Genomic DNA, 238,913 nt, shown 5'->3' on the forward strand with positions numbered 1-238,913 from the left:
ATTCAAATCGGTCTATAAATAACTGACATATAGCTTACCAAAGTTGGTCATTTTGTATGGAAAATCGAAAAAGTTGCAAATGTTTTGTCCAATACTGTAGGTAGTTATTTTTCTGTATTCAAAAAAAACGCACCAAAAATATCGTTTTATTAATTTTTTTAAATAATTTATTGTTTATCCAAAAATTTTCCGTTTTGAGGCATGGTGCAAGAAATTACAAACAATATGCTGCAAAACATATCCAAAAATTAAAAACATCAATGTTGCGGTTTTTAAGAACTATTACCTTCAAATTTTCATTTGAAAATATCGTTTATACTTTTTACCGTGCATACTTTTTTAAATACTTTAGTATATAGGTTTTGATCAAACAACAAACAATCAAAATAAAATATTTCTGGAATGAAGAAACACGAAATATGTTTGAAAAGGGCCTATTTTACTTTTTTTATTTGAAAATCTATATAAATAAAAATGGAGTGGTGTTTGTATGTCACGAAATGGCTCGAGAACGGCTCGATGGATTAAAATGTTTCTTCCATGGTTATGTTCCTGTATATAAAAAGTTTGTTATGTTTGTGTATATAAAAAGCAAGGAATATTTAACGGGAAAGTTGAAAAAAACAGGAGTGAACGGAACTTCCATTTTACACGGAGCGTTCCATGGCGTTTTTCAACAGCCTACTTGATGGCAAGACGAAGTTTGCCGGGACCACTAGTTTTATATAAATATGTGTATATCTCGGAACTGATGCAACCTAGAAAAAATTTACTTAAATACTTTTCGGTTTCAATTTTTCTGTACTTTCAAATAATCACATAAAAAAATATTGTTTTCCTCTATTTCGATTTTTTTTCAATATCTGTAATTTTTTAAAAAATCATAACTTTTTTGTCCATAATTCTTCCATTTTGAAACATTGTGCAATAAATCACATAAGTTGTCCCCTAAAACAAATCCAAAAATAAAAAAATCAAAACTGCGTTTCTGGAGAAAATCGATTTTAAAATTTTGAAATAAAAAATAATCTGTAACTTTTTTTTACCGTGCATATTTTTCTCCATATAGTCCTAAGCAATGCCTACAACTTTGTAGAAGATCTCAAATCGATCGGACAAACCGTTTTCGAGTTACAGTTTTTTAAAGATTTGCTATGCATTTTCCGATACGCCCTTCTCAAAAATAAGGCGAAGTTCAAAATGGCGGTCTGAAAGTGCAAAATGGCATTTTTGGTCATAAAGAATCTGTATGCAAATTTTCAGGCGATTCGAAAAATACAAAAATTAAATTTAAAAAAAAAATCGTCATGTTCGGTGGAACCGCTCATTATGTTATTTATCTTGACCGATAAGCCTATTTCGTCTGCGACTAACAGACTTCTTCAGTGTCGAGTGCTCGATTTTTTCTTTTCGCTAATAACACTTTTTCCAAAAACTGCACCAGCCGAATCTACTAATTTGCGGAGACGGTAAACATTTTAAAGATCAATTTTCCTATAAACCTTTTGGACCTCAAAACATGCCACTTATAATTGTTAGTGAAAGTTACTTACATTCTCTGTTATTGAAATCCAAAAATCATTTTATCATTTTATTATGTCAAAAGCAATTCGAAAATGTATTTTAAAAATAATTCTCCACAATTTACCAAAGTTAAATACAACAGAGAAAGCGACAGCCGACAAAACGTAGAAAACCAACACTTGTTGCTTTATCGTCTGCTTATCATTGCCACGTGCCACCATTCCACGCGTGACCATTGTCGTTGGCAACGACACGTATCGACATTGTTTATTTATTGATCGTTTCAAGTCAAAACTCACCATTCTATCGAAGTGTATCGGTATTTGGCGACTAAAACTATTTAGAACATACTTTTACATTTCACCCACGAAATGACTTACCGTAGCCATATTGTGGGACCATCGCGAGCGTTCGATCATATCTACGACCCATTGTTCGTGGCATCCGATCGGAAGGATGTCTGCCGGGCAAATAAGACCGCCCTGTGTCGTTCGGCTCCGATTGGAATTTTCCCAGTGTACCAAACCATGTTCAGCGAGCTGCCCCGGATGACCCGCAATCATTACGTAATGCATCGTAATCCATTGCCTTATTACCCGGAAGTGCAGGTGAACACCGAAGTCAAGGGTTGTTTTGTTCCGGATGTTTCAAGGATTCTCGGAACAGAGAGATCCAAGTTCTTCTGCCATCCAACGGCAGGGGAAACGGGCACGTTGCTAAAGCTGAGTGAAAGTCCGGAAGAGTTTTGCCATTGTGATCAATCGATTGAGCCTCGAGTGAAGGATGCCTCCTCGCAGACCATGTACAGGGAATCGTCGGCGCAAACGCAACCCTGGATGCCCACTGCTGTCCTTAAGGACTCGGACATAGGAACGGCTGAAATCGTTTATGTGGCGGAAATGTTGCAACATACTCGATACCCTGGAATTAATGAGGTGGAAATCATCGAGCGCGCCAGAAAGAAGCGTAACTGGGAATACTCGATGGGTAGTTGTGATTCGGCGGATGAGTGGGCTCAGCAGAAGCTTGTCCTGCAGATATTCGAGTGGGAGGAATGGGTGGCTAGGGAGCGTCAAATAGATCGCTACCAAATGCTGAGATTGCAACTGGTGGCAAAGATTATGAACAAACGTGAGAGGGACACGAAGCAAGCAACCGAGAGCAAGATGGAAAACACCAAGAACAGAATAAATGAGCAGCGAAATAAAGCAATGGAAAAACTTAAAATTAATTATGAGCGGAATATGCGTAAGCTGGAGAAGAAACGCAAAGATTCGAAAGCGAATAAGTTCCGCTCGTCCCACGTGTCGAAACCGGAAGACAGTACAGTGGGTCTGGCTCAAAAGAAGGGTGTGTGCAAAAAATCATACAATTATGATCCTAACCTGATTGAAGTGGGGTAAGTTATTCTTGATTTTTACAGTATGTATTAAATAAATCCTGTGAAAAGCTAAAATACATAAGGCTGAAATAACAAAATGCTAAAAACATAACAAAAAAAAACAAAATACTGAAAGTATCGAAATGCTGAATGTATTGCTGTTTGCATTTGGGATGCAAATCTTGACTAAACGTCCTCCAAATGCGGTAACACAAAACAATCGAAGGACACATAGCAACAATGATATAAATCACCGCCGCCCTAGCAAGAAAAATCTATCTTTGACACCGCATTTCTTATGAAAAATCTTACCGCATTTGGTGTTCCCGCATCTGATATTAGCATTTCAAACGCACACAGCAATATCAAAAAGCTGAGAGGTAGGACCGTTAGACTGATGCAAATTTTGAAGGGTTTGCTTCCTTATGCTTACACAATTTCAATTATGATGAAAATCATTCTCTCAAAATTTTAAGTGATTTGGAAGAAATTTGGTTGTGCACACGCCATTTGAAGTTCATAAGGAAATTTTTACACAGAAAAAAATCCGTTCTCGTATCCGTGAAAAGCAGACGTGAACTCGTCAACAAGCAAAATACACCGTGAACTAGATCATGTTTATGCGTTAACATGATGGTAGTTCATGGTGTACTTTTGACAGTTAACTGCTCGTCATAAAAATATATGGAAAAGTGAACAAACCACTTTCTGATAGGACATAAGGATAATTTGTTATTACTGAGATAACAAAGTCTAAATCATGCAGAAATGATCATTCGATTACTTTCAAAGCAACACTGATGTTTTTGCTGTAAAACATAGTAGCCTGGATTACTTTGATCTATTCTGTTAGCCAGGAACAGCACTGTTGCCTGCTGAACAGTTGGTGAAGCATGTAACATGCAAACCCACATTATGATGATGAATAACAATTTATCATGACGTCCTATCAAATTGTGGTCTTCGGCAAAGTTGTAGCTGAAAGTATTTCACATGAGAAGATTTTTTTTATTTTTTCATAAAACATTATGACGAAAAGATAGAGGGCTGAACACAAAAGGTTTACCATAGTAATAAATAAATCTCCACAGTAATAGTAATAAATAAATGTGCACAGTCAATTTTCTTCGGAATCATTTCAAACTTTGAAAGGATGCTATTTACCATAACGATTTTTAACCATATAAGCATAGGGGAGCTAAAATTCCAACTTTTGTATCACTATATTTTAATAAAGACACTACACGTTAATGCTTCCAGTGGGCTGTTTGCCCTTTGAAGGAAGCAACAAACTAGACAACGGACTAGCATGCAACGCCCAGTGGCACAGTCGGAAAACATTCCTTTCGAAAAGTTTTCGGCCTGAAGCGGGAATCGAACCCACACTCCTTAGCACGATGCGGCTAAATGCCTCGGTGACACTAACCAGACGGCTACGAAGCCCACATATTTTACGGAACAGTACTGTTTTTACGACCTTGGTGGGTTGTCCCGTCGTTTTATTGAAAACTGCTCAATTTGTCCCGTAATTTTGGAAATTAAGAAATCACAGCACAGTTTCAAAATACTTTTGAGAATTTGAGAAACTACTGACAACATACATAAGTAATTCAGCAAATATTTTGTCAGTAGTTTCTTGTTCTTCAATATACACTGCCGTGAATCGCAAGTCAGTCCCATCTGTATTTTCGTCAAAATTGAGTAGAGTTCAGTTTTTAACATATCTTTTCCTTTTATATATCAGCCTTATGTTGGAATCCCAAATAAAGAGATCTTAATTTATTTTTAGGTTGACAAAATTAGAGAAGAAAATAACCGTTACGCACAAATTGAAGGATGTCAACAACCAACGTCCAGAATTGTGGAAGCCCAAGGAAGTATGCCGGGAATTTCAGAAAGGGTTTTGGTCTGATCATTTCTTACGGAAACTTTATGATTCTCTCAAGGTATGCTTAATCTTTGACACACAAACACTTTTCCAATTGTTTCTTTCAATTTACAGCACTTTCGTCACAAGAAGGATACAAAACCGGAGATGCCGAAGTGTCTTATTGTGGTTTCATCTCCCACGGAAAGCCTGATTGAGTCTCCTCCTCGAGTCAGTGAGGAACGCGAGGACGACATTCTATATCAGCAAGCAATTCTTCTGCAAAAGTTGATCAAAGGGCGTGCCACTCAGGAAATGATACATAAAGATTACGCTGCCGACCGTGATCTAGTTGAAGATCTTATTTCCACTCATCGTCTACCGGTTGTTGAAGGATTCTTCCCCATTGACCCGATTAAAACGGGAAGTGTTCGGGAAAAGTACTTGCACATTCTGCGCAACGAACAACTGCTGGATGAATTTGTAGAAAACTGTACCCATGCTCAGATGACCTCACTGATGACTACTCTCGAGCGTGAGCTTTCCAGGCTCCAGAACGAAAGAAATACCCATGCGTTCTACCTATTAACCGAACAGGAGCGATACTTCCGTGAAGCTCGAGAAACTCGACACATCTCGGAGATGAAATATCAGGATAATGAAGAGCTCTCAATCTACTTGGAAAATGCTCTTCTGGAGAAAGTTGAAGGAGATAGCTTGGACGACACACGAGGCAAAATTCAGGACCTGGTAAAGAAATTTGATACCGAAGCTGATAAGCGCATTAGTTCCATCGAAGATCCTTCTCAGAACCCAGGAACAATCGCTTCCTGTTTGATGGACGAACTATTGATGCCCGACATCTACCGACGAGTCGCAAGGGAAAATATAAAAATGAAGCAGAAACCGCTACTCGCAGAAGCGCACGATGCGATATTCCAGAAGGTCGAGCTCAAACCATTGGATTCGGTACCGGAGGATGTGATGGAATCGCTGAGAAAGGAAACGGCCGGAGATCAGCTCGATGAGGGTCAAGTAGTCGACGATCAGGCACCTGACTTGGACACGAGGAGCGAGGGTCAAATAATTATCGGAGATATTCTGAGTAATATGATTGACAGTGCCATGTCGGAAAACGAAGTAGAGGACATACCGGAAGACGATGGAACAAACTTTTTCGGATTGGTCACGGGGGCGGGTGAAGAAGGGGAAGGCGAAGGCGAAGAGGAAGCCGAGAAAATGACGAGCAAAATGATTGAAGACATCATTACGCAAGTTTGTGGGTTGTCCGAAGATTGAGCGTTTGAAGCATAAATAGATGGAAGTTGAAAAAGGTAGTGAGTGACGTATTTTATGGTTGAATAATCTTAAAAAATAATGAATTTGTGGCAATTTTCCAATATAAAATGAATTCGACTTTATTTTTATTTTTCTTGTTTCACTTGCAAGAGCCCATCAAATAAGCGAAGTTATCAGAGCATGGGTATTCCGAAATCAAAATGATATTGTTAATCTAAATTATTTTAGGAAACACTGGATGCCCTACATATTGTCTCTCTATCTAACAATTGAAATCAAAATTTTGAAGAAGGTAATCTTCAGCTTTAGTGAATCAATGAAGCTGAAATGAATCACTCTTCCCGGTACTTTTCATGGTCTAATTCAGAAGTTGTAATAGATCTTTACTGCCCATATTCGCATAACAGTCCCATGTTTATAGGAAATCCCATAGAACATGGGACTGTTTTGCAAATATGGGCAGTTTAGGAGCTATAATTAAAACGAACAATAAATAGGAAATTCACTCACATCATTTGGGTTATATTGCTGTGTGCGTTTGAAATGCAAATATCAAATGCGGGAACACCAAATGCGGTGAGATTTTTAACAAGGAAGGCGAAGTCAAAGATTGGTTTTCTTTGCTAGGTTGGCGGGGTATGGATCATGGTTGCTAAGTATCCTTTGGCTACTTTGTGTTACCGTATTTGAAGCCCTGTTAGACGTGATTTGCACGTCAAACGCAAACAAGAGTGCTGGCAGTGAAATATCAGCGAAATCGCGACGATTTTTTGTCGCTGTCGCCGTAAAAAGTCGCTTAGATCTGGGGGAGCCTTTAAGCTGAAGATGAATCGAAGCAAAACCTAAAATTTCCGAGAGCACAAATCTGGAGAACTGAACACCCATTTGAGCTGAAAACTTAATCGATTAGTCACCACCAGCAGCTATTGACCAATCGATTAAGTTTTCAGCTTAAACGGATGTTTGGTTATTCAGATTTGTGCTCTTGAAAATATGAGGTTTAGCTTCGATTCATCTTCTTAAAAAATGTTCTTTGTCTCAATCTCTTCCTATTTCGATGGTTCCTTCGATATCGAGATGTCGAGAATCGACTGTATCTGAATCTGTTGAAGTGATGAACTGAACGCCTATATATGAACTTCTTTTGATACTACTGTCTAATATGAACTACTTTTGATGAATCCTACAATTACTTTTTATAATAGATTTAAGGTGTAAAATGTAAGTTGGAAAATTTGACCGAGTAATGTGTTGAATTAATCCAAAACATGGTTAGATCTGCGGTACATTTCAATACACATGATTACTATTTTAAAGAATAATAATAATGAACTTTAACAGCGTTTTTCTTCGTTTATGAATTTTGGCAGATACAGTATTTTCTCCGTTGGTTTAGCATTGTCTTCTTATTATACTTTGTGCTGGCATTGAACTCCTTTCTGGAACAGAACTTACTAAGAAGTAAATATTTCACTAGTTTGAATAACAATTAAAAGAAATTTAGTCATTTCTCCCGGCTCCGTATGATGCACGATCGTCAATGTGGATAGATTCTGCCAAAATCCACATGTGAGTGCTCGAAGTTGATGACAAAGGGAATCACCACATTCACCACCGTCAGCAGAATGGCACCCATCGCGGTAATCGCTTTCAACTTGATCCATCGGTAATGATCGTTCACCTAAAATGCACGATATTGGATTAGGTTGACAATTAACTAGCAGAATATTCAATCCTTATTCCAGCAACATCATTTGTTTTTCAACACAAAAATTATTCAAATCACGATAACTTTTTTTTGTTTTTTGGATATTCTTGTACCATTCTTTCACAATTATGGCCTTTAGAGTTATAAATGTTCCCATTTTGGTAGAGCTTGTAAATAGTGAAGATCTTAACTCCTGAGTATTTTAAACAGCCTCAATTTTCAAAAAAATACAAAATCTTATCCAGTAATGTATTGAGTCCAAAACAAGAAGTTTAAACAGAAGTCATGCAAAAAAATGTGGTTGAATATTTAGAACTTTACAAAATAACTACAAAATGAATTGAAGGTCTTTTGAACACCTCAAATCATCTAACGCTAATACAATTAATCGCATTATATCAAAGTGCTCTAAGTATCAATCATTGCGCTCAATAATTACCGTAGAATATTTAGAATTTGAAGATTAATTCTTAAAGGCTGATTAGCTGAGACCATTTATGATTACTAAATTTAAAGAATAGTTTTGGAAAATAACGAAATAAATCTGCGTATTTTTACCTGGCAGAAAAAAAAAGGAATGGTGCATAGGAGAGATACATCATGCTGTGCTACTTTATCAAAAAAAAAATGCACATTAAAATCGTTAGAAAACTACCAAGTTCTAGCATTTTTAACCTTTCGGTCGTCGCGCGAATTTTTGTAACGCGAGTAGTCGCGCGTTGTACTTTGTACAACATCCTTGGTTTTGCGAATATCTCAGGAGTCTGACCACTTAGAAAGATGACGTCTTCGGCAAAGTTATTCAGTAGCTCAAGGGCTATCATTATTTTAGCTAAGAAATTCGAAATTTTGCCACTAGGCGGTGCTAGTGAGTATGAAACTTTTGTATCGTAGATCTCAGGATCCTGACCACTTAGAAACATGGCGTTTTCGGCAAAGTTACTCGGTAACTTATGGACTATCATTATTAGAGCTAGTTGATTCAAAATTTTGCCACCAGACAGCGTTAGTGAGTATAAAACATTTGTTTTCTCAATTATCTCAGGAGCCTGAACACTTAGAAAGATGGCGTCTTCGGCAGAGTTGTTCAGTAGTTCAAATTATTTCTTTATTTAATCTTTAAAGTTCGAAATTTTGTAAAATAATGATAGTTCCTGAGCTTCTGAACAACTTTGCTGAAGGTGTCTTTCTAAAAAGTCAAGATCCTGCAGTATCCGAAAAACAAAAATTTTATGCACCTAGCGCCGCCTGGTGGCAAAATATATTATTTCTTCCATCAAATAATGATAGTCCTTGAGCTACTGAACTACTATGCCGAAGACACTATCTTTCTAAGTGGTCAGGCTCCTGAGATATCTGCAAACAAAAGTTTCATGCACACTAGCGCCGCCTTGTGGCGAAATTTTGAATCAACTAGCTCAAACAATGATAGTTTTTAACTTACTAAACAACTTTGCCAAAGACGCCATCCTTCTAAATGATCAGGATCCTGATATATTTGCAAAACAAAAGTAAAACTTCCATGCTCACTAGTGCCACCTAGTGGTCAAATTCCGAATTAAATGTGGTACCATCAGATAGCGCTTCACATCCAGAACAACTTTTCTAAAGACCTCAAGTTTCTATATTATCTGGATTTTGATATACACCGATTTCAAACTGTGGTTTACTCGAACCGTATATAGTGCGTTCATTATTATGCGACTTTCATGTACATTTGTTGATTTTACCGTATTATAAAGGGTCATACTGTAAATAAAAACCGTCGAGTATTATTCTTAAGAAGATTCTTGAGGAATACATTTTGGTTTGGTGTCGATAGATATCTTTGTTGCAAAATGATAGCATATAAATCACAACTGTTGTACAAAGTACAACAGCGCGACAGCCCAAAGGTTAACAAAACAGGATTGTACTGGGTATTTACGGGTTAATCATAACTCACATTCATTGATCTTATTACTCACCGCAATCGTCACCACAATGATCGCAATAACAAGCTGCATCATCAGCGACAGAGTGACCAGAACCGTACTGACGATGAAACCCTGGGACTCGCGAAAGCTTATCAGCAACCGCAGCTGATTGGTGGTGGCCGCCAAGAACGACACGGTCAGAGCTATTTCAATGACACTCCGGTACAGGTCGTAGTTTTGGTAGGCAAACCGCAGGTCATAGTCCGATTCGCTGTAGAACGATCCATTGCCAGTTGGGCTATCCGGAGAGGGCGGCGTTGAAGGTGAGTATTTGGAAACTTTCTTCGGCGGCGTGATCATAATGGATTGACTAACCATCCTTGATGGATGCAATCGGAACGAGACTGTACCGTAAACTGCTAAGAATAAACTAAAATGTGCTGAAGCAGCATGCTTGCTATCGAAGCGTTGGAGATCTTTAACTTCCACCTCGGAAGTAACTTCACTATAGGAAACGTGCTCAATGGAGATGAACCGATTTGAATCGAAACAAATTGCTTTATTCGTCCTTAAACTACTGCTATAACAAAGTGTATCAATGTGTAGGCTAAGATGGTCCAGTCACTGCCGGAGAATCGGTAACCACCAACGATGCCACCAGTATATTGATGACTGTAATAAATGTGACGCCTATGGAAGTGGCAATCTTCAATCGCTCGAACTGTTGACTTCGTTTGGACTTGGGTTGACTCTGAAAAGTTAATCAATCAAAAAGTTAATTAAATCGTTTAGATGTGTTTTAGACCACGTGCTCCTTTTGGAGAGAGGAGGCTCCATGAATGTTTTCGAAATTTTGTATGGGTAAAAGAGTGTGTGGAGTCTAAGATGACAAAAGTTTAGTCCAGTGCTTCATAAACAATAGGGTGCGACTTATTTTTCAAAAGTTCTCAAAACCAAAAGTTCGTGAGCTCTACTGAATTAGAATCACATAAAAGGAGAAAACTTAAAAGTATGAACCAGAAGTACACCTGATTCTGTTTTTGCATGGATTAACACGGCCGTGCAAAAAAAGTTTCCATACATTATTTTCAGCCAAAACCTTATTTTTGCATGGAACGTCGAGAAATAGTGTTACTTTTTTTGCACGGTTTTTGAAATTTTGAACTGAAAACTTTTTTTGCACGGTACGCATCCCCCGTGCAAAAACAGAATCTGGTGTATTAAGATACTAATGGTCCCGGCAAACTTCGTCTTGCCATCAAGTAGGCTGTTGGAAAACGATTTGAATCAACCCATACAAAATGGCAGTTCTGTTCATTCTCGTTTTTGCGACTTTCCTGGTGAATATCCTTGGATTTTTATACACACAAACACGTCGGAACCCTTGTCGAACGAAGCGGAGAAAGAATCATCCAAATCTGTAGACCCGTTCGTAAGTTATTTCGTGACATACAAACACCATTCCATTTTTATTTATATAGATAGATAGATACAGTCGACTCTCCACATCTCGATGTTCTACATCTCGATATCTCTCCCTATGTCGATGATTTCATAAGTCCCTTCAGCCTGCATACGATTTCACACTCCATATCTCAATATCCTTCTTTTCTCGATATCTCCATATCTCGATGTGTGTCTGTTCATTTTTCGTTCTCAATTTTCTCTCCGTATGTCGATATGACCAATATCGAAGGTTACTAGACCAAAGTTTTGGGATTCAAAACAAATTAGGAGCAAAAAATGACGTTTGTTTGTGTATTACTTTCTTGGCAACGGAGTGTTTTTCAATCTAGTATTCATCAAAAATGTGTTCCTTGTCTCGATCTCTCCCTATCTCGATGGTCCCTTCGATATCGAGATGTGGAGAGGCGACTGTAGATAGATAGATAGATAGATAGATGTGGCATGTGTAACTAGATTCTAGACTACAGGATGTCCGTAAATTATCAGAACAACAAAATATGAGGAAGATTATCTCTCATTAAAACCAAAAAAAATCAATCTCAATATACCGTTTTAGATACATCTATATGTTATCCAAATACATAATTTTGAATAATTTCAAAATGATTGCTTCGTACTGAGATATTTATAACATGATTCATGATTCATGAATTCAAAAGTCCAATTATTGTATGGTAATATCTATAGGATCTTGACTTCAAGATAGGCTGGAAGTAGAAAATTATTCGGCTCAAATCCTGTGTGTTCGGAGGACATTCCTCTTCATAGTCATAAAACTTTAAAATCAGAGTTCGCTAAAGTCGCTTAACACATTTGGTTTGGTTTTACAAATATTTGTAATCAGAAATTTGTCAAAGTTAGGTCTAGATATTGAACCATGTAAGAATACTAAATTTGTAGGCATTCCATTTAAGTTTGTACGGATAATATGTAGAAGATGAATTATCAAGTTATCAAATATGACCTTCAGTGAAATTGAAAAAGAAAAAATACAATTTACACAGCCTTCAGCCAAAGACTGCACAGACTCAACAATCACGAATATTAGGCAATGTACAACACGGAACACCCAATAGCAAAACAGCCTTATCTGTCGCAACACGTTAGAGTTTAACGGTATTTTTTCGTCTTATTATCGATTTTTAGTATTTTCTGTTTTCTCTTGCAAAAGTGCAGTGAAGTGTTGAAATTAAATTAGTTACAAAAAGATCAATTTACTACAGCTCACGATCTTAATGTTTTGAGAATTTTCGAAAAATAAGCCGCACCCTAATGAACAACCCCCCTAAGAAGCATACCTTAATGATAATAACCCCGCTCGCTACCAGCACCTGCAGCACCAACGAGATGATCACCAACGTAATGCACGCGATGTAGGTCTTCGAGCGGTTGTTGTAGGTTATGAGCAGCCGCAGTTGGTTGGCATTGGCCGTCAGCAGCGATATGTCCATGGCACTCTCGGCGATCCCTTTGTGGATATCGTAGGTTTGGGTTTGCTGACCGCGGCTCCGCCGGCCGCCGTCGATTTCCGTTTCGCTCTGGCTGCGCATCAGTAGACTCGTGGATTCGACTCCGGACGCAGTGCTGGTGGTTTGCTTCGGCGGTTCGACTCTCGATGCACTAACCGAGCTCATTTCGAGCGACTGGTCCTTTTCTTTGGCCATTGCGTGGTTTTGTGGCGCGCGTTGCTATTTTGAATATGTTAGGTGGGATCTACATAATTTTGAATGTAGTCTAGGTTTATTTCGGAGACCAGATGGATTGCGTGCATGTCGTGCATTAAATTGCTGATACTGTCAAATAATTTGACAATGTCAATTATTTAAAACAGACATGAATTTATCTTTGATTTCTCGAAGAACAAAAACAGGCGTTTATCTATCTATTTTTGTGATATCAAGTGTTACTTTTTATTCGCTGCTAATCAAGGATTGTGTGAAGCAGATAGGCGAGCTCCCATATCTTTCTTACGACTGTTACAATAAAAATAGTGTTCCGTGAAATTTTCAACTTTTTCGGTGGTGATTTAAAGGTGGCGCAAAGTAGGTTAAAATGGAAATTACTATAGAGAAATTACATTTCTTCAAACGCTATAGTATATCGTGTATTTTGAATATTTCATTTAAAAATGCATGTGTAGCATGTTTTTTTTTTAAGAACAAGTACTGACACCCATTGCTTGTGTCTGTGTGCTGTATTTTTGCTTGATTTTTGAAAGTTTAAAGCATGTTTAAAAAAAATGTTTTAGGTGATTTTTTTGTTCTGCTGTTATGGGGTAATATTGATCACCCATGAGAACGACGTTAGCTAATACTGCAAATATCATTAGCTACTAAAATCATGGTCCCTGAAGCCGAATATGAAGGCCAAACACTTATAAAAGTCATTTGCTTTTTGAGTAATTTCAATATCTAAAACACCTTGAATTGTGGAATACACCTAAAAGTAGGCAATTTCCTAAAGAAATTCTGCATTTCTTATCGTAATTTGTGAATCATGCTTACTAAACAAATTTATGAAAGTTTTGACAACGGAATCATTTTCAGCGATGTCATTTTTATTAACAACCACATTTGTTTTGCTCATATCGTTTTCAGAACTCATGTGAGACATGATTATTTGATCGTGTCATCCATCACGATGTCTTTTTCATGTAACTTTATAACAAAAAGATCGGCATGTCTCAAATTTGGACCAATGAAAGACAAAACCTTCCTCTTTCATTTGCTGCTAAAATAAAAATAATCCATCGGGGGGTCTAGTGCAATTTTTTTTTTTTAATTTTGTTGTTTGTAATATCATTTTAAATGCACTGTTTATTAATAATATTTTGTGAGGTGAACTGTTTAAACGGATTTAGATGAAAATGTTGCAAAAATCTAGTGTCAATATCATGTAGATTATATTCTAGACAGCCTAAAAATTTACAGGCCGAGGCAGAAATTTAAATTTTCGAGTTGCCTCTCTTTTGCTTTCAATCATTGTTGAAATTTTCATTGCTTTCAAAACTAAGTATGTCAAACAACCTCTTCTCAATTTTTATTTGTAACTCAAGAGCAATATTCATCTTTCTGACTTGGTTTAAGAACAAGCGATTGAAGGACGAAAGGTCGAAAGGACAATAAGTCGAAAGACAAAAGGAAGATAAGACAAATGGTCGAAAATGCAAAAGGTAGATCTCAAGTACAATGTTTTCTATAGCTTTGTAGTGTTCTAAACTTATGAAAGCGCCAGCTCGAACGACTTTTGATGCTAATCTTCCATCAAAAGACGTTCGAATTGACGCTATAATTGAATTAGAAGAGTCAAAATCATAAAGTTTGAGCCATCGCATGCCTAGTTTTGGTGCTAAAACTTAGTGGTCCCTTATTACGGGTTTTCCGGTCGTCATTTCGGTGCTCCAAAAAGACCAGAATAACCATCAATTCATTCTTTTGGCAAAATACATTCAAACATAATAAATCGTTATGAGTTGGACACAATTCGTTTGGTTTTTTGGCATCAACCCGAGTAATTTCATCGAATTGTCCAGATTGGCTACCTTCCGGGTCTCCAGGAACCGGTTCCGCATGGACCATACTGAACCGAGTTTTTAAAGGAATGTGCACCGGTAATTGGTTCCTTATTACTGAGAAATTTTATGACAAAATATCCATCAACCGAATAGTACCGATGTGAATTACATACACAAAACTGCGATGGAAACTTACTTTTCGGATGTTCCGGGTTTCCGGAACCGGGTATGAATTACTAAATGATTTGAGAATCTCTGTTTACAGTCCACGTAAATATCTATTCAACAATACGAGGACGCTTCAGACTACTTGTTTAGTTACGAAACTACAGGTTTGTCGAAGTAAGGGTCTCTAAAGGGACTTTTTTTCAGATGTAGCAGGTTCCCGGTGGTCACAGTGACGCAATTCCGGATCTGCGGATGGGTTTCCGAAAATCGACATTTGTGCCTTTCATTTCAGCCCAACAGAACTAAATTCGATCAACACACTGATTTTTTCGAGCTGTTTGAATTTTCGGGTCGCAAACGAACCTAAGTAACAATTTGTAACTTTTATTTTATGGAAGCTCCCTAAGAGGGCATTCAAAACTTTTATTTCCGCAAAAATAAATGTTCCCACAAAAAATACCCAATTGTCAGAAAACGTCAAATTGCTAGGTTATTTTAATCAAAATTTAAAATGACTTGAATTTTGAAATGGGTTGAAAACGACCCAACGTCCTTACTAAGGTTAAGTTATATCCCAAAGTCCGTAAAAAATTGAAAAAAAAAATATTGTTCTAGAGCCCCCGACCGATTATTTTCATTTTGGTTGCAAATGACAGGGGAGAATCATGGTTTTTTTGTGTCAAAATTTCAGACATGCCGAATTTTTTGTTTTGAAATTGCTCTACGAAACACACCGTGTCCATATTCATGAAAATACCGTGGTGAATCAAAATCCGGACGGGACCAATATCCGGACACTCTAGTGAAACTCGTTAATTTGAATGATTAAAATCCTTCTGAACAATGAATATTGTTGCCGCGAACAATTTCAATTACCATTAATCATTGTAACGTGAAATAAAATCAAGTTAGCCTTGTAAAACATTGTTAAATACATAAAACAAAAGTCAGTGTCACTCGGACGCGTTTATTTCGAATATTGCTAAAAATCTAAGGAATTCTACGCACTGTACTTCCGCAATTCGGTGACGCGTTACGCGTTTGTTACGTATTCATTTTATGTGGAACACATTTTGCTGTGATTTGTTTGAGTTTTCTTCCAGTTGAGTTGAATAGTTTCGCAACACTAATGGAAATACATATGATTCTGTGCTAAAAGAAGATTGTCCGGATACTGATACGCGTGGTGTTAAATCCGGACACAGTGATTGAGCAACAAGTTCTACGAGTTTTAATAACAAATGTTTATTTATAATTGTTGGTGAATCTAAAATAAATGTTCAAAAGTGATATTTTTGTGATTCGGAATATAATTAACTTCAAATAAGTGTATATTGTGTTTGTTTATTGCGAGGAAACGATGCGCACACCACATCACCTTCTGAAGCCTTTTAAAATTGTTTTTCTAGCTGTTTTAGGAAACAATGACAAAAGAGTAACATTATTTAACACAAACCTATGATTTTATGTATCGTTATACCAAGGTATGTTTGAGTTTTAATTGTTTTATATGAAATACAGCTGTGGTGATTTGAACGTCCGGAATTTGATGCATCAATGTTCGGATTTTGATTCAAGTGTCCGGATTTGTGAACACGACATGGTGCATAATTAACACAATTTTCGCTATATTTTTATAAAATTCATTGCTTATTTCATGTTTATCAGCAAGTTCTGGTCTAACTGTTAACATGTCTTAATAATAAGTTATAAAATACCAATTACCCAATTGTATACCCGCATTTGAACATCTGTACCACCTTAGGCATCCGGGTATTGATGCAGCACGGTAATTGTTTTTAAAATTTGGAAAATTTACGCATGTACAAAACTTTTTTTTTGCAAAAATCTATTAGCTTATGAATAGAAGGAAGTGAATCACCTTTTATGCACGCTGATCAATGTTGCCTCGGATTACGGTACCTACTTATCATTGCATAGTGAAAATTCATTCCACAAAATATAACAAAAAAGTTTTCAAAGAAACAAATCCTTTTCGAGCTACATTTGTTTGGGATTTTTGCAGAAGTTTGACGGGCTTTAAATAGGATTATAGCCCGACCAACTTCTGCAAAAATCCCAAACAAACAAATAGCTCGAATAATAGCTAAATAAAAGCAAACATATAGGGTAGGTGTACCGGTATTCGCCATGTACCAGTTATTCGGTGTGGCCAGTTATTCGCCCGGATTATATACCGTTTTACGACATATATGGTTGCCAATTGTTTAGTGTTCGCTAAATTGCTTTAAGATGATGCGGAAACATTCTCGGAATCCCCAAAATTTTCTCAGAAAATAAAAGAATACTGGTGCAAGTGGTCCAGTATTCGCCACCCCCATTTTTAATACAAAAACAAAGTTTCTGATTCGTTTTTATATTTTCCCTGCTGAGCATGGATTGAAAGCTTTCGTTTAATGTATTGACAGTAACCAAAGGTTTTTTGATTTATGTATAAACAATATTTTTCCTTAGGGTGGCCAAAACTGGTACACCTCCCCTACATAAATATCTCTTCTAAAACCCGTCGGATTGAATTGCTCTCTTCAGCAACCTGGCATATAATGGTTAAAATATTAAATTTTCACCATGGAATTATGAGTTTGTACTTACATTACAGTGCTAAAGTGTTTGGAACATACATTTTTCAAATTTTCGCCATAGTAATTTTCATGTAAACCTACATTGTCCATCTTTAAATCGCCTCCGAAAAAGCTAAAAATTTCACGGAACACTATTTTTATCGTAAAGATGGTAATAAATAAATGGGAGGTTGGATTTTCAACCTTATTTAAATTTTAAACAGCCCTACTGAAGCGTTTATACAGTAGTAGAGAAAAGTGGGGAAAAAATTAGACCTAAGTGGAATAATGAACATTTCCAGAAAAACTATCAAATTTATAAACAAATTAAAACCAGTGGACTTTTGATCTATTGTTGAACAAACTTATGCTATAACAGGCATTACAGTTTTCGTTCTCAATTCATGTTGAAGCACGATCAAAGTAAGCGAAGATAAACATCCCATTTGTAACGGTCCATGATCGGCAATGTAGGTATCACAAGTTGTAACAAAAGAGCATCGAACGAGAACCTCAAAGAGAGAGCCATTATAAAATCAATTTTTGTCTAAAACTAAACTAAATTATCTTTTGGGACCACGAAAGTGTATATTAGAGTATCCCAAAATTTCACTTTATCAGAAAACTTGGGAGCTAAATAATAGCTAAGGATGTTACAGTTAAAATTTTTGTATGACAAGAGCCCTGAGTTGCATTAAGCCGTAATGGACGTGACAACCCTAGTTGCAAAACAATTTTATGTCAAATATAATGCGGCACTGGATTTCTCTTAGTTTATTTTTAGTTTATGGAAACATACAATCCCCCTTGAAAACATACAAATGTGTTTTGTCCATATCTCTGTGATTACACGTCCAATTGAAAATCACTATAGCGCATTCTTACTTCGTTTGTATTTGTCGAAAAACATTACTTAAAGTTGTGACATTTTTAAAAAATGCACTGGAAAAATATTGCTAATTTCCTCAGCATTGGATCGAATTAATGTGTCATTATACTTGTAATCTTATATTCTTTGAAGAGCACTCTCGAAATTATGGCGGAAAAATATGAAAACTATTTAAAATCAATAAATCATCGTGTAAAAGTTTGGGTTCTTTCAACGATTTTTGTATGGAATCAAAGTTTTTCTGTATGGGACACAGCTTTGCTAACCTGGTCGATACAGATTTTCTATCAAATCAACTGGCAGCTCTGCTTATAGTTTTTTTCAGTTTCAGTTACTCGTATTCACTGGATACGAGTAACTGACACTGAAGAAGGCTACAAGTGGTAGTCGAAATACGTGTGTCAAAGATAAGCAATTAGAACGAAATTAAAAGGTACAACGTACTCCAATTTACTTTTAACCTCATAATCCTCCTTTGCTATCTAACCATACGAAAAAGGCGTTTTGAAATTATGCACGAACAAAAGTTTGGCGTCTATTTTTATATACACCAAGTTCTTTTACGTCGGTCGTCGACCGGCGTAAAAAAAACCGTGTTGATTCAATAACGACGTAAAACCAACTGCGTTAATTCAAAAGCCAACGAAAAAACGACATCTAGTTTTTAGATGTTTCACGACCATACGAATCATAATGTAGAACTTTGTTTTGCATGGAAAAATTTGACACAGGTTTGTTTTTACGTCGGTCGTGTAAATAACGTGTTTTTTCACGTCGTTTTTTTAATTAATGCGCTACCGCGTAGAAAATAACGCGCAACAATACACCGGGTAAAAAAAAACTTCAGTGTATAGATATATTAGTAGTGATGCCCTGAACATTGATATTCGGCCAGGTATTTGGCGCTTCCATAGTAAAAAAATATTGTAATCAATTCTTTTCCGTCTAAAAAACAACCGACAATCAACTGAGTTTTTTTTTCGGCGAAAAACGTTCGATATCTGGCCAAATAATCGGTGCATCACTTAATATAGAAAACGAATTTAGTAATTTACTTCATTAAAATTGAAGTATTCTAGGTTATTGCAAAATATGGCATTCAGTAAACTCCACAACATTCAAAAAAAGTTTTAGTGAAGCTGACTGAAAAAACTGACGCTAAATGAGCTGACCAGCTAAATTTAAACGATGTGCGGATCAGAGGAGTTTTAATTGAAAAGTGTTCAGAATCAGAACGATTTCAATTATACGGTCACGATTAACGATTTTTTTCGCTTGTTTTGTATGAATGGATATTTCTTTTTTTTTTTTTTGTTTTGTGTTCTTTGTATTGGATTGTGGATTCTGGCCATGATTACTGATGAATACTGACAAGAAATTGGCACCAACGCCATGATACGATAATCGATTTACCACGATTACCTTTTGTACTTAACAGTCAATGAATTGTATATTTTTACTAAAATTCAAAATATTGTTTTTGACTCCGTAAAGCATTAAAGGCGATTGAACCTCAAATAAATGAAATAGTTAAAAAAATATATGACGTCCTTGTCAGTAACGAGAATGAGCATGAATGATAATGAGAGGGCTCAGATAGTCATAGCGGTAAAAAAAGTAAGCCTTTAGTTTATAAATGCTGATGAGAACACTAACCTGAGAAGCAGATTCTGTCTCAGTTGGGCGTAACGCCTGAAACAAGGTAATAAGGAAGGAAAAATAATAGCATTTGAACCGATCTGAACGTAAGTGTATTGAAAGCTGGGAGCAACACTAAACCCATCAGGAATTTAAAATGTGGACTGAAACAATTGTATTAGAGAAAACGAAAGTGCTCATTTCGCCTGGTGCTTACATCGATGTGATACTATAATTTATTCTGTTTTAGATATAAATAGGTGCTATAAAAATGTTCAACACAATTGATTGTGCTCAGCTATTCAAATCAATAAAGATGCAAATCAAATGATCATCAATTATGAAGCTGTTCACATTTCCATATTTCATTATCAGAAATACGAACTAGCCTTCGGCTAATACCAAATCTTTCAGAAACAAGATAGACAATTTACCAGCTGCATTCAATTAATAAGCCCCGTTCAACTTTAATTTTTAATTATATGTTTATTAAATCTTCGACACTTCAAATAACATCACGCAATCCATCACACACCGACAGTTGATCTCCAAGTCAGAACGATCAAATGATAACATTCAATATCACATGTCACAATTCCAACCTTGTTCGCTGGCACTTTTAACCGTTTATCGAATCTCTTTCCCTGTGCGGCGTCGCCTAAATGGATTCACACTACACACGTCGATCAACTAACTGATCGTTTGAATTACAATGTCGCGCAATGCTTGGCGGTTCCCAATTAGTTCCACATGGCTGCATCGAGAGGAATGCAGTAGTGAATCACAATCGACGTTTCGCAGTGCAAAAATTCTACGAAGAACTTCGGAACGTCCCAGCGGAGCAACATCCACTTTCGCCAGCATATCCGTCGTCGAAGTCCACGAAGCTACTAATTGGCTGCTTGTCGTTATGTATGCTACGTAGGCAGCATAATCAGGCCGAACGGTTCGTTGGTAAGAAAGCTTATATCAATTTCACATGGTAGTCTTGCGGTTTCGCACTTGATAGCGCTGCTTTTACAGCTGTTAGAACGATATGTGTGATTTATATTGCGAAGAACTTTTTTCACAACGCGTGTGATGAACGATCGATGATAGACTACCGCACTGTTTCAAAAGCAAACAGAGATGCACTCTAATGATACATATGACGCTTTACGGACGATCATCGTTGATGTTGTAGGGCAGGGTTTGAGCGTGCTGGTTGTGATAACTTACTCGTAATAAGTCGCGAAACGTAACTTTGAGTAGCGAGAGATGTATGTGAGAGTTTTTGTGCCATTGTACAGCTGATGGAAGAATGTATGAATCAATCGGAGCATCACCATAAAGATAGTACACGAGAAAAATTGGACGCAGAGTTACGTGTATTAAAACCTGTTTTTTTTTTTTTTTTTTTGGACCTTTTGTCTTTTTGATTGTTTGTCCTTCGACCTTTTGTCATAGGATACACAAATATGTTAGGTACGAGTTTTTTTTATTTCTCAAATAACAATTGGCAAAGAGTTAAAAAAACACTCCGAGAAATCCAACTAGGAGTTTTAAAAAATCACTTAACATAAAGAATTACCATGCTCACGCAGTTACTGATCAACCTCAATAATGGACCACTTTGGCGTACAACATCGGACAACTATCTCAAAACATTTAAAACATATTTTTGACAAGTCGCCATCTATCATTTTTAACGTTAAGCATAACATTCAACTGCAAAAAATGTTGTTTTTGTCGAATAGAGTGTTGCTCTTACAAAGCTTTCAAAATATCGTCGTTTTCTGTGCAATCAGCAATCGTAGTCTCCCACAGGTGATAGAATTCAAATGTTATATCATAAACACTTTTCACTCACTTAGAGTCAGCATGAATTCATCTTTAGACATATTTTTTTCTTGATTCTAAATACTGAATAATAGCAGTTACAAACAAGTGATCCATAATAAGGACCAGGAACTGATTGTTTGTCTCAATTATGGATCACTTCCAAGGAAAGTGGATTTCCGACGTTAAAAGTATTGGATTTGATATTTTCAGGCAATAGCATCAAGATAAAACACGAACAACATGTAAATTGAACATTTAAAATGAGTGAAAAGCTATGGCCTTGGGCAAAAATATTTCATGTTTCAACTACTACAATGCAATATCATCAAAATAAAATCTCCAAAAATATATATAAAATCAGAGCAGCAACTTATTTAGAGATCAAATATGCTAGAAAACAATGACAATTACCTTGGTAAAATGGCCAAGGCGTAGTTTCTTAAAAATGATAATTATCTGAAAAGTCCCTCCTGGTATTTTTTATTGGTCCATTCCTAATTCCTTTCCCTACTGACCATAAAATGACATTTTACCCTTGTTTCCAGCTCCAACTCTTCTACTCTTTGCAATAAGATTTGATACATTGTTAACTTTCACCAAATCACTACAATACAAATGCATTGAGAAGAAAATAATTTTTTTGAACTGCTTTGTCAGCAGCTCTTGTCGGCATCACCACACCCATCTTAAGTTACAATAATCGTGATTTCCAAATCAGAGATTCTTGAAAAATTTTAAATACCTAGATCATTGAAGCCTGTGTAGATTCCGGGATTCCATTGTGAATTCTGGGATTTCAAGATGGATCAGAAGATTCCAGTGTGGATGTGTTTGTAGTGTGGATCGAAGGATTTCAGTGTGACCCCTGGGTTTGTAGTATGAATCGCAGAATTTCAGTATCATTCCGGGGATTCCAGCGTTAACCCTAGAATTCCAGTGAAGATCATGGGTCTCCTATGTAGATCCTGGTATTTCAGTGTAGATTCTTCGATTTCAGTGTGGTTCCTAGAATTTAAATATCATCCAGGTATTTCAGTATGGATCTAATCAGGATTGTAGTGTAGATCATAGGATTTCAGTGTAAATCCTTAATAGCACCGTTACGTTTACTAAACCGGTCACTTACCTTTAGATAGAAGGAGCTGGATTCTAACCGCCAGCTGTCAGTTCCGTACGAGGGGAAGGAAACCAACTATTTTCTGGACCAAAGTCAATAGAATTCAAGGTGAAAATCGTATTTCTCCAACGGACTACCCGGATCGAGGTGTGAACGCCCCTTTTTGGGCACGGGAAAGCGAGCAAAATATCAAAAGGGTGTATATGAACCAATTGCGGGGTTTTCAAATAGAAAGTAACCACCAAAGCTTCTAACTTACATGTCTACATTTATTTGGCCTCTTTAGACCCTAAGGAAAGAGACATATCATTGATAAGGTGTACTTGCGATTTTGGTGATGGTGGTTGGTGCTGTACGGTGGCTAGCTTGGTGGTAGGCGGTGGCATGCATCCATCGGAGGGGTGGCTTTCACAGAGGTAACTGGTGGCTTCACTGGGGTGGGGTTTTGACGAAGGCTGAATGCTGCCGCAGAGAATGCGTTGGGAACCTCTAAGCAGAATGGTGGGGTTGGTGGCATACACGGACGCAGCAAACTGGCGTACACGGACGCGGCGAAACTGTTGATGGAGAACACGGACGCAGACAATGCGTTGGAAACCGACTCTATCCACAACTCGGCTTACTGCCGATTCCCAAAATGGAGATGGTGGGGAATGGTCTTCAAAGGAGATCTTCCGTCTGCAATTTCAGAATCCTCCAGATGACGGTGTCTTGGGTCTGGGTATTGGAGTATTTTCCAGTTTAGACCGGTCCAAAAGGCCTTGGGAATTTCTGTGGATGGACAAAAAGAAGTCCTCCGGTTTAGGACCCCGAAGGACAAAAAGAAAAGGCCCAGAAGTGGACCTATTCCGGGATATTAGCACACCTTAAAAATTGTCTCTTTCTTCCTTCACCAATCTAATATTTGATTACAATAGTAACAAAAGAATTACCTTTTCTTTTGAAATCCTATTCAACTATAGGAAATAACTGAAACTTTTGTTTGATGGTTCTATTGTTTTAGCTGTATAACAAAGACACATTATAATTAAAATCACATAATACATTTTTGTAACTAACCGTACTTTTAACTATTTATCTTACTTCTTAACACTTGCGCACTATTAGCTTTAAGTTTTAACTAGCTTTTAAGTTTTAACTAGCTTTTTAGATCTAAAAGAAAAACCACAAATTAATTATATACACCACAATTTTACAAACAAGTGATTAACCTTGACGCCTTCGAGAACTCGTTCAACATATCTAATACCTTTTGTAGATCAGAAATATACTCCTTAAATAAATGCTTAAATTCATACCCATATTGTCAGAGTACTGGGCGATGCTTGTGGTCAACCATTGTCCCATGGAGAACCCGCTGTAGAATGGCCAATCCAGGCCATTCTATAGCAATATTAGAAAGAATATCAACGAAGATGGGGTTCTGAAATACCTTCGTTGTTGTTTAGAAGACGAATAAAAGAACCATTATAATATTTACAGTAAAATTCAAAATTTATTAATATTGCAAAATGTGGCCAAGAATAAACCCATTTTGTTGCCAAAATCGGGGGTTGCCAAAAAAGGGGGCTTATCAGAAACGGTGCATGTCAAAACATGAATGTCAACGAAGGCTAGACTCTGAAATACGATTGTTGTTATTTAAAAGACGAAAGAAAGAAACATGATAATATTTACACTAAAATTCGCATTGCAAAATGTGGCCAAGAATGAATCTAATTTGTTGCGAAGCATGTCAAAAAATAAATCCCAACGCATCACAAATTCACCAGAAATTCTTCAACAGAATTTTTCAACGATACCTCAAAATATTCGTCCAGGAATTACACAAATGATACCTCTAACAAAGTTTAGGAAGAAAATGTCAAATAATAAAATGTAGAAAGGATAAAAGGTCGAGAGGACAATAGGTCAAAAATGATTGGAATTATTTCCTTAGGAAGATTCAATTTTGTTCAAATTTTGAAGAAACAACAGTATTATTACAGCCATTTTTTTTTTGTACAGATTTGCGTAAATTTTCGTTAACGTGATAATAATTATAAACTTTGGAGAGCAGAAGTATGGGGCTCTGTACAAATATCATCCTCTCTCTTTCACTCTACCATGAAATTAGTGAACAACAAAGCCAGTAAATGTCAAATTCCCATACATAATCAAAACAGTGCAGAGCCCTACTGCATTTAAAAGTGAAAAGTGAACTGCGATCTGTCAAATTTGAGTACCTTTTGGGGACCGGTACTGCAAAAGGTACCCAAATTTGACAGATCGCAGTACACTTTTCACGGCATTATGGATTTTTCTCTATTACTAAGAATTCTGAAACCCCTCTCATCCATCAATCTCTTCGTAATTCATTGACCGCCCCTAACGTAAACCTGCACCAATTGAAGCGTTCTTCACAACTTTTCTCAATATTTTTTCGCGGCTATGATATTACTGCTTCTAGGTTAGCCAACTTGATTCTTATGCTTACAGTAAAGTGCTTTAATCGAATTGCGACGTGACAAAAAGGATGAAAATTTGATTTTCGCAAGTTGGTTAACCTATTTTTAAGGTGAAACAGCTTGAAATCAACTTCTGAGATTGCACTAAAACTTCAAAGGCACAAATCTCGCAAATCAGGCCTCCAACAACGGCGCACTTTTTATTTTGGCTTTGTGCACTAGCAGAAAGCTTGAAATAAGAAGATCAGGAACGTTTGCCTACTATTTCTCCAGTTTTGTGCCTTTGAAAACCCATTGTGACGGCCATCTTTGGATTCCGAGATGTTTCACCTTAAACGCAGATTAGTATAATTCATATAGGGTGCAGAGCTACATGGGCACTTCCATGATTACTTTGGTATGGGGGGTTTTTCTCGGTCGAATTATCTGAAACTTTGCAACAAGAAGCGCTTCAGTACGACGCATATTGTGGCTAAATATGAGCTCTGTAGCTTACGAAATACCCCACTGCCGAAGTGTAATAAAAGTGCCAAGAAAAAGATCCGGCTCCCTATTGAAATTTATAATCTAAAGCTCAAACTACACAAGACAGTCTTATGGAACCAAGAATGGATTAGAACGTTAATTCATACGACTATCTATGGATTTTGTTATCATGTCAATGCTGGTTCACAAGATCATATTACGAAATTTCTACAAGGTATTATGGAAACAACATCTGCCGAAAATCATACGATGGTCTTATGAATTTCAAAGATTTTTCTTGTGTCGTAATTCCATAAGCAAATCTTATGACAGTCTTACGTCCGCATGCGTCAGTGTAGTCTTCTAAACTCAAAGAGCAACGGCGTTTTCCTATATCACTCGGAGCAAGGAAGTGTTTTCAAGCGTTTTTATGCGGAATTCTGCAGCAACATATGCTATAATGCTTCCACTAAACGTCGAGATTATATCAATCGATCATATACTGTTATTTTAACTCAGGTTTAAGGAGTCATTCAAATATTACGTAACCCCCATATTTGAATGACTCCTTAAACCTGAGTTACCTCCCCCACGTAACAGCTTTTGTATGGGAAGTTTCAATTTTTGGTATGGACCGTAACACCGTGTTAGATCCCCTCCCTCCCCCTGTTGCGTTACGTAATATTTAAACAATCCCTAAGTCACACTGCTCTTTGCCTTCAAGACCAGTGATGATTTGCTGCAAACTCTAGGAGGAGGGGGTCTAAAAATTAAACAAAATACCGTGGCGCTTATGGACAACCCCTGCAGATTGAATTCTGCTAAAATCTAAAATTCAATGGAGCACGTTCCAAGAACTTCCGAGCGTTTGTATTCAGGTCAAGAATATATCATGAATGCGTGCAATGATAGATGTAGACAGTCCCCAATATTGATCTGCCGCCATCAGTGTACGCAGTACACTCGAGTCTCGTTCCTTGCCAGTGTCTTGCCCCTAGGCCACTGAATATTTTAATTTCTGCAAATGAAGCTTAGAGTAAGGTGGGACAAAAGTTCGACCTTAGTGGTATAATCAAAGTTTCCAGGAAAACAATAGCAGTTAAAACAAAACAAATACCATACAGTGAACCTTCAACATATTGGCTATAATTTTGCTGAACAAACTTTTGTCAAAATGTTTACCCATTTTTAGTTATAACAGTTTCAAAATTGATTGTCTTATTCGAACTTTTGCCCCACCGGTGGGGCAAGAGTTCGAATCTAGTGTGGGGCAATAGTTCGCTGGCTAAAACACAAAATATCGATCATTTTATGACAGGCATACTTTACACCAGCCGTAAACTTAAGTTTGACGAAAAATACACACTAAATTTTCATCAAAAAATTGCCCAAAACCGGGTTAATTGTAATATACTCAAAAATAGCAGTTTTTCACAAAACTAAGTGGAAATGTAAAATTTTGGTGACAATTTTCACACGTTCAGACAAATTTAACTAAATTTGAAGATAATATGTGGATTTTTGGCAATTTGCAAATGTTTCCGTGATTTTATACATGGGTCGAACTTTTGCCCCGCTGATTCGAACTTTTGCCCCATTATGAACCAAAAATTGTTTTCAAGCATTTATGCAAAAACTAATACACCTCAAAGCAACCTTATGATAGGCTTAGAAACGCCCTTACATAATATTCAAAAAGATTTTATCTTCAATTGGTTCCATGGAACGAAAGTTTGACCAAAAATTACAATATTCACGTCAAAAAACAACAAATAGCCATAACTTTTCGAAATCTCAATCGATTTTTATGATATTTGGAGTGAAAGTCTCTTACTTGAATAGCATTCGAACCACCATGACATTTATAAGATTTGTTTTGAATTGAGCTGGAAATCTTAAAAAGAAACTCTTACCCCACTCGAACTTTTGCCCCACTTTACTCTATACGTTTTCTCTTTCCAAAACCATATTGTTGTGAAAGGGGGTTGAAAAATTTTTCGTTATGACAGTTTGAAGGAGGCAGAGGATCCTCAAAAAAAGTTTTAATAATAACTACCGAGGGTCCACCAATTTGACCAACCGAATGCAGTTTCTTTACTTCTTCGACAGGAACTTTCGAATGAGCATATATTTAAACATTTTTAAAGACCAAGTGTAAATAGTGGACCGCTCTCAACGAGAGTGACTCATTATAAATTTTTATTTTAGGGATTTTCACAATTCTATTTGATGATGTGAGTGAAATTTCGACCTACTGAAGTAGATCCGTGTTATATAAATAAACTAAAAATAGAGCAACATAACTTCACAAAAAACAGATTATAAACTTTTAAGAACTTTGCCGCAATAGCACAGCATTAACCAGCGACAGCACCACAATGTTCACGATGGCAATAACTGCCACACCAATGGAAGCGATCATCTTCAGTCTCTTCCAGCGTTGGTCTCTGTTCACCTGTGAAACGTGCATGAACGCAAGAAAATCTCAAATTTAGTGAATAATCATTACAAACGAAATTCACAACTAACCGATATAGTCAGCATCGAAACTCCGAGCAGTATCTGCAGAACCAACGACATGATCAACATCCCTACGCACACCTGGTACACTTCCGTCTGCTGCTGATACTCGGTCAGCAAACGCAGCTGGTTGGAATTGGCCGCCAAAAAGGCCACATTTAGCGCATTCTCCACCACATTTCGATAGATATCGAAACCCCGAGATTCGCCATCTTCACTATCGTTCCTTCCAATGGCCCTTCTCAGGCGCCTGAAGTTCTCCTCCGCCTGTCTGTTGGGGGTGTTCTCATAATTGGCCCACTCATTGTCCAAATGCGGTCGAACTCGATCGACGTTTCGGTCCCAAATGACCGGATTGGTCAACACTTTTCGCTGCTTTTCGTTTCCGGTGAAAACGTGAACCGCCCCGTTTTTACCGTACTTTTCCGAGGCACTTCTATTGAACGAATTGGGAGGATCACAGGAATCAACGTTGTCCATTTTTCCCGCGCAAATAGTTGGACTGATAGAACTGACAGTTTCGATTTCAACTGAATGAAGAACGGTACAACAAAGCGCGAGTCAACCTGATGAGCAGGTAATTATAGTAATTTATTTCGGTTAACCAAGTGGCGCACATTATGGCGGTCAATGTTAATAGGACCGTTCTGTAAGAAGCCAAACATAGTACAAAATGCACAGGTTAGGTGCATTCAAGCGATACAGACATGGTATCGATGATCGATGAGGATAATACGTGGAACAGGGGCTCCCAATGTATGCAATGTTTTCTAGAGTATCTTTTTTTTCTGACGTAGGCAATGGATGAACTGATCTCTCTAAAATTTTCCGAACGACAAACCGAATCAGCCCATGCTTTTCTATTCAAGACATAAAGCAAAGAGGGCTGCCAATCGTGGTAAATATTAATAAATTTGGTGAATTGAAAACCGCAGTCTAAATTGGTGTGAAATTCACTAATAAAATTGTTATTTAATATATTTTATAAATCGGAATGCTCGTTCTTACAAAAATATTCAAATTATTTTGTTGAAAGATTCCGTTTAATGGAATGATTTCTCCCGGGAATTTATCCGACTTTGTCAAAAACAAATTACGAGCGGTAGAAATTCTACAAAATAGAACTGATGTCCCATAATGTAAAATCTAACATTTAAAATGTTGTAGTTATAATGTTGTCGAACGAATAAACATGACTGAACAGAAGAAAATTGAACTGACAACAATAAAATATTCGTTGTTTAGTAACAATGTTAGCGTTTATTGGGACTTGTTAACAAGTGTTTATTTATGGACCATTGTAATGAAATTTCCACAGCTCGTTAGGCAATTCTTAAATTTTACGAGGTTAAAAGTAATAACATTCTGGATGGAAAGAAATTGTTGACGAATAGCAATAAGCAACTTATCTGAAAATATGAAAACCCTACACAAAAACTGTCTTCAGAAAACTTGATCATTTTGTCTAAATCTACAACTTTGCATGGTATCTCTACCATGAAGCTGTTCCTTAATTTTTTTGAGTTGTGTCAACACTAAACTCTTGTTGGACACATCACTCAAAAATATATAATTTCAAGTATTACTCCCGATATATCTCCAAAAATTGAAGAGTCTTAAGATTTGCCCAGCAATTTCTTCGAAGATTTCTCAAGGAATTTTACTACAAATTCCTCCGAAATAATCTACAATAATCTCTAACATCATTTCTCCGGAGATTTTCTAGGGATATCACCAGTGATTCCTTTAGGGATTCTTCCGGGAAGAACTTTTGATCACTAAGTAAGAAACTTTAGTAGTTGAATAACAGTTATTCAGCTTGAATATGCAAAGGTTTGTTAAATTCGTGTTCAACAAAAATGTTTGTTGGGTATGGTTTTTGAGACCCAACAGATAAAAATATTTAAATTCAAATGTAGTGTAAACTGAGGCATAGAGTGAAAATAAACCAAATTCATCTATTTTTACGGCATTTCGTTTACTTTTCAACCAAAGATACTTGAATGTTACATGATCGTGTAAATTTAAAGTGCATTTGATTAAAAAATAAAGCGATTTATCATTGAAATTTCAGTTTATTTTGATGCTTTGATCTAGCTAAACAGTTTGCGAAAAAGCCCATTTTTTGATAAATCTTAGGTATTTCTACGCTAGGATATAGCTTTCATCTGAGACTAAAAATATTTTAAGCGGCCATTTTGAATTTGCCGCCATCTTGAGTTTTGTTATTTCACCATTAGAGCACCACTCGTTTAGAATTCTGAGTTTGAATTCACAATCTGAGAGCTAAGAAATAACTGAGTAAGATAGGCTACAAAAACTAGGTGTTCTACGATTTTGACGTATATGACGTTAGTTGTACAACAAAGAAAAAAGTTTTTAATCGTTGGTATCTTCTTCGAGTCGAGTGAAGAATACAATCTATGGCAAAAAGTCTAAGGACAAAAGGTCGAAAGACAAAAGGTCGAACAGACAAAAGGACGAAGAATAAAAGAGAAGGAGCAGAAGGTCGAAAATCTTTTTTCAAAGAAGGAAAAAAATTCTCACCAAGCATAACATATTCGACCTTTTGTCCTTTCGAACTTTTGTTTTTCGACCTTTTGTCCTTTCGTCGTTTTGTCTTTTGTCCTTTTGTCATAAACCTGAAGAATAAGAGTATTAATTTAAGTGAAAAAATCAGGAGGCCATCTTGGATATTGACGCCATTTTGATTTAAACTTGTTGAATGTTAATAATGCCGTATCGAATACTTTACTTGTTCTTATTTTCCTGGCGTTACGTCCTTACTAGAACAGACCCTTAATTCGTTATAAAAACAGATAATTAAATAGGAATTTCATTTGACAATGCATATTTGGTACCAGAATGCTTCTTTGGCATATCTTTAAGTTCAGGAATAGCATTCATTCTTTCATCAATTTGGTCTAAAATCATTGATTGAAATGAACAATCAATTAAACAGCTGAGATAAGATAAGAATGAAAAAATCTGATTGTTTTTTCAATGGATGCCTCATAATTCAACATGATGAGCGCTAAGATGCTTATCTATTGCATATCATATATTATATATCAATGGTTGCTATTCAACAATCAATTAAACAGCTGAGATAAGATAAGAATGAAAAAATCTGATTGTTTTTTCAATGGATGCCTCATAATTCAACATGATGAGCGCTAAGATGCTTATCTATTGCATATCATATATTATATATCAATGGTTGCTATTCCGTGATTGACCGGAGTCAGTGAAAATTCACAAAGAATCAACTAGAAGTTCGGCTGGATTTGGCCATAATCTTCTTCAGTGTGCATAATTCAGTGCCTCTAGGTCAATAACGGCGCCGGCCACGTCCTTGCAGTCAGGTGTGTTTGAGGGAAGGAATGTTAGTGCGTAACCTTTGCTATTTGGAGACCGTGTTTGCCTCTGCATCTCCACAAAGGTTACTGCGAGGGATGTTTGTTAAGGCCTTTTGGTGCGTCATCACGAAATGGCTTCTTCCAAAATCATTAACATATTGTTATGATAGTATTGGTATTTGCAACATCGATGAAATATAACTGCTTATCACCTGATTTAATGGATAATTTATGCGAGGAAAAATGCTTCAGGTGGTATTTCAATATTTAATCAACACTTTCAGATACAACATTATCAATTTAGCGACAATATACAAGAGATTTATATTCTCAAAAAAAAAAATCTCCGATTTCATGCCGCATTTCATTGTCTCACACAACTACACTTGTAAATATATAAGGTGCTTACCCTTTCCATTGTAATTCTGCAGCAAGCATTTGTGTTTTGGATTTCATATTGCGTTCACTACACTTCCACTAAACAAATCTTTGATTCACTTTCCTTAAAGGAACACATTTCAAACGGGAATCAAATATTTATAAAGTTTTATCAACCGCATCACTCAAAACTATTATTGCGATGGTTTTCATTTGCTGCGAATCGACGCCTCCATCGCACACTGAGACATGCCTGTGTTTATAGTCTAAAATATCCATATCTGTTGTATTAATTTTCAGTGCGGAATGTTTAAGTAAAGCATAGAAACTTGAAACTCATACGTTGTTTGTTTTTCGATTCTCTAATATTACTGAAACCATCTCTACGAAGCATAAAATCATACCAAATATTTATCAATTTGGACCACCCATAATAATTGAAAAGCTCCACAGTGCAATGCGTCGGGATGCGTCGGGACGCGTCTATCGTGTGTGCACAATCATCGCGATCGTTGAGCGCAGTGATGTCCATTGGCGTAAATAGGGAGGGGCCAGGGGGGGAATTAGAAGAACTGACTTGATCCATTTGTAGTGGTATTGTTAATTAGAAAACCAAAGTCTTTTCATATTTTAAAAGAAGCTGCGATATTTTGTGATCAATTATCTAGAACGAATACTTACTGGGAAATGTTTGGGTATGAGAGTTATGGTGAAGTTTTACAAAAACAAAAACTCGTAGATAAACAATGGTGCAGTAAGCGAACTTTTGTTTGCATACATTTTGCATACATGTCACAACCATTTTTTTCAATGTTATGTTGACACCAATTTTCTGAAGTTTTTAGATTGAAAAGATAATAAGACCATGTTGCTATTTGTTTCTGTAGAATGAACGTAAAACTTTATTCATACTGAAGATCGTATTAAGACACGCTTTTAATTCTTCTATAAGTGTTTATCATTAGACCCTTTATTTTATTTATTTTTAATATTTTTTCTTGCGCCAATTTTTTTAGCGTCTTACGTAGTTTATATGGACATTACATCAATTATTTTTGTTTGTCTTTGTTAACGAGATTTTTAACCCTGGGCTAGTTCATTTCGAGACCAACAGCTTCACTTTCCTTCCAAATGAAGTCGCCACTATAACTTTTTGAATCATAAGTGACTACCTCCAGAATAGGATTCGACCCCAGGTCCTCGACGTGTGTTCTACACCAGGTCCGTCACCACATCAATTCGGTTCAGAGATGTTTTTATACGTTATAAATATATATGCATTAATGTAAAATTTCTGTAAATAGAAGACGTTGCGTTATTTGTAAAAAAAATACATAAAATTTGTTTCTAGATTAATGATAAGATATCGAATGTTTAGGAATTCTAGCTCAAAACAAATCAAAGCTTATAAATGCCATAGTGTTCAAGTAAGAGACTTTCATTACAAATATCATAAGAACCGATTGAGATTTGGAAAAGTAATGGCTATTTGTTTTTTTTTTTGACGTAAAAATTATAATTTTTGATCAAACTTTCATTGCATGAAAATAAATAAGGATAAAAACTTTTTTGGTTTGCTTATGTAATGGCGTTTTTATGCATCATAAGGGTGCTTTGAGGTGTATTAGTTACTACATAATTGCTTGGAATCGATTTCTGGTCCATAGTGTGGCAAATATAATCTAGCAGAGATATTTACAAATTACCCCTAATTCACATATTATCTTCAAGTTTGGCGAAATTTGCCTGATCGTGCGAAAAAAGTCACCAACATTTCACATTTTCAGCTAGTTTTGCGAAAAACGATTTTTTAGGCTTTGGGCAATTTTTTGATGAAAAATTAGAGTGTTTTTATCTGTAAACATAAGTTTATATAAAGTATGTCTGTCGTAAAAGTGTCGAACCCCACCGATGGGGCAAAAGTTTGTTAAAGACAATCAGCGAAATAATAGCAAATATGTTGAAGGTTGGATTTTATTTTCAACTGCTATTGTTTTTATAAAAATTTTGATTATACCACTAAGGTCGAACTGCCTTACTATGATTGGATATAAATAAATCCATGAGCAAAATACCTTCCATCCTGTTTTCTTCAAACAACTGTTATCGTACGACTTTGCTGATGACAGCTTTATATATATATATATATGAATATAAAAAAAAAATACTTCAATCCTTCAATATGGTGGTAGCCATGCAGCTTTAGGATTTAAAGTTTTTAAATCTAACAAAAAAGGTATTATTCAATCCTATGTACAAATTTTGGTTTCGAGAGGTTTAGAGAAATGAATCATTTGCAACAGAAATGCTGAGCAACAATAATTCATATTTTCAAACTAGAAAGCATTTTTTTAAAGGCTTGAGTGATACATTTAAATCTTTATCTTGTTTTATAACATTGCAAACATCTAGTTTAAATCGAATTGGAAAGGTAAATCCTGATGATAATCTGCTTTTAAATTCTTGTATTCTATTCGAGATCTATAAGATTGGGTTGAATACGTCATCTTGGCAATATAAAACGTAAACATAGATTTTTAAATAAGTTTTTACTATTTTTCCATAAAAGTGACATTTGGTATCTAAGAAAGTTGATCAGTCGGTTTTGGACGATTTTTAGGTTTTGATCTACCTCTGTATGAAAGTGCGCCACTAAAATCGGTTCACAAATATTATCGAAACAAGCATTGTTAAGTTATCTAAATCCTTTACGACTTTTATCTCTCATGAGAAGGGGCCTTGGCCCCCCTCAAGTCTGATGGCTATTTACGCCCATGGTGATGTCAGAGTTGATATCTGTTAAATCATTTAATGTGTTAAAGCATTTAATGTGGATTGATCACAAAAATCATTAAAATTCTATTAAATCAGTAATCTTGTGATGGAAAAAAAATTTGCAAAATGATAAGTTTTTATAATATGCAGCAAATGTTCCGAAAACAAGCATATAACAATTGCTAGAAAAATCTGTCACCAATCACCTGGCAACACCGTCATCCCTTGCAAACATAAACCGTACCGATGCATAACAAAAATATGCGATAAATCCAATAAAAAACAGAGAACTTCCATTGCCCTTATGTTATATTTTTTGTTTGTTTGTTTTGAAAATATACATGGAAAGGCGACACTACTACTATTACATCAATGATGATTCTAATGATTCTTTGAGTTACACGCCGCTTCACCTTAATGGGGAGGATCGTTGGGTCAAAGGATTCACTTGATAAGTGATTAGACCATGATAAATAGTTATTTGTCAGATATAAATATGCTTTTATGAAAAAATAATATTTTCATTTGATATGAACAATTTATATGTAGAGGAAAATTATGCCGACACTTGAGGTGACAAACCATTCAAAGTTTGTTGAATAAATACCTAAATGTAATATTCCTACAGCTATCAGGACGAAAGCATGTGTTATTATGTTTTACTTATTTGAAAAGAAACAAAAAACTCAATTGGCTGGAACATCATAAAACACTCTTATTCTTATGCCGACACTTACATTGGCGAACCACCCAAAGTTTGTTGAATAAAGTGAACCTTTCGCAAGTCTACACTTGTAGTGTCGAACCATTCAAAGTTTTTTTAATTACAAAAATAAAGATAAAAAGAAAGGGGTGTTTGGAAAACAAAAAATGTTAAACATAAATAATTCATGAATTAGAGTTTATGTCGACACTCACAGTGACGAACCATTCATAGTTTGTTGAAAAATCATATTTACGTCCTACCGTTGTATCGATTAAATGTGCAGTCATACATATTTTATAGATTAGAAATAGTAGCATGAGACGAGCTCACCAATTGATCCGTCATCCTTGACTGAGCAGCAACAATCCACTTTCAGCTTAACTCGTTTGTTCGGCTATATAAAAGATCCTGCCCTCGTCACCCGCTCCCGCAGGAGCAAGCGTCAAGGTCAAAAGATCAAACAGAACTACTCAACATGATGAGCGCTAAGATGATAGAAAAACATTCAACCGCTCGGATTCCAAGACGGATGCCAAATTTTTGAATCTCAAAATGATACTACATTGGGACAGAGTAGTGTTGGATCCGCTGAATCTGTTGCATGCTCCTTGTGGGCGAGCGACGGAATCCGGATCCATTGTGTCCGGTTCGCGTTGCGCGGAAGAAAAAACGAAATGCGCCGGTGAAAAACAAAAAAACGCGACAGTAGAGTTTGATACGTTGAACCTGTTGTATGCTCCTGTCGAGCGAGCAACGAAATCAGTATCGTGTCTGGTTTGGATAGTGCGGTCATTCGTGAATATGCTCATGTATTCATTTCGAATTATATATTTATCGTTTACCAAAACGAATCCTTTCCCATATCCAAACTCCTAGTGTTTTCTTGTGAAAGTGCAGAGGACTCCTCGGCTTCTGTAAAGCAAGTAACACGTCAACATTTCCCTCCCATTCCCAAATTGACCTGCATTCGGACGCAGCCGGCGCCGGTATTGTTTATTATAATAATAAGAGCACCAGTATTTACACATTGAGGATGATACTGATCCCGAGTAGCGTCTGTTGGTTCCCTGTGTAAGTACAGCTGTTCTTGCAATAACGGAGTAGCAACTGCAGGCGGTCAATCATGCTCATGCTCATGCTCATGCTCAAATGATACTACATTGGGACAAAGCCTGCCTCTCAGCTGTTCATTTTCGCTATGATTAAAACGATACTTTATGGCAAAGAAAATCAAGGAATTGCTAAGCTCAAAAGCTTAAGATATCCTCTGTAAATAAATGCACTTTTGGCAATGTTTTATATTACAACTACATATATCACCACGGCTCCATCCCATTACCCCGAACGCCATTACTCTGAACGCCACTACCTCGAATGGGTCACTACCCTGAAAGCCATTACCCCAAATGGGTCATTACTCCGAACGCCACTACCCCGAATGAGCCATTACCCCGAATAGTATGAGATACAGTGCAGTATCTTGTTTTGCGGGCAAAAATGCGTCTCTAATGAAAACTGGTAACAAATGGCGCGTAAAATTCTTCGGTAAAATGTTCATCATATTTTTCCTTCGTTTATATGTCAGCTATTCTTTCGGAATATCTTGTTGGCAACTATCTTCTTCTCATTCTTACTGAGACAGTGCCTGTATGCACTCAGTGGGCACTTTCGCAGTTCAAAGGTTAATTCACATAATTCATAACGCCAAAAATTACCATTTTTGGCACCTACCCACCCCCTCGTACCATTTTTGTATCGAAATTCTTCATATTGTGTATGGGCTGTAACATTTTGAGGACAACCACCCACAACATTTTTTTCCCCTTCAGCGTTACGAAATTTGTGAACGTGCTTTTAATAAAATAAGCCTTTTATTGACTGAGAGCTTTCCTTGTCAATTTACCGGTATTTGGACTTCTTGATGGTGTTCATATTTCAATTTTGTTTTTAAACAAATATTTTTCTTTCTTATGAACATAGGTTCTAGAAGTTTTCCCTTCTTTCTTAAATAGGCTGTTCTTTTAAATTTTTGTTGAATTAGCTAGTCCTAATATTTCCATATAGAATAGCTTTTTTAAAGGAATATATCCCAAAGGCATTCACAGACAGGTCTCTGATTGCTCACCACTTTTCTGCCATCGTCATTTCTTCATCGTCTTGAATTAAAAAATAATATATTTTTTGTGATTATCCCGTCGAAACTCAAATTAATGTTGCCACAAACCAACGAAAGTTTTTACTGTAGTGACATCGGCACCCGTTTTTCTAACATGTACAAGCAAGATTCCTTGCTATAGCAGAACAATTGTCTATCGGGTTGGTCTTTAAGCAGGTTCCATAGAACAACAGTTGCAGCGACTATGTCTAGGTGATCTTCCATTAATATCGTTTATGAAACAAAATCTCCAAGAAGATCTTTATGCTATTAGCCCGACACCAACAAAAATGAGTAAAGGACGGTACCGACGTTTAATTAGAGACTTTGCTACATCCTAATTTTGTGGATGGAAAAAAGGATAGCTATCCTTTTCATAATAAATTCACCCTTCTTTTTGAAATAGGCTGTTCTTCAAAGCATTGCAATATGGATGTGTGATTCTCATCAAAATTAGAGGACAAATCCAAACAAAACTTAGTGTGTAAAAAATATTTGCTGAAAAACTAGCTGCTTTTTAATCTTCTAATATTTGAAAAATACATTGTTGAGCCATACTCGTTAAATACTCATAAGGAATAGTACAATTATCTCCCCACTCTCTAACTAGAATAAGTCTCAATATGTTATACATTCGGGGTAATGGCGTTCGGGGTAATGACCCATTCGTGGTAATGGCTTTCGGGGTAATGGCATTCGGGATAGTGGCATTTGGGGTAGTGGCGTTCAGGGTAGTGTCATAGAGTCATCACCACAATACGCAATCTATAAATTTCATTCAATGAAAAACAATGCATATGGTTAAACAAATGTAATGTTTATTTCAATCAATGGTTTAAGACGGTTTTGATTCATTGAATTCATTTATTCATTATTCCTGAATCCAAAGATATATCGAAGAACCATTCAGTTGTCAAACACACATTAGAAAAAAATTCCTATGTTATAACCTGTTTTCATAGCTAATTACGCTGAGTAGCAGTCTCGGTTCCAATATGGACGCAACGCCAGTAATTAGAAGAATAAGAGTATGCATAATTTATTTTAGATGTTGTCTCGAAATTCAACATGTTGAACAAGGCGAATTCTACTACTTAAAATCAAGATGGCATCAAAATCCAAGATGATCACAATTTATTTTTTTTTCACTTAATTTAAGAATCTATGACAAAAGGTCGAAAGACAAAAGGCCGAAATGACAGAAGGTCGAAAGACAAAAGGTCGAAAGGACAAAAGGTCGAAGAACAAAAAAGAGAGGACCAAAGGTCGAAAATCTTTTTTCAAAGAAAGAAAAATTTCCCACCAAGCAAATCAGTTTCGACCTTTTGTCCTTTCGACCTTTTGTCTTTCGACCTTTTGTCCTTTCGACCTTTTGTCTTTCGACCTTTTGTCCTTTCGACCTTTTGTCTTTCGACCTTTTGTCCATAAACCGGTAAATACCATTGCTCACCTAGTTTTTGTAGCCTATCTTACTCAGTTTATTCTCAGCTTTTAGATGGTGATTTCATAATTTTAAACGAGCGGTGCGCTAATAGTGAAAAAAAACGGTTATTCAAACAAAACTCAAAAAAGCGGCCGAACTAAAAATGGCTGCCCAAATTTGTTTTAGTCTCAGATGAAAGCTATATCCTTCTTCTATACGATGCCACTAATTTTGCTACGTGTTCCAAGGGAAATATGAGACATATCACGTGAAGAAACACTTAAAATTTATCAAAAAAATGAACTTTTTCGCAAACTTTTTAGCTAGCTGGCGTAAGAGGGGTCCACCAACTTGAGATAACCGAAAGGACCACCCTTTAGTTTTAGCATATACTAGCGATCAGTGACATAAAATTGGAATTCTAACGATGGGGGCCGATGGCGGCCTTGTTTTAGCGAGAAATGCCCAGGGATTTTTCTTGAAACTTCGCAAGAAGTTTCCGCAAGAATGCATCCAGTGAATCTTTATAGATTTCTCAAGTATTTTTTAACTGGGATTCTTCCGGAAATTTCTCCAAGGATTGTTTCCAAGGAATCCTTCCAGATATTCATCCTGGAATAGCTCTATAGGGATCCTTGCAGAGATGTCTCCAATTCTTTCTACAGGAATTACACTAGAATCATCTCTTCATGGATTACTCCAGATATTTCATCAAAAATGTCTCTATGGATTCCTCCAAGGATACATCCAGCGATATTCCCAGGTAATCCTCTTTAGGGTTCCATGAATTCCTCAAGGAATCGTTGCATGGATTTCATTAGGAAGTTTTCCAAGGAATTCACTGGAAATTCCTCCAGGGATTCTACAAGAAATTACTTTACGAGTATTTTGAGGGATTCCCCCAGAAATTCCTTAAAGAATACCTCCTGAAAAACGCTACGTAAATTACTCCAAGGAATTTTCGAAGTACTGTTCCATGGATTCCCTCAGCAATTTCTTCAGAGATTCGATCTGGCTTTCTCCGGACATTCATTCAAGAATTTCTCTAAAAAAATCTTCAAAGAAAAAGAATTTTATCTTGGAATACTCTAAGAATTTTTCCAGGAATTACATTAGAAAAATCGCTACTTAGATTCCTCTAGGAAAATCGCCTTATTGATTCCTCCAGATATTTTTCCGGAAATTTCTTCGTAGATTCCTCCAGGGATTTCTTCAGAAATTTATTTGCCTACAGCAATTAACCCAAAGATTCCTACAAGAATTTCTCCAGAGACTCCTCCAGGAAAATTTCTCCAGGGATTCCTCCAGAGATTTGCGCAGGAATTTCTCCAAGATTTACTCCAGAAATATCTCAACATGGGTTCCTCTAAAAATCGTTCCAGAGATTTCCTTTTCAGGAATTCCTCCAGAGATTTCCTCGGAAATTCATCCAAAAACTCCTGCAAAATTTATTTCTGAGGATTTTCCAAGGAACCTTCCAGAGATTAGGCAATGATTCCCCGAGGAGGAACAAATAACTCCCCAATAACTTATGCATACCATTTTTTGGTATCATACCAAAATTAGGTATTGTTCAGTTGTCAATACCTCAATTTGGTATTATAATGGTATTGAAAAAAATCTTTCAAACAATTAAAAATACTTCATTGAGGTATTGAACAGCTATTGAGGTCTGCTGGAGGTATTGAACTACAATTGAAAAATTTCATTTTTATATGAAAATCCATCAAGTATTATTGAGGTATTACAATACCTGATCTAGTTATCAGTTTGGTGTGCGTAGAATATGCTTGAGGTATTATTTGAGGTATTTTACCTCTTATGCAGGGCTAATTCATACCTCATTCAGGTATGTAGTATTGGAAATTATCTGGTATGGAATACCTCAATTTGGTATTCAGTAGTTATTTTCTTCTGCTCGGGTCTTTAAGGGATTCTCCCGGATATTCATCTAGAGAAGAAAAGATGTACTGTAAAGATTTATTCATGTAATACCACAGATATTTCCCATTTTTTTTCATAGAGGGGACCATCTAGAGATTACTCTAAGGATTTCTCCATGAATTTTTTCTAGATGTTCCTCCAGGGATGGCTCAAAGAATTTCTACAGCTATTCCTCCAGGAATTTATCCAGGTGCAAAAACTTTTTCAGTAAAGGAGTTCCTCGAGCAATTCCAGGACAAGTTCATAAAGGAATCCCAAAGGCATTCTTAGGGTAATTTCTGATTAAATCCTTGGAAGAATGCATGAGGGACTCTCTAGAGGAATTTGTAAGGTACCGCGGGGCAAGTGAGAATACGGGGTAAGTGGGGCGTTTCGTCATAGCTCAACTAGGAAAAGTTTTTCATGGGGGTATTCTTCTAGAAAGTTGAAGATACAATGACAAGGAATGTGTTTAGTACTAAACATATTGTTATTTTTATTACCATGTGGTTCATGTAACAGTTGTCAGTTCAGCGCCATTTTCAACTTGCATGACAAATTGTGACACGTTCCACGTCTTGCATTGACTCGCAAAAAATAAATGTGTTTAAAATCGAATTTCCATCAGTATGCTATAATTTTGAGTATTATTACAAGCTGCTAACGATAAACCAGTATTTTGTTTTCATTTCATATGAAATTTTCGATGGTCTATCTTACCCCAGAATATATTTGTACCTGGGGTAAGTGGGACCTATCAAAACAAAAACCAGAATCAAAACTTTTCGTACACGTTTCATACATTCTCCTAGAGAGTAGCACTAAAACATTCAAACAAATGATTTTTATCAAAAAAGATCAACCTCAAATTACATAATTGCATAGGAGAGAAGAAAAGTGTTATTATTCTTTATTTTTTATTTTTGAAATACGACTTCAAAATTGAACAAACACACAGCTGAAATTTGAAATGCATCATGAGAACGATTACTTTTCTATTTTATTTGAACTTTATTTGTTATTTCTACCAAATTAAGTAGAGATGGAAAACAATTCCACCCCATAAGGTGGTTTTCTGCCATGTATATAAATAATAACAAAACATATTTATAATTTCGTCAATTATTGATTGTTTATGTTCTACATTTTAATAAACAACTTATAAATGATATATTTTGAACATGTTTAATACCTCTTTACGCTTTTATTGAGGAATTTTCAGTTAATATTAAATGTGAGGTGACATACTATTAAATAAAGGGTTTCTTCCTAAAACGTAACGTATTTTATGGTTGATCCCTTATGTACATCAAATATGTACTTAAAATTAAAAATCTATGAATTATCAATCCTATTATTGTAATGGTTGACTTACTGATGTGGATTGACGCATGAAACTGGATGTGTCCCACTTGCCCCGCTTAGCGAGGCAAGTGGGACCATTGGCTCATTCTAAAACTTTCTTCCAAGGTTTTCACAATTTCGAAATTATTCGATTAGTTTCATGCACACACCAGCAAATATGTTGCCAAAACGTGATTGTGTTGTTGGATTTGAAAAATATTGACATTTGAAAATTTGATTGAACAATTTGTTTGAACTATCGTTTTTTTCGTTCCCACTTGCCCCGCGGTACCTTACAATAAATTTCGGAGGATTATTTGGGAAAATCTTTGGAGTGATTCATGCAGCGATTTATTTGGAGATATCTCTGGAAGATTTTTTGAAGGTAAAGCTTGAATTAAATTCATGCAAAATCTCTGGAGGAATTCCTGGTGGAACCTCTGAAAAAATTCTTGATGGAATCCTTGAAGAAAAAACCGGAATAATTCCTGGAGGGATCTCAAGGGGTCTACTTGGCGAAATTTCTGCAAGTATGCTTGGAGGAATGTATGCAGAAATCACTGAAGAAATAACAGAAGCATGTTTTTAAGATCCATGGAGAAATTAGATAATGGATAAAGCCAAGAATTTTTGTAGAGATTTTCTTAGCGGAATCCTTGGAGGAGCCTCTGAGAAGATTTCTGGAGGAAGCTCTGTTGAGATTATATATGAGCCTCGCAATGTAATAGCAATGAAATTTCAATCAGAATTATTTTCTGACTATTTACCCAATATGCATTATTAGTCTCATATAGCACTTTTGAGGTGTTGGTTATTTTTAGAAATTTTATTTTCATTCCATACTGCCATAAAATTTACACTTGATATTCCATTTATGCATTGCCTACTTTTGTCGAATGTTACAAATATGCAGTTATGAGCATCGGAGGAATTGCTGACGGTAATCCATTCCGATTGGAGCCCATTCGGAACCGGTCTAAAAATCTAGTAACGATCGAAAGTTCGCCCTGGAGGAACTCGTAGAGGAATTCTCGGAGGAATCTCTGGCGAAATTCCTAGTGAAATTCCTTGAAAAATCGGCGTAAGGATTACGGTAAAGATTATCTTGGGGGAATTTATGATGGAGGAATGTTCGAAGGAATTTCTGTAGAAATCTCTTGAAAAGCGTCTTCCGAAACGGTTGGTGGAAACATTGAAGATATTTCGGGAGGAACTATTGATGGAATCTCTGCTTGCTTTCCGGAAGGAATTCCTTGAGCTATATTTGAACTGTTCTCAAAATTGCCGTTTCGGTCGAAATTTCTCATTTGTTAGCAATAAAACGTCATGCTAATTATAGATTCAAAACATAAATAAGTACTTTTTGAATGGTAATAATAATGTTATGTTTGTGAGGCAAAGATAGCCGTAGCGGTAAACACGCAGTTTTTCAGCACAAAAATGTTCGATTTCATAAGTTAGGAAAAGTCAGGAAATTTAAGATTTCTTTATTTTTTCTTTACAAAGCTACAGCTCTTTTAGAGTGCCAAATCAAAATGAATTCCAGAAAATACAAGCACAGTGTATTGAAAAGACTTTCAATTAATTTTTAGAAGGACTAAGAGACAGGCACAAGACAGGGTTCAATTGATAAATTTTATTTTCAAAATTGTTTACTTATGAATCCTGCCGTAGAATTTCCATAGCATGATCGCGAGAGCGTTGAAATTGCCTTCTTCTTACGTTTTTAAGAAGAATCAAGAGTTCAAGATTATCGCCTATAATCACTAATGCGAATTTTACTTCACATTTTGGTATTGCTACCCCCTTTGCTCCAACAATGGAATTTGTTAATGATCCTAATTAATAATTTGTAATGATCCTATTTATAGTGATTTTGAAGATAACTTTCAAAGTAAAAATCTGACGTTTAGTATCATAGTGATCGATTTCTCTTCATCGATTTTCTCTTTAGCTAATTACTTGGCCGGACAACTATTTTCGACAGCTATTTTTGATTCGTTAGATAGTACTCATCATCCTTTATCGTACTGCACCGTAAAATGTTTCGAAAACCGTTTGAGTTTGGTGTAATAATGCAAAGAGAAAATCGACGAAGAGAAATCGATCACTGCGGACACGCCTGTATGATGCTCAACGCGAGATATGTTGAATAGTTAGCATTTAGCAACAAGTTTAAGAACCACTGTAGCGGCTATCATGCGTATAACTTTTTATGACTGTTCACGCATAACAAGTGAAAAGAAGTGCGAGTCCCCATGCTTCTTTGAAACAATAATGGTTCGTCTAACGGCATCGAATGCAACGCAAAAACTGATAGGAAATGAATCTCTTATGGTTCGTCAAACAGTTCGGAATCATCGTGCATCTTCCGTGTTTCATTTATGATTCTTTGTATGTAGGCACACGTGGTCGTAAATTTTTCACACGAATGGTTTGTGAACATGATTGTTGTTCGATATGATCGATTAAATGCTTCTGTCCGAGATGATTCCTGATATCAGTTTGATTATATTAATCCCAAATTCCTAAGCAGCTGGTTTAGTTCGTTTCGTACCATATTGCATTAGCTCCCTGGTTGTTGTTGGAGCTCTCGAGACGCTTTGTTCAACGTATACAAAGAATTCAATCTCTATGTGCCGATTTCTTCATGTCTAAGCGACCGCAGTTTGTCAGAAGTACAGCAGACCATCGGTTCAGTTCGAAGTTTGCATGGGCTTTCAGCACAAGTTATTTCTTCTAGGTTTGAGTGTCGGTGCTATTCCCTTTCTTGGTGACAACATGACATATCAAGTGACTGAAGAGGATACCGGTGATGAACCTGCGGATCAATTGCCTGTTCAGCAGCGTGCCACGCCGCGCCCGTCGGATAATGGCAACTACCAGAGTAACCTTGCTCTATCTTCGACTACGGTTTTTGCTCGCAGCAAAAGTGATCTGAATTTGGCCAGCGGTGACACAGTGAGTAATTCACCAACCACATCCAGTGGCTATGTAGACCCACGAGCTCTGGGCTACTCCTCGAGTACAATGGTTCCCTTGGCTAGACCAACGAACAACAGAATTCGCAGGGCTGCTTCAATTCTACCACCAATCCCGCCAAGATCTTCTAGAGACATGGACGTTATGGTCCACCGGCGAGCCAATTCCAATTCCGAATCCAATCCGTACGACTTTTCCAAAAGTATCGCCGAGTCGGCCATGGACATCTCTCTGTTGACAGCTAATGCCAACCAGCTGAGACTGCTCATTACCTACAACCAAGGGTCACAGACATATATGGCGTGTATAACGTTCATCATTATGTCCCTGGTATTGCAGATGTTGGTCGCCGTCACTATGATCATTGTTTCAGTAAGTAAATTCCGAGCATAGAAGCCGTTTCTCCATTCCTGATCAATATCCCTCTCTTCAGTTGATGAAACAAAACCTCATGGACACAACTCGCCAGAAGCTGAAGATCATCACCTCCGTAGGGGTGGCAATCATAACGATGATCAATATCCTAGTGGCGTCGCTCGTGGTGGCAGAAGCACCCAATTCAATGGCCACTACTGCAGCCGGTACCATTATGATGATGGAAACTATGCCGGCGACTTTTGCTGCTGTTAGTACGACAGCTATGCCATTGACCACCACTACCATGGGAGCCAGTGCCAGCACCATCAGCAGCACGGTGGAAACCATGCTAGATGGGGGTTTGAGTACGCTGGCATCGAGCTTGCTCGCCAATGTTACTGGAACGTGATTCGGCTTTATGTCGATGAAATAGAAAAAAACGATGGAATAATCCGGAAACAAATTTCCAAGATGTGAATCGAAATGTTCGTCTCAATTGACGGATTGAAGATAAGTTTGAACAGAGATAAAACGATAATCAATAATCTACTGAGATAATCTTAACAAAAGTAAAATAAACGTTATTTTCTCTTTTCTGGGTAAGTTATTTTTATTCATGCATCACTAAAACTAATCCTTTCTGGTGGATGTCTCTCTTCATTATCGGCTGCAGCCCAAGCTCTGCGAGTCCAGCGTTCATCCATTGAATATACTGTGCTTCAATGCTGAGTTCTGAAGCCACCCGACTCCAAATTTAACCTGACTGCCTGACACGCCTTACAGAATTTTTAGCATTAAGACTAAGCAATTCGCACAAAATCGTAGGTGGTACAGTCCTAGACCATTGTATAGGTTGCCTCCTTCCCGTCTGTTATCAAAGACAGGGATTTAGGACTGATATCTGATTCTTCGAAAAGATTAACGCATCCTCTAACAGTCGAGATCTGTCCTGGTCACATCCTTGCGAATGCTGGGGAATGGGAAGGAATTTTTAATCGAACACCTGTTTATGAAAGATACCGAGAACTCTACGACCTCTCATAGGTGTTACGGGATATTCTGGAAAAGGTAATACCATAGGATACCTTTGGTAAACGTTTTGGCCATGATGTGAAAAACTATTTGTGCATTGGCTGCTGATCCAAACAATTTCGCCGAATTTGGCCTCTGGATCCCCTCTGCAACTCTCTGCAAGTGCGCTCAACCTAATAAACATAGCAGCATTCAATCGCTTCTCTATGGAAACGTCTTTCACTAGCAATTCTCGCGCAACGTTTCTAAAGGACCTATCTAACATTGAGAGGCTATCTTTTTTACTTTCTCTTCAATCAATAACTCAGTCACATTGGTCACATTAGTCACTTCTGTTGCGTTTTTTGTGTGAAACGCTAGTCAAGGAAATTGTCTTTCGATCTATAATGAAAAACTTCCCAGAAGCTTTAGTATTCTACTGTTATAATCGAAAGAGAGCGAGAGAGAAGAGAATCTCTCATTTGTACATAGGTCCTTACAGGAACACACGCGAAATACTTTTCAAAGTATTATGCACTGTACAACACGCGTGTGTTCTGGGTGGCATAGCAGGCATTGCGGGCTCCGAGGGTTATCAATCCGTTCACGACTATTTCTGTATTCTAAAGAGTATTCTGCTTCAGTTGACTCTCCCTTACTCGATATTCTGTATCTCGATATCGAGTTAAGGGGACACGGGAGACCATGTTATTTTCCCTATCTTTCGTCTCACTCTAACAATTATCATCGAAACTTTGTGGAAGCAAATCTCGAGTTTTAGTGAACCGATGAAGCTGAAAATGTATCAGGTTGTGCACTACATATATAGAATCATAGTGATACATTTTTCGCATCGATATATGGAGTGGTTCTTGAGATTTGCTTCTTGAAATGGATAGGGTGATTATGATGACGACCCGTGCGACCTTAATTGAGTTTAGAAGTTGAGCTTGTACGTTATAAATCAATCATATGAATTTAACAGGAATTTGCGAGATCCCGAGAGCTGATAAGAATCTTCAGGTGTCCGTAATAGGTTAAGTTAGGTTAAGTAGGGGAAGGGGTGGTAAAATGAACACCTTAAGGAAAGCATCTTGTTTCTGATAGAAAAACGAGAAATTTGTATAGTTCTATCGCACAACATCAAAAATAGGGAGGTAATCTATAGCAGCGATATGGATTCAGATTAAAATAGATAAATTTTCACATATTTTCATCGCTATCAAAAAGGGATGCAAATGTTCATTTTATCTGCACTATGTGGGTAAAATGAACAGCGGTTGGTGGTAAACGAACACCATGCAAAAAACGTGAGCGAAACAAATATTTCTGAAAATTTTCATTGCCCCACCGAAAATACATCCATTAATGATTGTAACCCATTCAAAAATAATTCTAAAGGTATCAGATTTGACAACATATCATAACAATAGTCATCTCACCGAAAAACCACAAGTCTTCCGAGATAAAAGTTACGTCAGTTCTAATTTTCAAACGCGGTTTTCTAAAATCTTAGTTTTCGTTTATATTTTCACTTCAATTGGCCTACGTATCAACTCGACCACTCAGATTTATGCTCTAAATCGGCCGTACGTGATAAAAATTAATCGAAATTTGTTTTTTCTTGGTAAAAGGCACGGTGTTCATTTTACCACCCCTGTTCATTTTACCACCACTTCCCCTATATTCAAAACGTTTTTTTCTCTTATAAGCAGGTGAAATCAACTCACCTGTAAAAAATCTGACTGCTACGGCAAATGAAATGTAATATGTTGTTAACAAAATGTTAATAAAATCTTAAATTTGTTTTACCAAATTAGGATGATAGTGTTGTCTAATAACACAGAACACCTAGATATAAGAAATGAATGTAATGTTTGGGATGATACTAATAAAGATATTTAAAAAAAATCAGGTGTCCGTAAAGAATCCACAGGAACCCGCTAGAACTCTGAAGTAGCTCGCTAGGAATCCTCAGAACCTTGCTAAGGAGTCCGATATGAATTGACAGCTATCCAAGAGCTTGCTAGGAATTTTGCGAATCTCGTTTGGAATTTCAAGATTCCGCTGTGATATTGCTGAAAATTCTGTAGTCTCGAAAAATCATAAGGACTTCCTAGAGTATGTACCAATAACAATCTCTAAATTCCGCTGGAAACAAGAATCTCGTAATAAATAAAACCTGCAAATAAAGAAATGCAAATAAGGATATAAAACCTGCTCTTACGGCAGACAGTATTTATAGCTCAGAAATCCCGTAGGTACGAACAAGTAAAAGGTACCATAGTCATAAGGAATATCACATGAGATAGGTAGACATGACAGTCCTTTACCATTTAGAAACTTTCTAATAACTCTTTAAAAAGCCACATTCACGTTATAACAACTCATACAACGAACTGTCAAAAATACACCTAAAAAATTCCACAATTGTGTGTTCATAGTACCTACTTTTTTCATGACTACAACAAAACATTCATATCATTGGATTCATATTGCTCAACATTACATTTGACAAATTCGTCAACACTAAAGAACAATTTCGTTCAACTCAAATTGGCAATTTTACCATACTCTCGCTTCACAAAAGAACAACTATGTTCACAATATACGACAATTTCGTCAGCTCTAAATAACAATTTAGTTCAACTCAAATTGGCAATTTCACCATACTCAAATAAATAAAATTGGCAAACTCGCCACCTCAAACAAAAACGATAATCGCCAACACACGTTTCCATGATCCTCGTCACCACTTTTATATCCTGCAAATAAAGAATAAAATAATATGTTAATCATTCTACAGTCCAGGAAGTCTCTCTTTCTGCTCTTACGGCAGCCAGTATTTATAGCTCAGAAATCCCGTAGATACGAACAAGTAAAAGGTACCATAGTCATAAGGAATATCACATGAGCTAGGTAGACATGACAGTAAGGAACATTTTGATTTTTTGATGCGGCTCACAGCCTTGATTAAAATCTTAATATGGTACGCAGTATGCTCCAAAATAAGCACTTTTATAGAATATTGGATCTTTTCTTAAAAAGTCGATCGTCATACAGAGTACCGTAAAACGGGGTAACTTTGATAGTTTTTTCGAAGAAAACTTGAATATTTTTGCATGCTGTTTCAAAGATTTACAATTTATATTTTTAAAACAAGTACTGGCATCCTAGCTATCGATTACAGTCGATAAATTGGCAAAAGATTTATTTTGAATGGATATATAATTTTTCGTATAATCGAAAGTTGGTTTTCTGTTTTGGGGTAACTTTGATAATGGAGTATGATTCGAACAAAATTGAATGAATAACGAACATTTGTAGGGCATTGCATACCTCTAGGCGTTTAACGTTATATGGAAATTTCTGACTTAGATTACAAAAATGGTCCCAGTTTGTGAAAATGCTTTACGCTAAGAGATTTGAGACCGTATTCAAGTTCTATGATAACTAGGCTGTCAAAGATAAGTGGCCAACTATTCAAAACTACATCAAATAGTGATCGTAGAACAGATTGTTTGTAAGCGTTTCGAAAATGCTAAAATTGTGTCAATTTTTTAAATTCGTATAAAAAGCCTAAAATGTTCTTGATTCAAATGAAAACCGCTCTTACATGAAGTGTCATACTAATATTCTTTAGTTTTGCATTCGTTTTGCTTAACTGATTAACAGAAATTATGATATTTCGTTTAGTATGTGGTGGGTTACGCACTATCAAAGTTACCCGCATTATCAAAGTTACCCCGTTTCACGGTAGTTATCTTTCCTATCGTACTCATTGCACGCTTATGAAATTATTGAGAATAAAGTGTTGATTATACTGTGTTCGTATTTGTCATAATGGCGCTATAAAAAGCGCATATAAGAAGTTGGTGGGTTATCTAGGTATTGTGTAGACACTTCTGAAATTCATTTGAATACAAATTTACTTGAAATACGTTATTTACTTCATGAAATTTCATAAAGCGTTCAGAAAAACGACTTTTTGTTTGGTTTGCTGCATTTGTGTCAATTCTTGTGCTTTGTTCAAACGAGCTGTTGCAAATATGAAGAAAAATGATTTTTATTACCTGTATCATCTATCGGCATACTCAAGTGGGCTGGTCATACAACGAGAATGCCTGAGAAAAAATGTTGGAACTCTAGTTGTATCTAAGAGTATCTACTCATAGAGATTAATGACTTCATAAAACGTTGTGAGCATACGACCATCTAGAACTAAATTACAGCACCGTAGTTCTCCTAGCACATAAATAACACGGCAACGCTCAAACGTCAAATAGTGGACTCGTGCATTGATCCATTCAGTTCTAGAATGCGGTAAGCTTGAAGCTGACTTGCTTTTCGAAAGACTAAAACAAAAAAGACACGATGGTATTTACAAAAATTATAAATTTCAATGGTAATCACTGGTAATGTTAATGTTGCCAAAAACGGATCCATTTTGTTGGCAAAATCTATTGGAGAGCAGGTACATCACATACCCTGTAGTGGAGATGTCTATGGATAAGAATTGTAGAGGTCGTATTTTAAGAGAATGAATTGAAGATATCTTTACCCAGGCATGAAATAAAAGAGAGGAGCTGGCTGGTAGCGATATCCGTCAGTACAAAGACAAATTCAGTAGCCTGCGGTGTGGAGCAGATGCCTTGTTGGTTGTCGTTTATTTCAACAAAATCGGGGGGTACCAAAAATGGAGCATGCCAAAAACGGAATCTCACTGTACTTAAGGTTTTTGGGTTTTATTGGGCATCCAATGGGTTCGCGACCAAATGTACACGAAACTGGGAGAATTAAAGTAGGCTTATCATTTACTTAGTTTCGTTACTCTAAAACAATCTCCACGAGAAGAAATGCCGGAAGCGATTCCAGAACGAGTAGTTCGCCCTCCCGGGTTCTGTCGTAAGAAACACAAATACTTCGCCAAACTGAGCATTGATACCGGACTTCTCGCCACCACTCTAATCCAACTGCGTCTAGTCCTGCGAGCCGACAAGGAAACTTACCCGATTCTAGTTTATGTCCTGCTAGGTTTGATATCCCTATCCCTGATCCTCCAGGTGATGATCATGATGCTGTATATATTCGTTCATGTAAAGTCGTTTCAACTTGTTAGTTTATGAGAATTACTACAGATTTATATTCTTCCAGTATTTCAAAAACCGCGCGGAATATCCCAAAACGAAGTTTTTGATAACGGAAATGATCTTCCTTGTCACGATTCTTAACGCTGTCTGTGCAGTATTGTTGGAAGCACTCCTAGAACCTATGTAACGGGATTCTTCAAAACTCTTTACGCAATCAAGATATTTTTTTCATCGATCGAGAATCATCGTTATTTTGATGGCGGCAACTAACATACAGAGGATATTTGGAATAGTTATAAGCAATTGTGTCGAACGATAAGTTTAATTTACCGCTCTAACAGTTTCATCATCCGTCTTTATCTTTTCACCGCATTCAAACCGTTGAAAATCGACCACCTCCACATTGTTGGCTTCCAATACTTCCGCAACGGTGTAACTCGGGTCCGCCAGATATTCCTGGTAGATGAGGCAAGTTTCATCATTCTTTTCCTTGGCAGGTTCATCTCGAGTCTTGTCCCCAATCTTTGCGGGTTTCATTCCCACCACATGCTGGCAGACTTTCTTGGCCACTTCTCCGTTGGAATCGGCGCTGGTGTGTTTGAATGCAAGAATGCTTCCGTATTTGCCAAACTGTGGAACGTCCAAGGGTACTTCTTCGGTGGGTGCTGGGTGAACATAGCCGGTCAGATTGATGCTCTCCGGAGCCTTGAAGCAGATGGCTCGGTTCAGGGAAGCATTTTCGCCGACTGTTCCAATCATCAGCGCTAGATGATCTGCCAGTGATTTACCATCCTCCAACTTGATCTGCTTCAAAGATTCGCTGTTTAGTCCCACTTTCGTTAAGTTAGCATCTCCCTCTATCTGGTCCATGTATCGCACGCAAGCCGTCGAAGCAGCCTGGACAAACTTCTGGAAGCTTTGATTCCGGGCCACGAAATCTGTTTCGCAGTTGACCTCCACCATGGCGCCGATGTTGTTCTTCACCATTATTCCAATCAACCCCTGAGTGGTGTTACGACCTTCCAGCTTCGTTGCCTTGGACCATCCCATTGCTTGAGCCTGCTCCTGAAGCCACTGTTCTGCCTTGGCCAGGTCATTGTTGTGCATCTCGAGGGCTTTCTTACAGTTGGCAAAGGTATAACCGGTCTTCTTGCGCAGTGTGGCCAAGGAGCTCTTTTCCGCTGTGGCGTACAACCGAAGGCCGGTTCCGTGGCCAACGAAGCGTGTGAGACGTGTAAATATCATGCTGCAAATAAAACAATTCAAAAATAAATTATATTATTTGTAGTGTGAAGTTGAATTGTTGTTCATAGTAAACAAAAATCAAAAAACATTTTATTACTTTTCTATCTAGTTTATGTACAGTTGTGTTCAGAATAATAGTAGTGAAAGCCGATTTTCATACAAAATGCTCAACTTTGGCATGCTGTAACTTTGTTTCCATATGAGCAATCGATATTAAATTTTGACAGTGAACTACAAATATACTCAAATTTAATATTACAAGATTTGAAAATTTTCACACTACCGACTAAAAAATTAAGCACCAGGTGAAATCACTCAAAATAATAAATAAAATAAGACAAAATTAGTTAGAAAATGCGTCATGTTTGGTCCGCTTCGAATATGGTACTATCACGGTACAAGTAAATATTATCAAATCATATTTATGATTTAAATTTATTTTAATTACTTTCAGATGAGAAAATGTGCACGCTTTTGCTAGCTTTATGCACCATTCTGCAACTTATTGCTGTCGCATCTCGATTTAAGCCTACCATTTTGGTTGGACAAGAATTGATTTTTGTCGATTCTAAAGAGCAAGCTCTAGCAAAAGTTCAGGATACGTACCGGAGTTACATCGAACTGAACTTACCAGTTGTGCCTAAGCTGGTTGCAGTGGGAGAAAACTTGAACCAGCTGCATGGTTTGCTACAGCGATATTTGCTACAAGGTTCACGAATAACTTGCTTGATATCCATGGGCGTAAATAGCCATCAGACTTGAGGGGGGCCACGGGCCCTTTACATGAGAGATAAAAGTCATAAAGGATTTAGATAACTCGATTATATTTGTGAACCGATTATAGTGGCGCACTTTCATACAGAGGTAGATCAAAACCTAAAAATCGTCTAAAACCGACTGATCAACTTTCTTAGATACCAAATGTCACTTTTATGGAAAAATAGTTATAAATATTTATTATTTAAAAATCTATGTTTTCGTTTTATATTGGTAAGATGACGTATTCAGCCCAATCTTATAGATCTCGAATAGAATACAAAGATTTATAAGCAGATTATAATCAGGATTTACCTTTCCAATTCGATTTGAACTAGATGTTTGCGAAGTTATAAAACAAGATAAAGATTGAAATGTCTCACCCAAGCCTTTAAAGCAAAAAAATGCTTGCTAGTTTGAAAATATGGATTATTGTCACCCAACATTTCTGTACCAAACGATTCATTTCTCTAAACATCTCGAAACCAAAATTTGTACATAGGATTGAATAATACCTTTTTTGTTAGAAACCTTTTTTGTATTCAAATAAAGCTGTCGTCAGCAAATTCGTACGATAACAGTTGTTTGAAGAAAACAGGATGGAAGGTATTTTGCTCATGGATATATTAATATCCAATCATAGTAAGGCAGAGCAAAAGTTCGACCTTTGTGGTGTAATCAAATTTTTTATAAAAACAATAGCAGTTGAAAATAAATACCATACAGTGAACCTTCAACATATTTGCTATAATTTCGCTGATTATCTTAAACAAACTTTCGCCCCATCGGTGGGGCTTGACACTTTTACGACAGACATGCTTTATATAAACTTATGTTCACAGATAAATTCACTCTAATTTATCATGAAAAAGTTGCCCAAAGCTCATAAAACCGTTTATCGCAAAACTAGGTGAAAATGTGAAATGTTGGTGACTTTCTTCGCACCATCAGGCAAATTTCGCTAAACTTGAAGAAAATATGTGAATTTGGGGTAATTTGTAAATTTCTTTGCTAGATTATACACACTTAATCACGCTTTCTCTGTTCGGTAATTTTTTTACGGTGTTTGAACCGTAAAACAAAAAATACCGAGTTTTCAGCTTTATCGGTGAAAATCACTGAGATTCAGCGATGCTTTTTCGTATTTTACTGAAAACTTTAGTCGCTTGTACTGAACACATCGTAACATTCAAACTTTACCGAACAAACTCAGTTGCAGTAAAAAATCAGTAATGTTGAGTAACGAGATTTCGGTAAATAACAATTTCTACTGAGATATCGTTAAAACATAATAAAAACATTGTTCTGCAAGACATGTCAGCCAAAACGGACGAGTCTTCAATGATGATGAATATTTTCTGGTCCGGAAAAGTTTTGTTACCCAAATCTAGCACCCATCAGGTCAGCTGCTCATGGTAAGTCGGAATAATCGAATATCTGCGACGTATTCCGATGAAATTTGTTGGAATCAGAACTGGACTCACTTTTCTGTGCTGCACAATGCTTGAGGTTATGTTGCACCGATTTTTGCATTTTCAACGTAATATTGAGGCAGAATTGAGGCTTGGAACTCCACAAGTTGACCAGCTAAGACAAGTCTTCCAAGTTCCAGATTGTGTGATATAATGCGAACTATTTGTCGCAAATATTCGATTTCTCATTCTGTGAAGAACCTTACCACAAAAAGCTGCCCAACATGCTAAAGATGGAGACGAAAAAGAGTGGATAATTTGACTGAAAATAACATACAGCATAACTGAATGACTGTTTTATGAATCCTGGATTTTGTTTTGGATTTTAATTGAAAAGTAAAACAAATTAGAAGGCATTTTTGGAATTTTGGTTAGCCCAAGCTAACCAAAAAGCAAAAAAATCAGCAACCAATAATAAACAAACAATTACTGAAAAAGCCAGTAATATATACGCTTTAAAAAGTACTGACTATTTCGGTATGTTTTGACAATTCCTGGAGCTTTGAGGATTACGGAGTTTTCAGTATGGTAAAAAAAATACTGAGATAACTCTGCTGTTCAAAAACCCAGTAAAATAAAAAACCCCGGTAATAAAATCTAAGTGTGTATGAGTCGAACTTTTGGCCCGCTGATTTGAACTTTTCCCACACTATGGGCCAAAAATTTATTCCAAGCAGTTATGTAGTAACTAATACACCTCAAAGCATCCTTATGATGCATACAAACACACTCACATAAAAAATCAAAGAAGATTTTATCCTTATTTATTTCCATGCAATGAAAGTTTGATCAAAAACTATAATGTTTACGTCAAAAAAAAATAAATAGCCATTATTTTTCCAAATTTCAATCGATTCTTATGATGTTTGAAGTGAAAGCCATAGTGTTCAAGCATTTATAAGCTTTGATTTGATTTGAGATAGAAATCCTAAACATTTGAAATCTTATCATTAATCTAGAAACAAGTTTTATCTATTTTTCTTACAAATAACGCAACGTCTTCTAATTACAGAAATTTTACATGAATGCGTATATATATATATATATATATATATATATATATATATATATATATATATATATATTTATAACGAAAAAAAAAACATCTCTGAACCGAGATGATGTGGTGACGGACCTGGTGTAGAACACACGTCGAGAACCTGGGATCGCATCACTTATGACTCAAAAAGTAATTACTTATGACTCAAAAAGTAATAGTGGCGACTTCATTTGGAAGGGAAGTGAAGCTGTTGGTCTCTTTAACAAAGACAAACAAAAAGATTTGATGTAATGTCCATATAAACTACGTAAGACGCCTAAAAATTGGCGCAAGAAAAATTAATAAAAATAAATAAAAAAAGGGTCGTATTATAAACACTTATAGAAGAATTAAATACGTGTCTTAAAACAATCTCAGTATGAATAAGGTTTTACGTTTATTCTCCAGAAACAAATAGTAACATGGTCTTATTATCTATTCAATCTAAAAACTTCAGAAAATTGGTGTCAACATAACATTGAAAAAAAATGTTGCGACATCTACGATTTTACACGGTTCGATGTGGTTTTTTGTACGAATCCACCACTATCTTACTATATGTAAAAAAATTTGCAACTGCTTCACTGTCGTCTACTTTCTAGCAGTTAATATCTGTTCCCGACGTCTCGGAGTCAAATTTATCGAATAGCTCATAAATTTGAATATGAAACATTTAAAAGTTCGCGAAAAATGTATACAAACAAAAGTTCGCTTACTGCACCATTGTTTATTTTCCCATTTTTTTTTTTTTTAACTTTACCATACCTCTTATACACAAACATTTCCCAGTAACGACGACTCGTTCTAAATAATTGATCACAAAATATCGCAGCTTGTTTAAAAATATGAAAAGACTTTGGTTTTATAATTAACAATACCACTACAAATGGGTCAAGCCAGTTCTTCTAATTCTAAAACATGCTTCAATGAATTTCAATATCGTGAAAGGCAAAAAAGAAATAGTATGTGACGTTTTAAAATTACATATTGCTATTGCCTTTCAAACTATGATCATTCATAAATTTATATTCAAAATGCATTTAATGCATCTAGTATCATAAGTGTTCGATACTAAAAACTAGTGTTAACTGTATTGTCATTTCTCCTCCATTTCTTTTCTGGGGGGCCAAGCCCAGGGTTCGGGGGGGCAGCCCCCCCCCCCTGGCCCCTCCCTATTTACGCCAATGATGATATCTGGTTGTTCAATTCTATCCGCAACACCAACCGAATACCTGACGCATCTGAAGAACTATCATAATGTTCCGGCCGTATACCGTTATCGGTGTACAATATCTAACTGTCGCCAGATATTCTCTGAAGGGTATCCGTCCAAGAAACATAATTACATCCCATCACGTTGGTTATCAGGACATAAACAACAACGAACATACTAACAGCAGTGTTGGTCAACATGGGCAGTCTCAGGGTGGCCACCAAATATTCATTTTGAAATTCCCGCTTTTTTCCCGGTTTTCCCGGTATAACTTTCAAAATTTTCCCGGTTTTCAACAGGGGTGTCCAAACGTAAAAAATTGACACTTTAGTCGGTTTTTGCGTTGAATATACTAAAAAAAGCTTTTCAACTGAAAGTTTAGGCGATTTTTCCGTCCAACAGAAAAAAATATAATGTGTAGAAGATTGGTTTGTTTTTTTTTTTGGTTTCCATAAAATTTGCTCAAAAAACGTATAAGTCGGTTTTCCAAAACTAGGTTTTTATTACCTCTTTGCTTCTCAATTGTGCAAATAGAGTGGTTCCTATTGTTTTGATTCACTTTGACAGGGTTCGTTTTGAAAACTACCAAGCCCATATTTATCAAGATTATGTGCATCAATATTGCAAGTATTTCAATACCTAATCTCTCCATTTCTTTTTCTTCATAAAATTGAAGAGTTCCCCAAAGAAAATGAGTTCAAGGTACGTATGAAACGAAGCTACACATGTTGAAGTACTCGCCGTAACAGTCTCTCGAATAGAACACTCCTATTGAGAACCGTGGTGAGCTACCTAAATGTCAGCGGACAGTATGAGATCTTCTTGCATGGCAAACAAAATTGAAGGCGTAAAAAATTATTGTAGAATAACTGTTTGCATTTCCATATCTCACTTCATTGATAGTGACAATTTGTGATTTAAAAAGCATTTTTCGAAGCATAATACTTATCATGTGTCTGTCAATTGGTTGTGATACAGATAAATCGGAAACTAAAATTTTCAAGCTTAACCTACTCCTAAAACGAGTGTTCTGCTGCTACACATCCGAAAGAATCCGTTCCAAACATTCGCTTTAGTCGTAAACCACATTTACCCATATGTTTAAACTATAATGCCTAAGTGGAGAAAGAGAAACCGCTTATTAGTCGATTAGATAACTAATGACACATTCAAAGCTCTTATGAATACAGGATTGTACTCAAGATTGTTCGAATTTATCGATTTATTATTCAGTGAATAAAGAAAATTTTGAATCCAATATTTTTGAGTGCTTATACGTTTTGCAAGAAGTTTCGAAAATCTGATTAAAAACTAGAAGTCAGATTATTTAGAGAAAACAGAGTTGCTTAAGGCTAAGTAGCCCGTCATTCGTTTTGGCAACAATGATGACTTTTCAGCTTGTATTTCAAAGTGAAAAAAAAACCAGTCTTGATAATTTATATTGACTTGAAAAAGTATCACTGTACGCACTAACATACATAAAGTATGTTGATACTTTTCCAGCTGTGTCAGTGGAAACCCAACTGATTTTCTTTGATTCGAAATCGTGAGATGCATTAGCAACAATCATCAACAACGCGTACAAATTTCAATGACGGCCTACTTCGCCTTAATATCAATCATATCAGCTGATGGCTGATGGTCTAATGCTATTAATGTTTTTCAGTGACCAGCACATAGTTTCAATTTATCCGCAAAACTGTCGAAAAGATCGTACTGATAAATTGCCATTTTATCTGCTCAATTTAAAGCTAAACTTAACCCATCAGTGATATCCATAGTCTATCGCCATCAATGCCTTGGTGATGGAGTAGACAGCATGATGTTGATGTGATATGGAATGATCCGATTTGTATCGCAGTCGGCCTGTACAAATCAGCAAATTTTAAGCATTGATGGTGACATCGAGCAACTATGAGAGAAAAATACCAACCCTGCTGAGAAAACAAATCACAAAATATTTTTTGCGATTATGCTACGTTTTGCGATTATGGCACGTAAACTTCTATGATAATCATGTTAAACGAGTTATAACTGAATATTCAGGGTGGTAAATGACTGGACAATGCGTACCATTGGTACTTCGCGTACCTGCAGGTATAAAATAGACCCCATTTGTGGTCCTTAGCCTCTTGTCCAGTAACTCCTATCCCTACCTCCCCGTGGTGCCGCCTGGGATACGAGTAACCGTAGGGAAGATCGGGTAACCAACCCTGGTGGAACCTTGGTCGTATGCTGACAGGGAAGGGGGGCTCCTCTCTTCTGAGTGTAGCTTATCAGAGCGTCTGTTCTCCATGTTAGGGGCGGCTCAAAACAGCGTCTGTTCTCCATGTTAGGAGCGGCTGATCATCGTCCTAGTGCCAGCGTGGGACTCTAAACAGTGCTGTGCACGATGATCCTCCGGCGAGACAGGGGGTTGGTGCAGGCCTTACAAGCCAGCCGTAAAAATCATCAGTACAGGAAGCATACAATGTAAATTCGGACCGGAACAATCGGCATAGACCCAGGCATCGAAAACGGACTAACGATTGGAAACTCGGATCATGGAACTGTAAGTCTCTCAATTTCTTGGGAAGTACCCGCATTCTTTCCGAATTATTGAGGGTCCGCAAGTTCGACATCGTAGCGCTGCAGGAGGTTTGCTGGAAAGGGTCGACGGTACATACGTATAGGGATGGTTATACCATCTACCAGAGCTGCGGCAATAGACATGAGCTGGGCACAGCTTTTATCGTGATGGGCGAAATGCAGAGGCGCGTGATTGGGTGGTGGCCAATCGACAACAGAATGTGCAAGTTGAGGATCAAAGGCCGTTTCTTCAATATCAGCATAATCAACGTGCACAGCCCTCACCTAGCAAGTGACGATGACGATAAGGACGCTTTCTACGCGCAGCTGGAACGTGAATACGACGGCTGCCCAAGCCATGATGTCAAAATCGTTATCGGAGATCTCAACGCTCAGGTTGGCCGGGAGGAGGAATTTAGACCGATTATAGGGAAGTTCAGCGCTCACCAGCTTACGAACGAAAACGGCCTTAGACTGATTGATTTCGCCGCCTCCAAAAACATGGCCATACGTAGTACCTACTTCCAGCACAGCCTCCCGTATCGGTACACCTGGAGATCACCCCAACAGACTGAATCGCAAATCGACCACGTTTTGATTGATGGAAGGCACTTCTCGGACATTATCGACGTCAGAACCTATCGCGGCGCAAACATCGATTCGGACCACTACCTTGTGACGGTTAAAGTGCGCCAACGACTTTCCGTTGTGAACAACATTCGGTACCGACGCCCGCCCCGGTACAATCTGGAGCGACTCAAGCAACCCGAAGTCGCAACTGAATACGCGCAAAGCCTTGAGGCAGCGTTGCCGGAAGAGGGAGAGCTCACCGAAGCCCCTCTTGAGGACTGCTGGAGTAGTCTCAAAGCAGCCATAAACAACGCAGCGGAAGGTGCCATTGGGTTCGTGGAAGCAAATCGACGGAACGGTTGGTTCGACGAGGAGTGTCAGACGGTTTTGGACGAGAAGAATGCAGCGCGGGCGATGATGCTGCAGCAAGGCACCCGTCAAAACGTGGAACGATACAAACAGAAGCGAAGACAGCAAACCCATCTATTCCGGGATAAAAAGCGCCGCCTGGAAGAGTTGGAGTGCGAAGAGATGGAGCAGTTGTATCGTTCTCAAGAAACACGTAAGTTCTACAAGAAACTAAATGCATCCCGCAAAGGCTTTGTGCCGCGAGCCGAAATGTGCCGGGATAAGGATGGTGGTATCTTGACGGACGAACGTGAGGTGATTGAAAGGTGGAAGCAGCACTACGATGAACACCTAAACGGCGCAGAGGAGGAAGATCAAGACAGCAGGAGGAATGGCTTCATCAGTACGGCGGATGAGGGAGACGTGCCAACTCCCACAATAGGTGAAGTTAAGGATGCTATCAAACAGCTCAAGAACAACAAAGCAGCTGGAAAGGATGGTATTGGAGCGGAACTTATTAAAATGGGCCCGGACAGGTTGGCCACTTGTCTGCACCGATTGATAGCCAGGATCTGGGATACAGAACAGCTACCGGAGGAGTGGAAGGAGGGAATAATATACCCAATATACAAAAAGGGTGACAAGTTAGAATGTGAGAACTATCGAGCGATCACCATTCTTAATGCAGCCTATAAAGTGCTTTCCCAGATCATCTTCCGCCGTCTATCGCCACTGGCAAGCAGATTTGTTGGAAGTTATCAAGCCGGATTTGTGGACGGTCGATCGACGACAGACCAAATCTTTATGTTGCGGCAGATCCTCCAAAAGTGTCGCCAATACCAAGTCCCTACGCACCACCTATTCATCGATTTCAAAGCGGCCTACGATACCATCGACCGCGAAGAGCTATGGAAGATTATGGACGAGAACGGTTTTCCCGGGAAACTGACTAGACTGATCAAAGCTACGATGGATAGTGTACAGTGCTGTGTGAAGATATCGGGTGCTTTATCGGACCCGTTTGAAACACGCAAAGGACTTCGACAAGGCGATGGTCTTTCCTGCCTCCTGTTCAATATTGCGCTAGAAGGTGTTATGAAACGGGCGGGCTTCAACATGCGGGGCACGATCTTCAATAAATCCAGCCAGTTCATTTGTTTCGCTGACGACGTGGACATTGTCGGAAGAACGTTCCAGGTGGTTGCTGAACAGTATACCAAGCTGAAACGTGAAGCAGATCGGGTTGGATTGAAGGTAAATACGTCGAAGACGAAATATCTGCTGGCTGGAGGAACCGAGCGCGATAGAGCTCGCATAGGCAGACGCGTGACGATCGACGGGGATGAGTTCGAGGTGGTGGACGAATTCGTCTATCTCGGATCATTGATAACGTCGGATAACAACTGCAGCAGAGAAATTCGAAGACGTATCATCGCCGGAAGTCGTGCTTACTATGGACTCCACAAGACCTTGCGGTCTGGTAAACTTCACTTCCGTACTAAGTGTACCATGTACAAGACGCTAATAAGACCGGTAGTCCTCTACGGGCATGAGACGTGGACAATGCTCGAAGAGGACCTGCAAGCGCTAGGAGTTTTTGAACGACGTGTGCTTAGGACGATCTTCGGCGGAGTATGTGAGAACGGCGTATGGAGGAGAAGAATGAACCACGAGCTTGCGCAACTCTACGGTGAACCCAGTATCACGAAAGTCGTCAAAGCTGGAAGGGTACGATGGGCGGGACACGTTGTGAGAATGCCGGACAACAATCCCGCAAAAATGGTGTTCAACTCAAATCCGGCCGGTACAAGACGAAGGGGAGCGCAACGAGCTAGGTGGTTTGACCAAGTGGAGCAGGATCTTGGAAGTGTGGGGCGATCGAGGAATTGGAGGTTAGCAGCCATGGACCGAGTTAGTTGGCGTAACATTGTGGCGCAGGTCATGTCTTGAAGGACGTAGCGCCAGCAAAAGTAAAGTAAGTAACTGAATATTCAACGATAAATAATGTAAACTGTCTCATTGCATTCGAAAATGCTTGCAATCTTGAGTGAAACTGAAACATTTCATGATCTTACATCCAACATTCGCCAATATTGCATGCTTTCTTGCATCTTGAAAGTGAAATTGCAAACAAGAATGCTCGGTTCACGTGATTTACGCTGAATATTCTACCAAAAATAATGCACATGAATGGATTGACGGCTTGTCATTCCATGTGCATTATTTATGATTGAATTTTCAGAGGGAAAATCATGTAAACTGAGCCGTTTTGCATAATTCTGCATGCATTATTTTAAAGGAAGACGTTTCGCGTTCAATATTAAGGAATTTGATAACAATGCTGCAATGTTGGATATAATATATGTGATTTTAGGTTTCATCATTGAATAGTACATGATAAATGGCTTTCCATGATTGAAACTAAAATATCGTTACGTGTAAATCTGAGATTTTTTTGGTGTGTAGCCAATGAGAAAAGTGGAACATTTATAAGAAATATAGTGTTGCAAAGACTATTTCTACAATTTATTAAGTCATTATTGTTTGAAAATATTTTTTTTTTCCAAAATTACAGTTACTTAATGTCAATATTATTAACCATTACAACTTTCTACAACTTATTTTCGGTGGTTTGTAGATTTAGAGTATGAAGATAATCGTTCAAAATGAATGATTTTCCCGGTGACAATATCAAATTCCCGGTTTTTCCCGTCTTTTTCCCGATGGATTCAAATTCCCGTCTTTTTTCCCGCTTTTCCCGTTTTTCCCGGTTCGGTGGCCACCCTGCAGTCTTCATTGGACCAACTACCTCTTCAAACAGTTGTGGCAAATTCTTCACGGTCTCACTCTGAAAACAGATCGTCTGAGAATGACCACTCTGAAAGCAGTTCATCGAAAATTAGGCGCATTGAAAGCAGTGATAACCAGGAAGCTGATACAAACGATAATCCAATTCGAATTCTAGAACAAATGGCATTGAAATTAACACTGTATATGCACAAGCATAATAATTTTACGCGAAAAGACGGTTATGAAATCCAAAATGAAATAAGTCTTATGTTTACTGAAGTAGCTGAGAAGTTTCATAAATTTAAACCGTACATAACCGATCCAGAGAACAATTTTAATTTTCAAAACTGGATGAACTGAAAACCACATTCGACTTGATAAACACGGATCATAATTTAAAAAAAAAAAACGAATACCGTAGGATTCCAACTGCCAATGATAATAACACTAGAGAAAAATAACGATATTGCCTCCAAGTTGTTAGATGTCGTAAGCGGCGAGGAAGTATCCCTTGTAAATAATTACTTGATAATAATGCCTATCGAATTCCAAATTAAAGCTTTTTTCGAAACCAATGATATATTGAAAGCTACGTTGAATAATACAGAAAAAATAGAAAAATCAGCTAATATAGAGCATTTTATAAATGGCAGCACTTGGAAAGCTATCAAACAAAAATATGGAGAAGAATACGTTCTTCCAGTATGGTTGTATGCCGACGAGTTTGAAATAAATGATTCATAAAGCTCTCACAGTAACAGGCATAGTGTCTTTGGAATTTATTATAAATTCCCCACAATACCTAAAGCGGTTCAACACATCTCTATTCAACTACTCAGAATTGGCAAGTAGGAAATTACAGCGAGCATTATTTAGCGTATGAAGTAGAAGAATCTTTACCTATAGTAGAGGTTTTAAAGATTGACTTGTTTGATAGCTTCCCTGTATCAGTGCATAAAATTAGTGATAAGTCGTATATTAGAGTGAACAACAGTTTCAATGACTAATGTGTATGAAATGTATTTGAATAAATAAATATAGATGTTTATATATGTTGTAAGAGTTACTTTCAACGTTTATTTCAATATTTGCTTTATTGTTCTCCCATGGACAATAATGTAATTATTGAGACCATAATTAATTTGAAAATATTTAGAACAATATAATAATTTTAATAGAAATCAACACAAAAGAATGTGATTTATATCTTAATGTTTTATACAATGCACTTTAACTCCCTTTACGTTTCATCAAGTCGCATTGTGAAATCTACTGAAAAAACACATAACAACCATCGGGTATCGGGACGGAATGAAAGAAGTTCATCAGTTCATCCGTTCATTCATGATTACCTTTGATTAACGTAAGAGCTACGTGAAAAGTGCGATGGAAAAAAAACCAAGTATGTTTTCACGTAGCCTTGACGTGTGGATAATTTTGAGTGTACTTTTGCTACAGTGACTTGACTCCATATTCGTACAGAAGCATCTCCACCGATTGTTTTTTCTGAGGTTCGGAAAATTAGTCAATCATGACTTCTGACTACGATCAATGCGCTAAGCCCGTGAAAGAACAAGAAGAATTTATCTCGTGTATGGCGTTCTGTGTCAGAATGATTCATCTTAGATGTTCACCTACGAAGCTTAACAAGCCGTTTGTGAACATTATTCAATCATGTCCGAATTTGCTTTGGATTTGCAACGAGTGTGTGAAGCTCATGCAATGTGCCCGTTTCAAATCAACTGTATCGTCGTTTGGCAACGCGCTTGAGCTGATAACCGAAAAGCAAAAAATTGCTCACGCTGAGTTGAAAAGAGAAAAAGCGAAGCAAGGATAGCAGATTGCTCAACTGTCGAAAGTCAATCGCATTGCCAACTTCAACTCACTCGAAATCTGGACTTAGTCCCCGCCAACCATCTTTGAAGCGACGCCGTGACGAAAGCTTGCTTCCCAATAAACCACTTGTTGGCGGCACCAAAGTGACCACCGATAATAACGTCACTACTGAGGTGCTTACTGTTCCAGAACCTGCTGAGTTGTTTTGGCTGTACCTCTCTCGCATTCACCCAAGTGTCAAACCTGAGGCAATCGAAAAGCTAGTCAAAGATTGTGTACAGTGTGAAGACTCGGTTAAAGTTGTTCCATTGATTAAAAAGGACACCGACATAAGCCGAAAGAGCTTCATCTCCTTCAAAATTGGTATGGATCCGAAATTGCGTGAAACCGCTCTTAGCGCAGAAACTTGGCCAAAAGGTATTCTGTTTTGAATTTGAAAGCGGAAACTCAAAAAACATGTGGTTTCCCCACCTGAACACGCCGACCGCACCCGGACCTTCGCAGTACTCAACTCCTACAACAGGAGTAGAACCAATGTGCTAGCTGGGAGAGAGATTACTGACACTCGACCTAGATTTCGGCATAGGCAGTCACCATATGGCCATAGAGATCATAGTAGGATCAAGCTTGCAAATGAGGCAGAAATACTTCTACAATATGCAAAAAAAATAGGAGATACCTTTAGTGCACTTAAGGCAAACGAAGTAAACACGATACTACATTTGAACCAATGCGTTAAAAGGGCTTATAGGGAAAATAAGAAGAAAGATATTCGAACACCAAAACCATGGTGGTCGGAGGAAGTGGATGTAGCCTGGAAACAAAAATCAGAAGCAAGGAGAAACTTTAATGCAGTACCAAGCCAGAAAAATCTGTTAGAGTATAAAAGAAAAGCTGCTATATTCCAGAAGAAGAAGCGAGAGGAAAATAAAAAGAAATTTGAAGAATTCCCTAACGATATTACTCCCTTTACTAGCTCAAGAGAACTATGGGCTAAAGTAGGAAGACTTACAGGAAAAAGAGTGAGGCGTAAGGAAAATAATTTGCTGGAAGACGACCGAAATGCAGTGGAAGCCTTTTTGGACACCCATTTTGGACCGAACGACCCATCACCGTATATGGAGGCATTACCGACAGCGCAGGACGACATACTAACACTGTATACGTGGAATACCATACTAGCGAGAAAAGAAAAATCGGCACCTGGCGAAGATCGAATCACGTACGAGATGTTGAAAAGGCTTAACCCACAAGTGACCAAAAATATAATCGGAGAACTGAATGCTATGTGGATGAGAGGTTGCATTGAAGACCACCTGAAAACTATAAAAATTGTGGCTATTCCGAAGCCTGGAAAAGACCAAACGACACCAGAAGGAAAGAGGCTCATATCGCTGGTTCCCACTTTAACCAAATTGGTGAATACAGCGGTTCTAGACAGATTGAAAGAGCAAATAGAAGAAGAACATCTTTTACCTGAAACATCTTTCGGGTTTCGACAGGGAACATCTACGACGACCTGCTTGTCCTACGTCTTGAACTTAGTCAAGAGAAATAAACGAAACAAGCTGCTAACGGCGATTATATTCATAGATTTAAGTAACGCATTCAATGCAGTGGCTAATAATTTACTAATGCAAATGCTCTATGAACGTAAAATCTCGCCAGATGTAGTTGCTTGGATTAGTAGCTTTTTAACAAATCGAAAAGTTAATTTTCACATGAGAACAGAAACCGTGACACGTACGATCAACAATGGTCTGCCACAAGGTGATGTGCTTTCACCAACGTTATTCAACTTGTATACGACGCCTCTGCATGAAGTTCAAGACGAAGACGTAGAACTAGTTCAATACGCCGATGACTTCGGGATACTAGTAGCGGCTAAGAATCTACCAGAGCTAAATAGCAAAGCGCAGAATTCTATTAACAAATTCATTGGAATTGCAGAAGGGCTGAAACTAAAAGTGAATGAAACAAAGACCAAAGCAATATTGTTCCAGAATGGTAGCAATGAGCTGAACACAAACATCAACGGAATAAAACTGGAAACAGTTCGAACACATCCCTACTTAGGAATTACAATGGATCGTTATTTGAGCTTCGGTCCACATGTAAGGGAGCTTCAAAGAAAATTAGTGGAGAGGATAAATATGCTGAAAGTGTTATCCGGTGTTAAGAACGGTGCACATCTATCGACAATGGTACAAATCCACAAGGCCTTGGTGAGAAGCACGTTGGAGTATGGAAGTTCTGTACACTGCAACGCTAGTGCAACAAATAGAAGAAAATTGGCGAATACAAACAACGTATCCCTTAGAAAAGCTACAGGTTGTACTAGATCCACTCCTCTAAATGCTCTTGCAGCAATTTCCGGTGTGGAGCCAATCGAAGCACGAGTATGTGACAGCAAGAGAAATAGCACGATCGTTCGAACGGAATAATGTAGTAGCGGAACAACTTAGGTGCTTGGTTCGTCCAGACGAAGAAAATCTGTGGAAATATACATATCTTGAAAGAATGTATTTCCAATACCAAGAGGTTTTTGACAACATTAAGCCAATTGTTAGAACCAAACAGGTCGAAGATGTACAGATCCAATCGTGCTGGGATGGAATGATTGGCAGTAAAATAAACAACAACCCTAAAAGCCTAAAGCAATTGGTTCTATTTCTGCTAAATGGACCGTATAAAGGAAAGAGACGAATCTATACAGATGCGTTGAAAAGCGGAACAAACTGTGCGGTAGGCATATATGTAGAAGTAAATAAGAAAAGAATATACTACAAGCTGGTAGAGGAAACAAGTATAACCTCCGCAGAGGTAGCTGCTATACACTGTAAGACCAAAGTACCCTTTAAAGGGTAAAAAAGTACCCTCTTTGAGAGAAACTAGTTTAACTCATAAAAAGAGTAAAGGGCCTGTACTCATTAAAGAGTAAACCGCTTGTACGTCAAGTCAACGAGTGATTTTTACCCTTTATTCCAAATGAATTTTGTTAGAAATGAGAGTAAATTTTACTCTCTTTTATGACTTCATTATTATATGAAATTAATTAATAGTTATGAATAATGTGCACACAAATCATTGGGCGTTTTGTTTTGCAGTTTATTAGGATTTTCTTAAATAAATCTTATTAATTAACAACTAGTTAACGTTCTTCTGAACATGCTTCCTTTCATATAATTAGCCCTCGGACATGGTCGCAGTTTGCTGTGCGGCGTCTCGCTCCAGGCCGTAATGAGGATTTTTGATGCCATATCACACCTGCCTGTAAGAATTTCAATATTTCTTTAATTAAGAACGAGATGGATAACAAATCTCGATTTATCACTAACCTGCAAGATACTGCTCAATAATCAGCAATCAGGATACGACTTCGGTTGCAACGAAAGATAAAGTTTTTTTTCACTCATTAAAGAGTAAACCATTGGAACTAACAAATGGGCAAAATTTACCCATTATGCAAAAATTTGAAATACCCCTATTTTTGACAGCTTCATATATCAGAAAAAAGTGGGTATTTTTTACACCTTAAAGGGTAATGCCAAGTTTACAGTGTACGAATAGCAATGAGCTACATAGAAGCAAACGAAATGTACAACGTTGTTCTACTTACCGACTCCAGGGCTGCATGCAACTTGCTGGAGAACGCCAGGGATCAAAAGCGTGGATCACAAATACTAGTCGAGATACTAAATATAGCAAGAAGGTGGAAAACTACATTCCAATGGATGCCTAGTCATATAACACTACACGGCAATGAAGTGGCAGACGAGTTGGCTAAACTCGGGACGACGTGCGTGGATGCTCCCATGTATAACAACAAGATACTAAGATCGGACGCCAACTTTCGGCTGAATAACATCAACCAAGCAAAAATAGAAGACTGGTATCAGTCATTTGAAAAAGGAAGACGATTTCATGAGATTCAACCGATTTTCAATTAACAGCCTTGGTATGCGAAACTGGATATGCCTGGTGCGGATGTCAGACTCACAAATCGACTCATGACCGGCCACGACTTTATCCAAGTTTTGGCTGGGCAGAATGAAAATAGTTAACAGCGAAGAGTTCGAGATATGCGAAGTTCCTGAGACTGCTGAACATACAATACTACACTGTCCCTTAGGGTAACGGTCGTATTTTGGACCCCCTAAGGAAGTGATTTCAGTTTTTTGTCCCAATTAATTAATTGCACAGCGTAACCAAGTCAAAAAAAACATGGCAAAATGTAGAGATAATCTTCCTCTACGAGATAAAATGCCCATACGATCATTAGGGATCCAAAAAACGTCGAAAATAATTGAATGGCGGAGCACTGTTTTTCATTATTTTGGACACACTAATACATTTTGGATCCTCAAAGTATATATTTTGGACCCCCAGCATTTTTTATCGTTTGGCGACAAAGTCCACGACACTGGTTGTATAATATGCTTGCCCATAGTCTAATCAATCGATTGACAATGGAAAACCGAAGAAATTCTACGCTTTTAGTTCAGAAATTTGAAAAAAGTTTTTGTTTACCTCTGGAAAATTTCTGACGTCTTCAATTTCTGTGTGTAACGTGTTGTAACGGTTGCATGGATGAACCGATTAAATTAAATTAATTTAAGATAAAATAAACACATTTTCTTTGTAAAAAAAACGGTTGATGCAAGTACGGAATAATCCTATCTTTCCAAATGACATGCGAATTGAGTTGGTCTTTCGATTTAAACTGGGAAATTTGCAGGAAAATGGCCCAGGGGGTCCAAAATATATAGAGATCCAAAATATATTGGTTACCCTTTATGGCAATATTCGATCCAACTATAGCTTTGAACTCAAATTCAGAAGTTTAGTTGAGCTTTATCAGACGAAAGAAATAGAACTATACAAAGAAGTTACAAAATTCGTGCATCAAACAAAACTAGATCTATGATAAACATCACTGACTCAGAACAACAAAGTGCTGTGTTATGAACGTTACGATCCAAGTTACGATCGCAATAAACTGCAACTGGTCATATGGTTTGTGCTACCGGGCCAACAACAGAAGCTGACAACGATGACAGCTTCGAACGAGAATGAAGAAGAATAGTCTTGACCGAAACGTGTCTTGATTCTCGAACAGTTTCGAGCTACATTTCTGGAGAACGATACGAGGTATTCCGCTGCGATAGAAATACGAATAACAGCCGCAAAACGGTTGGAGGTGGCGTGCTTGTGGGAGTCCATACCCGGCTTAAAGCAAGTCAAATCGAAAACGATTCCTGGATTTCTGTGGAACAAGTTTGGGTGGCTATTCAGCTTAGCGACCGCAAATTTTATCTATGCGTGGTATACATCCCTCCGGACCGGACTCGTGATATGGATTACATCAACACGCACTGTCAATCAATCGCCGTCGTCTCGGAATATACCATCCTGGTGACTCGTTCTTGGTGATTTTAATTTGCCAGACATCGCATGGACTCCAACTCACAGTGGTTTTCTGTGTCCCATCTAATGCTGTGGCCAATCTAATTCTGAGGAAATAAGCCATGTTTTTTCAAGGTATTTTTTTTGAAAAATGTCACAACTTCAAGTAAAAATTTAGTATACAAAATTCTAAAAATGTTTTTGTAAAAATACCTACGAAGTAAGAATAACTCATTGCCTTTGGTATGCGCTAGAGAGAGTTTGAATTGGACGTGTAATCACAGAGATATGGACAAAACACTTTTGTATGTTTTTAGGCGGATGACCCAAACGAACTAGGACTCTATAATTTATGTCTTTCAAATCTAAAGAATGTTTTTTATACAAAACAGAATAAAAAATATTATTCCTGAAGGGATGTTAAAAAAATATCTGTACATTCAATATAAACAGAGTATGACTCTTCAATGTAAAACAGAAATTTCGTAATTCAAATCACACGAATGAACTAATCAATTCGCGAGAGTATTTTGTGAACTCACAATTTTTGCGACTGATGAAGCAAAGCGCTACCATCCGCGAAATTCGCGACTGTTGTAACAGCACTATCAGGGTATCGTCCAATCAGCTTGCTTTCCTCCATCAGTAAACTTTTTGAAAAGATCATTCTGAATAAAATTATGGTCCACATCAACGAATATTTCATTTTTGCCAATGAACAGTTCGGATTCCGATGTGGACATTCGACCACTCATTAACTTTTACGTGCAACATATATGATTCCTTCTAACAAATCTGAGGGCTATTATATTGGCCTTGCTCTTCTAGATATGGAAAAAACATTCGAGAGTGTTTGACATGAAGGCTTGGTTTTAAAATAGAAAAACTTTAATTTTCCAACATACATTGTTAGAATGATTCAAAGGTATCCGCAAATCAAGTTAATCATCAAAACTCCAAGTCTGAAATACTGTAAGCGCTGGTGTTCCTCAAGGCAGCATTTTGGGGCCAATATTATACAATAGTTTTACATATGACTTACCTGAGTTACCTCAGAAATGTCAAAAATCTTTGTATGCGGATGACACAAGCCTCTCCGCCAAAGGACGAAGGCTGCGTGTCATCTGTGGTAGATTGCAAAAGAGTTGGGATATTTTTTCTTCATACTTGTAAAAATGGAAGATTTCTCCTAATGCTTCCAAAACTCAACTAATAATATTCCCACATAAACCAAAAGCTCTTTATTTGAAACCTTAAAGCAGACATGTTGTCACGATGAGAGGGATTCCAATAAATTGGTCAGGTAAGGCTCATGCTAAATATAAATTTAACTTTCAAAAATCACATTGAGGGCATTCAAGCATAATGTAACAAATATATAAAATGTCTGTATCCACTTATTAACAGAAAATCGAAACTTTATCTTAAGGACAAGCTTTTGATCTTCAAATAAATTTTCAGGCCAGCCATGTTTTATACTGTACCAATATGGTTTAGTAATATTATGAAGAAATCTCTGCAGAGGATTGAAAATCAAATTTTGATAATGATTATGGAGCTCCTTCCTATACCTGGGAGGTTAGGGTGAAGATGAATCGAAGTCAAACTTCAAATTTTCAGGAGCACCAATCTAGAGAACCGAACACCCGTTTGAGCTGAAAACTTAATCGATTGGTCACTAGCTGGGGGTGACCAATCCATAAGGTTTTCAGCTCAAACGGGTGTTCGGTTCTCCAGATTTGTGCTCTTGAAAATTTGAAGTTCGGCTTCGATTCATCTTCACCTTAAATTAATTGAAAAAGTAGGTAATGGAAAGCTTATTGTTCGATTGGACCCTGTGATCGAGTCACAATAGGATCATTATTGTGACAATGATTTTCTTGAACATTATAAACATAGCGATCAAGCGGTACGAATGTGATTTTCCAACACTATCTTTTAATCATCAATATAAAATATGAGTTACAATAATATATGTATTCTAAAATCAACGCGACAAATATAATACGCATTTCCACTCAAAGTTTTCATATACTCAGTTTTAAATAAATTATATCAAACGTGGTCTCTGACGCAGCATCCATTATTTAGACATGGAATGACCTCCGCGGAATTACTCGTACGAGTTCAACAGAACCGCTGCTCTACCCCCTTTTTAAACATCTCCATCCTCATCGCCTATCAGATCATCAAAAATCTCCGCAAACTCCTGCGCATAGGCTAATCGCTCATTTCTGGTCCACGAGCTCGTATTCGGACGGAATTGCATCACCTGCGTCAGCAACTTTTCGAATCCCATCAGCTCTTCCTCAATCCGTAATTCGTCATCTGCCGAAGCAGTTTCCTCACTGTTCCCTCCTCCTTCTCCACCACCGCCGTTTTCCGCAGCACCGCTTTTTCTGTTCATGTCCACATTGGACCAGATAAAATTATGCATTGCCTGGACCAGCTCGTCCACTCCAGCTGCTTCCCCTTCTTCCGTTTCTCCACTCGGTTCCAGCTCAATCACGTCCAGAACATTACAGTACTGTTTTGCCTCCTTAAAAGTAATTCCCTTGTCACTCTCCTCCGCCAGCTCCGAACACAGCAAAATCCCAAATTCAATCCCGGTGTCCGTCACAAAAGCGGCATAATCCGGCAAAACCTTCAAAAACTCCCGATCCTTTGCATCGAAGTAAATCAAAATTCCGTCCATCTGTTTCAGAATTTCCTCCGGCAGATCACACAACTCCTCCGAACTCCGCCACGGACACAACAGGACATCCGTTTCGTAGTACTTGGTCCGTATGTGATACCGATATCCGGTACGACCCTCGGCCAGTTCCTGTTGGTTTTCATTGCTCGGAATCTTGCGCACTTTGGCAATCAGCGATTCCGGCTCCGTGGAAGCATCGGCGGACAGAACCAGCACAATTGGATTCCTTTCCTCCATCGCTTATAATTCTACTTAATGGGAGGTTCCGCCGCCGCCGTGAGGCAAATCTGAAACAGGCGGACCGGAATTAGTTCGAGTGATGACCAGGATGTTGCTGTTGTTGTTGTTGTTGTTATCCCCCAAGAAGTTTCCCGTTTTGTGCCGGAGTTACATCATTACGAAATTTAGGTGTTCAAATTTAGCGCTCCGATTCCGCAGGGAAACCGTCGATTGGCAAAGTGTCGAGAAAAAGCGGATACTTACGTAAACTTGAGCGTTGATTTTCCAGCTGTTCACGAGGTAAAACCAAAGAAAATTACAATTTTCCGGATGAAATTCTAACAACACCGCCTCACACTTTTCTGTTTTCGGGAAAGTCAAAGAGAACTGTCAAGTCGCAAAATCACACACGGCGTTCTACTTTACCGACAATGAGGCAGTGCGCTGATGAGGGATGTGAACCGATTTTTGTTTAAGGTAACACTGGATGTCTTGTTATTTTCCTTAGGGCTTATTCACAAATTTCATAACGCTGAAGGGGGTGGGTGGGTGTCCTCACGATGTTACGGCTCATACAAAACTTGTAGAATATTCATACAAAAAGCGTTACAAAGGGGTGGGTGGGTGTCAAAAATGGTCATTTTCAGCGTTATGAAATAAATGGATGAGCCCTTACCTTACTGAAATTAATTGTATTGCAAAAACAACCGAATCCATAGTAAAATTAAGAACTGCACCAACGATTTTCAACCGACTACATTAATCTGTCAACTCTACCAAACAATAGTTAACATCACTATACAAAAATATTTATTCTGTTTATTTAACCAGAGCTGTTGTATGACTAGAAATATTATAGATTTAACAAGTTTGGCATAGTTATCACGCTCAATGGTATGGGTGCCCTAAAGAGTCTAAATTATAAAGAGACGAAATCTGATCATATTCAAAATAAATCAGCTAGCAACTATGTCAAATCTATTACGCAGCACTGACAATGTTGAATCCCACGCTAAAAGTGAGTCACAGGTTTTATGTGTTGAGTTTTCACATGTTTGGGTAACGAATGAAAAATTGACTGAATGTGTGGAAAACCAATGTAATGAGTAGAGCATTCTTTATGCAAAGCATGAAAATTGCAACCGACACTCAAGTATTCAGAAAATATGCTACTTCAGAAGAAGCAAAATTTTTGTGGGCGGTGACATTTTTGTGTGAGCCGTTTTCAGCTTGTGTGAAAAAGTGTTTGACAAGTCTCCTCCCAAGGAACAATTGGCAGCTTTTAAGATACTTACGTGTTTAATACAAGCTGCATAGCAGCAACCATTGCTGAACAAATTTTTAGTTGAATCATTAATTGAATAAAATTAATTTCCGCTTATAAAAAAGCTGTTATTCCACTTGCAGTTTGTGTTTTGAAAAAGAGCTGAATAAACCTCCGAAAATGCAAATATAGTAGCTTTTGTTCAACAACACATAAGAAGTTTAACAATTAACTGATTAAAAGCTTCTATAGGTTGTAGCCATCATTTTAGTAGAATATTGAACATTTGATTAACAACAAATCGTACAAAAGTTTCAGTGTCTAATACTTAAAATGTTGACCAGCATGATTAGTAAAACTTATGAACAATGTGAATAACAGTATATGAGTATGCTCTTATTCAAGCAAAACATATTATTTCTTTTTATGTTATTTTCAAATGTTTCAAATGTTTTTCAAATCAAATCCAAGACGTGTATGCGATGGATAGATTAACGTAATGGACGTAATGGCGACGTAATGGATCAACGAGGGTAAAGTTCGAATCACATTGGATTAAAAATATCAAAATTTATTTAAATTTTCCAAATGTAGTGATCATCATCTGCGACGTTATTGATATCGTAAAAAGTATTTAATCATAACATTTTTAATGATAATCGAAGTATAAATAATAATTTTTCAATTAAAAAGTGGTTACCCAACTTACAATCAAGTGTCACAAATAAACATACATAGTTAATTATTGTTGAATAATGGTGACAGCTGAAAAAATGCCCTACAAAGAGCTGAGAAGATGGTATTTAGATCCAAATTTAAGTCAATGTTCAACATTTTTCATTGGAATGAATAATAGTAGAATCAACACTTATTAAACTTCTCCAAAGAATCTCTGCCGACTTGTCAAGATTGTTTTACTAATGAGTTGAACAAGCCATTTTTTCTTCTGTTAAAGAGCCAATATTCCACACAAATATAATTGTGTAAACAAATGTACAGGAGACGAACTAACGTTTTGGTTTCTTCGCACTTCAGCTGTTTCCATGTTTAACATGAACATGATTAAAAGCTGAATAGGTATTTAATAAAATCCTAATACAACATAGATATATCATCCGGGCAGGTCATCCAAAGAAGTCCAAAATAACGATTACTAAACACATTGTTCAGCAACAAAGAAGCCTTACAAAAGAGGTCACACTATAGCCAAATTTTTGAAAGATGGACAAAATATTTAAAAATTTCGTTGTATTCCTAATGTATTGCAATATTCAACTTACTAATATTATTATTATTTATCTTTATTTGAGTAGCTTTTCGCCCTTGACGAATTCGCCACTAACTTACTAATGTATAAAAACATGTTGGATACAATAATAACTGATGCTTTCTCAATACAATATTCAATTATGTTTAGAAAATATTTTGAATCAGTCTTCTGACATAGGATTATTGATTGAAATATATTTTATATTTGTATAATGTTTAATAGATGGAAAAAGTACGACAAATAATAAAAACATCAACCTAGTTTAATAAATGAATTTTAGTATAGTTAGATGAACAATTCAATTAAAGTTTTAACAAGTTAAAACTTATGAAATTCGATTAATCATTTCAGACTGTTTTTACTTTGTGAATAAACTTTATTTTTGACCAGCATTGAAATAAATTTTCTCACTGTGCGCTATAAATAGCCGACTGAGTTCAGCTCGCATCAGTACTGAACAGCAGCAGAAGTAATGCGCTTATTCAGTTGTTGATCAGCATAGCACGTGTTGATTAGTTATTGTTGAATAGAAGCTCAAGCATGATCAATAATCAGCTACAAGAGGTTTATATTGGGCACTGGAAGGCTGATATATAAATTCAAGGATTGCGCAGATGGCAAGGTATACTGCTGACGATGGGAAGGTCTCGAGTTTGAATCCAGTATTCAGGTAATTATTAAAAGTGTGGTTATTAGTTCATGGTAAAGGTATACACTGAATTTGATGTATACAGTGTTAGCTATTTTTAGTCATTTATTTGTTTTCAATCAATTTTGTGGCAGTTGAATATAAGCTTGAATATAAGCTTATAAAGCGATTTTGAAGTTGTAGAATAAAGTCAATATACAACGACACGCTTTATAACTTCTCCAAATTTGTGTGAACAACGCCTGAACAAAGGCTTCACTTGGAAATAATTAAAATGTTGTTAAACATGATGCTGAATTGAACTGCAATAATGTAGTTTGTTAAACTAGCGTTGTTAAATCATCAATCCTTATTAAGCTAAGTGAAACCTGAATAAACATCATTACAATATATGATTACAGTCACTAAATGATAAGAAGCTTAATAATTTCGCCAGATTTGCTTGAACAATGTGTGCGTAGCAGCTGCAAAGTAATATAATAAAGCAACTATTCAGTATGTAGTTGTGAAAAATTGCTTAATAAATGATTATAAAATAGACAAATGTTTCTTGGGCTGCTCGATTGGAATGACATTGACATTGACTTCCACTCGGCTGGTTAGCCGTAAACCACGATTCATAATTAAAAACAAGTATTTACCGAGCAACGGACTCATGTTCCGTAACCGGTCGTTTAAGAACGTCGCGACCCATTGGAAGCCCACACAATAGATACCTCAGCCAGCGCAGTTGCTGGCTAGTGTAGTGTGCTATTCCTATACCTAAAAACAATGCGCTCTCGGGCTAGGCATTGGATATACATAGAAAGCGTTGTGTTTGGATGGGCATCTAATTCTTCCGAAAGAGGTGCACTTTGCGAAAAAGGACCACGTGATTTTTGAGCTGAAATCGAATTCAGGTTAACTTCTGCGTTCATGAGTCCTCTCATAGCGTAGTGGTAACGCGCCCCAACTAGAGATCGGGGAGTCGTGAGTAGAGTTACATGTTTCTCAGGAGCACATGAATGTACTGACGAGCCTCCAACCAAACCGTCTCTCAGCTCATCGGAATCCTAGTGTGCTGCGCTAGACGGAGGCTCACGAAAATTCTAAAAGCGCGCGCTAGGTGATGTGCTCTCGGGGAGACTCGTCTTATGCGCTGCTCGGCGCTACGGCTCGCCATCTGTATCCAAATTGTGAAACAACTGCTTAGTAACGAAAAGCCTCTACAACTATTTTCGCCTTATTATGCCATATAGATGGCCTACATGATATGGTCGACGACTCACGATCCAAGAGTTAAGCCCTCAGTACACTCTTTGCCAAGTGTGCAAATTTTTCCACACGCATAAACTAACACTTCAATATCCACTTGACACTTCAGATGTTTTGTCTTTGTTGAGACCGATGTTTGCATGTTGGTTTATGCGTGCGGAAAAATTTGCACACTTGACAAACAGTGTACTGAGGGCTTTACAATTTCGATACTCGTTGAAAACTTTTATTTTTGGAATGTTTACAAGTGTATTTCGAATAAAATCGAACGAACAATGTGAAGTATATAGGACGTTGCATACCACTAGGCGTTTATTGTTATATGGGAATTGGGTTGTTTAGTTATGAAAAATTCACAGTTTTTTTGTAGCTTGATGGAAAAAGCACATTTTTCTAAGTGTAACATGATTTTATTGCGCTTTAATATCTTAATTTTGATATAGTAAATGATAAAAACAGATTTCATTCCGTTGACTGAATGACATTTCATTTTACACAATGACAGCTCGTCCCGAAGTAATTTTTTTTTTCCGAGGAGTGATTCAAACGCGATTTCCATACTAAATTCAAATGTATTTTCAAAATAGTTCCAGGGCACTAGAAATTATGAAACTTTGGATTCTGGCTCAGTTTTTAACGTAGAATCAAAATATGTTAAAAACAGGATACCTCTAAACAAGCCAATTGCTGGCTTTGATAACAAAAATGGCCCAAAATTTGTAAAACTGCTTCTCGCTAAGAGATTTGGGACCGAATTCATGTTCTACTATAACTAGGCTGTCAAGGATAAGTTCTTCTTCTTCTTGGCATTAACGTCCTCACTGGGACAGAGCCTGCTTCTCAGCTTAGTGTTCTTATGAGCACTTCCACAGTTATTAACTGCGAGCTTTCTCTGCCAAAGTTGCCATTTTCGCATTCGTATATCGTGCGGCAGGTGCCCAGGGAAGTCAAGGAAATTTTCGTTACGTTCAGCATGGCTTTGCTTTGTAGCCGTGGACTCTAACCACTCGGCTAAAGAAGGATAAGTGAAGAACTCATTATAACTTCGTCAATTAATGATTGTAGAACAGGTTGTTTGTGAACGCTTCAAATATGCTGAAATCTCAACAAATTTTCATATTTGGATATAAAGCCTCAAACGTTCTCGACTCAAACGAAAATAGCTCTGACATGAAGTGTCATACTAACACTCGCAAAAAAAATTGGATGTTTTTCTTTAAACTTGCATATATAGAAGATCTCTCCCAATGCTTCCAAAACTCGACTAATAATATTCCCACACAACCCAAAAGATCTTTATATGAAACATTCAAGTAGTCATGTTGTCATGATGAGAGGAGTTTCAATAAATTGGTTAGATGAAGTTAAATATCTAGGACTCAAGCTAGATAAAAATTTAAATTTTAAAAATCACGTTGAGGACATTCAAGTCAAATGTAGCAAATAAAAAAAATGTATGTATTGTTGAGTTTGATGAATAAGGCACTTTCGGAGTTGGGTGAAGTTGAAACGAACTTTACTCGTTGTAAGTTGAAACCAGACTGAAGTGGGCTCTCTATTTGCAGTTCCCCTTTTATGGTTGTCTATGCTCATGTGTGTGAGTACGCATATACAAGTTATAGACCTTTTCATGTGACAGGTCCCTCTATGCGTTTGTTTACATCGGTAGAAGAACGGTGCAAACACGAGGCTGTCATTTCCATAGAAGAACTGTCAAAGAGCTTCCCGATCAGCTGATTTCGAACGTCTTGTGAATAGGCCTATATGAAGTACATTTTCAGAGCTGTCATTTGACACAATGACACATTTACATGGGTTATGAAAACGCGTTGGTCCCCCAAGGAATTTCGAAATATCTCCAATGGTAATACTATGGTTCTTATAGTAATTCCCACACAAACTTTGAAGGGCTTGAACAGTCTCAGTTTTGATCCAAATGAGCTCAAATGTAAAATGTTGTTAACAAAATGTTGATAATGACTTAATTTAATATAAAAAAATAGAATGATAGTGTTACTCAACATAGAACATCAAGATATAAGATTGTATGCATCGTTTGAAAGATAATAATGAAGTAAAAAAAAGATTGTACTTGTGTGGATAAAGCATGAAAATAAAAAAAAAGTTTTACGTAGGGTGCAGAACCACTTGGGCACTTCCATGATTCACTTTGGCATGGGGGTTTTTTCTCGAACGAATTATCGGAAACTTTGCAATAAGAAGCGCATCAATACGATTCATCTTGTGGCCAAATATGAGCTCTGTAGCTTTCAAAAACCCCACTGCCGAAGTGAATCAAAAGTGCCAAGAATAGGATCTGGCTCCCTATCTTGAGCACTCTGCGCTGACTCCTTCAAGTAAAGATTGTGTACAATCGATTTTTGAACCTATTTAGAACAAAGACAAATTTAAACTTCAGAATTTAACATTCTTTATTGGAAATTACTGTTACCTTCTGAAAAATAGTTCACTTTTATTTCGCTACACCGTTTTAAATGTGGTCACTCCTGAATCGTCGTAGTAGTATTCTTCGTCTATTTTATCAGTGTCTGAAAACAATTAAAAATATATAATTAGAAAGTTCAAACCATCAAACCTAAAGAAAAACACACTTCCAAACAGCATGGCGGATATCATCTCCCAAATGGCCGGAAGGTAGTCGCACATCTCTGTGGGAAAATGTCTACAACTTGAGCTTTGAGAACGCAAATCCCAGATGCGAGCAAGAACGCTACCCTTTTGAAACTCTCGAAGCTACTGTATCCGTTCTGACTGATGCGTGCATGTTATAATGAGTAAACTAGCCATGAGTCCAATTTTTCGGTTATCTGATGCGTAGCGTTTTAATTGTCTTCGATTTGTACATGAAATTTAGCAAATACCTAGAGCTGCGAAACCAAAGAGTATTTTATTTTTAGATGTTTCAAAATTTAATAACCAGGGCAAACATTAAAACACCATCAAGGATATGAGAGCAATAATATAATATAAACTTAATGAAGGTTTTCATTAGAATAATGCAGTTTGTTCTAATGAGTTCAGTGTCAAAGTCATACACCTATAAGTGATTTACATGACCTTGACTTTGAATTTTGGTTTATATTCTATTAAACAAACAGTTGCCTGGATTCGAAAATTTTCCTGTAGATATTTGTACATTCCAAACAATCCACAAGTGTCAAAATCGTAAAATCGAACCCTTGGAAACGACAACTAATTCAACAAGTTGAAATGAGCCTTGACCCAAATCTGTAAAACCTTGATAACGCGTGCGACCACTTGTGGATTATTTTGCGCCAATCAACACGAGCAGCTGATTTTGCGCCCTAATCAACACGTGGTTGCATGTCGCCGGAAATGGCGTGGTCCTAGCAACCCGATCGATTCGAATTGTCATAGTTTCAAAATATTTACCTCCAATCGATCGGCGTCTGAGTCCGAGGTGGATGTAAAACAATTCCGTCGCATTCTTGAGCAGAACCGTGTGGAAGACTTTACGGATAAGGTGCGTTCCGAGTGCAGTGAAGTTGTGTTTTGTGAAAATCTAAGTAAATTTTGTAGTTTTTGTGGTCTAAATATGTAGAAACTTGTGCTAAATACTAACTTGTTCAGTTGCAGATCTTTTCTGTTTGTTGGAACTTCAAATTAGAGGGTTTTCGAGAAATGTCGCTAAAAGTTCAATGAACCTTCATATCGAACAACGGTTCACATTTTTCATTAACTGTACTATTGGTTTACGGTTGACAATAATCTTTACCATTGAAATTTCAGTAAAATGTATTTTAGAGACTCACTCAGATTGGGAAAATTCAAATGCAATCAAATAGGGGAATTGGGGCAAACTTAGCCAACATATCTTAATCGTTGAAAAGAACAGAAGTAATAAACCAGAAGAAGATTGTCGCTGCCGAAACATCTTTTGCTGGTGAAGATAGGCGTGGCTATAAATGTCAACCTCGAAAATATATGCAGTTTGATACTTATGTACCCAAAATGTTTCTGAGCGAGAACAAAGGGAACACCAGCGACATTCTTTTTCTATGGTTTATTATTTATATTTTAAAAAGTAATTAGAAATATCAATGGCTCATTTGACTTTCTATTTAGAATTATATTATTAACAAATGTCTTGATTTTGTTTGTTATATTGTTAGAGTGAAACTTCCACAAGCCGATATCGACTCATAGAATCATACAAAAACAAAATTTCATGGTTACTTTGATGGTCCCTTCCGACATCGACTCATGGAGGTTTGATTGTATTTAAGGTCCGATTTTTTATGTTTTTTTTTTCTAAAATGATGCAAAGATGTAAAACCTGGCTACAGGAATGAAATAATCGATACTAATTTCTAAAATTCTTTAAAAATTATATCTCAATAATGACCACAAAATTAAAGGTCTCCTTATATCAAGTAAGGTAAAATGCATTGAGATAGCATTCATATCTCACAAATATAGCGACTTAGTGTACCCCAAGTTCCCCTGATTTTCTGCATTGAAAAATATTGTTTATCGTATCAACACAACTCCGTTGTAGCAACCGATTCTATAGTAAACATTCCTTCACTCCGTTTTAGGGGCTCCATTAGGTGTTTGGCAATGCGACCATCGTCAAGTTCGAACCGGTGGAAACAAAACAAATTCTTTATCACAGTACAGTCAAAGCTCCGTGGGTTGATTCTGAAGGGATCAGCAATCAATATCGAGTCATGGAACATAAATGCTTTCGAAAGCTGATTAAGGACGTTATAGCTACAATGCAAACACTGCAGAACACGTTTTTGTCTCAAGCATCAAAATATCTCTAGTTACTTAATTAAGAGTTGCTGAATCCAACGCCGTTTTCAAAACAATCATAGCACGTCTAGTTTTCGAGATATTGCCAAATAAAAGTTTATATGCAAAATTTCAGGCAACTTGCATGTAAGTTTACCAGCTTGTATGGCAATTTGTTTGCTTAAAGTTCATAATAATTTCGATGCTCAAAAGTTATTTTTTGGTGATTTAGAAAAGTATTGTGTTTTGCCATATAAGAGAATCGAAGAGTTTTGTATGGAGACTGCAAACATGTTAAAAAATCGATTTAATCTAAATTTTATCATGCAATTTCAACCAAAGTACATCTAAAATGAAAGTTTAAATCCTATGTTGTGTGCTTGCTGGATTAGATCACAAAGAAGTTTGATAAATCATAGTTTAAATTTCATGTAAACATCAATGAAACCAGTGTTTTATAAAACTTTGACGATCTGTAGCTAAAAATTGTGAGGTGCAGGGGTATTTCTGAAAACGGCATCAGATTCAGCGACCCCAAATCTACTGGAGATACATAATTTAATTCTTGAGACACGCGAAAATGTCCTTTTTGTTACGCTGTGAAGAAGAGATTTCTGAGGTCCTACATTTTGTAATTTTCTATTGTATATAAATTTAACTAGAGCTATAAGTATAAGTATAAGCTATTGTATATAAATTTTACTAGAGCAGTAGAAAACAAAAGTCTAATTAACAAACATTCAAAAAGCAGCCAATAAAATAATTAGACATAACCAATAGTTTGAACATCTATGAATAAAATCAAAATAATGCTTAAAATATAAATAGATAAAAATAAACAATATAAATTGTTAAACTTACTTTAAAAAAAATATTTCAGCGCAAAAAAAATAAAATATACCAAGACAAAAGCCATAATTCAAACTGAATATCAAAAAAAATATGAAAAATTGAAACTAAACACTTGAAAATTTAAAAAAAATCAACAAACTTTCAATGCTTTTTGTGCTTGTTTAATTTTTTTTGGAAATTTTTAAAATTGTAGTGTTTATGTTCCTTCCTTAGCCGAGTGGTTTGAATCCGCGGCTACAAAGAAAAGCTATGCTGAAGGTGTCTGGGTTCGATTCCCGGTCGATCCAGTCCATCTTTTCGTCAAGGAAATTTCCTTGACTTCCTTGGGCATGGAGTATCATCGTACCTGCCACACGATATACGAATGCGAAAGGGCAACTTTGGCAATGAAATCTCTCAGTTAATAAATGTGGAAGTGCTCATAAGAACACTAAGCTGAGAAGAAGGCTCTGTCCCAGTGAAGACGTCATGCCAAGAAGAAGAAGAAGAAGTGTTTATTTTCAGTATGTTTCTTGAAAAATATTGATTTTTTATTGCAGAAAAATCTCTTGGTTGTTGCAGTTTACGGTTATTTTGATGCTCCAAATATGAAAATAAATAAAGTACATAAATCTATTAAAGTTTCCTGGATGAATTCTTCAAACAAATCTTGATGGATGGAATTTATGGCAAATGTCAAATTCAAAGTAGGCATATACCAACACACGCAAAAAAAATGTGCGGTAAAAACTAACATTGTAGGGGGTTAACTTAAGCGCTCGCACCGGCAATTTTCAGCAGATCAGAATTGCGTTTGATGGGATGTGGGATGTACCATAAACATAGTAAATTGGTCTGAAATTCCATGGTAGTTTCAACAATGGGCTTAGTCAGCTAAAATAGTTATTTTTACCACAGAATTTTTTCCCGTGCAATGTTTACTGCCTAAAACCTGATTCGCTGCTGACAAGTAATTTCTTGGCCCATCTTGATGTATGGGGAATTCCTGCAAGGAATCGATCAAGAAAGCGCTTTTTTCTTACAGTTAAGTATGCTGTTTCGCTCAAGAAAAGTAAAGAATTTCCTTGACTGAATGGGTCAAGAAATTTCCTACAGAGAGCCCCCTTTGAAGTGACATTTCTTCTCAACTGCGTACTGCGATCAGAAAAATGTAATTTTCTTGAACATTTCTTGGAAGAAATTTTCCACGCATCGAGATAAGCGATTCCTTTTCTTGTCAGTAACAAACCAGCCTTATAGCAGTACGCAGTTAAAAAGAGATGTCAGTTCAAACGGGAGTCGCTGTAGAAAATTTCCGCAAGGAATCGGCGAGAAATTTCTTTAGCGATTCCTGTTCAGCTGCAAATCAGGCTTAAAGGCTAGTCTGCTACTGCCAAGAATACACTCAAAAAAATCCAAACGTCATTGCTACGTGAAAAATCACGTAGATCATTCCAAATTCATTTTACCTCCACTTCACCTGACTAAGATAAAGATCACTAAACCATTCATAACCACCAAATAGTGACTCTGTAATGTTTACTGAGGTTACCTATCGCGCTTACGTGGAATTCACGTAGGTGCCTGAGTTCATTTTGACATCTGCATAGTGTACGTACATTCGGTGTTGAGCTCAAATCCTAAGATGGCGCCCGCTTGATTTTTTGAAGAACTTCAGAAGCTGCTGCTGCTTTAAACACTGTGTAAGATTGATTTCAAGGTAAATATGCTTAGAACACCGAATAATCTCTGCATTACTTCATATATTATACGTGATTTATAACCTCTATCAATTATAGCACGCGAAGGCTACAACAAGACAGACCAAACTCACAAAATTGGGGAAACAGGATTCAAAATGCTCAGATTGACAATAAAAATATCAAAATCTTTTAAGTTTGTTTACATTTTCCAATTAGGGAGTAGTTTTCTTCCAAAGCCTATTAGAAATAAGATTGGTCTTTATTACAGTTAAATTTAATGCAAAACCATCTAGGTCCTATTGAAACGCTTCGTAAAGGCTACCGGAAAATCCTCGTAGCTCTTACGTTTAGCGACGGTGGAATGGACGAAGTTCAAAAGTTCATGCGTTCATTCTGGGCTACCTATGATTAACGTAAGAGCTACGTGGAAAGTGCGATGGAAAAAAATCACGTATGTTTTCACGTAACAATGACGTTTGGATTATTTTGAGTGTAGGAATCGCCTATTTCGATGCGTGGGAAATTTTTTCCAAGAAATGGTCCAGAAAATCATATTTTTCTGATCGCAGTACGCAGTTGAGAAGAAATGTCATTTCAAATAGGGCTCTCTGTAGAAAATTTCAATCAATCAAGAAATTTCTTTACCATTCTTGAGCGAAACAGCATACTTAGCTTAAAGCTAAGTATGCTGTTCTGCTCAAGAAAACTAAAAATTTCTGTGGAACAAATGGTCAAGAAATTTTCTTCAGAAAGCTACATTTGAAATGACATTTCTTTTCAACTGCGTTCTGCGATCAAAGAAAAATGCTTTTCTTGACCATTTCTTGTGAGAAATTTCCCACGCATAGAGGTAGGCATTTACTTTTCTGTTGAAGTGCATACTTCCCATAATTCCTATTTTTTTTTTTCATAAACACCATACGAAAATCCAGCACCAGTAAACCTTTCAATTTCTTAGTCCTTAGACGATGAGTCGTTCACCGCAGCACCGTCGGGTGCCGCATCACCTTAACCCGGTACGAACCCGGTTAATGGAAGACATACGATCGGTCGATCGGAATGCTCCCCGTTCAGCTGGGCCTTCCGGCATCATGTCCCTCATCAACCGGAAGGCCAATCCAGAGTACAACCGTCGGCGAATATGGCAAGAATTGAACATGCCTACCGATTGCGATTTTCTCGGACCGAATGTGTTCAATCTGCCGGACCGACTTCTGAAACACAGCTCAAAGTTACGTCCTTCACCGTTATCCAAACCAAGGCCGGACAAGAGTTCCCAGAAAAAGAGTAATTGATTAAAGTAAGAATAGTTCAAACCTATGCATTCACATCCGTCAATTTACAGAGATAAGATCCTACACGGCATTGAGAAAGGACCGAGAGGAATTTCGAAAAAAGTTAATCAAACTAATCGTACGCAAGGATCATGAAAAAGACGACGAAGCCAATACCTTTCCCAATGTCGAAGAGCGCGAACTACTGAGATATTATCACTATATTAGACACGGCATCGATACGGTACACGTTGCACCAATAGATAAACGTGTTCTGCAACGGTACGTCTTCTTGAAATTCGTGCATGTCAAACCATTTACCAACTAAGACCTACTTATAGCATCTTGAAGCTTATACCGAAGCATCTGGTCAAGTACAAGGATGCCCTGCGTACCATATTCGATGAGATCAAAGATGACTACTCGTTTGCCGTCAAGAAAGCTGTGGTGGATTTCGTCCTTGGAGATGCCATGACCAAGTACATGAAGAAGGACGACATTACGGCGGCGCGATTGGAAATAAAAGATCTGAAACTGAAGTGGAAGCACCGATATGACGAGAATCGTACCAAGATCAAGCGGAATCTGTTTTCGATCAATGCTTGCTCGGAGCAGGTATTGGAACTGTGGGACACCACCTTCAAAAGCCTGCTTCTGGTAGACATCAAACAGCTGGTTGAGAAGGGTCAAGCTTACGATTTGACGGAGTTCACGGTAATTTAAACAAAAAGGTCAAATGTATATTGATTCTGAATTTTGAATTCATATCAACAGTCCACGGTGAACCAACAAATCGAGGAAGCCAAGATAACGTTGAACGAGAAGTGGTATGGTGCGATCAAAAATATCTTCAACAAGGGCGTCAAGAAGAAGCTGATTCCGGATGAGGCAACGAAGCCCAAAATGCTGAAGAAGTTTTTCAATTCTCTGGCTACGCTTATGACTCGACAACTGCAGAACTTGTGTGTCAACAGCGTAAAGGCTTATACCAACTACATCTGCGATGTCGGGGTATGAAAAGCCACTGCGCGTCGGTACACAAAATCTAAGTCAAATTGCCTTTTTTCAGAAAACGAATCAAGGATTCCGTTTAACCATTCTGCTAGAAAATCAAGATACTCTTTCGTTTATACCGAGTTTCTCGAGGTTCCAAGTAGAGATTGTCAAGGTTATCGATAATATCATTAAAGCCGTCAAGAGTTTCAAGCGCATCGAGAGACAATTGAAACCTAACTTTCCTTGTCCGGATCCCATGTTGAAGGTATTTAAGCTTTTCATAATATTCGTGTTTCTATCAGTCTAATTAAGTTTTCTCGAGGTTTCATACATGTATCATCTTAGACTAAACATACAATCTTTCTTTAATTCATAACTTGTTACTATTAATTCACCAACTAAATTAACTTTTGTTGGAGTATTTAGAATTAAGCTGTGGTTTATCTAGACCATTATCTGTGCTGGCATATTTGCTTTAACCCATATTTCCCTAAACGCGAGTTAGCGTGTAAGTTTTTGCTCTTGTTATTTTGCTCTATTCAAATAAATCAGTTACTGAATAAACGATCAACCGATACGGACGCTTTTCTTTTCTCTGCGCGTATTATCTCCCCATTAGGTTATGGGCCGTTCGCGAATGTTCTATCGGTACGAAAAAAGTAGTTTCTCGGTCGTTTTTCGCGAAATCGTATAAAAATGCACGCCGGAAGCTCGAGCGCTAGCGGTAACAATGCTGCTGCAGCTGGAAGTGGGGCAGTCCACAGCATTTCGAGCCTTCCGGGAATCGCGCGGCTCACAGGACGCGATAATTGGCCGACATGGAAGTTTGCTGTACAAACTTACCTGGAGCTGGAGGACTTGTGGAGTGCGGTGAAACCGGAGAGGAATGCGGATGGAACCTACAAGGCTGTCGATGCAGCTGCGGATCGCCGAGCAAGGGCGAAAATCATTTTGCTTCTGGAGCCGGAAAATTATGTGCATGTGAAGGAGGCGCAAACGGCAAAAGCCGTTTGGGACAAGTTAGAAAGTGCGTTCGAGGACACGGGATTGACGCGGCGAGTAGGATTGTTGCACAAGTTGCTAAAGACGGAGCTCAACTCCTGCACCTCGATGGACGAATATGTCAACCGGATTATGTCGACGGCACATCAGCTGAACGGAATCAACTTCCCGATATCCGACGAGTGGGTCGGAACGTTGCTGCTGGCGGGTCTTCCCGACGAGTATCGGCCAATGATTATGGCACTCGAAAACTCGGGAATAGCGATCACTGGCGATGTGATCAAAACAAAACTTTTGCAGGAAGTGAAGTTTTCAGCTGACGATGCAGCTTTGGCTGGGTATCGGAAACCCGGAGCAGCCGGTCGAGGTAAATATAAGCCAAAAAGCGAACCAAAAAGTGATCCCCCCAAAGGGCCGAAATGTCGCAAATGTCATAAATTCGGCCATATCGCACGAGAGTGTCGAAGCACCAGAAAGGACGATGCATTTTGTGCGGTGTTGTCGACGTTTTCGTCGACGAAGAAAAACGACTGGTTCATCGACTCCGGTGCAAGCGTGCACATGACCAGTCGTCGTGAGATTCTGGATAATGTAAAGCCTTCGAATGGAACCGTCGTTGCTGCTAACGGGAATTGTATGAACGTCGTTGGAATAGGGTCGACCACTCTGAAGCCAGTCTGCCAGGAACATAGCATTCCAGTTCAGGAAGTACAATTGATTCCGGATCTTTCTGTGAACCTGCTCTCCGTAAACCAGATTGTCAGGAAGGGATACACAGTCGTGTTTTCAAACACCGGATGCAAGGTGATTAACGGAAACGGTGACACTGTGGCAACAGGTAAGCACGAAAACGATTTGTTCAAGCTCGAACAGCGGCAAGATCCAGACAGCACTCTGGCTTGTACGACGGCAGTCAATCTAGAGACCTGGCACAAGAGGCTGGGGCATCTGAACACAAAGAGCGTGCGTAAGCTAGCCAGCGGATTAGTGGACGGTATTTCGATCGTCGATACGCACGCCGGTGACTGTAAAGTGTGCCCAATGGGAAAACATTGCCGGCTTCCATTCAGCAAGAAAGGCTCGCGAGCTGCAGAGGTGCTCGATGTGGTGCATACCGACATCTGCGGGCCGATGGAAGTCAAATCAATCGGAGGAAGCAGATATTACATCGTTTTCGTCGACGATCGATCAAGAAAAATGTGGGTGTATTTCTTAAGGACGAAATCGGAGCCTGAGGTATTGAGAACCTTCAAGGAGTTCCACGCATTAGTTGAGCGGCAGTCCGAGCGGAAGATTAAAGTGCTTCGCAGCGACAATGGGATGGAGTATCTCAACAAAGGCTTCCAAAATTATTTGAAGCTGCACGGCATCCAACACCAGACGACAAATCCTTACACTCCGCAGCAGAACGGAATGGCGGAGCGTGCCAATCGTTCAATAGTTGAGCGAGCTCGATGTCTTTTGTTCGAAGCTGGGATGGTGAAGACGTTCTGGGCCGAAGCTGTGAATACTTCCGTTTACCTGCTGAATCGATCGCCCACGCAGGGACACGATTGTACACCGGAACAGGTGTGGTCCGGACGAAAACCGGATATTTCTCATCTCCGGATTTTCGGTACCAAAGTGATGGTACAGATCCCGAAGCAACGGCGACAAAAATTGGATCCAAAGTCTCGAGAGTGCATTTTAGTCGGATATGATGTCAACACGAAAGGGTATCGGCTCTACGACCCGGAAGCGCGGAAAGTTTTAACCAGTCGCGAGGTTTGCTTCATTGATGAAGGAATTTCAAATCCACCGGACTGTGTAAAACGTCGGAATGTCATCGAGTTGGACTACGAATTTGTCACCATGAAGTCAGCCGTAAGAGGTTCGGGCGACCATCCGTCCGACGACGAAGAAGACGAGTTCTACACTGACGATGAGAACGCTAGCATCGACAACGAGGAAGAGTTCAACGGTTTTGACAACACAGTGGCCGACGTGACTTCCGTGCTCCCACCGCGCAAAACTTCACATCCACCTATGTCACAGGTGTCGAGGCCTAGCGGTCGGGAGCACAAATTACCAGGCAAGTACCGTGATTTTAAGGTTTCGTTCAAAGGTCTGCCGCATTTCAAATCCTTACAGGGAACCGAGCCGGTTCAAAGCAACCAACCGGAGCAGGACGACGTGCCAGTACCATCCGATGACCAGGCACAGTTCAGCGGGGTCGCAACCGCGATCGACATGGCAGTAGCTAGGAGTCCACTAGTTGACGGTGATCCAGCCACGCACCAGGAGGCCCTGTCCCGAGAGGATGCGAGTCTCTGGAAGCAAGCGATGTGTGCCGAGTACGAGGCACTGATGACCAACAACACCTGGACCCTCACCGAGCTGCCACCCGGTCGGAAACCGATTAAATGCAAGTGGGTCTTTAAGACCAAGCACGATGCGAATGGAAACGTGGATAGGCACAAGGCACGCCTAGTTGTGAAAGGGTTTTCGCAGCGAAAGGGGGTGGATTATGACGAGACCTACTCCCCCGTGGTTCGTCATAGTTCACTTCGATACCTTTTTGCCTTGTCTGCCAAGCTCGGACTTTCCATCGACCAAATGGACGCAACGACAGCGTTTCTCCAAGGAGAATTGTCGGAGGTCATCTATATGGAACAGCCACCCTGTTTCGAAAGGTCGAATAATCGCAATTTGGTTTGCCGACTGAATAAGGCGTTATACGGGCTCAAACAGTCCAGCCGGGTCTGGAACGCCAAGCTCGATGCAGCTTTACGCAGCTTTGGATTGGTTCGATCCAAGTACGACCCGTGCCTTTATTACTTGATTGATGGAAATCGCATCTTGTTTGTCGCTATTTACGTCGATGACGTGATTATCTTCTCCAACGACGAGGCACTCACTAAGGACATCAAGGCAAAGTTGAGCGATGCTTTCTGCATGAAGGACCTAGGAAAGGCTAGCAACTGTCTTGGAATTAGGATCACTCGTGAGAAGAATGCTGTAGCACTAGATCAAGAGGCGTATATCGAGTCGGTGCTGGCTCGATTCAACATGGAGAATTCGAAACCAGCTTCAACTCCGATGAATCCAGGTGTGAAACTGACCAAGGACATGGCGCCGCAGACCGCGGACGAAGCTGAGAAGATGAAAAGGGTACCCTATCAGGAAGCGGTGGGCAGTCTTATGTACCTTGCCCAGTGCACTAGGCCCGACGTTCTCTTCGCAGTCAATCAACTAAGCCGCTTCAACACGAACCCTGGACCAAAACATTGGGACGCTGTAAGACACTTGCTTCGATATTTGCGAGGCACGTCGAAGCTCAAGCTACGCTACACCAAGCATGGAGAATCCGAGTTGCAAGGTTATTCCGATGCTAGTTGGGCTTCAGACTTGGACGACAGGAAGTCAACTAGCGGCTACATATTCATGCTACAGGACGGTGCAGTGTCTTGGTGCTGCAAACGCCAACCAACGGTCGCTCTTTCCACCTGCGAGGCTGAATACATGGCCCTATCTGCTACAGTCCAGGAGGCCATGTGGTGGCGAGGTTTGATATCACAGTTCGGATTGAAGCAACCCGTCGAACTTCGTTGCGATAATCAGAGTGCAATATGCATTGCCAAAAATGGAGGGTACACACCACGTACCAAACACATTGACATCCGACATCATTTCATCCGGGATGCTCTGGACCAGAAGGCTGTCGTTCTGAACTATGTAAGCACTGATCAACAAGTCGCGGATGGTCTGACAAAACCGCTTGACCGCATCAAGCTTGAACGAAATCGAGCATCGATGGGAATAAACGCATCACCTTAAGGGGGTGTGTTGGAGTATTTAGAATTAAGCTGTGGTTTATCTAGACCATTATCTGTGCTGGCATATTTGCTTTAACCCATATTTCCCTAAACGCGAGTTAGCGTGTAAGTTTTTGCTCTTGTTATTTTGCTCTATTCAAATAAATCAGTTACTGAATAAACGATCAACCGATACGGACGCTTTTCTTTTCTCTGCGCGTATTATCTCCCCATTAACTTTAGCCGGAGATATCCAGCGACGTCATAAATGAATGCAAGTTGCGAATTTACGATGTCCTTGAGGAACAGCGTATCGGCCCTGAGCTGCGGATGCAAGATTTTGACAAATACATGACCTTGATGAATGGTACCGACATTGATGAAATCGAACGGTTCATGGAGAAACGTCCGAGCTTCGAAGAGTACTGCAAGTATATACAGCGCTACAAACAAATGGAAGATAACGTGGCGAAGGAGATCTACGGCGTTATGTCGATGGGTTTCTACGAGTTTCATCGTGAGGGACTAATCGACACGCTGGAAGGTCTGGCCAAGTTCATGCAGCAGGAGCTGATCTCCAAAATGACGGCAGATCAACAAAGTGCTGCTTCGCAGTTGGCTCATGACTACGAGGTGATCGCTACCAAAGTACTGACGATTCCAAAAGATACGGCCGAATTGATGTCACTGAAAGCTTATGCTATAAAAATGGAAGAGACAACAATCCCTGAAATGGAAAACAGACTGAAAGTTAATTTGAGCCATCTACTGTATTTGACCGATTACACGATTTTTACTCCGTTGGAGATAAAACAAAACAATAATACCTTCCAATGGTACATGAAAATGGCAACGATCTTCCAAGATCACAAGAATATCATCGCTGAAAAAGTAGTAGAGTATCAAGACTCTCTCAAACGAAGAATTGAAAACTTCCGTCGTGACTTGGAGATCTATTGGGGTCAGGTGAAAGAGTACGACTCGTGGGGAGAGATAAAAAATCTACACAAGTATAGAAAGAAAGCCACTGCTCTAGACAATAAACTAGAATCAGCAATGGAGAAAATCGATCAAATCAACGAAGAAGAAACTGCGTACGGCTGGGAACTGTCTCAGTATCCACTTCGCAAGCAGTGTCATGACAAACTGACTCCGTACAAACAGCTGTACGACGCGGGACAGGAATTCATGGATAAGCATGACCTGTGGATGCACTCGCAGGTCGGTTTGCATGACCCTGAACAGGTGGAAGAGACTGTCGGTACGCTCTATCGAACGGTTTACAAGCTGGAGAAAAAGTTTTCCGATTCGTACCAAACTCAGCGCTTGGCACATGATGTGAGTTGGATATATTGAGACCTACCTCATCATATCTTATCCATTTTTCGATTTGTTACATTTTAGATTAAGATACGTATTGATCAATTCAAGACCCACCTACCGATAGTGCAAACTCTAGGTAACCCCGGTATGAAGGAACGGCACTGGGAACAAGTTTCCGAGATTATCGGTTTCCCTATTAAGATCGCTCCTGATCTCACGCTGGAAAAGGTTATTGATTACGGTTTGGATGATTACATCCAGAGATTTGAAGTCATTTCTGAAAGCGCAACAAAGGAGAATAATTTGGAGAAGGCGATGATCAAAATGGTCAACGAGTGGAGCGATATGGCATTCGTAGTATTGCCATATAGGGATACAGGAACGTACATCCTCTCAGCGATTGATGACATTCAGGTTTTGCTAGATGACCACATCATCAAAACGCAAACGATGAAAAGCTCGTTGTATATAAAACCCTTCGAAGCTGATATTTTGTAAGTATTTCAACAAACATGTTTGCTGTATTTCAAAATCAAATAACTTTTATCTTCCGAAAAGGGCATGGGAGAAGAAGCTAATGTTATTACAGGATATCCTGGACGATTGGCTTAAGGTACAGGCGACGTGGATGTATCTGGAGCCAATTTTCTCCAGTCCCGACATCCAATCGCAAATGCCTGAAGAAGGTCGTCGGTTCAGCGCGGTGGACAAGATCTGGAAGGATCTGATGAAAAACGTGCACGCTGACACGAAAGTCCTAGCGGTCCTAGAAATAGACAAAATGTCGGAGAAATTGAAGAAGTCGTACAGCCTTCTGGAGATCATTCAGAAGGGTCTCAATGAGTATCTGGAGAAGAAACGTCTCTACTTCCCACGGTTCTTCTTCCTCTCCAACGACGAACTGCTGGAGATTCTATCGGAAACGAAGAATCCTACCCGTGTGCAACCACATTTGAAGAAGTGCTTCGAGGGAATCGCCACGCTGCACTTCACTGAATCGCTTGATATTACCATGATGCGATCGAGTGAAGGCGAAGAGGTTCAGCTGGCCGACGAGGTCTCGACCAGCAAAGCCAAGGGTCAAGTGGAGAAATGGCTCCTGGATCTGGAAAAATCGATGAAGAAGAGCGTTCACATCAAAGTAGATGAGTCCTATGAGTCCTACACGAAGACTCTTCGGCACGAGTGGGTCTTAATGTGGCCTGGACAATGCGTACAAAGTATATCGTGTGCCTTCTGGACACTTGAGGTCACTCTGTGTTTTGATAGTGCCGAACCTCTAGAGGCCCTTGAAGAGTACACGGAGACATGTAAAACACAGATTTCGCATATTGTTGACCTGGTCAGAGGAAAGCTAGCTCTGCAGAACAGAATAACGCTAGGAGCACTAATTGTACTAGATGTTCATGCACGCGATGTGTTAACGGAACTAATTGAAACTCATACTACCAAATCTGATGATTTCACCTGGCTAGCTCAACTTAGATACTACATGGAAGACAAGAACCTCTCTACTAGGATGATCAATTCGACGCTCAAATACGGCTACGAATATTTGGGTAACACTTCCCGATTGGTGATTACTCCCTTAACTGATCGGTGCTTCCGAACATTGTTCGGCGCTCTGCATCTTCATTTGGGTGGAGCTCCCGAAGGTCCCGCAGGAACGGGCAAAACCGAAACCACAAAAGATTTGGCAAAAGCAGTCGCCAAGCAGTGCGTCGTATTCAACTGTTCCGATGGGTTGGACTATATCGCTTTGGGCAAGTTCTTCAAAGGACTGGCATCATGCGGTGCGTGGTCTTGCTTCGACGAGTTCAACCGTATCGATCTGGAAGTGCTGTCTGTCGTAGCTCAACAAATTTTGACAATTCAACGAGGCATCAACTCTGGATCTCCAACGCTAATATTTGAAGGCACCACTCTGAATCTGGATCCAACCTGTGCTGTATTCATTACTATGAACCCTGGATATGCAGGACGATCCGAGCTGCCAGATAATCTTAAGGCACTATTCCGTTCGGTAGCCATGATGGTACCAGACTACGCCCTAATCTCTGAGATTGAACTTTATTCGTACGGTTTCCTGAATGCAAAACCACTGGCCATCAAGATCGTTGCAACATACCGTCTGTGTTCTGAACAGTTGAGTTCCCAACCGCACTATGACTATGGAATGCGGGCGGTCAAGTCGGTACTGAAGGCGGCTGGTGCGTTGAAACTGAGGTATCCCGAAGAATCGGAGGATATTTTGGTGCTGAGATCGATCAAGGATGTCAACTTGGCCAAATTTCTTAATCAGGACGTCCCACTGTTCCAGGGGATAATATCAGATTTGTTCCCTGGAGTTGTTCTGCCAGAACCGGACTATGTGGTGTTCAATGCAGCCCTAGAAAAGGCTTGCGAGCACAACAACATACAGTGTACTCCGTTCTTCCTCGAAAAAGTACAACAACTGTACGAGATGATTGTCGTGCGGCATGGTTTGATGTTGGTTGGACCTCCTTTCGGAGGAAAGACTACCGCTTACCGAATGCTAGCCGAAGCCTTGGGCTACATTGAGGAACAAGGAGAGATGGGTGAACACAAAGCTCAATACACTGTAATTAATCCGAAAGCGATCACAATGGGACAGCTGTACGGCCAATTTGATCCGGTTTCACATGAATGGAGTGATGGTATTTTGGCAGTCAGTTACCGACAGTTCGCCGTCAGTACGACTCCCGATAGAAAATGGTTGATATTTGATGGACCAGTAGATGCAATTTGGATCGAAAATATGAACACCGTGCTGGACGATAACAAGAAGCTGTGTTTGATGTCGGGAGAAATCATACAGCTGGCACCGACAACGAATCTTATATTTGAAGTAATGGATCTTGATGCTGCGTCACCGGCAACGGTATCACGATGTGGAATGATCTACCTGGAACCAAGCACACTGGGATGGGAACCTCTTCTGGAATCTTGGAAAAACACCCTACCGCCGGAACTTCACTCGGTTAACAAACAAGTAATAACGCAGATGTTCATGCGATTTTGTCCCATTCTCCTGTGGTTCGTTCGCAAGGGCGGGGTAAGAGAGATGATGCCAACTTCCGACTCGAACCTGGTGAAGTCAGTGATGAATCTTTTTGACTGTTTCATGGATGACTATCGTAACGAGACCTATATGAAATCGGTGACCAAAGTGGACGTACGAGCACAGCTTGAAGGTGTGTTCTTCTTTTCCTGCATTTGGGCTATCGGCGGACCGCTAGAGACCGAGGGTCGAGAAAAGTTCAGCGAACTATTCCGTGCCTTGACGGAAAAAGTGTTTCCACCGGAAATCAATGATAAGTTCCATATCCCTCCAAGTATTCAAGTTGAGAATCTTGCCAAACCGTTCATCTTCCAAATACCCAAGGGCGGTACCGTATTTGATTATCATTTTATTAAAGAAGGCAAGGGTAAATGGCGACCGTGGGCTGAAGAGATTGGACAAACTATCAATATACAACGTGATATGCCAGTAAATCAAATTATAGTCCCAACTGTTGAAACGATAAGAATTACCGCTCTTCTTGAGCTCTTGGTTCAGCACGGAAAGTACTTGCTGTTGGTAGGCCCAACTGGAACGGGCAAAAGCGTATACACGATCGACTTCTTACTGAAACGCAACGATACTAACGTATACAAACCACTGTTGATCAATTTCTCTGCGCAAACTTCTGCCAACCAAGTTCAGGATATTATCATGTCGAAGCTGGACAAGCGACGTAAGGGTGTCTACGGTCCTCCACTGGGGAAGAAATGCGTCGTGTTCATCGATGATGTTTCTATGCCCCTGAAGGAGACCTATGGAGCACAACCGCCGATTGAGATCGTTCGAATGTTCCTAGATCACTCGATATGGTATGACAGGAAAGAAGTAGTTCCCATGAAGTTGGTCGATCTGCAGCTGATGTGCGCTATGGGACCACCGAGCACTGGTAATACGGTTACGCCACGATTTTCAAGACATTTCAATGCGATCGCTCTGAACGAGTTCGACGATGCCACGCTGATTGGTATCTTTAGCAAGATCGTACTGTGGCATTTGGATACGCGAGGGTTCTCGAAGGAGTTTGACCCATGCATAGACGAGATCGTATTGTCCACGTTGCAGATCTACAGAGAGGCGCGCAGGAAACTTCTCCCTACACCAGCCAAGTGCCACTATCTGTTTAATCTTCGAGACTTCTCTAGGGTGATCCAGGTTGGTTTGATTTGGGAGAAAAGATATTTTTAATTATTTCATGGCAATTTTCTATTTTAGGGAGTTTTGCTATCGGTACCTGAGGGAACGGAAAGTCTAAATTCGATTCGAAGAATGTGGGCACATGAAATCATTCGCGTGTATGGTGATCGACTGGTCGATGATAGTGATCGAGAATGGCTGTTTAACGAGCTGTGTACAGTTATCGACAAGTATATGCACGAAGATCCAAAGGACCTATTTGATAGGTTTGTAGAGGGTGGCCAGTTGAAGGAGCAGAATTTGCGTGGGCTAATGTTCTGCGACTTTACGAATCCAAAAGCCGACACGAAGCTATACTTGGAGGTGCAGGATATGGAAGATCTTGGTTTTGTGGTGGAATCATACATCGTCGAGTACAACAATATGTCCAAAAAACCGATGACTCTTGTACTATTCCGTTTCGCTATCGAGCACTTATCAAGAATATGTCGGATCATCAAACAACCACGAAGTCATGCATTGCTAGTGGGAGTAGGGGGATCTGGAAGACAATCGTTGGCCAGAATTGCGTCGCACATCTGCTCATACGAGTTGTACCAGGTAAGATTGATTATTTCCAGGTAAATTATAGTTCATTAAGTTTTATATGACCAATTTGAGTAAAGGTGGAAATATCAAGGCAGTACGGAATGATAGAATGGCGGGAAGATATGAAAAATCTGCTGAAGAAGGTGGTGTCCTCTGATCAGCACATTTGCTTTCTCTTCACGGACACCCAAATCAAAGAGGAAACATTCTTAGAAGACATTAACAATTTACTCAACTCCGGGGAGATACCAAATCTCTTTACTAATGAAGAGAAATCAGAAATCATCGAAAAAATGAGGCAGATTGATCGACAGAAAGAAAAATCTCAGCAAACGGACGGCACTCCGGTTGCACTGTTTAATCTTTTTGTAACGGTATGTTTCACAAGGTCGTATATAACAATGAGTTCGAGAGAATACTCTTAATTTTCAGATCATCAGGGACCAACTGCATATAGTGCTATCGATGTCTCCCATTGGAGATTTCTTCCGAAATCGTGTGCGGAAGTTCCCGTCAATTGTAAACTGTTGTACTATCGATTGGTTCCAACCATGGCCCAAGGATGCTTTGGTGGCTGTGGCCACTAAATTCCTTTCTACGGTAGAGATGCCCGAAAAAGAACGCAGTGTGTGCATCGACATGTGCATGGAGTTCCATACGTCGACTCAGGAACTGTCCGATGAATTCATGATTCGATTGAACCGTCATAATTACGTGACCCCTACCTCTTATCTAGAACTAATCCATACCTTCAAGACGTTGTTGGACAAAAAGAGAACGTAATAATGCTTCTTAGGGTATCGATTTGCTCAGTTGCGTACATTTTTCTGTGATTGTCATTTCTAGGGACGTCCTAACCGGCAAGAATCGTTACTTGACAGGGCTTAAACAGCTGGAGATTGCAGCCCAACAGGTCGGGGTGATGCAAGAACAGTTGGAGGCTGTACAGCCGCAGTTGAAGATTGCTGCCGAGACAGTGGCCCAACAGATGGCCAAAGTCCAAGCAGACAGTGAGGCTGCGGCCGTACAGAAGGAACTAGTCAAGAAGGACGAGGCTGTCGCGCAGGAAAAAGCAGCCGCTGCCAATGCGATCAAAGAGATTTGTGACGCCAAATTGGCCGACGCGATGCCGATTTTGAACACAGCTCTTGCGGCTCTGAACACGTTAACCGCGGCGGATATTACCATCGTCAAAACGATGAAAAGTCCACCAATCGGAGTGAAGATCGTCATGGAGGCGGTCTGCATCCTAAAAGACTTGAAACCGGATCGTGTTCAGGCCCCGTCTGGAATGGGTATGGTGGAGGACTATTGGGGTCCAGCGAAGAAGCTTCTGGGTGATATGAAGTTTTTGGAAGGATTAGTAAACTTTGAAAGAGACGACATCCCTCCAAGAATCATTCAGAAGCTGGAGGAGAGAATTTTGAACAACGAGAATTTTGATCCTGATAAGGTCAAGACTGCTTCCACTGCTTGTGAAGGCCTGTGCAAGTGGGTGATTGCTATTGCGAAATATGATAAAGTCGCAAAGGAAATAGCCCCCAGGAAGCTCGAGCAAAAGGAAGCTGAGGCCAAGAGCAACGCGGCTGTAGCATTACTCAATGAGAAGTTGGAACAGTTGGCAATTGTGGAGGAGAGTTTGGCTGAACTCCAAAGAAAGCTGGATGAGCAGGTTCAACAGCATGCCAAGTTGCAAGCAAATGTCGAGCTATGCATGAAGAAGCTGGAACGTGCAACAGAGATCATAACCGGTTTGGGTGGTGAGAAGGATCGCTGGGAACAAGCCGCCGAAAACTTGGGTCGAGTGTACGATAACCTAACAGGAGACGTTCTAATTGCATCGGGAGTCGTAGCTTATCTTGGTCCGTTCACAATACAGTTCCGAGCGCAACAGATCAAACGGTGGATTAGTAGTTGCATGACAAGAGGAATTGTATGTTCGCAAGATTTTCAACTGGCGAACGTGTTGGGTAATCCAGTTGATATTAGAGCTTGGAATATATTTGGATTGCCCAGCGACGCATTTTCTATAGAGAGTGCAATTATCATTCAGTAAGTGGCGCAAAAAATCTCAGCTTGTTAATATGATGTAGCGAATTTATTTTGTATTGCAGCAATGGACGTCGTTGGCCTTTGATGATAGATCCACAAGGACAGGCCAACAAATGGGTTCGCAATATGGAGAAAGCCAATCGTATCTGTATCATTCGGTTCAATCAGCCAGATTATACGAGAGTTTTGGAAAATGCCATTCAGTTTGGCCTACCCGTATTGCTTGAGAATGTCGGAGAAGAGATTGAGCCTTTGCTGGAACCCATACTGCTCAAACAAGTTTTTCGACAAGGCGGAACCATGTGCATTAAGCTGGGCGATTCCATTATTGAATATAACGACTCCTTCAAGTGAGCTACAGGTTTAATCATTTCATGAAAACATAATTAGGACAAACATTTACTTTCAGATTTTACATAACAACAAAACTTCGCAACCCTCACTACCTGCCAGAAATTGCCGTAAAAGTTACACTGTTGAACTTCATGATCACCAAAACGGGTTTGCAAGATCAGGTGAACATTGCCAAACCATCAATCAAAAATAAAACCTTATTATGCTTCCATTTCAGCTGCTCTCGATAACGGTTGCCAGAGAACGTCCCGATCTAGAAACGGAAAAGAATGCCCTCATTGTACAAGGCGCAGAGAATAAGCGTCTGCTGCAGGAGATAGAAGACAAAATCTTGCAAGTGCTCAGCTCTGAAGGCAATATTCTCGAAGATGAATCGGCTGTGTCGGTCCTAAGTTCTTCGAAGACGCTAGCCAACGAAATCAACGAAAAACAGATGATTGCCGAAACGACTGAACGTCAGATCGATATCGCTCGGTTGCAGTATACCTCGATCGCCGCCCATTCGACGATCCTGTTCTTTACAATTGCAGACCTGGCGAACATCGATCCGATGTATCAGTACAGTCTGAATTGGTTTGTCAATTTGTTCACGGCAGCGATCGATAACACTGAAAAGGTTGACGAAGTCCCGGCCCGGTTGGAGGATCTTAGGACCTACTTCACCTACAGTCTGTATGAGAATATCTGCAGAAGCTTGTTTGAGAAGGACAAGATTTTGTTTTCGCTACTTCTCACCACGAATCTGCAGTTTGAACGGGGCGAGATCGATAGGACAGAGTTCATGTTCTTGCTAACGGGTGGCGTTGGCTTAGATAATCCCGAGACTAATCCAGCTGAATGGCTACCTAGCAAAAGCTGGGATGAAATTTGCAGATTAACAGCTTTCGAGACGTTCAAAGGTCTCAAAGAACATGTTGTTGGAAATCTGAGACGCTGGAAGGCTTTGTTCGATGACGATACCCCAGAATGTGCTGAGCTTCCTGAGCCGTGGAAGTCGAACTTGACCTCTTTCCAGAAATTGCTCATTTTGAGATGCTTCCGCTCGGATAAATTGGTTCCGGGAATTGAGCTATACGTTGAAGGTTTGTCGATTGAAAAGCTCTCTTCTCATTGAAGCTAAAGATTTTTTTTATTTAGGTATTCTGACTAGAAAATACGTTGAGCCACCGCCATTTGATTTATCTGCATCGTACGACGAATCAAACTGTTGCGTTCCACTGATATTCGTCCTAACACCGGGAGCTGACCCTACAGCGACCCTGCTTCGTTTTGCCGACACCCAAGGTATCGGGTCGAATCGCCTTTTCTCACTGTCACTTGGACAAGGACAAGGACCCATCGCAACCAAAATGATTGATGAGGGGACCAAGTTTGGCAACTGGGTACTACTTCAGAACTGCCATCTTGCGCAAAGCTGGATGCCAACATTGGAGAGAATTTGTGAAAGCTTCCAACCTGATACTACCCATCCGGATTTCCGCTTATGGTTGACATCGTATCCCACGGAGCATTTTCCTGTGGTTGTTTTACAGAACGGTATCAAAATCACCAACGAACCACCAAAAGGGCTTAGAATGAACATTGTTCGGTCTTACATGAGTGATCCCATCTCCAATGTGGAGTGGTTCGAGGCATGCAAGCAGTCTGCGAATTTTAAAAAGCTTCTTTTTAGCTTATGCTTCTTCCACGGTATTGTTCAGGAGAGACGCCACTTTGGTCCAATTGGATGGAATATACCATACGAGTTTAACGAAACTGACCTCAGTATCAGTTTGACGCAATTGCGCATGTTTTTGGATGAATACGAAGAAGTTCAATACGTAGCGCTGCGATACTTGACTGGTGAATGCAACTATGGTGGACGAGTGACGGACGATTGGGATCGGCGATGTTTGAATACGATTTTGGCCAAGTTTTACAGTGAAAAGGTCTTGGATGAGGAAGGATACGTGCTGGATGAACAGGGTCTGTACAAGATTCCAGAATTGAAAGAGCACGAAGAATTCATGACATATATCAAGGAATTGCCGGTGATTGCCAAGCCGGGCGTATTTGGTCTTCATGAAAATGCCGATATTGTTAAGGATCAAAAGGAAACTGATTCTCTGTTGACGAACGCATTGAAAACACAGGTTAGTTTGATATTCTCAACTGATGAGTTGTGAAATCTTTAATGTTGTCAATCGTTCAATCGTGCTATCAAGGATCGTACGGTAATGTATTTGAAATACTTAGTTGCCTTTTGAATCAATATTTGTCTTTGAAACAAGATAGATATTGATTCAAAATTTTCATACTTTGGTTTAACCTTTCCTCAATTTATTCATGCAATCAGGATCGCTACGAGATGAAGGTAAGTTGACGTGGTCAGGTTGAGTACTTGGACAAAATGGTTGAGCATGGCTATTTCCCGTTTTAAAATCTGCATGATCGTACAAACAATCTAATTCGAGTTTTTCTATTTTATGAATGCCTTATATATCAGCTTCTTATGGATCGCAAGGTTGGTTGATAAAATAACTATTATCTCGGAACTCCTGAACCTCTGGAATGAGGTTCGACTAAATTTGCCTGTCGAAATTTATTACTTTTTACGTTTCAGCGCCGTTTGATATCTTAATATTAGCTAGTTGTCCGGCCGCTTCTGAGTAAAAAGTGTTGATATCTCGTTTGATTGTTTATTTGAATTGTAATTACTAGCCACTAAAACTATTTCCTGTTTCAATTATAACGGTTTACTGTAGACAACAAGTACGGGAGCTTTCCGAGAAACACCTGCTGAAATAGTGGTCCGGGTGTCAACCGACATTCTGAGACGTCTGCCGAAGGAGTTCGATCGGGATGCAACTTTGGAGAAATATCCTACCAGTTATCATCAGGTACCGTAAATCATGTTCTTTCTGTGATTCTAGTATTACGAATTTCATATTTCCTTAGAGCATGAATACTGTCCTGGTGCAAGAAATGGTGCGGTTCAACCAACTGCTCACTTGTATTCGTAATAGTTTGACTACTGCTAGCAAAGCCATGCAAGGATTGGTGGCAATGTCTCCGGATATTGAAGAAGTGGTCGCTTCCGTACTGGTTGGGCGTATTCCGGCACTTTGGGCTAAGCGATCCTATCCAAGCTTAAAGCCATTGGGAAGCTATATAATGGATTTCGTGGCCAGGTTGCAATTTTTGCAGAGATGGTATGATGATGGGCCTCCTGTAGACTTTTGGATATCTGGATTCTTCTTCACACAAGCTTTCCTAACGGGAGCCCAGCAAAATTATGCTCGAAAGTATGTAATTCCGATTGACCTGTTGACGTTCGACAATACCGTACTTACGGAAGCCAAGTTCGAGGACCCTCCAGAAGACGGAGTTTATGTGTACGGCTTGTTTTTGGAAGGTGCTCGATGGGATAAGAAAAAAGGTTACTTACAAGAGTCGTTCCCGAGAGTTTTATACGATACAATGCCTCATGTGAGTATATAGTTATTTCGGTTCCTTTTCACATTTTTAAAATGGAAATGCGTTTTTTTTTCAGCTATGGTTGTTGCCACTGAAAAAGGATGATCTTGTTTTACGTCACACCTACAATTGTCCTGTATACAAGACAGCGGAGCGACGCGGCATTTTATCGACCACTGGACACAGTACCAACTTCGTAGTTTCTCTAAATTTGGATTGTGACCCATCGACTGAACCTGAACATTGGATACGGCGAGGAACGGCACTTTTATGCCAGCTGAGTCATTGATCGAAATTAACAACTAATAGTCAGTAGATTCGTGGTGTTTCTTTTCTATACATTTTTGATTACCTTTTGAGGAAGAATATGAGTCACAACTTTAAAACGATGGTGTACATTTATTTTATAATAAAATTTAACATTCATAATCGAAAATATAATCTGTGCAGCTCTCTAAAATAATTTATTCTGTTTCTTTAACTCGACCTGCTTCCACTTGGGCAGTTCTTCAAAGTCGTGATAAGTCATTTTGAACACGGTCACAAAGTCATCATGGGTAAGGTGAATCTCTTTCCGAGTCGGGTTGATGCTCGCTGGCAGGTTGGCAGTATCACCCCGAAGCATATCGAGGGGATATTTTTGGTAACGATCGAAATCATCCCCACTGGCACTGTCACTGTGAACGGATCCTCGCGGGACTGGCACCGGAACTCCTGGTGTCTCTAGCTGTGCTCGAATTTTATCAAATGGAACATAGTTCTGTAAAAAAGGATAAGAATTTACCACAGTCGCAGTCCAAACCCACAATAATCTCGTATCTTACCTCATAATACTTTTTGTCCCAGTTATCAAAGAATCCAATAAATGTGATGGGTTCCTCTCCCTGTCGAATGATCGCTATTGGCATGTTGGCGTCTCTCTGGACGGGATGTGTAGTTATAAGATATTTGGCAACATCCCAACACTGCGTTCGATCATCGTTGCTAACAAAGTCTCCGATCCACACGTACACAATGTTTCCAGCATCCAGCAAGAAAATATTTTCCGGTCTCAAGTCTTTTTGTGTGAAACCGAATATCTTACACAGAACATATTTTTCCTGCTCCAAAGAACACATGTACAGTCCGATTCTTTGCCTTTCCCAGGTCAAAGCGACATTCATCGTTGGAGTTACAATGTTTCCATGAGTTTTCTTCAATTGCTTCAAAAACTTTTCCCCCACCGAATTGAAGAATTCATCTGTTTCATTAGATTCCATCACTAGATTGTATTCTCCAAGTATGGATGCTATTGACTTGGCCATTTCTCGAGAATCTCCAGTTGAGTACTGTCCGCACCATATCCATATTTCATTATCTGGTGCTTTAAGTATGTAGCAGTCCTCGGGATAGTACAGAGTTTTACTGGAAACCTGAACTGCCTTACAAGTGTAGCTGGAGTTCCCAACCACCTTCAGTACAAAACTGCTCGGGTACTTGCGAATATTCATGATCCCTTCCCCACCCGGGCACTTTGAATTGAAAATTATGAGACCTCCTTTGAAGATCTGTAGAAAATGCGGTGGCTCCATCCCCTCACTGATTCGAACTTGTACCACATTTTTCTTCAAATGGTTGCACATCTCCGTCAGGAAGGCTTCACCCGTTTGCCTGAATTCCGTCGAAGCACTCGATCCAATCCACAGATAAACGACATTTTTGATCAAATTTGCCAAAGAACTTATGTTGTTCTCCGATGTGCAGGATATCTGATAGTGTACAATGTAGCAGTTACTCGAATAGAAAGTCTTGGCGTACTTTTTGGGAATTTCTTTAACATCCTCAACACCTATTTGGTACACAGTTGCATCGCCGTTTCCGTCATCCATCAACTGTATCTGCGCAGCCAGCTTCGGTCGCTGAATCAGTGTCAAAGCATCGAACTTCTCAGAGAGACCCTTGATCGAGTTACCATTCACATCTGAACTGATCCAGTTCGGGAAGAGACTCGTAAACTCGGCCGGTTCCAATCCATCGATGACCCGTGCTACCGGAGTGGATGCTGGGTATCCTTTCTGTAAGTAAGACAAACCCTTAATAGCTCTTCAGATTTCCCCATTGATGACACCCTTACCTTAATGACATAACCCCGCACATGACGCATTGCTTCGGCACGGTTTTGCTTGTGTGAGCTCCGTCCAATCCAAATCCAGACTCCGTTGCAGAAATAGTCAACGATATAGATGCTGTCCCGTCCATACAAGTCGGCTTGGTCCAGAGCACCTGTTTTGACTAGCTCCACCCTGAACACGCCATTGACCGTGTCGCACTGATACAGTTTCAAAACGATATCGGCATTGGAAGGAGTCAACGCCAAAGGCTGAACGAAGCGTTGCGACAAGCTTAAGAAACCGTTCCACACTTCCTTTCTCTGTGAGCTCATCGACTGTTCATAGCCATCGTCAATGATCGCTATTTCTGGAATTTTGAAGCTGTCCTTCAGCTTGGTACCGATCTTCAATCCAAATATCCTTTCACAGGAGCTTGTTGATCGACCCACCCAAACGAACACTATGGTAGATGTTTGTAGAATCATTACGTGGCCACAGTTGAAGTGTTGCCACGTGATCGCTTTCTGCTGAATGCATTGTGGAGTGGTTTTCCCTTTTATTTGATACAGTCGTGGAAATTGCGGATAGGATGACGGATCCGTTCCGGATTGAATTCTGAAACAATAGGAAAACTTTGCAAAGTCAGAAAACCAAATCCGAAAGAAATCAGAACTAACAGAATTCCATCGTCTTTGAAGTATGATAGAAACCGAATTCCCTCATGGCCTTGACTTTCCCGGTATTGGGTGGTTTTATGATCCAGATGAAGATCCAACTCGATAATCTTATACGCAGCCGATTTGGAGCGATCCGATGTGATGTTGGCTCCGAGCCAGAAATGAATGTACCGTTCAATAACTGCTCCGGGAGTTTTGATTTCCCGACACTGCAATACAAGTCTCAATCAAAAAATCACCATAATTTAGGCTAACCACTCAATACTCACAATCGTATTCTTGTCGGAGATTGTTCCCGCCAGCGAGGCCGAATAGATCACGTATGTGTTCTCGTCGTAGAATGTGCCATACTGCTCCTTGGGGATGGCTTCCACGTGATCGTTCTGTATCCGCCACACGTAGAAACCGATGGCTTTGGGGCTGATTTTGCGGAACGCTGTGTCGATTTTTATATCCTCGTAGATGGGCCGTTTCTGGTCCTGTTGAACGACAGAGAAAAATTGACACCGGTAAGTGATTTCGGTTCGGGCAAAACGATACATCATTCTACTGGACAAGTTGCCCTGCGAGGTGGCTGCTTTCGGCAAATCATTATCATTCAGATTACTTCAGTGCGGAAACAAGATAAAGTGACCAGTTGGTATGGAAATAATCATGCACGGTTCGCTGAATCGGAAAATGAGGCGCCAATTCAATAGTGGACTGGAATAGAATTTCAACTCGCTGGATGAAAAAAGCAATACGCAACCACAAAGAATGTCACGGTGCTCCCTTAACCGTTATTATCAGAAAAAAATCTCCATCAAATCTGTGCTCACCAGTCGTTTTCTATAGCCAAGCTGCATGCCTGAGCAAAATTTTGAAAAAATCGTAGTGCCCGTTTTTAAGTTACGCGTTTCTGAATGTGTAAGTCCACTAATTCAAAGGAAATCTGAGATATTTAAACGGATTTTCTTTGGCCTCGATCATCGGAAGAAATAAACCATCAAAATTTGATTCAAATTTGATTTGTTTGGTTATTGGGCACCTCTTTGTGGAGTTTTGAATGAGAATAACGATGAAATTTGGAGTAACGCCATTTTTGAGGTGTAACCAAGGGTGTAACCGTTAAAAACACTATTTTTAAATAGATTAATTAGGCACTCTAATACCGTTAAGCATGCTAAAATGTTTTCAATGATACACTGCACTTACATGTCACCACAGTCTCGCACAATCGATTGATTTTTCAAAGGCTCAAGTGCTGTAAGGCATTATGGAGCCATTTCCTCGCATGACATAACGCATGTCATTTATCGTTCGTGGAAGATAACGAGCCATGAACGAAAACAAGACAGACACACGCCACCCACTGTTTGGTGCCGATTACTGTGTGCCACCACTTGTAACATTCGCTGACACACTCTCATTCTGATCAAGAAACAGAGGCAAATATATTCCATTTTGTGCTATGTTTACTACCAAAAGGGTGTTTTATGATCCAATAGATTATGATTAGATTGTTAAAGGCTGAACTACAAAAAAATATGAAAGTTATTATCATAAATCTCCCGAATAGCTATGTAGGCTGTGAGAGTTGCTGCTCTTGAACGCTCTCGCGCCACGTACCAAACGAGAGAGTGAATATTTACATTCATAGGGCTCTCCGATTGCGAAGTGCCACGAACTGTTATGGTTCACGAACTGTTGCACTCTCTGAATATGGTTCTATCTAAATCCAAACACTGCCCCTCGGCTGTTCCGGCTAACTTTGTACTGACTTAAACTTCAATTGCTGAGTAATGCACTATTTGCCAAACCATAGAACTCTAGATCACTATCAATACTTTTGTGATCATTTGTAGCATACACTAGTCTATACAGATTTTTTATAAATCTTCAATTTTGACTTTTGGTTACACAAACACGTAAGAGCCCTGGATTAATACAATAGTAAAAGAATTGTATAAATCAATCAACCCATTCTCAAGCTAACTCGGGAAGAGAAAGCCTCAGTGTTTGAAACATGCGTTATTATTTGGTTACATTGAAATTAAAATCATAGCTCTTGAAGAGCTTAAAGCAAAGTAGGTCGTCATTGAAATGTGTGCGCGTCGTTGATGATTGCTGCTAATGCATCTCACGATTTAGATCTAATGAAAAACAGTTGATATTGCAATGACGTAGCTAAAAAAGTATCAGCGTACTTTCAGCATGTAAGCCTATGTACTGATACTTTTCCGAGTCAATATTGGTAATGAGCACTGGATTTTATTACTTGAAAATTGCGAGTTGCAAAGTCAATATGGCTGCCAAAACAAATGACAGGTTACTTAGCCTTAATGTTACATGTCTTTCTTACAAATCAGAACTCTCTTGAGGAAATTCTATACCTGATCCCCAAAATGCAATTCCCCGAATTTCATTAACCCGTGTGTCATCACTCTGAACGCACTATTACGCTGAATGCTATTATCCCGAATATATAATTACCTTGAATGACATTGTCCCGTGATCTAGGAACTGGAACTCGAGGTATTCGGGATAACGGCGATCAAATTTAAGGGATATAATTTTAAAAAAGATATATAAGTTCATTACCTGCTGGTCTACCTACCATAATATGGGTTGAACCCTACACAAACTGATGATTTCTATGTCAACTTTTATTGTTATTTCTTTATCGCAATCTATGCTTGTGAAGTAAACGAAAAACAGCCATACTTAGGGAGCTAAACATAGTTTTCCAAACTAACAAAGACAATCATGAGCAACAACACAATAATAACGGTTGTTCTAAACTTTGCATAATTTTATTCCATTTTGTATCGCTGCGTTCTACGTTGTTAATTTTATTTTTTTTTTTTCCATACACTGCTGCCCATAACCGAATACTCAAGTCGTAAAGCATTCCTTGACGTATACTTCGCTTCGATGTAAAATAATCTGAATCGTGAGTACATAGGTTCACAAAACTAATCAGAATATTTTGATACAAGCACTAATGTTTTTACATGATGAAATTAGCTCCGTAATACCTTGAAGCTCTTAAGCGTATGAAAAATCATGTGATTGTGAAATACTTTTATGGCATGTAAGTGCAATATGTCGTTGAAATCATTTGAAGATACTCAAAGGTATAAGAATGCCTAATTATTCTATTTAAAATTAGTGTTTTAATGGTTACACTCTCAAAAGGGCGTAACCCTATTTTTTATCTTCACATTCAAAACTCCTCCCAGAAGTTACAAATAACTATATAAACCGACTTTGATTCAAATTTGAATATTATATTTATTCTGATAACCACGGCCAAAGAAAACCCGTTGTAATATCTAAAATTTACTATGAATTTGTGGACTTACACATTCAAAAGGGTGTAACTTCAAAACAGGCCCTACAATTTTTTTGAAATTTTTCCCAGACCTGCTTAGCTATAGAAAACGACACAGATTTGATGGAGATTTATTTCTGATAATAACGGTCTGGGGAGCACCGGGAATGTTTCATTTCCTGTGGTGATGGCCCTACCAAGCAATGATCACGTGTTGAATGCGTCGAGTAAAAACCTTGAAGTTTGAATAAAAACTCTTCTCTTTCAAATATTGATGTTCGAGCTCTTTGGCAAACTTTTAAAAGCTGATTCTGACAAATTAAACTTAAGCTGGACCCATATAATCAGTTTCTGCTATGTTTTTTTATGTGGTCTTCAGAAGAGTTGCAGAGGTGATATAGAATAAAACACAAAAAATGTATCGAATCTACGAATAATTTTTAGATATATTTTCATCAAGAACTGAATTGTGTTTGATCCTTTAATTTTCTCGCTGCGGGGGCGAGCGACGGGATCAAATGATCAAACTTGTTGCGCGTCGTTCGCGAAGTGAAGTGTGCCGCGTATCGAACCAGTTTGGTAGTGATAGATTTTTTGATCGCGTCACTTGCTATCCTGAACGATAAACACTTTTATTAATGTATTCGAGTCCTCTGAGCAGAATAACAATAGAGAAACTTAAAAGTAGATGGACTGCCTTGTACCTTCTAACTCCGCTCCTAAATGCTTATCTTTGACAGATACGCGTATTTCGACTACCACTTGAAGTCTTCTTCAGTGTCAGTTACTCGTATCCACTGTAACCATCCGAGTAACTGACACTGAAGAAAACTGCAAGTGGTAGTCGAAATACGCATATCTGTCAAAGATAAGCATTTAGGAGCGTAATTAAAAGGCACAAGGTACTCCATCTACTTTTAAGTTTCTCGATAAACACTTGTTCGGCGTGCAAAGCGGTAATCGGATAGTATTGCGAATTCGGTTAGGCATTAAAAAATCATTTTTTTTCATTTACTCAAACGAGTCCCTTCATCAACCATTTTCTTGTGGAAGTGCAGAGGACTTAACGGCTTCCTCAAAGCAAGTAATACGTCAACATTTCCCTACAATCCTCAAATCGACATGCATTTCGGATACAGCCTGCGCCGATACTGTTTGTTATAATGATAAGAGCACCAATGTAAGCAATATATAAGAATATGCTACTTATCCCGAGTAGTGTCTGTTGATTCCCTGGGTAAGTACAGCTGTTCTTGCAATAACGGAGTAGCAACTGCGGGCGGTCAATCATGCTTATGCTCATGCTCGATATATTTTCGTTCAAGAAAGCTTGAAGCCAACTAATGATGTATTAAAAGATTCGTCGAAATGTTTTATGATTTAACATTTAAGAAAATATTTTTCCCAATATTCGTCTTGGAATTCCACTACTGGAATACAAATTCTTAGTATTCCATGCCGTACTCGTCCCAGGATTTATAATAGGAATTTAGTTCCCTTCAATTATGTCTGCTTTGAAAAAATTCTCCAGAAACCTGTGACTCGCAAAAAAAAAATCGTCCAGTAATAAGCTTTTGAAATCTCAAAAGAAGTTTTCTAGAGAATTTTCCAGAAATTATACCTATCTCGCTTCTGGATTTTGCAAGAGTTTTATTAACAATTTCACTAAACATTTTCACAAGGATTCTTGCAACTAATTCTTCTATACACTAAAGACAGACACTTCAAATTTAATAATATATAATTTTAAAATACTTCATCTAAGGATAACTCATCAATTCATAGGAGCATTTTGCAAAATATCATAAAGAAATCCCAGAAATATTTTTCAGAATTCTATCAGCAATCCGTCCAAAAATATGTGAAGTATTTTTATATGTGAACCGGAACTTATGAGCGACATATTTTTTACGCCCACCACGTTTGAAGAAAGAAACTTATCTAATTTGCATACCATACCAAACTAACAAACAAACCAATAGCTATTCCTTCACACCATCTCAGCCTTCAGTTTATCCGACTTGGTTTTTACGCGCGACTTTTGTCTTTCATTTGGATCCCAAGGTTTACTGAAAGCTGTGCAATTATCTTTTAAATAACATCAAAGTGATAATTCAAGCCCTTTCGTTCGATATTCTGGCAAACTGCAAGAAAATCCACACAGCTGCTAAGGTGGATCGATTGGCGAGGGTGTTTCATTGTTTTCAGGAAAGCCTATCTGCACCATTGGAGCGGCAATATTGGTCTGAATTGCATTTCCACAGCGCCGTCTTCCAGTTTTCACACACATAAAAAGTGAGCAATTTCTCTTCAGGAGCGTGCTTTCATGGGTACCCAGCAGCACCAGATGATTGATGGGCCCATATCTGGAGTACCGTCGTCGTGCACTCACGAACGAACGAACGCGAACGATAGGATTGTTTGAACGAATGAATTGGCGGAGAAAAAGTACGATTAAGATGCAATTCATAAAATAGCGACTTTGAGCGTGTGAAATCGGAAAATAGCATAATCTTTATGAATCCAATCAGTAAGAGGCAAGTAAGGACGACAAAAATCTTCGAACGGTGTGTTTTTTTTACAATCTCAATGGTATTCCATAAAACGATCAACATTGTTACGCAAACGTCAGCTTTTACTACACCGATTTTGATCCACCTGTGTCGAAACCAGCTCCGAACGGGATGCATGAATGCAATGCATAGGAACGTTTCATTAATCATGTCGTAAATTAGCACTACCAGTTCGAGCGCATCGACTGCAGCTAACTCTTCCAGATGAAAGTAAAAATGTAACCAAACAACATCAAGAGTCAATTGCCTTTGAAGCGTTAACAGTGGTTCTCGCTACACAGAAGAATGGTCATAAACACAAATGTCGATAAATTACTCTCACATTCATGCTGTTTGATGTGTTAGTGTTCTACACACTAGAAAAAACAACAAATTTTCACATGATGTTAATTTCATGTTAAGCAAAACACTCGAAGAAAGTAATTTTGAAATTATTTGCACTGAAAAACATATTACGTAAAATGTAACTAAAAAGTATAGTAATACAAACTATATTAAGTTAAGGGGGCAGGATTCGTCATTGATTTCGGAATTTTAAAAAGCAGTTTTTTCGTTCAAAATCAAGAATATTTACATGAAAATGTGTTCACTGTATTCTATTCTCCAACCGAAACACAGTGAACACATTTTCATCGAATAATTTTCAGATTTGGACAGAAAAACTGCTTTTGAAGTTTCGATGATGACGATGATTACGATGACGGAGCGTTGAGCGTTAAGTGTGATAGAAAACCACGTCTTTCATTCCGTAAACACAAATCATCATACTCACTTTAATATGTCGGTCATATAAGAAGTGAATTTACGCGTTGTATGATGTATGATGTATATTTTATAATTAAAACAAACAACTTTGATTATTATCGATATTGCATGTAATATCTCAGATGATTTTCAACGTGAATGAGTATCCTGACAAAATGTTCATAATCCAAAAGTAAGAAAATATTTTGTCGAGATTTTTGGACCAATTCAACTCTTACGCTTTATTCATACTTAAATTATGGCAAGTAGGGTGTCCCAAAATAACACTTTTTCAGAAAACTTGGGCGCTCAACCTCCTTAATGGTAGCTATGGATGCTACAATTAAACTTTTAACGAGAAATAATGTTTAGAAATTGTCCGTTAAGATATTTAAAAAAGTCCGATCTTCCCATTTAAAAAAAATCCGATTTTCCTTGTTGAGCGAAATTTTGTAAATCCTTAATAACGTAAACCTTAATATTTTGACCTTTCGTAAACCTTAATATTTTGACAGATCCATTGGAGTCTAAAATCATTTACCTATCTTATTCTTCGATATAACTTTAATTGCAATTTTTACCAGTGCCAACAAACACTGAAAGTAATTTCAGAGACCTTCCTTAGCCGAGTGGTTAGCGTTCGCGGATACAAAGCAAAGTCATGCTGAAGTTGACTGCAGGTTTGATTCCCGGTCGGTGCAGGCTATTTTTGTAATGGAAATTTCCCTGACTTCTCTGTGCATAGAGTATCATCGTACTTGCCACACGATATACCAATGCGAAAATGGCAACTTTGGCAATGAAAGTACTCAGTTAATAACTGTGGAAGTGCTCATTGAACACTAAGCTGAGAAGCAGGTTTTGTCCCAGTGAGGACGTAATGCCAAAAAGATGAAGAAGAAATTATAAACAGTGTCGGAACCTTGTTTGATAAGTTTTTAACAAATCACTGAACAATAATATTATGACATTTTTTTTTTTTTTTTTGATTAATGACCTATAAGGGGACCACTGTGCAATGCTGTCACGAGCAAGCGGACAGTGAATGCCCAGTGTAAAACATGTTTGATTTTCTGTATATTTCCGGTTGCACTTAATTAGCTTTGCTCGCATTAACCGTACCCAGCGGTAGGTGCTTACCATGTGCAAGTAAATCGCATCGTCAGTCTTTAACCATTACCGAATTTCCCAGCTCAAAATGCTAGTGAAACGACCTACCACGATGTCTAAATTGGGGAAACAGCTAAAATTTGAAATATAACTGCCCATTACACTATCCCCTGTCAATTATTCAGTTACGTTGCTTATCTGCTTCGCAAGCATCTTCCTCATCTGACGTCTTACTTTGGCTAGGGAGCAATTGAAACCGCCCAAATTGGCCTTAGTGGAAATTAATTTAAATTGAATCAAATACGGCACACACGGGAAACGGTCGGATTAAGTTGTGTGAAAGCACACGCCCGCAGCAGAAAATAATGATTTTTCAGGTTAGTCGGCAAGTACCTACCTAAATGCACTTACATATCGTGTGCAGCATGAAACTTTGTTCATTAGCTGTACCCATTTTGGCCGGAATGTACCAAATAAGGAAGCTCGCCGGCAAACTGACATGGCATCGCTTTGCCCTACTGGCAAAGCGTTGTGTAAAGTTTTCCTGTGCGATTTTTTTATAATGCTGCTACCGCTATGCCATTCATGCATGTTTTACGTATAGTAATTGTATCGAATGAGAATAATGAAGATTATTTTCGCAAAAGAGATATAGATCATGAAAAACTACATAGATATGCAGTATGGGGAAAATGTTCGCAACTTCGTTTGATTTTTCCCGCTTTCGTAAATCTCGTTCGACTTGGCGCCATGCATTCCAGCGAGGATCGTGTGATATACATGCATATGCAAAAATATAAGGCAGACTTGAAAGGAATAGGGTAAGGGTTCTGATCAATAAAGGAACGGAATAGTAAGGATATTTCCTTGATAATAAACTAATCAACCCCTCTACCGGCAGCTTCAGTTTTTACCGCAAAATTCAAATTCAAATCGTTAAAACTTTTTTGTTTTTCAATATTTTTGCACCATTTTCTTCACGAGTTCTCAAAAAACTCTTCTAGTTTTTGGATCTGTGTCGACATTGATCATTGGTCTTCTGGTTTTGAAGATATTCCCAAAATTCCTTGGGGGACTGACCCGTAACCAGAACCCCCCGTTCATTTCTCAGGCTACATAATTTTAATCGTATTCGAATATTCACTCTTCGGAACAATACATTAATGAGAGTATGTTATAAAAAATGAAGCAATTTGGTGCAGCCATCTTTAACTAATGAGCCTTTAGGTTTCTAGAACCACGCTGGCCAAATAAAGATCTTAAAAACTTCAAAAACATCATATCGTAATTTTCAGATACCTCCAAGAATTCTTAATTGATTTGTATGATTTTTTCAGAGTAGCTTTTTATTACCTGGCATAATTATAGCCCACATTTTATTTGTTGATAAATTGATCAAAAACAAAATGGTCGCCAAAGACATTTTATATGAAAAATGTCGGTCCCCCAAGGAACATCGATGTTCCGATGTTCCTTGGGGGACCAACATTTTCCATATAAAATATCTTTGGCGACCATTTTGTTTTTGATCAATTTATCAAAAAAAAAATAAAATGTGGGCTGAATAAAACCAGATCACCAATAATTAATATCCTATAATATTCCTAAACTAGAAGAGTTGTTTGAGAACTTGTGAAAAAATTGTGCAAACATATTGAAAAACAGAAAAGTTATAACGATTTGAATATTTATTTTGCGGTAAAAAATGTACATAAACCATGAATTAGACTCGTCCACGGTCTAAGTAGCCGTTGCGGTACTGATTGTGAACAGATAAGCCTCAGCAAGATCAAGCTGTTTTTATCGGGTGGAAAATTTCCTCGACGTCTCGCCAAAAACAAAATAAAGACCTCCATGTTCCTTGCAGTTGCCTAAAATTTTATGGCACATAAGGTAATAGAGCAAAATTTAGAATGATGTGAAAAATGTACTGCGATCTGTCAAACTTGGGTACCTTTTGCAGTACTAGAAGTGGTACCCATTCTGGACCCGACTACTATGTCTCTATTCGTCTCTGGCCTCGCGGTATCTTCGTGGTAAAAGTGAATTGACAGAGACAGCCCTCAGTTAATAACTGCGGAAGTCCTCAGAGGAACACTAAGCTGCTAAGCAGGTTCTGCATAGTTTGGGAAGTAATGCTTAAGAAGGACACAATTATGCCTCAAATAAGCCAATTTGACAGAGATTAAGAAGTGTTACAATAGTTATTTATGTAACAAGTTTCAACATGATGATTTTTTCAGCACGAGTCGTACATTAAATATGACGAGTACTGAGAAAATCGAGTTTTGCAACGAGTTGTATACAACATTTTTTGCAATTGCGAAAAAATGCCATTATAGTTGGATTGTTTCGTGGTGATTAAACATGTTCCAAGGAAATCCAAGTTCGTCTTTTCGATACCGTTATCAGCGTTGAAAAGTAGCACTTTTCAGCGCTGTTTCAATTGGTAGGTTTAAGTTTATTTTTAATTTTAAGGTTATTTTTGTTTTACTTTCTCTACATCGCATCACGAATAACCTCACTAATGTAGATCAATTTTAAAAAAAACACGACAGGTTCGCGAACAGGCTTGGTGTGAATAACTTCGCTTGCTCGGGACAACATTCCAAAAAAATAGCAAAAAGTTCGTGAACATTACTTGCGAATAACCGAACAAGGTATGATTAATTACGATTTTGACAGACAAACCAGTTGTATTTCCATCAAATCGGCAGTAAACTACTAGTTTGTAGTGGAAATCCCTTGAAAACCGGAAATCTCGGAGGGGAAATAGCCTTTTTCTCAAAATCAGAATCGACTCTGCACAGTTCTGAACACGTTCACGAATCACTTTAGCTTCGTTTACTCGCGAGCACGACAGATGATGCGAGTAAATCAGTACTCTAATGATCGCGAACGTTTGGTTTAGTTCCGGTTCAGCAGACATGGGAGCTATTTTCCATCATTGCTCTCCATATCAATCAAGTTAAAATATTATTAATTTTATTTAAGACCCGTTACATATATGTATGTGTTCGTGTCTTATTAATCGAATTGTCCAAAATCAGTAAATACACCTTAATATTGATCACATCATCAAAAAAATTTAAAAGATATATTGAGGCTTAGAACAAAACAAGTTGAATTTAAAAAGAAAAACGATTTTTTTTTATTTCGCAAAAACTGTATGTAATAAACAAATTTGAAGGGTGTGATGTATAATTAATGTTGGCTACCCCTTAAGTACTACATAAAATTAGCAGTTAAAATAGATATACTAAAAACAATATGTCATATAATAAAAAGTAGCACGATATGATATTTTTTTAAGGTGAACAGGTTTAATGATCAGCAAATGCATTGAATCATGTCAAGGGCTAATTTCAGCATTACTAGTTGAGTACCCCAAATAATCGAATAGCAAATTAAATTTGTCCTGCGTGCTAATAAAAGGCTATTAAACAGCTTACATGCCCTATACTAACCATACAATAGTTCTATAAGCACACAAAGGCGAATTAGCCATGGTAGTGGTTAAGGTACCGCGGGGCAAGTGGGAACGAAAAAACGATAGTTCAAACAAATTGTTCAATAAAATTTTCAAATGTCAATATTTTTCAAATCCAACAACACAATCACGTTTTGGCAACATATTTGCTGGTGTGTGCATGAAACTAATCGAATAATTTCAAAATTTTGAAAACCTTGGAAGATAGTTTTAGAATGAGCCATTGGACGCAGTTACCTCGCTAAACGGGGCAAGTGGGACACATCCAGTTTCATGCGTCAATCCACATCAGTAAGTCAACCATTACAATAATAGGATTGACAGGTCATAGATTTTTAATTTTAAGTGCATATTTGATATACATAAGGGATCAACCATAAATTACGTTACGTTTTAGGAAGAAACCCTTTATTTAATAGTATGTCACCTCACATTTAATATTAACTGAAAATTCCTCAATAAAAGCGTAAAGAGGAATCAAACATGTTCAAAATATATCATTTATAAGTGTGTAATTAAAATGTAGAACATAAACAATGAATAATTGACGAAATTATAAATATGTTTTGTTATTATTTATATGCATGGCAGAAAACCACCTTATGGGGTGGAATTGTTTTCCATCTCTACTTAATTTGGTAGAAATCTATATAAATAAAAATGGAATGGTGTTTGTATGTCACGAAATGGCTTCCGAACGGGTCAACCGATTTGAATGATTATTTTTCCATTTTGTTCGTCAAGTGTTCCGACGTGTTTGTGTGTATAAAAATCCCAGCATATTCACCGGGAAAGTCGAAAAAACGAGCGTGAACGTAACTGTCATTTTGTATGGGACGATCCATAGCGTTTTTCAACCGCCTACTTGATGGCAAGACGAAGTTTGCCGGGACCACTAGTAACAAATAAAGTTCAAATAACATAGAAAAGTAATAGCTCTCATTATGCATTTCAAATTTCAGCTGCATGTTTGTTCAATTTTGAAGTCGTATTTCAAAAATAAAAAGAAATTCAAAAATAAAGAATAATAACACTTTTCTTCTCCCTCTTATGCAATTACGTAATTTGAGGTTGATCTTTTTTGAAAAAAAAATCATTTGTTTGAATGTTTTAGTGCTACTCTCTAGGAGAATGTATGAAACGTGTACGAAAAGTGTTGATTCTGGTTTTTGTTTTGATAGGTCCCACTTACCCCAGGTACAAATATATTTTAAGGTAAGATAGACCATCGAAAATTTCATATGAAATGAAAACAAAATACTGGTTTATCGTTAGCAGCTTGTAATAATACTTAAAATTATAGCATACTGATGGAAATTTGATTTTAAACACATTTATTTTTTGCGAGTCAATGCAAGACGTGAAATGTGTCATAATTTATCATGCAAGTTGAAAATGAAACATTCCTTGTCATTGTATCTTCAACTTTCTAGAAGAATACCCCCATGAAAAACTTTTCCTAGTTGAGCTATGATGAAACGCCCCACTTACCCCGGATTCTCACTTGCCCCGAGGTACCTTACTTAAAACAGACATGTTGACAGGACTTCATTTTGAAAAGCTTTACTTGTCTAAACTTCTAAATGGGTTTCAAGACGAAATAGTGACTCAGATAAATAAAATTCAACAAGTTGTTTGCTTGTATGCCGACCTTTTTTTCTAAACAAAAACATCTAGGCATAGTATTTTTCAAATTCAAATCACGAATCACAAGAAATCTTATATTATTGAAATTACTTTGAAAGCACCATTTAAAAAATTCTAAAACTCTGGAAAAACTAATGAAAACTCAGCAGGTTTTGTTTTACTTTCAAATAATATGAAAAGGATACAATCTTTCTCATATTCAGGAGATATTATACAAATTCTGATAACAGTTCAAAAAGTGTCAAACTATTTTTCAATGTTTTTCTAGAGAGGAAAATTCTTACATGGAATTCAAAGTAGAATCTCTAGTAAGATCCAATAGCCAACCAAAAAAAAATCTGCAAGAACCTGTTGTGAGAATTTTTTAAGTTATGCCTGAAGTAATCTCTAGAAAGCATGTGAGAAGGAAAACTTGACAAATATTCAGGATAAATCCCAGAAGAAATTCATATTTTGTGTGATATTCTTCCAATTTACTGGCAAAACCCCAGCGAAATATCATTAGGAATAACAGACGATATCTTGAGAAAAAAAAGAGATGAGTGAATGTTCTAGGAATAAAACAAAAGCAATTCTTGCAGCAAATTCTTGAAAAATCTGTAATTTCGTTAAAAGAATTACGGATGAATTCCTGGAAGGCTTGGAAAGAGAATGCGTAAAAATTCCCTAATTTATAATTTCAAATTCTTCGAAAAATACCTAAAAGTGCCATCTTAAACGCGTTCTTGTAGGAATCCCTATGAGCCTCCCAGTGTGTTCCTTGCTAGAGCCCCTTGAACTTTCCTGGAAGCAATTACTTGTACTCTTGAGAAAAGTTCATTCAGGATTTCATAGATTACTTTGAAAGATTTGTTTTTTTTTTACGATTGTGCCATTTTTTTCCGTACTTCATTTCCTCGAATACCATTTCCCCGAATACCAGTTCCCCGAATGACCCGTGTCCCCGAAAGTTGATGTAATTCAAAAAGGTGCAAGAATAGTCTTTATTCACAGGGTGCTGATCTAAACAGAATCATAATCAATCAAAAGAAGGAGATATTTGATCATTCTTGACTAAACACATATTAGCATAAATACTGAGGACGGCATAACTCAAAAGTCCCGCCAATCAATCAAATAGAGAAGAGTGCATATCCAATGACTCGTTCGTTCACCAACTTGAAGTGCAAAAAGCTATGACAATAATGAGTGCTAAAAACTTTTCGGGGAACTGGACTATGCGGGGAAACGGGGTATTTGTAGAACTGGCGTTCAGGGAAACAACAATCGGGAAAAAGCAGCACAACCGTTTTTTACTTGCCAGTCAGGAAAACTTATTTCTCTTGTTTATTGTAGATGAGTTCGACAGGGATGTTTGGGATTTAAATTTAAATTTAAATTTTTATTGGGCATTTAAGGCCCTGTAGCCAGAACCCGCCTTGGTTCAACTTGGTGTCTTTTGAATTTATGCCCTTTTGACGTTTTGTCTTTCTATTTATGGACCAATGCACGAGTTCACTAATTTGACGTTTGAGCGGAGCCGAATTCATTGGTTGCCATGGTCACGTAAATAAAACGGCACCGCTCAAACGTCAAATAGTGAACTCGTGCATTGGTCCATTGTCACAGACACAAATTGCCGGCCGTAGCAGCTTGTCTCGCTAGCCTTTAGAAAAAAAATCTTTCATGTTATTTCAAAACACATTGATCAAATCCCAAAAGCATGCAAGAATCGGGAAAATAGGGGGTGTTCCGTTTTAAATGAGGTCGTTTCGCAAAAGGTTATATACAACAAAAAGTAGGGTAGACGTTCCAATAGCGGCGTTACTAAGAACAATTCCTTTAACCGTTCAAAACCCAAGAAGCTCAATGGATGTACATATGTTTGGAAGTAACTGGCATTTACTTAACGAGAAAAAAATATTTTATCGCAGTAATCAGATGCATTTCAGTGAAAAATTGTACCTCCATCTTTGGCACACTGCACTGTTTCTTTAGTTGCGGTGTATCTTTAATTCGTGTTCCTATAGTTGCGGTATCCGTGGTGCACTTTACTACAACTGTTGGAGCAAGCGGGAAAAGAGTAAGCGCTATTCGTCGTATTTCATAAATTTCGAAGGAATTTAAAAAAAAAATTCAAACTGTTTCGGATATCAACAAGCAAACATATCGACTGACAATGCCGAATCTGTTGCTAATTCAATAAAAATAGTACGAAGGGCATTACCGCAACTATAGGAAAACCCATAACTATTGAATCACTTACCCTAGTTACAGCAGGTATCATTTTTAAGAAGGCATATCATTCTTTTTGCGCAAAACGTTCATTAGTTATACGGAACGTCCACGAATTAAGTTAGGGCGCTGCACAAAAATCTTTTTCTCGCTTTCGTTCTTCCGTAAAATTTGTATTCAACACTGCGAAACGTCTAGTCCCGTATTATCTTGCTTAATGGAGCTATGCACGAGTACACTTGTTGACGTTTGCGCGGTGCCGTGTTATTTATGTGACCATGGAAACTAATGAATTTGGCACCGCTCAAACGTCAAAATCGTGAACTTGTGCATGGACCGATGCACGAGTTCACATATTTGACGTTTGAGCGGTGCCAAATTCACTCGTTACCATGGCCACATAAATAACACGGCACCGCTCAAACGTCATCGAGTGAACTCGTGCACTGGTCCATCGACCTATGCACGAGTTCACTATGGACCGATGCACGCGTTCATTATTTGACGTTTCAGCGGTGCTGTGTTATTTATGCAACCATGGAAACCAGTGAATTCGGCACCGCTCAAACGTCAAATAAGTGAACTTGTGCATCGGTCCATTTAACGTCTTAGCGATGCCGTGTTATTTATGTGACCATAGAAACCACGGCACCGCTCAAACGTCAAATTAGTGAACTCGTGCATTAATTCATAACTTCCCTAGATCTAAGACAAGACGTGACAGGTCACAGTACAAAAATGAAACCAATTGCCTGTCAAAAAAGACCACTTCTGATTGGTCGTTTTGGCAAAGGTTTACTTTCACATCGTTGTGTTGGATTTCAACAGGGCACTTTGTTGCTAGCCCGGCCGTGTTGCTAGATCATAAATTAAAGTTTCATAAAAAGTTTGAAAATTTTTCATGAAGTCTTTTTGTTTCGAATCCATTTATATTCCATGTTAACTTTTCCGCATGTGCTCCTACAATACTAAAATCAATTAAATATACTTAATTGAGAGCATTATAATGGAAATAGTGTCAATTTTCTCTACAAGTATTGCCGGTTTCTAATATAAACCTGAATTTTTAAAAATAAACCATCCTCTATTGCACTATATGAATGAAGCGTGCAAGAAACAACCAAATTATGGGCATTGATATTTGAATTTGTTCACAAGATTTGCTTACAATGAATACTGGTAGCACTGGCTTTTGTATCGTCAAGGATATCGGCCGAAAAACAACTGGGCAGTCTTAGTTGAGCTGTCACGTCCTGTCCTAGCCCTAGATCAATGGCATTGAATGCAAATTCTGCCTACTGAGACCAGTTTTTTCTAACCAATTTTTAAAGTTTACTTCTCTAACTCTACATCCCCAGCAGAAATGTCGAAGCTTGTTATAACAATATACACTGCGCATATTCGCAAAACATTCCCATATATATAGGAAATTCCCAAACTTTTGCACGGTATGCATCATACTGAGGGGTAAACCCAAACTTTTGCACGATGACATGAAATAAAGGTTTCATTGATTTTGAATAGTTTTCAGATTTTTCCGCCAACATTTCGTGAGCGCTCTTCAAATAAATTAAGATTACAATTCTAATGACACATTGATTTAAAATTTTAGACGATCAAAGGCTGAGAAAATCAGCCATGATAATAAGTCTTCGAGCTGTTTAGTAGAATACCTATAAGTAGATGAAAAAAAACGAATTTAGTACTATACCATTTAATTCCACTAGAGTTTGTATCAGACAGATACAAACGCTAGTGGAATTAAATGGTATAGTACTAAATTCGGTTTTTTCATCTACTTAAATTAGCCACGTTTTTCCAGTGTGTTTTCAGAAAAATGTCACAACTTTAAGTAAAAATTTAGTATACCAAATTCAAAAAATATTTTTGGAAAAATACATCCGAAGAAAGAATAACCCATTGCTCTTCGAATGCGCTAAAGAGAGTTTCAATCGGACGTGTAATCACAGAGATATGGACAGAGCACGTTTGCATGTTTGTTAGGGGGTGAACCCAAACTTTTACACGGGAGTGTAAGTGTTACAAAATCTCCATATAATGGTATTTTTAATTCTCTGCAATTTTGTTAGTATCATGACTATTATCAACAACTAAACATTACATATACATTGCAATTGAACTAAATGGACAAATTGATATGAAATTTGCGAAAAAGTTGCACGTCTTCTCTGTGGGAATCGAACTCACGACTGCCTGTTTACTAGATACTAGTGGAGCGTTACTCCTACACCAAGAGAGGACTCATGCGCACCTCATTTTTAAGTTTTTGGTAGTTGTTGAAACTTCCACTCGGCTGGTTAGCCGTAAACCACGAATCATAATTAAAAAAAGATGACTATTATGTCCATAAAAGTATAATTGTATGTGAAAAAACAGGCTCAAAGTTCGAAACTTATCTTCACATACACATGTTTATAATTTCCTAATACTTTTCTTGATGTCATATTTATTCAGAATCACCGCACAAATCATTCAGGTTGAGCTCATTGAACACCAAAAAAAGGCATTATGTAATTCACGTTTCGCAGTTGCGGCTGGGATCTAAAGTTCATAATAGACTGATTAGCCTTTATTTTTAGGAAGGGACTACTCTTTTCCACAATTTTTTCGAACATAATATGTTCGATTTCGTAGTAAAGTGTATTTGAAACAAAAGCTCTGCTTCGAAAACCCATAAAAATTCAAATATAGAAAATACCATAAATACCACCCATAAAAGAATAGTTGTCCCATAGTTGTTTCAATACGTACATAATCCTTCTGACTGATATCCAAAATTTGCATGGTGACACTGATTGACAAAACTGGTTCAATCACATAAATATTTCATCTAAACACTATTTCTTTGCAGAAATTAACCTTCTGAATTCAATAATAATAATTTGGTTTATCACACTACACACTGACGAGTTGTTCGATTTAGCTTAACTTTAGCCAACTATCACAATCAGAACAAAAAAACTAAAACAGCATAATATCACAGCACACTACGACGACGTTCAACTGCGTCCGTTCGCAGTCGGGTGAAAATTCTTCTCAGAACATCAGGAACCAACGGCGCCACGTAACTTCTCAACCGTTCTTCGTCAGTAGACTTCAAGAAGACAGCAGTGAGTGGTGGAATACAAGCAACGAACACGCGCGCGACCACCGGTGTGAAAGAAAAACGAAACGAACATATCGCGCCGAGCGGTGGAACCAAAATGATATACAACGATGCCATCCGACTTCGTCCGGCTGGTTTGCTATGGCCTATGCTGCCTCCACCGTAAATGTGAACCAAAAACACGGATATGGGAGGGCACACAGGTGTGTGCCTCGAGTTGGAGGCATAGAAATGGCCACGGCACACAGTGGTCCCATTTGTTCTACAAAGCGGTAATAAAACATCTTAAACTATATCTTAAACTCTTGGTAAATCTTTAAAACTTGAGGAGAAGGCAATTTCAACGTTCTCGCGATCCTACTATGAAAATTATATGAAAGCATCTGCAAAAAAATTAAAACATAATTTTCTAAATTAAGGAACAAATATTTTGAAAATTCAATTTTTCAATTGGCCTAGCTCAAAACCTCATTCCGAGATCGGAAGAGATTACTAACTAACTAGCTAACAATAATTACTAACTAATTGCAAAAAAGCTCAAAAACTTGCTAAGCAGTTTGAAAACACGCACAACATTTATTGAGGACTCACTAGTTCAATTGAAAATCAAGTTACTTAGGATTTCGAAAGCATTTTCAATCCAGAGAACGTTTTCGGAAATTCTTGGGAGACTGATTTAGAAGAAGTGAGAACTGTTATTGAATAATTGAAAAATACGAAAGCTCCTGGCGATGATGGATTTTTTACACCCTCATCAATAAACTTCTAGAGAGTAGCTTATCAATCCTGGTTGATATATTGAACAAATGTTTTCAGTTGGTTTGATGACTAACAGTACCTCCAAGATGTTATATAACTCTAGAATATTTGCCGGAGGTAATAAATATACATTCACTTCAAAATATTTAAAAATATTTAACCTTTATTAAGGCTTTTGAACACAATTAACAGAATGTAGAAATCACTTGATTGTTTCGCATATTTCCAAAATAGGAGAGAATGAAAACTTGTTGTGCAATGTTTGGCCCATGAGCATCACCACTGTGCAGCACGTCAATTTTCTTTTTGCCTGACGGTGCTTCGCTTCTGTTGGTTCATCGGTCGATGTTTTCCCATCTTCTGGCAGCAGCGTCATTAATCCCGCGGGTGATGTCGGAGCGGAGCACTGAGTGAGTGGGAAGCAGCCGGGCGGGCATGGGCTTCAGTTGCACCAAATGCCGACAAAAAGGAATTGCTCGCGTGCTGTGGGCTTGCGGAAACTCCGAGGCACTTACTTTGCTCACCTCGTGCGAGTTGCTTGGCGATACGTATGCAGATACACTAAAATCTGAATTTGCGAAGCCTTTTTCTCATGTTTGTGTACATTGAGTTAAAACGCAATGCAAAACATGTATCGGAATGATGACAAATATCTTGAAAATAATGGGATTAGATTTCATAATTTTTAAACCTATTAAATAGTAATGCATATTATTGATCATATCTTTTCTAAACTCCAGAATGCTCTGTAATGTGGTCTTCAGATCTACCTATGAACATCAGAAAATTTTGCATATGCAAAAAAATTCAAGACAATATCTCTGTCTGCTAGAGTATGTCAAAACTAGAGGAGTAGCGTTTTAGTTAAATTAAATTGGTGGACCCCCCGTTAGCCAGCAAACTAAACCGTTTGCGAAAAGACCAGGTTTTGATAAATCATACGTATTTCTTTATGTTACATGTCTTACATTTCCCTTAACACACATGGGAAACTAAATTCCAACGTACGAAGGAAAGATTTGAAATTAAAAATGGCGACAATTTTGAGTTTGGTCACCATTTTGAATATTATCATAAACACTTTTTTTTCATCATTACCGCATCATCTAAAAGCCATCAAGTCGAATGAAGAATAGAGCAATTATTTTAAGTGAAAAATCGGTCCGCCTTCTTGGATCTTGACGCCATCTTAATTTTAAGCTGTAGAATGAGTTTTGCAACTTGTTTGCACTAATCATTTTAAGCGTTTAAGCTTCCCTTAAAAAAATACTACGAATTTCTTACAAACAGACTCCAAGAGGCAAATCTTTGCTCCACAAACTAATGTACCTCGTTTTACAAACTGATTAAATTTTCGAATTGATTCAAGCTACGAATCTCCTGTTCGAGTTTGCAAATTAAGATTCCAGTGTATAATATTGTTCAATACATTTGTGAAACAATCAACTTTTTAACAAAGTGTGTTTTGAAAAGACCCTCTATTTAAATAAAATCGGCTCTCTCCCGTGGGTGTGTACAAAAAATAAGAATAACCTTTCCAAAGAAACAAAGTTGCAAATTTTCATTTCATACTGTAGGTGCAGGGAGTGAGGCAAAAGCAATATGTAATAACAACCGAAAGGTCACGTTGTAGAAGAAATCTCGCGTAACAATTCAAAAGGGCCAATCCTCGGATCGTTGACTCTGAGAAAATTCGATGTGAATATTATTCACCACATTTTCAATTCCTATTTCTCAGTATTCAAATCAATCAATGTGATTTCTTGCTAGTTGAGTGACGATTTACTATTACTACACGCAAATAATCGATGTTATTCTGAAAACTGACAAAAATGTGGAAAATATTATTTCGGTTTCGGTTTTCAATGAATGAGCAAGAGAGGGTCATTGGCCTTTCACCATGCAAAGGCCAATGACAGTTTAAGAAATTTTCCGATTGTAGGCCCTCTTGATGGAGCGAGAACCAATCATTGGCCTTTTCGAGCGGGGGCCAATGAATGATTTGGAAAAAAGCAATTATTGGCCGCTTTGAAAACCGAGTTTATAATAATAAGTTTTATGATTATGTTGACAATGTATGCATAGTTTGTGGGTGTTGGGAGATGCTATCGAATGGTATCAAAACCCGATTTGTTTAGAATTTGATCATTGGCCCTTTAGAATTGTTACGCGAGAAATAGCCAGCAAAAACTGTTAGCCCTCATCCATGGTAGGGAGGCCAATCTGAGCCAGAGAAGAAGGGGATAATGGTCGATGATGCATCATAAGAATCATTCTGCAAAAATGTGGTGCCCGAGAGAGAGACGTGGTGAAATTCTGAATTAACCCTACATTGCAAACCCTTTCTGGCCTTGTTATAAGCCACGAGTTGCAGTTCTTCATGCCCATGGTTATTAGTTGCACAAGCACGATTTCTTGTATATTAATGGTAGCTTTTTTTTCCGATTCTTGTTTCGTTTTTCAATAGGGTCCAAAAATGTTTAATGAAATATTGTTTTTATTCAATAACACAAAAAGCATGTTACTGCAGCTACTTGAACTTTTTTTCCACTTAAATAACGACTATATCATATTCAGGGGCCTAGATAGCCGTAGCGATAAACGCGCAGCTATTCAGCAAGACCAAGCTGAGGATCGTGGGTTCGAATCCCACCGGTCAAGGATCTTTTCGGGTTGGAAATTTTCTCGACTTCCCAGGGCATCAAGTATCTTCGTACCTGCCACACGATATACGCATGCAAAAATGGTCATTGGCATAGTAAGCTCTCAGTTAATAACTGTGGAAGTGCTCATTAGAACACTAAGCTGAGAAGCAGGCTCTGTCCCAGTGGGGACGTAACGCCAGAAATAAGAAGAAGATCATATTCAAACTTTAATTTAAAAATTGGGTTCATAAATTAACCTTGACACTTTTGATCATGTTTGACGTTCGCTTAGTCGACAAAAACACCACAGGGGTTTTAGTTTTAACACTGGGGTTGCTCTTATCTGACAATTCGGAACGGACACGGAAAACAAAATGCACCCAAAATTAGAGTGTAAGCCAAGGGGTGTTACAAAATCTAAAAAAACATAAATATGTTTTTCTTCGGACATGAACAAACGAAAAGCATACAAAAAATGAGTAAACATGTTTTTTACACTAAACTTAAACGTTTGGCACTAAAATAGGGACAGGACTTTGGGACCACGGTGTACTTCCCATGAAAGTGCTATTTTGCTTTTTTGTCATTTGATGCTGAATAAAATTGTATCTGGCGTGAAAGTAGGTAGGACATGTAGGGAAAGGGCACCAATTTTCGACCTATTCATATGATTTTAGCCTAATTTGTTTGAAAATCCGAAAATTGGCCCAAATTTTTGTAGGAAGAAAATTTGTGCTTTTTCCCTACTACGCACAAAAATACCTGGATAGAACAGACAAAGGATTGTCCTACCTACGATTCAACAAAAAAAACAGTCGGAAAAGTTCTGGCTCGTGAGAAAAACGATTGAGAATATGTATGGAGAAAATCCAGGGAAACTAACTATAAAAATTGCTATAAAAACTTCTTTAATCGTTAGAAAAACAAATAGAGCAATACTCTATAGCATTTGTGAATAAATCAATGGATAGTTCCTAAAAAATATCTACAGCCAACCCTGTATATGTTCTAAAAAAGACACGGACAAAAAAAAGAAACAAATTTCCATGAGCACTCCTGGAAAAACATCTTGATAAATTTCTGGAACATCCATAGAGAATTATCAGAAGATTATTGAATGGATTAATCTGATACCAGTCGCATCGTGTTATACACAAAACGAATCTAATGGTGCTGGCAATTTCTGAACGTGCGATCGTTTTTGAAATGATCTATCAAAGCAGTTCTGAATTACCTGATGATTTTCAGAGGAATTCCTATAGAACTCCCACAATATACTCTCTAGAAGTTCTTGGCTAATTCAGAATTGTCGTAGAAATTTCTGTAAGTAGTTCTTAGTTAATTCCTGGAAAATGATTTGATAAAATTCCCACTGATGTTTTGTGACATCATTGATAAAAAAAAATTAGAGCAGATTATGACGTTTTTTTGTAAGATTTTTTTTTTTTGTTGTAAAATTGAGGAAATTTCTAGCGAAATATTTTTGGAATTTCTGCGCAATGAAACATTTTTCAAGCATCTTCAGTTTTTCCTGAAAACTTTTGCTATTAGTCGGGTCACCAGCCGGGTGCCAAGAAAAAAACTCTACACAAATTCACAGAATTTCTACTGTTCTGTTCATCCATTTCTTATCTAGGAATAGATGTTCTTAACCTCACTGGTTGTAAAGGCAAGCAGTTTGGTCTAGTTTTTTCAAATTTGTTTAAAAGAAAAAACTGATTTAAAAGGGCTATAAATACTAAGAATTTTTATATTTTTAAAACGAATGATAACAAAAATTGGTCCAAAAAATACGTTCAGTAATAGGTATATTTTTATAGACTTTTTCTCTATTTTAATGCAAATCTCCAAAAGTTCTCTATTTCTAAAGTATCTACTTTAACCAAAAAGTGTTCTTTCCTTGTTCTGCTAGCATTGAATCCTAAATCAATATTGAACATGCTTCAAAGAAACCTTCGAAAGCTATAACGGGTTCAACAGGCTCTTCAAAAATTTCAGATTCCCAGAGAAAAAAGAATCAGGAATTAAAGGAATTAGCATAATAATTTAATTTAGAATACCCTCAGGGTCTCCTACAGAGATGTCTTCAGAAATTCTTCTACAGAGTTTTCTACCAATTCTCCCACAAATTATTCCAGCGATTTTTCAAAAGATGCTTAAAATAATTTCTCCAGGATTTGCTCCAGAAAATGCTTGAGAACTCCAAAGCAACTTCATCCGGTAATTTCCTCAGCTATTAATATGAATTTTTACAAAACTATCCTCGAATTTCCTCCAGATATTTTTTCACTAATCTTTGAACAAAATTCTTCAGTTGTTATTCTATGTGTCAGTGAATCATCGATTTGTTTTCGCCGAAAAGTAACGTCCGGACGTTTCGGTCGTTTTACTGGCCTACGACCATCTTCTGCGGACTCCAAAATATATTTTTAAACATTTAGGAAACACAAAAACCATAAAATTAACACCTTACAATCTTCTGGCTGTTTGTTTACAGTTGGACGGCCATAACTTTTACAAACATCATAATACATACATTTCTAGATACAACATACATACATATATATTCTGTTCATGTACTGGTAATAGATTTAAGCTTAGTAATAACAGAGTTGTACGCCGTCTTAAAATTGACAGAGTCGTTCTGTTTGCTTACAACATTATCATCGCCTCGTATCTTAATGTGAAAAGTTTCTATCATTAATCAAGTGCAGCTATTCGTAACTTTGTCAAGTATTTTTGTCTTGTCAAAGTCGAAAATATGTCCTTCTTCTATAGTGTGCTGTGACAATCCAGTACCAGGAATGTTTTTTGTTTTTGAATTATCGAGAAATATCTTCAGAAAACCCTGCGTAATACTATCCCGAAATTCGATTGATTATTTGATTATCATAGCCAATTATCTGGGAAATCTTCTTGAACTGCTATAAGAGTTATTTCCGAGACCCTTGATCATTAAGGGTTACTTCAAATCTTACACATTGTGGATTTTCTTTAGAAATACCTCACGAATTTATTTTTCAGATAAATTTCCTTGGCATATCCCTGAAGAAATTCCTGAAAAAATTCGTGAAAAAAAACTTCAAGACTTACTTGAGAGAATCTGTAGAAATTTTAGAAGGAATCTCTGGAGCAATTGCTGAAGGTAACTTTAGATAAATCCCTAGTTGAAATCTTATATAGATCCTACAAGACCATTTTAAAGGAAATTCCTAGAAATTTCTGAAAAATTTATTGATTAAATTTTAGAAAATGTTATGACCGGGAATCTTGGTGGATGACCCAGAAAAATCACTGGAGAAAATCTTGGAGGAGTTATGACTCGCTTGAAAAATTTCTCAAAGAATTTTTGAGAGAATTCAGATGATTTCTGAAATAATCTTTGGAGAAATTTTTTTTTGTGGTCCTCCTTGAGAAAATGGTTGAATTCTCTAGGTATCCTAAATAAAATTCAAGGAGAAATTCCCTGGGAAATAATCACAAAATGAACTCCTTTAGAAATTTTCAGAGTTGGTTTCTTGATTCTTATTTGGTCTCTTATAGGCCTTTTTTGATATCTTTAAGGACTCCTTTAGTGTGTGTGTTTTTTTTTTGGTTTTCTAGCAAAAGGTCTCTAATATCCTATTTTTAAGGCACTCAGTCGCTGCCAGCCCTGTAAAGACGAAAAACTTTCTTAAGGGTCGAACACAATGCAACGGTATAACGGCAAGCACGGCATAACGGCAACACCGATTTGAATGACATGTCGATGTTTTGATCAATTTCGACTGCAACAGATTCAACATGTACTTGGCAAGTAAAGTATAAATCAAGATGGGCTTGCCATTTACCCTTTGTACCGTGCCGTTCACATTGTGATTGGGGCTTTAGTCTTGTGGTAACGACTGGCATGAAAATGAGGGGGTTGGACGCAAGGGATGTCAGTGACAAAATCTTAGTTTTAAGAAAATCGACTTTGAAGTTTTTGCAGCATTTTTTTTCTAAACAATTTGTATGGGAGTCAAAAAACAATCCAAACCAGTCTTCTAAAAATAAAGTAATTTTTTCTGTTGAGCGGAAAAATCATCTGAAAGTAACGTTAGAATGCTTACAAACAGTAAAATTTCCTCAACTCAATTCAACTCAAAAACCAACAAAAATGTCATTTACAACCCTTTGCGTATGAGCCTCTCAAATACAGTAACTTTCAATTTCCAGTCCAGGCTTAAAATTTTTCTTAGCTTCCCTGGGCACAAAATATTTGCCAACGTTTATCCTCCCCATGGTTTCGAACGTGGACGCGCCTCTGCTATCTGAAAGTATTTTTCAATTTCTCCACAATTTCCTACAAAAAGTTTAAATTTGTTATACTTTATTTTCAAAAAAAAAAATCCTCAGCAATTCTTCACAAACTCGTTCGGAAATAATACTCTGAATTCCTCTTGAAGTTTTGCTAAAGTAGCACTTTTCATCTTTTTTTTTTTTTAAGAAAAGTAGGCCGTTGTGTTGTGCATTACCTTGATATAAAGTAGGCTTATATGCAACGTAAAAGCAAAAACAAAAAGTTTTCAGTTCAAAATTTCAAAAACCGTGCAAAAAAAGTAACATACACGGGAAAAATTCTGTGGTAAAAATTACTATTGTAGCTGACTACGCCCATTCTTGAAACTACCACGGAATTTCAGACCAATTTACTATGTTTACGGTACATCTCACCACATTACTGGTACATTTGACAGAAATAATTTACAACAATCTGATTTCGACAACAGACATGGTAAAATCAAGCGCATTTCTGGTCTGCTGAAAATTGCCGGTGCGAGCGCTTAAGTTAACTCCCTAAAATGGTAGTTTTTACCGCACAATTTTTTTGCGTGTAGGGAGTCGATGCCGGTTATGGACCCTTTGCGTATTATGGACCCCCTACAGAAAAACATAAAATTAACACTCAAAGCAACTTTCTTCCTATGAAAATCCACCGGAGGAACTTCGATTACATTGTTAGTCAGCAGTTTCAGGCAAAATATTTGGTTTGAGACGCATAAATACAGATATTTGAACAGTTTTGTAAATGAAACCGCACAAGAGGGTCCATAATACGCATTTCCAGGTGGGTCCATAATAGGCTCGTCAGCAGCGAGCCGGATTACATGGGAATCAAATGGAGGGTCCATAATACGCAACGTCAAATTTGTAAACAATCCTATTATGGACCCCGGGAGGGTCCATAATAGGCATTCGGACAACAGTTTTTCAAATGCATATTTCGCTGGAAAAATCGAATGATTTTGTATGTTTCATAGACGTACTATGAAGTAAAGACATTGAATTTGTTGTTAGACTCCACAAAACGTATATGCGTCTGAGATATCATTGCGGAAAAGCGTCTAGAATGAATTTCAGCTACTAAGGGGTCCATTACTAGCATTGAAACCCTACATTGTTAGTCGGCAGTTTCAGGCAAAATATATGTGTTCTGGCAGCACTGCCGCATCGATGAGGCGTGAGAAGGTGAGTGCCCGTTGACAGCGATAGGTGAGATGGAAAGAGAAGAAGAGATGACAGAAGTGGTAGGAACTGTCATCGGTAAAGAATGTAAATAAAAACAAACAAGAGTTAGAAGTTGAAAATGGTGTGAAAACAGAGTTGAGCGGGAAAGTACACTCAAAATAATCCAAACGTCATTGTTACGTGAAAACATACGTGATTTTTTTCCATCGCACTTTCCACGTAGCTCTTACGTCAATCATAGGTAGCCCAGAATGAACGCATGAACTTTTGAAGTTCGTCCATTCCACCGTCGCTAAACGTAAGAGCTACGTGGATTTTCCGGTAGCCTTTACGAAGCGTTTCAATAGGACCTAGATGGTTTTGCATTAAATTTAACTGTAATAAAGACCAATCTTATTTCTAAAAGGCTTTGGAAGAAAACTAATTTCCAATGTAAACAAACTTATTTTGTGATATTTTTATTGTCAATCTGAGCATTTTGAATCCTGTTTCCTGTTTTGTGAGTTTGGTCTGCCTTGTTGTAGCCTTCGCGTGCTATAATTGATAGAGATTATAAATCACGTATAAAATATGAAGTAATGCAGGGATTCTTCGGTATACAAAGAATATTTACCTTAAAATCAATCTTACACAGTGTTTAAAGCAGCAGCAGCTTCTGAAGTTCTTCAAAAATCAAGCGGGCGCCATCTTAGGATTTGAGCTCAACACCGAATGTACGTACACTATGCATATGTCAAAATGAACTCAGGCACCTACGTGATTTCCACGTAAGCGCGATAGGTAACCACAGTAAACATTACCGAGTCACTATTTGGTGGTTATGAATATTTTAGTGATCTTTATCTTAGTCAGGTGAAGTGGAGGTAAAATGAATTTGGAATGATCTACGTGATTTTTCACGTAGCAATGACGTTTGGATTTTTTTGAGTGTAAAGTTTGGTAGGATTATCAAAAGTCGTTTGGAGGAAAAAGTGTTGGGAAGTTATTTATTATTGAATCGGTCACAATCGTGGAGTCGCTGAAGACAATACGGACGCTAGACGATACGGATGAATAATCAGTTAGACAGTGAACGACTCAAGAGACCCCAAGACGGACAGGTAAAGAACAGTTAGTACTGTAAATAAGACGTTTAAACTTGAATATTGAATTTATAACAGATAGAAGACGCAAGACGTTGAACACAAACGAAAGCCGGTTTATCGCGAATAGATCCGGAGAACTGTAAGTTGTTAGTGATTAGGGTGGAACAAAAAATACGATCTACATAATTATAATTTGACAGGAATTTGTGCGAAGGACGCAGCATTGTTCGGGAAAGGGACAAAGGAAGCCTAATTGTGAAGGCAAACTAAAATTGTAAGTGGGCTCATTTATCATAATTATTACATCCTAAATCTGTATAAACACTAAAACTGAAAATTAATTTGAAATTACAGTTTGATCTGCCTCAAATAAAACGGGCTGATTTACAGAAATTGTTTGTGCCGTCAACTTGATCCGAACAAAATCAAAAATTTTAAATCGGATTCTTCGAGATGGCTTCCTCACCTTCCAAAAACGAGCTATGTTTGTTCTGCTCGATGTCGGAGTCAATGTCTGAGGACGTTGACTGGGTCCAATGTGGGAAGTGTAAACACTGGGCCCATTTTTCGTGCGCTGGTGTTGACCAAGGGATTGTCAATAGTCATTGGCTTTGCCCACAGTGTGTCCCTAGTAGTGTTCAGCAGCTGAGAGTTCCTGATGCGGCCGACAAGAAGAGGAGTAAGAAGTCCGGCAAGAAAAGCGATGGAGGGTCCGATCAGGGAGTTGGTTCCGACGTTGATCCAGTTGAGAAGCAGTTGGGAGAGGAACAACTTGCCAAGGAGAAGGCCTTCGCGAAGCAAATGGAGGCGCGGAAGAAGTTACTCGCTCGGCAGAAGGCGTGGAAGGAAGAGCAGCTGAAGCAAGAACGGGAGATGCGTGAGCTGGAACTCCAGGTTCAACGCGAGATGGAGGAGCAGCAGTTGCAGCACGAGCAAGAGATGCTAGATGCTCAACTGGCTGCGGAGAGGGATTTTGTGAAGAAGCGGGATGCGATCCGGAAGCAGTTTGCTAGCAGCGTTAATAGAGTCAACGCGTTGAAGGACCAAGAAGGCGCTGTTGGTGGAGCTTCGACAGACATTCCGAAGCAGAGAGTGCACGAGTGGCTGGACGAGCAGACGGAAGTTGGCAAATTTTCGCCGGCCGCCGATTTTCGGGGAGCGTACCCCAAAGGCGATCCGCTGCGAGTGGAGTCAAAGAAAGTCGAGAAGCCGAAGCTGATGAAGAAGGTGCGGGAAGTGGTCGAGACCGATTCGGAATCAAGCGACGAAGAAGAAAGCAGCGATTCGTCGGAAGATCGAGTGCGAAGTAGCCGTCATAGCAACAAAGCCGGCGACGGGCCGGGGCGAAGCGTTGGTCGAAGCTCGAGATGTAGCGAAGTTGGCGATAGGTCGGAGCGAGCCGTCGGCCGAATTACGAGAGAGCAGCTGGCCGCTCGAAAAGCGGTGTCGCAGCACCTTCCGAAGTTTCGCGGAGAAGCGGAAGTTTGGCCGCTATTCATCAGCAGCTTCGAACACACCACAGCGGCGTGTGGATTCACTAATTTGGAGAATCTGAAGCGGCTACAGGACTGTCTGCAAGAAGACGCGCTCGAGGCAGTCAGGAGCCGATTAGTTCTGCCAGATTCAGTTCCGGATGTTATTCGGGACCTTCGAAGCCTGTTCGGGAAGCCCGAGAAGCTGTTGAAGACGCTGCTGACGAAGGTGAGGAGCGCTCCAGCGCCGAGAGCTGATCGGCTGGAGACGTTTATAAATTTTGGTATCACGGTGAAGCAACTGTGCGACCATTTAGAAGCTGCACGACTGACCGACCACCTCAGTAACCCGATGCTGGTGCAGGAGTTAGTAGACAAGCTGCCGCCAAGCTACAAGCTGGACTGGGTCCGGTACAAGCGGGGCAGAGTGGACAGTCCGCTGAGGATGTTCACGAACTTCGCGACTGACATTGTGTCCGACGTCTCCGAAGTGGCGGAATTCACCACACTGTCGATGAACGACCGGGTGCGGCCTGGGAAGGAGAATAATCGGAAGAAGGAGTTCGTGCATGTGCACGAGTCTGAGCCGAAGCGAAGTGAAGTGAATCGTAGCGAGGTGGCCAGCCGGCCTTGCTGGATTTGCAGGCGAACCGATCATCTGATTCGGAACTGCGAGGAATTCAGGCGAATGAACATCGCAGAGCGTCTACGAGAAGTCGAGAGGCAGAAACTCTGCGGAGTCTGCCTCAACAAGCACAATGGAAATCGTTGTCCATCCAAAATTCGGTGTGTGATGCGAAATTGTCAGGGAGCTCATCATCCTCTTCTGCACCGGGTAGAAGAATCAGTGCAGCTGCAGAAAGCGAAATCGGACTGCACGGTGATTTTCCGGATGATGCCGGTAACGCTCTACGTCGGCAAGCGACAGTACGATACCGTCGCATTCCTGGACGAAGGATCGTCGGCGACTTTGGTGGACGACGTGGTTGCAAAGCGGCTGAAGGCAGAAGGTACACTCGAGCCGTTGATCGTCACGTGGACCGGCAACATCAACCGGTTTGAGAACGAGTCTCGGAGTGTCGAGATGATGATGTCAGCGAAGGGTTCGAGGGAGAAGTTTCCGCTGTTCAACACACGAACGGTGTCTGAGCTGCAGCTTCCGAAGCAGAATGTTCGGTACGCAGAAGTGGTGCAGCGATACAAACATCTCGCAGGGGTGCCGACAAAGGACTTTCCGTACGGGGTACCAACGATTCTCATCGGTTTGGACAACCTTCATTTGTTCGCTCCGTTGGAATCGCGTGTCGGGAAACCGAACGAACCAATCGCTGTACGATCGAAGATGGGCTGGACGATCTACGGCTCCGAGAAGCGAAAGCCCACGGTGCAGACGTATTTGAATCTGCACTCCGTCGCACCGGTGAGCAACCAGGAGCTTCACGACCTGATGCGGCACCAGTACGTGTTGGACGAAACAGCGTGTTCGTCGTTCGCCATTCCAGAACCGGCGGAAGAGAAGCGGGCTCGAGAAATCCTTGAGACGACGACAAAGCGGATAGGCGATCGTTTTGAAACGGGATTGCTGTGGCGCCAGGATGAAAGAAGATTTCCCGACAGCTACCCAATGGCCGTTCGACGGATGAAAGCCCTCGACCGTAAACTGGAACGCAGTCCAGCGCTGAAGGAGAACGTGTGTCGGCAAATTGAGGAGTACCAGATGAAGGGGTACGCACACAAAGCAACCGACGCTGAGTTAACGGAGACGCCACAAGCTGCTGTGTGGTATCTGCCGCTGAATGTTGTGGTTAATCCACGGAAACCGGGCAAGGTACGCCTGGTCTGGGATGCTGCAGCGTCGGTGAATGGGGTCTCCCTGAATTCGGAGTTGCTCAAGGGTCCGGATATGCTAGTTCCCCTCCCGCGGGTAATCTGCAATTTCCGAGAGCGTCCGGTCGCCTTTGGTGGGGACATACAGGAGATGTACCACCAAATCCGCATCAGAACGGAGGATAAGCAGGCGCAGCGATTCATTTTCCGGGGCAACAGCGACGATGCTCCGCAGGTGTACGTTATGGACGTAGCGACTTTCGGCTCCACGTGCTCTCCCAGTTCAGCACAGTTCGTGAAGAACTTAAACGCCAAGCAGTTTTCGGATCAGTACCCGGAGGCCACAGTAGCGATCGTCAAGCGGCATTACGTCGACGACTACTATGACAGCGTGGACACAGTGGAAGAAGCGGTTCAGCGAGCGAACGAGGTGAAATATATCCACTCCCGCGGAGGTTTCCATATCAGGAACTGGGTGTCCAATTCAGGCGTGTTCCTGGAGAACCTTGGAGAGCTGAGTAGCGAGTCGTCGGTGCATTTCAGCCTGGACAAGAGCACCGAGTACGAGCGTGTGCTGGGGATCGTATGGGATACGGTTGAAGATGTTTTCTGCTTCGCCAGCGCATCGAAGTCGGAGTACGCTGAAGTCCTCAGCGGTGATAAACGTCCGACGAAGCGAATCGTGCTTAGCATCGTGATGGCGCAGTTTGATCCGGTGGGGTACCTAGCGCCAGTCACCATACTAGGAAAGATGCTGATTCAGGACCTCTGGCGGACAGGGTGTCAATGGGACGAAGTTGTGGATGAAGCATCGTTCGGCAAGTGGAAACGGTGGACGGACATTCTGGCAGACGTTCGAGCTTTCAAGCTGCCACGCAGCTATTTCGGCAGTGCGCTATCGGAAGAGGTCCAGGATGTGCAGTTGCATATATTTGCGGATGCGAGCGAGACGGCGTATGGATGCGTGGCATACTTTCGAGCCGTAGTACGTGGTGAGGTGATGTGTGCGCTCGTGATGAGTCGAGCGAAGGTGGCACCGTTGAAGCAGCTGACGATTCCGCGCCTAGAACTTCTGGCAGCTGTGCTTGGCGCACGGATGTCACAGACGGTGTGCGAAAACCACAATTTCCACATTACGAAGGTGGTCTTTTGGATCGACGCAGAGGTGGTGCTGTCGTGGATTCGGTCCGATCAACGCCGCTACAAGCAGTTCGTCGGTTTTCGCATCGGAGAGATCCTGAGCCTAACGAGGCTGGCAGACTGGCGATGGGTGCCGACGAAGTTGAACGTGGCTGATCAGCTGACGAAGTGGGGTAAGAACCCGGAAATAGACCCGAACAGCGCGTGGGTACGAGGACAGCAGTTCCTGTACGAGAAGGAGGAGGAATGGCCGAAGAAGAGTTTGCCACCGGCGAACACGACAGAGGAGTTACGGGTTCACCTGCTGCTGCACGATGTGAAGGTTCCAGCGGTACTAGTAGATGCGAGCCGATTCTCGAAGTGGACGGTCCTGGTTCGAACGATGGCGTGTGTGATCCGATTCGTTTCGAATTGCAGGCGGAAAATGGAGAGGCTGCCGATTGAGACGCTGCGAGCAACGAGAAGTCAGCTGAAGGTGCTGATACCAAACGCGGGAGCTTCAGTTCGCGTGCCACTGAAGCAAGACGAGTATGAGAAGGCGGAGCGCTGCTTGCTGAGGATTGCGCAGTCGGAGAGTTTCGTCGACGAGCTGAAGGTGCTGTCGAGGAACAAAATTCGACCGGCAAGCCAGTGGATGACGATCGAGAAGTCCAGTCCGCTGTACAAGCTGACTCCGCTAGTTGACGAGCATGGCGTGATTCGAATGGAAGGGCGAGTGGAGCGTGCGGAGTTTCTACCGTTCGACTTGCGGTTTCCGGTGATTCTTCCGGACGACCACCGGATCACGAGGCTGATAGTTCAGCATTACCACGAGAGGAGCGGCCACGGATACCGCCAGGCGGTGAAGAACGAGCTGCGACAGCTGTACTACATTCCCCATGTAGACGCGGTGGTAAGGAAGGTGTCGGCATCCTGCATGTGGTGCAAGGTGCATCGTTGTCGTCCTGAAGCTCCGAGGATGGCCCCGCTTCCAGTGCAGCGAGTAACGCCAAATCTACGTGCATTCAGCTACGTTGGCGTAGATTACCTGGGACCGTACGATGTGACAGTAGGACGTAGGACGGAAAAGAGGTGGATCGCGCTGTTTACCTGCATGGTGACACGCGCGGTACATTTGGAGGTGGCGCACGGGCTGACAACGCAGTCGTGTTTGATGGCGATACACCGGTTCATCGGTCGTCGGGGCTGGCCGATCGAGTTCTTCTCGGACAACGGGACGAATCTGCGAGGAGCCAGCAAGGAAGTAGTGGAGGCTGCGCAGGGCATCAGAGATGACTGCGCAGACCTATTAACGAACGCGAGAACGAAGTGGACGTTCAACCCTCCGGCTGCACCGCACATGGGAGGCGTCTGGGAGCGGTTGGTCCGCTCAGTGAAGGAAGCGCTTCGGGCGCTCGACGATGGAAGACGGTTGACCGACGAGATTCTGCAGACGGCCATCGTTGAAGCGGAGGACATCATCAACTCCCGTCCGTTGACGTACGTGTCGCAGCAGTCCGACGAAGCAGAAGCGCTCACTCCGAACCATTTTCTGAGGGGTGTTTCACCGAACCAGCCATGCGTGGCGCTACCACCTCCCCATCCAGCGGTGGCCTTGCGGGACGCGTTCCAGCGTTCGCAACAATTGGCTAGCGTGATGTGGGAACGGTGGATAAAGGAGTACGTGCCGTTGTTGAACCAGAGGACGAAATGGTTCGGCGAAGCCAGACCGCTACGTGCAGGAGATTTGGTGTACGTAGTCGAGGGTACCAACCGGAAGTGTGTAACCTTAAATATTTATCCGTTTCCGTGATTTATGTTTTGTGTGTACCCAAAGCGTTTCATAGCGACAATAAGCCACCTACATCTGAAGTTGTCAACCTCTTTGAAATATGTCGATATGAGAAGCTTTAGTAAAATCGGGTTTCGAGCAATGTGCTATTGATGCATACATTTAGGCGAATTCACCAAACCATTTTGAAAAATGAAAGGTGTGACGTTTTTCAATACAGGTGAATCCCCATTGCAATTAAATGACTAATGGAAAATTACTGCCTCTCTCTCTACAAAACTGAGTTTAAAAAGAACACAAAAGCACAATAGAAGATAGTTATTGCGCCTTGGATTTTGAGCTCAAGCCAATTCGACTCGCGATTAAACGCCCATTTCTGGTGGAGTGTTCAAGTCGTTAAGACGTGTATTTTTGGAAAAGCTTAGTGAACTACAAGTTGATTGTGAACAATAGTTAGACTAAATTCGAAGTAAGTGCGCGATACGTTTTATAATTTTTAAGCTTTTTAATTTGTGTTTGAATGTTTTTAGTGAATTTAGTGAGTTATTAGGAACGTTTGAGGAAGTTTGAAATTTGAGAAAGTTTAGTGAATACAAATCAGGTAAGCTGGTGAGCCAATTGACCGAAGCCATGTGCTAATAATTATGACCGCGTTGAACAGGCCCTAGCCCATCCAACGTGGGCGGTTTATCTGGGATTCTTCCTAGTTTCCCCTAGTGAAGCCGAGACCGGAACCAGCGTTCAAATAGTCGAGCATCCGTTTTCCCGAATCAACCACGTGCTCGACGACAGTGGTGAGTACGGTGAGCCAAGGAACTCGAACTCGTAGCGCCAAGGCGTGTGGTAGCGAGCTCCGCAAACCCAGCTCGAATCTCCACCAAGCGTGAGGACGCATTCACCTCACTATTACCCACGCACGAGTAGGCCCATGTGACACCGTTAGCAAACGCCTGGTTCATCGGATTGGATCCTGGCTTCGAACTGCTCGACATCGTTCGACGTGGGAGCAGCGCCGCAGCGAATATTAAGGTCAGACCTTTTTAATTAAATACGATTGCGCAACGTATGAAGAAGTTTTTGAAAACGAATATCGATAGCTCAAATGTGACGTCACACGGTCAGTAGCCAGTTTTATTTGATTCAAAATCCCGATAATTTGAAAATTGAAATGAATCGAAATACAAATTGTAAAGCTCATTAAATTTACCATTTAGAAACAATATTTTTTCGGTCCGTAGAATTTTTAATAAAGTTCAATAATTACTTCGAGTTTGGTAATCCACTCTATCAGACCGTGTTCGTTTATTTTTTTTTTTTTTTTCAATTTCTTACGAATTTGTTCGAGCTCTAATTCATCGTAAGACTATCGCTCAGTATTGTAGAGAGTTTAAATAGTACACATAATTTTAAAAATTCCCTCCGCTATTATTATTACTTGTTTTTTTGAATTTGGTTTGGTTAATTTGCGTCGCGTCGTTTGGGTCAAAGTTGTTGATAAGAAGTTCCTACTAAACTGTTTGGCCTGCCCTGAGCAGGAGTTCTCATACCGGGTTATGAACAGAGGTAACGGTCCTTCAATCTGAAGGTGGCGCTAAAGCCGTTAGCTTGGTGGAACGGAACGGATTGTTACAATTTGGCGCCCAACGTGGGGCCCAAAAACAGTTAGTAGAATTTTCAATTGGATTTTGTCCGAAAAAACTTTTAATAGAATTTCAAATTGGAGTTGGTTGAAGCACGATTCATACTTGATTGTGAATACTAATTGGGTCTAGTTTAGGTTTAATTTTATTGGTCTTATAAGTTTAGTTTGCATTGAGTTTTCTTTAGTTCTTAGTTTAGGTATTGGTGTTGGAATCTAGGTTTGGTATTGTGCTTACAGCTTTCCATTTGATAGTTTTATTTTCATAAGCCTTCTAGTATATCTCGTTACATTTTTTTTGGAATTCTTAAGCTTAATTGGTTATTTCATCTAATTGAATTTCATTTACTACAATTTCATTTGTTTTTTTCTCTCGTACGAATCGGTAGTGAATTAGAAGCTAGTGTAAATTTGAAATTTGGTGTAGAGTACGTGTTTTTTTGTCGAACGTGATTTTTCTTTTTTGGTCAAGTACTTTTGGATGAAATTTGAACTCAAAATGAATTATTATCATATTAACGAACAGTGTCTAGAAGAAGATGAGATTAACTACGAGTTGCGTATTCGTGGCTACTCGACTGATGGTTCGTTGGAAACCCGACGTCGAACATTGCGTCGTTTGTTGCGAGAAAGTGAAGGTACGGAAGTGAAGCAAACTTGGTACTCCATTGAGGACGAGTATGTGGGCATTCCGATGAAGTTACAGCAAATTGAGCTGGCGATCAAGAATCGAGTAGGTGCAGGCTGTTTGTCGCGATTGGTACATCTGCACAAACGAGTTCGTCGATATAGGGTCATCAGTTTCGACCAACGAGAGAAGCAGAGGATGCTATTGAACGCGGTGTCTCAGATGGCCTTGAACTACTTCGGTGTCAACCTGGACAATCTTGGGCAGGCAGTATCTCTGATGACTCTCGTTACCGGCCCTGAGGAGACGAACGTGGTTTTTACGGTGCCTGAAAGTCGGGATGACTTGGCTGAGGGAAATAGACTTGGTGCCTTGCCAAAGCAGCAGTCGTTGAATGAGGATCTGATCCTATTCTCACCCATGCCGATGGATGGTTCGAGAGTGGATCCGAGACGGCACACGTTTCCGGTGGCGGGTTCGCAGACTTCCAGGCTTCAAGCGATTCAACCTATTTTGGTTCCACAGCCACAGGCGTTGGATCCACAGGTTGAAGATGACGTGGGAGGTGATTGTGAATCACCGCATTTCAAAAGTTCGATTCAGGTGCAGTTGAATCGTCGAGATCCAGCTAAGTCGGCCACTCCGATTCCGAAGGATGAGAATGCGTTTGAAGTCAATCCCTTCGAGCGACCAAACGTTGTAACAGATATGGGTCAAGCCAGTCTTTGTCAGAATCCGCCGCTTTCCAACATTTCTCCCGTGTTGCAAGACTGCTTTTCGGTGGATGGGTCACGAGATAGTTCATCTTTGAGTCCTCAAGAACAAACTGGAAAGAAAATATCGTTAAATGAGTATGTCCATGTCTCGGAGATAGAAACGTATATCAAAAGTTGTATTAGCCAAATTCTGACGAGTGATGTAGTTGACAATTTGGCAGGTCGATTGAAAACTGTTGGTTTGAAGGAACAAAATGGGTTAGAGATTCCGTACGCTTGGTCTGGAAGGCCGAGGGAAGCAGAATCTCCCATAACACATTCCTTCGCTCAACCCAAACCATCAATCCCAATCAAGAACGTGCATGGATTTCCATCATATACTGGTCAAAAGGTTGGGAATCCGTCTACGGAATGGAGACCTCCCATTCCAAATGTCTCTTCAAGTTCTATGGTACCTCCGTTGTATCCGACAACTACTCCTGAGCCGTTTCCGAACCCTTATCGTCGAAATGACCTTCTAAATCAACAAGTACATCTACCGCCGAATTCCTCGACTTTTTTAGGACCGCTAGGAACAGGAAATCCTTTGAGTAACAACTTCGTTCCAAATCATTATTTACGTCAGCGTTTACCGCATCAGACGTGCAATATAATTGAAAAATGGCCGAAATTCTCCGGGGATAGCAATGCCGTGCCCGTAGTAGATTTTCTGCGGCAGATAGAGATCCTTAGCCGGTCTTATCAAGTGACTCAAGAGGAATTACGTATGCATGCTCACATGTTGTTCAAAGGGGATGCATATGTATGGTTTACGGCGTACGATGACAAGTTAGATTCATGGCCCACACTGACCGCGATGTTGAAAATGCGGTATGATAATCCCAACAGGGATAGAGCGATTCGAGAAGATATGAGAAACAGGAAGCAGAAACCCAACGAACTTTTTAGCGCCTATTTAACCGACATCGAGGCCATGTCGCAAAGGTTGGTTCGTAAAATGTCTGCCGAAGAAAAATTTGATTTGGTAATGGAAAATATGAAGATGTCGTATAGACGGAGATTAGCTTTACAGCCAATACAGTCTCTTGACCATCTAGCTCAACTGTGTTATCAGTTTGATTCGTTGGAAAATAACATGTTTCTTACCAAACCCGCAATGAAACCTGCGGTACTTAATCAAATCTTGGCTGAAGAGGAACTTGAAGATTATGAGGAAGTATCAGAGGAAGAAGATGCAACAGTGATGGCTGTTCGACCTAAAATGTCTCGTAAGGATGCAAATAAAAGCTCGGGATCCGGCATAACCTCAGAAAGTCAAGAAGCTGGCCAACCTTTATGTTGGAATTGCAAAAACTTTGGTCATATGTGGAGAGAGTGTAGCCAACGGAAAACTCTTTTCTGTCACATTTGTGGTCACAATAATACAACGGCCTATCAATGCCCTCAGAAACATAATCTCAAACCACGTGAACCGGCAGATTCAAAAAACGAGTAAAAACGGTAGTTTCGGGGAACCAAATTACCGAAAAAGATCAGGATAGTGTTCCCATGTCCAATTTTAAGTACTTTTCGCAAAACTATAACATTAATACTTGTTTTCGTAGATGTCCTCATTTATCAGTGAAGATTCTTGATGAAGAAATTCAAGGTTTAGCCGATACTGGCGCCGGAGTTTCGATAATCAGCTCTGTAGACCTGATTAAGAAACTGGTGTTACCCATAAACAAATGCAACGTTAAAATCAAGACGGCAGATAGTACCGAATATTCTTGCCTAGGTTATGTGAACGTACCATTCACATACAATTCAAAAACCCGAGTAATCCCTACAATCATTGTACCAGAAGTTTCAAAAATACTTATTCTCGGGATCGACTTTTTGGAAGCGTTCAATTTTCGTTTAATGATCCCTCAAGAACATAGTCAAAAAGACAGTGAAGGTGTTGAATCTGTTGAAGAGTGTTCTTTATTTGAGATTATGTGGGTCGAAAATTATTTTGGAGACGACGACCGTACAATTTGTTTTCAAATTGAACCAGAAACTGAAGTTGTACCTATACCTACGGAAATGGACGAAAGTTTGGACATGCCGACTATTGAAGTCTTGAAAAACCCGTATGAAAATCCCGCAGATATAGATACTGAACATCAGCTTTCAGACGTCGAAAAACAGGAACTGTTTGAGGCAGTTCATAAGCTTCCAGCAACCACTGATGGCAAATTAGGACGCACTCATCTTTTAGAACATACGATAGAACTTCTTCCTGGAAGTACGCCTAGGAAAATGGCAACCTACAGATGGTCGCCAGTCGTTGAAAAAGTGATTGACGACGAGGTTGATCGTATGCTACGGCTTGGTGTAATTGAGGAATGCACAGGACCCGTAGATTTCCTGAATCCTATACTGCCCGTGAAAAAATCCAATGGCAAATGGAGAATATGCCTTGATTCGCGTAGGTTAAATTCATGCACGAAACGTGATGATTTTCCTTTCCCGAATATGCTCGGAATACTCCAAAGGATTCAGCGTTCCACTTATTTCTCCGTAATAGACCTTTCGGAGTCTTATTACCAAGTTGGGTTAGAGAAAACCTCGACTGAAAAAACGGCCTTTCGTACAAACAAAGGACTTTTTAAATTCGTGGTGATGCCATTCGGGTTAACAAACGCTCCAGCGACGATGGCACGACTCATGAGGAGAGTTTTGGGAAGTGATCTTGAACCGTTCGTGTATGTATATCTGGACGATATCATTATTACGTCCAGATCCTTTGAGCATCACTGTCAACTGATTCGGATAGTCGCTCAGCGCCTCAAACAAGCAGGACTCACTATTAATCTCCAGAAATCGAAGTTTTGTCAACGACAAATTCGATATCTAGGATATGTTTTGTCTGAGGATGGGCTTTCGATGGATGCGTCCAAAATCCAACCCATCGTAGATTATGCGCAACCAAAAACGGTCAAGGATATAAGACGCCTTTTAGGGCTTGCTGGTTTCTACCAGAAATTCATTCGAAATTACTCCGAAATAACAACACCGATCACTAACTTGCTGAAAAAAGGACGTAAACAGTTTATATGGACGGAGGAAGCCGACGTGGCTTTTCGAAAGTTAAAGGAAGCCTTAATATCAGCGCCAATTCTGGCTAATCCCGATTTTGACGTACCCTTCATCATCGAGACGGATAGTTCAGACATAGCAATAGGGGCCGTCTTGGTACAAATTCAGCGAGGAGAACGACGAACGATAGCCTATTTTTCAAAAAAGCTATCAAGCACTCAGCGCCGTTACAGCGCAACGGAACGAGAGTGCCTGGCTGTATTACTGAGCATAGAAAACTTCAAACATTTTGTTGAAGGCTCAAAGTTCATAATACAGACCGACGCGATGAGCTTAACGTTCTTACGCACAATGTCCATTGAATCCAAGTCCCCTCGTATTGCCCGATGGGCATTAAAACTCGCTAAGTATGACCTAACGTTACAGTACAAAAAAGGTACCGAAAACATACCCGCAGATTGTCTTTCGCGAGGTGTTCAAGCAATAGATGTTCTTGGATTGGATCCTTATGTTGATGGCCTCAAATCGCAAATTGAGCGATTTCCAGATAAATTCAAAGACTTCAAGATCGTTGAAGGGAAAGTATACAAGTTTGTTACCAATAGTACGACTCCTGAAGATCCAGTGTTTCGGTGGAAATATGTTGTGCCATTGTGTGAACGTCAAAAGGTCGTTCGAGATATTCATGGAGAAGCACATTTGGGATACTTCAAAACACTTTGTAAAGTCAAAGAACGGTTCTACTGGCCTAGAATGTCCAGCTTTATCAAGAGATTTTGTCATACCTGTGAAGTTTGTCGAGAGTCAAAAACGCCAAACCTGAATGTACGACCACCGTGTGGAAAGCCTAAGGAATGTTCTCGACCATGGGAAGTAATTTCGCTAGACTTTCTTGGTCCTTATCCAAGGTCAAAGCATGGAAATGTATGGGTTTTGGTTGTGAGCGATTTCTTCTCAAAGTTTGTTCTTACTCAGTGCATGAGAAATGCAACCGCTCCCGCAGTTTGCTTATTTCTCGAAACTATGGTGTTTACGTTGTTCGGGGCACCCTCTGTACTAATATCTGACAATGCCCAGGTGTTCAAGTCTAGCTCATTTCTCAAGCTTCTTGAAAAATACCAAGTCACTCATTGGCTTCTCCCGGTATACCACCCAGCTCCGAACCCAACAGAACGCGTAAATCGCGTAATTGTCACCGCAATTAGATGTGCTTTGAATAAGCAACTCTCTCATAAAAACTGGGATGAGTCTATTCCGAACATCGCAATGGCAATTAGAACGAGTGTGCACGAGAGTACTGGATTTAGTCCATACTTCCTTAATTTTGGTCGGCACATGGTGAGCAATGGTAGCGAATATGATCACCTTAGGAAACTAGGTCCGGATAAGGAGCCCGACCCTACCAAAATGAGCGAGGAAATGAAGAAACTCTACGAGGTTGTCCGACTTAATCTTCATCGTGCATACGAACGATACTCACGTCCATACAACCTCCGTTCTAATGCGCGACATCAGTTCAATAAAGGAGATATAGTTTATCGTAAAAATATGCACCTGTCCGATAAGTCTAAGGACTACGTAGGAAAATTCGGAAACAAATTTTCCAAAGCTCGGGTAAAAGAAAGAATCGGGACCAACACTTACGTTTTAGAAGATTTATTAGGGCAACGGTTACCAGGAACGTATCATGGCTCTTTCCTTCAGAAAGCATAAGCCTTACATTATAAAATCCAGCTATGACTGCTCTAGTACCGGCTAGTGCATACACCAAAACGTTCATCAAAATACGCTTCATAGCGGTGTTACGGCTCATCGTCACGTACTGAGATGTCCTTTTGGTTTCCTCGTACGTTGGCCACTCTTAGCTGACATGATCAGCATGAAGAATCAGCTATGACTATGGGACGTGGGTCCCATATAAACAAAGTGCCTACAGCAGTAGAAAATACTCTTCGGAGGTGTTTCCAGCAATATAAGCAAGTAAAAATAGATCTGCTCGAAGACACAGCTATGTACGGTGCTCGATTCATGCCCAGACCACACTCGGAAAACACTCATTGAGTAATCCTTCGCAGCGAAATGAAAGTTAGTCGAGTGTCTAATCACAGCCTCGAAACGCCTACGACCTCCTAACTTTCAGAGTAGCATTGCTATCCGTAGAAGATATGTTGAATGTTTGTGTCCTCCTAAAATAGTATATCAACAATTAGTTAGTTGTTCGTCCACTACGCGAGAGAATTTGTCGTACCATTCATATCATCAAAACATTCGATCTAGCTTCATTCTCAATCCGGTTATTTTTCTCAATTACAGCTTTCAAATACAGCACCATAGTTTATTCCACTTCAATCGCACAGTTACAATAGTTTCCCAATAGTTTTTTCGCCTTAATTTCCGTTTTAACTTAAATATATTGCAACTCACTTTTAATAATCGCTGTTTTTGTTTTTATTTTCCATTTTTTTTTACACCTCTGACAGTTCTCTTTGCATTAGCTGTTTATGTATGTGTAGGGTCAAATCAGTCGGTTAGAGTGTAATGGTTTGAAACGCTATGTTGACAGGAATGAGTAAAAAATCGGGCGCGTATGGTTTTGAGTGATTAGGTTGAGCAGAATGAGTGAAATTGGTAGGATAGGTTTTAAGGTTTAGTTGTGTAAGGAAAATTATATTTTCAGACAATTTCTGAAGTAACTTAGGATTATCGGTCATAAAGTTTCCAAACATTTTTGGAGTAAATTGGGACTTCTAAGGAAGTTAACTTGGTTTAGATGTAAGCACAATTTCCAAACCATTTTTGGAGTAAAAATATCGGTAATTGTAAATAATTTTATATAGGAAAATCGGAATGAGTCAGTTAGAATGAGTGAGTTGATTAGAAGGAAGTAAGAGATAAGAATACAAGAAAGCAAGTCTTCATAGTTGTTGAGAGCCCGCTGTTTGAATTTGTTGACCCATCAAGTTTCAATAAATATAGCAAATAATTATTTAAAATAGTAAAATATGACTTAAAAATTTTGAAAATTTTTAATTTTCAAAATTTTTAAAAATGTGTTTGTGCAAATTGTAACCTTAAATATTTATCCGTTTCCGTGATTTATGTTTTGTGTGTACCCAAAGCGTTTCATAGCGACAATAAGCCACCTACATCTGAAGTTGTCAACCTCTTTGAAATATGTCGATATGAGAAGCTTTAGTAAAATCGGGTTTCGAGCAATGTGCTATTGATGCATACATTTAGGCGAATTCACCAAACCATTTTGAAAAATGAAAGGTGTGACGTTTTTCAATACAGGTGAATCCCCATTGCAATTAAATGACTAATGGAAAATTACTGCCTCTCTCTCTACAAAACTGAGTTTAAAAAGAACACAAAAGCACAATAGAAGATAGTTATTGCGCCTTGGATTTTGAGCTCAAGCCAATTCGACTCGCGATTAAACGCCCATTTCTGGTGGAGTGTTCAAGTCGTTAAGACGTGTATTTTTGGAAAAGCTTAGTGAACTACAAGTTGATTGTGAACAATAGTTAGACTAAATTCGAAGTAAGTGCGCGATACGTTTTATAATTTTTAAGCTTTTTAATTTGTGTTTGAATGTTTTTAGTGAATTTAGTGAGTTATTAGGAACGTTTGAGGAAGTTTGAAATTTGAGAAAGTTTAGTGAATACAAATCAGGTAAGCTGGTGAGCCAATTGACCGAAGCCATGTGCTAATAATTATGACCGCGTTGAACAGGCCTAGCCCATCCAACGTGGGCGGTTTATCTGGGATTCTTCCTAGTTTCCCCTAGTGAAGCCGAGACCGGAACCAGCGTTCAAATAGTCGAGCATCCGTTTTCCCGAATCAACCACGTGCTCGACGACAGTGGTGAGTACGGTGAGCCAAGGAACTCGAACTCGTAGCGCCAAGGCGTGTGGTAGCGAGCTCCGCAAACCCAGCTCGAATCTCCACCAAGCGTGAGGACGCATTCACCTCACTATTACCCACGCACGAGTAGGCCCATGTGACACCGTTAGCAAACGCCTGGTTCATCGGATTGGATCCTGGCTTCGAACTGCTCGACATCGTTCGACGTGGGAGCAGCGCCGCAGCGAATATTAAGGTCAGACCTTTTTAATTAAATACGATTGCGCAACGTATGAAGAAGTTTTTGAAAACGAATATCGATAGCTCAAATGTGACGTCACACGGTCAGTAGCCAGTTTTATTTGATTCAAAATCCCGATAATTTGAAAATTGAAATGAATCGAAATACAAATTGTAAAGCTCATTAAATTTACCATTTAGAAACAATATTTTTTCGGTCCGTAGAATTTTTAATAAAGTTCAATAATTACTTCGAGTTTGGTAATCCACTCTATCAGACCGTGTTCGTTTATTTTTTTTTTTTTTTTTCAATTTCTTACGAATTTGTTCGAGCTCTAATTCATCGTAAGACTATCGCTCAGTATTGTAGAGAGTTTAAATAGTACACATAATTTTAAAAATTCCCTCCGCTATTATTATTACTTGTTTTTTTGAATTTGGTTTGGTTAATTTGCGTCGCGTCGTTTGGGTCAAAGTTGTTGATAAGAAGTTCCTACTAAACTGTTTGGCCTGCCCTGAGCAGGAGTTCTCATACCGGGTTATGAACAGAGGTAACGGTCCTTCAATCTGAAGGTGGCGCTAAAGCCGTTAGCTTGGTGGAACGGAACGGATTGTTACAAGTGCTGGGTCCGTGGAGTAGTGGAGGAAGCCATCAAATCTGGTGACGGAAGGGTCCGTCAAGCGTGGGTGCGCACCAGCACTGGAAGATACAAACGAGCGACAGTGAAGCTGGCCAGAATGGAGATAGAGGAAGGTAACCCTGAGCCGGATGTGGCTTCCGGGACAGCGTTACGGGCCGGGGAATGTTCTGGCAGCACTGCCGCATCGATGAGGCGTGAGAAGGTGAGTGCCCGTTGACAGCGATAGGTGAGATGGAAAGAGAAGAAGAGATGACAGATGTGGTAGGAACTGTCATCGGTAAAGAATGTAAATAAAAACAAACAAGAGTTAGAAGTTGAAAATGGTGTGAAAACAGAGTTGAGCGGGAAAGTAAAGTTTGGTAGGATTATCAAAAGTCGTTTGGAGGAAAAAGTGTTGGGAAGTTATTTATTATTGAATCGGTCACAATCGTGGAGTCGCTGAAGACAATACGGACGCTAGACGATACGGATGAATAATCAGTTAGACAGTGAACGACTCAAGAGACCCCAAGACGGACAGATAAAGAACAGTTAGTACTGTAAATAAGACGTTTAAACTTGAATATTGAATTTATAACAGATAGAAGACGCAAGACGTTGAACACAAACGAAAGCCGGTTTATCGCGAATAGATCCGGAGAACTGTAAGTTGTTAGTGATTAGGGTGGAACAAAAAATACGATCTACATAATTATAATTTGACAGGAATTTGTGCGAAGGACGCAGCATTGTTCGGGAAAGGGACAAAGGAAGCCTAATTGTGAAGGCAAACTAAAATTGTAAGTGGGCTCATTTATCATAATTATTACATCCTAAATCTGTATAAACACTAAAACTGAAAATTAATTTGAAATTACAGTTTGATCTGCCTCAAATAAAACGGGCTGATTTACAGAAATTGTTTGTGCCGTCAACTTGATCCGAACAATATGGTTTGAGTCGAATAAATACAAATATTTGAACAGTTTTGTAAATGAAACCACACAAGAGGGTCCATAATACGCATTTCCAGGTGGGTCCATAAAAGGCTCGTCGGCAGCGAGCCGGATTACATGGGAATCAAATGGAGGGTCCATAATACGCAACGTCAAATTTGTAAACAATCCTATTATGGACCCCGGGAGGGTCCATAATAGGCATTCCGACAACAGTTTTTCAAATGCATATTTCGCTGGAAAATCGAATGATTTTGTATGTTTCATAGACGTACTATGAAGTAAAGACATTGAATTTGTTGTTAGACTCCACAAAACGTATATGCGTCTGAGATATCATTGCGGAAAAGCGTCTAGAATGAATTTCAGCTACTAAGGGGTCCATTACTAGCATTGAAACCCTACTTTCTCGACGTTTCATGAAAAAAATAAAGTTTTGGCAAAAATAAATGTATGGAAACTTTTTTTTGCACGGCCGTGTAAAAAAAAAATCCGTGCAAAAACAGAATCGGGTGTACTTGAAGAAAATTTTAACGTGTTTGGTGTTCTTGCATTGATATTTGCGTTTCACATGCACACAGCAATATTGACCCACATTGACATTTTCCATAAAAAAAAATGTCAAAATGCGGTCTAGAACTGAATATTGTTTAAATTGTTTTTCCTCTTCTGATATTTCTTCTTTTTCTTGACATTACGTCTCCACTGAAACATTTGCTGCTTCGTAGCTAATTATTCTAGGAGCACTTCCACATTCTTTGTTGTAATATAGGAAAAACAATCATCTCTTACTTGCTTATCAGCTATCTTTCACAACAGTGAGGAACAACTATCTCACCGATATAAGCAGAAGCAAACGATTGTGTAGGAAACTGTGTAATGTATGCACAGGAATAATTACAAATGAAAATTTTCTTTGCGTTATCTATGAATAATTTCATAGCTACTGATTCTAAGAAATGTTCAATTATTCAGATGTGAGAACATCATGGACAGTTATATCATCCCCAGCTTTCACCGGATGCCTCTCCAAGATAATATGCTGAAACTCAATCATAACCATTCGCCCTGAGACAGTAATCGTTCTGAAGGTATGACCAAGCACCTATAACTTCAAAATTACCCCGAAAGTGACAACGAGCAATTCATTCCCTTAATGACCATCTTTTTGTTTCGTTCACTATTTTCGTTCTCCGTTCTCGCGCGTGGACGAGTTGATAGTCGTTGTCGCACTTATTCAGCGTTCATGACATGCTTCCGGTGCGTTCTCTCGGTTCTCTCCCTTTGAGAGCTCAAACGACCCATCAGAGAGCCCATTATTTTCATGTGCGCGTGCGAATTAGCGGGAACAACTAGTGCGACCATTAAAACAAACAAGTCGGGAAATTGTATAAAGTCGAGTAAGGTCGATGTCCCAGAAAGCTGCTGGCGGTAGACGTGTGAAGCGCGCATAGATAAAGTAGATTAACTTTCTGACGACCTATGTAGAATAAAAACTACATTGAGGTCTGTTTGAAGAAACGGCAGTCCTGTATCATGCTCCACGCTTCATAATAAATATTATAATGAGTGAATTCTGATAAATCTCGATTTTCTATGCATAGGCCTAGTATGAACCATCGACTTTTTGTCTTAACTTCGCCGTGAAAATTATCCCACCGGTCATACCGTTAAATACAACCCATTATATCTACTGGCTTCAATTGGAGCTTATTCTGCAGTTCTTCGGTCGTTCCGCTTGGGCACGAAGCACTAACTAACGTTTCTTTTCGCGCGATCGAAGAAAGAAGACACATCCAACATCGTCATCCAAATGTCAGACCCCAAAACAAAGCTATACTTGTATGGAACCTTCTTGCGCACAGTTCGATCGCAAAAATACGGGTAATCCCGGATTGAAGCTTATTTAGTTACAGTTGGGCCGCAACTAGCGGACTGGCAACGGGTAAAATGCTTTATTCGAGCGAAACCCCTGCCAATGCAATGTAATCATCGTGGATTTTTTTTTGCCATTTAAGCGAAATTACATAATCGCCTAGAGCGGATCGTATTAGCTGCTGGTTAGAAACAATCCGTTGTGGTTACAATGGGTGCTGCTGCTGCGGGAAGCATGATGATGGAAAAATCTAGGTTCGTCACTGTTTTGCCGTTGAAATCGCTCGTCGATTGGGGTTGACGAGATAGAAGAATCGTTCGGAGCATCGAACATGTGCTCTTGTCGGCAATTTGTAACGCAAAACAACGGCTTCGGAGATGATTCGATATTTGTGGAGGCCAAAGATGTTTTTAGACATGATTGGTTGCGAAATTAGTCGTGATAGGTTCTAGTTGATGCAAGATGCGACGGGATGGTTTTTACTTGTTAAACATTTGCAAACATAAAGCATTTCGACATTAGTGCAACAGATCATTATTTACACATGGTTTTCTTTGAAACCTTTTTCTGTTTGGTATATATAACTACTAAGTCAAAGCCTTCATCTCAGGTTAGTGTTGTATAAGAATATCAAAAATAATTAACTAAGGACTTTCATTGACAACTAACCCAATCTAACCTAAACATATAAAATACTTATCGTTGTAAGGCAAGATTGCAACGAATTTTCTCTAAAATTATTGTGTTAGATTCTTTCGAAATGGGGTGTAATAAATTCTCCCCAACCACCCGATTTCTTTAATTCAAATCTATAAGACTTTGCTAATCGCTGGCTTCAAATCAATACATGTTCCCATTTCCCAAACTAGATTACCGTCTGCTTGTTAACGAGCCTATAATTTAGAGTTTATAATTATCCGGAATATTCCAGATTCATCCAGTTCAGAAGTCTTCATAGCTCAAGAGTGATCTGCAATTACGTACAAAAGCAATCCAAAGAATTCTAGTATATTAAAGCAAAACAAACCGAAGATACATGGACTGTACTTACGTCATTGTTCGGAAGAAAACGCACGCCCAAGTACACCTGCATGCTGTATGATCAATGATCGTCAGGAAAAAAATCGACTTCCCATCATATATGTAAACAAGCATCAAGATCACCATCCAGCAGAAAACTGATCAGCCATAATTGAGGGGGGAAAATCTCGACCGCCAGACAAAATTACAATGAACATTACCTACCCTCACATCCGAATGATTCGGGTAACTCCAGAAGAAGGCGCGATCCCGGCGGAAGAATGAGATCAAGCCTACCGAGACGTGCCCAGATTAAAGGGGGGAAACAACGACGGCCGCTGGATGGCTGATGAGCTTTAGCGCCACGGCGGAGAACTTCTAGGCCATTGTGTCCCAAACTGTGGGTCGCGACCCCCACAAGGATAGAGGATTATCAAAAATAAAAATGGTTTATATGCTTTATGATTATTTGAGTCGTGGAACTATTGATTGACGAATAAATATAAACTATTTTACCCTTATTTCAAACACCTTAAAATTCTCAAATACCGGTAATATTGGACAATACATTTTCCATACATAGCTTGAATATATTTATTTTTTTCAATCACGAGTTAATTTCTGGAAAATCCAAACGATTTATAGGAAAGCCACACACGAAAATTGTCTTTAGCAGACTTGTATATCTCGTCATCGTCAAAAAATCCCTTAAGCCAAACCGTTATTGTTTTTAATCCTGATTAGAGAAATCACTCTATGAGATATGTTGACATACAATTTATACCTGAAGCATTGTGAAAATTTTATTCAAATCGGTCTATACATAGCTCAGATCTAACTTTCTAAATTTGACCTTTTTGTCTGGAAAATCGAAAAAATTGCTTCTGATATCCTGAAAGTTCTGCATATTTTTGAAATGTTAAAGATATTTCTAGAGCATAGATTCCCAAATTCTTGGTTCTGATGGCTACTAGCCAGCTTAAATGGGTAGCCCTTTTTTAGATGGCTAGTAGTCATCAGGTGTTAGACCCACGAGAGAAAAATTACAAGAAATAAGATATGGGACGGTAGAGAGTTGCTGACCGTATCAATCAGCCGACTGTTGTCTTATAGAACTGCATCGGCACGGATTCTTAATGTCAAGATAAGAATAAAGTTTTATTAATTTTGAAAAATATTTTCCTTGAAGTTATGCAAGTAAAACACAAATAAAAAAAAATCATACTATATATTACAATTCTGACACAACAGTTTTTCCATGCATAAATGAATTTTGTGACATTTGCTGAAAATTGCTAGGATTTTGAATCGATGTGTTCTTTCTGTTTATTGGATTTTTTGAATCGATATTTACATTATAATTACATCGATATTTCGATTATAATTACATCGAGTGATTCAATTTTCATTTCTAGCTTCTTTATTACGATTCGATATGACATATGTATTTTTTGAATAGTTGGTAAGAATTAAACCACGTTTTGAAACAGCCTCAAAGTATTTCCCTTATTCTTTAGAATTTTAAGTGTGATTCAATGGGGTATCATTTTAATTTTTATTCCGTCTCTTACAACGGAAAATCCAAAGAGAAAATCAACAAAAAATTTCCTATTTCTTGCGACATGTATTCCTCTGGTTCAGATTTTTTTAATTGAACAATTGGATCAAATGATTGGTGCAATGTTCAAAACCACCACTATGACTGAGCGTTTTGTTTGAATACTTTGAATAAGAATGTTCATTCTTTGAAAGGTAAAGAGGATGAGCTGTTTAATTTTCTAACAACTAATAACATACATATGACATACCGTTATAACTGAAACTTATTTGAAACCTCGATCAAAACTAAAAAAAATGCTTATCGTAATGGTCGACTGGATGAAGCATATGGTTTCATAGGCGTAAAAATATCAATTGAAAACATTTTTTTTTAGATTTTGGGTTTTTCTTTTGTACACAGCTTTGTAAATATACAGTTGTGTTCAGAATAATAGCAGTGAAATCCAATTTTCATACAAAATGGTCAAATTTGACATGCTGTAACATTATTTCCTTATGAGCTATCGGAATGAATGCCATTGGAATCGCTTTGTGAATTATTCCATGAGCGATATTTTGTACTTAAGTCACCAATGACAAAAAATGACTTGATACGAGTCAATTTCCACAAGTCAGTTTAAAGAAAATTAGCTTACTGACTAGTACAAAGAAAAGTAGTCAGCTATGAAAGTACGGTTGTGTTCAGAATAATAGTAGCGAACGCTGATTTTCATACAAAATGCTCAAATTTGACATGCTGTAGCTTTGTTTCTTTATGAGCTATCGGCATGAAATTTTGGCTGAGAACTACAAATATACTCAATTTCATGTATGTATGTATGTAGGTAGCCACCAATCCTTGTTTGAGTCTTGCTCTGCATGCGGCTCCACTCAACAGTAAGGTCAAATTTTATTACCAATCTGCATTCAACATATCGCTGTATGAAGGGCCAAAAGGGGGGTGGCGGACCTGTAAGTAGAAACACTTACGCGAAACCCGCGGGAAATAGAGAATCTCCTTCCAGCCATATGATCCAACAGATTGAGTATTAGAATTTGCAATACTTGTCGAGCTTTCCAGGCGCGTCAAATCTTTTACAACTGTTGGAGAGAAAATTACTAGACGCAAACGACTAACACTTTTCCTCCTGACTCCGATTGGCACTTCATTGTCCAGTTGTAAATTCAATGATGCCCTGATGCTCCCTCCCTCCCCAAAACATGATAAATTAAATTATAGTGATATGTTATATAGTAGAACAGATTATAATAAATATAATAATATGATAATAAAATATGAAAATAAAATGGTAGAAACAATAAAATATGACGCAGTGAAACAGCATCTGAATGCATGCAGTATTATATCGGCCGACATATATTTTTCTTTGGAATATTTGTCCTACTGATGATATTAGGCTGGTCTAGGGAAGAATAATAAAAATAACCAAATAATTTGAATAAAAATAAAAAAAAAATCATCGATTTGTCAATAAAGTTTCCGGATACATCAAAAACAAAATTCCAGCTTCCATATGTTTAGGGAGGACAAACAAAATAATATTACATCAGACGCTTCGTTTCATTCGCTGTAGCCTACTGTAGTAAACAAGAACAATTACATTAAAGTCATTGTAGCAGCCAGGCCCGGATTTGGGGGGGTGCCGAGGGGGCAAATGCCCCGGGCCCCCCGATGAAGGGGGCCCCCCGAGAAGTGAATACTGTTCAATGAATTATTTTTACATTAATGATTAATGATTTTAAATTGAAAATACAAATCCGATACCATTTCTAACAGAGATATTATGACATGAGATTATGTTTTTTTAAGTGAGTAGATAATTCAAAACGATGTTTGTCTCATTTTTCCAGTTCCAATGAAAATTCTCTCTGATGAAAATCATCAAGGCTATATCCAAAACTTTAAAACTTTTCGCGGGTTAATAATAGCAAGCTGTCGCAACGTTTTGGAGAGAAACTGTCAAAATTACAGTGCTCTTTGTCCTGGAATGATCTTGAAAAGACGAAGATACTCGATAATTCGTGGATTTTCCTGATTTCGCTATCACGATACTGAAGCAGCTATTCTATCTGAAATCCTACCGAAATTTCTATATTTCCATATTCTACTGTAGTCTTTTCCATTTGTATTTGTATATATTTGTATTAATATTTTCTTTGTTTTCTTGTAATATATCAAATTTTACTAAAAGCTTAGAATTAACTACAGTTTTGATCTAAATCCACATATTTCGTTTGAATATAGCAATATTCACTAAGAGTTTAGAATATATCATAATTTTGGCCATAATCTACAGAATATTTATACAATTATATTTTCCCCGATTCTTAAATTATTGGCTTATAGATTATCAAGGTAATTTGGCTATAGTTTTTGCAGGATTTCCGCTTGATAGGCTATTTACAGATACTACAGCATCATCTGCAAGTTACCTAAGTGTCCATAGTTCTTCCAAACTGTTGTTAATATCGGAAACATTAAAATTATAAAGCAAGTAACTAAGACTTTAGTCTTGGGCACTAGGCCATCCCTTATTTTTCAAAAATGCGAAATGTTTTTAGTTCGTTATTGTAAAGTGCTCGTTTTGGTAAGAAAAAAATCAGGTAAAATTTGGAAGTCCCTACGTGGACGCTAAGTAGTCCCCCAAAGGCCTTAAAGGTATCAGGTGTACATGAACCCCGTGCGCAAATCGAGCTCGCTGCTCTAGTGCACGCTTCGTGACTACGTTTGTTTTCTTTGTAGTTGTTGATTTTATGTCAGCGTGCACTGTAATAAAGATGTACAAAGTATAAAATATTATATTAGTAAGAAAGTTCCTGTCAATTTGTCAAATCAGGTAAAAATAACCTTATTTTTCTTTATTGTCAACATTTACCCTACAACGTGGTACTGGCCAAACTAATAACTTGTTTTAAACAATAAAAATCAATTCAACAAAGCTAGTTGATATAACATTCACAATTACAAAGGAAATAAGCTCCTATGATGACTATCAACGCGCACAGGAGAATGTGTAACTAGTGGCTGTCTATACCCATGTAGCGTGCACTAGAGCAGCAAGCTCGATTTTCGCACGGGGTTCATGTACATGCTTTCCAAATATCTTATTTTCGTAATACTAAGCTTTCCCGATCATTTTGTTCCAAGGGCCCCCGTAAAGATGTCTGACCCGGGCCCCCCGAAGCCCAAATCCGGCACTGGTAGCAGCATATAGTGCAAGGATGTTACGGCACACTCCCCTAGACTCCGGCTGACACCCTACTACATCGTCCATCTGTGACTTCTCTGATGCCTTAATGCACCCTCTCAATACCCAGCATATAATAAATGAAATAATTATAATAAAATATATAAAATGGAATTTATAGTTGTATATGATATGAATAGAGATGTTTCAGAATTTCCATTCTTTAAATGTGATGATTTGAACCTCATTAGGTAGTCTCCAAAATAAGGACGAAACAAATATACTCAATTTCATTACCACAAAATATGAAAATTTACGCACTACCGGCTAAGGACCATGTGAAATCGCTCAAAATAATAGTAGTTTTTCTTTTGTAAAATTATGCCCATCAACAATTTTATAAAACTTGCCTTGTTTGTCCATTTATAGCCTGAGTGGGAATTGTTTATACGATGAGAAAAGAAAAATTCAAAACCTCAAAATACAGCAGATATTTTATTTATCGCTATGTTTTGAGCGATTTCACCTGGTGCTTAATTTTTTAGCAGGTAGTGTGAAAATTTTCATATTTTGTGGTAATGAAATTGAGTATATTTGTAATTTTCTGCCAAAATTTCATGCCGATTGCTAATAAGGAAAAAAGTGATATCCCTTCTTGTTTTTCCTCTTCTAGAAACCCTTGTACGATTGATTTCGTCTTGTCCAACTCACCTTTGTAGCCAACTAGTAGCTCACGCTGAGTTTTTTTTTTCAATTCATTATTAATGTCATACCAAACATTACATTCATTTTTTATATCTAGGTGTTCTGTGTTAGAAAACACTATCATCCTAATTTGGTAAAACTAAATTAAGCATTTACAATTCACTCTCCATAACTCGATATTCAAGGGACCATAGAGTTAGGGAGGTATCGAGTTATAGAATACAAAACCGATGCAAATACGATCCAAGGGACCATCGAGTTAGCCATGAAAATCTAGGACAGGACGTGACAGCTCAACTAAGACTGCCCCGTTGATTTTCAGTCGATAACCTTGACGATGCAGAAGTCAGTGCTACCAGTAAAGGATACTTAGGCAAATCTTCTGAACAAATTTAAATATCAAGGCTCATAATTTGGTAGTATTTTGCACCCTTTTTAATACAATGCACTAGAGCAGTGATTCCCTAAGTGGGCAAATTCGCCCCCCTGGGGGCGATTTTCAGGCTCAAGGGGGCGAAAATTTGTAAAACAGAAATTGGGGGACAAAAATCCAGAAAGGGGGCGAAAAGGCTAACACGGGAGTATAAATGTTGGCCTCAAGGGGGCGAAAGTTGAAAAAGTTTGGGAAGCACTGCACTAGAGGATGCTAGCGTTAAAAAAAAATCAGGTTTATTAAAAAACCAACGATATTTAAAGAGGAAATTGAAACAAATACCATTATTTTGCTTTCAATTAAGTATTTTGTATTTTTTAGCATTGTAAGAGCATATGCGGTAAACTTGACTTCGAATTTTAAAAGATTTGAAACAAAAAGATCTTATGCAAAATGTTCAAACTTTTGATGAAAACCCTAATTTATGAACTAGCAACACGGCTTGTCTAGCAACAAAGTGCACTGTTGCAATTCAACTCAACGATGTGAAAGTAGGTCTTTGCCAAAACGACCAATGAGAAGTAGTCTTTTTTGACAGGCAATTGGTTTCATTTTTGCACTTTCAACTGACACATCTTGTCTTAGATGAAAACCAACTTTTACTATGGTTCTCTAACTCGATATCGAGATACCGAACATCGAGTAAGGAGAGTTAACTGTATCAACATTTTGTTAACAACATGTTGCATTTCATTGGCCGTAGCAGTTTACAGGTGAGTTAATTTCTGCTGCTTATAAGGGAAAAAACGCTTTCAATGAACTAAACCTGATTTAACCTAGACTCACGCTGAGACTGATTTTGATCATGTCCCTGTTACATTTCAAATATTCCATGAAGTGATTCTCAATCCTAGCAGCTCCACTTTCAAATTACGAGCCGACTGGAATACATATAAAATATCCATCGATAGTAATCTTGATGTTAACATTTTTTTGCAAACAAAACTTGATAGTGACAATGCTCTTGAAACTTTAACTAATTCTATTGTTGCAGCAAGTGGCATTGCAATATCAAAATGAGTAGAAAATTCGAATCCGTGATGATCTTTTAATCTGTCTTAAAAACATGAGGAAATGGCAACTTCAGAGCTCTCGCGATCCTGCTATGAAAATTATATGGTAGGAACTGCAAAAAGAAATAAAAAAGTTTTTCTCAACTAAGAAAAATAACAAATTTGAAAATTAAATTTCTCAATTGGACCCTGACTCTAAGCCCTCTTGGAAATTATCTAAACTTTTGAAAAAAAAAACCTAAGAAACCAATTTGGCTTTGAAAGTGAAAACCAATTTATAGCGGGACGTCGAGACACATGACTGGGAGCAGCGCTTTATTCGATATGCTACAGAAATCCAAAGAGATGAGCGTAATGCTAGCGGACGGTAAGGCAAAGACACAAATTACGTCACGCTTCAAGGGGGAGGGGGGAGGTGGTCGAGCCTAGCGTGACAAGTCTTACAAAATTTTCGGAGGACTTATACAAAAAGTGTGACAAAGGGGGGGGGGTCAAAAAGTTGAAATTTCGCGTGACATAATTTGTGTACCATCCCTAATGGAAGGTATCGGTAGCGGAAGGATTACTGGTGTGAAGAACGATGGATCGCCAGTGGACGATGCTAAGAGGATTGTGCGATACCTAATTCACACGGTGGACTACGGAACCTGGCGGAAGTAATGGGACAGAGTTGATGATGGAAGGCTTCAGCGATGCCGACTGGGCTGGAGACACCAGCGACCGGAAGTCCGGCAGCGGTTATCAATTAATTAGCTTGCTTTCCTCCGTCAGTAAACTTTTTGAAAAAGTCAAAGAAAATTTATATATTTTCGGCAAGCCTCGTAGGATAAATTTACGACTCGTGCTGTAAAAATCATCATTCTGCAACTTGTTCTGTAAACTTCTATTACTGAGTTTTCGGCCTGGTCGGTAATGTTGCAATATAATGGTCGAAATGGGTCTGATAGCGGTAAGAAGTAAAAATTATTACTGAACTTCAGAAATTTTCAAATAAAAAGCTGAATGTTCAGTAGTATTTATGATTAACAATTAATTCCCAGTATAAAAAAGTACCGAACAAGCAAATCTTGATTGAGTGTGTACTCGTTCATAACATAATAGCTGGTCTGAATTATTTAACTATTAGGACACTCTAATGATTGACCTTCCTAACGTAAGTTCACCTTAATGACATGTTATACTAACATTAATCCACCCAAAACCACTAACGTTTGCCACAATAATATGAATTAGAATCAACATTTATTACTTTGAAGTGTTTCACAGTTACTTTAACAGCCATGATTTTTTCCCTAAAAAATTTGTAATGTTTTCAGCATCTCCCATGAGATGGAATCACGATCCCTTGTAACTCACAGTTTGGGAAACTATGTTCTAGAGCCATTTTTGACTGGAACATTTGAAACAAGGGGTCATGCACAAATACGTCACACTCCAATGGGAGTTGGGAGATGGTGTCATTGAAAGCGCGATAAGGCTTACAAATGTTTCAAAATCCCATACAAAGAGGGGTAAAAGGTGGGAGGAGTTAAACAAAAAAAAACTTTTTTTTTAAAACTGAAAAAGTGGATTCAAGATTCAGAAAACATGTTTAAAATAGCCTATATAAGTAAATCTCAATTCTTATAACTTTTCTCTGGTGGGTCGCACTTCCAAAAAGTTTGGGAACCTATATTCTAAGCAATGGAACAGAATGTTGGAAAAACGACCAATAGCAATAATAATCTCATGACTGCGTGGAAGGGGCATTGAACCGGCAAATAGGCTCATAATTGTGATTTCAACCGAGACAAGCCACCTGAGATCCGCTATCAGGGCAGGCGTGATTCACCTGGGGGGCGAAACTCTAGCTTAGATACGCATGACTTGTGATGCGTAGATCTGGAAAATATTCGCAAAAAAATGCCCCGGGAATTGCTCCGGAGCCAGTCCCACAAACTGGCACCAGCAGACACAGGGGATAAATTGTTCTGCTTTGAACGAGGGCAGTGGGAATGGAAAACCGAACCGAACAAAAGCTCATAATGGTGTGCACCTTTTATATTCCACCTACCGTCTGGAAATTACACACCGTGGAACATCGAAAACAGTTCATGGAAATTCCCCCGCGCTCGGAACAGGCCAAGTCTGCCCATGGAAGCATAACTGTCCCAAGTGGTTTTTCGAATCTACACCCTTTTCATGAACTTTTATCAAAGTAGTGTCCTTTTAACCATTTTTGATTTTATACCAAATAGCAACTGTAAATCGTGAATTTTATTGAAGTTTATATATTTTGCTAATCTACCGAAACCAAATTAGTCATCTGTTCGGTGTCACTAAATGAATATGGCATACTGACATGTATTAGAAAGCCATGGACATTTGTATGAGAAGACAAATTTCAAACTTTGAGTGCGTTTTCCTCAATGCCAACTGTTTCCAAATGGGACAGTTATGCTTTTATAGGCATAAGTGGGCCAGCGAAAAAAGTTCCATTCTTCCCGCGCTCCAGGTTACGGTTTTTGTTGTAGTTGTGTGCGAGGTGAACGACTCGGAAGCGGGCTGGGAAATGAATCGGAAATAGATGATTTTGAGAATTCGTTTAAAGGCCCGACAATAGTGGACAGGTGGATTTCGATGACAGAAATGTTTGAAACATCAAAGTGTTTATTGGATTTGTGACTCCATCGAGTTAATAAGAATACAGTGCCGCTCCAGTGAACAGCAGCGTTGAAACCGAATCCGACCAAATGTAGGAACAGCACTTATTGGAAAGGTACTCAGAGAGGAATAAAGTGAAACAACAGTGTGCATAATTTTCCACTCCAATGCCCATCACATCAGTCTGCTGCGCACTTGAATGTACATCGTATGCGGGACGTGCCCCCATCTGAAAGGCTGGAACCATTTTTCTAATAGCTTTTGCGCTGTTCTGTTTTGATGAATTGGGTTCGATACTTCATTTCGACCTGAACATGTTAAAAATCTTATCCCGAGGATACCAATCAGTTGGTACCGACGCATTTGCATATTAACGCAACACACTATTTTGTCATCAATCCAGTAAAAATCATATTTTTTTTTTAATTTTAAAAAATATCATGGGAAAGCACGATCTTTTATATTCAGCTCTCCAACTCTGAACAAAAAATCTCTTCTGGAGGCCTGAAAGCTGTGAAGGAAAATATATTATTTAAATTTTTGTTTTCATATTTGAATTTCTTCTTGAAGATTTCTTCAGCTTCACTAAACAATTAGAATTCTGCTTAACATCAAAACAGATATCATTTGACGATTCTATTCACAGCCAATATATCTTGAGTGTAAACTTAAAAAAAAATTACAAAATTCATAAAGATCTGCCAAGTTATCATAAAATAATTCTTCCAGAAATTCATAAAGAATATGTAAAAAAAGGGATGAGAGCTAGCTCCACATACTCCTAAAGAGTTTCTCCTCAGATTCAGATGTTTTTAATACGATTCTTCAAAGATTTCATAATTAATCACTCCAAAGTTTATTCCAGAAACCATTTCTCGGATTACCTCGTGTTTTTTCAATGAGTCAAGGTTTTTGTTTTGTTTTGGAATTTTATCTTTGTAATGCTATCAGAACTTAACACAAGGCTTCATGAATTGTTTCAAGAGTTCTAACAAAGAACTTACAGGGAAGTTTATAGGGATTTTTCCATTAATTCGCCTAAAATAGCACCTTCGGAAATTTTTCTGTATATTTTTATGAGACATTTTCCATGCGTTCCCTCTCGAACTCAGTCAGAAGATAGACCCGGAATTTCGTTTTAGGAATTATATATTGTTAGGAATCACTCAAGTATTTTTATATTTTATTTTTCCTTAGTCACGAAACTCCTTTAGAAACTGCATGAAATTTATGATTAACTTCATGAACTCGTTCTAGGATTCTTCAAAAAGTTCCAACTCTTCATTTTTTTATACATATTCTTGATGAAAATTAAATTTAGACCAACAAATTTGTCCGGAAATACCTCTTAGAACTTGTCAAAGAACTATTTCAAAGATTTTTCCATAAATTCTACTAAGTTTCTACTGGATTTTTTGTAGAATTTCCACCAAACTAATTTTTTTTTTCATCATTCTGAGCAATTTAACCAGAAACTGCAAAGATTATCAAAGAATTTTTGCATTGCCTTAGCCAGGGATTTTTTCGAGAAATTGATAATGGAATTCTTTAAAGTAATTTATTTGAAATAGTTTGGATACAATCATAGAAATTTCTCCAAAAATACCTTAAAGAAGTTTGCAGAGTACCTCCCACAAATGAAATTTGTGTAGGAATTTCTGCACTATATATTTTCGAGCATTCTTTAAAAAAAACGATTCCTGGCCTTTCTACGCAGTTTTTAATTTTTTTCAGATATTTCTTCAATCCTCCCTGTAGTTCTCTTGAAAATTCTTCGATAGATCTCAATGAGATTTCGAAATCATTCAAGATTTTTTCCGGAAAAATATAAAGGATTTCTCCAAATATTCATACAGAAATCATTCCACAGATGCATTAGAAAATGTTTCAGAGACTTTTCAGGATTTCATCTTATGCTTCCTTCAGAGTTTATACCTTTGCAAAATTCGTTGGATTTTTTCTCCGAATTTTGCTTCTTAACTTTAACAATTTTCTGCAAGGGATATTCTTAGAAAAAAATCTGGACAGATCCTGAAATAATTTCTCGAGTATTTATAGAACGAATGTCTTGACAAACTCCTCTATTAATTTTTGAAACATTTTTTGGAAACATTTATTAATAAACATGTAGAAGAAAAGCACTAATTTTCGACCTACGAAAAATCTGTGCCAATTTTCGGATTTTCATACAAAGTATGCTAAAATCGTACAAATGGGGCGAGAATTAGTGCTAGGTCAACTCTGGGGGAATTCTTTCAAAATATCTTTTTAAAAATTTTAAGAAAAGCTCCTGAGAAATGTATTCTTACTATTTTAGGGATGTTTCTGAATAAATCCATAGAGAAATTCTTATAAGATAAACATCTATGGAAATATTGGTGATCTAAAAAACATCTTAGTGTTTTTGAAAGATACCTCTGATAATTTCTTTAAAATTTCATTAAATAAATTCTTTGACTGAGTTTCATTCAGAACTCTAGAGAAATTCCTCAGGGAAGAACTCGGTACAAATTTTGTTTATAGAATTCATGGAAAAATTTTGGCAGACCCGCAGCAAAATTGCCAAAAGTATTGTTTAAGGCAATATCGTGAGTATATCCAAAGAAAAATGTTAGAAGTAGTTTGAAAGAGTTCATTGGAAAATCTTGAATCAATTTTTGGAATACATTGACAATATCCTTAAATAAGGTTTTAGAGGAATCTTGAGTGTAATTTCTGAAAGAAATAATTGAATTCTGGAAGGAATTAATTGAACCCATCATTTAAAAAATAGCTGTATTGTTAGTTGATCTCTTAAAACAATATTAGGTGGAATTCAGAAAAAAATGGAACAGTTTACGGAGGATTATCTTTATAAATGGTGATATGGAACTAACGAACCCATGCCTTCTATTTTTGAAGCAATCAATTCGATAAACTACCATCAGGAATTTCTGGAAAAACTTCTTGAAGACTACAATTTACCTAGAGGGGAAATCAAAACCAAATCCTGGAAAACTCTTTACATGAATCCGTAGACAATTTATGGGGGAATTTCTGTTTGATTCCTTGGAGGAATTCCTGCCTGGAGAAATGTGTAAGTCAGTCCTATAAAAAATGCATGTGAAATCTATTTTTGGGAATTCTCAGGTGAACTTTATGAAACCCTTATATCCCGTGGCTTAACTGTCGTTCCATGGGACTTTTACCAATCGAAGCTTCAAGTATTTTCTATTCTAGATTTTTTTTTAAAGCAATTATATACCCCTCACTCAGACAACAAATTGAACCGATACGCGTGTTGAATTCCCCTTTGCTAATTGTTAAAGGAAAAAGGTATGGATGACCTTTAAAGTTTAACGTTTTATGCAAAAAGGGTAAAGAGGTTATGTATAATGATGCTTGGCATGAATTTCCTAAATATATTTTTCAGGTTGCTCGTTAAGATCAGTTGTAGAAGGGTTTCTAGTAGAGGAAAAACAAGTAAGGCTAGAGAAATGTCCTGAAGAGCACTCATCAAATAAAATTCTGCCGATGGAATTGCTTTGCGAATCATTCCATTTGATCCATTTGAATTTAACTTACTGCGAGTCAATTTCCGCAAGTCCGTTTGAAGCAAAGGACTGTTTCTGTTATAGTGATGGTTTTGAACATTGCATCAATCATTTGATTCAGTTAAAAAATCAAAACCAGAAGTAGACATGTTTCTAGAAGTAGGAACACTTTCTGTTGATTTTTGTTGAGATTTTCTGTTGATGAAGAGACGGAGTAGAAATTACTTGCGGCAACATATTCATGGGTATTATTGATCAAGATGACTTTAAGTTTACAAGTACAGCCAACTCTCCATAACTCGATATTCCATATCACGATGCAAAATTATAGAAATTATTGACCCATGTTAAAAGTTGGTTTTCATGGCTACCTTGATGATCGCTTTAATCGCAATTGCACTGATTTTGCGATCTTAAATGGATGGTCACTTCAATATAGAGTTATGGAGAGTTGACTTCATGAACACTAACATTGATCTTACCTTCATTGCTGTTCTACTCATTGTCCTCAATCGATCTGCATTCAATTTCACACTTTATTCTATGTTGACAAAGTACTGCAAAAATTTATTTGTTTCATAGCATCGACAAATCATAATCACAATGAACTATCAATAAACTGGATCGGCATTCTGAACTAATTCATAACACTCTAACAACTAGATTCCACAACCCATAAACTCACTTCTGCACCAAATTCACTTTCTATCGATTGCAATGCCGCATAAGCACTGAACCGTTCTGTTTTTCCTCGTTCACCAGAACATCGAGCGAAAAAAGTGCCTTTTTCATCACCTGAATGCCACCCACATACTAATCTAGTCGCGATGATCACTAGGTTTTTTTTCACGCTCTCTTCAACCTCGACGACCAACGACAACAGCATCATCAATTCGGCACTGCAAAAACCGACCGATCCAAGTGGCCTGGCCTGGTGCGCGACACATCATACCAAGATACGCAACGCATACACGCGAACAGTCCGCGGATTTTTCTCATCATAGAATCCCCAGCGGAAAAACTACCATTCTTCTGCATGGTTTTATGTTACTGAGCTACCATTGTATTCTATGCGCGGCCGTGCATAATAATGGGTGATCCGCCCTCGGCGCACTGACTAATGGCACAATCGCCATTTAAATATTCCGCTTTTCACGCTGGTTCACTACTTAGTTGAGTGTAGAGTGGCTCACGATTTCGAATTCTGGCTTGCTTTGATTTGGACGATGGGATCAAAAAGTTTAGAGGCTCTAATTTGAATGGATTCCCATTTGTGATCATCTAGACGACCGGGAAATGACCCCACCTGACCCATGACTGAGCCACCCTAACGCTGTTGATTTTCAATAGCGATACATCACAATGGGAAAAATACAGACACTCCGGCCAACCGCCACAGTATTTCCTAGATCACTATTTCTAAAAATAAATCTCAACTTTGTGCTCATCAATCCATTTCTATAGTTTAACTGCATATCTAGGCAAAATTTTGAAAATATGATCGTATGATCCGTTTTAGTGTTACGCCCTTTTGATGAATTTAAAGAAAAAACAGTGGGATTCATAAGGTTTTTCATATGACGCTATTACCTGGAAAAACACATCATCAAAAATGGTTTGAAGTTTGCTTCATGAGTACCTTTCACTTCTGAAATGAATTTTTGAAAAATTCTTCCATCCCATTATGCCGAAGGCTATTAGGCCGAATGCCGTTAGGCCAAAAGGGTTATTATGCCGCAAATGTCCGATAGTTCTAATGAATCGTAAGGATATAGGCCTATTCACATGACGTCTCAAATCAGCTGATCGGGAAGCACTTTGACAGTTCTTCTATGAAAATGACAGGCCCGTGTTAGCACCGGTCCTCCACCGATGTAAACAAATGCATAGACGGATCTGTCACATGAAAAGGTCTATTGACCGTCTGCTGGACTGGTGCAAGGAAAATGATATGGAGGTGAACATTAGAAAAAGCAACGTAATTACATTCTCGCGGTTACAATCAACGTTCGCTTTTGAATACGCTATGGGAGAGAGTTGCATATGTTAAAGATTTATGAATTACGATCAATGCTAAGGGGCGATCGATTAATTACGTAAGGGTTTATGGGGGGAGGGGGGGTTATGAGATTTCTTACGCGGCATACAATTTATTTTTAATTTTCATACAAAAAAATCTTATCATGGGGGGAGGGGGGGTTGAAAAATCCCGAAAATTGCCTTACGTAATAAATGGACCGCCCCTAAGCTCAGATTCTCGCAACATATATCATCCGTGACAGCAGAGGCATTTGTAGTTCTGGGTATTATCAGACGCAATACTCAAGCGTTTCGCGATATATACTGTCTCAAATCATTGTATGTATCTCTTGTACGCAGTATATTGGAATACGGCGTCACCGTCTGGGCACCTTACCATGCTGTTCAAATCGCTCGCCTAGAACGCGTACAAAAAACTTTCCTCCGATTTGCACTTCGTCATCTCCCATGGCGTAACAATCACCATCTCCCTCCTTATGAACAGCGTTGTGCCCTCATAAAGTTGCCTACACTACAGAATCGACGGGAACTTCTTCAACGATTGCTGATATTCGACCTGCTCAACAACAACCTTTGACTGCTCCGATCTCTTGGAAAGGCTACGCTTCAACGCACCGGGAAGGTCGACGAGAAGATTCGATTTTTTCAGAAGGGCTACGCATCGCACCCAGTATGGGCAGAATAACCCTCTAAATATGTGTTGTCAACGTTTTAATGAAGTGTACCACTTGTTTGACTTTAATTTGTCCAAAAATGTGTTTAGATTAAGAATTAGCGCATAAGCTATAGTCTGTACGATAGTAAGTTTTATCGAAGACTTTTACAATAAATAAATAAATAAATAAATAAATAAATAAATAAATAAATAAATAAATAAATAAATAAATAAATATCCGCTGTGAAATATAACTAGAAAGATCAGCCGTTGATAAAGGAAAAAAAAACACTGATGAATGTGTTAGCCATTTGAAATAGTAGTAAATGGACAAATGTTATTTCGACTCATTTGGCTTAACTGTATTCGGCCTAACGATCTACTCCCATCGATAAACCGAATCATTAACGATAAGTTTCAAACATTTTAGTTGGCTGATATATTTTTACAAAACCATTAAACTGCTCTAAATAATATTGTAACACGAGTTAAGAATATTTTGGTTGTAGCTGTAGCTTCAAAAAATGCCATAGATATTGATATAGCGTGGATAATTTTCGAAGAATTTACTAAAAATCCAAACATTTTATTTGACTGAAATATTCAACAAAAAATCATAAATATATATTTGTAGATTCAAGCACTTAAACTTTCCAACAAGCTTTTAACAAATTTTCAAAATTATGATCAAGTTTCTAAAACTTGATAAGGAAAAAATAAACTTGTCAAAGAAATCTTAAGGTTCATCAAAAGGGTGTACGGAATCAAATTGCATCACTTTTAAATGGTTGTGACGTTGATTATTTTAATTGTTCTTGAGTATCTTTCCGGGAAATGGGTCATTCTGGGAAATGGGGTATCCGGGAAATGATTTCCGGGAAATGTCTTTCCGGGAAATGGTATAGAACCGTAAAAGCAGGCTACCGGGGCTCCAGTTTTTCACTGCTCATCATAAATTCGATGTCCCCGAGAACATTAGAAAGCAGAAGATGTCAAAGTTTGCCAAATATGTGATTTGGCGAGCAATTTGCTCGAGTGGAAAATGGAGCACCCCATTCGTGACATCTGGAACGGTCAATGGGCAGGTGTAACTAATGGAATGCCTTCAAAAGCATATACTTCCTCTTCTGAGGTCATACGATGGTCCTACGATTTTCTGACCGGATTTGGCTTCGTGCCATTACTCGAAAGAGGTTTTGGAGTGGTACAAGGCAAAGGAAGTCCTTTCGTGACGAAGCATGTCAACCCCCGAGCACACCGGAACTGTGGCAAATTGAAAAGTGCAGGCACTTCGGAAGCATCCTAAGGAAGTGAACTCAGAAGGTATGAAGAAAAAAGGACCGCCAAGCAAAAAAAAAGTTGGCCCAAATGTTGTACAAGATCATATGAGTAGTATGAAGATATGGAATTGAAATCAAATAAAACAAACATGGGAAAATAGGGTGCAGAACCACTTGGGCACTTCCATGATTCACTTTGGCATGGGGTTTTTTTCTCGGCCGAATTGTCTGAAACTTTGCATTAAGAAGCGTTTCAGTACAATGCATATGGTGGCCAAATATGAGCTCTGTAGCTTTCAAGAAACCCCACTGCCCAAGTGAATCAAAAGTGCCAAGAATAGGATACGGATCCTTATTCATAACATGTTTTATTTTACTCCCTAAAAGTTTGAAGATGATTGGTTGAAAGTGCGAATTTTGCGAAATATTTGTGTGTGTCGCAATTTGATTCCGTACACCCTTTATAAAGCCTGATTTGCTGCTGAAAAGTAATTTCTTGGCCTATCTTGATGGAACGCAGTTGAAAACAAATGTCAGTTCATACGGGAGTCACTGTAAAGTTTCTGCAAGGAATCGCTGATAAATTTCCATAATTTCCAATAAATAGAACATTTTAGTTAGCTCAAATATTTTGCAAGAAATCCATGATGTGAACTCAATAATCCTAGTAGAGCAAGAAATTTTTGGGAACCTACATGATTCACTGTGACAAGTAAATTTTCTTCAGCCGAATGGCCTCAAACTTTGCAATAATAAGTACAAGGAGTATTGTGGCTAAATATGATTCCACTATCTTAAAAAAAAAAACTTTGCTAAAGTGAATCTTAAGAGTCAAGAATAGGATACGACTCGGAAAATGGTTCACTAGTTTTAAACATACTAGTTTGCTGAAATTTTATCCAAAAAATCTTATGTTTTCATCGAAAACCCAAAATATACTTGTCAAGTTTCGTGTTACTTTCCTATTATGTTAAGCATTTTCAAAACTAGACATTGTCAAACTACCTGTGATTAGAATTCTCTGAGCTTGTACTCAATATCGATATCGAAGCAGTTGTATTAGTGATTTCTATGAAATTTATTTCAAATTGTGGCTCTCAAACAATTCATACATCTCGCTTATGAAACTTGTGATTCTATTTTCGAAATGCTTAAGCGTTCAATGTAACTATCATTTGACTGGTTCATATGTAATGATTTATGAAAAACCTAAGCATTTTTTGCTCAGTGGAATCTCATTCAATCTAATTTTAATTCTACCTTAATTCCTCGATTTTTTTCTATGAAAACTACCTTCTCAAAAAACAGTATCTTTAACTTTTTAGACAACCCCCGCCGACGTCTCAAAAATACCGTAACTCTACATTTTGTTTATTTTTTATTTCAAATATCCATTCATTGGTAGCGAATCAACTTAGACCCAAGCTCCTATGATGTAATCCTTCTGATAATAACGGTAGATGAAAAATCGAGTAAATATCACTGTTTTACTCATAATTTTGTGGACTTTTACTATAAAACGTTCGTCACTTCTAAACGGGTCGTACGATGTTTTTTTTTAATTTTGCACATATGCAGCATGCAGGTGAGCTATAACAATCGACTGGTGAGCACAGATTTCATGGAGATTTTTTCTGATAACAACGGTCCTGGGAGCACCGTGGCCACCCTTCCGTCCGATGGCTGATGCGTTCTTTGTGGATCACTGACTACGCGGAGACACTCACTCGATAGAAGGTGCATCACAATGGCAATTGACAATTTTTTACTCTACATTATAGCCGGTCGAAGCACTCGGTCGAAACGTTGCTGCGGTCACTCCGAACGGCAAATATGCTAATGGATTCGTCATGCTCACAAAGTCTGATTGGTTTTGTAAATACACTCCTACGTATTGTAGGCACATTTCGATTGGCGACGGACGGTTCAGTGAAATGATTTATTTATCCCGGGGAGATGTGGTGATAGATTGCGTAAAAGCCGTGCAATCATCGCGATGGAAACTCGATAGACAGCCAGGGAGCTATATTTTCGCAACGAATCTCTGTTATTAACTAAATCGCGATAAGATCTTTTGCCAATGGGGGAGCTATACTGGCAGCAGAGCCTCTTGATAGAGTATATGTCTGATCTTGCTGTACAATGCACTGCAATGGATGTAGGTATAGGGAAAAAGGGCGCGAGCTATAAAGACGCGCGAGAAAAGCGAGATTTCCACGAGAAGGTAAATCACTCATATTAAAGTACGAGCTGAACGGTACAAAATACTGTGGCTATATGGGGATAGTTGGGTACTCTACAAACTACAATGAATAAGATGCAACCAAAACTCAGAAATGAATGGGCTTGTTGTTTCTGCTCTTTTCTTGATATGCATAGTCACCCGTTTACCTCGCATTCCCCCTAATCAGACCTGACTTGTGGAGCTTCACTCACTTTCAATCATCATCAACATGTTTGGCGTGCATAAATTGTTGCCATAACAGAGCAGTTAGCATTTACCTACATTCTGCGCAATATGATTTCTCATTTCGCTAAACGCCCTTTGAGTCGATATCTGCACGCATAAGACACAGTCCGGTGTGAGATTGCTTCGAACCGTTTGATTGTAACAATAAGTTTCGATTATACCTACTTGCGTTTCTCTCATTTATATCAATCTTAGAAGATGTTGTTACTGTGCATATATTTTTTAGCACATTTTATTATTTTATCTTTTTTGTAAATTGCGTGGTAAATTTTCGCGCCAAATATTTTCAGAACTTCTTATCCTTTCAGTCGTCACACGACTTGTCACCAAACCACCACTTTTCATCACTATTGTACAAAATACAATAGATCGGCTAATGTGTTAAAATGTTTCTTAGTCAAACCTCCACGAGTTGTTGTTCTGTCCTGCTTGAAAAGGCATAACTATCTCATATAGAAAATATAGTCGTTGAGCATAAAACGCTTTATGCTTGAAGTTTTCCCTCTCATACAAATGTTCACAATTTTCTAGTACATTTTTTCATGCCATATTCATTTAGCATCACCGTTCATATTAATCATTTTGCTATTGATCAGTCAATAATAAAAACTTTAACATAATTCAATTATGTCAAACTTTAACATAATTGAAATTATGTCATGGATTTCACCAACATTTTTTTCATCAAACGTATTCAAAGATTCGTTGGAAGAACGAGAGAATACCCTTTAATTCCACTAGAGTTTGTTTTGACAGATACGCATATTTCGATCTCAACTGTAAGGCCGTCTTCAGTGTCGTGTACTAAACTCGACACTGAAGACGGCCTTACACGACACTGAAGATGGTCTTACAGTTGAGGTCGAAATACGCGTTTCTGTCAAACGATACACTCTAGTGGAATTAAATAATGCTAGAGTCGTTTTTTTTATTTCTTTAATGTATTCCACTAAACAGCTCGAAGATTATTATCACTACAATATAGTCAATAATAACCTAAGGGGTCATTCACAAATTATGTCACGCTCCAAGGGGGGGAAAGGGGGTCGAGCCAAAACATTCGGAGGATTCATACAAAAAGTGTGACAAAGTTGAAATTTAGCGTGACATAATTTGTGTACCATCCCTAATCGTATCTATATGGACATCAACTCATTTTCAAAGAAATTGTCACAGTGATTCTATATGAGGATTCGTTTATTACTGCAAGGAGTTCTTCAAGTTATAAAAGCAGTTATGTCCCCAAAAAACTCCACCAATTTTTTTTTTAATATTCTTGCAAGATATCTTCGTTTACAATGAGTGTCTCCAAAAATCCCCGCACAACATACAGAAAGTTATTCAAGAATATCTTGAAATATCTTCTTAAACAGAAACATATAGAAACTTCTGAAGCAATTGCTTCATATATATTCTTTGATTCCACAAGACGTTGCAGCAAAAACTACTTTCTGGTATGAATTCAAGCAACGCTCTTGTTTGGGTAAATATTTGCTGGCAGAATATTTTCTGATCTATTTAACACGGAATTGTAAATCTTTATCACGGATGTAATAATAAAATGTTCTCGGAAAATGTTGAAGGTACGCAGAGGCGCGTCCACGCTCGAAACCATGGGTAGGACAAACGTTGGCAAATATTTTGTGAAACTGCGAAAAATTTTAACCCTGGACCGCAAAGTAGTTACTACATTTGAGGGGCTCAAACGTAAAGGGGTGTAAGGTATATTTTGGTCGGTTTTGAGTTGAGTTGAGGAGATTCTACTGCTTCCAAGCATTCCAAGGATATTTTTAAGTGATTGTTCTGCTTAACAAAAAAACATAATTCCTAGATTTTTGATCACTAACCAGGAGGAGACCAAACAAATATCAAGAAAACAAAATGAAACCCAATAGGAGCAAATAGATAAGAGAATGATTCTTCATAGCATCAGAGCAGACAATTTTCTAAGATCTAGGATTTAAGTATTCCTCGTTACATTACGACGAGTGTGTTTCTCATGATTTTCTCCCTGAATGTCATCAGAAATTTATTCAGGTATTTACCCAAATTTTCAGATATTACTTCGTAAATTTCTAAAAGAGTATATATAGTGATTATTTCCCAAGGAATTTCTCCATAATAGGAAAATTCTCAAAAAAAAATGTTTAGGATATTTCAAGAATTCAACTTGGATTTTCCCAAAGGAGAACCAAAGAAATGGAATATCTCCAAAGATTAATACAGAAAGCAACTAAATTTCTCCAAAAATCCCTTGAGAAGAAAGTCCTGGTACCTCTAATGTTTTATCACGTGATCCATTAATCGATTTCCCAGGGACATCCTGCAATATTCCCGGTCAAAACGTCCCTTAACTTAAGCTTTTTTTTTCAAACATTTTATCCAAACATTTTATCAACATCTTAGAATGAATAAACCAATGTAAATTTCCTCGGAAGAAATTCTGTAGGAATCTTCGGATGAGTTCCTAGAGTAACAACTGGAGAATTCGGTTGAAGGATTAGTGGAAAAATATCTGGAGGAAATTCTAGGATAGTTTTCGAAAAAAAAAAACAAAGTAATACCTGAGGAAATTACTGGAGGTAGTAGCTCTGGAGTTCTTGAGGATTTCCTTGAGCAAATTTTTCTAAGCATTCTTAAAAGAATCGTTGGAGAATTTTTTCGGAAGAATTGGTAGAGAAATCTCCAGAAACATTTCTGGAGAGATTACTGTTGGATACCATGAAAGTGTTCTTAATAAAATCACTGTGATAATTCCTCAGGAAATCTGAGACGAAAATTTTGAAGAGCCTGTTGAACTTGTAGTAATCTCTGCACGTCTCTTTGGAACCTGTACAATTTTGCATCTGGATTCAATGCAAGCAGAATAAGGAAAGACGATACTTTAGAGACTTTCAATTAAATATAGAGACTTGCATTAAAATAGAACCCAAGTCTCTAAAAAGATACTTATTATCAGTTCTATTTTCAGGTTCATTAATTGAATCAGCTTTTGTTATCATTCATATTAAAAAATATAAATATCATCTTTTTTTACAACCTTTTTAAATCAATTTTTTTATTAGATGAATTTGATAGAAATATGACAAACTGCTTTCATTTACAAGCAGTGAGGTTGTTATATTTTCCTCATCTGTTTCTAGATAACAAATGGATGAACAACAAAAATCGGTGAATTTGTGTAGTATTTTTTTTTCTTTGCGCCGAAGTAACCTAGATAATTCATCGCGTAGAAACTCTATCAAATATTTCGTTAGAATTTCTTCAACAATTCTGCAAAAAAAACGTCATTATCTTCTCTAAATATTTTTATGAATTATGCTACAAATTGATCGAATAATTAATTTTTCAGGAGTTAACTCAGGACTACTTCCAGATATTTCTACGGTTATTCTGAATCAGCCATGAACTTCTAGAGAGTGTGCTGTGGGAGTATTATAGGAATTGCTCTGAAAATCGTCAAGAAATTCAGCTATGCTTTGATAGATTATATCAAGAATGATTGCACGTTCAGAAATCGCTAGCACCATCACACTCGTGTTGTGTGTATAACACGATGCGACTGGTATTGGATCAATCCATTTCATCATCCAAAGTTCTCCAATAATCTTCTGATAAATCTCTATGGAAGTTACAGAAGTTTTTTTTTTTAATTGCTTTAAGGAATGTTCACGGCAATTTGTCCCAAAAAATATACAGGGTTTGGACGTTTTTTTTTTTTTTTTTCAGAAATGCCATACAGGATTGCTTCTTTTGTTTTTCTAACGAAAAGTTTCTTGTTGCATTTATTAAAGTTAGCTTCCAAAGATTTTCACTATAGATATTCTCAATCGTTCTTCTCAGGAGCCAGAACTTTTGGGGGTCAAACTATGTCACGTTTTACCAGGCATGAGAATACCATGAAAAACTTTATCGTGTCGGAATAAGTTTGACGTTGATCGAATTTGTATGTTTGTTGAACAGATGATGAATAGTTCAATTCATTTTTCAAGCTTTCTGCTGATTTTGGTTTTTCTTTGTTTTGTTGATTCGTGGGTAGGACAATCCTTTGACTGTCCTACCCAGGTGTTTTTGTGCGTAATACATGTCCTACCTGTCCTACCCACTTCCCGCGCCACTGAAGGTACGTGTGAATTCGATAATAAAAGCCGAAAAACCTATTTTTGAGGGGCCCCCAAATCTACCTCCGCACTGGGCCCCAAAACTCTAGCTACGCCACTGAGTTAATTCTCCATAACTTTATCTTCAAGAGACCATCGAGATAGAAACACGGTGGCCCGACAGACAGTTATTATGAAAAAAAATAGTCCATCAAATCTTAATTCCTGAGGTTATAGCGTGTCCCAGAAAGTATGAGCGCGACTTCGATAACGATAATCACAATATTTTTCCAAACAAATACATATTTTTATATTTTTTTATTTTTCCTTGGGGCATTTTAAATGCTGTCTGTGAAAAATTTTGTTTGATAAAATCACCTTTTATATTGGAATTTTTGATTTTAGAAAATCAATTCTTATCTAGCCAGCGCAGACCCTACTTCTGTGTTTTGTTGGAACTAGTAATGAGTATTTTTATAAATATATTTCGTTGTGACGAGTTCAAGCACATTGGACTAAAGATGTTCCACAAGAAGTTTTGCTTAAAATTTAAGTTGGCTTAGCAAGGAAACATTTGAAAAAAAAATGGTAAAATTCTAAAAAATCGCTAGTTTTTCTCTCCACATAAGATAACTGCACGAAATCATAGGTTTTCAGGTATTTTCAATATAAATATGAATAATTCATTTAATATTTACTTATGTCAAATATCTATACTTTTGGATAGGCAACAAGAATTTTAGATTTTTACATGTTTCAACGGATATATAAGCACTTGGTTTTGACCCTTTTAAAAATCGACCACAGCTGAAACCGATTTTTTTGTTTTTCTCAAAATTTCATATACCGTCGGACGGGGCTACTTTTGATTCCAGGGGCTACTTTGGACACTCACCTTTTGTATTTATTAGCAGCGAAAATATTAATCTGAGCAATTTTGTGTCTTCAGCAATTTTATTAACCAATATATGCTCTACCACTAGGCATGATTTTTTCTTGGAACAACATCAACAATAACAGAATAAACAAGAAAACATTTCAAAAAAGCCTGAATAAATATTCACAAGGTATGAAACTCTCAGTTGACAGCTTGAGCTCTTATCTTCCGGACGCGCTTCTTTACTCGCTTCTAAAATCTCGCTTCTTGTGAAAATGGGTGTTCGGAAAAACACCGTTGTTGTTGATTTCGGGGTGCTGCCATCAAAACCTGATACTGCTAAAATGCATCAGTTTATTATGGATGAAATGAAATTGAAACTCTCAGATGCCAACCACATTCAATTTCATAACATCGATCGTTGCGTGTATATCGAAATGGTGAGCTACGAAGTGGCCTGCCAATATGATAAGGAACACGACTGCAAGCATTACTTCTTCTGTGATGGAGCGAAATTTTTGATACCTGTGCATATAGATACGGAAGCGGTGACTGTTAGAGTGCACGATCTGCCTACTTCTATGCCCAACACCACTGTTCGCTCTCACATGCTACAATACGGAGACATCTACAACGTAACTAGGGAACGGTGGAAGCACTATTTCCCGGGGGTGTATAATGGAGTACGCACCTTGAAAATAAAACTCAAGCAACCCATCCCGTCCTATATTGTGATAGATGGACAAAGGACACTATGCACTTACTCCGGACAAAAACTCACTTGCAAATACTGCGACAAAGAAGTACATCCGAACCAGAGGTGCAGGGAGACAAACATCATTACAACCGAATCATCAACTACGACACCACAAATCGAATCATCTGAAGACTTCCCACCATTGGACCAGCAATCAGCACCTTCCTCCCCAGATGCATTTGGAGAGATCATAGCAAGAGGCAGGCGTTCTCTTGCCAAAGAAGAATCTCGAGCAAACAACGATTCACATTCTCCCGACGACAATACATCGACATCAGGTACGGACACAATAGACATACACGATATCGCCGGGGCATCAACAAAACGACGGCTGTCAACTCGAAAGCAAAATGAGACGAAAAAAGTTTGTCAGGATAAGTGTTCCCAGATCTGCAGTCAGACTGATAAAACTAATTCTTTTACTTTATTAGAGGAAAAAACTATATCTGTAAAAAACGTTAATAAGAAAGGCCCTACTAAGTTAGGGAACCCTATATTATGAAACTCGGCTCCGTTAAGCCTATTATGGCGTTTGAGCCTGCCAAATAAATGAATTAAAAAAAAAAAAAAAGGTATGAAACATTGGCTATACAAACATTGTTTGAATTTTACCCATATCGTGGAAACTTATTAGCAGCATCACAAACTATCGAATCGTCATGTTTCATGAAAATCTTGTGATTTGTTTTGCTAAAAATTGTTGTTTTATTAAAATAATTGATCAAAGGTCTTATTTTTGCGACTTTTATTTTCTTATAATGTTTTGGTTTGTGTATTTTACAACATAAAAAAATAAAATCAATGTTTGTAAAAGTGAATAGACATAAAACACACATATTTCAATACGTACCAATGTCAAATTCACAACATAATCTCTAAAAAACTATTTTTCGTCATATTTTACATGAATTTGTAGTACAGAACAGTTGCATCCTTCAAATGCTTAAATTAAACTACTCTTAAGCCAGCTCTAAACTGCTAAGAAGCTTAAAGCATATTACAAAAGCAAACTTACTTCTTTACGATCTTGCTAAACTTTACTTCATAGATTGCGTTTTTAATGAAAATTACCTACAGGTATTAAATTAGTTACCGTAATTTCGGGTGAAATTGATCATTTTTCACGATTTTTCTTTCATGTTTTCTATAATATTGTCTATGCCAAACAACTGAATGCAGGAAAACAAGTACAATGGTGAGTCTTATTGGCTCATGCACTAAAACTTTCTAACAAATGTGATTTTAGTGCTAAAAATTATCTTCAAAATATAAAAACGGAATATCCCATTTTGGGGTGAAATTGATCACTTGTCAATGCGATTATTGTTAGTTTTGAAAACATTTCTATTTGCTTAATATGGGCTCCCTGAATCTGAATATGTTTTCCAAATTTTTAACAGTATCATATTTATGGAAATAATAAACAATCAAATTTCAAGAATATCGCATAAAAAGCCTAAATGTAGGCAATTTTCTAAGGAATTTCAAACTATCTAATAGAAAATCAAATATTTCTACAAAATGAGCGATTTGGTACGAGTTTTGTTGATTAAAACTGGCTCGATGATATATTTTAAGCATCCTAACAAACTTTCAGGCTGCCACCATGTTCAAATCTTTGTTAGAAATTAGAAGTTTTTGGATCGCTGCCACTACCACACCGAACATGATTCTATATTTTAACATTATTTTCATAGAAATAAACATTTGTGCAACACCAAAAACTTCACAATACATAATTTGGCAATAGTTAAGACAAACAACGCTCATTTACTACATGTTACATTGATATTGTTGCTGATTTAATGAGAATTTAAATCGTGTGAAACGGTGATCAATTTCACCCTACCGATCAATTTCACCCGAATTTACGGTACCGGTATTAATGTGATCCTTCAACATATCGTTCATATAACAGTAAGAATAGAAAATAAAAGAGTTTTTATACATAACTGCGATGATAAGCAGTACCTAGTAGTTACGTCGTTCGTTTATGTCAACTTAAAAATCGAGCATTCGTAACTGATAGTTCCATTTAAGAGGAAGTTGAAAATTTAAGTTTCATACTGCAAACTGAGAATAGTTAATGGCATGTTTCGTTGAAATTTGTTATATATGCGTAATTAATTCTAGCTTTGCAATTTTCTACATTAAGTTTATCAATGAAAAACGTTCCATAACATCACAGTGGACGACAATCTATTAAATCAGTTCGGAAGCTATAAGGAAAAATCATTTTATTAGCAAATTGTGAAAATGTCCAAAGTAGCCCCTTTTTTGTCTTGAAAGACACACATTTTTTTTTTGCTATTCAAGCATTTTTGTTATATCTTGATGGATTTGCCTCATATTTTGCACATTTGTTACGTACATATACAACTTAAATATAGGTAAAAATTATCAACATCTATCTATTATTCTAAGAGTTACAAATCCTCAAAGTTAGAGAATGTGGAAATAATGTCAAAAGAAGCCCCGTTTGACGGTACTTAAAGCTAAGTATGCTTTAGGCACAGACAAAGAAAATCGGAACGACAGCACTTTGATAAAAAAGAGAAACTTGCTTGAATGGGTTTAAATTGCGGAACATGCTGAATAATACTACAGTCAACTCTCCCTCACTCGATATTCTGTATCTCGATATCGCGTTAGAGAACCATAATAAAAGTTGGTTTTCCACAGCCAATTCAGATTACCGACCTCAGTAAAATTTTACTGGGTTTTTGAACTACGGTTTTTTCGGTAATTTTTACGATTACCGAAAAAACCCAGTAAATCACAATATGTTTTGATTGATGGAAATTACTGACTTAGTCAGTAAAATTGTAGAGAGTTTTTACTGGCTTTCCAGTTTCATATGCTCCATGCTTTGCTTTTCCGGATACTGTTTTTTTCAGAAATCAATACAAATTGAAACCCAATCGACATGAACATGGACATCGACATTTTTCGTACGAATAAACATCTACGGTATGCTCATATCTCAGTGGAAGTAATCGAAAAAAGTGTGACAAAATCATTATTTGGATGGTTTGCATACAAGAGGCAAACTCAATGATGCAGATGAATTTACCAACGTAAGCAGTCCTGAGCCTTTTTGGTTGCTTAAAATGGTTGAGTTTCTCACTAAATTTCGACTACTTACCACAAGAAAGCGCAAAATAAGTGCAGGAAAAGATTGGTTGCCATAGCCGTGTCTCCCGGCGCCGGACGATTTTACAGCAGGAGATTCTCATTTGACACTTCCCCGCATGCGCATAAGTTTGTTTTGATTTTATTTTGACGACAAGTCAGTAAAAAACATCAACTACTGAATAGAGCGCTGCATATGACGAGCCTAACCTCACTTATTTGACAGCTGCTGGTCCTGTTGTTTACGTTTCGGACTTAGTCGTTTTTTCCATCATTTTTTCATCTTCGCATTTCTATCACCAGCATGCTGATGGTGACGATTTTCCACGGTAGGAAGATAGAATAACACGATCCGTGGGTATCTGCAGTGGATTTGACCTCTCCTCGCAGCAAACTTTCACGAAATTAAGAATGATTCGAAAAAAGTACTAAGTCCAAACTGTAAACAACAGGACCAGTACCTGTCAAAATTGATGCGTGACGTCACAGTGCAGTGGAGTATACTCCATTCTATCTTCCTACCGTGGAAAATCGTCACCATCAGCATGCTGGTGATAGAAATGCGAAGATGAAAAAATGATGGAAAAAACGACTAAGTCCGAAACGTAAACAACAGGACCAGCAGCTGTCAAATAAGTGAGGTTAGGCTCGTCATATGCAGCGCTCTATAGCCGGTAATTGTTTTTACTGACTTTTCGGCCTGTTCGGTAATGCTGGAAAATTGGGTCTGACAGCAACCGTAGTTCAGTAAAAAGTAAAAATTATTACTGAACCTCAGAAGTTTTCAATCAAAAAGCTGAAAGTTCGGTATTTTTGTAATTGTAAATCATATTCGTACCCAGTATAAAAAAATACCGAACAAGCAAATCGTGATTGAGTGCACATGTGCATGGCTAACTCGATGGTCCCTTGGATCGCATTTGTTCTGGTTTTGTGTTCTGGAACTCAATACCTCCCTAACTCGATGGTTCCTGATGATGATGATGATGACAAGTAAATTTTGTTTTTAGTTGGTTCCATAAGTCGATATCGAGTCATGGCGATTCATGGAGGTGTCACTGTATCTAACACCCCACGCTATTTTGAACGGAACCCCAATTATTCATTATTAATTTGAACTTCTAGGTACCCCACAAATAACAGAAAATTGTGTTTCTGATAACCTCTTTGGTTGTTTTGTTTTTATTCTGCTTTCCATCCCACAATGTACCATGTTACTCCATTCCATGAGCTAAATGACGTTTGAACCATTTTTAATCTGGGTCTGCAAATAAGCGGGGTACAAACTAAAAAGTGTTCTGATTATATGTGGTCAAACCACAATAGATCAATTAATGGTTGCAGTGGTTCAAATCCCAACATAAAAACGGGGGTGCCCGGTACCGCATTATATTAGTGCTGGAGCCTCAAAGTGGAACAATTCATCCATCTTTTTTCGAGTGCTTCTTCTTCTTCTTCTTGGCATTAACGTCCCCACTGGGACAGAGCCTGCTTCTCAGCTTAGTGTTCTAATGAGCACTTCTACAGTTATTAGCTGAGAGCTTTCTATGCCATAGTTGCCATTTTCACATTCGTATATCGCATGGCAGGTACGATGATATTCTATGCTCAGGGAAATCTAGAAAATTTCCATTACGAAAAGATCCTGGACCCGATCGGGAATCGAACCCAGACACTTTCACTATGGCTTTGCTTTGTAGCCGCGGACTGTAACCACTCGGCTAAGGAAGGCTAATGGCTGTATTATCGTGATCAGAAAAAAAGCGCTTTCTTGATCGATTCCTTGCAGGAATTTCCCATGCATCAAGATAGGCCAAGAAATTACTTCTCAGCAGCGAATCAGGCTTAAGCGAAGTATGCACGCAGCGAACTGGACTATCGAATTTCATACATTTTGCCTTATGAAAGGTGGAACGATTATTGCAATACGAACGCTTTATGTATCGTTTCAGCATCACTCCAAATCAAGGCGTCGATAGGCGCGTGGTGTACGCTTGGGCCTATCGATCGCAAGGTTCTTGATTCGATTCCAGGTTGCCGCATTAACGTTTTTGTTTTCAAATTCTGGTTTCATAAGGCAAATTTATGAATTTCAACCAGATTTCTTGTGGCGAATTTTCATAAGGGGTTCCTATGTTTATCGATAGTCCATTTGCCTGAGTGTGCACTTCAACAGAAAAGCAATCGCCTATCTCGATGCGTGGGAAATTTCTTGCAAGAAATGCTCAAGAAAAGCATTTTTCTTTGATCGCAGTACTGGAAAGTATGCACTTCAACAGAAAAGTAATCGCCTATCTCGATGCGTGGGAAATTTCTTGCAGGAAATGCTCAAGAAAAGCATTTTCCTGTGATCGCAGTATGCAGTTGAAAAGAAATGTCAATTGAAATGGGGGTAGAAAATTTCTTGACCATTTCTTTTCGCAGAAATTTTTACTTTTCTTAAGCGGAACAGCATACCTAGCTTTATAGGAGAAATCCAAACTTTGTTATTTTGCATGGAAAACGGTAAAATGATCTTATTTCTCGCCGGTCAGCCTTCCAGCCATAAGAATGAAATTCGACGATTATTTTCGGCGAGTTCTTTCCAATCCCTTTTACCGTCTCACATCTCTCAGATAGCGGTTGTCAAACTGCACTACTTTACCGGTGTAGTCGTTCGTGTTTCTGTTCGCTCAGGTCGGCGGATTTGTTTTGATGTTACATCAGAAAGAGTGATCGCAGTGGTGCTTCGAAAATTTAAATAATTTTCGTGAATTTTCGCTGAAGTTCTCCTAGTTCACCCAATGTCTGAAAAAGAGTCCAAGCAAAAAACCACACCGCCCATTCCGAACGCGGTAATCGACCGCCAGGGCGATGGTGATGGGAAACAATGGGGTTACGATTTGTATCCGGAGCGGCGAGGCGAAAGGTACAAACCCAGCTGGGGCCGGGTGCTGCTCGGAATCGAAGGCACGGAAAACCTGGACAAAATCAAGTGCGAACGGAACGTGTACTCCTGCATCAAAAACAGCCCAATGGTGAAGCTTATGATGGGCGCCCTGAAGAGCTCGGGATGGTAAGGTTTGAATGGATTTGAGAATGTTTTCCTATTTCGCAGGGCTTGTAGCAGGTTTTCTTTTAGAGACTTGGTCATTATTATGATGCAAGTCTCTAAAAATTTCTATTTCTAATGGAAGGTCGCTAAAGTCTCTATTTAAGGTGAAGATGAATCGAAGCCAAACTTCAAATGTTCAAGAGCACGGATCTGGAGAATCAAACATCCGTTTAAGCTTAAAACTTAATCGATTGGTCACCGCTGGTGGTGACCAGTCGATTAAGTTTTCAGCTTAAACGGATGTTTGGTTCTCCAGATCCGTGCTCTTGAAAATTTGAGGTTTGGCTTCGATTCATCTTCACCTTAAACCGAAAAGGACTTAAAACTAACTTTTGTTCACTTAAATTGCAATGAATCCTGGCGCAAGATTCAAAAGGATTCAAAGAACTATAACTATTTCTATATTCTCTAAATGCATCTAATAGATAGAGAGATTTTTTCTTGAATACTTTCCAGAACCCCTCCAAATATACCTCTACTAGAGGCTCCAGTAAACGCCTTTCTACTTAGTTTTCTGGATGAAAAGTTTCTTCATTGATTTCCCTAAGGAAATCTCTAAATATTTCTTCTAAAATACATTACAGGACGCTTCCAAGATTTCTCTAAGATCGTCTCTAAAAAATCCTTCACCAATTTTCCCAGAAAAGTTTTCCAGGTGATGTTTAATAGAATTTCTTCAGAATTTGCTATAGGAAATAATTCACTACTAACTTCAGTAACTTTTAGAGGGATTACTCTAAAAAATATCATAGGATTTCCTTCAGATATGGTTCCACTAATTCTTCCAAAGAATTCCACTAAATTTCGTTAACGGAAGGTTTCCTTCAGGAACTCTTAGAGAAAATCTGTAAAGAACTATCGAGGAAATATGTTAAGAATTATCCTTTACGGGATTGGTAGTTTCTGTAATAATTCCCAGAAATAATTTAGGTAAATATTTGAGGTTGAAAACGAAATTCTGGGAGGTATTTTTAGGAAGTCCGTGAAAAATTGAACTCCTGAAGAAATCTTCAGAGTAATAGCCAAAGAAAACTTTGGAAAAACATGTACCTAAATAATTTATGAAAATCATGAAAAATACTTACATTAATACGATCAGTAATAGGTATCACAATGTCCCGAGTAATTCAGAAAAAAAAGTTTTGGAAATATTCTTACATTAATGTCTGGTCAGATCATAAAAATAATCAGCTCGTGGTTCCTGTTAAATTGTTTCTTGTTCTGATTTCGTAATTTCCAATTTCAGCGCAATCGACATTCGGCGGCACATTGCTTGCGAAGTGTGCGATGTGTCCGTTAGCGGAGGCTACGATCCGGTGCTGAATCAGGTGGTTGTCTGTCAAAACATTGCCCGAAACGAGGGCATCGTGCAGGGAGTGCTAACCCACGAGATGATTCACATGTTCGACTACTGTCGGAACGATTTGGACTTCAAGAACATCGACCATCTGGCCTGTACGGAAATTCGGGCCGCCAACCTAACGCACTGTTCGTTCATGAGCGCCTGGACTCAGGGCGACGCGTCGCCTTTCAAGATCAAGCAAGCACACCAGGTAGGTGGTTGTTGGCCAAGGTCATCAATCGAATATCTAGAATAATCACCATTTATTTCGACTTGAAGGATTGTGTTAAAACCAAAGCACTCAACTCGGTGCTGGCGGTGAGGAAGGTTACCACAGAGGAAGCCATTGAGGCCGTCGAAAGGGTATTTCCCAAATGTTACAACGATTTGGAACCGATCGGCCGTCGGATACGAAGGAATTCCAAGGATATGTACAAAGCGTACCTGGAGGGGCCCATGTACGGATATGACGTCGACTAGTCGGTAAGTTTTTGCGCAGTTTTACGGTCTAGTAAATTTATGAAATTTTAAAGTTTTTATGTTGTTCGCAATATCACCTTCCTAGAATTCCAAATTGGATCATTTAAAATTAATTTTAAAGTAATACCATGTACACTACCCGCCAGTAGTAAATTTGTCTATAAAGCAAGCTATTCATGAAGTTCCAGATCAACTTGGCCGGTTTATGTTATAATCTCCATCAAGCTCGCTGACCACTTCTCCACCTTCCCGGATAGTCTCAGTTCTATCACAGACAAACAGACGTAACCCTTAGAACAAATCGTGATCAAAGTTATTCTCGTAAGAACATGTGCGAGAAAACCACGGTGTTTGACCAATTCATTTCAATTAAAAATATATCTTTAACCGGCGGAATTCGAACCCTTTGCTTCGTCTTGCTAAATAGCTGCGCTGATATATAGAAAACGAAAAATCGCATTTGATGAAACATCGGAATGTTGTCTCTCATAAGAATGGAATAAAAGTTATCAAAACCATACGGTTATTTCTTTTCCCCCGGGAAAGAAGTTTTCAAGATCGACATCGCGATTAATAATTCAAGCGTGTGATATAATATGGGCGTAAGTCGCATGATCGAGTTCTCTTCGTCGATGCTCTCTTCTGTGAATAAAGGTGACAAGATGCGGGTTTGTTACCATTTTTCCACTTCAGGACGCTAGGCAGCGATGCAATCCTACGTCCTGAGGTGAAAAAATGCTAGCAAACCCGAATCTTGTCACCTTTATTCACAGAAGAGAGGATCGATGAAGAGAAATCAATCATGCGACTTACGCCCTTATTCTAGAACACGCTTGAATTGTGCAATGTGCAGTATTAAGGCTAAGTAGCCCGTCATTCGTTTTGGCATCAATGATGACTTTTCAGCTTGCATTTCAAAGTGATAAAACTCAGTCTTAATAGTTTATATTGACTTGAAAAAGTATCACTGAACGCGCTAACATGCATAAAGTATGCTGATACTTTTTTCCGATATGACAGTGCAAAACCAACTGATTTTCTTTGATTCGAAATCGTGAGATGAATTAGCAACAATGATCAACGATGCGTACAAATTTCAATGACGTCATTGAGATTTGTACGCGTCGTTCATGATTGTTGCTAATTCATCTCACGATTTGGAATCGAAGAAAATCAGTTGGTTTTACACTGACACAGCTGAAAAAGTATCAGCGTACTTTATGCATGTAAGCGCGTACAGTGATACTTTTTCAAGTCAATATAAACTATCAAGACTGAGTTTTATCACTTTGAAATGGTCGGTGTTTAGTCAGACCAGGTCCGTCACACTCGGGCTCAGATTGGGTACCACTTCTAGTACTGCATTTGGTCCCTCGGTAGTGCAAAAGGTACCCAAGTTTGATCGCAGTACACTTTGAACGGCATTCTAGATTACCTTATGAGCCATAAAGTTTTGGGCAACTGCAAGGTACATGGGGGTCTTTAATTTGTCTTTGGTTTGATGATCACTGGCACGTCTCTCAGCTGATGCACTCCGAGTAATCTAGTACTGCACTGTGGTACTCCGCTCTTTGAAGCAACAAAACATCATTGCAACGTGCAACACGTGCAATGACAGTCGCCGTGACAAAATCCCAGATGTTTCTCTGCTCGCTGTTTACCTGCCACAAATTTCCCCGAATTCTAAAGCAAAACAGCCATTGCTGGCATTGAAAAAAAGATTATTAATTTAAATTTTAACAATACATTGTCCGCAATTTTACTGTTTCGAAACAATTTGGTAATTAGTGGCAGTAATTCCATCAGGGAGTGATTGCATTTCATTCAAATGTGAATTCTAGAAGTATAGTGTAAGTTTTCTCCGAAAACAACTTGAGGAAGTGCTGTGTCCCGTTGCAAAAGCAGAAAGTGCAAAATTCTTTTTTTTTTCTGACGTCAACATTTTTTTTTTGCTGATAGCGAAGAAAATTCGCTTTTCGAAAAATGAATTCGTTTTTACGGGGATCAACTAACTATGTGTGGTGTACGACTAGTGTTCTGGGAAAGGGAGCCACCGGAGCTGTGTTTCAGGGGGTCAACAAGCATAACGGTGAGCCAGTGGCCGTGAAGACGTTCAACCAGCTGAGCCATATGAGGCCTCCGGATGTCCAAATGCGAGAATTTGAGGTGCTCCGCAAGGTCAAACATGATAACATTGTTAAGTTGTTGGATATCGAAGACGATCAGGAGGGCCGTGGGAAGGTCATTGTCATGGAACTGTGCACCGGAGGAAGCTTGTTCAACATACTGGATGATCCGGAAAACACGTACGGTCTTCCTCAGAGAGAATTCCTATTGGTACTGGAACATCTCTCGGCGGGAATGAAACATTTGAGGGATAACAACCTCGTTCACCGTGATCTGAAGCCAGGAAATATCATGAAGTACATTTCCGAAGATGGAAAAACTATCTACAAACTTACAGATTTCGGAGCGGCACGTGAACTGGAGGAAAATCAGCAGTTTGTGTCGCTGTACGGAACGGAGGAATACCTGCACCCGGACATGTACGAACGTGCGGTCCTTCGGAAATCTATCAATCGTAGCTTCACCGCCAACGTTGACTTGTGGTCCATTGGAGTTACCCTGTATCATGTGGCTACTGGGAACCTTCCCTTCCGTCCCTTTGGAGGGCGCAAGAACAAGGAAACCATGCACCACATTACAACCAAAAAAGCACCGGGCGTCATTTCCGGCACGCAAACCAGCGAAAACGGCCCAATCGAATGGTCTCGGCATTTGCCACCGCATTGCCAGTTGAAAGCGGGCCTAAAATTCCTCGTGACACCCCTGCTGGCCGGGCTGCTCGAGGAAAGCCAGAAGCGCATGTGGTCCTTCGATCGGTTCTTCTACGAGGTGCAGCACATCCTGAACAAGAAAGTGCTGCACATTTTCTACACCAACCAGGCCACCTCCATCGAAGTGTACATGGACCCCGAGGAGAGCTTCTTCAACCTGAAGGAACACGTCATGGTGCAGACCAAGGTGCCACACGTAGCGCAGCTGCTGCTGCTGGATTCGGAACGGTTTGAGCAGAAGGTCGGCGTCAACAGTAGCGGTATGTATACCTCGTTGAAAAACATTACGCGGAATACCGTGCAAGCACCATATTTATTATAGACGGCGCCAAATTCTGAACGGTTTGTTCCATATTCCAAAACTAGTACATAGCAGGTTTCTTTTCAGGGACTTGGTCTCTATTTCAATTCAATTTTTTTAATTTTTTTCTGAAAAGTTTCTAGAGTCCCTATTTTAACCAAAATAGTCACTAAGGTCGCTTTTCAAGAGGTACCAGTGGAATCTTTAGAGACTATTACGCGTTTGCGTCGTTCCTACCGATTTTTTTTTTTTTTTTCAATACATTTGGGGTTCTGATAAATATCATTAAATTGATAGTCATTCTTACAAGTATTTTTTCTAATTATTCATACCTAAATTTCTCGAGGAAGTCTCTCCGAATTTCTTGAATCAGTCTTTGAAAATTTGTTTGAGATTTCTTTGAGAAATGAAACAAAATAACAGAAATTCCTGAATGAATTTTGAATTTTGGAGATGCTCTAAACGGGAATGCTGGAGAAAGTCCTAGGGAAATCAATGGAAAAAATAATGGATATACTTCTTGAGAATATGAGACTTCCTTTGAAAATTTCTTCAACGGTATTTGGAGGGATTTCTGATAGAATCTCGAAGTAGTTTCTAGAAACTCCAGATTGAGTTCTTGAAGGTAAACTAAATTCTTGGAAGAATTTCGTAGATACTTCTTGAAAAATCACAAAACAAACTCCTGCAGGGATCGTTGGACTAAGATGTGGAAGAAATCCACATTAAAACTAGCAGTAATGCTTGTCATAATGTCATGGGACTACAAAAAAGTCTTAAAATCATTCTTAGAGAAATGTTCGTTCGAATGATGAACCAAAATCTTATGACGTAGTTCATGTTGGGTTTCTTTTTGTATTCATAATCCATGTATGGTCTCTTTTTGGCTCATGTTCTTTTTTTCAGGCAAGAGGTAATCAAAAATCAATTTCTTAAGTTCGAATAGACTTTGTTCTTCATATCTACTTATAATTATTAAAGTCGCTTTCAGATGATTTGATAAGAATATTTTTTTTTTTTGTGGAGATCAAAAACAAATCATCAAGTTTTATTTTTTCCTGATGTTGTTTCCCTACACGTTTAGAACAAACTGATAATAAAATGTTTGTTTATTGAAATGAAAAATACTTTGAAATTTATCTTTTTTTTTTTGGTTCAAGTGCATTGAAGCAGTTTTTAAAAATAAATTTGTAGTCATGAAAAATGAAATATTCGCCAATCATTCATGTATTTTGGAAAATTCCTACAACCAGGAATTGTTTTTATTTTTAAGCAAAGTATGCACTTCAACAGAAAAGTAATCGCCTATATCGATGCGTGGGAAATTTCTTGCAAGAAATGCTCAAGAAATGCATTTTTCTTTGATCGCAGTACGCAGTTGAAAAGAAATGTCAATTCAAATGGAGCTCACTGTAGGAAGTTTCTTGACCATTTCTTGGGCAGAAATTTTTACTTTTCTTGAGCGGAACAGCATACTTAGCTTTAAGCTTAGTATGCTGTTTCGCTCAAGAAAAGTAAAGAAATTCCTTGGCTGAAAGGGTCAAGAAATTTCCTACAGAGAGCCCCCTTTGAAGTGACATTTCTTCTCAACTGCGTACTGCGATCAGAAAAAAGTGATTTTCTTGACCATTTCTTGGGAGAAGTTTTCCACGCATCGAGATAGGCGATTCCTTTTCTTGTCAGTAGCAAACCGGCCTTTACCCTGGAAAAACCTGGAAATCTCAGGGTAAATTTCTCTTCAATTCATGTTTCGAGGTGAATAAATACTTGCAAGTTGTAATAAAAGTTGAAAAATATGAAAATAATGTTAGTGAAAATAAGGCGATTATTCGACCACTTCGAAAAAAGTCTTCAAATAATAGTTTGCAAAATACTATAAACAAAATAATATTGCTTTCTTACAGAAGTGATCAGATATGTATTGGAAATACAGAAATTTGTTCCTTCGATTTTGTGATTTTTTGTGTAAGTATATTCTATAACTCGATAATTCTATAAGTCGATGGTCCCTTGAATATCGAGTTGTGGAGAATCGACTGTAATTGGGTGACGAACTAATTCGTTCAAAGATCGGTTATGTTACACCGGGGGGTTCTTCAAAGGAATTCCCGATCGTTGTGATACTCGAACAGTTCCATTTATCCTTCTAAGTATTTTTATAAGAATTCTGACCAGAAGGAAACATATTAAGACTCTTTTTTTATTGTTTCTGTTCGGGATGAACCATTGCGACCAGTTTTCTTTGATCTTTTGTTGTACACCCGTATCCTTTGTTTAGTGCATGCCGTTCTACTCCATTACTATTGAGAAATAATGAAGTAGTTGTTTTTATACAATTATCATTCTCTACCATTTTGCATAGAGCCTTTTTAGAAAAATATACCGCTATTTATAGCTTTTGGAGAAAGCAATTTGTCACCATTAAACTTTCAAAAGCGCGCCCCTCATTCAGGTTCGGCCACTAAGCTAGTTGAATGATACTGATTTTGACCATGCATCTGTCCAGGGTGTCCATCCATCCGGGAAATCCGGGGAAAGCAGGAAAAACTCGGGAATTACAATTGACCGGGTCTTCTGAAATGTTTTGTGAATTACTGACTAAAAATATTAAGCAAAAGAGCTGTTAGGAGGAAAAATCAATGAGACCCTTGGAAAGTGTTTAGAAGAGTACTTAGGGATTCCTGGCAAATGTCTTGATAAGATGCTGTTTGTATTTCTATTAAGATTCATGATACAATTTTGATAACATCTTTTCAAGAATCCTAAATGGAATCGAGGCGATAATTGATCAGTTACTTAAGTTAAGATCTTTGGAAAATTACTGAAAAGAATTAATGGTTTGCAAATACGATTTTTTAGATGGAAAATATTTATGTTAAAGTTATTGCGCTAAGTTTCAAGTTTGAATGAATTATGATTTTTTTCAATGCTTCTTCTTTTTGCAATTAACGTCCTCACTGGGACAGAGCCTGCACTACAAATTACATGTTGTCTCCGAATCATTGTTTGTTTCTAACATTTTAGAAATGTGAAGTTCACACAGTCTTAGGTGTACCTTCATGAACGTGATGGTTCACAGGTCGGTAAAAATCAGCTGCCTAAACACTTAGCTCCCACATTTAACTTATCACGGTATTCGGCGTATTTACACACTCAGATCCAAAATAGACAAAATTCCTCTTCTGATTCGTTTCAACCGACTTCACAGCTCGAGGATATCCCACCACCCAAACGGAGAATCCGGTGATGTTGTTCAACATCGAGAACAACAACGTGACGCTGCCCGGGGAGCTGGAATTGCCCAAGTTTCCCTCGTTCCCGAGTGGTGTATCCGTGGAGAACGATGCCAGTTTGGCCAAGGTTGCCTGCAGCGTTGGGCACGAGTGCAAACGGCGGGTGGAGAACTTCTCCATGCTGGACACGCTGATGAACAAAGCGGTGGAACAATTTGCTGGGCTGCTCAAGAATCAGCTGGCGAAATTGTGCGAGTAAGGAATTTTTCGAGAAGGGCATGCAAGATACCATGGCACTTATTTTAAAATGTTTCAAATTTCTTTTACAGGCGCGTCAAACACCAGGAAGACATCGGTAGCTCAACAAGGGAGATTTCCGATCTGGTTCAAATCGCCGTTATGAATGTAAGTGTTACGTTATTAACAGCATCGTACAAAAAGATTAAGTGATTTGATATTCGATAACTGTTTATAGCAGTTCTATCCGGGACCTTATCTTATCTATGGTGTAATGTTATTTCAAGCGAAAAACACCCACCCACGCAAAATGTTTTTTTTTATATTGTGAACGCTCCCTTAGTGGAGGTAGTGCGTTTTGACTTGTTTCGCACTTATTAATGACTATGTGTTATTTTTCTATGATGTTCGATGCTAAAATGATAAAGGCAATATAATAAATATTGGGGTAGAGTGAGGTACCGTGAGCAAGTGGGTAATAGAAATCGTATAGTTGAGATTCTTTACATCATAACGACTTTAAATTAAAATTAATGAGGTCGTGTATATTTTTTAGCTTTACTCCCACCAAATACAAACGGTTGGTGCCGAAATTGATTTTTATGTAAAATAGAAGTAAAAAATACAGAAAAAGTCTTTAAAAAATGCATCTATACTTTTCACTTGCCCCACACGTGGGGCTTAAGAATGTCTGATATGACGTCGGATAACTCTTCGGGAGATATAATTTCTTGAAACGGAATCCTTCAATAAAGTATATGATTTTTTTTTTGTGTAGATAGACTAATACACCATTTTTATGTTTTGAACTAACACTACATAGACATTCCACAGGATTTCCGTGCGTTCTCTTATATTGGAACTTTTCAATCAACGTGTTACTTTCAGTCGGTTGTATGCAGTATGTTGTATGTTGTATTAATATCGTAATGTTTGGTAATCTTAATTTATAGTAGTTCCATGATTTTCGATAGCTTTTAATGCTTTGAATAAAGGCTTTTTTTGAATGAGCAGCACGTTCTTTTTTTTATGACAATAACGAACCTAGTTTACTTACAGCTACCTAGAGAACACACACAAATTCAATCTTCAATAAGAAACTTTTCATTTGCCCCACGTGATTAGAAAATTGATGATGTTTTAATTTAGTCATTTTTAGGACTACGTCGAATTACTTCTAAATTTTTTTTATTTCAGTTTGAAACTGTCAGAGAGGACAACTAAAAAGTGGTACAGGAAATTATTTTCCGCAATTTTTTTCCACTGAAAATATTAAAATAAGATTGTACGCCGCCAACTTGTTACGAAGTAACAGTTGACAGGTTAACAATTTTTTGCTCTATTAAGCAATACTGCCGTTCTACGCATATTTGTCCCGCGGTCCATAAGGTTTACATAGAACATTGGACAAGCAGGCGTAGAAGGGCAAAATAATAGTTGAAAAATCTCGGGAATCTCTTACCTATCATAAAGTTCTGAATGGTCTCAAAGGTTTACACATGATTTCAAAACGTTAATTGACATATTCAGTTAATCTTTCAGTCGTCGCGCGAATTTTTGTAACGCGCGTTGTACTTTGTACAACACCATTGGTTTTACGAATATCGCAGGATTCTGACCACTTGGAAAGATGATGTCTTCGGCATAATTGTTCAGTAGCTCAAGGGCTATCATTGTTTTAGCCAAGAAGTTCAGGATTTTGCCACTAGGCGGCGATCTCAGGATCCTGAACACTTAGAAAGATGGCGTCTTCGGCAAAGTTGCTCAATAACTCAAGTACTATCATTGTTTGAGCTAGTTAATTTCAAATTTTGCCACTAGACGTCGCTAGTGAGCATTAAACATTTGTTTCGCAAATATCTCAGGAGCCTGATTACTTAGAAAGATAGCGTCTTCGGCAGAGTTGTTCAGTAGCTCAAATTATTTTATTGTTTAATCCTTAAAGTTCGAGATTTTGTAAAATAATGATAGTCTCTTCATTGGCGTAAATAGGGAGGGGCCAGGGGGGGCCTGGCCCCCCTGAATCATGGGGTTGGCCCCCCCGAAAAAAAAAATGGAAAAGAAATGATTATATAGCTAAAACTAGTGTTCAGTATCAAAAATGCCCTTATGATACTAAACACGTTAAATGCATGTTGCGTGAATATACAATTCTGGATGGTCATTGTAGTTGTAAAATATCACATACTGTCATAATATTTCCTTTCCGCCCTTTCCCGATTTGAAATTCATTGAAGAACGTTTTAGAATTGGCAGACCTGGTTCGATCCATTTGTAGTTCTATTGTCAATTTGAATACTAAAGTCTCTTTAAATTTTTTAATCAAGCTGCGATATTTTGTGATCCATTATCTAGAACGAATTGTTGTTACTGGGAAATATTTGTGTATGAGAGTTATGGTAAATTGAAACAAAAATGTCTTAAAAATAAAAATTGATGCATCAAGCCAAGTTTATATTTTCACAAACTTTAAAATATTTTGTATTCAAATTCAGGAGCAATTCGATAAATTTGTATCTGAGCCGTTAGGAACAGATATTAATTGCTGGTAACTAGACGTCATAAGTGATTATCTCGGGGATGGGATTCGATCCCAGGTCCTCGGCGTGTGTTCTAATCACTACACCAGGTCCATCCCCACATCAATCCTGTTCAGAGTCCTGTTTATTATTTTAAATATATCTGCATTCATGTAAAATTTCAGTAATAAGAAGACGTTGCGTTACTTAGATAGAACTTGCCTCTGCTTTGTTTTATGTATATTTTTTATTGCAAGTTTGAAAGAATCTAGAAAGGCTAACTACAAACGGTTTTCTGTAAGTTACACTAACATTAGAATTTAATGCATGTAAAATCACAAAATATTTTTTAATTTCTCTTGGCTCAGTTACCTTATTTTACCAAGTCCAACGACACAGCCGTTTGTTAGACCTTCACTTACATCTATGTCAGTCTCCCGTATGAAAATTGATTGTTTTTCAAGAATGAGCTTTTATATTTTTCAGTAAATATGTATTATTCAGTCGTACATTAATATTTTGAAACCAGTTTTCCTTTTCGATTTTTAGTGACCCAAAATTGAACACATGGAAACAAATAAGGATAAAATATTCTTCGATTGTTTATGTAAGGGTGTTTTTAGGCGTATCATCAGGTTGCTCTGAGGTATAGTAGTTACTACATAAATGCTTGGAATCAATGTTTGGGCCATAGCGGGGCAAAAGTTCGAATCAGCTGAGCAAAAGTTCGACCAACATATAAACTCGGGGAGAAATTTACAAATTACTCCAAATCCACATATTATCACCAAGCAAGCAATTTGATTGGTTTTCAACGCGAACTGTTGTCAGATTCTTTCGTTTTGTGCACTTGAAAATTCAAAGTTTGGCTTCGTTTTATAATCACCTTAAGATGTGAAGTCCTTAACTCTAACAAAAAATGGTATTATTCGAGAATTCCACATTGATCTTGAACCTTGATTGAGATTTGGTTGAATACGTCATCTTGGAAATATAAATATAACACGAAAAAAGCTATTTTTGAATACGTTTACTATTTTTCCATAAAAGCATTTGGTAGCATGGAAAGTTGATCAGTCAATTTTAGACGGTTTTTAGGTTTTGGTAGAGGTAGATCTGTATGAAAGTGCGCCACTTTAATCAGTTCACTAATGTTATCGAAACAAACACTGTAAACTTATCTAAATCCTTTACGACTTTTATCTCTCATGAGAAGGGGCCGTGGCCCCCCTCAAGTCTGATGGCTATTTACGCCCATGCTGAGCTTCTGAACAACTTTGCCGAAGGTGCCTGTCTAAAAATTCAAGGTCCTGCAGTATCCACAAAACAAAAATTTCATGCTCATTAGCGCCACCTGGTGTCAAAATATCCTGTTTATTGGCTCAAATAATAATAGCCCTTGAGCTATTGAACTACTTTGCCGAAGACGCCATCTTTCTAAGTGGTCAGGCTCCTGAGATATCTGCAAACAAAAGTTTCATGCTCACTAGCGCCACCTACTGGCAAAATTTTGAACCAAATAGCTCGAACAATGATAGTCCTTAACTTACTAAACAACTTTGCTGAAGACGACATCCTTCTAAATGGTCAGGATGCTAAAATATCTGCAAAACAAAAGTAAAACTTCCATGCTCACTAGTGCCACCTAGTCAAATTCCGAATTAAATGAGGTACCATCAGATAGCGCTTCACCTCCAGAACAACTTTACTAAAGACCCCAAGTTTCTATATTATCGGGATTTTGAGATATTACGGTTGTTAAGAAAATTTTCCGGTTTGCGGTAGCCGCAGAGTTCAACCGCAGCTGTCAAAGTTCTACCGCAGGCTTCGAAATCATTCCATCATTGAGGCAAACAGTTTAATCATAGTATGCTTGAAAGATAAAACGCTATGAAAAATAGCAACAAACAACGATCATCAAGACGGTATCCAAGGTATCATTGAAGCCTACTGATGATTCACCAGTGCAAATCAGTGATGTGACAGCTGCGGTAGCTTTTCGTTGAAGCGTAAAACGGAAAGTTTTCCCTGAAATTGCAATATACCGATTTCAAACTGTGGTTTACTCGAACCGTGAAAAGTGAGTTCATTTTTATGCGACTTTCATGTACATTTGTTGATTTTATCGTATTATAAAGGGCCATACTGTAAATAAAAACTGTCGAGTATTTTTCTCAAGAAAATTCTTGAGGAATACATTTTGGTTTGGTATCGATAGATATCTTTGTTGCAAAATGATTGCATGTAAATCACAACTGTTGTACAAAGTACAACAGCGCGACAGCCCGAAGGTTAAATATACAAATTATTTTCACTTACCCCATTTACCCACTTGCCCTGCGGTACACTGAACTAAGTAATCATGTCCGATTTATCTGAAAACACATATAGTTTTTTTCCATATAGCTTTTCACATAACGCTCATCAATTTATCACATAAACTTGTGAGATTTCGTTTTAATTAGATTCATCTGATAAAACACATACACTTCATGCAAATTGAAGATATGAACCATTGTATGTTGCCAATGAATGTTATGTTATATTCAGATGACAAATATTAATATTGTCAATGGTTTTTATATGATAGTGTAATAAGTTTGCGACGATTTCATTTCAATTTTTAAGTAGAATTAACAATATAATTATAATTGAAACACCATTTATTCAATAAATTATCAATTACATTGCATAGCCAACCACTTTAATTGATATAATTATAACTTAAAACATCACATCTAATACTTCTGGGCGTCATGAACTTCTCGTTCCTTTCGTTCTTGTTCCAAAGTGATGTTTCCTGTAAATTTAATTCCAAATTTCATTTACGTTCAATTTGTGTTATGAATATTTAACTTACTCCTATTTCACAGTTACAGTTCATGTCTCTTATAATGTAAACTGACTTAAATCCATCACAATAAAACTATCAGAGCCAACGTCGCCATAACGAATGTACGAATCAAATACGAAAATAATAAAACTAAATTTTCACATCGGAAAATCACATAACATTCATCGTATGGCATACATGACTTTATGTGTTCTTTTAATGAATATCTCTGGATGCACATGAAATGAATCGGATTTCAATTATCGCAAGGGTATGTGAGGTTTTTAATATTTTCTATGATATTTATTGGTTCAGTGTACCTTATAGTATATATGGAAAGTGATAGTGGATTTAAAAACTGTCGCATTATTGAACGTTCAATAATTCAAGCTTACGATCAATTGCAGAATGAATCCTACCAGGACAAAGCATCAACTATCCATACCGAGATAAACTCCCTGAAAGCAGCATTCCAACTGGTTTCGGACCCGGTGCAGCAACTCCACAATCGTTTCGTCATGGAGGAATCCCTGAGCCGAGAGTGGATTACTGCCTATCGTGAACTTCGTAGTCCTAACAAAAATCGAGTTAACGAGAAGGCCAAATATCTGGTAGACCGGCTGCGTGACTCTTGGCAGCACCTGCTACGCGATCGTGCCACTCGATCCCTAACCCATAACGATGAACAGTTCCATGCTCTTGAAAAAATCAAAATCACCGAAACGGGAAAACGAGTCAAAACGCTGCTGAATGACGACGTGCGACCGGCTGTGGAACAGGAGGCGGAAAGTTTGGCAGACTGGTACAAAAAAGCGCAAACCATCTTCCTGCAGACGAAGTTCCTGTTCAAGGATGTGGGTTCCCACGAAGACACCCTGTACGACATCCGGGTTCGTTTGGTCCAGATCAAAGAGGACTTGAAAGAAGACATCAAAAACGATGGTGAGGTGTCCAAGATTGCTAATGAGACAACGGTCAACGAGCAGAACATCGAAAGCATGAAGAGAGCCAAAGAGATGCAGTGTTACCTAAGGGTGAGATGTCTTAATATACACTCCTGTGCAATAGTTTGGGATCACCGCCAAAATAACATGCCAAAGTTTTTCGTCCATATCTCTGTGATTACACGTCTGATAGAAACTCTCTATGGCTCATTCGTAGGAGGATTAATTGATCTTACTTCGTGGGTATTTTGATCGAAACATTTTTCGAATTTTATTTATTTAATTTTTATTTACAGTTCACGCTATGTCTGAACAAGACGTTTTTTCTCGTTGGAGTTCAGTATTTGGGCTATATTTTTATGATCGGATGGTTTTAAAATATTCCATCGGTGAAATATTTATTTTTTCCACTTTTTAGCTATTTTCCATATTGAAACTCATGAAAACCACGTTTTTCGACGCATTTCAACCCGTAAAAAATGTATAGAAAAAATTTCACCAATAGAATATTTTAAAACCTTCCGATTTTGAAAATATAGACCAAATACTGATCTCTGGCAAGAAAAAATCCGATGTACATTCGGTTTTTATAATCGTCTGGTTCAGACCGTGGCAGTTTCTAAAATTAATACTTAACAAGTATAGCTAATTTTCTCAGCATTGGATTTACTAAACGTTTTATTCAGTGTACCATTAGAAGCCTAATTCTGTACTCATTGAAGGGCATTTACAACATTTTGGCGGAAAAATCTGAATAAACAAATAAACAGTGATGTATCGTGCCAAATTTTGGAATCACCTGTAACATCGAACATTATTTATATTAACAAAGTTTTTCAACCAATTTCAATTGTCTATGGCTTATTTTAAAGTAATTTAATGGGTCTTACACACTTGGTATGTTAATTGATACAATTTCCTTATTGTAAATATTTAAGACCGAACATGCGATTTCAATCATCATATGCGGTGTCTTTGTCATTTGGCATAACGGTTGTTTGGTATAACATTTTGCATAAAGAACTGGCATATTTTAAAAGAAAGAATACAATTCTGGTTATGTCCAATGGTCCCATATGCGGTATGTTTGGCTGCCTGAGATCAGACGGGCATTTCGCACAAATTCGTAGGTGGTACAGTCCTAGACCATGTATGAGGGTAGCCTCCTTCCTGTCCGTTACCAAAGTCAGAAATTTGGGACTTACCTCTAACTCTTAGACAAGACTGACGCATCCTCCAATAGTCGAGAGTTGTCCTGGCCACGTCCTTGCGAAAGCTGGGGAATGGGAAAGGATGATTGATTGAACACCTACTTAAGAAAGATGCAGAGAACTCTACGACCTCTCACGCACCGCACGAAAAATCGACAAAAAACTATAGTTTATAATCCATTATGAACCGAGCATCCACGAACCACATTCGATTTGTAACGTTTAACACACACAGGAGATAAAAAAAAACGTGCGAAACGAATTCAATTGCTGGAGCCATCACAGAGCACTTTCGAGCAAAACGCCAACAAATCGAATAAAAGTCAAACAAAACTCCACAAATCAGCTTCAGATATAATATGTGAAAAAAAAGAAACAATTTTATCACTTTACAGAACATGTTCCCACAGAACATTTGCACGTGGCAAAGCACCATCCGCCGAATCTAATTTTCATAAGCCGAATCGAGAAAAAAAAGAACGTGGGACGAGGTAAACGTGACACGAACTTCAAAACGCAGCCGCCCGCGCGCACGGCTTGCTGCGATCTACGTTAGAATCTGGTTCAGGATTTCTCGATTACTTTTTCATAACGACGTAAGTAATTTTCATACGGTTTGGAAAAAATTAATTAAGAAAAATCACAACTTGTCTTCAAAAACTGTTTTAAAATTAATCAATATATTGAATTGTTTTCGCCGTGTACATCGCTTAATTTTGCATACAATCAGCTCGCTTTAAAAGAAATTAGGTAGTTCCTATTATTTCCTACAAAAAATTAAGACAAAATGATAAGCCGTTTCATTCAGTTACTTACGACGTTTTTGTACCAGTGTAAAATCGACTCAAGTAGTGTTTTGTTTTGATTCGTGGTTAAGTCACTTTGTCTCCCATACAACGGAGCGGCGAAAGTAACGATTAGGTTGCGACAGTTGAAAATCTTACTTTCGTCGTTTTGTAAATCCGGAAATTAAACGTTCTAAAAGTGAAAAATCGATTTGGATAAGAGCGGAACTTGTAGAATTTCGTCCCCGAAGCACGTAGGATTGATAAAGTAAGTTTGTTAACTTTTCTGACTTGAGTCTGTTTGAATAAGTTTTCGAGATTTATTGAAAAAAAAACCTTTTTTGGACTCATTGAGAGTGATGTGCAGGATTTTTTATACATATAAAACTTAGAATCCCAACAATAATCCACATAGGTATTATTCGTAATTCGTCTCTCAAATTATTTTCTTTTATAGCCCAGGATATGAGACCTTGTACGATTTTTGAGAATGATTATTGTCTCTAGGATTCCGTCAAAATCTCGTCCAAGATTTATTTAAAATATTCATTTTTCAAGCCCGAAGAATGCGATGTTCAATAAGAATCATACTCAGCATTCGGTCAAAATTTTACCTGCAGATTATGTGAAAACCCCCTGAGTTTTTGTTAGATTTATATCTCAAAAAATACCACCGTATTCTTGGCTAGGATTCTAGGCTCAACGTTCTGTGAGGATTCTTCCCAAGTTTTTCGTGAAAATCATATTCTTATCTATTCTTATGGTTTTCCGATTCCTTCCTAGGACTCTACAACATTGTTTTTTAAATTTATGTCCAGCCTGAAATTAAAGTAATTATTTTAGATATGTTCTAAAATCAAGTTAAGAGTGTAGTCAGAGGGCCAGATAAAAAAAGAATCTTCCAAGTCATCACGGTTGAAACCAAATGAAACCGCGGGCCGAATGTGGCCCGTCTGCCGTACATTTGACAGCCCTGTTGTAGGCCCTATTGAAATACAATGGATTGTATTGTAACAATACCATATTTTCCAACAGATCAACCATAAAACGAAAAGTAAATTTTACAATTTATTCCCAATTTGTTCTATTGTTCTATTGAATTGCTTGACCTTGAGTTTGTGGTTGCTACTCCAGTATCGCCAGATCAGCTGCACTTACGTAAGGAACCAACCAGATGAATGCTTGAGACTAACAGAAACAATCAGTGTATAAGTGCTGATGATCTTCTATTTTTTAGGCAGCTATAGCGCCTGTCACGTCAAAATACTGCTTCATGAGGGGAAGAGCGATGAATTGATGATGCATTAAACTAGCTCTTACAGTAGACCGTATAGGGGCAATATGAGCCACCCCGGTTTTGACCTCAAAAAGTGTCATTATGATCTGTAAAAGGAAGCCTCAAATAGCCACCACAATAAAAACCGTAACATGGAAGATAACATTTTATAGTACAAGTTACTTGCATTTAAACCATATTTTTTGTTGTTTTTCTATGCATTCCATGACGTTTTTCTTAGGCGGCCCATGATGCCCCGATCACCCCTATACCACTGCGTCTTCGCCAGTTCATGTGAGAGATGTAGGGGTTGTTATTTGTATGGCAGAGAGTCTTACTGTTTGGTTAGCAGACTGCCTATGTACCAAATGTAAGGAAAGGCGTGGAAGAGTGGAAGAGTAGGGATCTCTCTGGATCTAGCAAATGCTATGAACCAATAGATCAACTGTGATAGATTAAGAGTGGAAAGCAAGTGAAAGATACAACTACAAAGTACGAGGAAAGGGACGGACCTGGGATTGAACCCTTGACCTCTGCTTATAAAGCAGAAGTGGTAGCCATTATAATAACGATTTTATTCGTTGCTTTTATTTATTTCAATACAATAGATTTAATAGTTAATCTATTGTTTTAAGTTATCTTTCTTTGAATTCATAGGATTTTCAGAGATGGACAAACCTATGTATCATAACAAGATAAAATTTGAAGTTTTATTACATTTCTACCCAACAACAACGTTTCTGGTATTTCGGCTTTCGTGTTCTGCTGGGCAGTGCGCTCCATAAGCTCAAGCAAGCGGGTTCTTTGTTTTCACCGTCAGTGTGAATGTTTTGTGTTTCGGTTTTTGCGTTTTGCTCGGCAGTGCGTTTCGGAAGCCCCAGCAAGCGGTTTCTTTGTATTCACCGCCATAGTGTTTTTTTTTCTTCGGTTTTCGCGATTTCTGGGTCACTTTTTTGTGACTTGATCACTTTAAAGTCTCTTTTTTGAAGCCATTTCAACTAAAGTCACTTTTTTTGTCAAAAAGTCACTTTTTTCAACTATTTTGAGCTGAAATTTCGAGAGAAAATTATAAATCAACCTTTTGCAATGTAAAATAAGTTGTCAGTATCAACATATTGGTTCAAGGTGCTCTTGTGAAAAAGTTCCCTCCCCTTGGTTATGCGACCTTGCCGCGATGGGAGGGCATAATCCATTAGCCCATATGATGGAAACCAAAGGCGTAACCTGTAGTGGTGGTATCACATTTTGGCATTTTTTGCTTAAAGCCGCGTCATAATTCATATGGCATAGACGCAATAATATCTCGGATGTGATCCAACGGACATTCTGCGTCATTGATAGAATTGATGCCCATTTCAAATAATTAATCTATTCGAAGTGGACATTAATACTTTTGGTGACGTTCAGTTTGCCTTTTGCTAACCAGAATGATCCGTAGCCACTCTTACTATTAGCTAGCTAGATACATCGTTATCATATACGACGTAGAGAATACTTAGGAACTCTGAGGAAAATGACTAGTAGATTCACTGAGTAGAAATAAGTGGCGACAATCTTATTTTGATATGGTTTTTACATTGCCATAATAAGAAATACCTCTTTTGTAACAGCGGTATAAATAATCTAACTCAAGCTTCATTTTCGCAAAATTTACAAGTAGAAAGTAGGCGTTGTAAAGCATTGCATTTGCCACCGAAAAGTGAATCTTGTAGGAGACTGTAATGGACCAATGCACGACTTCATTATGTGACGTTTTAGCGGTGCCGTGTTATTTATGTGACCATGGAAACCAGTGAATTCGGCACCGCTCAAATGTCAAATTAGTGAACTCGTGCATCGGTCCATAGAAGCTTAAGGTAACTTTACTCTTCAATATTCACTATAATAATGACTATGGAAAGTAAGACGCTGAGATCGATCATTAGGGTACACTTGCTAGTTTCGATAAATTGTTGAACAGACAAGGAAAGCGATTTTTTTCTTTAAGGATATATGAACGTAATGATCAATAAATACTTTTAACCACAAAAAATGAAATAAACTAGAACTACTACTAAACAGCCTAATTTTGCTAAGACTTGACGACAATTGACATTTAAGACTCTAATCTTACGTAAAAGACAGGAGTAATCAGAATAGCACTTGAATGACAAATTATTCAAAACCATTTCGACTAGACAAGTTAAGCTGTCAGGCAGCTCCAACTGAATACCATACAAAAAAAAGGTGCTCTTGTGAAAAAGTTAATCTTTCATATAGTTCCACGTAATTTATAATAGTATCTAAGTCATAATTAGTATAGTGTAAGTTCATTGTTGTAGAACTAAAGGTTTAAATATTTAAAATAAATTTGAATTATCTCATGCATTCTTTTCTGCCAAACCGAATTCAATTTTTTCAATCAATTTTTCATCCTATGGTTATCATTTTGGGTAAGGGTTTGCAGCATTTAGTCCTAATTATCGGTAACAGTCTCTGAATTGAACCTTTATTAGTTAACATAATCTTGTTGATAGTGAAATCACTTGGAGATAAGCCGAGGCTAATTTTGATACGTGCAATAAAAATGTGTTAGGGATATCAGAATGTACTAATTCTACAAAGACTGCTCAAAGGTGGTGTTCAAGGAGCATGCGAGAGTCCTTCTTAATGAACGAACCTCCTTATTATTTATTTTTGTTAAAAACAAGTTTAACAGCTGGACGAGGGCGAGGCTAAGTTTCCGATTCATGGTCAAATATCTATACTAATGTTTTGTTTTTCACAAAAAATGAATCAATCATGTTTGATAAAGGGTGCATCTTCATTGAGTTCACTGTAAATGTTCTTAATAACTAGTGGGACCTTTTTTACTTAATGGATTCCTCCAGATGTTTCTGAGGAGACCAAACAAGAGCTGTAACTGTTCTATTTGAGAGTAAAAACTCATAATGCTTCTTATGTCTTTTGTATAAAAGCAATCATTGACAGCTCGATGTAGAAACTTATTGAGATCAATTCAACCACTTTCAACAGATGCGAGTTGGTGTCGAGGTAAGATACAAGACATGCACTCCGAAGATTGAAAGTTCAAATCTGGGTCAGGCGGATACGTATAGTTTTTTTTTATTTCACATCAAAACATGCAACGTTGAATTCAAGTGCTGTTACCTTGATATTGTCAAGATTTATCAGTAGTGCAAATCCAAGTGCAGAACTATTGATAGCATCGTGCTTATTTTTTACCGTGTAAGACCCTGAGTTCGAATCTCGTCGGTTGAAGATCTTTTCTTTAAGACAATTTTCTCGACTTCCCTGAGCATAGAGTATTTTCGTACCTGCCAATCGATCTTCTTCTTCTCTTCTGCTTGGCATTAACGTCCTCACTGTGAAAGAGCCTGCTTCTCAGCTTCGTGTTCTTATGAGCACTCCCACAGTTATTGACTGAGAGCTTTCTGCCATTTTCGCATTCATGTTTTTTATTCCCCATGTTTTTTACAAAGGAATTGCTCAAGTGACATTACCCTTGGCCTCAGACCCTTATCTCCCCGGAACCACCTTACGGTATTTCTTCGGGGAGGGGCCTGTGCATATAGCACAACACGTGTAGCAGAAGTAGCCTAGGCAAACTGCTTCTTCTTCTTTCTGGCATTATGTCCCCACTGGGACAGAGCCTGCTTCTCAGATTAGTGTTCTTATGAGCACTTCCACAGTTATCAACTGAGAGAGCTTACTGTGCCAATGACCATTTTTGCATGCGTACATCGTGTGGCAGGTACGAAAATACTCTATGCCCTGGGAAGTCGAGAAAATTTCCAACCCGAAAAGATCCTCGACCGGTGGGATTCGAACCCACGACCCTCAGCTTGGTCTTGCTGAATAGCTGCGCGTTTACCGCTACGGCTATTTGGCCCCCCAAACTGCTTCTCCTAGCCGACTTAAACAATGTTACAAGGGACCAGCCTCGGCCATAGGCGCTGCAATTCTAACATAATGTGAGTGACAGCCATAGTTACTGCATTCCAGCACTCGGCATCCGCAAACATTCTCTCTATTATATTGTCGGGGGACGTGTCCCCTCCGCATGTAGTGAGCATGCGACCTCCCACAACAATGAAACAGGGGCAATCGAACACGACATGCTGCGCTGTTTCCTCCACACCAGCACAATTGGGGCACGCAGGAGATTCTGAGTGCCCGAACCTATGCAGGTACTATCTATTAGACTGGCCCAGCTTAGTATGGGAGAAAATTAAAGTTGTATAATTCCACGGGGCACCCTCCAGAATTATTCCTTAGAGTTAGAAGAAGACTTCTTGAAAGTTTCAGCTCATTTGGTCCTTCCATGAGCTGGCACATTTCAATTGAAGTTAATATGAGATTTTTAGCTCAAACATATGGGATACAGCGCTTCATCTAACGTTTGGTTCAGGAAAATCGAGTTTTACAACATTTTTGTTTTAGGGCCAGTCTACTGTCTATAGCAACCATGTCCCGACAAAAACTGCGTTGGTGAAAGTTCACCTCCCCATGGTTTCTACTATACCAATCTGACACATTTGATATTAGCCGATGGGTCCATCTACCCTTAGTGGAGCTATCCCATTCCGGCTGCCAGCTTCTGAGCGTTTCCTCTTTACACGCGTCGAGGACTCCTCTGGTACCCCTTTTGTTGAAGCACTGAACATCACATGATGCACACGGCCTTTTTAGATACCGCAATCATGCAACGCTTTAGGTTTCTGCTCGTTCTGCTGAGAAGCAGGCTCTATCCTAGTTGGAAAGTAACGCGAAAAAAGAAGAAAAACCATACTAAAGGGGTGACCCCAAACTTTTGCACGATGATTTTTATTTGTTTTAAAAACTTTCAGATTGTTTTCGCCAAATGTTTGTAAGAGCCCTCCAATTAGCATAAAATTAGGGTTCTTATCAGCTATTAGAAAGTTTCAATCAGACGTTTTATCACAAAAACAACTTTTGTATCTATGTTTTTGGGACTCCAAACTAGGCACGAGGCTGTTTATCAAATAATTTAATTGTACTATTTTTTATCTTTATTTCAGACAATGTTCAACTTCCAGCGAGATATCAGAAAAACTTTGCAACAAAATAACGAACTCGTTGAAGCAATACACAATCTGGCCATCAATCGAGAGCAACCTGTTAAGGAAGAGATTTTCAACTGAATATCGATGCATTATAATTTGGACCGTTGACTTCATAGATTTAAGATTTCCAACCAACGGGTTGACTATTTTACTCCAAAACCATGTACCTATTGTGCTCTTAAATTTAGATATAAAGTCGTGATTTATTACATATACTATGTATTATAAAAAAGTATTATTCAATCACATGCTGGGTCTTTTTAGTGTTTCATCCCACAAATCATCCGAACAATCAGTGTTGACCAGACTCATTTCCCCGAAATTCGAATTGTGAAGCCATGAACTGTTATAACTGTGCGTTGTATTCCTGAGATGGAGGGGGAGGTGGTTGGGCTTGAGTGTTACACATGGGATCCGACAGTTTCGATCTCGGTGGGCCGCAATTCAAGTTTCGGTGAAATGATTCGAACTCACTCACTCACTCATTTCATTTCACCGAAACTTGTATTGTGGCTCTCTGGGATCAAAATTGATCGATTTTGTGTGCAGTATTCAAGCTTAACCATCTGCCTTTCTATCTTAGGAGGATAGAGCATGGTTGTAGTAGTTCGTGGCTTCGTAGTTCGGAAAATGTTATTTTCGGGGAAATGAGTCTGAGCAACACTGCGAACAATCATTCAATTCCACCCAAAGCGAACAAACCGACAGGCGTCAGAGCATGGAAAGGAAAAAATAATTTACGGCTGCCTTCAGACGGCACTCGCCGACGACGCCCTGCTCCACAGTCAATATCCTTGAGCGTCGTCAACACGGAAGAGAGGGAAAAACGCCACCCCCCACATGGAGAACGATGTAATGAAAAATAACTTGGGGTAGGGGCAAATCGAAGCAGTAACATGAACCTATCCCCATATAAATCCGACCACAGTCTGCGCAGGCAGGGTGACGACGACGACGGTGGCTTCAAACGATCAAACAGACATAACTCCACCAGGGCTGACAGCGGATCAGCTTTTAGTGACTTGGTCTCTAAAAAGCTTCTATTTTTAATGGAATGTCTCTAAAATATCTTATTTAATCGAAATAGTCTATAAAGTCTCTGTTTTCCTTCTCCTTGTAGTGAACTCTGATTCGAAATAAATAAGATGATTTTTCACAGGAATTATTCTAAAACTTTTCCAGAATGCTATTTTATAATTTCTTTTACAAATTTTTTCACCAATTCCAGTTTTCTACCGATTTTTTCAGTATTTTTAGAAGCTGTCCATAAACCACAGTGTATTTTTTTTATTTCCCTTCAAAAATAAATTAAATTACTGATATTGAAATTACTGACGAAAGTCATGAAAAACACAAAAGAAATGTAATAAGAAATTCTTGTCGTGATGTTCCCAGAAACTGTTGAAAATATCATCCTCCTGGTTTCTTTTTAATTTCGTGGTTCCTTAAACTTTCTGGTATCTATTTTTCAGGTCTCTAAACTTCCTATTTTCAAGACACTACCAGCTCTGTTGTGGAATGTTTTATCTCTTGATTCCAGTTTGGATTATTTTTGTTTTCTTGTTTCCTGTAAGGTCGTTTTGTTCTTGTTCGGTCCATTTTCTCAAGCATCAAGTCTCCAATGTCCCTTTTTAAGGCACTCAGCCACTATCAGCCCTGCAACACGCACTACCGGTTCCGCCGACGCCACCACCACACTTTCAACCTGCCGCTGAATTTGGCGGACTAAGGCAGCGGGATATCCGCGTGTTGCACGTGGCTTCTGGCACCGGATGCGCAGGCGTTACGAGAAAAAAAGACCAATCTCCTTTCTCTTTCTCCACATCCTAGGTCCTAGCGTTGGTATGGGAAATTCTCGGGGAAGGGGAAGTAACTTGGAAGTTAATGCTTTGTTTTCAGAGCCGGATGGGAAGATAATTGCTCCTCTGCTGTTACTAAATTTTTGCACACCATGCCGAGCAGGCATTATCAAATCGATTCCAACTGCGAACACGGACTGCCGGGGGTTGATGAACGGAGACGGTATCGACTGGGCGCCGGGGACGTGACGAGCGCGGGGTAATTTTGGTATTGATTTTTTGCGGTGCTTTGGGGATGCGGCCCGATGAGTCGCTTCGATAAGTAACCTTTTCTGATCGGAACTGATAGGTGTTTTTCAGGATTCACTAGGTTTGAGTTTAGGAATGCGAAAGGATTACCATTAAAACCAAAGACGAAATTTCGTTTTCGATAGAACGCTGTTCTGTGCCATATCTTTTTTCAAAATTTATGGCTAGTTGAAGCTAAGAATCCTTTGTCTGGTTTTGTAAAGTTTACTGCTTAACCACGATATCATTGATATCAAATTATTGTATTTCTCTGCATAATAATGAAATGTTGCAAATGATTATACTTTTCAAATGTCGGGAATGTATTAAACCATTGTCTACAAGTCTAGTCCTACTAGTGTTAAACGGTCGAAACCTAAATGAAGTAGACATTATGATGCATGTTCAATGTTCATACAGGCTCAAACATGTAATAGTGCTATCGAAAATATGCATTTCTTTTCAATTTGTTTGCAAATTAATGCTGTTATATTGATTGTTTATATTTTTTCATGAATGAATGAATTGTCTTTACTATCGAGAATTTCAGCCCTTGGCTGGTTCGTCTCTTAACATATTTTTTCATAAAAATTAATCTTTTTTGATGCATTTAGGTAAAGATGAATCGAAGCCAAAACTGAAATGTTCAAGAGCAACAAATCTGGATGACCAAAAATTTGTTTAAGGTGAAAACATGATCGATTGGTCACTTGCTGGTGGTGACAAATCGATCATGTCTCAGCTTAAACGAATGTACGGCCCAGATAGCCGTAGCGGTACGACCATGCTGAGGATTGTGGGATCGAGTCCCACCGGTCGAGGATCTTTTTGGGTTGGGAATTTTCTCGACTTCCCAGGACATATAGTATCTTCGTGCCTGCTAAACGAAACAACATGTACTCAGCAGAAAAATAACAATATATTTCAAACATAATCTTATAGATTATTGCAATTACCCCCTTTAAAAAAAATGGCATATATTAAATTTGGAAATATTTTGAAAATATTCAGTTTTGTTAAAAATGTTATTCAACAAACTTGTTTGTCATACCAAATTCAGCAATTCTGAAGAGATGCATTATTGTTCTAAATATTTTCCTTCAAAGGTTATTTCGAAATCAATATGTTTTTAAAAATATGAGCTTTGTATTAGCTAAAATGTGGTGAATTTTTACCAAAGCTAATTTCAAGTTATTTTGAAGCTGAGGTGAAAATTTCAAGCCAATTGGAACACTAGAAGTCGAGATCCAAGCTTCGAAACTTGACCATTTATTATGAAAAAAAAAAAAGATCAAAGCGTACTTTATTTTGTAGAGAATGAAATATTCATTACGAAAATATCCAAGACTGGCGGGAATACGAACTCGGACATCTTCAGCATTCATGTTTATTTTCATAGCCACGGGCGTTACCATTAGGATTAAGAATGTCCTTTTGTTCAAAATAAATGGATCATTAAAACTATTTGAACGGTAGATCCGTTTTCTTAAGCCAGAGGACTGTCTATGATGTCTCTTTTTTGAAGACATTTCATAACTAATATCACATTTTCCGACAAATTAATTGTCGATGTTCAAACATTGTTGAAACAACAAAAATATTTGCATTATTTACCGTAATATTGGATCTTATCTGTTTGATGAAACAACATTTCATAGAAAAGATCAGGGCTATCCGACTTATCTTTAAATATCATTTGGACCGGTCTGCTTTAACCATCAACCAAATAGTGGCCTATTTGCTCAAAATGAAAATTTCGCAAGAAATTTAGTAATTCGTTAGGCAAAGTTTTAAGTTGGGTCATCCCCATGACAGAATCAAAATATTAAGTAGTTCAAGGTGTCCTTGCAAAAAAGTTAAACTTTCACAGATTTGTCCGCTACTCATGATGGTTTCATACAAAGTTATTGTTTATATGGTGTAGGTTCATTGTTCCAAAGCAAGAATCTAAATTTTGAAAATATCCTATTTAAGAATGTCCATAAATTACAGCACGCGAATTTGACAATTTTCCGGTTTTTTTCCGGTCATCTTATTTTAAGCTTTCTGCTTGTGCACAAAGCCAAAATAAAAAGTGCACTGTTGTTGGATGGTTTCGTCGCAAGATTAGTGTCTTTGAAGTTTAAGTGCAATTTTAGAAGTTTGAGTCCAAACTGCATCACCTTAAGCTATAATGTATACTGATATAATTAATGGGAACTTCCCAACTAACAATTTTAGCGCTATAAGCCAAGATTATTTGCTTTGTGCTGTATAACAGTTGAATTGAAGCAGCGAACGCAGCAAAAAATGAAAGCTGTCAAAAATAAAACGATTAGCGTTAATACATCTGTAATGCAAACGTTTTGCAGCTACAAATCTTAGCTGAATAAATTTCGCCGTTATCGCTCTATTTTTGTCATAAATTCATTCAAGAGTTATAAAGTTACAAAACATAATATTTTTTATTTGATAGGCCTTTTTAAAACCATTTCTACGAAAATCAACTAGGTTTCAAATACCAAATGTCATATTTGACAGTATCCCAGGGTGCACAAAATGCACACGTTTGAGCAATTTTTTTCGGATCTAAATATGTTCTATTGTGAGATTTTTGGTATGGAAATAACAAATAAATTGTATGGCACGTAAGAAACTATATCACCTCCTACACTCATAATCCGTTACGTAATTAATGAACGATCCCGTAATATATTTGTGTCATCTTAATATTCTTTAACCTCAAACATTTTTAACGTGTCTATTTTATAAAAAAAATGTATGTCTAACCCCCTACTTAATTTGTGTAATTTTAACCCATTTCCTCTTTAAAGGCTATATTGTTTGTAATGCAGTCCATAAACCAATATTTACACATCAAACGTTGATAAACAGGAAGAAAAGTAAAATTTCCCGATTTTGTCAGGTACCCCATTTTGTCAGCCTAAAATTCATCTAGGGGCGGACAAAATCGGGTCCTTACTGTAGTTGTTAAGGTATCGCTGTAGGCATCATAATATTAATAACAAAAATAAAAGAAAAATACGTTTCGATACTCTACGCATTCCAGTGCGGGTTGGACTGCTTCTTACAGTTGTCTTGAAGTGAGATAAGAGATTTTGCCAGAACTTCCTCTATCTTTCTAGTAGCTTTAGAGTTTTTCACGACTCGAAAATTCTGTGATTACGTATAACAAAATCCTGAAATTTAGAGTTGGTGAATTGTATACAAAATATACAAATACAAATACAGTAAGGACCCGATTTTATCAGCCCCTCGATGAATTTTAGGCTGACAAAATGGGGTACCTGACAAAATCGGGACATTTTATTTTGTTCCTGTTTTTCAAATTTTGACGTATTACATGGTTACATGGGCTTTTAAGAGGGCAATGGAAATGGGCGTAGCCAGTTTTTTTTATCAGCGGCTTCCCCTCCCTTATATTGATAATATCGATTTTTTTTTCACTTTTAATGAAAGGCATTGCCATTGCCTCCTCTGGCTACGCCCATGCGTGACATAAAACATCATCATTAACTTTAATGTAAACGTGGTAAAACATGACGATTACAATTTTTTGCCATATTTAATATAAGCTGACAAAATCGGGTCAAAAAGCTGACAAAATCGGGGGTAGACAAAATCGGGGGCAGACAAAATCGGGGGCTGACAAAATCGGGTCAGTACTGTATTTCGTCAAAAAGAAGTAAACTCGAAGCATTTCTACACGCAGCGAACTGGACTATCGAAATTCATACTTTTTGCCTTATGAAAGATGGAACGATTATCGCAATACGAACGCTTTATGTATCGTTTTAGCATCACTCCACACCAAGGCGTCGATAGGCGCGGGATGTACGTACGAGTCTATCGATAGCAAGGTCCTTGATTCGATTCCAGGTTGCCGCGAAAACTATTTTTGTTTTCAAATTTCGGTTTCATAAGGCAAATTTATGAATTTCAACCCGATTCCTTGTGGCGAATTTTCATAAGGGGTTCCTATGTTTATCGATAGTCCATTTGCCTGAGTGTAAACAATCTAATAATAGTGTCCGGATTTCGAAGCAAGTCACATCTCTTGTTTTTGTATATTTGAACGTTTTATTTTTGTATAAATAATTGCTATTTTTATCGCATCATGCTAGATAACAAACATTTAGCGTCGTAAAATATCACAGTACCTTATGGAAAAAAATATCATTTATTTTATAATGATGTTTGAAGTTAATCCGGTGCTTAAGTATCCGGATTTCGAGTCATAACGGTGGATGTTAAAGGGGGCATACCATATGAAACAGTATTACTTGAAACGTCCTTCTTTTTGGCTAACGTTCCCTATGGGAACAGCTTGGCGTGTTGTTCAAATACCACTACCAAGACAGCCAATTTGCAGTTGCTGTTAGGTACGAAAGTTTATATAGATACTGTTTTTTTCTATGTGGAGCTGCACCAAACTTCATATTTTCCACCACATTTTCAAACAAAGTTTGTTATGCTGTTATTGGCAACTTATATAAGCTTGTTCCTCCTGGATATATTATAGTTGATTGAAACAAAGACCTTGGTACCGTAAAATCGGGTGTAATTGATCAGTAGGGTGAAATTGATCATCGTATCACACGATTCTATTTATTCGTAATGGAGCACAAATATCAATGCAAGTTGCAGTAAATGAACGTTGCTTGTCGTAACTATTGTCGAATTGTGTGTTGTGAAGTTTTTTGCGTTAAAGAATGTTTATTACCGTCGTTGGGGGTGACAATGGGTCAAAAAGGGATATGTGCGATTTATTTTTTGAATAACTATCGCAATTTAACTCCAATAAACTTCAAATTTGGTGTGTATGTACTTTGATGGTACATTAACAACTGTTCAAAAAATTAAAGACAAATATTTATTCACAGCGGCACCGCAAGTGAATGAAAAATGACCCAATATCACCCCGTAGAGGGGGTGACATTGGGACACTGTAATTGAAATAACTTGTTTTTGAGAATATGATTTCAAAACTATTCACAACTGAAAAATATTGATAAAAAACGATGCAAACAAGACAAAAAAATATCTAAGATGTTTCACAAGTATGAGAAACCCACTTAAATGAAAGATTATACTGAAAATTGAAGAGCTATGAGAAAAAAATATGAAAAACCCAACATTTATCGTCAAGTTTACATAAATTTTCTTGGTGTTTCCCTCAAATTGTCTTCAAAGTCTCATCCCCATTGCTATAAAGCCCATTCAGTTTCCCCAAAGGTGTACTGAAACAGTGATTATTTTATACCTTCGCAAATAATTAAATTTCGGTGCGACATTCCACGATCAATAAATTTCAGGCAGAAGTTGACGTCATAATTCCAGTATTTCAGCGATCCAACTCATTTGTACATCCGTGAGATGTTTCTATAATATGAAAACACTGATAATTTAGAAATTTAGAAAAAAAACAGCCTTTTGATAAAAATTTACGATGTTGCTGCGCACGAAACATAGTTGCTGGTTTGAGAAGTTGTCAAAATGCGTTGTATTGTTATTCAATGCACGGAATACTCAAGTAGACTTGTTTCATGTTTCAGAGATGCTGTATTTAGAAAGAATAAACACATCTTAATGAAAAAAGAGAACACCCGGCCCCGTAAAATGTCAAAAAAGTGGACTTGGAATTTCATCTACTATCGTTCTTGCTTGACCCAATCTCACCCCCATTTTCAATGTTTTAGACATCGTACCGAAAAATATGATTATTTTTGTGGGAAAATCAACCAAATTCCGGAAAATACCTGTAATATGTAATGAAAAGACTTTCAACATTCCACTAATACAACGATAGAGGCTAGAGTACATGCGTGATACTTTGTACAGGAGAAATTTAATGTTGTAAATTTTATCTAGTTTTAACATGCAAGTTTATTGATGTAGTAAACAAAAACTACTATTTCTAAAAATGCATATTGTTATGAATTATGTATAATAATATGTTCCCTAACATATGAATTATTAATTTTAGTAATATCAGCGTTATTAGCTGAAATATTTCACAAAACATATTTTTCCATTTTGACCCAATCTCACCCCCTAGACCCATTGTCACCCCCATCGACGGTACTATGAAAATAACGTAAAATTTCAAAATCATGCACGGTGCAGTATTGACAAACACCTATGAACTTCTATTAATAAGCAAGTATTTGAACATGGTATAAACCTGAAAATTTGTGAGGATGCTTGAGATATATCCCCAAACCAGATTTCATCATCAAAACTCGTACCAATTGGCTCATATGGTTGAAATAATTGAATTTCTGTTAGATATCATTGAATTACTTAGGAAATTGCATACATTTAGGCGATTTCCGCGTTATTCTTGAAATTTAACTATTCGTTATTTATATAAATATTTCATTGTTAAGAATTTTACAAGCATATTCGGATTCAGGGAGCTCAAATTTATCAAATAGAGATGTTTTGGAAACTAACAATAATGGTATTGACAAGTGATCAATTTCACCCCGAAATGAGTTCCTCTGATTTTTTATTTTAGAGGTATTTGTTAACACTCAAATCACATTTGTTAGAAAATTTCGGTATATAAGTCGATGAGGCACACCTTCGTACTTGTTTTCCTGCATTTAGTTGTTTGGCATTGTTAAAATTATAGAAAACAGACTAGAAGAACCGTAAAAAATGATCAATTTCACCCGAAATTACGGTACCTTTGTACCAAGGGGCCAAATGCAGTACTAGAAAAGGTACTCATTATGAATCCGCCTACTATGTCCCTATTCGTCTCTAGTTGAACTTCCCTAGAATACTTTTCAACGTAATAGAAGCCTCTGAGCAGAATCGCAGAGCCGCCCCTAAGCGTATTTCGTCTACCAGTTGTAGTCTTCTGCAGTGTCAGTTACTCGCACCCCAAAAATACTTTCTAACTTTTATCAACTTTGAGTCCGTACCGTAAAGTGCCGTAATTCAGCGCGGTTAAGGAATAAAACTATTTAAATGATTGATTAAAAATTAGTATTGCATCAACAAAAAGCTTTATGAGTGGATCGCTAGCAAATCTGTTTTAAATTATTGGAAAAATATAAACTATAGAGTATCCCAGAAAGTATGGGCACGACTTTACCATACTGCCTCTCGACATGGCAATGCAAATAAAAATCTGATTTTCACACATTTTATTCTTTTACTTATCAAGAGTAGATTTTGAATTTTGAGCTATTTTCCGCTACCGGTTTGTTGATGGTGTTACATTTCAGGAAGCACTTCTTATCAGTTTTGCACAAATTGCGTTATTTCTGAACGAATTTGTTGTACGAAATTTGTGCTGGGTCATAAAGTACCTACAATGAAAAAATATATAAAATCTGAAAAAATATATTTATCATTGCCGTTACGATAAATGATTAGACTACCACATATTCCGTTTGAAATTTTAAACTTAGAAACTAATAATCCGATTTTAGCTGTGGTCGATTGTTTCAAGAGTCAAAACCAAGTCCGCTTATATCCAATAAATAATGTTAAAACCTAAAATTTTTGTTGCCTATCCAAAAGTACAGATATTTGACATAAGTAAAGTCGAAATGAAATATGTTTATTTATACTGAAAATACCTGAAAAACTATGATTTCGTGAAATTGTCGTATGTGGAGAGAAAATACTGAGATTTTTTAGATTTTTACCATTTTTTAAATGTGTTCTAGCAAAGCCAAATAAAATTTTAGTAAATTTTAGGAACGTATTAGATACAATGTACTTGAACTCACCACATCGAAAGAATTTGGAAAAAATCATTCATTACTAGTTAATTTCCAATAAAACACAAAAGTAGGGTCTGTGCTGGCTAGATCAGAATTGATTTTCTAAAATCAAGAATTTCAATGTAAAAATTTATTTATTCAAAAAAAAATTACAGGCGGCATCTAAAATGCCCCGAGGCAGAATACAAAAATTTAAATATATTAATTTGTTTGAAAAAATATTGTGATTCTCGTTGTCAAAGTCATGCCCATACTTTCTGGGACACCCTATAGACTGTATTCATAATTTACAATTGTGATTTGTTTTAAATAATTCATTCGTTGCAATTGCCTAATTTTTTAAACGCTTTTCCATATTAATTAAATTAAGATATTCACTGGCTGCAAAGTTATTAGAATTTAGAAACACTCTGTGCAAAAATATTAAATTTTAAAGAGCAGTCAATCAAATATCAACATTCTAATATGATTAAATATGTAAAAGGCATTCGGGGCAATAACATAACTTATATAACCTATAGCGTAATTTTCTTGACAGGTTTGGGGTTGCATGTTATTTCAGAAAAAATAAATCAAGAATTTATGCAGTTTTCTCATTCCACTCGACTACCCCTATATTTGCCACGGGTAACTGAAACTTAAATTTCAAACCAGAAATCTCAGGGGAATCATAAGGGTTTTCTATAAACTACGTCACATAAAATATGGCCATTTTCAATCCTTCTCCTCGTACATAATACTTTTTGTATGAAGACTTCCTTTATCATGTCACGTTTCCGTGAATCATTCCCCGAAAGAGTGTGTCGTACTTTATAGAAGACCCCTGTTTGTTATTTTCTCAATAAGTTTTTAAAGATTGTATAATAAATAAAAGTCGCAATCAAATGTACATTGTCGAAGCTATTTTGATTTTTTTTTAACTACCCCCTCTCCCCTTGTGATCAATTGTTCACACAACAATTTTAAACTTTTTGAGGACCTTTGTGCTTGGATAAACTTTTCCACTCACCACACCATAAATGACCACGTGGTTTCTGGGCGGCCGCTCTTGTTTCCCTGTAAGTAGGCTTTCCTGATATTCCGCTCGTATGTGAAACGTATTTATGCATAAGGATATTTTTTCTGAGAAATAGTGAGATGTGAAGACGAATATAGAATGTTTTACTTGTTTGTTGTTCTGTGAAGAGCAGTGCGCGGCCTCTCCAGAATTTTTGAAAATAATAAATATACATACACATAAAAAAATTACAACAATTAAAAAATAAATCTTCTGAATACAAATTCCGTGGTTCAAAATGGTCCCAATATCCGGTTCTCAAAATTCTTATTTTCTGAATAATGCAAAGAATGCTGTTTTGATGTTTTTAGTATGAAGTAGCATATTCACTGCATTATGATTTCCCATGTTTTTGTAGGATGGCCTAAGTTTTCTTCAGATGGATGGCAAAACAAATAACCTGGTGTGAAAAAGTTCAACTAAATCCACCAGCTTCATATTCGAGAAATAAATTCTTGCTTCGATTTTGCTTCAATTTTGTAAGTAATATCGCATGGTTAACCTATTATTTAAACTCTAAACTTCATTTTTCCAAAAAATATTTTATGTTTTAAATGGTTATAAAATTTCCGAAAATGATTTGACTAATATGCCAATAACAGGTTTGAAGTAAAATTTTTGAAGCCATCATTTAGTATTTCAGTATAATTTAATTCCGCAAGGAATATCGAAGGATGGCTTCAGAACTTCTGCTACAAATCTCTTGGAAGTTAGTCAAATAATATTGTGAGATTTGTTCATACTTTCAATGTGAACTTCTCCTGAAGGACTACCATTCATTCTATGTCTACATTTCATCCACAAATTTATTCCGGAATATGTTCCCGAATTCAACTAAAATAATTTGCTTAACCTTTCAAAAATACATAGTTTTCCCTCGCAATTTTTCCAAGAAGATACCATTCTTAATGCCGTGAATGATTTTCCGTGGGAATCCCAGTATAAATTCAACCATAATCGGTAAAGGAGCTCTTAGAGAAAGCACTGAAAAAAGTTCGGAAGTAATTCATGAAGAAATCCCCATGGAAGTTCTCAGAGGAATATCTTAAAATCACATAGTTGAATGCCTGAAAAGTCCGTGGAAGAATCACAAAGTTCTTTGGAAGAATTATTTAAGGACTTCTTTACTGGATTAACATAAAGAACGAATATTTCCTGATGTGAAAATTGAAATTCACAAATATCTCTGATGTGCAGCGATATGATATGAAATTACAAACAAATATAATCCATACAAATCTATGCAAACTACGAAATTTGGAAAATCTTGATTATTGCGATCAACATTACTTTGTAAAACAAGAATTTGCTAAAAAAAAGACAACAAAGAATTCCCGGAAAACCAGTGAAATAATATTTTGGGCAATCCCTATCCAAAGCAATTTAGTTTTTTTACTTTGTAGGCTAATACATTCGAAAATGAGTTATTAAATTATTTAGAAGAGTCGTTGTATTAAAAACCTAGTATTTTCGCAATTTAGGGCTTCTCTGAAGAGAATGTCTATTCTCAATATTTTGCTTATTGTTTGATCTACGATTTAGAACCTTTTCGGTAAATCCTTTCACCAAAATACTAATTGTATTTAAGCATTCTAGAATCGCATGATGTCCTAACTAAATGACAAGCAACATATGCAAACCTTGATGCAAGCGAACAACCGACCAACAATCATTCATTGTTTCTGTCCCAATAATGGGCTAGCTATAGGACAAAGCTCCACATCAAGAGCACACATTCGGCATCGAGCGAACACCGATGATGATCTACCGTCCGACTCCAACACCCACAAGCCCGGTTGGCGTGTGCTGTTGCTGTATTGTTGCTGGCTCGGCTGCTGCTGTTTCCCCCGCCGCCGGCCCCGGCAGCCGACACGAACGCGTTCTGTTTTTAATGTTCGCGTCCAGCTGATTTTCGTAGCATAATTTCAACCCGAACCCCGCCGGCTGCTGTGGCACTACCTACATGTACAGATACGGACAAAACAATAAGACCACTTCAGTGAAAAAAAAAGTTTTTCTTCTTTCTTTTGGTTTTTATTGCAATCATTTAAAAATATTGTTACAGTTCATTTATGTTTCAACCTTTTTATCAATCCAAAAATTTATAATGTATAATAATAATAAGGTTGAAAAATTGAATGACAAAATAAAAAGGTCACTTAGCAAAAGACAAATCATATCTAAATTGTTCAAGGCTTCGTTTCTATTTATTATCGCATTGTCACAAAGTGTAAGGAGTATACTTGATGACTGAAACTCTAATAACAACTGTAACAAAAACTTTTAACTATTAAAAAGAAAATTGAAACCAGCGGGTTCGCTGAGGTGGTCTTATTATTTTGCCCGCGACTGTGTGCAAAAGCAACGAGAGAAGGAGTGTGGAATACCGGCTTGGCTAAATATGTCCCTTTTAGACTTACTTGCTGCCACATAGGTATCCCGCATACACCAGACGGGCTCGGTCGCGCGCGGTATCGCTTCACGGTGAGGCCATAGTAACGCGTCTGCGTCCGCGAACGCGATGCGATCAAAGGATTTCCTGTTGTTGATATTCTGCTTTGCGGGCTCGCACACGCGGACGCGTCGCTCGACGCGTTTACTATGGCAGCGCCCTCACTCACCCCCTTCGACGTCGGCTACCGTTGCGTTGGTTGGTGTATGCTGGGGAATCTTTTGCGATGTATTTCTACCGTCGAAGGAAGAAAGGTATCAGAATTTAAATAAATTTATAAGAGAATTATTAGAGCAAAAAAAAACTACTAATTGAACATTAATACAAAGGTATCGAAACACATAAGTTCTATCAGAAGCTCAACGCATCCCGCAATGGCTTCGTGCCGCGAGCCGAGATGTGCAGGGATAAGGATGGGAGCATTTTGACGGACGAGCGTAATGCAGCCCACAGACGCTCAGACGGTTTGACCAACATTGACTCCGCCCCCAAGTTAGTCAAAGCGACTTATGTTGATACAACCGTTTGACCGACTGTCAAGGTTGGTTGCAGCAACACGATATTTCTTTGCATGTTTTTAGACTTGCCGGGAGTCTAGTGAATATGTGATTATTATTTTTTCGAATGCTGTGGCTGTGAGGGAGAATCTTTTCGCGATTTTCTGGTAATAATCGCAGTAAGGAAGAGAAGAACTTTCAACATTTAAGTACCGGAAGAAATAAATATTTAAGAGGAATTCCAGTTATAATTCGTACGAAATATTCCGGCAAAACTCAGAAATCATGACGGGTCTCTTTCGGGAAATATTCTGAGCAGTCATTGATATGGGAATGGCCAAGATATTTTTTTTTTTTCAAACATTCTATCAAGAATCTTTAAGTCGTTTCCTCTAGTTATTCTGCTTTGAAGGTTTTCCAGGAATCCATAAGCTTTGCTAAGGATTCCACCAAAAGCTCTTCCTGTGATTCAACTACGATTTTTTTCAATAATTCCTTTAGAAATTTATCCACAGATTCAACCAGAAATTTCTCCGGGGAACATTCTTCAGGCATACCTTCAGGTGGAATTTTTCCAACCTCTAAAAGAATCGTTCCTCTACAAATTATTGTGGATTTCAACCACTGATTCCTTCAAAGATCTGTTCAAAAAATCCCAAGGAATTTCTTCAGGGCTAACTCCAAGGCTGCCTCCTAGAATTCCTCCAGATTGTTATAACAATTTTTTCAAAGATTTCTTCAGAAATTTCTCTAAAAGTTAGTTCCAAGGATTCCATCACGCGTTACCCAGGAATCGCATCACGAATTCTTTCAGATACTTCTCAAGGGATTTGTCAAAACAAATCATCACCAGAAATTCCCCCAAGGATTTCACCAGGCCTTTTTTAAGGGCTTTCTCCTAGGACTCCTCCTCAAATTCTTTAAGGAGTTACATCAGAAAATGCACCAAAAATTTCTTCAGCGATTCATTCTAGCAATTTTTCAACAGATTTCTCCAGGGTTCTATACAAATACTTCCCAAGGGATTTCTCCAGTGGTTCATCCAATGCTTCCTTCAAGAATCCCACCAAAAATCCTCCAAAGATTCATTTAAGAATTCCTCCAGCGAAATTTCAAGCATTTCTATACAGATACTACCCACAATTTATCCAAGGATTCATCAAATTCCTCCAGGGATTCCTCCAAGAATTCCATCAGAAAGCCTTCAAAGATTTCAAGAGAAATACTGCAAAAAAATTCATCAAAACTTGATCAGCAGGAATTCTTTTAGAGATTCCACTTGTAATTTTTTGAGAGGATCCCCCAGGCTATCTTTCGGTATTCCTCTAGAGAGAATCTTCAATCAAAACGCATTTTGACTTTCCACTCCTGATGAAATGTCCAGAAGTCCTAAAGATACTCCCGATAGAATTACTACAAGAGCTCCTGATGAAATCCCTGGGGAAACTCCTGAAGAAATCCTTGGAAGAATTTGTAAAGATATTCTTGAAGGAACTCTGGATTGAATCATTGGAGGAATTTCTGTTAAAATCCCGAGAAGAACTCCTGATGGAATCCCTAGAGCAACGATGGACGGAGTCCATGGAGGAATTCCAGGTAGAATCTCTGAAATATCTCCTGATAGAATCCCAGGATAAACTTCTGATGAAATCCCTAGTTGAGTTCCAGCTGCAATCACTGAAAGAACACCTGATTAAATCTTTGGAGGAATTCCAGATGGAATCCCTGAAGAATTCCTGATGGAATCCCTAGACGAACATCTGATGAAACCCCCAGAAGAATTCTTGATGGAATTCCTAGAAGAACTTCCGATGAAATCCGGAGAGAAACTTCCGATGGAATCCCTTGAGCTAGTCCTGATAAAAACCCTGAAGGAACTGCTGAATGAAATCTTCGTGAAATTTATGATTGAATCTTAAGAAGTTCTCCTGATGGAATCGTGTTCAATTCCCTAGAATAACTCCTGATTCAAGAGGCCTTCCTTAGCCGAGTGATCAGAGTCCGAGGCTACAAAGCAAAACCTTGCTGAAGGTTTCCGGTCCAGGATCTTTTCCCATGAGGAATTCCAGGTGAACTTTCGGATGGAATTTTTATGGGAATTCTTATAGGAATTTCTTGTTAAATCACTGGACAATATGTTGATTAAATTTCTGGAAGAACACCTGGTGGAATCATGAAACAGTTTTGGAATAATTCCTAAAGATATAACAAGAGGATTACCTGGAGAAATTCGTGGTAAAATCCCTGATGGAATCCCTGTAGTACAAATCTAGGTACAATCCATGGATGGATTTTTCGAATCACAGGTGAAACTGCTGATGGATTCACTGAAGATATTTCTGGAGAAATTGGTTGAGGAATAATCAAAGAATCCTTGGTGAATTTGCTAAAGAAAACGGTTAGAGATAGTTGGAAACGATAGTAAAATATATAGAAACAACTCAAGAGCGTGCATTTGATAGATCACTAGCTATGGTACCGACGCTGCGTAAATTCACGCATTTTGACTTTCCACCCATCTGCATCGGCAGTTCATGGGACGTCGAAGCTTCAATTTGACATGATGTCGTCGGTGTTCGTGCAACATCCCTACAGACTGTACGATCGGTTCGTCGAACATTTGGCTCCGCCCACCGTGGTTTGAGCAAAATCAAACTCGTTTGATTTTGGCCGACCGATTCATCAACCGTCAAATTGGTTTCACAAACTGTCAAATAGATTCGTCAAACAGCATCACACACGGTTAAACATAGCACCAACATGAGCATCAACCTAGGGGGTGGAGTCAATGTTGGTCAAACTGTCTGAGCGTCTGTGGGGTGCATAAGGTGATCGAAAGGTAGAAGCAGCACTTCGACAAACACCTGAATGGCGCTGAGAGCACAGGCAATGAAGAACGGGACAACGGAGGAAATGGCTTCGTTAGTACTGCGGACGATGGAAACCAACCAGTCCTCACTTTGAGGGAGGTTAAGGATGCCATTCACCAGTTCAAGAACAATAAAGCTACTGGTATCGGATAAAGGATGGTATCGGAACTGAACTCATAAAGTTGGGCCTGGAGAAGCTGGCCATTTGTCTGCACCGCCTGATAGGCACAATCTGGGAAACAGAACAGATACCGAAGGAGTGGAAGGAAGGGGTAATATGCTCCATCTACAAGAAAGGCGACAAGTTAGATTCCGAGTGATCACCATTCACACAAGGTATTATCTCAGATCATCTTCCGTCGTATGTCATCTGTAGTAAACGAGTTCGCGACCTTTTGTCCTTTGGCGGCATCCACAAATTGCGTAACGCTCTAGGGGGAGGGGGGGAGTAGGCTCAAGTGTTACGGCTCATACAAAAATTTAAAAATTTTCATACAAAAAGCGTTACGGAGGGGGGGGAGGGGGTCAAAAATTTCCAATTTTAGCGTTACGTAATAAATGGACGCCGCCTTTCGACCTTTTGTTACGTTTGTTGTTTTGTATCGACTAAACCGTTTGTATACGAGCCGATGAAAGTGAAGTCCACAGTTTTGCGCCAACCCTTCCCCAAAAAAGAAGTTAGGCAAATATACAGGGCGCTACGATGCTTTTGGAAAAAATATACAATGGAAACCAATAAATATGTATGTATGTATTTAGGTAGCCACCATCCTAGCTTGAGTATTGCTCTGCATGCGGTTCCACTTAACAGCACAGTCAATTTTCATTATCAATCTGAATTCAACATACCATTGCATGAAGGGCAAAATTGGGGTGTGGCGGATCCTTAAGGACACTTACGCGAAACACGCAGGAAATAGAGAATCTCCTTCCAGTAATATGATCCAACGGAAATCATGATGAAATTTGCAATACTACTCAAGTTTTCAACGGGATGGTTTGTTCTAAGAAGGGCGCGTCAAATCATTTACAACTGTTTGGATAGAAGAACCCATCTACAAGGATGTTACGGTTGCATCAACCCTTGACTCCGGCTGGCACTCCACTCCATTGTCCAGCTGTAACCTCAATGATGCCTTGATGCACCCTCCCAATATCACCCATGTTATATGATTCAATTAAATGATTGTTATGTAATAAATTTAAATACAACGACTTAAAATATGAAAGATATAAGACATAATGCAATAACTCGATTATTTGACATAGAATTGTACAACAAGCCTGAAACAAATACAATGACAATGTTTTTACTAGATGTTAACGACGGCAATTATACATATATTTCAATTATATATCCTGAAAAAAAATGGCATGATATAAACATATCGTTTGTAGGTGCTTTTCGATGATCATAACAGGGTGTCCATCCATTCGGGAAATCCGGGAAAAGCGGGAAAAACACGCCGACACACCGGGGTATAAAATAGAAAATTAGCCAAGGAATGCATGGCTGAGTGCTAAAGAAACAGTTCACGGTTTCTGGTATATCGTTGGTTTCAAGAAAAGATCTGTAGCAGGTTGAAATGTTTTGTAAAGAATCCTAAATAGAATGGTGATGATTATTGACCAGTTACTTGAAAGTTCTTTGGAAAATTACTGAAAAGAATTAGTGTCTTGCAAATAAGATTTTAGTGGATTCTTTAAATGAGTTAGTGATTTTTTTTTCTTGAAATTTTCATCAAATTTCTAGCGGTTGGAGAAAAACTAAGCAAGAAGTTTTTTGTTTTGAATTTTCTTGGAAGATTTAAGTAGTTTTCTAAAGACATTTTGGACACATTTATTAAGAATTGCTTTTTCAGGGTGTCAACTACCTGGAAAAACCTGGAAAACCTGGAATTATCAGGGAATTTTGTTAAACCTGGAAAAAACCTGGAATTCTCAGGGAATGTCACTAACAATCAGGGAAATTTATTTGAGGCTGTAATTCATGGTAGAATGTGTACATAGCAAAGGATTTTCACGTCGAAACACCCCAAAAAATATCGGCTGCGCCGCTATCAAAACGCTCCTTTAGCTGTTCAGTGAATCTTATCGACTTCCCAAGACATGATTGTCTCTATTATTGATGAAAGATCTCTGAAGTCTGTTTTTAATCAAAATGGTCTCTAAAGTCTCATTTTCACACATCTTGCTTGCAGTGATGCAAAATTATGTAGGCACCAGAGAAACTTCAGAGGCTGTTACGAGACTTTTCAAATATTTATTTAAAATTTTAATCTAAGATTTCTCGAGGAAAACCTTTAGGAATAATCCTAGTTGTTTCTCCGGAGATTACATCTAGAATTCTTCTAGGGATTCCTATCGGGATTTCTTAAGAAATTCTTCGAGAGATTCCTCTACCAATTCTCTAAGATATTCTCCCAGAGATTTTTATAGAAGATCTAGAGTAATTTATCCAGAATTTGCTTCAAACACTATATAATGACTTTCTCTAGATATTTTTCCATAAATCCTTCGCCGGAATTTTCTAGATGTTACTCTAGGAGATCTTCTAAGGATGTTTACTGTATTTTAACTTTTGAGCTTTGAAAGTATTATGAAATTTATTGATAAGTATTCTCTATGAGCATGAGCATGAGCATATATGACCGTACAATTCGTAGTTGCTACTCCGTGATTGACTAGAGCAATCGAAGTTGCACAGGGAATCAATGAATGGGGCTTGGGATTAGCTAACCATTCTTCAATGTGCACAAATCGAGAGCTCAAATTTTAAAAGTCAATAACAGCGCCGGCCACGTCCTTACGGTCATCGGGGAAGGGAAGGAATGTTAGCTAGACAACCGTTGTTACTAGAGACCGAAGAATCTTCTGCATCTCCACAGTTGTCATGGAAAGGATATTGGGTTAGTGGGATAAGATAAAGATCTGGGAGTCACCAGCGATTGGTGATGCGATCCATGATACATTCACGTCTAACCCGTTTAGCGCCATCATTTATTCATGCCGCGCGAGCGACGCGCAACACGATTGATCCTGCTCACATCACCCGCCCCCGCAGGAGCAAGTGGCACGAGCAAAGGATCAAACACTACTGACCCTATCCGCGAATCACGCCACTATTTATTCATGCCGCGCGAGCGACGCGCAACACGATTGATCCTGCTCACATCACCCGCCCCCGCAGGAGCAAGCGACGTAAGCAAAGGATCAAACACTACTGACCCTATCCGCGAATCACGTCATTATTTATTCATGCCGCGCGAGCGACGCGCAACACGATTGATCCTGCTCACATCACCCGCCCCCGCAGGAGCAAGCGACGCAAGCAAAGGATCAAACACTACTGACCCTATCCGCGAATCACGCCACTATTTATTCATGCCGCGCGAGCGACGCGCAACACGATTGATCCTGCTCACATCACCCGCCCCCGCAGGAGCAAGCGACACGAGCAAAGGATCAAACACTACTGACCCTATCCGCGAATCACGCCACTATTTATTTTATTCATGCCGCGCGAGCGACGCGCAACACGATTGATCCTGCTCACATCCTATTATGAAATTTATTGATAAGTATTCTCTAACACATTAACTTTGAATTGTGTAGAGGATTCGAATACATGAAAAAGAGTTTGAATTGTGTAGTAAACTAAGCAAATAAATGTTCATATAAGCTGGTTCTGTAATTTTAATTGTTTAATGTAAAAGATTCACGTATACACTAGTAAAATGAATACTTTTTGAAGAAACTTCTGCATAAAAAATTTTCGTCAGAAGAGTTGGTAGCAGATCTATTTTAAGATACTTGGTGTCTATTTCAATGCAAGTCTTGAAAAAGTTTCTATTTTTGAAGAAAAAACTCTAAAGTCTCTGTTTTGAACAAAATGGTCTCTAAAGTCACTATATTCATTATATTGTAACACTTAGAGACTATAATGCGACTATTAAATAGGCTCATCTAGATTTTTTTCTAAGATCCCTCGAGGAAAAACTTCAAGAAATATCCCAGTAATGCCAAGAGATTTGATCTGGAATACTTTCAAAGAAGTTCTCTAGAACTTTTTATAGAGTTCTCTCTACCAATTACCCCAGAAATTCATTCAGCGACTTTTCGAAGGATGCTTAGAGGAATTTCTCGGAATTGTGCTCCCGTAATTTCTTCATGTATTTGTTTGATTTATCTTTTCGAAATGTATACCAAACTATGCACTAATTCTTCAATCGATTCCTCCAGTTGTTGCTCTAAATAATTTTCCAAAAATTCACACAAACAAATTTCTCCAAGAAAACCCACAAAGATTTATTCCATAGTTTTGAAGAAATTCGCTTAGATATTTTACCAAGGAATCCCACAAGAATGAATGTGAATTCCTTTAAAGTTCATCCATGATTACTTCCAGAAATCGCTCCAACAGTTTCTCGAGGTATTATTCGTGGCAATCAATTAGGAAGGAAGGATAATCCCAATAAACTCGATCGTCAATTCATCATAATGCTCCTATAGATTTTTTTCTAGGAGTTTCTTCAGCATTTCATCCAAACGTTTTCCAATGAATTTCTCGAATAAAATACCCTTGTAATCTTCTAAAGTTTATTTAAGGCTCCACACCAGTTAATACCACTGCAAATTTTCCAGTAATTACTCCGATCATTCTTATACAAACTTATTTGGGAATTGCTTCCGATGTTATTCATGGAATTCGAATTCAGAAAATCCTACGGGATAAGCTATTCGACTGATTTTTGTTTTCAATATCTTAACAATTGATTCCTCAAGTTTACAGGAGTTATTTCAGGGATCCTTGTTCAATACGAGTTATGCACTTTAAACCTTACACAAGTTTCATCAGAGTTTACTTTAGGTATTCCTCTAAAATATATCTCGTTCAGGCTTTTATCAAAGATATATTTGATAATTTCTGAAAAAATGAATGAAATTTCTCTTTCTTTTAAAAATGCCTGAAAAAATATTCCAAGACTTGCTTGGGAAATATCTCAAAGAATTACTGGAGTAATTAATCCCTAGGGTACATCCAGAAAGTATCCATAAAGTTGAAATGTTAAAGATATCCTGAAAAAAGGATTTATTTATTGTACTATGTCTCCAGCTAAAAAAAACTCTACAGACTGATGCTTAAAACTATAAAACATTACGGATGCAACATTTAAAAACATTTTTGGATAGGCCAAATTCATGTAGATGAGCTATTTCGTTGAATTTGCGACAACAGCGATCTATCGGATTATTCTCGCCGAAATTTGTGCGATGCCTGGGCAACCACAGTGCAGAATGTCGACGGAGCGAACGTGACGGAACGGAGAAATTAATCCTTTGGAGAAGTTCTGGGCAATCCAAATTGCCAGACAGCACGTCGAATACGAACATTCGAAAAGAATATTGTAGGGGATTCTAAGAAAGACCCAGAGGTGCTTTCTGGAGAAGATACTGTTTTTTAGATGTTCTAAACGGGTATTTTTGAGAGTGTCCAAAAAGAAGCGATGGAAGAATCATTGCATAAAAGTCTGGAGGACTTAAGACTTTGTTGGAGAATCTTTGGAGGAATTCCTACTAAAATATCTGAGGTGTTGTCTGTGGTTCTCCTCAAAATCCATATTGTATTCTTGAGGTTTCTAAAATGAATTTGTAGGAGGAATCCTTGGGAAATAATCACTGATGATCTAAAGAAATCTTTGTTTTTTGTTCAAGTGTTTTGAAGCCAGTCAAGACCAACTGTTAGAAATGAAATCGAACTCATTCAAATATAATAATTCAATCATCATTAGTATTTAAGAGCTTTTCTTGAGCCTGGAATTATTTCTTAAGACTTGGAAAAAACCTGGAAATATCAGGGAATTTCATTTCAGTAAACGAGTAGACACTCTGTTTTTGGAGATTTTTATTTCATCTTTGGTTAAGGTACTGGCATCGTGGTGGAGACAATCTTTACAATGAGATTGGCAAGGTGTCGATGAATAACACGTAAAAGAATAGCAATAACAATAAAATTGCGCAAAATTTCTGAATCCTCAAGTCTTAATAAGGTTTTTTACTGTAATCTAAGTAGATAAACAATCAAGATATCCCTGGCTACGCCCCCGACCCTACTAACTAAGATTTTGTTATTTTTCATAACTGTTCACTTGCTAATAAACCTCCGTTGAAGTCAGACGCTTTCCAAGCTTATTCCATTCCTTTGAAACGGTACCCCATTCTAAGAGGTTATGGGCTCGTCCGGCAAGGATTCGGTGCACGGTATCCCTCAATACCAAGGAGGTCCTGGATTCCATAACTGAAGTTTTCGTGTACGTGCGTACCTGGACGCTATGGGAGTGGAACATACCCTGACGAAGGATGCCCCGGAAGAAGCTGCTGAAAAAGCGAAGTTCGACGAGGCGGACAAGAAGGCAAAGCCGTGGTTGATCGGGTTCCTGGGAGATGAGTGCCTGGAGACGGTAGGGTAACGGTCGTATTTTGGACCCCCTAAGGAAGTATTTTTAGTTTTTGTCCCAATGAAATAATTGCAAAGCGTAACCAAGTCAAAGAACATGCCAAAATGTAGAGAAAAACTTCCCCTACGAGATAAAAATGCCTCTACGATCATGTAGGATCAAAAATATGTCGAAAATAATTGAATTGTGAAACACTGTTTTTCATTATTTTGGACACACCAACACATTTTGAACGCTCAAAGTATATATTTTGGACCCCCGGCATTTTTTATCGTTTGGCGACAAAGTCCACGACACTGGTTGTATAATATGCTTCCCCATAGTCTTATCAATCGATTGACAATGGAAAACCGAAGAAAATCTACGCTTTTAGTGCAGAAATTTGAAAAACGTTTTTGTTTACATTTGAAAAAATTCTGACAGCTTCAACTTCTGTGTGTAACGTGTTGTAACGGTTGCATGGAAAAATCGATTAAATTAAATTAATTTCAGATAAAATAAACACATGCATGCACAAGATGCAAGTGCGGAATAGTCCTGTCTTTCCAAATGGCATGCGAATTGAGTTGGTCTTTGGATTTAAACTGGGAAATTTGCAGGAAAATGGCCCAGGGGGTCCAAAATATATAGGGGTCCAAAATATATTGGTTACCCTACGCGAAGCAAAAACGGTCAAGCATATGTGGCAAGCATTGCAAAAGAGCCATGCCACGAAATCGTTAGCGACGCAGAATCTGGTCCGGAAGCAACTCATGCGCTTGAAGCTACAGGAAGGCGAAACCATGCGGAACCATTTGGTGCGGTGCGACGATCTGATCCGGCAACTACGAGTATCAGGCGTGGAACTGAAGGAACCGGATATGGTGTTAACGCTGTTCGGTACGCTCCCGGAGAGGTATGAGCCGTTGATAACTGCTCTGGAGAACCTCGGTGACGATAACCTGACGTTAGACTTAGTGAAGCAACGGCTTCTGGGTGAAGAAGTCAAGCAGCTCGAACGGCAACAGGACAGCACGATCGAGAAATATACGGTGTTTGCAGGTGAGAAGAATAAGGATCGACCGAAGAAATTCATCGGAAAGTGCCATAAGTGCGGTAAGAAAGGGCACATGAAGAAGGACTGCCGGCAGAAGAACCCCAGTGAAGCGAACTCGGCTACTGGATCTGGAAGCAAGGCGGTAAGTTTTATGGCTGGTCGCATAGGTGAAGCCCGAAATAGTGACGGACGATTAAGCTTCAAGCTAGACAGCGGATCAAGCGACCCTAGTAGCACAGATGTCATGATTGAGGCAGAATAACTCATATATGACCAGATCTAGTCATATAAGAGTTATTCTGCCTCAATTATAACATGTGTGTTACTCGGGGATCATCTAGTGAACGATGCTGCCATTCACTCTCGTCGTTGAGCAAGCTATCAAGTCCCATCATCATCAACGTCGCGAAGGACGGTGAAACTTTTTTTTTTTTTACTTATTCGTTTATTTGAAGGCTCAAGCGCCCTAAGGCATTACGGAGCCGAAATCATGATAATCATACAAATAAAATAAATTATTTGATAATTGAAAATTATTGTTTTCGAGCATTCTTCTTGGGTGGAGATTGCAGTTGATTTTCCACCGGAAGTGTTCGATGATGTTGAGACAGATCTTGTTTATATTTCTCTTGCCGACTTTTCCTCTCCGCTTCACATTTCTCCCAGTGCTCCTTCTGCTCCTTTTCCTGCCTTCTCAAATTTTCTTGGTACCGTCGCTGCATGGATTTTTCATTTTTCCGGTATTCTTCTTGACGTCTCCGCTTTTCTGCTTCGTGCTTCGCCCAATTTTCTGCCAAATTCTTTTCATATTTGTTTCTATAAACAACCGGTTCCGTTTCTATCGATGCTCCTTGATCTTCGATGTGTGTAATCTCCGTTGAAGCAGGTTCCAACTGCACCTCTTCAACTACTTCTTCCTCCAAAACTTCTATGATTTCCGGTTCAGCTAATACGGGACTGCCCTGAATAACGGCAGCAGCATAAGTATTAACTGATTTATTACGTCTTTCTTTCGTATGTTGCTTCCGTGCCGCATTTTGTGGACAGGAATTTCTACGGTGACCCTCCTGTTGGCACAGAAAACATTTATTTTTCAGCTCCTCATAGAACACCTTCCCTCTCCATTGAAGAACGTCCACCGTCGGGGGGATGTCTTTGTCAACTTCCATGTACACGCCTCGTACACCATTGAACATATGGTCGAGGCCTAGGTTCGGTGGGAACTTCTCTCGAATCACTCTTTCAATTTTTCCATACGCTCCTAGTACCAACGCCACATCCTCGTCAGAAACCTCTGGAGGGATATCAAAAATCCGCACGTAACGAACGTTGGTTCCTGCCGGAGACATAAGAACGTCTACCGTTTTTCCATTGGAATAGCTGAATTTGGCTGATTCCAGGTTAGACTGCAGTGCATCCTCCATTGCGGCAGTAGTTCTGAATTTAATGCACAGACTCCTGTCCTCCCCCATCTTATACACGGTTTCCATGTCCATTACATCGGCATTTAACTGCTTTACGAACACAGAAATTTCGATCCACGTTGGACGTGGTGCCGACGTAGGAAAACGAAATTTCACCGTGTTTTCAATCATTACGATAATCGATTGGTGTTGAAATACCGCACAAAAATAACGAGCGATACGAACTTGAATACAAAGCAGTTTGATAAAATGCAAAAACAAACTACCGTGTGCTATTCATCAGCACTCCGTGTACCGGCTGCTGCTGCGTCTGAATGCGACGAGAGCACAACAACAACTGACGGTGAAACTTTGGAAGCTCGAAAGAAAGGAACCATCGAAGGTGTGAGCAACAAGGGTGTTCAGATGACGATCAACGAAGTCCTGTTTGTGCCGGAGCTAAGAGACAACTTGATGTCTGTCAAGAAATTGGCCAAGGCTGGAATCTCGGTGCTGTTTTGCGGTGAGCAAGCTACCTTGGGGCGATCCATTAATTACGTAAGACAATTTTGGCGGTTTTTAGACGCCTTCTCCCCCCATAGTAAGATTTTTTGTATGAAAATTAAAAATAATTTGTATGGCGCATAAGAAATCTCAAACCCCCCCTCCCCCCATAAACCCTTACCTAATTAATGGACGACCCCCTTGCAGAAAAACAAACAGTTATTGCTACAGCGTACTTGAAAGGAAGTTTGTACGAGTTGGATGTCAAGCTTCAAGCGTCTTCTACGAATGTATGTCAAGCTGAGGTGAGTGAGTTGTGGTATCGTCGGAATTTGGAGATGCTTCGAATTTCCGGATGCAGAGCCTTCGCTTGGATACCTGTTCAGAAACGAAAGAAGCTGGACGCAAAAAGTTTTGAAGCGGTGATGGTCGGCTACGCGCTGAATGGCTATCGGCTCTGGAATCAAAACTCATCGGAACATCATCGTGGCTCGTGACGTGAAGTTCGATGAAGGTCGTTTTCCGTATAAAGTTGACAATGAAGCCAAAACAGATTCACCGTTGGTAGTCCAATGTTCCTACGAAAAAGAGGGGGATGACGAAGCCGAAGCCGAACCCGAACCCGTTACGCAAAAACCAGAAGTGGCAAGAGAGTTTGAAGAACCAGACCAACAAGATCTGCTAGACCAGCTTGATGATTCCGATGATGAGATGGACGAGGCGACAGCATCGGCGCTCCCATCGCAACCAGAACACCACGAGTCCGAAGGACAAGCGATGGTGAGGCGCAGCGATCGGGAGCGTACACTTCCGGGTAAGTTGCTCGACTATTTCGTTGGTTACGGAGCAATGTCTGCTGTCCTATTGTCCACAGATGTACCCAAAACGTTTGGTGAAATCGCCCGCCGAGATGACAAAGACGATTGGATGCGTGCTGTGGCAAACGAGTTGGAGTCGTTGAAGAAGAACAATGTCTGGCAACTTGTGACCTGCCCCAAGGACGTGAAACCGCTCAAGTGGGTGTTTCGACTGAAGGAGGACGAAAACGGTAGACCGGTTCGCTACAAAGCCCGACTGGTGGCAAAGGGGTATCTCCAGTAGCAAGGTCACGACTACGAAGAGACGTATGCTCCGGTGGCTCGCCTGGCAACCATCCGCAACGTATTGGCAGTTGGCGTACATCGGCGATACTACTTCCACCAAATGGATGTTCGTACCGCGTTTCTCCACGGTCGCTTGAAGGAAACCATCTTCATGGAAGTCCGGGATGGCGTAGCTGCGAAACAAGGTCAAGTCTGTCGGTTGGTGAAATCCTTGTATCTCCCAGATGTTGGAATGAGCGATTCAACGAGGCGATAGTCACAATGGACTTCAAGCGTTCACAACACGATTATTGCATGTACACCAAGCTGGATGACGACTGCCGGAAACTTATGGTAAGAAAAGCGCGCCCAGTCCGAAGTGGGTTCGCGCCTGATTTTCTCTTGCATACAAAGATGGTGGTGGTGCCATGGCCGCTGCAGGTATGGGTGGTTCGGTTTTGCGTGTGTTTATGTTGGGCCTATCGAAACCGAATATCGTGCGCGCCACCGCCGCGCCGCACACGATTTTTCTTTCTATACAGCTCTGGTTTTGGTTTTGCTGACGACGAGTGACATCGACGACGACGACGA

The 238,913-nt window shown here is 38.5% G+C and overlaps 8 protein-coding genes across 16 annotated transcripts; 5 read left to right on the forward strand and 3 right to left on the reverse strand.

Moving 5' to 3' along the window:
• The first annotated feature begins 1,659 nt into the window (after positions 1 to 1,659).
• Positions 1,660 to 6,615, forward strand: LOC5575157 (cilia- and flagella-associated protein 91). Its single transcript, XM_001655484.2, has 3 exons — positions 1,660 to 2,923; positions 4,695 to 4,851; positions 4,908 to 6,615. Exons 1-3 carry the CDS (start codon positions 1,896 to 1,898, stop codon positions 6,069 to 6,071), a joined length of 2,349 nt encoding a protein of 782 aa, XP_001655534.1. The 5' UTR covers positions 1,660 to 1,895; the 3' UTR covers positions 6,072 to 6,615.
• A 514-nt stretch (positions 6,616 to 7,129) lies between these two features.
• On the reverse strand, positions 7,130 to 21,273 carry LOC5575155 (ninjurin-1). 7 transcript variants are annotated; one of them, XM_021846612.1, is made up of 4 exons: positions 20,956 to 21,273; positions 12,461 to 12,704; positions 9,747 to 10,446; positions 7,130 to 7,752 (listed from the first exon to the last, which is right to left on the reverse strand). In XM_021846612.1, exons 3-4 carry the CDS (start codon positions 10,071 to 10,073, stop codon positions 7,609 to 7,611), a joined length of 471 nt encoding a protein of 156 aa, XP_021702304.1. In that variant the 5' UTR covers positions 10,074 to 10,446; positions 12,461 to 12,704; positions 20,956 to 21,273; the 3' UTR covers positions 7,130 to 7,608. The 7 variants fall into 7 exon arrangements, with proteins under 7 accessions (XP_021702304.1, XP_021702303.1, XP_021702302.1 ...); XM_021846611.1 differs by lacking the exon at positions 20,956 to 21,273 and adding an exon at positions 20,556 to 20,645; XM_021846610.1 differs by having other exon boundaries at positions 7,487 to 7,752; positions 12,461 to 12,850; positions 20,956 to 21,090.
• Positions 20,652 to 46,328, forward strand: LOC5575153. The gene is made up of 3 exons (XM_001655480.2): positions 20,652 to 20,907; positions 45,130 to 45,740; positions 45,802 to 46,328. Exons 1-3 carry the CDS (start codon positions 20,676 to 20,678, stop codon positions 46,132 to 46,134), a joined length of 1,176 nt encoding a protein of 391 aa, XP_001655530.2. The 5' UTR covers positions 20,652 to 20,675; the 3' UTR covers positions 46,135 to 46,328.
• Positions 46,329 to 52,031: 5,703 nt separating this feature from the next.
• On the reverse strand, positions 52,032 to 74,394 carry LOC5575152 (elongation factor Ts, mitochondrial). 2 transcript variants are annotated; one of them, XM_001655479.2, is made up of 2 exons: positions 74,248 to 74,394; positions 52,032 to 53,072 (listed from the first exon to the last, which is right to left on the reverse strand). In XM_001655479.2, exon 2 carries the CDS (start codon positions 53,069 to 53,071, stop codon positions 52,148 to 52,150), a length of 924 nt encoding a protein of 307 aa, XP_001655529.2. In that variant the 5' UTR covers position 53,072; positions 74,248 to 74,394; the 3' UTR covers positions 52,032 to 52,147. The 2 variants fall into 2 exon arrangements, with proteins under 2 accessions (XP_001655529.2, XP_001655528.2); XM_001655478.2 differs by lacking the exon at positions 52,032 to 53,072 and adding an exon at positions 72,986 to 74,051 and having other exon boundaries at positions 74,248 to 74,390.
• A 7,455-nt stretch (positions 74,395 to 81,849) lies between these two features.
• LOC5575149 (dynein heavy chain 7, axonemal) lies at positions 81,850 to 105,254 on the forward strand. Its single transcript, XM_021846613.1, has 23 exons — positions 81,850 to 81,925; positions 86,692 to 87,020; positions 87,079 to 87,289; positions 87,349 to 87,721; positions 87,782 to 88,018; positions 88,077 to 88,268; positions 93,043 to 94,137; positions 94,204 to 94,616; positions 94,681 to 98,359; positions 98,420 to 98,941; positions 99,007 to 99,303; positions 99,362 to 99,708; positions 99,776 to 100,981; positions 101,044 to 101,331; positions 101,391 to 101,496; positions 101,553 to 102,417; positions 102,473 to 103,467; positions 103,540 to 103,548; positions 103,671 to 103,688; positions 103,821 to 103,838; positions 104,080 to 104,214; positions 104,273 to 104,803; positions 104,868 to 105,254. The coding sequence occupies exons 2-23, from the start codon at positions 86,702 to 86,704 to the stop codon at positions 105,078 to 105,080; spliced, it is 12,069 nt and encodes a 4,022-aa protein (XP_021702305.1). The 5' UTR covers positions 81,850 to 81,925; positions 86,692 to 86,701; the 3' UTR covers positions 105,081 to 105,254.
• LOC5575148 (villin-like protein quail) lies at positions 105,171 to 171,062 on the reverse strand. Of its 2 annotated transcripts, none has more exons than XM_021846615.1 (6): positions 170,127 to 171,062; positions 107,828 to 108,037; positions 107,559 to 107,767; positions 106,905 to 107,496; positions 105,616 to 106,845; positions 105,171 to 105,551 (listed from the first exon to the last, which is right to left on the reverse strand). In XM_021846615.1, exons 1-6 carry the CDS (start codon positions 170,145 to 170,147, stop codon positions 105,246 to 105,248), a joined length of 2,568 nt encoding a protein of 855 aa, XP_021702307.1. In that variant the 5' UTR covers positions 170,148 to 171,062; the 3' UTR covers positions 105,171 to 105,245. The 2 variants fall into 2 exon arrangements, with proteins under 2 accessions (XP_021702307.1, XP_001655525.2); XM_001655475.2 differs by lacking the exon at positions 170,127 to 171,062 and adding an exon at positions 125,422 to 125,886.
• Positions 171,063 to 187,597: 16,535 nt separating this feature from the next.
• Positions 187,598 to 189,923, forward strand: LOC5575147 (mitochondrial inner membrane protease ATP23 homolog). Its single transcript, XM_001655474.2, has 3 exons — positions 187,598 to 188,010; positions 189,296 to 189,602; positions 189,671 to 189,923. Exons 1-3 carry the CDS (start codon positions 187,739 to 187,741, stop codon positions 189,869 to 189,871), a joined length of 780 nt encoding a protein of 259 aa, XP_001655524.2. The 5' UTR covers positions 187,598 to 187,738; the 3' UTR covers positions 189,872 to 189,923.
• A 1,580-nt stretch (positions 189,924 to 191,503) lies between these two features.
• Positions 191,504 to 211,380, forward strand: LOC5566387 (serine/threonine-protein kinase TBK1). The gene is made up of 5 exons (XM_021846616.1): positions 191,504 to 192,968; positions 196,218 to 196,497; positions 196,572 to 196,647; positions 202,239 to 202,865; positions 211,090 to 211,380. Exons 1-5 carry the CDS (start codon positions 191,855 to 191,857, stop codon positions 211,210 to 211,212), a joined length of 2,220 nt encoding a protein of 739 aa, XP_021702308.1. The 5' UTR covers positions 191,504 to 191,854; the 3' UTR covers positions 211,213 to 211,380.
• The last annotated feature ends 27,533 nt before the right edge of the window (positions 211,381 to 238,913 follow it).

Source organism: Aedes aegypti, chromosome 2 (assembly GCF_002204515.2).
Source record: "Aedes aegypti strain LVP_AGWG chromosome 2, AaegL5.0 Primary Assembly, whole genome shotgun sequence".
NCBI lineage: Eukaryota > Metazoa > Arthropoda > Insecta > Diptera > Culicidae > Aedes > Aedes aegypti.

Coding starts and splice junctions, on each gene's coding strand:
- LOC5575147 (XM_001655474.2), top strand. CDS start 187,739: ATGTCTGAAAAAGAGTCCAAGCAAAAAACCACACCGCCCATTCCGAAC. Junction 188,011..189,295: donor GCCCTGAAGAGCTCGGGATG/GTAAGGTTTGAA, acceptor TTCCAATTTCAG/CGCAATCGACATTCGGCGGC. Junction 189,603..189,670: donor AGATCAAGCAAGCACACCAG/GTAGGTGGTTGT, acceptor TTCGACTTGAAG/GATTGTGTTAAAACCAAAGC.
- LOC5575149 (XM_021846613.1), top strand. CDS start 86,702: ATGAGTCGTTCACCGCAGCACCGTCGGGTGCCGCATCACCTTAACCCG. Junction 88,269..93,042: donor GTCCGGATCCCATGTTGAAG/GTATTTAAGCTT, acceptor CATTAACTTTAG/CCGGAGATATCCAGCGACGT. Junction 104,215..104,272: donor ATCCTACCAGTTATCATCAG/GTACCGTAAATC, acceptor ATATTTCCTTAG/AGCATGAATACTGTCCTGGT.
- LOC5575152 (XM_001655479.2), bottom strand. CDS start 53,071: ATGATATTTACACGTCTCACACGCTTCGTTGGCCACGGAACCGGCCTT.
- LOC5575153 (XM_001655480.2), top strand. CDS start 20,676: ATGCTTGGCGGTTCCCAATTAGTTCCACATGGCTGCATCGAGAGGAAT. Junction 20,908..45,129: donor TCAGGCCGAACGGTTCGTTG/GTAAGAAAGCTT, acceptor TATTTCTTCTAG/GTTTGAGTGTCGGTGCTATT. Junction 45,741..45,801: donor TCACTATGATCATTGTTTCA/GTAAGTAAATTC, acceptor CCCTCTCTTCAG/TTGATGAAACAAAACCTCAT.
- LOC5575155 (XM_021846610.1), bottom strand. CDS start 12,826: ATGGCCAAAGAAAAGGACCAGTCGCTCGAAATGAGCTCGGTTAGTGCA. Junction 10,447..12,460: donor GCGGGGTTATTATCATTAAG/GTATGCTTCTTA, acceptor TTAACTTTTCAG/AGTCAACCCAAGTCCAAACG.
- LOC5575157 (XM_001655484.2), top strand. CDS start 1,896: ATGACTTACCGTAGCCATATTGTGGGACCATCGCGAGCGTTCGATCAT. Junction 2,924..4,694: donor CCTAACCTGATTGAAGTGGG/GTAAGTTATTCT, acceptor ATTTATTTTTAG/GTTGACAAAATTAGAGAAGA. Junction 4,852..4,907: donor AACTTTATGATTCTCTCAAG/GTATGCTTAATC, acceptor TTCAATTTACAG/CACTTTCGTCACAAGAAGGA.
- LOC5575148 (XM_001655475.2), bottom strand. CDS start 125,454: ATGCAAATTTTGGATATCAGTCAGAAGGATTAT. Junction 108,038..125,421: donor ATATCAGTCAGAAGGATTAT/GTACGTATTGAA, acceptor GTCGTTCAACAG/GACCAGAAACGGCCCATCTA. Junction 107,497..107,558: donor TTCAAAGACGATGGAATTCT/GTTAGTTCTGAT, acceptor CTATTGTTTCAG/AATTCAATCCGGAACGGATC.
- LOC5566387 (XM_021846616.1), top strand. CDS start 191,855: ATGAATTCGTTTTTACGGGGATCAACTAACTATGTGTGGTGTACGACT. Junction 196,498..196,571: donor CAGCTGGCGAAATTGTGCGA/GTAAGGAATTTT, acceptor TTTCTTTTACAG/GCGCGTCAAACACCAGGAAG. Junction 196,648..202,238: donor TTCAAATCGCCGTTATGAAT/GTAAGTGTTACG, acceptor GATCAATTGCAG/AATGAATCCTACCAGGACAA.